General features: G+C 43.5%; 2 protein-coding genes and 2 long non-coding RNA genes across 8 annotated transcripts; 1 reads left to right on the top strand and 3 right to left on the bottom strand.

Annotated features, from left to right (window-relative positions):
• Positions 1-46,775: 46,775 nt before the first annotated feature.
• Positions 46,776-242,961, bottom strand: SLC7A14 (solute carrier family 7 member 14). The gene is made up of 8 exons (XM_077290551.1): positions 242,801-242,961; positions 97,859-98,332; positions 62,618-62,854; positions 58,629-58,846; positions 56,779-56,925; positions 55,575-55,783; positions 54,617-55,494; positions 46,776-49,406 (listed from the first exon to the last, which is right to left on the bottom strand). Exons 2-8 carry the CDS (start codon positions 98,160-98,162, stop codon positions 49,090-49,092), a joined length of 2,310 nt encoding a protein of 769 aa, XP_077146666.1. The 5' UTR covers positions 98,163-98,332; positions 242,801-242,961; the 3' UTR covers positions 46,776-49,089.
• Positions 155,989-160,923, bottom strand: LOC143810011 (uncharacterized). 4 transcript variants are annotated; one of them, XR_013222593.1, is made up of 3 exons: positions 160,502-160,923; positions 156,356-156,433; positions 155,989-156,284 (listed from the first exon to the last, which is right to left on the bottom strand). It is a non-coding gene; the product is annotated as an uncharacterized LOC143810011 (long non-coding RNA). The 4 variants fall into 4 exon arrangements; XR_013222594.1 differs by having other exon boundaries at positions 155,991-156,284; positions 156,373-156,433; XR_013222591.1 differs by having other exon boundaries at positions 155,994-156,284; positions 160,539-160,923.
• On the top strand, positions 160,964-211,166 carry LOC143810012 (uncharacterized). 2 transcript variants are annotated; one of them, XR_013222595.1, is made up of 3 exons: positions 160,964-161,039; positions 208,579-208,733; positions 211,041-211,166. It is a non-coding gene; the product is annotated as an uncharacterized LOC143810012 (long non-coding RNA). The 2 variants fall into 2 exon arrangements; XR_013222596.1 differs by lacking the exon at positions 160,964-161,039 and adding an exon at positions 183,828-183,949.
• On the bottom strand, positions 174,279-175,852 carry LOC143808994 (uncharacterized). The gene is made up of 4 exons (XM_077292172.1): positions 175,815-175,852; positions 174,839-174,898; positions 174,684-174,758; positions 174,279-174,533 (listed from the first exon to the last, which is right to left on the bottom strand). The coding sequence occupies exons 2-4, from the start codon at positions 174,878-174,880 to the stop codon at positions 174,279-174,281; spliced, it is 372 nt and encodes a 123-aa protein (XP_077148287.1). The 5' UTR covers positions 174,881-174,898; positions 175,815-175,852.
• Positions 242,962-271,566: the final 28,605 nt, after the last annotated feature.

The raw sequence follows: 271,566 nt of genomic DNA, 5'->3' as shown, positions 1-271,566 counted from the left end.
AACCCCAACTACCATTACCCCCAATTGCCACCGCTCCATAACAATCGGGAAGAGCTGGGCAAAGCACCAGAATTGGCGCATCTAATGTGAAGCGCCACTTCTGGGGCAGCTACTGGCTGGTATTTTTAGGCTGGGAATGGCTCATTAGCCAGGGACCTTCCCAGGATGATAATATCGGCTCACAGCTGTCTGCTTTACCTGTGCTGGTTATCAAAAATAGGGAGGACCCCACGTTGGTAATTTATTATACGTAGAGGGTTTGTGATCTATCTAAAAAGAAAACAATAGGAACAGCACAGATAAGAGCTATCCATGTGCAAGGCCCCCCCAAGTAATTACCAAACCTTCAATATAAGTCCAAAGATTGGAGGCAGCATATCATTCAAGTAAAAAAAGCTTTTTATTTAATGACCAAACATGGCGACGTATTGGTTTCTAAGTGGGAACCTTTCTCAAGGTTTTGCCGTGCAGGAAGCCAGTGGATTGCTTCTGCTCACCAGGCCCCATACACCAGTAAGAGCAGTAACGCCCTTATGGTGGCCATGCTCACACTCATTTGTAGGCTGTAAGCCTCTGCTGCCTTCAGGCTTCCATCCTCAGGAGCACCTGCACACAATGCATGGGACACCAAATTCTTTGTAGCAGTCAAACTTTTACTAATCAGTTCAAGTTCATCAGGTGGGCACAAGTGGGATAAGACACAGCAATTTGCACTTCTTTCCTCCTGATTACAATTCCTCTTCTGTCTTGACACCCGTTTGTTCTGGACTACCCCCAAACCCGTTGTCTCCATCAGACTCAGGGATTCGTTGTTGACTCCGACAGTGCCCACGGGACGAACCACTTGCCCCCCAAGTAATTCCACGGCGGCGATTGATTTGGTCAGTCCCTGTGCTACGCACAATCACCATGACGTACCTATATAACATTGGTAGGGAACACCTGCCCAACCATGACATATAGGTATGTCAAATGTCATGAAGGTGTTAAATAATAATTTGTTGAGAAAAAGAAGTACTTGAAAGAAGTTCTCTGGGAAAATAGAAAAAAAAAAAATGAAAACAATAGCATTAACTCCTTAGTGAAAGAGCCAATTTGGTACTTAAAGGGACCCTGTCACCCCCCCCCCCCCCAGGCGTTTGAAACTAAAAGAGCCACCTTGTGCAGCAGTAATGCTGCATTCTGACAAGGTGGCTCTTTTATTTATTGGTGATGTAACTGCAGAAATAATCCGTTTTGTAATCTGTCCCAAATACCTTTCTTCAGTCCTGGAGGCAGGCCTTTCCCCCCCTGCTGCAGACGCCACACAGCTGTCACTCAAATCTTCTTCTATTTTTACAATTCTGACTACTGTCACTTTATGAGGTTATAACTCTGGAACGCTTTAACAGATCCTGCTGATTCAGAGATTGTTTTTTCATGACATATTGTACTTCATGTAAGTCATAACATTTCTTCGATATTACTTGCGATTATTTATGAAAAAAATGGAAATATGGCGAAAATTTTTAAAATTTAGCAATTTTCAAACTTTGTATTTTTATGCCCTTAAATCAGAGAGATATGTAAAAAAATAGTTAATAAATATCATTTCCCACATCTCTACTTTACATCAGCACAATTTTGGAAACAACATTTTTTTTGTTAGGGAGTTATAAGGGTTAAAAGTTGACCAGCAATTTCTCATTTTTACAACACCTTTTTTTTTAGGGACCACATCACATTTGAAGTCATTTTGAGGGGTCTATATGATAGAAAATAACACCATTCTAAAAACTGCACCCTTCAAGGTGCTCAAAACCACATTCAAGAAGTTTATTAACCCTTTACGTGCTTCACAGGAACTGAAACAATGTGGAAGGAAAAAATGAACATTTAACTTTTTTTGCAAACATTTTACTTCAGAACCATTTTTTTTATTTCCACAAGTGTAAAAACAGACATTTAACCATATATTTTGTTGCGCAATTTCTCCTGAATACGCTGATACCCCATATGTGGGGATAAACCACTGTTTGGGCGCACCGCAGAGCTAGAGAAGGAGCGCCGTTTGACTTTTTCAATTCAGAATTGTCTGGAATTGAGATCGGATGCCATGTCACGTTTAGAGAGCCCCTGATGTGCCTAAACAGTGGAAACGCTCCACAAGTGACACCATTTTGGAAACTAGACCCCTTAAGGAACTTATCTAGATGTGTGGTGAGCACTTTGAACCCCCAAGTGCTTCACAGAAGTTTATAACGTAGAGCTGTAAAAATAAAAAATCGCATTTTTTACACAAAAATAATCTTTTCGCCAACAAATTCTTATTTTTACAAGGTTAACAGGAGGAATTAGACCACAAAAGTTGTTGTGCAATTTGTCCTGAGTACGTCGATACCCCATATGTGGGGGTAAACCACTGTTTGGGCGCACAGCAGAGCTTGGAAGAGAAGGAGTGCCGTTTGACTTTTTCAATGCAGAATTGGCTGGAATTGAGATGGGACGCCATGTCGCGTTTGGAGAGCCCCTGATGTGCCTAAACAGTGGAAACCCCCCACAAGTGACACCATTTTGGAAACTAGACCCATTAAGGAACTTATCTTGATGTGTGGTGAGCACTTTGAACCCCCAAGTGCTTCACAGAAATTTATAAATGAGGAACGGTGAAAATAAAAAATCCTTTTTTTTCCCTCAAAAATGATTTTTTAGCCAGCAATTTTTTATTTTCTCAAAGGTAACAGGAGACATTGGACCCCAAAATTTGTTGACCAGTTTTTCCTGAGTATGCTGATACCCCATATGTGGGGGGGGCACTGTTTGGGCATGCATCGGGGCTCGGAAGGGAAGGAGCGCTGCTTGGAATGCAGACTTTGATGGGATGGTCTGTGGGCGTCATGTTGCATTTGCAGAGCTCCTGATGTACCTAAACAGTAGAAACCCCCCACAAGTGACCCCATTTTGGAAACTAGACCCCCCTAAGAGCTTATCTAGATGTGTGGTGAGCACTATGAACCCCCAACTGCTTCACAGAAGTTTATAGTGTAGAGCCATGAAAATAAAAAAAATCATATTTTTTCCACCACCAAATTTTTACTTTCACAAGGGTAACAGGAGAAATTGTACCCCAAAATTTATTGTACAATTTATGCTGAGTAGGCTGATACCCCATATGTGGGGGGACCACTGTTTGGGCACATGGCAGAGCTTGGAAGGGAAGGAGCGCCGTTTTGGAATGCAGACTTTGATAGAATGGTCTGCAGGCGTTATGTTGCGTTTGCAGAGCCCCTGATGTACCTAAACAGCAGAAACCCCCCACAAGTGACCCCATTTTGGAAACTAGACCCCCCAAGGAACTTATCTAGATTTGTGGTGAGAACTTTGAATGCCCAAGTGCTTCACAGAAGTTTATAATGCAGAGTCATGAAAATAAAAAATATTTTTTTTCCACAAAAAAGATATTTTAGCCCCCCAATTTTTTTTTCACAAGGGTAACAAGAGAAATTAGACCCCAAAAGTTGTTGTCCAATTTGTCCTGAGTACACTGATACCCCATGTGTGGGGGGGACCACTGTTTGGGCGCACGGCAGAGCCCGGAAGGGAAGGAGCGTGGTTTTGGAATGCAGACTTTGATAGAATGGTCTGCGGGCGTTATGCTGCGTTTGCAGAGCCCCTGATTTACCTAAACAGTAGAAACCCCCCACAAGTGACCCCATTTTGGAAACTAGACCCCCCAAGGAACTTATCTAGATGTGGTGAGAACTTTAAATGCCCCAGTGCTAAACAGAAGTTTATAATATAGAGTCGTGAAAATAAAAAATATTTTTTTTTTCCACAAAAAAGATTTTTTAGCCCCTAAGTTTTTATTTTCACAAGGGTAAGGCCGGTTACACATTAGCGTTTGGAGCTGCAATGCGGCATGCGGCCTGTGTACCTATCTTTATCATTAGGTATGCAGGTCGTGCCGCTGTATGCGGATGCTTCCGCATGCGTCATTTTGACGATGAAGATAAAAAAAAGAAATTGCTACAAGCTGCGTCCTACGCTGGTCGCCGCATCGTCAAAACGACGCATGCGGAAGCATCCGCATACAGCGGCATGACCTGCGTACCTAATGTTAAAGATAGGTACGCAGGCCGCATGACGGCCGCATGCAGAAGTAGGCGGAGCTAGCGGCGGAGGTGCAGCCGAGGGCGGGGCTTCACGGAGGAAGTCCGCAGCCCTCCGCAGCTCCTCAAAATGCTAGTGTGAAACTAGCCTAACAGGAGAAATTGGACCCCAAAAGTTGTTGTCCAATTTATTCTGAGTACGCTGATGCCCCATATTTGGGGGTAAACCACTGTTTGGGCGCACGGCAGAGCTCCGAAGGGAGGGAGCACCATTTGACTTTTTGAGCGCAAAATTGGCTGTCGCGTTTGGAGACCCCCTGATGTACCTAAACAGTGGAAACCCCCCAATTCTAACTCCAACCCTAACCCCAACACACCCCTAACCCTAATCCCAACCCGATCCATAAACCTAATCACAACCCTAACCCCAAAACAACTCTAATTCCAACCCTAACCATAACCCTAATCAAAACCCTAAATCCAACACACCACTAATCCTAATCTCAACCCTAACCTCAAACCTAATCCTAATCCCAATACACCCCTAACCCTAATCCCAACCCTAACCTTAACCCTAATCCCAAACCTAACCCTAATCCCAAACGTAACCCTAAGGCCAACCCTAACCCTAATACCAACCCTAATCCAAACCCTAACCCTAATCCCAACTCTAACCCTAACTTTAGCCGTAACCCTAGCCCTAACATTAGCCCCAACCCTAACCCTAGCCCTAGCCCTAAATTTAGCCCCAACCCTAACCCTAGCCCTAGCCCTAACCCTAGCCCTAACCCTAGCCCTAACCCTAACTTTAGCCCCAACCCTAACCCTAGCCCAAACCCTAACCCTAGCTTTAGTCCAACTCCTCTAGCTGCCGGCCAGATCATGGCGGGCGCACCATTTTCTTACCAGATGAAGAAGCCGGAGGCCAGGAGGGGACGCAGGAGGACCCAGGAACACCGGTAAGTATAACAGGGTCCCCGAATCCCCCTATTTCTCTGTCCTATAATGTGCGATCACATCAGAGGACAGAGAATGATACATCGCTTTTTTTTTTTGCGGCTGCCGGTAAACAGTTAATTACCGGCGATCGCAAAACAGGGGTTGACCTGTTCTTTGGGGTCTCGGCTACCCCCAGCAGCCAAGACCCCAAAGATCTTCTGGGTGCCGGCCGGCGGGCGCACTGCGCATTCGCCCGCCATTTTTTGGCTGGAACAAGATGGCGGTGCCCTTCGGGAGCCACGAGGAGCCCCAGGGGAGACAGGTGAGTATCAGAGGGCGATCGGGGACCCTATTTCTCTGTCCTCTGATGTGCGATCACATCAGAGGACAGAGAAATTAAATGGGAAATCGCGGGTTTTTTTGCGACCGCCAGTAAACGGTTAATTACCAGCAATTGCAACCCGGGGGTCAGTAAACAACCCCCGAATCATGTTCTCTGGGGTCTCGGCTGCCCCCGGCAACCGAGACCCCAGAGAAAATCCAACTCTGGGGGGCGCTATTCACTTTTTCCACAGCGCCGTTAATTAACAGCGCTGTGGTTTAAGTTCCCTTAACTGCCGCCGTTAAAAGGCGTATCAGCGGTCATTAAGGGGTTAAAAATAATGTCATGAACATCTTTGATTGGTAACCAACTTTTTTTTTGTCTAGGGGGAGTAATCAACCTAATGGCTGCTCATGTCCCCAAAATCCCCCCCAGACTGACTGAGCACATTGTATGGGTTCACAACTGGTCACCCTTGTACCATGAACCATGTAATACTGTATGCTGCTCCCACACAGGTCTCAAAAGTGGGAGCGGCAGGTCGTGCCGCTGTATGCGGATGCTTCCGCATGCGTCATTTTGACGATGAAGATAAAAAAAAGAAATTGCTACAAGCTGCGTCCTACGCTGGTCGCCGCATCGTCAAAACGACGCATGCGGAAGCATCCGCATACAGCGGCATGGCTTGCGTACCTAATGTTAAAGATAGGTACGCAGGCCGCATGCCGGCCGCATGCAGAAGTAGGCGGAGCTAGCGGCGGAGGTGCAGCCGAGGGCGGGGCTTCACGGAGGAAGTCCGCAGCCCTCCGCAGCTCCTCAAAATGCTAGTGTGAAACTAGCCTAACAGGAGAAATTGGACCCCAAAAGTTGTTGTCCAATTTATTCTGAGTACGCTGATGCCCCATATTTGGGGGTAAACCACTGTTTGGGCGCACGGCAGAGCTCCGAAGGGAGGGAGCACCATTTGACTTTTTGAGCGCAAAATTGGCTGTCGCGTTTGGAGACCTGTTGTGAAATTGGATTTTGGGCTCCCCCGGTGGCCACTGGTGGAATTGAACTTGTGTGCATTATCCCCTCTGTTCACCTGTTCCCATCAGGATGTGGGAGTCGCTATTTAACCTTGCTCCTCTGTCACTTCCATGCCGGTCAACATTGTAATCAGAAGCCTTTCTGTGCATGTTCCTGCTACCAGACAACTTCCAGCTAAGTCGGACTTTTGTCCTTGTTTGTTTTTTGCATTTTGTTCCAGTTCACAGCTGCAGTTTCGTTTCTGTGTCTGGAAAGCTCTTGTGATCTGAAATTGCCACTCTGATGTTATGAGTTAATACTAGAGTCTTAAAGTAATTTCAGGATGGTGTATTGATAGGGTTTTCAGCTGACCATGAAAGTACCCTTTCTGTCTTCCTGCTATCTAGTAAGCGGACCTCGATTTTGCTAAACCTATTTTCATACTACGTTTGTCATTTTCATCTTAAATCACCGCCAATATATGTGGGGGCCTCTGTCTGCCTTTCGGGGAAATTTCTCTAGAGGTGAGCCAGGACTATATTTTCCTCTGCCAGGATTAGTTAGTCCTCCGGCCGGCGCTGGGCGTCTAGGGATAAAACGCAGGCTACGCTACCCGGCTACTGTTAGTTGTGCGGCAGGTTTAGTTCATGGTCAGTTTAAGTTTCCATCCTTCCAAGAGCTAGTTCCTATGTATGCTGGGCTATGTTCTCTTGCCATTGAGAACCATAACAGTTTGACCGGCCCACAAACGGTTAAATTAATTGGCAGAGAAAGGAGAGAAAAAAGAAGTCTGCTGAAAATTTTTTTTTTTTTTTCCCTTCAGTTCTGAGTGTGCTTTCAATTGAATCACTTGCAAGTCTGCCTATATTGCAGCCTTCCTCTCTCTCTCTCCTTCTAATTCTGGAATGGCTCTGTGTTCACCTGTTTAAAATGGATATTCAGAGTTTAGCTGCAGGTTTGAATAATCTCACCACGAAAGTTCAAAATTTACAAGATTTTGTTGTTCATGTTCCTATATCTGAACCTAGAATTCCTTTGCCTGAATTTTTCTCGGGGAATAGATCTTGCTTTCAAAATTTCAAAAATAATTGCAAGTTGTTTTTGTCCCTGAAATCTCGCTCTGCTGGAGATCCTGCTCAGCAGGTCAGGATTGTGATTTCCTTGCTCCGGGGCGACCCTCAAGATTGGGCTTTTGCATTGGCTCCAGGGGATCCTGCGTTGCTCAATGTGGATGCGTTTTTTCTGGCCTTGGGGTTGCTTTATGAGGAACCTCATTTAGAGCTTCAGGCGGAAAAAGCCTTGATGTCCCTATCTCAGGGGCAAGATGAAGTTGAAATATACTGCCAAAAATTCCGTAAATGGTCTGTGCTTACTCAGTGGAATGAGTGCGCCCTGGCGGCGAATTTCAGAGAGGGTCTCTCTGATGCCGTTAAGGATGTTATGGTGGGGTTCCCTGTGCCTGCGGGTCTGAATGAGTCCATGACAATGGCTATCCAGATCGATAGACGTCTGCGGGAGCGCAAACCTGTGCACCATTTGGCGGTGTCTACTGAGAAGACGCCAGAGAATATGCAATGTGATAGAATTCTGTCCAGAAGCGAACGGCAGAATTTTAGACGAAAAAATGGGTTGTGCTTTTATTGTGGTGATTCAACTCATGTTATATCAGCATGCTCTAAGCGTACTAAGAAGCTTGATAAGTCAGTTTCAATTGGCACTTTTCAGTCTAAGTTTATTCTATCTGTGACCCTGATTTGTTCTTTATCATCTATTACCGCGGATGCCTATGTCGACTCTGGCGCCGCTTTGAGTCTTATGGATTGGTCCTTTGCCAAACGCTGTGGGTATGATTTAGAGCCTCTTGAAACTCCTATACCTCTGAAGGGGATTGACTCCACCCCATTGGCTAGTAATAAACCACAATACTGGACACAAGTAACTATGCAAATTAATCCGGATCATCAGGAGATTATTCGCTTTCTTGTGCTGTATAATCTACATGATGTGTTGGTGCTTGGATTGCCATGGCTGCAATCTCATAACCCAGTCCTCGACTGGAACGCTATGTCTGTGTTAAGCTGGGGATGTAAGGGGATGCATGGGGACGTACCTTTGGTTTCCATTTCGTCATCTATTCCCTCTGAGATTCCTGAATTCTTGTCTGACTATCGTGACGTTTTTGAAGAACCTAAGCTTGGTTCATTACCTCCGCACCGGGAGTGCGATTGTGCCATAGATTTGATTCCGGGTAGTAAATACCCTAAGGGTCGTTTATTTAATCTGTCTGTGCCTGAACATGCTGCTATGCGAGAATATATAAAGGAGTCCTTGGAAAAGGGACATATTCGTCCTTCGTCATCTCCCTTAGGAGCCGGTTTTTTCTTTGTGTCTAAGAAAGATGGCTCTTTGAGGCCGTGTATTGATTATCGGCTTTTGAATAAAATCACGGTTAAATATCAATATCCGTTGCCACTGCTGACTGATTTGTTTGCTCGCATAAAGGGGGCCAAGTGGTTCTCTAAGATAGATCTCCGTGGGGCGTATAATTTGGTGCGAATTAAGCAGGGGGATAAGTGGAAAACCGCATTTAATACGCCCGAGGGCCACTTTGAGTATTTGGTGATGCCTTTTGGCCTTTCAAATGCCCCTTCAGTCTTTCAGTCCTTTATGCATGACATTTTCCGTGATTATTTGGATAAATTTATGATCGTGTATCTGGATGATATTCTGATTTTTTCGGATGACTGGGACTCTCATGTCCAGCAGGTCAGGAGGGTTTTTCAGGTTTTGCGGTCTAATTCCTTGTGTGTGAAGGGTTCTAAGTGCGTTTTTGGGGTTCAAAAGATTTCCTTCTTGGGATACATTTTTTCCCCCTCTTCCATCGAGATGGATCCTGTCAAGGTTCGGGCTATTTGTGATTGGACGCAACCCTCTTCTCTTAAGAGTCTTCAGAAATTTTTGGGCTTTGCTAACTTTTATCGTCGATTTATTGCTGGTTTTTCTGATGTTGTTAAACCATTGACTGATTTGACTAAGAAGGGTGCTGATGTTGCTGATTGGTCCCCTGCTGCTGTGGAGGCCTTTCGGGAGCTTAAGCGCCGCTTTTCTTCCGCCCCTGTGTTGCGTCAGCCTGATGTTGCTCTTCCTTTTCAGGTTGAGGTCGACGCTTCTGAAATCGGAGCTGGGGCGGTTTTGTCGCAAAGAAGTTCCGACTGCTCCGTGATGAAACCTTGTGCTTTTTTTTCTCGTAAATTTTTGCCCGCCGAGCAGAATTATGATATTGGGAATCGGGAGCTTTTGGCCATGAAGTGGGCTTTTGAGGAGTGGCGTCATTGGCTTGAGGGGGCTAGACATCAGGTGGTGGTATTGACCGACCACAAAAATTTAATTTATCTTGAGTCCGCCAGACGCCTGAATCCTAGACAGGCGCGCTGGTCGTTGTTTTTCTCTCGGTTTAATTTTGTGGTGTCATACCTACCGGGTTCTAAGAATGTTAAGGCGGATGCCCTTTCTAGGAGTTTTGAGCCTGACTCCCCTGGTAATTCTGAACCTACAGGTATCCTTAAGGATGGAGTGATATTGTCTGCCGTTTCTCCAGACCTGCGGCGGGCCTTGCAGGATTTTCAGGCGGATAGACCTGATCGTTGCCCACCTGGTAGACTGTTTGTTCCTGATGATTGGACCAGTAAAGTCATTTCTGAGGTTCATTCTTCTGCGTTGGCAGGTCATCCTGGAATCTTTGGTACCAGGGATTTGGTGGCAAGGTCCTTCTGGTGGCCTTCCCTGTCACGAGATGTACGAGGCTTTGTGCAGTCTTGTGACGTTTGTGCTCGGGCCAAGCCTTGTTGTTCTCGGGCTAGTGGATTGTTGTTGCCCTTGCCTATCCCGAAGAGGCCTTGGACGCACATCTCGATGGATTTTATTTCGGATCTTCCTGTTTCTCAGAAGATGTCTGTCATCTGGGTGGTGTGTGACCGTTTCTCTAAGATGGTCCATTTGGTTCCCCTGCCTAAGTTGCCTTCTTCTTCCGAGTTGGTTCCTCTGTTTTTTCAAAATGTGGTTCGTTTGCATGGTATTCCGGAGAATATCGTTTCTGACAGAGGAACCCAATTCGTGTCTAGATTTTGGCGGGCATTCTGTGCTAGGATGGGCATAGATTTGTCTTTCTCGTCTGCTTTCCATCCTCAGACTAATGGCCAGACCGAGCGGACGAATCAGACTTTGGAGACATATTTGAGGTGTTTTGTGTCTGCAGATCAGGATGATTGGGTTGCTTTTTTGCCTTTAGCGGAGTTTGCCCTCAATAATCGGGCCAGCTCTGCCACCTTGGTGTCTCCTTTTTTCTGTAATTCGGGGTTTCATCCTCGATTTTCCTCCGGTCAGGTGGAATCTTCGGATTGTCCTGGAGTGGATGCTGTGGTGGATAGGTTGCATCAGATTTGGGGGCAGGTGGTGGACAATTTGAAGTTGTCCCAGGAGAAGACTCAGCTTTTTGCCAACCGCCGGCGTCGGGTTGGTCCTCGGCTTTGTGTCGGGGACTTGGTGTGGTTGTCTTCTCGTTTTGTCCCTATGAGGGTTTCTTCTCCTAAGTTTAAGCCTCGGTTCATCGGCCCGTACAAGATATTGGAGATTCTTAACCCTGTGTCCTTCCGTTTGGACCTCCCTGCATCTTTTTCTATTCATAATGTTTTTCATCGGTCATTGTTGCGCAGGTATGAGGTACCGGTTGTGCCTTCCGTTGAGCCTCCTGCTCCGGTGTTGGTTGAGGGCGAGTTGGAGTACGTTGTGGAAAAAATCTTGGACTCCCGTGTTTCCAGACGGAAACTCCAGTATCTGGTCAAATGGAAGGGATACGGTCAGGAGGATAATTCTTGGGTGACTGCCTCTGATGTTCATGCCTCCGATCTGGTCCGTGCCTTTCATAGGGCTCATCCTGATCGCCCTGGTGGTTCTGGTGAGGGTTCGGTGCCCCCTCCTTGAGGGGGGTGTACTGTTGTGAAATTGGATTTTGGGCTCCCCCGGTGGCCACTGGTGGAATTGAACTTGTGTGCATTATCCCCTCTGTTCACCTGTTCCCATCAGGATGTGGGAGTCGCTATTTAACCTTGCTCCTCTGTCACTTCCATGCCGGTCAACATTGTAATCAGAAGCCTTTCTGTGCATGTTCCTGCTACCAGACAACTTCCAGCTAAGTCGGACTTTTGTCCTTGTTTGTTTTTTGCATTTTGTTCCAGTTCACAGCTGCAGTTTCGTTTCTGTGTCTGGAAAGCTCTTGTGATCTGAAATTGCCACTCTGATGTTATGAGTTAATACTAGAGTCTTAAAGTAATTTCAGGATGGTGTATTGATAGGGTTTTCAGCTGACCATGAAAGTACCCTTTCTGTCTTCCTGCTATCTAGTAAGCGGACCTCGATTTTGCTAAACCTATTTTCATACTACGTTTGTCATTTTCATCTTAAATCACCGCCAATATATGTGGGGGCCTCTGTCTGCCTTTCGGGGAAATTTCTCTAGAGGTGAGCCAGGACTATATTTTCCTCTGCCAGGATTAGTTAGTCCTCCGGCCGGCGCTGGGCGTCTAGGGATAAAACGCAGGCTACGCTACCCGGCTACTGTTAGTTGTGCGGCAGGTTTAGTTCATGGTCAGTTTAAGTTTCCATCCTTCCAAGAGCTAGTTCCTATGTATGCTGGGCTATGTTCTCTTGCCATTGAGAACCATAACAGAGACCCCCTGATGTACCTAAACAGTGGAAACCCCCCAATTCTAACTCCAACCCTAACCCCAACACACCCCTAACCCTAATCCCAACCCGATCCATAATCCTAATCACAACCCTAACCCCAAAACAACTCTAATTCCAACCCTAACCATAACCCTAATCAAAACCCTAAATCCAACACACCACTAATCCTAATCTCAACCCTAACCTCAAACCTAATCCTAATCCCAATACACCCCTAACCCTAATCCCAACCCTAACCTTAACCCTAATCCCAAACCTAACCCTAATCCCAAACGTAACCCTAAGGCCAACCCTAACCCTAATACCAACCCTAATCCAAACCCTAACCCTAATCCCAACTCTAACCCTAACTTTAGCCGTAACCCTAGCCCTAACATTAGCCCCAACCCTAACCCTAGCCCTAGCCCTAAATTTAGCCCCAACCCTAACCCTAGCCCTAGCCCTAACCCTAGCCCTAACCCTAGCCCTAACCCTAACTTTAGCCCCAACCCTAACCCTAGCCCAAACCCTAACCCTAGCTTTAGCCCAACTCCTCTAGCTGCCGGCCAGATCATGGCGGGCGCACCATTTTCTTACCAGATGAAGAAGCCGGAGGCCAGGAGGGGACGCAGGAGGACCCAGGAACACCGGTAAGTATAACAGGGTCCCCGAATCCCCCTATTTCTCTGTCCTATAATGTGCGATCACATCAGAGGACAGAGAATGATACATCGCTTTTTTTTTTTTTGCGGCTGCCGGTAAACAGTTAATTACCGGCGATCGCAAAACAGGGGTTGACCTGTTCTTTGGGGTCTCGGCTACCCCCAGCAGCCAAGACCCCAAAGATCTTCTGGGTGCCGGCCGGCGGGCGCACTGCGCATTCGCCCGCCATTTTTTGGCTGGAACAAGATGGCGGTGCCCTTCGGGAGCCACGAGGAGCCCCAGGGGAGACAGGTGAGTATCAGAGGGCGATCGGGGACCCTATTTCTCTGTCCTCTGATGTGCGATCACATCAGAGGACAGAGAAATTAAATGGGAAATCGCGGGTTTTTTTGCGACCGCCAGTAAACGGTTAATTACCAGCAATTGCAACCCGGGGGTCAGTAAACAACCCCCGAATCATGTTCTCTGGGGTCTCGGCTGCCCCCGGCAACCGAGACCCCAGAGAAAATCCAACTCTAGGGGGCGCTATTCACTTTTTCCACAGCGCCGTTAATTAACAGCGCTGTGGTTTAAGTTCCCTTAACTGCCGCCGTTAAAAGGCGTATCAGCGGTCATTAAGGGGTTAAAAATAATGTCATGAACATCTTTGATTGGTAACCAACTTTTTTTTTTGTCTAGGGGGAGTAATCAACCTAATGGCTGCTCATGTCCCCAAAATCCCCCCCAGACTGACTGAGCACATTGTATGGGTTCACAACTGGTCACCCTTGTACCATGAACCATGTAATACTGTATGCTGCTCCCACACAGGTCTCAAAAGTGGGAGCGGCAGGTCGTGCCGCTGTATGCGGATGCTTCCGCATGCGTCATTTTGACGATGAAGATAAAAAAAAGAAATTGCTACAAGCTGCGTCCTACGCTGGTCGCCGCATCGTCAAAACGACGCATGCGGAAGCATCCGCATACAGCGGCATGACCTGCGTACCTAATGTTAAAGATAGGTACGCAGGCCTCATGCCGGCCGCATGCAGAAGTAGGCGGAGCTAGCGGCGGAGGTGCAGCCGAGGGCGGGGCTTCACGGAGGAAGTCCGCAGCCCTCCGCAGCTCCTCAAAATGCTAGTGTGAATCTAGCCTAACAGGAGAAATTGGACCCCAAAAGTTGTTGTCCAATTTATTCTGAGTACGCTGATGCCCCATATTTGGGGGTAAACCACTGTTTGGGCGCACGGCAGAGCTCCGAAGGGAGGGAGCACCATTTGACTTTTTGAGCGCAAAATTGGCTGTCGCGTTTGGAGACCCCCTGATGTACCTAAACAGTGGAAACCCCCCAATTCTAACTCCAACCCTAACCCCAACACACCCCTAACCCTAATCCCAACCCGATCCATAATCCTAATCACAACCCTAACCCCAAAACAACTCTAATTCCAACCCTAACCATAACCCTAATCAAAACCCTAAATCCAACACACCACTAATCCTAATCTCAACCCTAACCTCAAACCTAATCCTAATCCCAATACACCCCTAACCCTAATCCCAACCCTAACCTTAACCCTAATCCCAAACCTAACCCTAATCCCAAACGTAACCCTAAGGCCAACCCTAACCCTAATACCAACCCTAATCCAAACCCTAACCCTAATCCCAACTCTAACCCTAACTTTAGCCATAACCCTAGCCCTAACATTAGCCCCAACCCTAACCCTAGCCCTAGCCCTAAATTTAGCCCCAACCCTAACCCTAGCCCTAGCCCTAACCCTAGCCCTAACCCTAGCCCTAACCCTAACTTTAGCCCCAACCCTAACCCTAGCCCAAACCCTAACCCTAGCTTTAGCCCAACTCCTCTAGCTGCCGGCCAGATCATGGCGGGCGCACCATTTTCTTACCAGATGAAGAAGCCGGAGGCCAGGAGGGGACGCAGGAGGACCCAGGAACACCGGTAAGTATAACAGGGTCCCCGAATCCCCCTATTTCTCTGTCCTATAATGTGCGATCACATCAGAGGACAGAGAATGATACATCGCTTTTTTTTTTTTTGCGGCTGCCGGTAAACAGTTAATTACCGGCGATCGCAAAACAGGGGTTGACCTGTTCTTTGGGGTCTCGGCTACCCCCAGCAGCCAAGACCCCAAAGATCTTCTGGGTGCCGGCCGGCGGGCGCACTGCGCATTCGCCTGCCATTTTTTGGCTGGAACAAGATGGCGGTGCCCTTCGGGAGCCACGAGGAGCCCCAGGGGAGACAGGTGAGTATCAGAGGGCGATCGGGGACCCTATTTCTCTGTCCTCTGATGTGCGATCACATCAGAGGACAGAGAAATTAAATGGGAAATCGCGGGTTTTTTTGCGACCGCCAGTAAACAGTTAATTACCAGCAATTGCAACCCGGGGGTCAGTAAACAACCCCCGAATCATGTTCTCTGGGGTCTCGGCTGCCCCCGGCAACCGAGACCCCAGAGAAAATCCAACTCTGGGGGGCGCTATTCACTTTTTCCACAGCGCCGTTAATTAACAGCGCTGTGGTTTAAGTTCCCTTAACTGCCGCCGTTAAAAGGCGTATCGGCGGTCATTAAGGGGTTAAAAATAATGTCATGAACATCTTTGATTGGTAACCAACTTTTTTTTTGTCTAGGGGGAGTAATCAACCTAATGGCTGCTCATGTCCCCAAAATCCCCCCCAGACTGACTGAGCACATTGTATGGGTTCACAACTGGTCACCCTTGTACCATGAACCATGTAATACTGTATGCTGCTCCCACACAGGTCTCAAAAGTCACACAATCCATCCTATTTACATTAAAAGGCAGATTTCTGCCTGTAGTAAATTTGTATTATTGTTATATTTTTTTGTACAAGTGTAACATATCATATGTTTCAGGTGATATAATTGTTTTTATATTATTTTATATTATCTCATGCTTGGCCCTTATAGCTGTATATTCTACAGTTGTGACTGTGATGTTCCATTGTTTCTAACACAGTGTTGCCAGCAGTGTTCTTCAGAACAACAGTAGTGTTCAGGTAATGATGTATTCCCAACAGTGAACACATGCTATTTTCCATTACAAACACAACTCAAATCCCGTGTGAATGAGTCCTTCATGGACATTGTGCTCTCCATGAAACAGGAAATTCTGTACTATGTAATATGACACTAAAAGTTCACAATTTTTAATTTTTTGTGCGACCATTAACCCCTTAATGACCTTTGATTTTCCATTTTTACGCTTTAGTTTTTTCCTCCCCATATTCCAAGAGATATAACTATTTTATTTTTTTATTTTTCCATTTCCATTGCAAAGCAGTCATTAAAGCAAAAGGTGGCTACTTTGAAGAACCTAGAATATAAGACATATTTTCAGTTGTTTCACACTTTTTTGTTAAGTATATAATTCCACATGTGTTAATTCATAGTTTTGATGCCTTCAGTGTGAATTTACAATTTTCATAGTAATGAAAATACAGAAAAATCTTTAAATGAGAAGGCGTGTCCAAACTTTTGGTCTGTACTCTATCTATCTATCTATCTATCTATCTATCTATCTATCTATATAAATGTCAATGAGACACATACCTCTCTGTGTTCATCATCCCATTAAATACATTTACATTTGACCAGCTTGATTCTCCTGAAATTGCCTGCGCCCCCGACAACCAATGTGCGAAAATTTCACACGGGACAACTAGTATATATATAATTTGTTCTTTAACCCCTTCCCGACATGTGACGGTATAGTACGTCACATGTCGGGACCCCCGCTTTGATGTGCGCTCCGGCGGTGAGCGCACATCAAAGTCGCGACATGTCAGCTGTTTTTTACAGCTGACATGTGCGCGCAATAGCGGCGGGTGAAATCGCGATCACCCGCCGCTATTAACTAGTTAAATGCCGCTGTCAAACTCAGACAGCGGCATTTAACTACCGCATCCGGCCGTGCGGCCGGATATGAGCGCATCGCCGACCCCCGTCACATGATCGGGGGTCGGCGATGTGTCAGGAAGGTAACCATAGAGGTCCTTGAGACCTCTATGGTTACTGATTGCCGGTGGCTGTGAGCGCCACCCTGTGGTCGGCGCTCACAGCACACCTGCAAATCTGCTGTGTAGCAGCGATCTTATGATCACTGCTGCATAGCAGAGCCGATCGGGCTGTGCCTGCTTCTAGCCTCCCATGGAGGCTATAGAAGCATGGCAAAAGTAAAAAAAAAAAGTTTTTAAAAATGTGAAAAAAATAAAAAAAATATAAAAGTTTAAATCACCCCCCTTTCGCCCCAATCAAAATAAATCAATAAAAAAAAAAAACAACCTACACATATTTGGTATCGCCGCGTTCAGAATCGCCCGATCTATCAATAAAAAAAAAGCATTAACCTGATCGCTATATGGCGTAATGAGAAAAAAATTCGAAACGCCAGATTTACGTTTTTTTGGTCGCCACGACATTGCATTAAAATGCAATAACGGGCGATCAAAAGAACGTATCTACACCAAAATGCTATCATTAAAAACGCCAGCTCGGCACGCAAAAAATAAGCCCTCACCTGACCCCAGATCACGAAAAATGGAGACGCTACGAGTATCGGAAAATGGCGCAATTTTGTTTTGTTTTGTTTTTTGCAAAGTTTGGAATTTTTTTTCACCACTTAGGTGACAAATAACCTAGTCATGTTAGGTGTCTATAAACTCGTAGTGACCTGGAGAATCATAATGGCAGGTCAGTTTTAGCATTTAGTGAACCTAGCAAAATAGGCAAGCAAAAAACAAGTGTGGGATTGCACTTTTTTTGCAATTTCACTGCACTTGGAATTTTTTTCCCGTTTTCTAGTACACGACATGCTAAAACCAATGATGTCGTTCAAAAGTACAACTCGTCCCGCAAAAAATAAGCCCTCACATGGCCAAATTGACGGAAAAATAAAAAAGTTATGGCTCTGGGAAGGAGGGTAGCGAAAAACAAAAATGGAAAAACGGAAAAAGCTCCGGGGGTGAAGGGGTTAAAGTGGCGAAAAAACATCAGAAATTTGTAAAAAAAAATTTTTTGCTTGGGTAACCATTTTCAAGACTCGGAAAGTTTTCATTTTTCTTGATCTGGGGCTGTGTTATGGCCTATTTTTTGACCCCCTGAGCTAATATTTATATTGATACCATTTTGGTTCAGATATGCTATTTTGATTGTCTCTTGGAGGAGGGGGTGTTATCACGGGTGTGTCAAATGCTACAGACAGTCGCTGTGCATCTGGCTGCAGAAGGTCTCTGCATTTGGCATTGCAAACTCCTACTTAATCCCTCTGACTTTTGGACCCAGTGCCAACCTCCCTCCAGCTCTATTTGACAACCTGGGCCTGGGTGTTTATAGACTCCCAGTCTGCTTCAGGGAGTCGCTGGTGATATTCGCATTTTTCCCTTGTGAAGGCTTGGAGCTATAGCAGTCAGCTTACTTCCTCTCTGGTGCTGTTGGAGGATGTTTGGTTTTACCTCACTGAGTCTCTTAAGATAAGTTGCTTACCCCTTGTTTGTTTCCGTTCTTGTCTTTAGTCTACAGTGGGGACTTACCAGTGCTCATCCCCCCTTCCCTAGCCTAGCTCTAGGGATATTCTTGGCTTAGGTTCCTGCTTGGCGATTGGTGTGGAACCAATAAGGATGGTAGGGGAGGCAGGGTGCAATTAGATCTGCCTAGGGGTCTCCACTCCCCCTTTCCATAGCTTTGGGCTTCCTTTCCCTCTTCCCCTTGTCTTGCACTTAGTCTTCCCACGCTGTGCTTGACAGGCGTCCAAGAGGTGTGAAGCTGCGGGTTCCTGGGCTCTCATAAGGTGTCGGCGCTGGTGAGCCGGGTTCCCTTTCCCATTGATGTCCCTGCAGTGGGCTTCAGGAAAATGGCCTCCGGAGACTCTGCATGTGCAGATTCAGATCTTGGGAGACAAAGTTGGACATATTTTCACACAAAACCACAAAAATGGACTGGACAAAATTGTTGGCACCCTCAACTTAATATTTGATTACACATCCTTTGGAATAAATAACTGCAATCAATTGCTTCTTATAACCATCAGCAAGTTTCTTACGCCTCTCATTTAAAATTTTGTATCACGCTTTTGCAAATTCCTCCAGGTCTCTCATGTTGGAATGGTGCCTTCTCCCAGCAGCAATTTTAAGATCTCTCCACAGGTGTTCAATGGGATTAACATCCGGAGTCACTGCTGGACATTTCAGAACTCTCCAGCATTTTGTTTCCGTCTATTTCTGGGTTCTTCTTGAAGTATGTTTGCGGTCATAGTCCTGCTGGAAGACCCATGACCTAGGACGCAACCCAGCTTTCAGACACTGGGCACTACATTGCGACCCAATAGCTTTTGGTATTCTTTATATTTCATGATGCCCTACACACAGTCAATTCCCAGTGCCAGAGACAGCAAAACAATCCCAAAGCAACTTAGAATTTCCATCATATTTAACTGTAGATAATGTCTTTTTTTTTTTTTTTTGTGGGCCTCATTCCATTTTTGGTAAACAGTAGAATGATGTGCTTTACCCAGAGCTCTATCTTGGTCTAATCTGTGCACAAGATGCCTTCCCAGAAGGATTTCACCTTACTCACATACATTTTGGTAAACTAGCTTTTTTATGTCTCTGTGTCAGCAGTGGAGTCCTCCTGAATCTCCTGACATATCTTCTCATTTCACTCAAATGTCAACGGATAGTTCGCAGTGACATTGTTGCACTCTGAGCCCGCAGGGCAGCTTGAATTGCTTTGGAACTTGATTGGGTCTACTTACCCACCATCCGAACTATACTGCTTTGCAATCTTTCATCAATTTTTTTCTGCTGTCCATGTACAGGGAGATTAGCTACAGTGGGTTGTAAACTTCTTGATTATGTTGCACACCGTGAACAAAAGAACATCAAGATTTCTGGAGATATACTTGTAACCTTGAGATTGTTGATATTCTTCAAGAATGTTGGTTGCCAAGTCCTCAGACAGTTCTCTTTTCCCCTTTCTGTTCTCCTTACTTAGTGTGGCACACACAGACACACAATGCAAAGATTGAGTCAACTTCTCCCCTTTTTATCTGGTCTCAGGTGTGATTGCCCACACCTGTTACTTGCTAAAAGTGAGTTTGAAGAAGCATCACATTTTGGAAACAAAGTTGCTTACCCACCGTTTTGGAAAGGTGTCAACAATTTTGTCCTGCCCATTTTGAGGGTTTTATATGAAATTATTTACAATTTGCCTTTTTTTTTGTCTCCAAAGTTCCAAGCAATACATTTTGTATTTATTTTCTGAAAATGAGAAATGGTCAAAATAACAAAAAAATGCATTGCTTGTAGACCTCAAATAATGCAAAAAAAAAAAAGATTATAATAATTTAGAAACAAATACTAATGTTTTAACTCAGGAAGAGTTCAGAAATCAAAATTTTGTGGAATAATCATGATTTTTAATCACAGCTTTCATGCGTCTTGGCATGTTTTCCCCAGTCTTTCACACTGCTTTTGGGTGACTTTATGCCACTCCTGGTACAAAAATTTAAGCAGTTCTACTTTGTTTGATGGCTTGTGACTATCCAACTTCCTCTTGATTACATTCCAGGATAACCTTGTATGTGGCTTGATTCAATACATTCCAGGATAACCTTGTATGCGGCTTGATTCATAGGTCCTTTGCAAAGCTTAACCTGCCCAATGCCAGACTTGCTGAAGCATCCCCAGATCAACACCTGGTCATCTAATGGTTAGACGAAGACCTGGAGAGGCGTACAAGCCACAGTGTCTTGCACCCACTGTGAAATTTGGTGGAGGATCGGTGATGATCTGGGGATGCTTCAGCAAGGCTGGAATTTGGCAGGTTGTTCTTTGCGAAGGACGTGTGAATCAAGCCACATACAAGGTTTTCCTGGTAAAACAGTTGATTCCTTCTGCTCAGCCAATGTTCCCCAACAACGAGGACTGTTTTTTTCCTGCAGGACAATGCACCATGCCACACAGCTAGGTCAATCAAGGTGTGGATGAAGGACCACCACATCAAATCCCTGTCATGGCCTGCCCAATCTCCCCCATTGAAAACCTCTGGAATGTAATCAAGAGGAAGATGGATAGTCACAAGCCATCAAACAAAGATGAACTGCTTAAATTTTTGCACCAGGAGTTGCATAAGGTCACCCAAAAGCAGTGTGAAAAACTGGTGGAAAGCATGCCAAGACAAATGAAAGCGGTAATTAACCCCTTAATCCCATCTGACGTACTATACCGTCGAGGTGGGGTGGGCCTTAATTCCCACCGACGGTATAGTACGTCATACTGTTTAATGCGACATCGCGACTTAAGTCGCGGTGATCGCATTAAATTGCCGGTGCCATCTTACCTGGATGAAGATGGCGCCGACATCCCCGGGCCTGGCTCCGCCCCCCAGGCCTCTGGATCGCTGTGATTGGCTATTCAATTCTGAACAGCCAATCACAGCGTTCCTCATTGTTTCAGCCAATCGGAGCGGCTGAAACAATGAGGTCGCAGGCTAGGATCGAGTACCGATGTACTCGATCCTAGGGCCGGTGCCTGGCAACGCCAGGCACAGGCACAACCCCCCCGGATTGGCGCGATCGCCGATCGTATCGATCGCGCCAATCGCAAGGCACAGCGGCGGTATTACCGCCGCTGTGCCCTGCTGTACTGGCCTGGATCGGTGCTGCAATAGCACCGATCGTAGGCCAGAGCCTAGTGCAGGCCCAGCAGGGCCTGCAGGAGCTGATTGGCGCGATCAATGCGATCGACGATCGCGCCAATCACAGGGCACAGTGGCGGTAATACCGCCGCTGTGCCCTTCTGTACCGTACGCCCTGCTCCCTGCTGTCCCCCGGTGTAGCGGCCTGGATCGGTGCTGCAATGGCACCGATCACAGGCCAGTGATTAGTGCAGGCCCAGCAGGGCCTGCAGGTGCTGATTGGCGCGATCGATGCGATCGACGATCGCGCCAATCACAGGGCACAGCGGCGGTCACGTTGTGACCGCTGTGTGCCCTGCTGGTGACCTGGCAGTGACCTGCCTAGGATAGGAGAGATCCAAGGCAGTTGCGATGGTCACCAAGCCCTGCAGGGATTGGTGGGATCGATGTTATCATTCGATCCCACCAATGACAGCTCACAGCAGCGGTGTGACCGCTCTGTGACCTGTCTGTCACCTGCAGGTGACCTGTGTGACCGCTCTGCAGGGGTCCTCACTCTAGCTGAGGGACTCCTGCTGAGCGGTCACACAGCCAGATCCTGTCTTGCTGGGCCTTGTGGTGCTACAGAAGCCTGTAACACCACAATCCCCTGCGATACAAAAAAAGCGAAAGAAAGAAGAAAGAAGAGAGACTACAAAAGGTAAGTGCTAACAGCCCCTACCCGGTCTCACTTCACCCCCCCATCCCCCCCTCCATCCATCCCCCCCTCCATCCACCCCCCCCATCCCCCCCTCCATCCACCCATCCCCCCCTCCCCCCTTCCCCCCCTTCCCCCCTCTTTTTTACCCCCTCCGTCCCTCTTTGCGTCGCCGCCGTGCGCACTTTTAGCAGCCGCCGAGCGTTGATTGGTGACGCAGTTCACTGATCAACACTCGTGCTCGCTTTTTTTTCAGCAGCCCCCTTTGCCCAATTCCGTACACCCATCCCGCAGCCGCCAAACTTTGATAAGTGACGCAGTTCACTTATCAGAGCTTGTGCCTGCCGTTTTCCTTTTTTTTTTTCACCACACCTGTGCGCACACCCAGCAGCCGCCGAACTTTGATAAGTGACGCGGTTCACTTATCAAAGCTCTCGTGCCTGCCGTTTTCTTTTTTTTTTTACACATCCCCGTGCGCTCACCCAGCCTCCGCATCTGACCCTTGCCTTCCTTTTCTTTTTTTTTCATCACATCTCCGGGCGCTCACCCCGCCGCGTCTAACCCGTGCTTTCCTTTTTTTTTTTTCCCCACATCTCCGTGCGCTCACCCCGCCGCATCTAACCCGTGCTTTCCTTTTTTTTTTTCCCCACATCTCCGTGCGCTCACCCCGCCGCGTCTAACCCGTGCTTTCCTTTTTCTTTTTTTTTTTTTTTTCCCCACATCTCCGTGCGCTCACCCCGCCGCATCTAACCCGTGCTTTCCTTTTTTTTTTTCCCCCACATCTCCGTGCGCTCACCCCGCCGCGTCTAACCCGTGCTTTTTTTTCTTTTTTTCTCACATCCCTGTGCACGCACCCAGCAGCCGCTGAACTTTGATAAGTGACGTGGTTCATTTATCAGAGCTCTCGTGCCTGCGTTTTTTTTTTTCACATCCCCGTTCACACACCCAGCAGCCACTGAACTTTGATAAGTGACGCGGTTCATTTATCAGAGCTCTCGTGCCTGCGTTTTTTTTTTTTCACATCCCCGTTCACACACCCAGCAGCCGCCAAACTTTGATAAGTGACGCGGTTCACTTATCAGAGCTAGGGCCTGCTGTTTTATACTTTTCTTTCACAGGTATTTTTTTTTTCCTTTAGCTTTTTCTTTTCAGAGTAGTTTGCACCAAACACTATCCCCCCACACTTACACAGTTACCAATAAAGTGCACCCAAGCACCACACTTACAAAAAAAATGTCCCGCTCATCTCGTTCGTCCCAACAGCGCTATTCAGCGGAGGAGGCATATTCTTTCCTTGCCTCCGACACTGATAGCGAGGGAGAGGATCCCACTTTTCTTTATTTTTCTGATTCTTCCTCATCCTCTTCCCACTCCTCATCTTCCTCTTCCGGCCCTGCGGAACCGCCACGCAGACGCCGCAGGACAGAAGATGAGGCTAGGCCCATCGTTGATGAAGATGAAGATGAAGCGCCCACCATTGCTGAAGACGAACCAGCTCACCCCACTGCGGACCCCATATGGACCTCGCCACCTGAAAATTACGAGCCACTGATTCCTGATTTTGTGGCAGAATCAGGAATCAAGTTTGACACCACCGGCCTCACAGAACTAGACTTTTTCAAAGTCTTTTTCTCTGAGGCTTTCGTCAACCTCATGGTGGAGCAAACTAATCTGTATGCTCGGCAATTTTTGGACCAAAACTCGGGTTCATCATATTCTAACTGGTCTCCTGTAGACGCAGTTGAAATGATGCAGTTTTGGGGCCTGGTCCTCCACATGGGGATCCTGAAGAAGCCTGAACTTCGGCAATATTGGAGTGTGGATATTTTATATAACACTCCAGTATTCCGAATGGTCATGACCCGGACGCGCTTTGAGGCCATCCATAAGTTCCTGCATTACAACGATAATGCACGGTGTCCCGCACGTGATGACCCCAACTTTGACCGTCTGTTCAAAGTTCGGCCGGTCATCTGTTGTGAATTTGGATTCTGGGCTCCCCCGGTGGCTACTGGTGGAATTGAACTGGTGTTGTCATCTTCTCTGTTCACCTGTTCCCATCAAGATGTGGGAGTCGCTATATAACCTTGCTGCTCTGTTAGTTGCTTGCCGGTCAACAATGTTATCAGAAGCCTCTCTGTGCTTGTTCCTGCTCCTAGACAACTACTAGATAAGTTGGACTCTTGTCCATGTTTGTTTTTGCATTTTTGTTCCAGTTCACAGCTGAAGTTTCGTTACTGTGTCTGGAAAGCTCTTGTGAACAGGAATTGCCACTCTGGTGTTATGAGTTAATGCCAGAGTTTTAAAGTAATTCCTGGATGGTGTTTTGATAGGGTTTTCAGCTGACCATGAAAGTGTCCTTTCTGTCTTCTGCTATGTAGTAAGTGGACCTCAAATTTGCTAAACCTATTTTCATACTACGTTTGTAATTTCATCTTAATTCACCGCCAATACATGTGGGGGGCCTCTGTCTCCTTTCGGGGTATTTCTCTAGAGGTGAGCTAGGACTAATATTTTCCTCTGCTAGCATTATTTAGTCCTCCGGCTGGTGCTGGGCATCTAGAATCAACGTAGGCATGCTACCCGGCCACTGCTAGTTGTGCGTTAGGTTTAGTTCATGGTCAGCTCAGTTTCCATCTTCCAAGAGCTAGTTCCTATATATGCTGATGCTATGTTCTCTTGCCATTGAGAACATGACAGTTTGACCGGCCCACTAAAGGGTTAAAATCCTTGGCTGAGAAAGGAGAGAAATAAGAAGTCTGCTGAGAATTTTTTTTTTTTTTTTCTCCTTCTAATCTTTGAATGGCTCTGTGTCCACCTGTTTGTAATGGATCTTCAGAGTGTGACTGCAGGTTTGAATAATCTCGCCACGAAGGTACAAAATTTGCAAGACTTTGTTTGTCATGCACCTGTATCTGAGCCGAGAATTCCTTTGCCGGAATTTTTCTCGGGGAATAGATCTGGGTTTCAGAATTTTCGAAATAATTGCAAATTATTTTTGTCCCTGAAATTTCGCTCTGCCGGAGACCCTGCACAGCAGGTCAGGATTGTGATTTCCTTGCTCCGGGGCGACCCTCAAGACTGGGCTTTTTCATTGACACCAGGGGATCCTGCGTTGCTCAATGTGGATGCGTTTTTTCTGGCCTTGGGGTTGCTTTATGACGAACCTCATTTGGAGCTTCAGGCAGAAAAAACTTTGATGTCCCTATCTCAGGGGCAAGATGAAGCGGAAATTTACTGTCAAAGATTCCGTAAATGGTCTGTGCTTACTCAGTGGAATGAGTGCGCCCTGGCGGCGACTTTCAGAGAGGGTCTCTCTGATGCCATTAAGGATGTTATGGTGGGGTTCCCTGTGCCTGCGGGTCTGAATGAGTCCATGACAATGGCTATTCAGATCGATAGGCGTTTGCGGGAGCGCAAACCAGTGCACCATCTGGCGGTGTCCACTGAGAAGTCGCCTGAGAGTATGCAGTGTGATAGAATTCTGTCCCGAAGCGAGCGGCAGAATTTTAGACGGAAAAATGGGTTGTGTTTCTATTGTGGTGATTCTGCTCATGTTATATCAGCATGCTCTAAGCGCACTAAAAAGCTTGATAAATCTGTTTCCATTTGCACCTTACCGTCTAAGTTTATTCTATCTGTGACCCTGATTTGCTCTTTGTCATCTATTACTACGGACGCCTATGTCGACTCTGGCGCCGCTTTGAGTCTTATGGATTGGTCCTTTGCTAAACGCTGTGGGTATGATTTAGAGCCTTTGGAGACTCTTATTCCTCTGAAGGGGATTGACTCCACCCCATTGGCTAATAATAAACCACAATACTGGACCCAAGTAACTATGCGTATTAATCCGGATCACCAGGAGATTATTCGCTTTCTGGTGCTGCATAATCTACATGATGATTTGGTGCTAGGATTGCCTTGGCTGCAATCTCACAACCCAGTCCTCGACTGGAAAGCTATGTCTGTGTTGAGCTGGGGATGTAAGGGGGCTCATGGGGATGTACCTGTGGTTTCCATTTCATCATCTATTCCCTCTGAAATTCCTGAGTTCCTGTCTGACTATCGTGACGTCTTTGAAGAATCCAAGCTTGGTTCATTACCTCCGCACCGAGAGTGCGATTGTGCCATAGATTTAATCCCGGGTAGTAAATACCCAAAGGGTCGTTTATTTAATCTGTCTGTGCCTGAACATGCTGCTATGCGAGAATATATAAAGGAGTCCTTGGAAAAGGGACATATTCGTCCATCGTCATCTCCCTTAGGAGCCGGTTTTTTCTTTGTGTCAAAAAAAGACGGCTCTTTGAGACCATGTATCGATTATCGGCTTTTGAATAAAATCACTGTAAAATATCAATACCCATTGCCGTTGCTGACTGATTTGTTTGCTCGCATAAAGGGGGCCAAGTGGTTCTCTAAGATTGACCTTCGTGGGGCGTATAATTTGGTGCGTATCAGGCAGGGGGATGAGTGGAAAACCGCATTTAATACGCCCGAGGGCCACTTTGAGTATTTAGTGATGCCTTTTGGTCTTTCAAATGCTCCGTCAGTTTTCCAGTCCTTTATGCATGATATTTTTCGCGATTATTTGGATAAATTTATGATTGTGTATCTGGATGATATTCTGATTTTTTCGGATGACTGGGACTCTCATGTCCAGCAAGTCAGGAGGGTTTTCCAGGTTTTGCGGTCTAATTCTTTGTGTGTGAAGGGTTCTAAGTGTGTTTTTGGGGTACAGAGGATTTCCTTTTTGGGATATATTTTTTCTCCCTCTTCCATTGAAATGGATCCTGTCAAGGTTCAAGCTATTTGTGATTGGACGCAGCCCTCTTCTCTTAAGAGTCTTCAGAAATTTTTGGGCTTTGCTAACTTTTATCGTCGATTTATTGCTGGTTTTTCGGATATTGCTAAACCATTGACCGATTTGACTAAGAAGGGTGCTGATGTTGCTGATTGGTCCCCTGACGCTGTGGAGGCCTTTCGGGAGCTTAAGCGCCGTTTTTCCTCTGCCCCTGTGTTGCGTCAGCCTGATGTTGCTCTACCTTTTCAGGTTGAGGTCAACGCTTCTGAGATCGGAGCTGGGGCAGTGTTGTCGCAGAAAAGTTCTGACTGCTCCGTGATGAGGCCTTGTGCCTTCTTTTCCCGTAAATTTTCGCCCGCTGAGCGGAATTATGATGTTGGGAATCGGGAGCTTTTGGCCATGAAGTGGGCTTTTGAGGAGTGGCGTCATTGGCTTGAGGGGGCCAGACATCAGGTGGTGGTATTGACTGACCACAAAAACTTGATTTATCTTGAGACCGCCAGGCGCCTGAATCCTAGACAGGCGCGCTGGTCATTATTTTTCTCTCGGTTTAATTTTGTGGTGTCATACCTACCGGGTTCTAAGAATGTTAAGGCGGATGCCCTTTCTAGGAGTTTTGAGCCTGACTCGCCTGGTAACTCTGAGCCCACAGGTATCCTTAAGGATGGAGTGGTATTGTCAGCCGTTTCTCCAGACCTGCGGCGGACCTTGCAGGAGTTTCAGGCGGATAGACCGGATCGTTGCCCACCTGATAAACTGTTTGTTCCTGATGATTGGACCAGTAGAGTCATCTCTGAGGTTCATTCTTCTGCGTTGGCAGGTCATCCTGGCATTTTTGGAACCAGGGATTTGGTGGCAAGGTCCTTCTGGTGGCCTTCCCTGTCACGAGATGTGCGAGGCTTTGTGCAGTCTTGTGACGTTTGTGCTCGGGCCAAGCCTTGTTGCTCTCGGGCTAGTGGACTATTGTTGCCCTTGCCTATTCCTAAGAGGCCTTGGACGCACATCTCGATGGATTTTATTTCAGATCTGCCTGTTTCTCAGAAGATGTCTGTCATCTGGGTGGTGTGTGACCGTTTCTCTAAGATGGTCCATTTGGTTCCTCTGCCCAAGTTGCCTTCTTCTTCCGAGTTGGTTCCTCTGTTTTTTCAAAATGTTGTTCGTTTGCATGGTATTCCTGAGAATATCATTTCTGACAGAGGGACCCAGTTCGTGTCTAGATTTTGGCGGGCATTCTGTGCTAGGATGGGCATAGATTTGTCTTTTTCGTCCGCTTTCCATCCTCAGACGAATGGCCAGACCGAGCGGACTAATCAGACCCTGGAGACATATCTGAGGTGTTTTGTGTCTGCTGACCAGGATGATTGGGTTGCTTTTTTGCCATTGGCGGAGTTCGCTCTCAATAATCGGGCCAGCTCTGCCACTTTGGTGTCCCCGTTTTTCTGTAATTCGGGGTTTCATCCTCGATTTTCCTCTGGTCAGGTGGAAACTTCGGATTGTCCTGGAGTGGATGCTGTGGTGGAGAGATTGCATCAGATCTGGGGACAGGTGGTGGACAATTTGAGGTTGTCCCAGGAGAAGACTCAGCTTTTTGCCAACCGCCACCGTCGTGTTGGTCCTCGGCTTTGTGTTGGGGATTTGGTGTGGTTGTCTTCTCGTTTTGTCCCTATGAGGGTCTCTTCTCCTAAGTTTAAGCCTCGGTTCATCGGCCCGTATAAGATATTGGAGATTCTTAACCCTGTTTCCTTCCGTTTGGACCTCCCTGCATCCTTTTCTATTCATAACGTTTTTCATCGGTCATTATTGCGCAGGTATGAGGTACCGGTTGTGCCTTCCGTTGAGCCTCCTGCTCCGGTGTTGGTTGAGGGTGAGTTGGAGTACGTTGTGGAGAAAATTTTAGACTCTCGTGTTTCCAGACGGAGACTCCAGTATCTGGTCAAGTGGAAGGGATACGGCCAGGAGGATAATTCTTGGGTGAATGCATCTGATGTTCATGCCTCTGATCTGGTTCGTGCCTTTCATAGGGCCCATCCTGATCGCCCTGGTGGTTCTGGTGAGGGTTCGGTGCCCCCTCCTTGAGGGGGGGGTACTGTTGTGAATTTGGATTCTGGGCTCCCCCGGTGGCTACTGGTGGAATTGAACTGGTGTTGTCATCTTCTCTGTTCACCTGTTCCCATCAAGATGTGGGAGTCGCTATATAACCTTGCTGCTCTGTTAGTTGCTTGCCGGTCAACAATGTTATCAGAAGCCTCTCTGTGCTTGTTCCTGCTCCTAGACAACTACTAGATAAGTTGGACTCTTGTCCATGTTTGTTTTTGCATTTTTGTTCCAGTTCACAGCTGAAGTTTCGTTACTGTGTCTGGAAAGCTCTTGTGAACAGGAATTGCCACTCTGGTGTTATGAGTTAATGCCAGAGTTTTAAAGTAATTCCTGGATGGTGTTTTGATAGGGTTTTCAGCTGACCATGAAAGTGTCCTTTCTGTCTTCTGCTATGTAGTAAGTGGACCTCAAATTTGCTAAACCTATTTTCATACTACGTTTGTAATTTCATCTTAATTCACCGCCAATACATGTGGGGGGCCTCTGTCTCCTTTCGGGGTATTTCTCTAGAGGTGAGCTAGGACTAATATTTTCCTCTGCTAGCATTATTTAGTCCTCCGGCTGGTGCTGGGCATCTAGAATCAACGTAGGCATGCTACCCGGCCACTGCTAGTTGTGCGTTAGGTTTAGTTCATGGTCAGCTCAGTTTCCATCTTCCAAGAGCTAGTTCCTATATATGCTGATGCTATGTTCTCTTGCCATTGAGAACATGACAGTCATCGAACACTTCAACAAAAAGTTTGCAGAAGTGTACGTGCCTCAAAGGGACATCTGCGTGGATGAGTCCTTAATTCATTTTAAGGGGCGGCTTAGATTCCGTCAATACCTGCCCAGCAAGAGGGCCAGGTACGGAATCAAACTCTACAAGCTGTGTGAGAGTACCTCAGGGTACACCCACAGCTTTAGAGTCTACGAAGGGAAGGACAGCAGGATTGAACCGCCTGAGTGTCCTTCTATCCTGGGAGTGAGTGGGAAAATTGTGTGGGATTTGGTGCACCCACTGCTGGATAAAGGTTATCACCTCTATACCGATAACTTTTATTCCAGCATCCCACTCTACAAATCTCTCTTTGCGCGAGGTACCGCAGCTTGCGGTACTGTCCGCAAAAATCAGAGAGGCCTCCCGAAGACGCTACTTGGGCAGATTCTCAGAAAAGGCGAGAGCAAAGCCCAATGTAGCGACCACCTGCTGGTTGTCAAGTACAAGGACAAAAGGGATGTCCTTCTGTTGACCACCATACACGGTGATGGCAGCGCCCTCAGCACTGTACGGGGTACCTCTGCACAGGTCTGCAAACCGGACTGTGTACTGGGGTACAACAAAAACATGGGGGGCGTTGATCTCTCCGATCAACTCCTCCAACCATACAGTGCTTTGAGAAAGGCCAGGGTGTGGTACAAAAAGCTGTCCGTGCACATCGTACAAATGGCAATGCTCAACGCTTTCCTGCTGTCACGATGTGCACGCAACACCGATACGTCGTACCTTCATTTCCAGGAGGTAGTGGTTAAGGCCCTGATGTTTGGCACGAGGGAAGGAGCGGGCTCTAGTACTTCTGGAACTGAAGGTGCACGTGTCGTACCAGGCCAGCATTTTCCTGGGGTGGTCCCGCCAACTGAAAAAAAAGGTAAGCCGCAAAAAAGGTGCCGAGTGTGCTACAAAAGAGGAATTCGAAGTGACACCATCTATCAATGCGACACCTGCCCCGACAAACCTGGCCTGTGTATGAAGGATTGCTTTAAATTGTACCACACCTCCATGCACTACTAATTTACTTTACAGGAAATAGAATAATTCCAAAGTTGGCACATCTAGGTAAGTTCTCTGGGGGTCTACTTTCCAAAATGTTGTCACTTGTGGGTTTTTTTCCTGTTTAGGCACATCAGGGGCTCTGCAAACGGAACATGACGCCCGCAGACGATTCCATCAAAGTCTGCATTCAAAAACGTCAGTACTTCCCTTTCGAGCCCCAACGTGTGCCCAAACAGTTTTTTCCCACATGTGGGGTACCAGCGTACTCAGGGCAAATTGGACAACAACTTTTGTGGTCCAATTTCTCCTGTTACCCTTGGGAAATTAAAAAATTGGGGACTAAAAGATCATTTTTGTGGGCAAAAAATAGGATTTTTTATTTTCCCGCACGGGCGGTATAAACTTTAGTGAAACACTTGGGGGTTCAAAGTTCTCACCACACATCTAGACAAGTTCCTTAGGAGGTCTAGTTTCCAAATTGGGGTCACTTGTGGGGGATTTCCACTTTTTAGGCACATCAGGGGCTCGTCAAATGGAACGTGACGGCTGCAGAAGATTCCATCAAAGCCTGCGTTCCAAAACGTCACTACTTCCCTTCCGAGCCCTGACGTGTGCCCAAACAGTAGTTTTCTCCCACATGTGGGGTACCAGCGTACTCAGGGCAAATTGGACAACAACTTTTGTGGTCCAATTTCTCCTGTTACCCTTGGGAAATTAAAAAATTGGGGACTAAAAGATCATTTTTGTGGGCAAAAAATAGGATTTTTTATTTTCCCGCACGGGCGGTATAAACTTTAGTGAAACACTTGGGGGTTCAAAGTTCTCACCACACATCTAGACAAGTTCCTTAGGAGGTCTAGTTTCCAAATTGGGGTCACTTGTGGGGGATTTCCACTTTTTAGGCACATCAGGGGCTCGTCAAATGGAACGTGACGGCCGCAGAAGATTCCATCAAAGCCTGCGTTCCAAAACGTCACTACTTCCCTTCCGAGCCCTGACGTGTGCCCAAACAGTAGTTTTCTCCCACATGTGGGGTACCAGCGTACTCAGGGCAAATTGGACAACAACTTTTGTGGTCCAATTTCTCCTGTTACCCTTGGGAAATTAAAAAATTGGGGACTAAAAGATCATTTTTGTGGGCAAAAAATAGGATTTTTTATTTTCCCGCACGGGCGGTATAAACTTCTGTGAAGCACTTGGGGGATAAAAGTGCTCACCACACATCTAGATAAGTTCCTTAGGGGATCTAGTTTCCAAAATGGGGTCACTAGTGGGGGGTTTCCACTGTTTAGGCACATCAGGGGCTCACCAAACGCGACATGGCGTCCAATCTCAATTCCAGCTAATTTTAGCTTGAGAAAGTCTTATGGCGCTCCTTCCCTTCTGAGCCCTGCCATGCGCCTAAACAGTGGTTCCCCCCCACATATGGGGTATTGGCGTACTCAGGACAAATTGGACTACAACTTTTGTCGTCCAATTTCTTCAGTTACCCTTGTGAAAATAAAAAATTGGGGACTAAACCATCATGTTTGTGGAAAAAATAGGATTTTTTATTTTCACGCACGGGCGGTATAAACTTTGGTGAAGCACTTGGGGGATAAAAGTGCTCACCACACATCTAGATAAGTTCCTTAGGGGGTCTAGTTTCCAAAATGGGGTCACTTGTGGGGGGTTTCCACTGTTTAGGCACATCAGGGGCTCACCAAACGCGACATGGCGTCCAATCTCAATTCCAGCTAATTTTAGCTTGAAAAAGTCTTATGGCGCTCCTTCCTTTCTGAGCCCTGCCATGCGCCCAAACAGTGGTTCCGCCCCACATATGGGGTATTGGCGTACTCAGGACAAATTGGAATACAACTTTTGTGGTCCAATTTCTTCAGTTACCCTTGTGAAAATTAAAAATTGGGGACTAAACCATCATGTTTGTGGAAAAAATACGTTTTTTTATTTTCACGTACGGGCGGTATAAACTTCTGTGAAGCACTTGGGGGATAAAAGTGCTCACCACACATCTAGATAAGTTCCTTAGGGGGTCTAGTTTCCAAAATGGGGTCACTTGTGGGGGGTTTCCACTGTTTAGGCACATCAGGGGCTCACCAAACGCGACATGGCGTCCAATCTCAATTCCAGCTAATTTTAGCTTGAAAAAGTCTTATGGCGCTCCTTCCCTTCTGAGCCCTGCCATGCGCCCAAACAGTGGTTCCGCCCCACATATGGGGTATTGGCGTACTCAGGACAAATTGGACTACAACTTTTGTGGTCCAATTTCTTCAGTTACCCTTGTGAAAATTAAAAATTGGGGACTAAACCATCATGTTTGTGGAAAAAATCGTTTTTTTTATTTTCACGTACGGGCGGTATAAACTTCTGTGAAGCACTTGGGGGATAAAAGTGCTCACCACACATCTAGATAAGTTCCTTAGGGGGTCTAGTTTCCAAAATGGGGTCACTTGTGGGGGGTTTCCACTGTTTAGGCACATCAGGGGCTCACCAAACGCGACATGGCGTCCAATCTCAATTCCAGCTAATTTTAGCTTGAAAAAGTCTTATGGCGCTCCTTCCCTTCTGAGCCCTGCCATGCGCCTAAACAGTGGTTCCGCCCCACATATGGGGTATTGGCGTACTCAGGACAAATTGGACTACAACTTTTGTGGTCCAATTTCTTCAGTTACCCTTGTGAAAATTAAAAATTGGGGACTAAACCATCATGTTTGTGGAAAAAATACGTTTTTTTATTTTCACGTACGGGCGGTATAAACTTCTGTGAAGCACTTGGGGGATAAAAGTGCTCACCACACATCTAGATAAGTTCCTTAGGGGGTCTAGTTTCCAAAATGGGGTCACTTGTGGGGGGTTTCCACTGTTTAGGCACATCAGGGGCTCACCAAACGCGACATGGCGTCCAATCTCAATTCCAGCTAATTTTAGCTTGAAAAAGTCTTATGGCGCTCCTTCCCTTCTGAGCCCTGCCATGCGCCCAAACAGTGGTTCCGCCCCACATATGGGGTATTGGCGTACTCAGGACAAATTGGACTACAACTTTTGTGGTCCAATTTCTTCAGTTACCCTTGTGAAAATTAAAAATTGAGGACTAAACCATCATGTTTGTGGAAAAAATACGTTTTTTTATTTTCACGTACGGGCGGTATAAACTTCTGTGAAGCACTTGGGGGATAAAAGTGCTCACCACACATCTAGATAAGTTCCTTAGGGGGTCTAGTTTCCAAAATGGGGTCACTTGTGGGGGGTTTCCACTGTTTAGGCACATCAGGGGCTCACCAAACGCGACATGGCGTCCGATCCCAATTCCAGCTAATTTTAGCTTGAAGAAGTCAAATGGCGCTCCTTCCCTTCTGAGCCCTGCCATGAGCCCAAACAGTGGTACCCCCCCACATATGGGGTATCAGCGTACTCAGGACAAATTGGACAACAACTTTTGCAGTCCAATTTCTCCTGTTACCTTTGGGAAAATAAAAAAAATGTTGCTAAAAGATCGTTTTCATGACTAAAAAGTTAAATTTTCATTTTTTCCTTCAACATTGCTTTAGCTCTCATGAAGCACCAGAAGGGTTAATAAACTTCTTGGATGTGGTTTTGATCAGCTTGAGGGGTGCAGTTTTTAGAATGGTGTCACTTTTGGGTATTTTTTGCTATATAGACCCCTAAATGTGACTTCAAATGTGAGGTGGTCCCTAAAAAAAATGGTTTTGTAAATTTTGTTGTAAAAATTAGAAATTGCTGGTCAACTTTTAACCCTTATAACTCCCTAACAAAAAAAAAATTTGTTTCCAAAATTGTGCTGATGTAAAGTAGACATGTGGGAAATGTTACTTATTAAGTATTTCGTGTGACATATCTCTGTGATTTAAGGGCATAAAAATTCAAAGTTGGAAAATTGCAAAATTTTCAAAATTTTCGCCAAATTTCCATTTTTTTTGCAAATAAACGCAGGTAATATCAAAGAAATTTTACCACTATCATGAAGTACAATATGTCACGAGAAAACAATGTCAGAATCGCCAAGATCCGTTGAAGCGTTCCAGAGTTATTACCTCATAAAGGGACAGTGGTCAGAATTGTAAAAATTGGCCCGGTCATTAACGTGCAAACCACCCTCGGGGCTTAAGGGGTTAAAAATCATGGTTATTCCACAAAATATTGATTTCTGAACTCTTCTTGAGTTAAAATATTAGTATTGTTGTTTCTAAATGATTATGAACTTGTTTTTTTGCATTATTTGAAGTCTGCAAGCAATGCATTTTTTTGTTATTTTGACCATTTCTCATTTTCAGAAAATAAATACAAAATTTATTGCTTGGAACTTCGGGGACATGTTGTCAGTAGTTTATAGAATAAAAGAACAGTTTATATTTTACGTAAAAATATACCTATAAAGAGAAAAATCAGACAAACTAAACATTTTGCAGTGGTCTCCTAATTTTTGCCAGAGCTGTATTTTTTTTCATGTATATGTGTATAAATATCTTCTTATGTATAGTATAAGACACACACATAAAAGTTTGATGCATTTATTAAAATACACACATTTTGGTAGAGTGTATTTTTATATAATAGCTTAAAAACAATAGATTTAACACACAATAGATTGAAAATAAGTTACTCCAGAATATATATATATATGCATATGTTTTGTTTATGTCTTTAGATTACACAATAATCCATTGTCCAGTGCACCAATGGGACTTGAAATCCACAAAAATAACAAATCTAACAAATACAGCATTGTCAGAGGCTAAAATTACGCAACAAAGAGACCATGTGCGAAAAAGACAATAACAGAAACACCAGATACAGAACAGAGTGAAAGGAATATAGTTGACATTGTATGCAAGCCGACACTCCGATATAAAACACAACTTTTACAATAAATTGCCAGATCAGAGAACAGCCTTATATAACCTGTGGCTCCGTCCTAGAAGTGGAGCTCAACACAAAGAGCAGAAATGATAAATGTGGGATATTACATTTTATAAATAAAAAAATGTTATTCTTTTTCTATTCATTCTCTTTAGGTTAGAATATGTACAGCAGAGACGATATCATATATATATAAACTTTGTGTCCATCATGTACCTTCTTCTGTGCTGCTCACACATATCTGATGGGAAGCAATTTAGCCTTTTCAATATGGTTCATATTCAGTGTTACAACTAAGCGTGAAGACAAACACAACCTGATAAATGTCCCGATATTATGTAATATTGGAACCTCCATTTTAATGCACCATACAAGCAAATAAGATTCTGTGATCCAAATGACTTTCCTGCAAGAAATTATTTGTTTGCAAAAAAAACCTTCCAGTATAGGAAATCCTATTACATATGATATCAGGGTACCGTTAGGACTCATTTATCATTATCTGAATGAATAGGCCTCATTTATTAAAACTGTCTAAAATAAAAACTGCCTTTGATGTCCAGAGCAACCAATGAGAGTTCAGCTTTTATGTTGTTAATAGCTCTGGTAAGATGAAAGCTGCACAGGGATTGGTTGCTATGGACTAAAGATACTGTTTTTCTTCTACAGAGTTTTGTCCTGATTTGTTACCAAAAACACGATTCCAGGTATACATACTCATGACTGTTCATATGAGACAGCTAGGTGTATCTACGCCTCTATAGTTAGTTTTGTGTGCATGTTTAAAGTATAAGTGTTTTCGGGAGAGCTTGCATTGGAATGTATATATCTGCCTCTAGCACCTCCATCCTCCACAGAACTGTAGGTGAAAGTCTGTATTCACTGAAGATAGATGTTACCGATGACTTGAGACTATGGAGAATGAGTGATCAGTTCAGGTGGAGAAACAAGCTAATTTTTCTGACAGAATAAATTACAAAGTTTCTTATTTTCACAGGTATTATTGGTTCATGAGAAATAGAATTAAAACCACGGTTAGGGCCTTTTCATGCAGAGTTTTCTTCAGTGGCCACATCGGGGCTAACATCTGAACTCCCCAAAAAAGGGATTCATGTGTACGTGCCCACAGGGCCATTGACTATTAGGGCTCGCTCACATGAGTGTATAACTCGGACGAGTGCTATCTGATGTTTTATCACACAGCACTCGGACCAATGTTGTTCTATGGGGCAGTGCTGATCAGAGTTTTTTTGTCATACCGATTCAGCATCAAAAAAAAAAAATCACAGCATGCTGCAATTTGTAGCGCAAATCAGATCACACTCAGCCATTCAAGTCCAAGGGAGCGGGGAAAACAGACTGCACACCAATTTCGTCAGACTCACAGAATGGAGAAGATGGATATATTTTATTCTGTATCCTGTCCTCACCTGTGCTACGATTCATCCGAGAGAATTGGATCACACTGTGATCAAAATTTGATCCAAGTGTCATTTACATAATCGATCCGATTCTCTTGCATAAGAGAATCAACGCTCTTGTGTGCAAGCCCTTCGGTGCAGACAGTCACAGTGTGTATACATCTTATGAGGTGGACAGCAAGATGCAGTAGACTACATCTTGCTGCCCGCCTCCAATAGTCGTATATGGCCAAAAATGATGCACGACAGAGCACACTGTGACTCCATCTGCACCCTAATATTAAATTTCCACATTGGCCCACATGCCTGTATCCCGTTTTGCAGGGGGTTCAGATGTAAGCCCCAAACGGGGCCAATGAACTTAGAGGAAAACGTTGTGTGAAAAGGCTTTTTCTCTGTAAAGAAAACCTGTCATCTGATTCACGCTGCCCAAACTGCAGGCAATCAACCATGAATCACAATTGTTTAAGAGAAAATACAGTTAAAAGTTCCCAGCAATGTAGAAGGGGATTGACAGGTATCCAACCTACTTGCACAAGAGCGCGGGACTTGTCAATCATCTGGAACGGAACTGGGAAGAGACGACCGAGGCGGCACTGGATTAGTCTAGTCTCAGGCTGTGGTCCCCGACTGGATCATCTAACTATATTTTCTTGCAGTCATCTGAATCAGATGACAGATTCACTTTAAATACTGAATATTTCAATCTCTGAAGGCATCATGGGCATCTACTCTCACACTGTGATTCCCAAATGATCTCCATGTAATATATAAAATACCTCCAAACAGACCTGTTCATAGCAGATTTTTCTTAATGTGGTTCATTTCCTGATTAACCATAGATGGGAGTTGAAGGTGATGTACATGATTAAAATAAAAGAATTTACTTTTTTTTCTTAGAAACACCAACTGTCCAATGTTTTATACCAAACCAATGGACAGATGATGTGCTATATATTGACAAAAATATATTTTTTTGTAATCCTGGACAAACCGCTTATATATTCAACAGTTTGAAATGTAAATGGTAGAGGTATGAATTCAATTTGACTGCAGTAGATATGTGTAGATAAAATATATTTGCGGCTGTCTAATAACTTTGTTAAAATTTGTATGCTTAGTCAATGCTATGAATTTCTAATCCTGATTTTGCCAGTATTACATGATAAAAGTATGAACAAAAGAATATTGCAACGTTTCTTCTTTTTTCCAATCACCAATGACCTCTCTTATTTTCATAGATTTTTAGTATAATTTTGAGTTAGTAATATTGCTCAAATTAATGTGTAGTAAATGAAAAGCTCAAATAGAAATGTAATTGTTCTTTCTTTGTAAAAAGGTTCGTTCACCTAAGAAAAGTATCAAGACCTCCTCCAAACATGGTTTGGCTTCATTCACACGGCAGTTTTTTTTACTTTAGGCCACGTTCACATGTTCAGTATTTTACATCAGTATCTGTAAGCCAAAACCAGGAGTGGAACAATCAGAGAAAAAGTATAATAGAAACACGTCACCACTTCTGTATTTCTCACCCACTGACTTTCAAATACTGATGTAAAATACTGACCAAATACTGAACATCTGACCATTGAAGAACTATAGAGAAAAACTACTTCTATACCAGGAAAGATCTTTGAACAAATTATTAAAGAGCATGTATGTAAGTACATGGATACGAATACTGTAATTAACAAGAGCTAGCATGGGTTTGTAGCAAAGAAGTCATGCTAGACTAATCTAGTCTCCTTCTATGATGGAATCACTGACTGGGTGGATCAGGGAAATGTGGTAGATATAGTATATCTCGACTTCAGCAAAACATTTGATAAAGTATCTATCCTTATTGAAAAAATGACCAAGTATGGTATTGACAAGGGTACGGTTAGATGGATTCATAACTGGCTCAGTGATCTTACTCAAAGAGTGGTAATACATGGTTGCACATCCAATTGGAAGAGTGTGTCAAGTGGGGTACCACAAGGCCCTGGCCTGTCCTGGCCCCAGTGTTGTTAAACATTTTATAAATGATCTAGATAAGGGAACTGAAGGTAAACTGATCAAATCTGCAGACAATTCAAAGCTAGGAGAAATAGCTAACACTGGAGAAGACAGAGAAAGGATTCATAAGGATCTAGATAAGTTTGAAGAATGGACAGTGACTAATAGAATGGTATTATGGTGTTTAACAGGGAGAAATGCAAGATTCTACATCTGGGCAAGAAAAATGAAAATTTCATCTGTAGAGTGGGAGGAATAAAACTAAGCAATAGCACGTGAAACAGACTTAGGTATACTAATAAATGACAGGCTGCACATGTGTGCAGAATTTAAAAAGGCAAACATAGTGCTAGGATGTATTAAGAGAAGCATAGAGTCTAGATCACGTGAAATAATTTTTCTCCTCTACTCCTTGGTCAGGCCTCCTCTGTAATACTGTGTCCAGGTCTGGGCAACACATTTTGAAAAAGACATTGTAAAATGGGAGCAAGTTCAGGGAAAAGCTACCAGGATGGTGAGTGGACTGAAAAGTATGTCCTACGAGGAACTGATTGTTTTGTTCTCTAGATATAAGCTACCACAAGAGATGTCTGAGAACAGCTCCATCATAGAGAACACAGAAGCAATTAGCAGTGCAAGCACTCCGGTGATGGAAGTATCTGGCAAGATACCTGCCAGCCGATCAGCCAAATCGTTTGTTTTACAACCATTGAAAGTATATGGGGGGCTTATAACCATTATTTTTCTTCCCAGTTTCAATTGCCCTTAATACCTCTATTAGTGTATTTATGAAAACTGAAGGAAAACAATAGAACCTTGCTGTAATGCGCAGCCACTTACAGTCCAGTTGCCATTTTTGTTCTGCTGCTATTATGTTTCTATGGGTAACATGTCTACCAATTACCTGTTCTAGTTTTTCATTTTAAGTGAAGTCAATTCCAAATCTACACTTACAAAACATGGGTACAAAATTATTATTATTACAAATTATTTTAGTGTTTTCGTTATAAGCAAAAGCAGCATTTGTAGATAGTATTACATTTTAAAACATCAAGAAATATATTTACAAGCTTGCACCTGGCAAAGGCAGCATTATACAGGAGGCAGAAAAGATACAATTCTAATCAGCTTGTTTGACTTTCTATTTCTACTATTTACTATCTACCTTTTTGTTCTGAAAATCTTCGGTTTGGAGACGCCTAAGGATGTGGTTTATAAAAAAAGCCGTGGGGGGGGGGGGAATAAAGCAAGACTGGTGTTTCATACCTCTGGATTGGTTAAAAGTCAGCTGGGGTGAGATGCACCATATTCCTTAGCCTCCTAATGAGTTTGGTGCATCTTCAGGCTCTTTGTCGATAAACTCTAAAATGCACGACAAGTATCCTTCTGCTAGGCCACAGCTGACCACGTTTCTGTAAGACCAAGGTTTCCCTTTATTGAGCCTAGACTACTTTATTAGAAAAATGGTGGTGCCACCATAAAAGCCGCAAGAGCTGCAACATTTTTACGATTATACTGTAAGTTTCTTGCACAAAAATTTGCCATTTTTATATGCAAAAATTAGTGTAAAAGATAATCATCTTGCAGCAGATAGTTTTAAAGAAAATTTACGCCAACAGTTTACAACTTGATCACAACTCTTTTGTCCCTGTATATGTCTTCTACACAGCTGCATGAATGACAAAGGCACACATGGATTACCATACTTCAAAGGCAGACATCAGGAAATGAATCAGTAATTCCTGCCGTCTTGTTAAATCAGCATAGTATTCTGTTATCGACTTAAACTGGCAGCCATATTTAGACATCTTTCCAAAATATGTTCAAGAATACAGCACATAACATCCATTTGTTGAAATTCTAGAAATCATCACATATTTTTAGTTTGGTGATGTAAGTTTTTATGTCAATTTCTTCTCACTTTGCAACTTCCTGGAAAAATATTAAGGAATCAATACTCCATTTATATCAATAGGAACACTTGAGTCATACTGAGTCTTAATTTAGTGTCTACAGGGCAAATGGCATATCATATAACAACTTACTAATGTGCTACACCCTGACAATATGCTTTATGAAATCTGAGGTTTTCAACCATCATATACCACAAATGCCTAATAGAAGATGTCTGAAAACATCTGACATTGAATCTACAAGTAAATATAACGCTATTTAGGCAGCACTTTGATTTCAATGCTGGGAATTTTAGCTTCCCCTGTGGATAAAGTAAGGCACATAAGGGCTCAATGAGGCCCGAAGACCTCTAGTTTTCAGTAGTGCTATAGATATATCATGGGCTCCCTACAAATTGCAATAAATTCTGGTGCATGTTTTGCTATCAGCTTAAATGGGTTACCCGGTCCAAATTGATAAGTCTGCAATCACTCTGTGCAATTCGCCGGTTTCTGACCTGCAACCAGAGGGTATGTTTGTGTTATACATACCAGCAGCCAGTGGGGGCAGCCTTGCTTCCATACACTTGTAGGAAGTCAGCCACATCCAGTGCACAGCCTCTTTGCTATACGGGGCCCAGCCTCGCTCCATAAAGCGTGCAGAGCAAGGCTGTGCCTACTAGACTAGCTCTAGCCAGGTCAGAAACTGCGTGCACTGGGGGGATTCATAAGTCTACAGTCACACAGAGTGACTGCAGACTTATCGATTTAGACCAGACAATCCTTTTAAGGGTTCACGCAGACGAGCATATAAATCGAACTTGTGCTGTCCGAGTTTTAATCGGAGCGCACACTGACCCCTGTTATTCAGTAGGGCTGTTCAGATTAACTTTTTCTTGTCTTTCTCAGACTGTCTGTAAGAAAAAAATTCTCACTCATTCAAGTCTACGTGTGCGTAAAAAAGTAATCAGATCTCACACGGGCCATCAGAGTGACATCCGATTATTACAGATACATTTCTATTATAAACCTAGGAAACTGTATGTGATCATGTACATGTTCGTGTAGATGTATGAAAACGAATATTACACGGACGTCACGTGAATGTAAAAGATGGACACACAGATGGTACAAAGATGAAAATTGGATGAAAATCAGAAAAAAATCATCCAAGTTTCCTAGATGAAACTTAGACACAGTGGCGTAGGAAGGGGGGTGCGGGGGGCCACCCCGGGCGGCACAATGTCACCGGGCGGCGGCCGGCGCTGCAGGCTGCAGCTGTTTAACGCTATTGACGTGCGGGCCCGTGCAATTGGAGGCTGGCAGCTGAAGTCGGCCGCATGCGCAGCGCACACGTCGCCGGCGTCTGACGTCATTGTCAGTCACCGGCGAGTCCACGCTGCTGGAGGGAGCTCGCCGCTGGAGCGCCAGTCAGGTGTGAACTTTTTTTTGTTTGTTTGTTTGTTTGCGAACGGCAATCCGGGGGGCCCGGGACAATATGCTGGACACACTGGGGCAATGCTGGAGACACTGGGGCAGATTGCTGGACACACTGGGGCAGATGATTGCCGGACACACTGGGAGCAATGCTGGAGACACTGGGGGCAATGCTGGAGACACTGGGGCAGATTGCTGGACACACTGGGGGCAATGCTGGTGACACTGGGGCAGATTGCTGGACACACTGGGGGCAATGCTGGAGGACACACTGGGGCAGATGATTGCTGGAGACAATGGGGCAATGCTGGAGACACTGGGGCAGATTGCTGGACACTGGGGCAGATTGCTGGACACTGGGGGCAGATTGCTGTACACTGGGGGCAATGCTGAAGACACTGGGGACAATGCTGGAGACACTGGGGCAGATTGCTGGAGACACTGGGGGCAATGCTGGAGACACTGGGGCAGATTGCTGGACACTGGGGGCAATGCTGGAGACACTGGGGCAGATTGCTGGCCACACTGGGGGCAATGCTGGAGACACTGGGGGCAGATTGCTGGAGACACTGGGGGCAATGCTGGAGACACTGGGGCAGATTGCTGGACACTGGAGGCAATGCTGGAGACACTGGGGCAGATTGCTGGACACACTGGGGGCAATGCTGGAGACACTGGGGCAATGCTGGAGACACTGGGGCAGATTGCTGGACACACTGGGGGCAATGCTGGAGGACACACTGGGGCAGATGATTGCTGGACATACTGGGGCAATGCTGGAGACACTGGGGCAGATTGCTGGACATACTGGGGGCAATGCTGGAGACACTGGGGCAATGCTGGAGACACTGGGGCAGATTGCTGGACACACTGGAGGCAATGCTGGAGACACTGGGGCAGATTGCTGGACACACTGGGGGCAATGCTGGAGGACACACTGGGGCAGATGATTGCTGGAGACACTGGGGAAATGCTGGAGACACTGGGGCAGATTGCTGGACATACTGGGGCAGATTGCTGGACACACTGGGGGTAATATGCTGGTCACACTGGGGCTGATTGCTGGACACACTGGCTACCCTTAATCCACCCCTGGCTGCTGCAGAACATCGGTAGTGTCTAACAGGGATATTACTGACATGGAGAAATAACACTGAAATGTGTGGGGAAATGGAAGAAATAGTAGATGAAATGTGAGCCTTGATGTGTGTCTCTGTTACAGGTCCTGTGGTGTTAAGCACCCCTGCCCAGCTCATTGCACCCATTGTGGTGGCTAAGGGCACCCTGTCCATCACCACAGAGATCTACTTCGAGGTGGATGAAGATCTCAGCTTTAAGAAGATCGATCCCAAAGTAAGGAATTACTGTATACTGAGTGTTTTATCCACGAGTGAAGTTAGCAGAATGTGCAGATAGAGCCAGATCTGTAGATATATTTATGTGATAGATACGTGATAAATGTGTAGATAGATATTTTAAATGTGTAGATATATACATGGATAATAGATAAATATCCTATAAATGTCCTGAATATTTTTGGTAACCTTTGTGTGAATTGAACCGGGGGGGGGGGGCGCCAAACTCGGGAACAGCCCCGGGCGGCAAAAGCTCTAGCTACGCCCCTGCTTAGACAATTTCTCATATGCTTGTCTGCTGAGGCCCTTAAGGTCAGTCCGACTCTGACTGTTCTATGATCACTCACAGCAGGAGCACTTTTGGCTAGTCTATTAGGCACCAGAATTTTAGGACCACATTTGATGTATTGGTAAGGTAGAACATGTGAAACAACTTTAATGGTGTCTCTTCTTGATACATTTATGGTCCATTGTGATCTGATAGGAAGCACCCACCATTCCTATAATATTAGGCACCTGCGTTTGCATTTAGGCAAGCTGGATGTGCCAAGAATGTGTTGTATTCTCTGAACAGATATCTTTCATTATAATTAGATTAAGGCATATTTAAATATATTTACTTTTGCATATCTCTTATGTTGATTAACTTGCACTTAAAGGCTTTGGACACCTTTCACATGGAAAAAAATGTTTATTAAAAAAGTTACAATAAGTTTCAGGTGTCAGTCTTAATTACTTCATTTCTTTTCACATCTCTGATATTCAGATTGTGACCAGCTTGTGTTTTCAGATTTCTCTTTCCCCCCTAGTAATCCTTTTCCATCCCAGATTTCCCTCCTATTAATACTTACAGGATAAGAAGTCTGTGGTCAAATTAATAAATTTACTCAATTATTTCTACAAAATAATGTCTAATTTGTGGTGAGATCCTTTTTTAGCCATAGGCACTGCAATTAAGAGACATTTGCCCCATACACAATAGTTTGTAAACCTGTAATGAAAAGTGGGTTTGGCTTTTTACTTGACCTGGATTTAGACACAATTGTGAATTCTGTGTTTACAATCTGAAAAAAACAACAAAAAACTATAGAGCAGAGCTTCATAGGAAGACCCTGTGTATGTAAGGGTCTATTGACACGGACCGATCAGCAGCACTAAACAGTTGGTGGTTATCCACATATTTTTGGGTCATACTGACCCCTTCATCAGGTGTAAAAGTGCTGAGGAAGGGGTTGTTATGGCCCTCAAAAATGTTGATATTCATCAATAATGAACGGCATTATTGACTAAGACCAGATTCTTTTGAAGGAGAACAGCCAACATCGTCTATGCCACATTATCAATGCTACTTTTTTAAAAGTTCCAAAGTCCATCTTTCAAAATATTTACAAATTTACTAACCTCTGAACAAAATTTTGATACATTTGACGTGAATAATGTTAATGTTGTCTCTAGAAAAACTGAGTTTAAATGATACTTTTTAACCAACCCCAGGAGACTGTTGGCTTCAGAACTAGCTCTCATGTATCACAGCCCACTGTGGGTGTGATTCTGCATTCTACATCTCAAATGTGCTGCCACTGATGCTGAAGAGTGTGTAATATCTCCCTTCATCCCTTTGCATAATCTGCCATGGTATCTTTGCTTTCTTTCCGGCAGAGAATATAAGGAAGGATACAGGAGCAGAATTATGGTAGATGCATGTCGATTTAACAGAGCAGCTAGGTGAGTGTGGAATTAACACACATTGTGCTGCAGCCAAACAATTTAATAAAAACTATTACGAAATTTAGTTAATTTTAAATATAGCATGCTAAACAAAATCAGTGTAAAAGTTACCATATCCTTAAAGAGAGTAGGTCAGCACAAAATGAGGGTCCAAACTAAACACTGTACCTCGTGGGGACATAATTCTAATTAAAAAAAATGTTGTTTTAGTGTTTTAAACCATTTATGGGTTTTCAAGAAATTATAATTTATTCAAATATCATGACAATTAAGCACTTGGTGCCCTTTGGGTGTGGCAAGGCAGTTCAGTGTACCTTGCCACTTACTTATTCGTGTGCACTTTACAGGAACCAGCACTGTCAATCAACGAAGAGAGGGGCTGAGATATATGTACAGCAAGTAGTTGGGAAAGGTGTGTTAAACTACTCGGCCACACACACCTCGATAGTTTATTCGAATGTAGGAGTATGCAGCAACTAATTAAAATGCAGAGGGGCCGAGTCATCAAGACTGGGGTAGCGTACATTCACATTATACTGTTCCAGTCTTGCTGGAGTAGAAGGCGCCAAATTCATTTAAATAGTTTCATGCCTTTTCAGGGACTGAAGCATAATTTCTGGTGTACAACACATTAGTCTTTTTTTATTAATTTGATGTGCGGGATTGGTCAGGCCACTGTCCTGTCCCAGCTCCACCCATATCAGCGGCACTAGTTCAAGCTGACGTGAAAATGCCAAAAGAAGCAGCAATTTTTTGAGCAACTTTCCGTTGGGTAAAATTGTTGTGACTTTTCAAAGTTTTTGCGCCAGTTTCCTTTGATATTTCGGCTCCAAAGGGTATGATTTTTACTAATGCAATATCCCCTACAAAGTGCTGGACCCTCGATTTGTGCAGACAGACTCCTTTTAAAAGATATGAGTGCTGCAGGCATTTACTCTATGTGCGTTCACTTACTAAATTACAGTTTTAAATTATATTTTCTGGTTGTATGCAGTAATTCGTAGTTAGATTCCATCAACCCCCAGCAAAATGTTATAACAAGGGGCGTTCACCATATCAAAATCTGAAATAAAAAAAAATAAATCAAACAAACCTCAAAAATGAGTACATGACATGACTACAGGTAAAATTGTGGAAGACTCACTGAACATCATTACTGCATTTAATTGTTTCCTTATCTGCTTGTTTTGTTGAAGTTACACACAGTATATGTGGTGAACGCACTGGTCATGATACATATACCCCATTGTCAATCATTTCCATATTATCTTAGCATATCCAGTGCAATAATACAATATTCTCACAGCACACTTTCTTGCCTTCCACACTCTGTCTTTAATAGTGAATTTAGATATAAAGCACAGTAGACAAACCACATAACAATGACATGGAAATAACACAACATCTATAAACATTCTAGAGAGATTAATAACATTAGATAAGACTGTGTGGATCGGTTGCAAGTTCAATGCTATAATATGTGTATAGTAAGAATAATGGAAGTAAAAGCAGAGGTAGAAAATCACACAATAGAAACGTGATGTGACACATGCAAGTACATCTGAAAACTTTTCAGCAGTGTAAAAATATATTGGACCTGTCGTAAACTGCAGCATTAGTGGTCCTAGGCTGCGGGGATTTCATCTAGGATATATACAATCGGAACCATTTTTTCACTCTTCAACATCTTTTCCCACGTAGACAAAAAATATACTGATGTCAGAAAGGCTTCAATACAGAAAGAGCAACCACCAAAAAGTGCACCTCCACTGAAATGCATTCAATGATATCATCAACAGATTTTATATTACAAACCTGAGGGTAGCATTCTTTGCATCAATAATTACTATTTATCTCCTATTAAATTTCATATCAAATCTACATATGAAAAATCCTCTGACAGAGGAACAGGAATCCCTAAGAAGCAGCCGAGTGTAATCATAGGGCATAGCCATTTCTTCCACTACTCTACATACTTAGCTATGTACAAGCAGTTTTAACAATGTAATTTAAGTAGAATTGTTGGTTTATAATGTAATAATTATATATTCACTTTTCTCCAAAATGTTTGGCACAGATGGCTTAATTCTGTCTTATTCATTATGTCTATTTTATCTGTCATTAGGGCATTAGAGAATTGCCAAAATACCCATGGCCTATTACTAAGTTACAGTACTCACCACATTTAAGTGCAAAGCCTTCAAAAAACAAGGGCCCTATGACTTTCAGGGTCAGGTTACTCTTAGTAAAGCCTGCCCATGAAGATTTATTTTAATAAATGTGTGTATATGTGAATGTAGTGTAGTGTGTGCATGTGTTAAAATATACATCGTACTCCCCAACCGCCGTCTTCTCCAGTGTCCATTCTGCTCCTCTTCTCAGTGATGTCACCGCTCTGCAGACTCTCTGGGTAACATTGCGCTCTATGTAACTTTTTACCATGTAAGTCTATTGAGCGTCAAAACTAAGCTCCATAGACTTACATGGTAAAATAGACTTCCATTTCATGCATAGGTCATAGAGTGAGGCCTCTAGCCTGAAGAGCAGGGATGTAACTGAGACGAGGAGCAGAACATCGCTGGATACCGGAGACAGCGGCGGTAGGTGAGTATATTAACACGCACGCACATGTACACAGATTAAAATCTTCATGGGGAAGCTTCTTTAATCTACTAGTGATTTCTTTCCATCCTTTATGGATTCATTTTACTATTAAATATCTTTGTCAAGTAGCTAAAGTTATCACTGCATCTTTATTCTACTTGTAGGTTCTTTGGCCACTATATCCTATATTGCAAACACTGGTAATTTCAGAGGCCAGACACTATTGACAAATAATCCCTCTTCCATAAGAATAATGCAACTGTCCTTACAGTTTAACCTCATATTTATTGTGACATCAATGTCGACAGTATCGTGATGAGTTTACACAGTATAGCTGTGTTTTTTATGGTTTGTTTCTATAATAACCATGAAAGGATATTTTCCACTCGAATTACAAACCCATTACATATTTAACAAGTGGAATTTCCCAGCTATTTCTACCTTTGCCAAACCTCTTCATATACTGGTCATGATTTCCTGCATAATTTTCCTACAGTATACATATAACTTTTTCCCATTTGAACTCCTAGATACTATCTTATCTCAGATTAGTACAATTAGTACAGTGTCACGTTACACCTCAGCGCATCCTCTTACTTTGGTTTCAGAATATCAACTCTATTAATCCTTCCTAATTCTCCTAATCACCCTCTGAACATTCTCTGCTCCTTTCCCAAAATCGCAATAAACATTTTATTTATAAATATATAAATTCTATATAAATAGGAAAGTCCAAGAACTGCCAACTGTAATCAGGTATTCCAACTCCATCTTAAACCAAGAGAAAGAAAAGAAACATTTTACTCTGTATTGTTTTGGACTATGCTCATTATAATTGAATAAAACATCCCAAGACAATTTCAGTCAAATATGTATGAAAAGGAAAATCAGCAAAACATGACACACTTGTTTACAACTTAGTAAGCAGTACACTGTATGAGAGAGAAGAGCATCCACATACAGGGCCTGTGGAGTTGTTGCGTTTTAGGCCACAGTTGAGGTTGTTCACAAACATAATGTGTGATTGTTATTCCGGATAGTCTAGCTCCTCATTGGCAATCAAAGCATCAAAGTCCTGTTTATGTTTTCCTTTAGTTTTGGACCTGCTGTTTGTCCGGTTGCTGTCCTGTGCCTCTCCTGACTGCTGATAGTAGTAGCCTTTGGTATCTGCACTTCCCCAGTCCTGGGATTTTTCTTCTTCGGGAGGATAGGAGAGGCCATCGTCCACTGAAAAGGTGTCATCAACATCATATCTCTGGTACGTGCTCTGATGGAGAACCTCCTCTCTTGCACTAATTTCCAAGGTGCTGTTCCACATGCCATAGCCAAAATATATCAACAAGCCTATGAAAACACAGATCGATAATAAAGAAGATATCAAAACAATGGTAATTAAAGAGAATTTTATTAACTTCAAGCAGATTAAATTGTCAAGAAACCATGTTGTGTTCTTTCTCATTCTCCTTTCATTTTCCACATTATATCATGATCATAAATATTGTAATTAAACTCAAACTTTTATCCCCTTTTAAAATGTATATGAGGAACAAGAGTAATTGCATTTTCATTTTCCATTATCGAGCATTACTGTGAAATCACAACATCTGCAAGGAGTTTGTATGTTCTCCTCGTGTTTGCGTGGGTTTCCTCCGGGTTCTCCGGTTTCCTCCCAAATACATACTGTTAGGGAATTTAGATTGTGAGTCCCAATGGGGACAGCAATGTTAATGTGTGCAAACTGTAAAGCGCTGCGGAAAAAGTTAGCACTATATAAAAATAAAGATTATTATTATTATTTAAATAAATGAACATTTGTAATTATCTACATTAGACAATTCCATCCTTATCTGTGTGAAATTCCAAGCTAAAGGCAGACGGGTTTGTGCTGCGATGGCGACGTCTTCACTACTAGTTGACAATCTCAGTAAGTGTAAAGTAGTGAGTGCGTAGAGCTTGTGAAATAACTCCGGCACTATGCACCACTGGCAAATTTATTTGAGTAGGATTGAATTCTACTCGAAATTTACAAAAATCTGTATTCCCCAGAATGCAGAGTTTGTGTACTTTGGTCAACGCAAATTCAGTAAGTTAGCAGCAGGATGACCACCATTTTGCTGAACCATAGAGGGCCTTAAAAAAAAAAAAGGTAAATAAAGTAATACTCACCATACTGTCACCACCTGTTCACATCTGCTGCATGCTCTTCCCCATAGGCCCTTGGTACCTCTTTTTACCACCACCGTGAGTTCAATCCCAGAGATGAGAAATTTCAACCACAACCAGGCTCGGTACATCTCTGCTCATGCATGCTGTATGATTGTGGCGATGTCGTGACGGTAGGATGTGCACCGCGACCTTACAATGGGAACTCTAGGCTGCAGGGATATCCTTGGGTAGAGACATTATGGGCCTAGTCTCGGCCGAAAGTCCTGGCCTACCTTGAAGCTGCCTGTGGTTTCAGTGGATTATAAAAAGAGGCGCGGAGGACCGTCCGGGGGACAGAGAGGAGCGGAGGTGAGTAGTGAGGTGAGTACTGATTGATTTTCTTCTATGTATTATGTTTATTATGGTTTAGGATCTTTTTAGCATAATAAGGGACATTCAGTTTGCGGAGAATAAATTTGCTGTGACTTGAACTTCCCGGTGAAATTTGAGGAATCCTAATCTTGTCAGATCTGCTCATTTGTAATACTATACATTTACTGAGAATCAGGGAAACTAAAGGCCCCGTCTCACTTAGCGATTTACCAACGATCACGACCAGCGATATGACCTGGCCGTGATCGTTGGTAAGTCGCTGTGTGGTCGCTGGGGAGCTGTCACACAGACAGCTCTCTCCAGCGACCAACGATCAGGGGAACGAGTTCGGCATCGTTGAAACTGTCTTCAACGATGCCGAAGTCCCCCTGCAGCACCCGGGTAACCAGGGTAAACATCGGGTTACTAAGCGCAGGGCCGCGCTTAGTAACCCGATGTTTACCCTGGTTACCAAAAAAAACAAACAGTACATACTCGCCTTTCGGTGTCCAGGTCCCTTGCCGTCTGCTTCCTGCTCTGACTGACTGAGCCGCCGTACAGCGAGAGCAGAGCGCAGCGGTGACGTCACTGCTGTGCTCTCACTTCTCACTGTACGGCCGGGAGTCAGTGAGAGCAGGAAGCAGACGGCAAGGGACCTGACGGACATCAGAAGGCGAGTATGTATTGTTTTTTTTTTTTTACATTTACGCTGGTAACCAGGGTAAACATCGGGTTACTAAGCGCGGCCCTGCGCTTAGTAACCCGATGTTTACCCTGGTTACCAGTGAAGACATCGCTGGATCGGTGTCACACACACCGATTCAGCAATGTCAGCGGGGCCTCAACGACCAAAAAAAGGTCCAGGCCATTCCGACACGACCAGCGATCTCGCAGCAGGGGCCTGATCGCTGGTACGTGTCACACATAGCGAGATCGCTATGGAGGTCGCTGTTGCGTCACAAAACTTGTGACTCAGCAGCGATCTCGCTAGCGATCTCGCTATGTGAGACGGGGCCTTAACTCAAATTTCAGGTAAAGATAAATTAAATAAAAAATTAACATTACTGTGCAATGATGAAAAAAAATCAAAATACAAATACTCTTTAATATGTGTCACTACCTCAACAAATACTGCTGAGCATTTATAATTCTGTAATTCTATTCCTGTACCAACATTGTTTTACCCACAAGTGATCAGAAATCACAACGGCACCTTAAAAGTTTAACAATGATAGTGGTTAAAATACTTAAATTGGTTAGTCTGATTTTTTTTCCAGAAACTTTCTCACTTTTTTCAGTGGGTTGTTTGGTATTTCAGAACAATCCCATTAGCATGAATGGAGCTAAGCTATAATGCTAGACGTAGCCCATAGACGTAAGTGGCATCATTTCTGGAAACCAAATTGTCTTCTATCTCATGGTGTCCAACCATTTGAGAGGTAATTCATCATTTTCTAATTATTCGGTTTATACTCATCATATCTTACATACATGTAATATAGAAAGTCTCAGAACTGAAATGGGTCATGACTGCTGTCCTAGTAAAGACACTTTCATTGTGAGCACCATGTTCCACCGCCTGTCATTAGATGTTATCACATGAGAATAAATTCCTTAGGTGTCCTGTTGCTACATACATCTTAAATTAATGAGCTCTTGGACAATATCCAAATTCTAAACTGTGAAAATACAAGGGCAAATTAACCTGAAGAACCTTCCATGTCCCTTTTCCCTTCTCATGTTTCCCTACATAGTGATGAAGAGCGTTTTGTTTTAGGAGAACCTATCTTTGACTGTTGACGACACAGTCCTATCATGAAATTGGCCACGTCATGAAAATAATATGTTGATTGAGATGCTAAATTATTTTATTGCTGCCAGCCTCACATATTAAATATGCATGATGAGTGTTAGAGAAATCTCTTGATGTGCAGAGAAGCCTCAGGTCTAGCCGTACCAGATGGTATGTGAGCAAAGTTCTGTTCATGGAAATTTAATGAGGCTCTATCTTGTCCGAGTCATGGTGGGCGCTGTCCTGTGAAAGTCCAATTAAAATTGCAACTATCTGCTCTGATGGTCTCTGTTTGATGGGTCTTTATAACCAAACGATCTGACGGAAATATTAGTTACTGAAAATAATAATGTATTAATTGCCTTTTATGTGCATTACACTTTTATGTAACATTATAGATGCAGAATTCATTATGCACAGCGGCAAGCCGTAGACTAAAGAGATGAAATGTTGGCAGAACTGCATATTTTATTGCTTCGTACACCTGTGAACATTGTGGCATAGATTTAAAGGAGATCGTCATGCCCTTTACAATGTACCCTGGGGTATGAGATAAGAAAAAAAAGAAAAAGAAAAGAAAGGTGATTCTGACAGCGAGCTTGATATTTGGCTCTGCATGAGGTTATATAGTGAGGCAGTAGTAACTAGTTACTGTATGTTTGGTAGAGAAGATACACAACAGATATATATTCCCTGTATGTACTGCCAACTGCTCTACACAGAGGAGGATACACCTGCACCTATTGTATAAGTCTTATCTGATGTGTTTCCAGTTCAGAAACCTTTACTTTCTATTCTTAAACTCTGCTTACACATGCACTATGCAATGAGTGCTGTCATGGCCAGAAACATGACAGATATGAAGACAATCTACAAGTATACAGTGTTTCATTCCTATATAGCTGGTTACTGGAGCAGTGGATACAAGGAGAAAATGAAATTTGTGGCTGTGTATGGAACAGGCTGTCAATCAATATGCCGGGAGTGGTATCGGCGTGCTCACTATATAGTGAACGATGACTGTAACCGCTCCCTGCACCATCCCCATGACTGAAAGCAAGCAGCTACAGGGAGAATACAATTTCTCCCTTTTATCTCTGCTCCAGAGAGGCGGCTACATAGGATTTAAATGATTTTTACCTGTAAATTAATCCTATATCTGCATATAAATAGGTTTTATGGACTTGACAAGTTTCATTTAAAGGGACCCTGTCAGCAGGATTGTGCAGAGTAACCTACAAACAGTGTCAGGTTGGCGCAGTTATACTGATTAAAATGATACATGGGGTAATGAAATCCATCTTGTGGTTGTTTGTTTAATCTTTATTTTCAGTTTTGAGTTACTGATATGCTCGTGCTCCACGGAGGCCTTTTAGAGTCAGGGAGTGGGACATGTTTTGAGGCAGTTACACAGTAATTTTGCCTCTATAGAATTCCCTCACCCATACAATACCCCTTTCATAACCCCCATAGAGTATGATTTTAGTAAAAATGCTCCTCCCACACACACTATGATATTCCCAGGGCTCCCCCCCACACACACACAAAATATGATGACCCCATAGTGTTCCCAGCAAGTTAAGGATGTTGCCCCAATGCCCCCACACAGTATGATAGCCCCACAGCCTCCACACAATATGATGCCCCGAAAGCAACACACCTTTCACAGTATGATTCCACCACAGCACCCACATAGTATGATAGCCCCCACATCTCCTTCACACAGTATGATGACACCCACAGTCCCCACATCTCCTCCACACAGTATGATGACACCCACAGTCCCCACATCTCCTCCACACAGTATGATGGCATATATATTGTATATATTGTATGTATATGTATACTTTACAAAGTAGTTACAGTACGATAACATAATTAGAGCAGTTACACGGTTCGTTAAGCTCTTCATAAATAATGTGGCACCTCTGAATTCTTGGAAATAGAGAAATTTTGAGATCGCTTGCAAAATCTCACTCTTTCACAGTGAGGTGGGTTGAGATCCCACAACCTGTTTGTTTAGACCCAACTTTTGCTAAAAAGTTGGGTCCTTTAGGGGACATTACGGATCCTCTTAAATTTAAGAATTTGCAGCACCATGTGAATTTTAAATGATTGCTGCTTATAAACAGACTTGCAGACTTATACCTGTTACAGTTTCCCTATAGTGGTGTCTAAGTTGTTTACTAGTTTGTATTTGCTATATGTATAAAGATTCTACCTTTTGGTGATGTTCACAACTTACCTACAAAGCACCAGACAGCAAATCGGATCCACGTAATGGATGACAATTTCAGCATAAGATAAATGTTGACTAGCATGGCAAATGCAGGAACAAAAGGAACACAGGGTGCCATGTAAGGCAATTTTTTAGGGTTCTCCGGTTGTTGCAGGATAACAAAAATCAAAGCACAGATCAACAGTACCATCAAAACAACCAACAGGACTGCCCACCACTCCTGGTCATAAACAAAGTCTGCAGCAAATATTATAAAGGAGCAGAAGATGAATATCAAGATGAAAAGGAGCATGACACAGATGGTTACTGTGCGACCTGTGGCAAGCGTTGGGCGATCCATTTTTCCAGGTAAGCCAAGCCGTATTCTCATGGTATAGTATCGTGGACCTATAAATTTCTTCAACTTGAAAAGGTAAATGTTTTCAGAACCATCTGCCTCTATGCCTGATGTCATGTCAACTGTTCCATAGTTTGGATGGTTAACATTGTAGTTAGATTTATCAGATTTACCAATGAGCATTTCATTGTCTCCAAGTGATGGTAGATTCTTCGCCCCGCATGTGTTTGTGGCTGGACCACTGAATTCTTCTCCATCACTCATAGGAGAACAAATTTCTTTCTCACAATCAGCGATGATTCCTTCTTTTTTCTTAGTATGCTCTTGAGAAAGAAATTTAACAAAACCATCAATGTCGCTCTCAGGCTGGTAACGCAATAGCAAGACACACACAGATACCAGGGTGTAGGCTAAGAGAGTTCCAATAGACATCATTTCTATTAGATCACGAAGACTGACCAGTAGAGACAGCAGGGCGGCCAAAAATCCAGAGACAATACAAGCCACAACTGGTGTCTCTGTGTATGAGCTGACATGGGATAAAAACCTGCAAAAACAAGTAAGGAAAATCAAAAATAGGTTCATTGCGAGCAGACTGTCTTTGTAATTCCAACAAGCAATACTAACCTGAACAACAACCCATCACCAGACATTGCATAGATCACTCTGGGCATAGGGAATAGAGAACCAAACAAGCTGACGGTGAGCCCGGCTACAGATCCAATGGCCACAATAAACTTAGCAGCATAAAATCCATGTGCTACAAACATCTCCATCAGTGGTGATTCTGAATCAATCATATTGTATGGGACCATTAATGTTAAGATTACACTCACCTAAAAGACAAACAGCAAAAAAAGTTAGGTAAAGAAGTGTATAACTGATCATGTGCCAAAGTTCTTAATATTACCTTGATACGTAGCTTAGTCTTCCACAACAAAATGATATAAAACAAACTGCATACTGACATGCCGGAGGTGAACCTTCTGTTCTGGGCAGACAAGCCATTGGACAATGAATAAGGGAAAGGAAGCGCCAGCATGTGTAGTGCTAGCAGAATGCTGGTGAAGTGAGACTGTCCTTCAAAAATGGTGGATGGAAAATTGCAAGGCATGAGAATTGGGATAATTTTTGGACATATAAGACTGCAGTTTAACTTGTTGTGGGGGATGTGAGCAGCAGCACCATCTTTTTTTCAGATTTAGTGTGATAAGGCAGGTGTGTAATGATTTATGTGTGAAAGGTTTTGTGTAAAAAGACTTTGTAAAATCACTAGCCTCTCATTAATGATAAATACTATACTATGTATAACTTAAAAGGCATGAATTTTAGTAGTCTATAGGTGCATTTTTGGGACTGGTGACTTGGATCTCCACCACGCTGTATGATAGAACAGTACTGAACTGACAAAGTAGCAGTAGTTATTGTCATTCATACCCACTGCACCAGGGGCAAATCTACAATGGGTGCAGGAGCTGCAGGTGCCCCCGGGCTCTGGAGCCTACAGGGGTCAATAGGTCCCTTTGACCAATATGACAAGACCAACACTTTTTAAGAACAATACTTGGGGGCCCTCTTAATATTCTGCATTGGTTCGCACATGCTTCAGGTTACTACAGTTGCACATTATAGTTCATGCAATTTTGGGGCCGTTTTTTCTAGCACAGAATACATGACATTTTTGCTGTTTCCATTGTAATATACTGCGCATATATTACATCTGGTAGTTTTCTGTTCAGATACAGATATTTGCTTAGAGCCAAATACGTTCTGCACTTGATGGAACAATAGCAGGAGTTTAGAATATGGATTATAAATCAGGACCACTTACAGATACATATGCTGTTAGGCAGGTGACCAAAGAAGCAGTTATGGCATATGGAATTGAAGTATTAGGACTCTTTGCCTCTTCCCCTGTTGTAGCTATTATGTCAAAACCAATGAAAGCATAAAAACAGGTGGCAGCACCTTTCAGCACCTGCAGGATACAAAGAGATAAAGTAAGCTCATCAGCCACATTTTCAATAAAAGAACCCTTGTTTAAAGAAAAATTATAGAACAGCTTAACTTTTGTAAAAAAAACTATGGGAAATGGAGATATCTTGTAGTGGCTCGAAGGACTCAAAAAGCAATAAAATCCTCCAAGATCAGTTTTAAAGGAAACGTGTCACCAAGTCTTTGCTAATCTAAGAACAAACAAAAACCTGGTTGCATGTTAATTGTGACAAAGAACACCACCTAGGTGTGACTATTCACAAAAACGTGGGTGTGACGCAGCTGGCGAGGTGCGCAAGCGCCGACACACTGTAGTCTCATTGGATGGTACCTGATCACATGGTTTTCCATGTGACCTGTTACAAAAAGGTCCTGGCACATAACGCCACATAACTTCCCCTTGAGAAAGCTGTATGTACTGAATACGTGAAACGCGCGTTGGGGTTGTTTCCATTTTCTGGTGACTACTCGAGCCTTTATTAATATATTGACTACGATTTATTTATTCAAACTATGTATTAGAAAGGTTTATTCTGCCCCTCTGGACTGTGACTAAGGTGCGTCTATTATATATGAGACATTAAACTTACCCTCTATGTTACCCTTACTGAACAGAGGACATTTATTGAATTTGGGCGTTCCTTTTGTACCAGGGGAGCACTCTTCCTCCCATCGTTTTACATCTGTATGGACACATATGATATAGGTCCTATTGTGGCTTAAGGGTGTCACTTTATTGTCTGTCTTTTTGTACCTCTTTTTAACATTTTTAAAGAATTTTTTGAGACTCAATAAAATTTACCAATTGTTTGAAACATGTACAATCCGTGTTCTCCCGTTTCTTAATTTTTCTTTCTCATCTAAGAACAGTATAATATAGGGGCAGAAAGCCTGATTCCAGCGATGTGTCACTTTCTAGGCTGCTTGCTTGTAGTTGTTATAAAATCAGTGTTTTATCAGCAAGAGATTATCACTAGAGGACTAGTAAACCTAGTGCCATGAAATCCAACCACACCCCTACCACTGATTGGCAACTTTCTGCTTATGCAAAGTGTACACAGAAAGCTGAAAATATGAGGTGTAGGCGGGTTTATACAGAGCTCAGCATTCAGAGAACTGATAGATCTGTATGGCAATTTTTAATCAAAACTGAAGCAAGCAGTCCAGTAAGTGACCCCTGTAGCATGCTGCTCTCAGATTGGAGAGCAAATACCTGGTGAAAGATTCCCCTTAAGTGTACCAATACAAATAACTTAGGAAGCAAACTTTCCAGTCCTTTTCAATAAAGCATGATGGATGTAGTAGAGCAGGAAAAATGTTGTGTAAAATACACTTGTTTTTGCATGTGGTTTTGATGAGTATTTTCCCCCATTCATTTGAATGCGTGAAAAATGTTCCAGAAAACCCTGAAAGAATTGATATGCTGCAGATCTGAAACAGCTTCAATTCAGCAAGGAGAAAAACAATAACTTGCACAAGATTTCCAAAATCTCATTCATATTGCAAGTACAATAAAACTTTTCTTGCTGCAAAAACGCAAGGTGTGAACATACCCTCATAGATCTGATATCAGGAAAGGAAATATGTTATCAGGCTAAAGTAGAGCCAGAAGCGGTCATATCACACGAACCTTTTGTTCTATAGGGGGCACGAATGAATTAATAAGATAAGAAAATGATCACCTACCCCTGACCATCCATAGGGTAGAAAATTCCCTTCTGACCAGTTTTTGCCATTGACGAAGAACAGACCAGCAATCATGATAAATACCCACACGGCCAAGTTAATTACATTCAGTACATTATTAAATCCAACTGAATTCTTCACCCCCAAGGCCACAATTATTGTTACGATGACTGCAATGACCAGAGCGAGAAGGTCTGGATAGGATTCTTCACCTTTGCCTGAGATGAAATATTAATGACAAGTTAAATATCACAATAATGATATTTTATACAGTAACAAAATACAATAATAAAAAGTTAAACAATGTCGTGCGGAATGCCGTGTTCTCATTCGATCAGATGGTGAAGAATGGTGATGCCAGAGGAGAACGTCTGATCATGAGTCACAGGTGACAGGGATGAGTAATGCCTTCAGCAGATAGCCGTCTTTTTTCCGGCGGTGCATGCATCATCTTCTGTATTATATAATGTGCACATTTGCACGCGGCTGAGGATAAGTAATGTATGCATTTTGTCAGCCTTTATGATATGTGGTTATTGCATTCATCCACTATTATGTCACAAGTGACATAACACGAGGGTGAGAAAATCTGATATGCTGTGAATATTAATCTGACAGCCAGTGACTTATATGGAAACTTTACACTGAAACATGACTTATTTTAGAAACAATATACAGGCTCATCATGAAGACTGTGAGTGATGAATCTGCTGTAAACTGCAGCTGAGAAGTGGATGTAGAGAATAGAGTTGAGCGAATTTCTTCGGGTCCCTGCCTATTCGGCATGCTATAGCGCTTACCGAATAAGCTGTAGAGGGAACTCGGATACATGGAGCGCCAGGGCTGTGGAGTCGGAGTTGTGGAGTCAGAGCTCATTTTGGTAGAGTCAGAGTCGGTGTCATGAAAATTGAGTCGAAATCGGAGGTTTGGCTTAAAGACTCCACAGCCCTGTCAGGGCTGTGAAGTTAGAGTCGGAGTCATGGAGTCGGAGCCCATTTTGGTGGAGTCGGAGTCATGGAAATTGAGGCGTCGGAAGTTTGGCTAAGGCTACTTTCACACTAGTGTCGCTTGCTGTCCGTCGCAATGCATCGTTTTGGAGAAAAAACGCATCCTGCAAAGTTGCCCGCAGGATGCGTTTTTTCTCTATAGACTTGCATTAGCGACGCATTGCGACGTATCGCCACACGTCGCATCCATCGTGCGACGGATGCGTCGTGTTTTGGTGGACCGTTGGCACAAAAACAGTTACATGTAACATTTTTTTGTGCGTCGTGTCCGCCATTTCCGACCGCCCCCTCCTCCCCGGACATTACAATGGGGCAGCGGATGCGTTGAAAAACTGCGTCGGGCTGACGCATGGAGACGGCCCCATACCGACGCTAGTGTGAAGGTAGCCCTACTGACTCCACAGCCCTGTGGAGCGCGCCGGCTGATTGGCGCCGCAGCATGTGTCACAGCTGTGTCACTGTAACAGCACATGCATGTGTCGTGGCTGTGTGACAGTCACATGCATGGAGAGCCTGTGTGTTGGGCTGTCGGTTAATGTGCTGTGACAGTGACACATCCGCGACACATGAAGCTACAGCGCCGATCAGCTGATCAGCCGGCATACTCCATGTATCCGGGTTCTCTCTACAGCTTATTTGTCAAGTGCTATAGCTTACTCCTACATAGCACTGTATACTTATAATTGCTCATTTTGGATTTCTACCCATCTAATTTTTCTCTTTTCTCTGCTCTATGTAGAAACCAGAAGTGTCTTGTTTCTGCAGAAATTATTTCTCTCTTCCTCCAACTCCTGACCCAGCCACTCCTCTTCCCGTCATTGACATTTGCAGAGATGACTCGTACAGGGAAAACTGACCTGTTTCTACATAGAGCTTAGAAGGATTCAGCTCATCAGTTTTTAATCACGTGATACCATAGAGCTAATGCAAAAGAGCGGAATTACCGTAACTGGGTAGAATGAGAAAATGAGGTATTGTAAGCACACAGTGCTATCTAATATGATCACTGTAATATATTAAAGGTAGTGTTGAGCGATACCTTCCGATATTTGAAAGTATCGGTATCGGATTGGATTGGCCGATATCCAAAAAATATCGGATATCGCCGATACCGATACCCGATACCAATACAAGTCAATGGGACACAAATATCGGAACGTAATAGGGAGCGATCCTGGATGGTTCCCAGGGTCTGAAGGAGAGGAAACTCTCCTTCAGGCCCTGGGATCCATATTCATGTAAAAAATAAAGAATAAAAATAAAAAATATGGATATACTCACCCTCGGATGGCCCCTGGCTCTCAGCGGTGCAACCGGCAACCTCCATTCCTAAGAATGCAGTGAGTGAAGGACCTTCGATGACGTCGCGGTCACATGAGCGGTCACATGAGCGGTCACGCGACCAATCACAAGACCGCGACGTCATCGCAGGTCCTACACTCACTGCATTCTTAGGAACGGAGGCTGCCGGTTGCACCGCTGAGAGCCAGGGGCCGTCGGTGCGTGAGTATATCCATATTTTTTATTTTTATTCTTTATTTTTTACATGAATATGGATCCCGATTCCAATTTCCGATATCCCAAAAATATCGGAACTCGGTATCGGAATTCCGATACAGCGAATATCGGCCGATACCCGATATTTGCAGTATCGGAATGCTCAACACTAATTAAAGGGAATCTATCACCCCCAAAATCGTGGGTGAGGTAAGCCCACCGGCATCAGGGGCTTATCTACAGCATTCTGGAATGCTGTAGATAAGCCCCCGATGTATCCTAAGGCTATGTGCACACGTCAGGATTTCTTGCAGAAATTTTCCAGACAAAAAAACGGACATTTCTGCCAGAAATCCGCATGCGTTTTTTTCGCGTTTTTTGACGTGTTTTTGATGCATTTTTGATGCGTTTTTTTGTGCGTTTTTTCCCAGATGCATAGAATTGCGGGAAAAACGCAGAAAATCCGCAAAATTAATGAACATGCTCATTTTTTCACCGCGATGCGTTTTTTTCGCGGAAAAAAACGCATCCATGTGCACAAAACATGCAGAATGCATTCAAAATGATAGAATGCATAATGCATGCGTTTTTAATGAGTTTTTATGGCGTTTTTAGAGTGAAAAAACGCGAAAAAACCTGAACGTGTGCACATAGCCTAAAAGATGAGAAAAAGGCATTAGATTATACTCACCCAGGGGCGTTCCCGCTGCTGGTCCGGGTCCAGGGCCTCCCACCTTCATCAGATGACGTCTTCTTCTGGTCTTCATGCTGCAGCTCCTGCGCAGGCGTACTTTGTCTGTCCTGTTGAGGGCAGAGCAAAGTACTGCAGTGCGCAGGTGCTGGGCCTCTCTGACCTTTCCCGGCGCCTGCGCACTGCAGTACTTTGCTCTGCCCTCAACAGGACAGACAAAGTACGCCTGCGTAGGATCAGCAGCATGAAGACCAGAAGAGGACGTCATCTGATAAAGATGGGAAGCGCCGGACCCGGACCAGCAGCGGGACTGCCCCTGGGTGAGTATAATCTAACGTCTTTTTCTAATCTTTTAGGATACATCGGGGGCTTATCTACAGCATTCCAGAATGCTGTATATAAGCCCCTGATGCCGGTGGGCTCACCTCACCCCCGATTTTGGAAGGTTTCCTTTAAGAGGGAGTGCTTCTTTAATAAAATTGATATTCCATAACAACCATGATGAGAGTTTAAAAATTATTCTCAATTCATAGTATACACAATATATTTCTTTTTTCTTAGGCACCATCTCCTAATTGTTGTAATAAAGTTATATGCTTTATTTTTTTAACCAGTAACTTACATAAAAAGGGTAACAATTCTGAATAATGAGCTCATTTAATTTGACCTGGAAACCTTAGCAACTATTGAAAGTAGGCGATGATGGAAAACTCCCAATAAAACTGTAAAAATAGTTACTAGGTAACAGTCAAGTATTATCATCCGAGCAAATACAATTAAAGCAAACTCCTTACCTAATCCATTCAATGTCCCCACACTCTCAATCATCCAGTGGCTGATAGTGTGATTGGCGAGGGAGTCAAACATGCTACTAAGGGCGCTGGCTCCGGCTGCCGTACCAATGAGATATTCGAGGATTAAGTTCCATCCAATGAAGAATGCCACAAATTCACCAACAGTGACATAACTGTATGTGTAAGCAGATCCTGTGGTTTTGGGAACACGCACTCCAAATTCAGCATAACACACCCCTGTGGACATAAAAAAGAGAGAATTGCTGAATACTCTTGTACAGTCGTGCTCAAGGCGCAAACACTGAAAGAATTGATATGCTGCATTTTGGCAAAACTACAGCATAGCTCAAAATACCCATGGAAAAAAAAACAGCGTGTGCATGTGATTGCAGAAATCTAAATGATTATCCCGATACTGTAAAACACTGCATATTGTACACAATATATAGAAATATACCCTTTTAGTATAAAGCAGAGGCAAACTGAGCACAGGCATAGACAGAAGTCAGAGGGTTCTAAAGCAATATGTTGAAACTCATTATCAATCGAAGGCCTTCGAGTAATTTTGTCATTTGCTGCAAGCATCACTTTTACTAATTTTCACATAATTATACATACTTGTATTAACAGTGCCACATCAAAGACATTAAAGTTTAAAGAAAGGTATAATCAAGGGAGAATTATAAACATACAACGCTTGGCAAAAGTCAATTATATATAAACAGACACAGTATAATAACAGTATATGTTAAGGATAATACCCTCGAACACCACCCTCCCCCGAGTCCTCCCTAAAAAAAATGCATACAAAGTGCGACATAATCCATGTTATTTCCAATAGTTTGGTTTAGAAAAATAAAAGCGACTGTGTCTTAATATATAATAACTACATAGTAGGCAATTATAATTTATTTTGTTCTAGAGATAGATGCAAACCACAAAGCATCCATATGGAGTTACTCATCTTCATTTTCAAATTTGGATCTTGGCAGACGTATCCACAAAAAGATCTCTGTGCAAAAGAAAAGTGAAGTTGGCACAGAGTAAATGCTGCTGCAAATTGGTGCAAAGCACATGCAGTAACTTAAAGTCTCCCTGTACAGAGTCCGCGGGTCATTCAGTGATTGCAATCAACTACATGATCGTCTCCTTTAGTATCATGTTTTATTCGGACCAACCATGGCTTAATTTAATCTGAAAGCTGCTTACGGTATGTAATACCTAATACCACTAGGATAGACAAGGGTTAAACATAATGAGAACATTCTCTCCCTTGCCATGTATCGGGGATTTATGATAATTTCACTTAGTAGACATTGTCTCATTAACTGTAATTTGGCTGAATTTGGAGAGCCACAAACTGCAATGGTTTTTGTCTATAGTAATTGATAATAATTTACAACGGTTAGAATCATAGACAGAAGAAGACACAATCCAGAAACATTGTGCATTTATTAGTCCACATCTATTTGGTTGTAATGTAAAAAACTATTTGCACATTCATAAATAGTATAATATTCTTAAAGGGGTTGTCCGTTCCAAATCGATATATCTGCAGTGGCTCAGTGTGACTGCAGACTTATGAATCCCAGCAGCGCATGCACTGTGTGCTTCGAGGATTCGCCGGTTTCACACCCGGGACCGGAGGGTATGTATGCGTGATCCCCAGTGCGTGCGCTGGAGGCATTCATAAGTCTGCAATCACACAGAGCGACTGCAGGCTTATTGATTTGGACCGGACAACCCCTTTAAGAATATTAAAAGGTATGAAAGAGGGACATTTATAAAGAAAATCTGGTTCAAAAGAAAAGTGGGCCATCATCTTTCCATTCTAAATTTTTAGAGGTCCACATTTAACTGAAAGCTGCAACATAATTAGTTGCCATGGGCTGTTCCTTATAGGGGAGGTTCGAAACAAAAATTAATTTTCATTCTCAATCCCTGTCTATTTAATGCCATAATTTAATCTATTTTCTAATGTACTTAAATTAAAAAGTCCCTATCTTTACCTTACTACACTATCTGTTTTCTTTTTTTTACTACTTCTTTTTGAGTGAATACTGGGATACTCAAGGCGAAGTGTCATCAGGGGGCAGAGGGTGCGGTCACTACCACAGCCTCTGCCCCCACCCTGAAGTGAAGCGTCAGTGACCTTCGCTACAAGGGTTGGGCTAGTCCCCGCTTTACTAAGCATGATTCTTGTCACTGTGTGATGTGCACAATGGCAGTGCACTCTCTCGTCGACTCTGATCAGTGTAATAGGATTACCCTGCATGCAGAGATCACTTGCGGGGGCAGCGCTGGTCTCTGCACACCAGGTAATCCTCTTACACTGCGCAGTGTGTTCTGTTGCTGGCTTGTTACTTCTGATCGGAGCCGGCAGAGCCTGCACTATCATTAAGTACATTGCACAGTGACAAGAATCTAATGAGCATCTGTTGGACAACAATTGACAACTGATGCATGCTCAGTAGAGCGGGGTCACACACAGGTACTGCACAATGTTTGGCTTACAGCCTATTAGTGATGCCCATACTAAGCCAGACACTGTGCATTGCCTGTGTGTGACCAGCGCCCTATACATGCCGCTTTTGTACAATCTAATACTAAGCAATCACCCCCTCCATGATCTGGTAGGCTGTGAGTGGCTGTCTTATAAGTATTTTGCACCTGCATTGCCACCATCTTTATTACATGGGCTTGCTGCATCCTGAGAGTGCATTAGTTCTGAGACCTGGGCAGGTAAATACCGTTGCCCTTTGTTTGCTGTATTAATTCTTGAATTTTGGTAGGATTTTTAGTCCTCTTTTTGTGGCTTTGCTTTTAAGTGTAGTATTATGACTCGCAAGTGTGAGGACCCTTTATGTGAGTGCGAGCTTACATATATTGGCCAAAATATTGACCAATACCTCATATATTATGTAAATGTATAATTTTTTAACACTTTATGTTTCAGGGTGCTGTTGGTGATACAGTTTCTTTCTGGAGACTAGCCTAGCAGGAGCAGCTCTCTGGTGTTAGCCACGTCTGGTTATTGGAGTCCAGTTGCTCCTGTTATCTGTGGTGTGGAGCTCAGTAACGATGTTCATTAGCTAAGTGTGGTGTTTTTGTTACCTTGTCCTTTGGTGTTTGTCACTTCCGTGTGTATTTCCTGCAGAGGGGAGGCTAGTGCTCCTTGCCGGCCAGTGCACTAGCCAGGGCAGTAATAGATGACTACTAGGGACGAGCTATCCTGATGGCGGTGGGGGAAGGACCCACATAGGGCGTTATGGGAGTGCAGGGACAAGGTCAGGTTTGAGCTCAGGTGGTGACCATTCCCTATGGGTAGGGCCTTCCTCTCCCCTTTTCCATCCCGTTGTTTGTGAGTTGTGCCGTCCGTTGACCTACCACCCGTTGGGTCGGGTCACACCGTGACACATGCACTGGTATTCTCAAATGAAGCATAAAAAAGGAAGTAGTAAAAACAAAATCAGAGCAGTTAAATTGCCTTTAGGGAAGAATAGGGATGTTTTAATTTATGTACTTTAGAAAATAGATTAGATTATGGCATTAAATAGATAGGAATTTAGAATGAAAATTAATTTCTGTATCAGGCAACCTCTTAACCTCGCCTTTGCACCCAATTTTGATAAATCCATGGGATTCTGCTACTTTCCTAATAGTTGGTCCTTGCTGACTATCTAAACAGTGACTGCAGCCTCTTTACAGATTGTAGGTACTGTAAGCATGACATATGTGAGTGTATAGAGTTTGTAACTGGCAAATTAATGGACCAATATCTCTGCACATACCATCACCATGTATCAAATATTGAGGGAGGAGAGGACCAAGATTTCAACACAGAGCACTTTCTCAATTTGTGGATTTAGTTGCTTACAGTGTAACTAAATAGTTGGACTTCAACAATTAGAACGGTTGGTTTGGTCTTAGTGTCTTCCTTGTGTAACTGTATTCTTCATAATGTTCTGCTAGATAATTGCTGTCAGGAAATGCTGGGACTTATAGTTTTGCAAAGCGAGTAGTCAGAACAGAAGCTGCCTAAGCCTGGTCCAAATCACTCAATTTCCTAATCTAATTATTCTCATTCTCAGTGAGGTCAATGCAGACAGTAATGTCGTCTTTTGTAGTCATTACATCGGCTGTGCCAGACACAAATTGGGATTTTCCACATTTATATGGCGCATGAGGTTGCCTAGAAACAGATGTGATGACACAGGTTGCGATATGATCATACTGTCTTCCCGTCTTTTACTTCTACGCAATTCCAGGCATTAACAATGCTGTGTGTGTCCTTGGAGGCTTAGCTTTCAGAGATCAAATGGGATTTGATGATCATTACTAGTTTTCATTTTTAAGCGAGAATGCCCCAGGTTCATTAGCAATAAAGATAGCTCCAACACTCAATGTATATTGACTAATTCACAGAATAAAGAGATGCTGACCTGGGAGCCTGAGCGTGCATGTGGTCTCGTGTCTGAGGCTGCCCCCTAAGTAAGGTGAACCCAGATACCTTCTCCAAGGTGTTGCACAGGTCTGAGTGCTCAGGTATGCCAAATGTCCCATCGCAGTAAAGGGAATCTGGCACCAGAATTTTGCTACCCATCCTAGAGCAGCAGGATGCAGAAGCAGAGACACTGATTCCAGCAATTTGTCACTTACTGGGCTACTTTTTGGAGGTTTGATAAAATCACTGTTTTATCTGCTGCAGATCTAGCAGTTTGCTGAATGGTAAACTCTGTATAACCTGTTATGGTTCTCAATGGCAAGAGAACATAGCCCAGCATACATAGGAACTAGCTCTTGGAAGGATGGAAACTTAAACTGACCATGAACTAAACCTGCCGCACAACTAACAGTAGCCGGGTAGCGTAGCCTGCGTTTTATCCCTAGACGCCCAGCGCCGGCCGGAGGACTAACTAATCCTGGCAGAGGAAAATATAGTCCTGGCTCACCTCTAGAGAAATTTCCCCGAAAGGCAGACAGAGGCCCCCACATATATTGGCGGTGATTTAAGATGAAAATGACAAACGTAGTATGAAAATAGGTTTAGCAAAATCGAGGTCCGCTTACTAGATAGCAGGAAGACAGAAAGGGTACTTTCATGGTCAGCTGAAAACCCTATCAATACACCATCCTGAAATTACTTTAAGACTTTAGTATTAACTCATAACATCAGAGTGGCAATTTCAGATCACAAGAGCTTTCCAGACACAGAAACGAAACTGCAGCTGTGAACTGGAACAAAATGCAAAAAACAAACAAGGACAAAAGTCCGACTTAGCTGGAAGTTGTCTGGTAGCAGGAACATGCACAGAAAGGCTTCTGATTACAATGTTGACCGGCATGGAAGTGACAGAGGAGCAAGGTTAAATAGCGACTCCCACATCCTGATGGGAACAGGTGAACAGAGGGGATGATGCACACAAGTTCAATTCCACCAGTGGCCACCGGGGGAGCCCAAAATCCAATTTCACAACAGTACCCCCCCCCTCAAGGAGGGGGCACCGAACCCTCACCAGAACCACCAGGGCGATCAGGATGAGCCCTATGAAAGGCACGGACCAGATCGGAGGCATGAACATCAGAGGCAGTCACCCAAGAATTATCCTCCTGACCGTATCCCTTCCATTTGACCAGATACTGGAGTTTCCGTCTGGAAACACGGGAGTCCAAGATTTTTTCCACAACGTACTCCAACTCGCCCTCAACCAACACCGGAGCAGGAGGCTCAACGGAAGGCACAACCGGTACCTCATACCTGCGCAACAATGACCGATGAAAAACATTATGAATAGAAAAAGATGCAGGGAGGTCCAAACGGAAGGACACAGGGTTAAGAATCTTCAATATCTTGTACGGGCCGATGAACCGAGGCTTAAACTTAGGAGAAGAAACCCTCATAGGGACAAAACGAGAAGACAACCACACCAAGTCCCCGACACAAAGCCGAGGACCAACCCGACGCCGGCGGTTGGCAAAAAGCTGAGTCTTCTCCTGGGACAACTTCAAATTGTCCACCACCTGCCCCCAAATCTGATGCAACCTCTCCACCACAGCATCCACTCCAGGACAATCCGAAGATTCCACCTGACCGGAGGAAAATCGAGGATGAAACCCCGAATTACAGAAAAAAGGAGACACCAAGGTGGCAGAGCTGGCCCGATTATTGAGGGCAAACTCCGCTAAAGGCAAAAAAGCAACCCAATCATCCTGATCTGCAGACACAAAACACCTCAAATATGTCTCCAAAGTCTGATTCGTCCGCTCGGTCTGGCCATTAGTCTGAGGATGGAAAGCAGACGAGAAAGACAAATCTATGCCCATCCTAGCACAGAATGCCCGCCAAAATCTAGACACGAATTGGGTTCCTCTGTCAGAAACGATATTCTCCGGAATACCATGCAAACGAACCACATTTTGAAAAAACAGAGGAACCAACTCGGAAGAAGAAGGCAACTTAGGCAGGGGAACCAAATGGACCATCTTAGAGAAACGGTCACACACCACCCAGATGACAGACATCTTCTGAGAAACAGGAAGATCCGAAATAAAATCCATCGAGATGTGCGTCCAAGGCCTCTTCGGGATAGGCAAGGGCAACAACAATCCACTAGCCCGAGAACAACAAGGCTTGGCCCGAGCACAAACGTCACAAGACTGCACAAAGCCTCGTACATCTCGTGACAGGGAAGGCCACCAGAAGGACCTTGCCACCAAATCCCTGGTACCAAAGATTCCAGGATGACCTGCCAACGCAGAAGAATGAACCTCAGAAATGACTTTACTGGTCCAATCATCAGGAACAAACAGTCTACCAGGTGGGCAACGATCAGGTCTATCCGCCTGAAAATCCTGCAAGGCCCGCCGCAGGTCTGGAGAAACGGCAGACAATATCACTCCATCCTTAAGGATACCTGTAGGTTCAGAATTACCAGGGGAGTCAGGCTCAAAACTCCTAGAAAGGGCATCCGCCTTAACATTCTTAGAACCCGGTAGGTATGACACCACAAAATTAAACCGAGAGAAAAACAACGACCAGCGCGCCTGTCTAGGATTCAGGCGTCTGGCGGACTCAAGATAAATTAAATTTTTGTGGTCGGTCAATACCACCACCTGATGTCTAGCCCCCTCAAGCCAATGACGCCACTCCTCAAAAGCCCACTTCATGGCCAAAAGCTCCCGATTCCCAATATCATAATTCCGCTCGGCGGGCGAAAATTTACGAGAAAAAAAAGCACAAGGTTTCATCACGGAGCAGTCGGAACTTCTTTGCGACAAAACCGCCCCAGCTCCGATTTCAGAAGCGTCGACCTCAACCTGAAAAGGAAGAGCAACATCAGGCTGACGCAACACAGGGGCGGAAGAAAAGCGGCGCTTAAGCTCCCGAAAGGCCTCCACAGCAGCAGGGGACCAATCAGCAACATCAGCACCCTTCTTAGTCAAATCAGTCAATGGTTTAACAACATCAGAAAAACCAGCAATAAATCGACGATAAAAGTTAGCAAAGCCCAAAAATTTCTGAAGACTCTTAAGAGAAGAGGGTTGCGTCCAATCACAAATAGCCCGAACCTTGACAGGATCCATCTCGATGGAAGAGGGGGAAAAAATGTATCCCAAGAAGGAAATCTTTTGAACCCCAAAAACGCACTTAGAACCCTTCACACACAAGGAATTAGACCGCAAAACCTGAAAAACCCTCTTGACCTGCTGGACATGAGAGTCCCAGTCATCCGAAAAAATCAGAATATCATCCAGATACACGATCATAAATTTATCCAAATAATCACGGAAAATGTCATGCATAAAGGACTGAAAGACTGAAGGGGCATTTGAAAGGCCAAAAGGCATCACCAAATACTCAAAGTGGCCCTCGGGCGTATTAAATGCGGTTTTCCACTCATCCCCCTGCTTAATTCGCACCAAATTATACGCCCCACGGAGATCTATCTTAGAGAACCACTTGGCCCCCTTTATGCGAGCAAACAAATCAGTCAGCAGTGGTAACGGATATTGATATTTAACCGTGATTTTATTCAAAAGCCGATAATCAATACACGGCCTCAAAGAGCCATCTTTCTTAGACACAAAGAAAAAACCGGCTCCTAAGGGAGATGACGAAGGACGAATATGTCCCTTTTCCAAGGACTCCTTTATATATTCTCGCATAGCAGCATGTTCAGGCACAGACAGATTAAATAAACGACCCTTAGGGTATTTACTACCCGGAATCAAATCTATGGCACAATCGCACTCCCGGTGCGGAGGTAATGAACCAAGCTTAGGTTCTTCAAAAACGTCACGATAGTCAGACAAGAATTCAGGAATCTCAGAGGGAATAGATGACGAAATGGAAACCAAAGGTACGTCCCCATGCATCCCCTTACATCCCCAGCTTAACACAGACATAGCGTTCCAGTCGAGGACTGGGTTATGAGATTGCAGCCATGGCAATCCAAGCACCAACACATCATGTAGATTATACAGCACAAGAAAGCGAATAATCTCCTGATGATCCGGATTAATTCGCATAGTTACTTGTGTCCAGTATTGTGGTTTATTACTAGCCAATGGGGTGGAGTCAATCCCCTTCAGAGGTATAGGAGTTTCAAGAGGCTCTAAATCATACCCACAGCGTTTGGCAAAGGACCAATCCATAAGACTCAAAGCGGCGCCAGAGTCGACATAGGCATCCGCGGTAATAGATGATAAAGAACAAATCAGGGTCACAGATAGAATAAACTTAGACTGAAAAGTGCCAATTGAAACTGACTTATCAAGCTTCTTAGTACGCTTAGAGCATGCTGATATAACATGAGTTGAATCACCACAATAAAAGCACAACCCATTTTTTCGTCTAAAATTCTGCCGTTCGCTTCTGGACAGAATTCTATCACATTGCATATTCTCTGGCGTCTTCTCAGTAGACACCGCCAAATGGTGCACAGGTTTGCGCTCCCGCAGACGTCTATCGATCTGGATAGCCATTGTCATGGACTCATTCAGACCCGCAGGCACAGGGAACCCCACCATAACATCCTTAACGGCATCAGAGAGACCCTCTCTGAAATTCGCCGCCAGGGCGCACTCATTCCACTGAGTAAGCACAGACCATTTACGGAATTTTTGGCAGTATATTTCAACTTCATCTTGCCCCTGAGATAGGGACATCAAGGCTTTTTCCGCCTGAAGCTCTAAATGAGGTTCCTCATAAAGCAACCCCAAGGCCAGAAAAAACGCATCCACATTGAGCAACGCAGGATCCCCTGGAGCCAATGCAAAAGCCCAATCTTGAGGGTCGCCCCGGAGCAAGGAAATCACAATCCTGACCTGCTGAGCAGGATCTCCAGCAGAGCGAGATTTCAGGGACAAAAACAACTTGCAATTATTTTTGAAATTTTGAAAGCAAGATCTATTCCCCGAGAAAAATTCAGGCAAAGGAATTCTAGGTTCAGATATAGGAACATGAACAACAAAATCTTGTAAATTTTGAACTTTCGTGGTGAGATTATTCAAACCTGCAGCTAAACTCTGAATATCCATTTTAAACAGGTGAACACAGAGCCATTCCAGGATTAGAAGGAGAGAGAGAGAGGAAGGCTGCAATATAGGCAGACTTGCAAGTGATTCAATTGAAAGCACACTCAGAACTGAAGGAAAAAAAAAAAAAAAAAAAAATTTTCAGCAGACTTCTTTTTTCTCTCCTTTCTCTGCCAATTAATTTAACCCTTTGTGGGCCGGTCAAACTGTTATGGTTCTCAATGGCAAGAGAACATAGCCCAGCATACATAGGAACTAGCTCTTGGAAGGATGGAAACTTAAACTGACCATGAACTAAACCTGCCGCACAACTAACAGTAGCCGGGTAGCGTAGCCTGCGTTTTATCCCTAGACGCCCAGCGCCGGCCGGAGGACTAACTAATCCTGGCAGAGGAAAATATAGTCCTGGCTCACCTCTAGAGAAATTTCCCCGAAAGGCAGACAGAGGCCCCCACATATATTGGCGGTGATTTAAGATGAAAATGACAAACGTAGTATGAAAATAGGTTTAGCAAAATCGAGGTCCGCTTACTAGATAGCAGGAAGACAGAAAGGGTACTTTCATGGTCAGCTGAAAACCCTATCAATACACCATCCTGAAATTACTTTAAGACTCTAGTATTAACTCATAACATCAGAGTGGCAATTTCAGATCACAAGAGCTTTCCAGACACAGAAACGAAACTGCAGCTGTGAACTGGAACAAAATGCAAAAAACAAACAAGGACAAAAGTCCGACTTAGCTGGAAGTTGTCTGGTAGCAGGAACATGCACAGAAAGGCTTCTGATTACAATGTTGACCGGCATGGAAGTGACAGAGGAGCAAGGTTAAATAGCGACTCCCACATCCTGATGGGAACAGGTGAACAGAGGGGATGATGCACACAAGTTCAATTCCACCAGTGGCCACCGGGGGAGCCCAAAATCCAATTTCACAACAATAACCCCTGCCCACACCACTGATTGGAAGCTTTCTGTGTATAATGTGCATAGGCTGAAAGCTGCCAATCCGTGGTCAGGGTGGGGTTATACAGAGCTCATGAATATGAAGGACTACATGGCAGAAGGTTTATTAGTCCTCTAGTGAGTAATCTGCTGATAAACAAGTGAATAAAACTACAGCAAGGAGCCCACCATAACTCATTGCTGGAATCAGGGTCTCTGTCTCTACAGTATGCTGCTCTCAGTTTAGATAGCTAAAGCCATCTAAAGCCCCCTTTAGTTATCTCTGGGGTTAGACTTCTGGGTCCACCATCGATCCTGGGAATGAAGGGCTCCAGTTCTGCTGAAGCGCTGTGTTCCCTTCTCATTTTTTTTCTCCATACAGGGGTGTTTCTTGGCCAATTGTTGCCAGTGGCCAGCTGCAGCTCCTTCCTCAGATCTCATGTCTTTTCAAAAAATGTTTTTATTTTCAGAAATTCAAACCTAACTAAAATATATGTCGAAAATGCCAAATACAAATATAGCTCATGTGTGTGCCTACCAAGGCCTCCACTATAATGAATAAGCCCCATTAATTTCAGTCGTGAGTGATCTCATGTGCACACAGGCACCTCTCCATGAATTCTACACAGAGAGGATTTTATTTTTATTTATTCAAGTTCACCTAATTGTCTCTCCGACATATTTAAAACGGCATATCCAGTTTCTGAGCTAGGAAATGAATACAGGCAGATGAAATTGCACCTTCACCATTTAATTTAATTCTTATTTTGTACTATTCTCCTATTATACTGAACAATCTAAGGGCTCATACAGACGTCCGTGGATCTCGGTCCTGTCACTGATGGCAATGCACAGATAGGACGTTGGTCTCTCAACCTGAGAGTCACAGCCTCAAGAAATATATGAAACTGTCATGCTCCAATCAGGAGACCCGCGGCCTGTGCGTTGGGGTCTGTGATTGGACCAAGATCTACGGATGTCTAAATAAATTGGCCGTGTCCCTGGCTTTGATGCGGGCTCCGGCGCTGACACTGCATCTTTCGCAGCACTTAATAACTTATTTAATCAGCCATCAGGTGCTTTAACAGCTGCAGGAGGATCCGAGATCTACTCTCAGCTGTTAAGATAAATGTCGCTGTGAATCACTGACCGCAGGATTTAACACGCGCCATTCGAAAGTGCGTCACAAGTACTGCCCATCGGAGCCCCTGTCACGTGATTGCGGCGTGCCGATAGGTTGTCATGACAGCTGGGGGTCTGCAGAAGACACCCGTGCCTGTCATCACGATGCTCCTGTGAATGTCAACCCGTAGCCAGTGATCATAGGTAATATTTGCAGAAGCCTTGCTATGTATGGCAAAGGCATTTGGACATACTGTAGAGACAGAGACCCTGATTCCAGCAATGAGTTATGGTGGGCTCCTTGCTGTAGTTTTAATAAAAATCACTTGTTAATCAGACAGGAGAAACTTTCCATATAAAATTGATGATGAATTGTGGGAGCACATATCTAGTGTACCTATCTCATGTGAGAATTGCAGAGTGCAATATGTTGGGTGCACCACCAGAACACTGCGCAAACGCTTATCAGAACATGAACATATTTATGATGCACAAAACCATACAATGCGCAGTTTGTCTGGTGTTTCTAAGCTTTTTCTGCATGCTCACTCCGGCGATGTGTCTGATTTAAAAATCACTGCAATTGAAAAAATAAATATCAGACACCGAGGAGGGGACATAGTGCATGAAATGCATAAAAGAGAAGCACAATCTGCGTTTATACACTAGGGCTCCCTTAGGTTTGAATCAGAAAACAGATTTAAGTTATTTTTATTAAAACATAGAGAAGGGAAAAGAGAAGAGGGAAGGAAGGAAGGAAGAGAAAAATCTGCAGAAATAATCTTTGGGATGCTGCTCCATAGTTTTTGATCTACATGTGATATGTGGTTTCTTGTGTGTATGGTGTTCCTTATTGATTGGTATGGGGTTATTCATCAGCTGTGTCACAAATGTCATTTCCTCCCCTGAGCAGGACATCAAGTCAGGAGTTTTGTTTTTTACTCATTAAGATTAAGACCCACACATGAGGAAACGCGTAAAGTTTTATTCTCATGTGGGACTAGCTATCCCATTCTGTCTTGATCTCCAACAATGTTTTTAAGAGAATTTGAATAAAGTATGTTTTTTATTATCAATTAGATGTGCTGGATCATTATGGAGTAACTTTGCATGCGGTCTTGAACGCTATTCCATGCACCTTCGTGGATAACTGCACCTGCTGTGGACAATTCTTACATTTGGTATCTCTTGTGTTCATAAATGTCCTATTTATCAAAATATCAAGTAGATTAATCCGATTGGTAAATTGCCAGAGTTATTGTTTTTGGTCACTGCAATCGCAATAAAATGCAATAACAGACAATCAAAACATTGTATCTACCCCAAAATGATATCAGTAAACACATCAGCTCAGGGAGCAAAAAAGTAAGCCCTCACCCAGCCCCAGATGACAAAAAATGAGAACGTTACAGGTCTTGGAAAATGGTGACAAACGCAAAAACTTTTTTTATACAAATTTCGGAATTTTTTTTCAATACTTAAATAAAAAATAAACCATACATGTTTGGTATCTGTGTACTCGTACTGATCTGGGGAATCATATTATCAGGTCAGTTTAACCATATAGTAAACATGGTAAATACAAAAAATAGACAAAAAACAATTGTGGAATTGCACTTTATTTTTGCAATTTCACCACTCTTGGAATTGTTTTCCATTTTCCAGTAAACTATATGGAACAATAATAATGATAATCTTTATTTTTATATAGCGCTAACATATTCCGCAGCGCTTTACAGTTTCCACACATTATCATCGCTGTCCCCGATGGGGCTCACAATCTAAATTCCCTATCAGTATGTCTTTGGAGTGTGGGAGGAAACCGGAGAACCCAGAGGAAACCCACGCAAACACGGGGAGAACATACAAACTCCTTGCAGATATTGTTCTTGGTGGGATTTGAACCCAGGACCCCAGCGCTGCAAGGTTGCAGTGCTATCCATTGCTGCCCTATCAATGATATCACTCAAAAGTACAACTGGTCCTGCAAAAAACAAGCCCACATATGGCCAAATTGACAGATAAATAAAAAAGTTATGGCCAATGGAAAAAGGGAAGGAAAAAACAAAAACGAGAAATGGGAAATCACCCATGGGGTGAAGGAGTTAATACAATAAAATAATTTTAAGAAAGAACAGGGGAATGTTTTGTGTATCTCCGTGTGGCTTTCATGTTTTTTTATGTTTATCAATAAAATAATATTACATAGCTGATTACTTTGCATTTGCTCCTTACTTTAAACTATGCTGGCTCTTTTTATGCCACATTTTTCTATAGAGTTGGTAGTATATATCTGAAAAAAGCAAGCATCCAGATCAATGTCAATGTATTCTGTAGGAGAGATATCATGGGTATAACGTGCCCAGAAAGTGGGCCATTGTACAGTGGGAGTGATGTCTGAAGTGGTGAATGCATAAAAAGTTAACACACTGAACTTGGTGTTAAATTCCGAGTTGACATGGGGGGAGGGAAGATGGTGTTAGCATAAGCTGTGTAATTTTAACACAGATAGAGACTTGCAGATGAGATGACAGTCTGGAATGGGGAAACCCAGCAGAAGATGTATAATAAGGGGTGAGTAACCATTGCTAATTGGTGTGCCAACCTCATAGGACTGATTAGGGCTTGAAATGCTGGATACTGTTTTACCTAGGAGGAAGAGGTTAGCTTCCGTGGATGAGAAAGCCGCCCTTACAGAGGAAGAGTGAGGATTACCACCAAAGAGGAGAGAATATAGGCTTGTTCCTGTAACTGAGAAGATAATCCGCCAACATGGCAAAAAATTAGACTGTCGCAAGGACAAGCAGAGTGTCACCACTCACCAGCGTAAGTTATTGCTATATACCGTCTACATCTGTTCAAGCCAGTGAACGCTTAAGAAAATAAAGGGCTAATTAAGCATGACAGTTGTATGAGACAAATTGTAGTGATTAAATTTTTGATTAATGTAGCTAGAAAACATTTTTGATGACGTAAATGGTCTGCATGATTCATAATCTGTAGCTGAAGACAACAAAAGAAATGGATTAATTATGCTGCCTGCAAAAATTCTATTTTTCTATAACCCTGTCTGTCATTTTTCCCAGAGCCAGTGTTATAATCACCAACAGACTTGTGCGCGCATGTGATCTACAAGATTTTGATGCCATGGCACATCAGCAGCCTCATGTATGATATACATAACTACAATACTGATGTTCCTCACATAATGCAAACCCTCCTGCAGCCTGATGAAGTCACCGGCACATGAGTATTTATATTCCATGGAAGTAATGTAATAAAGAATTTTGACGCATCCAGCTGCCACATGTAATTTCATGTAAGCTCAGCACAGTCTTGACAACTTGTCTGGAAGAATTAGAACGTAAAGGTTCTGCTCAGCTCTGGTGGCCTCCTAACATTAAGCCTTGAGGGTCAGATTTTATTAAAACGTGAAAAAGAAATGCTTGACAGCTACAACTGCACAGTCTGCACAAACACGGTCTGCGAATGTAGAATATCCACCAATATTATCCCCAAGATTATCAGGGTCATCGCAAGTCTTCAAGCACATAAACAATTAAAACCCAGCATTTGTAGTGCTCAAATAATTAGCTCTTAGGATGACATACGGTAGAAAACTATTCCTTGTGGACTCCTCCATATACGTGTTTGATGGTCTCTGGTGGTGGCTTTTCTTACTTATGAACAAAAGGATCAGTCATTTTGAAAGCCAACAACTCGATTCTTCCTTCTTCTAATTTCTGCCATCAGGCAAAGTCAGAGCACTTCCACTCACATTTGATGTTCGACCGATCCAGGAGAAATAGTTTGACCACCTTGAGGGTAAGGCCAGATCTTATAGGTTTTAGAGCATTTGTAAGAGTAGTTTTGGCATTAATATTCAATAGCCAATTGTACAATTATTTCCCGTTGAGAGTACTGGGGTGAAGCTACACATTTTTATCGCAATAAAAAACACAATAAAAAGACAAAGATCAAATACAAAAAAGTGCATCACTTTCCAAACTTAAATTACTTAAAGAGGTTGTCTGAGACTTTAGCATGGCTTATCAGACATTCAAATCAGTAGGTGGCAGATATGCAGCACCTGGCCGCAAACACTATTCCATTGACAAAGCTCTGCAGCTCTGCAACTGAGCAGGTCCGGACGCCGCCCATATCGGGAATAGCTGATCATCGGGGGTGCCAGGTGTCGAAGCCCTACCGATCAGACATGGATGACCTATGCTAAGGATAGTCTATCAATGATACAGTTCCGGACAACCCGTTTAAGCCTGAATTTCAATTTCTACATTAAGCACATAATTAAGTATTATATATATCACCTCAAGAGTCAACTTATAGAAGTTATGACCCAAATTTCAATTGTCTTTTACTATTTAAATAGTAGTTCACCACAATATAAAAAAGTGTGGTTTTGAAAGCTGTTAAACTTTTTTTTTTTCATTTATGGAGACTTGAATATATTATCTGAGCTGCCCAAGATACTCGTATAACACCTTGTTATCCCAGCATCTAAAAAAAATGGGTCAGATGCTTTGAACCAAAAGTATTGGATTAAGTCAAAATGTGATAAAATAATTCTATGAATAGAAAATGTGCGTCACTGTACAATTACACCTATTTCCTGAGGTGCATCTTCATCTGTGTGACCTCTCTGTATGACAACATTTTGTCAGTGACAACCTGACCTTCAGATCTAGGACGAAACCTTTCTGAATACAATTTTTTTAAGCTGAAGGTATTGATGGCAAGCACCTACTGATTGATTATATCATGTGCCGGAGATGTGCCTGAGGAAGGTGCTGGACCAGCTGCAAAACACATAGCTTTAATAAAAAACAGGGTTTTTTTTATCCCTGCATCTCCATTTGTTTGGCAGTACTTGGAGCCCAAAGAATTTTTCCTTATTTTTTAGTTCATCACCGGACCTCTTATCCGAGATCTTCTGGGCGTAGCTGCGGACGTGGGAGAACCTGCAATCATCGGTGTCGTGCCTGACACTGTACAAAACTTTCAGATGCACTACACTCACCTATACATATATGATATCAACAACCACAAGCTTCAACAAATACATGATACTAGGAGCCTTCTCTCTATTCATTGATATAAATCAGGAATAGACATTTGTAGGTGCAACATACCGGGAATATTACCATGCCTAAGGCTAGGGTCACACCACTGTATGTTATCTCATCTGAGAGAATAGGGCTGATTAATCTGATCAGAGAATAATGCGATTTTCTCAGATGAGGCAAAATGTCCCCATTTCTCCATTCTTTCAGTCCGTGAAAATCGAACTGCACTCGGCTGTCATTTAGCTGTTGTCCGATTTTTTTTTGACGGACCCACTGACTTGCATGGCCAAGTGCGATCCGATATTGGATGCAAATCATGAGTGCTGTGATTTTTTTCCTTGGACAGACTCGATCCAAGGAAAAAATCGGATATATGCATGACCCCATAGAATAACATTGGTCTGAGTGCGATCCAATGTTTTGTCGGATGGTACCAGGACTAAAAATATGGTCATCTGCACCATTCTTTTTTTCCTACAGCTACATGACAGTTTTTGCCACCCAAAACACTGTACCTGTTACTGTAAATGGCTTTGTTGGGATTTCCTGTCTTTCCCTTGGTATAGCATCCGTAGGTGTAGGTCATGACCAGTCTTTCCCCTTTTATTATTCCTGCCCCTCTGCTAAGTATGCCGTTTGTTGCATTTTTTTCATCCACGATATGCTCCCAGGGATATGGGCCTAAATCTGGCAGTCTTTACCAAGGGGGTGTGGCTCACAGAGTACAGAGCCCCATGAAGACACGCCCCCCAGAAAATCCTGTGAGCCACGCCCCCTTGTAAAGACCATAAAAATTTGCACCAAATAAAAAGGCTTACATCTCTGGATACTCGGGAGCAGTGGGAATAAAAAAATTGGGCAGTTTTGATCTTGTACCTGGTCCTCTTCTTATACTCTACCTGTTTATGCTGTGTGTACCTGGCCGCCTGACAAGTGACAGTAAAAGCAGTAAAAGCCCATCACTGACCTTTCATCCTGCCACTGAGGAATACTCACTTTACGTTGTAATAAGAAAACCTACAACTTCAATTCTGGTTTTACAAATTTAATGAGGCACATGTCACTGATACCCCTTGGTGACAATGTGAATGAATGACAAACAAGGTAGAAAGAGAACATTCTGGCAACAAATACAGGTAGCCCTTGGTTTACACTGGGGTCCTGTTCTGAAAGAACTGCTACAAAAATATTAGTAATAGATTAAGGTAATTACGTAAAGCAAGTCAAGTCTTAGGACTGTATCTCTGATCCGAGTAGTATGGTGGTTAATAAGAGGAGCTCGGAAAGAGACACAAATGAAACACAGAACATTACATAGTTACACAGGTTGCAAAAAGACCCAGGTCCATCAAGTTCAACCTTTCTCCATCAATTGTTCATTTTTTGTCACTAAATATAATATGTAACCCAGAATGTTATTTGCACTGAGAAAATCATCCAGCTGTAATAGTGTCTGCCATTACTACGTCTTGTGGTCAGCATTCCACAGCCTGACTGCTCTAACTGTAAAGAACCCTTTCCTATTTAGCTGACGGAATTGCCTTTCTTCCACCCGTAATGAGTGCTCCTGGTCCTTAGTAAGGTTAGTCATGTCCCAGTCCTCAGTACTGACCACCATATATTTAGACATATAAATGAGATTCTTGCATTCTTGTAGATTTTAGGCCCCAGCATTCTAACTGTACTATATTTATCAGTCTATTATTTATTGACCTGTACCTGTTTTCTACCAACATTGTGCATTGTACTGAGTGTGAACACAGTTTACTCCTCTTCAGAAATACAGCAAAAATAAATAATAATCATTAAACCATTGCCTCCACAGCCAATTTTTGGTTTCATGGTTGCATTTTTCCCTGCCCTTGGTTCAAGACCCATAACATTTTCTTTTCCATCCACATAGCCGTGTGAGGGCTAGATTTTTTTTACAAACTATTTGTAGTTTTGAATGAAACTATTTATTTTACCATAGAATTTACAGAAAAACGTGAAAAAAAAATTCCATGCGGAATAAAATAGTGAAAAAACCCTGCAATTTCACCATAGTTTTTTGCCCTTTGTTTTTATGGTATTTTAAAAAATTATTTGAAAACATGATTTGTCAGGTCGATTAACATGATACCAAATTTCGCACATTTTTTTTATTATGTAACTGGTAAAAAAAAGTTAAGTCTGTAATAAAAAATGTGGGTTTGTATTGCCATTTTATGATACCTGTAATGTTTTGAGTTTTTTTGGTTGATGGAGCTGTGTGAGTCTTTGTTTATATGCATGGCAATCTGTTTTATTGATATACATTTGGTGTACATATGACTTTTTTGATTGGATTTTACAATTTTTTTTAGGGAGGTGTGGTGATCGAAAAACCATAATTTTTGTGCTTTGATTTATTTTCTCTTAATAGTGTTTACTTGGTCAATTAGTTTTATATTTTGATGGACCAGACTTTTACAAATGCAAAGATAGAAAATATATATTTTTTTTATTACTTTATTTTTAATGGAGGAAAATGAGGGTGATTTGAATCTTTATAATTTTTTTTTAAATGTTTTACTTTATTTTTTACTTTTCTTATGGGACTTGAACCGGCAATTATCTTATTGCTAATACAATCTGTATACACTGCTCAAAAAAATAAAGGAAACACTAAAATCCCACATCCTAGATATCACTGAATGAAATATTCCAGTTGTAAATCTTTATTCATTACATAGTGGAATGTGTTGAGAACAATAAAACCTAAAAATTATCAACGTAAATCACAACTAATATCCCACGGAGGTCTGAAGTTGGAATGATGCTCAAAATCAAAGTGGAAAATGAAGTTACAGGCTGATCCAACTTCAGTGGAGTTGCCTCAAGACAAGGAAATAATGCTCAGTAGTGTGTGTGGCCTCCACGTGCCTGTATGACCTCCCTACAACGCCTGGGCATGCTCCTGATGAGGCGGCGGATGGTCTCCTGAGGGATCTCCTCCCACACCTGGACTAAAGCATGATCCGCCAACTCCTCGACAGTCTGTGGTGCAACGTGACGTTGGTGGATGGTGCGAGACATGATGTCCCAGATGTGTTCAATCGGATTCAGGTCTGGGGAACAGGCGGGCCAGTCCATAGCTACAATGCCTTCATCTTGCAGGAACTGCTGACACACTCCAGCCACATGGCATTGTCCTCCATTAGGAGGAACCCAGGGCGAACGGCATCAGCATATGGTCTCACAAGGGGTCTGAGGGTCTCATCTCGATAGCTAATGGCAGTCAGGCTACCTCTGGTGAGCACATGTAGGGCTGTGCGGCCCTCCAAAGAAATGCCACCCCACACCATTACTGACCCACTGCCAAACCAGTCATGCTGAAGGATGTTGCAGGCAGCAGATTGCTCTCCACGGCGTCTCCAGACTCTGTCACGCCTGTCACATGTGCTCAGTGTGAACCTGCTTTCATCTGTGAAGAGCACAGGGCGCCAGTGGCGAATTTGCCAATCCTGGTGTTCTGTGGCAAATGCCAAGCGTCCTGCACGGTGTTGGGCTGTAAGGACAACCCCCATCTGTGGACGTCGGGCACTCAGACCATCCTCATGGAGTCGGTTTCTAACCGTTTGTACAGACACATGCACATTTGTGGCCTGCTGGAGGTCATTTTGCAGGGCTCTGGCAGTGCACCTCCTGTTCCTCGCTGCAAAAAGGCTGAGTTAGCGGTCCTGCTGCTGGGTTGTTGCCCTCCTACTGCCCCCTCCATGTCTACTGGTGTACTGGCCTATCTCCTGATAGCGCCTCCATCCTCTGGACACTACACTGGCAGACACAGCAAACCTTCTTGCAACAGCTCGCATTAATGTGCCATCCTGGATGAGCTGCACTACCTGAGCCACTTGTGTGGGTTGTAGAGTCCATCTCATGCTACCATGAGTGTGAAAGCACAACCAACATTCAAAAGTGACCAAAACATCAGCCAGAAAGTCTTGGTACTGAGATGTGGTCTGTGGTCCCCACCTGCAGAACCACTCCTTTATTGAGGGTGTCTTGATAATTGCCAATAATTTCCATCTGTTGTCTATTCCATTTACACAACAGCATGTGAAATTTATTGTTAAACAGTGTTGCTTCCTAAGTGGACAGTTTGATTTCACAGAAGTTTGATTTACTTGGAGTTATATTCTGTTGTTTAAGTGTTCCCTTTATTTTTTGAGCAGTGTATATAAAACTCAAAATCTGTAGTAGCCTGTTCTATACAAATCCACAGTTCACGCCTGATTTGGGTGAAATTTGGCACGCCCCCTCTCCACCCACAGGAGCAGAATACTGCGCACGTTAAATCTCGCTAGGATCCCCCCCGTCATGAGATTGGGGCCCCTGAAGTTAGGCCCTATACATATAATGGAGAAATGTAAAGGTGAAAGTAAAAGTGCTGAGGGGAAAACAACGGTTGTGACTGACAGGGACGGATTATAGCGATGGCAACAAAGAGTCGCTGCTAAAGGGGCCGCACCACCAAACACAACACACAAACATTTCACAAATACCATACAAACATCACACAGACAGCACACATACACCAACCCACAAGCCCAACACCACACAAATGCCACAACACATTACACAAACACCAGACCACTCTAGACACACACAACACAAACACCACCTCACAAATACCACAACACCACCCCATAAATACCACATGCACACCACACACACACACGCATGCAAGGACCGCACACGCATGCAAACACACTCAGGTGGATGCACCCTACACACACGGACGAACATTACTGAGCAGCAATATTGGTCAGGCGAAAAATGCCTCATAGTAAGATTGTCATTATTGCTTACTATACAGGGAGCTTTCATCACTGAAACTGCTGAGGTAAAGTGAAAGCTGAGCTCTGATTGGTTGATATGGGCAACTAGACAAGTCTGCCTGTGAGGCGGTTTTCATTCCTGATGTGTGAGCTCTTTCAGGTCATAGTAATACTGTGTGAGGGCTGCGCTGTATTTACTATTCATCCTATTACATCTCTTATCAGTGTCAGGTGAACACTAAAGGGTCATAATACTAAGGACAGTTTTTTAAAATGCAGCCCAAAAAGCGACCATCTATTGGGCAAGTTCATCCAAAAGCTAAGAAAGCAAAATTGTGTCAAAGAGCTGAGACAAGTGAACAACATGACTCGCGGCTTGAAAAGAAACGGATGAGACAGGCTAAATGTAAGGCAGCTGAGACATCAGAGCAGTGTTCCCCAAGTCCGGTCCTCAACAGCCACCAACAGGTCATGTTTTGAGGATGTCCTTAGTATTGCACAGGTGATAATTGCATCACCTGGACAGGCAAGCATTCAATCACCTGTGCAATACTAAGGACATCCTCAAAACATGACCTGTTGGTGGCTCTTGAGGACCGGAGTTGGGGAACACTGCATCAGAGGAACAGGGAATGTCGTCTTTTACTTTACCTACCATAACCAACAATTTAACATGTTTTCGGCGAGCAAAGACGCGGGTATTCTACTAGTATACTCTATTACCACAGTATTGCAGTATATAGTAAATATTACAGTCACCTATGAAGGTCAGCCTGTGTATTGAGCTTCACAGGAATATCAAGATGGCAAGGACCTGTTAGTGTTTCAGCAGACTCTTGGCTCTCACAGTAACCCATCGATGCCTCGAGATCATATTATGGGGGGTAATTGAAGCCAATGCACAGGGTAATAGGATGGTAATAATAGTAGTGCTCCTAAGGGTGCTTTAACATTGCACTTTTCTGCACGTTCGTGGGTCCCATCAGGGCTTGTGTCCGAACACCCCCGCAAAATGCCTACAGGGCCATAGAATATTATGGTACCAGCACAGCGAATGTTCACTCTGCCATGTATCATTTTCAGATATATACGCCAACTGGACGAAACACGCAGACTGCTTTTATAGCCTATGTAGATGTTCACATGTTTGTGTTTGTTTGTGACCCATGTGTACACAAAAAAAATCCTGAGACTTGTACATTTTTTATCTGAGACACACATCAAAATTACTTATACAAGTCTATGGGTTCATAAAACTCATTAACAGTGCATATTTCCATCTGTGTGCAACAGTGGTGTAACTAGAGTCTGATGCAAAATTTGGACTTGGGCCCCAAATGCATGTTGGTCAGATGTATGGGCCCTTGTAGCATTCTAAGGCTACTTTCACACACAGCATATTTGCTGCGTATTTTTACGCGCGCGTATTTTGCTGCTGCTTTACCTGCGTTTTTTTACGCAGGCAAAAAACGCAGCTGCTTTCACACACTGCGTTTTTTGCTGCGTTTTTTGCTGCGTTTTTTGCAGCTGCGTTTTTTTCAGCATTGTGTACTGAAAATAAAGTTTGTTTGAAAAAAAAAAAAAGGGGAAAAAAAAAAAGAGTCATTGAGGTCATTTCCTGTCTTTATGACTCGGAATACAATACACACTGGAGTTAACATCATGTCGATTCTGCCAGCTGCAATGGCCTTGAGCCAAAGACGCCTCAGCAAGCGGAACAGACATCAGCTGGGGTTTACTAACCCCACTGTCACTAACCCCAGGTTATTAGGGCAGGCGTCAGTCAGACGCCCCCCCTCGTAACCCTGTACGGTAAGGGTATGTTCACACGATCCTGATTTCAATCCTTTTTTTTCAGGACAAAAACCGCAGCTCTTGGCAGAAAACGCAGGTGCGTTTTTGGTGCGTTTTTGGTGCGGTTTTTAGTGCGTTTTTTTATGCAGTTTTCTCTGCAGATTGTCTGTGTTTGACACAAATAAAGCTTTAACTGCAGTGGGGGAAAAAAAAAAAAAGAAATGATGTAATTTCCTTGTCCAACCCTTTTCTTCTTCCATCCTCCATTTTGGGACTAAACACCAAAATGAGTGGACGTGTTTTGAATGACAGCGCTCCACAGAGTGCTGAGCGTAGGCCAGATCACAGCCCGCGGATCCAGCTCTATCCAGCTATTTAAGTCTACATTCACATTTGCGGTCTGCGCCGCAGCGTTGGGCGCCGCATGCGTCATGCGCCCCTATATTTAACATGGGGGCGCATGGACATGTGTCGCACTTGCGTTTTGCGCCGCATGCGTCACTGCAGCGCACGCATCCGGCCGCAGAGGACGCAGCAAGTTGCATTTTTGCTGCGTCCAAAATCAATCAAAAAAAGGACGCATGCGGCGCACAACGCAAATGTGAATATAGCCTAAGTGCCACGTATTTAAGTGCCACGTACTTAAGTGCCACGTATTTCTTTGCCACGTATCACGTATTTCAGTGCCACGTATTTCAGTGCCACATATTTCAGTGCCACGTATTTCAGTGCCACGTATTTCAGTGCCACGTATTTCAGTGCCACGTGCCACGTATTTAAGTGCCACGTATCACGTATTTCAGTGCCACGTGCCACGTATTTCAGTGCCACGTATCACGTATTTCAGTGCCACGTATCAAAGTGCCACATATTTCAGTGCCACGTGCCACGTATCAAAGTGCCACGTGCCACGTATCAAAGTGCCACGTGCCACATATTTTAGTGCCACGTATCAAAGTGCCACGTGCCACATATTTCAGTGCCACGTGCCACGTATCTAAGTGACACGTGCCACGTGCCACATATTTCAGTGCCACGTATTTAAGTGACACGTGCCACGTATTTCAGTGCCACGTATCACGTATTTCAGTGCCACGTATCATGTATAAGTGCCACGTGTCACGTATTTAATTGCCACATATTTAAGTGCCACGTATCAAGATTTTCCATGGAGAACAGACACATCCAGAGATATGTCTGCTCTCCACGGCTGCAGCAACACACTGACAGGAGCCATAGTTCCTGTCGGTGTGTCACTGCGCATGCGCGAGCGAGTTTACCGGCGGTCATTGACCCCGGCACTCTCGCTTAACGGCAGTGCTGCGTGGGAAAGTTCAACGCAGCTGTACTGCTGTTAACCGAGACGCCGGAGTCATTGAACTCCGGGACAGTACGCGATACACTGCTAGGAGCTTTGCTCCTGGCAGTGTATCGCCGGAGAGCAGCCGATCGGCGTGGGACACTCGTTTTATGGATTCTGCGGACAGGGAGTATGGATTTGGTTTATTATTTTTGGATTTTTTCCTGGAGGATCGAGGGCTTCGCCTACAAGTGTGCTGTTGGTGAGTATATACTCTATGTTATGTGTTGTATGTACTGTACTGTGTGTCATGTATGTGTATTGTGTGTAGGTGTTTTGTGTAACTTTACAATTGTGCTAAGTCGCCGGACACAGGGACAACTCTCCCATCCTAATACCGGATGGGAGTAGTAGTCCCATACGGCGACTTAGCACAATGGTGGCACTAGCGTCGCATGGGGACACACACACACACACACACACACACACACACACACACACACACACACACACACACATACCAAATCGATCAGCAGCAGCCCCACGTTTAAGGACTCCATGCTGCTTCACTGGGGGGCGGGGGCTTCCCTCTTCCTGTCCGACGTCACGTCCGGTCCTGGGTGTCAACCCCTCCGTACAAAGACGCCGACACCCAGGACAAAGGCGCTGTGTGTGGAAGGTATTATGGGGCCCTAGGGGGATACGCAGACACGCCGCTTCGTAAAGAATTGACATGTCAATTCTTTTTACGCCGGCGCGTTTGCAGACAAAAGCGCCGCGTTTTTTTGCGGTGTGTCTGAACGGCAAAGTGAATTTCTCATTCACTTTGCCGGCAGACGAAAATGACATTGCGCATTTATGAAAAGCACCCGCAAAATAGCGCTCAAAAATGCGCTATGTCTGAAAGTAGCCTAATAAGACAAACTTGTTTGCCCCTCATATACTAATATATCCCTGCCTGACCTCTTTATGTAATAATGCATCCCCTAACTGGGTCACTTCCTGGTATAAAAATCCTGGATCCTTTCCTGGTATAATGTCCCCCATCCTGGCCCTTTAATTAATAATGTCCCCCATCCTGGGCCCCTTCCTATAATAATGTCCTCCATCTTGGTCACTTTATTTATGAATGTTACCCTTTATATACTAACTAGCTGTTTCCAGCCAGCTAACGCTCGGCATGCTCATTGCTATCTAATTAACGCTGCTAGTGATTAAACTAAAGTAAATAATAACAACATTCAATAGCGCTTACGCAGGTGGTAAATTAACTTAAAATGAAGTTAATAACATTGATAATAATTAAAAATCAGAATAATACTAATACATTTTATTCACAGTGTAAAATCAAAAGCAAACTGGATTCGTGTGGTAATGTGTGGGGACGGAGCCTCGTGTGGTAATGTGTGGGGACAGAGCCTCGTGTGGTAATGTGTGGGGACGGAGCCTCGTGTGGTAATGTGGGGGGATGGAGCCTCGTGTGGTAATGTGGAGGGACAGAGCCTCGTGTGGTAATGTGTGAGGACGGAGCCTCGTGTGGTAATGTGTGGGTACGGAGCCTCATGTGGTAATGTGTGAGGACGGAGCCTCGCGTGGTAATGTAGAGGGACGGAGCCTCGTGTGGTAATGTGTGAGGACGGAGCCTCGTATGGTAATGTGTGGGGACAGAACCTCGTGTGGTAATGTGGGGGGACGGAGCCTCGGGTGGTAATGTGTGGGGACGGAGCCTCATGTGGTAATGTGTGGGTAAAGAGTCTCGTGTGGTAATGTGGGGGGACGGAGCCTTGTGTGGTATGGTGTGGAGATGGAGCCTCGTGTGGTAATGTGGGGGGGGCGGGATTATGTGTGGTAATATGGTGGGGGGGCGGGATTGTGTGTGGTAATGTGGTGGGGGGCGGGATTGTGTGTGGTAATGTGGTGGGGGGCGGGATTGTGTGGTAATGTGGTTGGGGCGGGATTGTGTGTGGTGATGTGGTGGGGGGATTATGTGTGGTAATGTGGTGGGGGGCGGGATTATGTGTGGTAATGTGGTGGGGGGGCGGGATTATGTGTGGTAATGTGGTGGGGGGATTATGTGTGGTAATGTGGTGGGGGTGGGATTATGTGTGGTAATGTGGTGGGGGGGCGGGATTATGTGTGGTAATGTGGTGGGGGGCGAGATTATGTGTGGTAATGTGGTGGGGGGGCGGGATTATGTGTGGTGATGTGGTGGGGGGGCGGGATTGTGTGGTAATGTGGTGGGGGGCGGGATTGTGTGTGGTAATGTGGGGGGGCGGGATTATGTGTGGTGATGTGGTGGGGGGGCGGGATTGTGTGTGGTAATGTGGTGGGGGCGGGATTGTGTGTGGTAATGTGGTGGGGGCGGGATTGTGTGTGGTAATGTGGTGGGGTAGCTAGATTGTGTGTGGTAATGTGGTGGGGGGCGGGATTGTGTGTGGTAATGTGGTGGGGGGCGGGATTGTGTGTGATGATGTGGCGGGATTGTGTGTGGTAATGTGGCGGGGGTGGGATTGTGTGTAATAATGGGGTGGGGGCGGGATTATGTGTGGTGATGTGTGGGGTGCGGAGCTACTGTGCAGGGGGTGGGATTAGCGAGTAATCACGATGCCTTTTATATATATAGATGTCTCCGTTCTATAATAATATCCTCCATCCTGGCTCCTTTATATAATTACTTCCCCCACTCTGAGCTCCTTTCTGGTATAATCTTCCTCATTCTAGGCCCCTTCCGGTAATAATATCCTTCGCTCTAGTCCAACACATTTTAAAAAAAAAAAAAAAAAGGATTCTTCTTATTTTCCTCCACTCATGACGTGCAGTGTCCTCTTCCATCGCAGGCTCTTAGCTGACTCCAGCGTGCCAGCAATGGGCCGCATATGACATTACTAGAATGTACAGCACAGCCCGTGACAGGCACGCAGACGTCAGCTGCTGGCCTTTGATTGGTGTGTATAGTGCTGCGGCGAGCCGGTGGGTCTCTGTGCTGCAATACATTTCAGCTGAATGTGCATCCAAGGGCGCAATTCCAGGTAGTGGAATAGGAACTTGCATTGGCCCTTTCGCACCCTCTGTGACTCCAATTGTTACGCCCCTGTGTGCAGTCTGTGCTGTACGTTTTTAGATGCAATGGGAAGACGAAGCTTGGGATTTTTTTTTTTCATGAGAAAATATGATGAAACAATGATGGTAAAAACTGAAACAATGATCAGATACTGATGAAAATTGGAACATGTTTTTGTACAAGAGAAAAATCTCTTTTGTCTGAATGAGGCCTTTTAGTCAGCTCACCCGTTGCTCATTCTTTTAATTGCTGCCTGTGCACAGACCTTTAGGCCGGGGTCACACTTAACGTATGAAAAATCGGTCCGATTTTCTCGGCCGAGAGTCGCAGGAGTGTTCTCCATATGGTCATCCGTGTGTAATGCGTTTGCAATGCGATGATGGGAGTTGCCCCATAGATTAACACTGGCCCGAGTGCTATGCGATGTTTTCTCACATATACTCCCTGACAGAAGTTATGTCGCTTATCCATGTTATGTAAATAAAAGCTTATAACCTGACGTTAAATTCATCCATTGGTTGTATAAATTACTTAAATTAAATAACTTTTGAAAGCTGAAACCCTCGGAAATGTGGTTTAGGTTAAGAAAATAAATTGGCATCAATGCAGAAATATTGATCAATTAATGGACACAGAATGGTCAGATTTTGGCAAGACAAAAGTTTTGTCGGCTGGCTATATAATGCATCCAATCCTAGTTTACATCCTCACCTGTGCTCAGTAAATGATCGGTTAATTAGTGTGTGTGCATAAAAAGAAACTCAGCACCCCAGACCTTCACTTGAACTGCAACTTGAGCTCTGACAACATGCCAAAAATCCACCCTGCAACCAAAGGCTGGATTATCAAGAGGCTGAAGACCAGATCCACTGCAGAGGTGACTGGCACCTTTAATGTGTCTCAGCATCAAGTACAAAGAAATAAAAAAAAATTTGAAGAGACTGGAGATGTATTTGACAAGCCCAGGTCCGGCAGGCCCCGCAAGACATCTGCTCAGGAGAGACTTTTGTTGGTGAGAAAATCCAAAGCAAGTCCCTCTTCCACTGCAGCAGAGCTCCAACAGGCCTGGTCACCTCAAGTCCCTGTGTCAACTAGAACAGTTTGTAGGATTCTGTCTTGAAATGGCCTCCATGGTCGAATCAGTGCCCAGAAGCCAGCACTAAACAAAAGGCAAATAAAAAAACGTGTGGCATTTGCAAAGTCCCACAGCGTGCTAAACAGATGGATGCTGGAAAAGTGGCAGAAGGTGGATTTCTCTGATGAATCTTCAGTAGAATTACACCACAGCCGCCGCAAATACTGCAGGAAACCTACTGGAGCCCGTATGGATCCAAAATACACCCTAAAATATCAAGAAGTATTAGCTACCTCTTATATTCCAAATCATAAAAGGGGTCAAATTCTGCAGCACGATGGTACTCCATCTCATACATCCATCTCTACAACAAAGTTCCTCCAGGTAAAAAAGATCAAGGTGCTCAAGGACTGGCCAGCCCAGTCACCAGACATGGACATCATTGAGCATGTTTGGGGTAGGGTGAAAGAGGAAGCTTGGAAGACAAAACCAAAGAATCTAGATGAACTCTGGGAGGCATGTAAGACTGTATTCTTTGCTATTCCTGATGACTTCATTAATAAATTGTATGAATCCATTGTTGAACCGCAAGGATGCAGTCCTTCAAGCTCATGGAAGTCACACAAAATATTAAATATGACTCTAATAGCACCACAACTTCATTCACCAATGTTATGCAACATATATTTGTATTTTAAGTTAATTATTTGTTTGAATATCACATTACTTTCTGTGGGCGACAAAACTTTTGTCTTGCCAAAATCTGACCAGTCTGTGTCCATTAACTGATCAATATGTCTGCATTGATGCCAATTCATTTTCTTAACCTAAACCACATTTCGGAGGGTTTCAGCTTTCGAAAGAATAATTTACACAACCAATGGATGAATTTAACGTCAGGTTATAAGCTTTTATTTACATAACATGTGCAGCGCCCCAGGGTCCTGGTCATTGCAGTAATATCATTCTCCTCTGGGGGGGAGTGATGTTACGTTTGAAGGCAATAAAAGAGATCTTCTTACCAGGTATCACAAACCATGCAACACACTTCACACTCCAGTCCACCAGGGGGAGCTATGCTCCTATTTATTAGGGCACTCTTCACAATTAAGTAAAACTGGTGGCCTGGATAGGAAGTTAGTCAGTTCCTGTCAGGCAGACAGAGAGGAAGGAGGAACATCGAATAGTTGCTGGCAGAGATGGTCCCTGACAGGGGTGGGACAGAAGGCCAAGGAGCTGCGCCTGCCCCACATGCGGCAGCATCCTAAGAAAGAGACACGAACAGCGAATTGTATTGTAGAGGGTGAGAAACGAAGTCATAGCAAAGGGAGAGGAAACCAGAAGGAGTTCTGTCCTGCAAAGGCTGCCTCCTTCTGATGCACAGGATCCGGTAGCCGGAACACCGAGGGAGCAGCACTCTCTATGCCTCGCTCCAGAGACCGGCAGGACAGCTAATTCCAAGTTACTGATCCGCCCTATACCCAGGAGGCACGGTGGCAACTTGTGGGGGCCGGGGCGTGCTAGAGTCCCTGTAAAAAGCCTCAGGCCATCAGTCATACAGGTTTGTTCCTATCCATCTGGGGGACAGAGAGAGACATAACATCTAGAACATATACAACAGTTCTGAGGACCTTATGAGAGGCTCAGCAGTAAGGTACTACAACACCCAGGCGCTAGAGGAAGGCTACTGATTTCCACCTGGATAAGGGGACTCTGGATTTGCCTTCAAACCGGCCGGACTCTACCTACCCTGTGATCTGGTCCTCTGGACTGTGGATGCTGAAGCCTTCAGTAAAGGTAAAGAGACTCCAACCTTGTGTCCTCGTTCTTCACTGCGCCTCTCACCAACCTGCGCCTCTCACCATCCACCATCTTACACACTGGGAAGCCCTGGGGACACACTTCACCTGTGGGAAGGTATACCATCTAGCTGCCATAACATCACCCCAGCGGACCCCTAAGCAGCATCGGTCACCCTGACCGAATACCACAGGTGGCGTCACGAACATTATCCCTTTAAAGACTTTTCCCTTATCTCAACGGACCCCCCGAGGGCCCCGAACCGGGTCAGCCACCGTGACATCCCCCTTGAGAACCGAAGGACCCGATACCAAGTACCCCACTGCCCTATGGGGGAGCTCCACATGGATAAGCGACATAACTTCTGTCAGGGAGTGTAGCACTCATCCGCATTTTACACTAGTGTGACTCCGGCCTTACCGTGAGATTGGGTTTAGATAGCAAAGTCCAATTAAGCAAAAAGTTCCAACACTTGGTCAGTTCAAGTAAAAAATATTTTTTTTCTCCATATTAAATTTTATGCAGGGTACCAAATGGTACATCAGTCAACGAGCTGCCTAAAGGAAGACCTTTCACTTGGTCAAAAGTGGCCAGTTTTTGCTCTTATTGTATTACCGCTTCGCCTCTAAGTATCCCGTTTTTTTAATTAAATCCACCATATTGCTCCGGAGATAAGGGTCTCTTTATTTGGTGCTAATTTTCATGTTTTCCAAATGGGTGTGGCTCACAGGGTAATAATGCAAAGCAGCCTAAACACATGTCCAAGAGAATCCTGTGAGCCACGGCCCCTTAACAAATGTCTTTATCATCTGTACATGTTTCCACTTTATTGTAAAGTGTTGCGGGATATATTGGGGTTATATAAATAAAAATGTTATTATTATGATTATTAATGGCCTAAATAAAAAGTTCTGACCTGTAATTGTATGGAGGATTAAAACAAAATAAAAAAACAATGATCAGGGGAGCAGAAGGAATAAAATAACAAGAAATGACAACTTTTTACTTAATGACAAATCATCTTTAATCATATACAGTATATTGTCTATGGTTAAGAAGATTGTATATAGTGCTCTATATGGATTTTAATATGGACAAATAGCAGTTAAAGGTGTTCTCTGGTCAAAATTAAAATGTTACCTTTGGCTAGGTAAATTAACCCCGTAGTGACACAGCCAATTTTGTACTTAATGACCAAGCCAATTTTTACAATTCTGACCACTGTCACTTTATGTGGTTATAACTCTGGAACGCTTCAATGGCTCCCACTGATTCTGAGAATGTTTTTTTGGTGACATATTGTACTTCATGTTAGTGGTAAAATTGGACTTTTTTTTGCGGGCACTGTTATTCTGTGAATAACAGTGATTGCAACACTGGGGGCAGTAAAAACTAACCCGAATCATGTTCTCTGGGGTCTCACCTTTATTCTGAGAGCTATAACTTTTTTTTATTTTTCCGCTGATGGAGCTGTATGGCGGCTTGTTTTTTTGCAGGACAAGATGTACTATTTTTATTTATATTCATCTTTTTTATCGCGTTTTATTGCACTTTTTGTTGGATGGTATGTTGATAAAGGATTGTTTTTTTCTCGTTTTCTATATTATTTTTTTGGGTGTTCACTGAAGGGGTTAACTAGTGTGACAGTTTTATAGAGCGTGTCGTTACAGACACGGCGATACCAAGTATGTGTACTTTTATTTTATTTTTTTATTTACATAAATAAATGTATTTATTGGAAAACTATTTGCTTCTTTTTTGTTCTTTATTTAGGGATTTTTAAGAAAAAATATTTGTACACTGTATAGCATCAGATCATTGATCTGATGTTCTACAATGTGTCTGCACTGCAGAACAGCACACCAGTGTCTGACAGGCAGGGAAGGAGGCGTCTCAGGTCCTGATCTCTGCAGCCACTGACAAGCCACCTTCCCTGAAGGACCTCGCAGCTATCTTGCGGCCGGGGGTGTCCATGGAGACCATCAGGACAACGCGATCACATCCTTGCGTGATGCTCCTCTATGTTGCTGTAAGGCTACGTTCACATTTGCGGTCGGCGCCGCGGCGTCGCCGCATGCGTCATGCGCCCCTATATTTAACATGGGGGCACATGGACATGCGTCGCACTTGCGTTTTGCGCCGCATGCGTCCCTGCGGCGCCCGCGTCCGGGCGCAGAGGACGCAGCAAGTTGCATTTTTGCTGCGTCCAAAATCAATGAAAAAAAGGACGCATGCTGCGCAAAACACAGCGTTGTGCATGCGTTTTGCTGCGTTTTTGTTGGCGTTGTGCGTTGCGGCGCCGACGCTGCGGCGCACAACGCAAATGTGAACGTAGCCTTACTGCTGACAGTGGCATCAGAGGGGTTAAATGCCTGCGATTGGTGCTAGCACCGATTGTGGGCGTTGCTGCAGAGAGTCAGTTCTCACACAGAGCTGACACCCGCATCCGATCGCCGTGGCGCTCAGCTATAAACTGCTGTTTGCAGGAACACAGCTCCCGCAGAGCAGTCAGGAAGGGATTAATAAAGGCACAAATTAAATAAACTTTAACAAAGGCGCAAATTAAAATTAGAATGAGGTGCAATAAAAAAAAAACAGACAATAAATGTGCAAAATTGACGATGAATTGTGTTTAAAGGGTATCTGTCACTAGGCTAATACCACCTAATATGAGATCAGCATTAAATAGGTAGAGAAACCCTAATTTCAGTTATGTGTTACTTACTGAGCTGTTTGCTGTAGTTTTGATAAAATCACAATTTTATCAGCAGGAGAATCTCACTAGAGGACTAGGAAACCTGGTGCCAAGCAGTCCTCAGAGTATGAGCTCTGTATAACCCCGCCCTCCACTACTGATTGGCAGCTTTCTGCTTATGCACAGTGTACATAGAAAACAGTTAATCAATGATGTGGGCGAGGTTATACATTCAGAGTACTTGTAGATTTATGGCAGAAAAAAACAGCTATAGCTATAGTTTAAGGTTGAAGGTAGACATAAGTCCATCAAGTTCAACATATAGGCTAACATGTTGATCCAGAGGAAGATAAAATACCCTTGGGGCAGACACTAATAGCTGTATATTAAGGGAAAAATTCCTTCCCGACTCCACATATGGCAATCAAGCTAAGTTCCTGGACCAATGTCACAGAATCTAGCACCCATAACCTGTAATATTATATCAAGAAAGGCATCCAGTCCTCTTGGTTGAAGTGAATCAACCATTGTAATATCATGTGTCAAAGAGTTACATAGACTGACTGCTCATACAGTAAAGAATCTACCGCTGTGATTATAATTAAATCTTCTTTCCTTTAGAAATAGAGGGTGCCCTCTCGCATGGTCTCAGGCCTAGGTATATAAAAATCATTAAAAAGATCTCAGTACAGTCCCGCCAAATATTTGTGAATTCTAGTAAGATTGCCCCTAAGCCTTGATTTTTAACAAATAGAACAACACCAAGTTTCATAACCTGTCTTGGTATTGCAGTCCACCCATTTCCCTTAGTAACCTTGGTCACTCTTCTCTGCACAGTGAATTTATCAAATCTGCAACAAACAGCCTAGTATGTGGTACATTGCTGGAATCAGGTTCTGTGCCTATTCATAATGCTGCTCTCAGAAGGTGTAGCAATAATCTGGTGATAGATACTCATTAAGCTGTTAATTAGGGATGAGCAGACCCATGGAAATTTGGGTTCTGGTACCCGACCCAAACTTTATTCAAAATTTCAGTTCAGGTACCATAACTGTACGCAAACTTAAACCAGAACCCAAACCCCAATGAAAACAATCAAGTCCCGAACTTTCCCCCTCTTTCTCTTTTTCTCTCTCTCCTTCTCTCTTTCTTTCTCTACAACAGACGTCCCCTGCAACTCCAAACATTGCAACACTAAAATGGACTTCCGGGGAAAGTCCATGTTCAGCGACAGACAATAACGGTCTGGTAAGAATGCTGAGCATTGAAGATTGAGTTTGCTCATCTCTAGTGTTAATCAATGTAAAATTGAGGAATTTGTGGGAGATTTTCAAACAGGGACTGGAAATCTTAATTTCTGCAGTGGACTGGAGTAAGACTCCATGTGTGGAGCACGGAGCAGGACGCCACTTGTTAGATGCTCCTGATTCATTAGGACACATGCTCCTCTTAATGAATCAGAAGTGTCTGACTCCTACATGCCCCCTCATCAAGGCCAGAGAGAAAATTACCGGTCTTGATGAATTGGGGTCTTAGTGTGGTCAGTTCATAAAGCATGAGTTTGGCGTAGATTATTAAAGTAAGTACTAAGCTATTGATCTATGCAGTTCGTATTGGGAAATCTAATGACAAATCCTCTTAAGTGGCTGGTAGTTGATGGAAGACGCTGACAATTGGGGTCTAGCTCAGAGGGTTTCGTCAGTATGGTTTTTGAATTCCCCACTCCTTGGTGAATGCCTTTAAGTATAAAATGTGCCCTTTGGTTATAAAAGTGCATAACTGCCACTTCAATAGTAACCTAAAATGATTGTAACTTCAGGGATTACAACTGATTTTAATAAATACATGATACATCTATATGGTATAATGTGTAATTACGTGCAGTACGTAGCATAATTAATGTGCAATTACATGTGCATTATGTAGCATATGTAGCATAATTGGACTTTATACAGCAATTTTTCCTAAATTTGCTACATCAAAAACAATATTTTTAGTATAAAAACATGAAATAAGAGGACACACTCACCAGATAATATGGATGCCACTGCTGCAATTATGAAGGACACAATGACTCCTGGTCCTGCCATTTCCTTTGCGACCAGTCCAGAGACAACATACATCCCAGTGCCAACACAGCTGCCCACACCGAGTGAAACAAGGTCCACTGTAGTCAGTACTCGTGCCAGTTTAGTTCCATGAGATGAAGTTCCTGCTGTTCCTTCTAGCATGGACTCTACTGGTTTGGTGCGTAAAATTCTTGCATTGATTGCATGCCACGTGGCACCCCAAGGGATCCTTCTCGGATCCAGGTAAGAAAGGAAACCACTCATGATTTAATGTCCTCTTGCAAAAAGTGTGTAGAATGCTAAAACGCAGATCACTGCAGTTTTTCTCACCATTCAGTTATCGGATTTTAGTTGAGTTGTATGTGGCTTGTATCAAGACAGTAGCTCATGATACAACATATGTTGTTTTTACAATGATCAACATATTAATAAATCTGTAAAAAAAACAATACAATACTGTGGTTAGAATTAGCACTTTAATATTTCATGCACATTAAAAAGTATCTTAATTTCCAAATTTGAGAATTCCCCTTTATCTCATACCCATAGAATAGAGGATAACTTCCTGATCGCTGAAGGTCCGACCACTGAGATGCTAACCGACCTCGAGAATCAGCGCTCTGAAAAGCCACATGTGAAGGGAACGGTGGTCGATAGTACACATGGCTGCTGCAATCATATTTATGAGACTTGCGGAGACAGACAGCCAATCGCTTCACTCAGCTGTCTTCAGCAATCCCATAAGAATGAATGGAGCAGCAGTGAATGATCATTACTGCATTCACATTGGGCTCTTCTGTTCTCCATTACAGAGGTCGAACTCCATGCCATCGTGAAGTTAATCCCTATCCCATAGATAGGGTATAATTTCCAAACTATAGAATACCTCTTTAAAGGGAATCTGTCAAGTAAAAAAATCACTATTAAGCTCTAAAGCTGTGCGGCCTCAGTCACTGCTCAGTACATAGTAAGTGGCGGATGAAACCGCACCCTGGCAATGACTGACAGCTGACTCAACCTTGCATCAGTACTCAGCTGGCTGTCAGTCAGTGCTGCCAGTGACTGAGGCCACGCCTCTATGACTGAAAGCCTGAGGCTCTGAGGGAGGACTTCAATTAATTTCCTCCCAATAGCCAGTCTTTCAGTGTGGCCGCCAAACGGCTTTTTAACACTATTAACCTGCAGATTAACCCCATATCTGCAAGTTAATAGAGTTTCGGGAGATGACAAGTTCCTTTTAAGTAAGTTATATCTCCTGGGTGGGAGAAAGCAATGAACAGTATACATAAGTTATACAGATTTAGAGAATGACTAAATTTGCTCCATAGATATAAAAGCATTTTTGCTTTTTTTTTAGGATCCTCCAACCTAAAAGCAGCTTTCCCGATATGGACTATTGAGCCTCTCCCCTTCTTTGGCTAAATCTCACTATCAGGAGCTTAGTGTCTGGTACATTGTATGTTGCTATCCCAGCTCTCACCTACTCTATCCCATGCACTCTCAATATACCGTACTTATCATAAACAATAGGCTTTTTGAGCTTCTGACAACACCTACAATACAAGGGCTATAAATAATAGTTATACGTGCAATTCACTTACAGTCTCCCCACCACACTAATTACCTCTAGTACTAATAGTAATGTTAATATCTACTGACTAATGATGAACAAAGATGATGACTGTAGCATTACCAGCTCTGACAAACAAATTTGCATATCATAGTGCATTTGGCTCAACTGCAATAACAACCAAAATTTTGTACAGTTTTTGTGGTAAATTTACATAGAAAATTTTATGGTAGAAATTTCAGCCTGATGAAACAGATTTATGTATTTTCAGTTTTTTTTTCTGCAGCACATATATGGTAGGTTTTATGCTAGTGAAAGGACATTACAGCACAGTAAAAGAGGCAGGAAGACAATCCGTAAAGCATGGAACAAATAGTCAGTAGTAGTCTGTGAAATGGAGTTGCCATCAATATGGAGACAGAGAGGCAGGGCAGGTAGAAGCAGCAGTGTTAGTGTAAAAGATTATTGATATGTTATATGTGGAATCTATTCTGTTATATTTGTATTCAAATTACACACATTTTTCTTGTAGCAAAAAGCAGTATAACAGATTGGAATGTAGAATCGTAAAATAATAAAATCAGTGTCAGACAATGTGCTGGTCTTCCTTTCTCTCTTTCCCAAAAACAAATAAAACTTATTGGATACAAAGTCCTGAGGGACCGCACAATGTTATACACACCTTTTCAGATCAATTAGACTATTTCAAATTTTGCAATAAGTCAGAATTTTAGCAAATATAAACCGAACATCGAAAAAAGCATTTGAAAAGATTACTGCGCTTCCATAACACCACAGCAGTGCCTCAGGCTGATCGCCTGCATGCCACGCCGCATTCATGCAGTAATTGATGCAAAAGGAGCCCTGACCAAGTATTGAGTGCATTTACTGGACATACATTTCAGTAGGCCAACATTACGGATTTTAAAATCATTTTTCAAGCTGGTGTTATAAAGTATTCTAGTTTACTGAGATAATGACTTTTGGGTTTTTTATTGGCTGTAAGCCATAATCATCAACATTAACTGAAATAAACACTTGATATAGAGCACTCTGTTTGTAATGACTCTATATAATATATGAGTTTCACTTTTTGTATTGAAGAATTGAAATTAATTAACTTTTTGATGATATTCTAATTTTGTGAGAAGCACCTGTATGTACATTGGGGGAAATAAGTATTTGATCCCATGCTGATTTTGTAAGTTTGCTCACTGACAAAGACATGAACAGTCTATAAACTTAAAGGGCCACTGTCACCCCCTCCAGCCGTTCTAAACTAAAAGAGCCACCTTGTGCAGCAGTAATGCTGCAGTCTAACAAGGTGGCTCTTTTAGTTTTTGATTCAGTTATTACCTCAATAAAGCGTTTTAAAAATTGGCCACAAATACCAGATTTTGTACCTGGAGGCGGTCCGAATCGTCCTCTATGAATCTCCCAACGGCCGTCACTCTTCTCTTCAGGGGCAATGGTCGCCGCCCCCTGAGCGCTGTTTCTTCTTAAATCCGGCGCCTGCGCTGTGCGTGCATGCCTGGGGCCTGCGCAGTGTTCATTGTCAGTCACAGCTCAGATGCCGGGTGCCTGACTGCGCCTGTGCGGGCAGTGCGGCCACCCTGTTGCTGAATCCCCGCCCCGCACTGTGTTATTCATTATGCACAGTGCGGGGCTGGGGTTCCTGGGAAGGCGGGGGAGCTGGGGGAGCGTCTGAGCTGGGGAGCATCTGAGCTGGGGGAGCGTCTGAGCTGGGGGAGCGTCTGAGCTGGGGGAGCGTCTGAGCTGGGGGGAGCGTCTGAGCTGGGGAGCGTCTGAGCTGGGGAGCGTCTAAACAGCGCAGTGCGCATGCCAAGGAACCCCAGCCCCGCACTGTGCATAATGAATAACACAGTGCGGGGCGGGGATTCAGCAACAGGGTGGCCGCACTGCCCGCACAGGCGCAGTCAGGCACCCTGCATCTGAGCTGTGACTGACAATGAAGACTGCGCCTGCCCCAGGCAGGCACGCACAGCGCAGGCGCCGGATTTAAGAAGAAACAGCGCTCAGGGGGGCGGCGACCATCACCCCTGAAGAGAAGAGTGACGGCAGTTGGGAGATTCATAGAGGACGATTCGGACCGCCTCCAGGTACAAAATCTGGTATTTGTGGCCAATTTTTAAAACGCTTTATTGAGGTAATAACTGAATCAAAAACTAAAAGAGCCACCTTGTTAGACTGCAGCATTACTGCTGCACAAGGTGGCTCTTTTAGTTTAGAACGGCTGGAGGGGGTGACAGTGGCCCTTTAAGGGTAGGTTAATTTTAACATTGAGAGATAGACTATCAAAAATAAAATTCAGAAAATCACATTGTATCAATTATCTAAATTTATTTGCATTTTACAGTGAGAAATAAGTATTTGATCCCTCTGGCAAACAAGACTTAATACTTGGTGGCAAAACAATGGATGGCAAGCACAGCAGTCAGACGTTTTGTGTACTTGATGATGAGGTTTGCACACATCTCAGGAGGAATTTTGTTCCATTCCTCTTTGCAGATCAGCTCTAAATCCTTAAGATTTTGAGGCTGTCACTTGGCAACTTGGAGCTTCAACTCCCTCCATAAGTTTTCTATGAGATTAAACTCTGGAGACTGGCTAGGCCACTTCATGACCTTAATGTGCTTCTTTTTGAGCCACTCCTTTGTTGCCTTGGTTGTATGTTTTGGGTCATTGTCTTGCTGGAAGACCCAGCCACGACCCATTTTTAATGTCCTGGTGGAGGGAAGGAGGTTGTCACTCAGGATTTTGCGGTACATGGCTCCATCCATTCTCCCATTGATGCAGTGAAGTAGTTCTGTGCCCTCCGCAGAGAAACACCCCCAAAACATAATGTTTCCACCTCCATGCTTGACAGTGGGGACGGTGTTCTTTGGGTCATAGGCAGCATTTCTCTTCCTCCAAACACAGCAAGTTGAGTTAATGCCAAAGACCTCAATTTTTGTCTCATCTGACCACAGCAACTTCTCCCAATCACTCAAAATCATCCAGGTGTTCATTGGCAAGCTTAAGATGGACCTGCACATGTGCCTTTTTGAGCAGGGGGACCTTGAGGACACTGTCGGATTTTAAACATTTACAGCATAATGTGTAATGGTTTTCTTGGTGACTGTGGTCCCAGCTATGGTTTTCTTGGTGACTGTGGTCCCAGCTGCCTTGAGATCATTAACAAGTCCCCCTGTGTAGTTTTAGGCTAATTTCTCACCTTCCTCATGATCAAGGATACCCCAGATCGATGTCGATTGACAGTCATTTTGTATTTCTTCCATTTTCTTACTATTGCACCAACAGTTGTCTCCTCACCCAGCGTCTTACTTATGGCTTTGTATCCCATCCCATCTTTTTGCAGGTCTATGATTTTGTCCCTGACATCCTTATAAAGCTCTTTGGTCTTGCCCATGTTTTAGAGGTTCGAGTCTGACTGATTAAATGAGTCTGTGGACAGGAGTCTTTGATATAGGTGACTATGTAAGACAGCCGTCTTTAATACAGGTAACGAGTTGATTAGGAGCTTCTAATTGGTCTGTGGGAGCCAGAACTCTTAATGGTTGGTAGGTGATCAAATACTTATTTCGCACTGCAAAATGCAAATACATTTATATAATTTATACAATGTGATTTTCTGGATTTTATTTTTGATATTCTATCTTTCAATGTTAAAATTAACCTACCCTTAAAATTATAGACTGTTCATGCCTTTGTCAGTGGTCAAACTAGAAAAATCAGCAAGGGATCAAATACTTATTTCCCCCACTGTATATACAGGTGTGCTCAAAAGTTTACATACCCCAGCAGAACTTTTGCTTTCTTGGCTTTTTTCAGAGAATATGAATGATAACACCAAATCTTTTTCTCCATTCATGATTAGTTGTTGGATGAAGCCACTTATTGTCAAACTACAGTGTTTTCTCTTTTTAAATCATAATGCAGTGCAGAATAAAAAAACTCTTTTACATAAGCTAATCGATTACATGATTCCTTCTTCGGGAGCGCCGGCACCAGATGATTGCCTCGTGGACCAGGAGCTGTGCAGCTGACCGACAAAAGAGGGTTTTGGCTGGGATTGTTCCCCCAGGGCCTATACGCTGATCTTCAAATTCAGTCTGGTGAGTGCATCAGCTCTACACTTTTATGTGTGTTTTTTATTATTGTGCCTAGATTCTGTGCGGTGTTGTCCCTTTTATATTCCCTATCCTCAGGGTATTATATGAATAGTGTACTTCATGATAATGGTAAAATTTCTTTGATATGACTTGCATTTATTTGTGTAAAAAATTGAAATTTGCCCTAAATAGCAGAGATACTGTATGTTACACAAAATAGTTCATAAATAACATTTCCCACATGGGTACTTTACATCAGCACAATTTTTGAAACAAAATTTTTTTTTTGTTAGGAAGTTATGAGGTTAAACGTTGACTAGCGATTTCTCATTTTTACAACAAAATTTACAAAACCATTTTTTAGGGACCACTTCACATTTAAAGTCACATTGAGGGGCCTACATGACAGAAAATACCCAAAAGTGACACCACTCTAAAAATGTTCCCCTCAAGGTGCTCAAAAACACATTCAATAAGTTTATTAATCCTTCAAGTGCTTCACAGGAACTGAAGCAACATAGAATTAAAAAATTAACATTTAACTTTTTTTCACAAATATTTCACTTCAAGACCAAATTACTTTATTTTCCCAAGTGTAAAAAGAGAAAATGAACCACAAAATTTGTTGTGCAATTTCTCCTGAATACGCAGATACCCCATGTGTGGGGAAAAATCACTGTTTGGGAGCACGGCAGGGCTCGGAAGGATCTCAAAATTGGCTGTAATTTAGAACGGATTCCATGATGGGTTTGGAGAGCCCCTGATGTACCAAAACAGCAGATACACCACACAACTGACCCCATTTTGGAAACTACACCCCTCAAAGATTTTATCCAGAGGTATGTTGATTAAGTTGAACCCACAGGTATGACACAGAATTTGATAACATTTGACAAAATTCATTTTTTTCACACAAATCTAGCGATACCCCACATATAGTCAAAAAGCTCTGTTTGGACAAATGGCAGTGTTTGGGGCGAAAGGAGCAATATTTGAATTTTGGAAGACACATTTGGGTGAAAGAGATGGCGGGCACCATGTCGCATTTGCAGGGCCCCTAAGGTGCCTAAACAGCAGAAACCTCTCACAACTGACTCCATTTTGTTAACAACACCCCTCAAGGATTTTATCCAGGAGTATATTGAGCTTTCTGAACCCACAGGTACAACACAAAATTTGATAACATTAGGTCATCATATTGAAAAAGTTCATTTTTTTTCTAAAGAATCTTGCTTTTGCCCCAAATGTTTAACTTTTGCTAGCGATTACAACAAAATGTGGACCCCACAATTTGTCACCCACCTTCTTATGAGCGAGGTGATACCCCACATGTAGTCAAAAAGCTCTGTTTGGACAAACGGCAGGGCTCAGACAGGAAGAGTCACAATGTGACAAATTTGGATTTCTTTGAAATAGATTGTCATATTTGCAGAGCCTGTGTGGTTCAAGAGCAACTGAAATCCTCCATGAATGTCTTTTTTGTAAATTATACTCTCTAATCTATTTATCTAGGGAGGTAGTGAATAGTTTGATACCACCATTTTTTATGCAGTTGATTTAGAATTTGCATTTTGTTTATTGTCTCTTTTATTATTCTTTTTTTGTATGTTCTGAGGAACACACCTCAAATTTTATTGAACTAGCTTTATGTGTTTAGAAATATATCCACTATGGCACCAATGTGAGTACTGGACACACGGCTTTGCCTATAATAATAGATGGCATACCATTTGGTCTTTAGGGCAAAATCGAACAAGTTCCAGGACCCATTCAAAGCTTACAGATACATTGAGCAAGCAAGAAAATCCTTCTAGGAATTATTACTCACAGAGGGAGGCATGCTGCTAAAAACACATTGATTTTAAAACTTGGTCTTGCTAACAAAACAGTTGTCCCGCATTTGCATATATTGTAGCAGGAAGAATAAACTGTACTGCAATGAAACGCAAAATGTGGAGGAAAACACAGCCAACTACACTGTGTGCAAAATTATTAGGCAAGTTGTATTTTGATCACATGATACTTTTTATACATGTTGTCCTACTCCAAGCTGTTCAGGCTTGAGAGCCAACTACCAATTAAGTAAATCAGGTGATGTGCATCTCTGTAATGAGGAGGGGTGTTGTCTAATGACATCAAAACCCTATATAAGGTGTGCTTAATTATTAGGCAACTTCCTTTCCTTAGTCAAAATGGGTCAGAAGAGAGATTTGATGGGCTCTGAAAAGTCCCAAATTGTGAGATGTCTTGCAGAGGGATGCAGCAGTCTTGAAATTGCCAAACTTTTGAAGCGTGATCAAGTGTTTTATGGCAAATAGCCAACAGGGTTGCAAGAAGTGTGTTGGACAAAAAAGGCGCAAAATAACTGCCCATGAATTGAGTAAAATCAAGCGTGAAGCTGCCAAGATGCCATTTGCCACCAGTTTTGCACAAGATGTGCGATACTCAGGGACATGGCCAAGGTAAGGAAGGCTGAAAAACGACCACCTTTGAACAAGAAACATAAGATAAAACGTCAAGACTGGGCCAAGAAATATCTTAAGACTGACTTTTCAAAGGTTTTATGGACTGATGAAATGAGAGTGACTCTTGATGGGCCAGATGGATGGGCCAGAGGCTGGATCAGTAAAGGGCAGAGAGCTCCACTCCGACTCAGACGCCAGCAAGGTGGAGGTGGGGTACTGGTATGGGCTGGTATCATCAAAGATGAACTTGTGGGACCTTTTCGGGTTGAGGATGGAGTGAAGCTCAACTCCGAGACCTACTGCCAGTTTCTGGAAAACAACTTCTTCAAGCAGTGGTACAGGAAGAAGTCTGTATCGTTCAAGAAAAACATGATTTTCATGCAGGACAATGCTCCATCACATGCCTCCAACTACTACTCCACAGTGTGGCTGGCCAGTAAAGGTCTCAAAGAAGAAAAAATAGTAACATAAAAAATAATGACATGGCCCCCTTGTTCACCTGATCTGAACCCCATAGAGAACCTGTGGTCCCTCATAAAATGTGAGATCTACAGGGACGGAAAACAATACACCTCTCGGAACAGTGTCTGGGAGGCTGTGGTGGCTGCTGCACGCAATGTTGATCGTAAACAGATCAAACAACTGACAATCTATGGATGGAAGGCTGCTGAGTGTCATCATAAAGAAAGGTGGCTATATTGGTCACTAATTTTTTGGGGTTTTGTTTTTGCATGTCAAAAATGTTTATTTCTAAATTCTGTGCATTTATATTGGTTTACCTGGTGAAAATAAACAAGTGAGATGGGAATATATTTGGTTTTTATTAAGGTGCCTAATAATTCTGCACAGTAATAGTTACCTGCACAAACAGATATCCTCCTAAGATAGCCAAATCTAAAAAAAAAACCACTCCAACTTCCAAAAATATTAAGTTTTGATATTTATGAGTCTTTTGGGTTTATTGAGAACATAGTTGTTGATCAATAATAAAAATAATCCTCTAAAATACAACTTGCCTAATAATTCTGCACACAGTGTATGTGGCAAAGCTAAGTTTGTTCCAAAGATGAAAAAACACCAGCAGGGCTAGAATGACAGACACTTTCAGAGACTGGAGAATGTGCCAATAGACATGGTACACCATAGCAAGCTCCCACCCGCCAAGGTAGGAACCGCTATATGCAGAAAACAACCAATTCTCTATTGAATCCATAAAGTATTGTCTGGTACCGTGGGTTCTGCGAGAACCATACAGTAAAGCCCATAGTGTATAAGTATGGAACAGCCTCATTATTAGAGATCCTCCAATAAAATGATCATGCCGGTATCACCAACATAAATATATAAGCAATATACCGTATATACTTGAGTATAAGCTGAGATTTTCAGCCCATTTATTTGGGCTGAAAGTGTCTCTCTCAGCTTATACTCGAGTCATTGTCCCAGGGGGTCGGTGGGGGAGGGGGAGTGGCAGCTGTCAAATCATACTTACCTGCTCCCGGCACGTCTCTGCACGTTCCTGCTTCTCCGATGCCCGCAGCTTCTTCCTGTGTTCAGCGGTCACGTGGTACTGCTCATTAAAGTAATGAATATGGATGCATATTCATTACTTTAATGAGAGGTACGATGTGACTGCTGAACACAAGAAGAGACTGCAGGCGCCGAAGATCACCTGTCAGTGAGAAGCTGCCAGGGACCGTGCCGGGAGCAGGTGAGTATAATAGGGACTGGAGGGTGAGTATTGCGCGATATTCAACTGTCCGCGTTTCACCGCTGGGCACCGCTGTGTCTTCTGCGTCCTCTGCCTGTGACGTTCAGGTCAGAGGGCGCGATGATGAGATTAGTGTGCGCGCGCCGCCCTCTGCCTGAACAATCACTGCGGAGGACGCGGAAGAAACAGCCGTGCATAGCAGTGGAACGCGGACAGGCGAATATTGCAAGTGTCAGGGGCCTGCTCAGGACAAGAGGTGAATATGTGATTTTTTTTTTTATCACAGCAGCCGGCTATGGGGCAAATGTTTCTATGGAGCATCTTATGAGGCCATAATCAACCTATGCAGCATTGTATGGGGCACATTATCTATGGAGCATCTTATGGGGCCATAATCAATCAATGCAGCATTGCATAGGGCACTGTCATGGTTCCCAATGGCAAGGGAACGTAAAAAACACATAAGTAACGAACGAGCTCTCGGGTGATGGAAACTCGAGTTGACCGTGAGCTAAATCTACCACACAACTAACAGTAGCCAGGGAGCATACCTACGGCTTCCTATATGCCACGCGCCAGCCGGAGGACTAACTACGCCTGGTAGAGGAAGAAACAGACCTGGCTTACCTCTAGGGAAATACCCCAAAAGATGATAGCAGCCCCCCACATGTAATAACGGTGAATTAAGAGGAAAAGACATACACAGTATGAAAGTAGATTTAGCAAAGAGAGGTCCACTTACTAGATAGCAGAAGGATACAAAAGAGGACTTCACGGTCAACTGAAAACCCTTTCAAAAACCATCCTGAAATTACTTTAAGACTCCTGTGTCAACTCATGACACAGGAGTGGCAATTTCAGCCCGCAAGAGCTTCCAGCTACAGAGAATTACAAAAACTGCAAACTGGACAAAAGGTACAAAACAAAAGGACAAAGTCCACTTAGCTGATCAGCAGACTAGTAGCAGGAAAATGCAACCGAAGGCTCTGGTTACAATGATGACCGGCAAGGAAATGACTGGAGAGCAAGGCTAAATAGGAAACTCCCAAACACTGATGGAAGCAGGTGAACAGAAGAAGCAAAGTGCAAACAAGTCACCAGTACCACCAGCAACCACCAGGGGAGCCCAAAAAGCGGATACACAACAGGGCACATTGTCTATGGAGCATCTTATGGGGCCATAATCAATCTATGCAACATTGTATGGGGCGCATTATCTATGGAGCATCTTATGGGGCCATAATCAACCTATGCAGCAATGTATGGGACATATTTTCTATGAAGCATCTTATGGGGCCCATCATAAACTTTATGGAGCATTTTATGGGGCATATTTTATTATGGAGCATCTTATGGGGCCATCATGAATTGTATGGAGCATTATATGGGGGTTCCTGATTCAATATGGATATTCAAAAACACGTAATCTACTGATGTCTCAATTAATTTTACTTTTATTGGTATCTATTTTTATTTTTGAAATTTACCAATAACTGCTGCATTTCCCACCCAGGCTTATACTCGAGTCAATAAGTTTTCCCAGTTTTTTGTGGCAAAATAAGGGGTCTCGGCTTATACTCAGGTCAGCTTATACTCGAGTATATACAGTAAATGGAAACAAAAGTTTTGTGTAGCAAGACACAGTTGTAAAAACAGCCAAAGTTAGATAAATGTTCAAAAATGTTTGTGAGTAATCAAGTCCTAGAATTAATTTTCAAATGACCTGACTTTTCAAGAACATTTGTGAGGTCCACACTCGGGAGTGTACAGACGTGGGTACGTGGATGAAAATTTGTTGGAATAATAGTTTGGTATGTGATTGATCAACTCCTGGAATGAATAGTGAAATGGGGTAAAATGGGATTTATTGATGAAAATATTCTCTTCATTATTTGTTCCATAAAAATTATTCTACTGGGGCCCACTAAGCAAAAAAAATAAATTATTGAAAAACAAAAAAAACCTAACAATTTCAAGATGTGTGGTAGGTCTCAAAACAGGGGGACATACAAAGGCCTGATTGGGATGGGCACGTGGGGCAATAGTACCGGGAATCACTCTGCCTACCATGCTTCCTACAAACCCGGCATCTTTTTTGGGGATACTTTTGGGTTGGAGTGGCAGGGACAGGGCAAGGAAAATGGTGTTCTGCAAGTCTCCAGACGTCCTCAGCCTCGAAGGCTTTCCCCTGTGCCATTGACTCAAATATGAGATCCTCAACAATTTTCTCCTGGAACTAGAGAAAAGTGAGCGGTCCTTGAGATTTTTTGTACAGTATGGTACAGTATGAAAGTGTTATAGGTAGCAATCTGGAGGTAGATTGCTACTTTTTTGTACCAGGCCCCGGTCTTCCGCTTCACCAGGTAGGGTGGGATTTGTATAGGGGGATTGCGGCCCTGCGAGAGACGTCCTCACCAGTGACCACAATCCGTTCGGAGGCCTGGTATAAAGTTCGGTACGCCTTGAGGAAGATGAATCCTGAGGACGATTTGGTGGCTTTCCTCACCATGTTAGAGCGCACAACAGAGCGGAAGAGCTTGACAATATCCCAGTGGGCTGAAGTGGTGGCCCTCTCTCCTGACGGGAGATGCCCAAAAGGCCTACTTGGACCTCAGTCGGGATGATGCCCTGGACTATGAGAAACTGAGAGGTGAGATCCTTGCCCGACTGGGGGTTAATACATATGTGTGGGCCCAACGGGTGTTTCAGTGGTCCTTTGCGGAGTCTCGCCCCACCAGGTCTCAGGCATATGACTTGCAGCAGCTGGTAAAAAAATAGCTTCAGCCTGAGACCTTAGCCCCTTACCAGATGGTGGAGAGGGTGGTGGTCGACCGGCTAGTAAGAATTCTGGCAGCCGCTATTCAGTATTTGCAAAAAGGAGGAACGCAGCAGCATTCTGTAGAGACCAATATATATGCGAACACAAAATCTATCATAATTGCTGAGTAAACTAATAAAAAGTAAAGTAAAATGTAAAAAACATATCACTTACAAAAGTGAAGGTTCTTAGTGCATAAATTGTCCAGTTCATGTAAGCCCATCAACTGCTACAAGGTGACACTTCTCTGATAGGTCCTATCATTAAAAACATGCCTCTCCTGTGCTATAAATCTACAGTGTGAATGAGCAAACATGCCTCTCCTGGATTACAAACCTGCACATTTAAGTGAGCTTGTAGGAACTAAAGGTGATTATAAACACCCTTGGGCTGATGGGTGGGGTGCAGAGTCAGAAAGGAGGCAGTAGCAACTGCCAATGGATAACTGCATAAAACAAAAAAACGCACCTTAGACCAGGTGGTCAGCCTGACTGAGCGGTATACTCAGGACTTTATACCAGACTCTGCTCCACTACTGTTATCACGTATTATCCTGCCAGCCCAGGAGCCTGGGAAAGGTCCACGACCCTCTGCAGGGGCCAATCAGGGCAGAGCCCGCACTGAGGGGGTACCCCAGAATGAGAGTGACAAGAGACCCGGTTCCCCTAAACTGGGACCGAGGTCCAGTCATACCGCAGCTATTAAGTGTAGGGAGGGCCAAGGGCCAGGATAGATGGCTGCCAACTTCCCCCTGACAGCTGAAGCTATGGACTGTGGGTATACTTGCCATATGTCGATGTATGCCCAGGCCATTTTCTCTGTCGATCCGTTCATCCCAGCGGGTGAACCGCATCTGTGCCAGGTGCACATCAAGATCCCTCCTGGACTCAGGAAGCCTAGTGACACTTGTGCATGGGTCATAGATCTCGGGCTTTGAACCCACTGGGAAAAACGTGGGTGTTGTTTGTGAACATGGTGAACTCTGCGAGTACCCAACAGTGGAGGTCTCATTTGTTACGCCCTGCAGGGAGATTAAACATGTGGTGGGGATAGTGAAGATCGTTCCTTACGGGGCTGTCCTGGGAAGGGATTTGCCCTTCTTCTGGTCTCTGTGGAAAAATAAATTTAACCCTCCCAGGGCAAATATTTTTCTGGGTGCAGAGCCCAAAGATCCTGCCACAGTGATTTCTGTTGTAGGGGTCACCTCTATAGGGAAACAGTGTGAATCCGAACAGTTGTATTATGTCAATATTAAAAGCATGGAAGGACTGGGAGTGTATGCTTACGAATACGACTCTAGATATATCATCTGGGTACCCTCTGATATCGGTAAAGATAGGAGATACGCTCTCGAAACAGCAACTCCGAGAGGTGCAGAAATTAGTACAAGAGAATACGGGTGTATTCTCGGAAATACCTGGGCGTACCTCTGTGATCCAGCATGACATTGTCACCGAGCCTCACGTAAGGGTGCGAATGAAACCATGCCATGTGCCCGAGGCCTGGAGACAAGCCATTGCAAGTAGAGGTAAAACAAATGCTCCAAGTAGGAGTAATTGAAGAGTTCCAGAGTGAGTGGGTTAGCCCCATTGTACTGATCCCGAAGCCAGACGGATCATTACGGTTCTGTAATGATTAACGTAAGTTGAATGAGGTGTCGAAATTCAACCTTTATCCAATGCCCCGGGTGGACGAGCTGATCGAGCGACTGGGGCATTATTGGAAGGTGCCTCTTATAGAGTCGGCAAAAGAAAAGACAGCCTTCATAACACCAGAGGGTCTGTACCACTATGTCTTGCCATTTGGACTACATGGGGCACCAGCCACATTCCAGAGGCTGATGGACAAAGTGCTAGAACCCCATCAGAAGAATGGGTCAGTGTACTTGGAGTACATCATCTTCTTTAGTACTGACTGGCATATCCACTTGTCCCGGGTACAAGCGGTAGTAGATTCGTTCAGAGCCGCTGGCTTGACGGCAAATACCAAGAAATGAGCGATAGGGCTTGAGGAAGCCCGGTTATCAAACCCCAAATAAATAAAATCGAGGCCATACAGAACTGGCCCCGACCTGTTACCACCAAACAGGTGAGAGCGTTTCTCTGCATCATTGGGGATTACCGAAGGTTTATAACTAATTTCTCTGTGAGAACAACACCCCTAACCGATTTCTTAAAGGGAGAGAAATCGGTCATAGTCCGGTGGAACTCTCAGGCGGAGGAAGCGTACCAATCCATGAAGTTGGCGCTGTGTGGACAGCCCGTATTCATTAGCCCCAACTTCCAGAAACTCTTTGTCATGCAGATGGATGCCTCTAACATTGGCCTAGGAACGGTCCTGTCGCAGGAGGTGAACGGAGAGGAACATACCTAAGTAGGAAACTCACTCTGGCGGAGAAAAATTATAGCGTAGTGGAGAAGGAGTGCCTGGCCATTAAGTGGGCCTTGTAGTTCGTACACTATTATTTGCTCGGTCGACCATTTCGCTTGGTGACCGATCATTCACCCTTGGTCTGGATGAGAAATGCCTAGGAGAGAAATGCTCGTGTCACAAGATGGTTCCTGTCTCTGCAAAATTTCAATTTCACCGTGGATCTTCGTGCAGGGATAGCACAAGGGAACGCAGATGCCTTGTCCCTGTATGGTGACAAATGTTCAACCCCATAAGTTTGAATGGGGGGGGATATGTGAGGCAGTAAGGGGGATTATATGTGAGCGTCAATATGTGTCCCCCAGGATGCAGACGGAGTTCTGTCAAACCCGCTGGAGTGCCTTGTGTTCACAGCAGGATACCTGTTAGTCACAAGGCAAAATAAAAGAAAAAGTGGAATGGGTCCAAGTAGTAACTCAGCCAGTTTGCTGAGGCAGGGATTTTTATAAAGCTGGGAAATTTGCATCAGCCCATGTTTCCTAATGATGATAGTGAACTAGCCATAACCCCAGCAGGTCTGAAGCCTTGGTCCAAGTTATCTGGCCACACAAATCTCCAAGAGTGCCCAAACCTTTGCATCGACCCATTTTAATTTTTGGAATTTTTAAAATGATATTTTTTTTGCCTAAAAAACAAAGGAAGTGTGTTTTCCTTAACTTTAGCCCTTTTAGTGATCATTTCATCATCAACATCTTCAACTTGCTTAATTGTTCACAATAACAGTAATTTTGACCAGGGGGTGCCCAAACTTTTACAGGCCACTGTATATACAAGTGCTTCTCACAAAATTAAAATATCATCAAAAAGTGAATTTATCATCAAAAAGTGAATTTATTTCTATATTATATAGAGTCATTACAAACAGTGATCTATTTCAAGTGTTTATTTCTGTTAATGTTGATGATTATGGCTTACAGCCAATGAAGACCCAAAAGTCATTATCTCAGTAAATTAGAATACTTTATAACACCAGCTTGAAAAATGATTTTAAAATCCGAAATGTTGGCCTACTGAAATGTTTGTTCAGTTAATGCACTCAATACTTAGTCGGGGCTCCTTTTGCATCAATTACTGTATCAATGCGGCAGTGCATGGAGGCGATCAGCCTGTGGCACTGCTGAGGTGTTATGGAAGCCTAGGTGGCTTTGATAGCAGCCTTCAGCTCGTATGCATTGTTGAGTCTGGTGTCTCTCATCTTCCTCTTGACAATACCTCATAGGTTCTCTGTGCCGGGGGTGGGGAATCTTTTTTCTGCCAAGGGCCATTTGAAATTTTATAATAGCATTCGGGGGCTGTATAAAAATATTAACTTAAAAATTAACAAACTATATTGTTTCAAAGATTTAAATAAATCGCAGCTCCCCCACACACAGTATAGTGCAGCTCCCCCCACACACATTATAGTGTAGCTCCCCCTCCCACACACAGTGTAGTGCAGCTCCCCCCACAAACATTATAGTGCAGCTCCCCAACACACAGTATAATGCAGGTGCAGCTCCCTTAATACACAGTATAGTGCAGCTCCCCAAACACACAGTATAGTGCAGCTCCCCCCAACACACAGTATAGTGCAGCTGCTCACAACACACAGTATAGTGCAGCCCCCCTACACACAGTATGGTGCAGCTCCATCCACACACAGTATAGTGCAGCTCCCCAAACACACAGTATAGTGCAGCCCCTACACACAGTATGGTGCAGCTCCACCCACACACAGTGTAGTGCAGCTCCCCCCCACACAGTATAGTGCAGCTCCCCAAACACACAGTATAGTGCAGCTCCCCAACACACAGTATAGTGCAGCTCCCCCCAACACACAGTATAGCGCATCTGCCCCCAACACACACAGTATAGTGCAGCTCCCCTCCACACACAGTATGGTGCAGATCCACCCAGACAGTGTAGTGCAGCTCCCCCAACACACAGTATAGTGCAGCTCCCCAAACACACAGTATAGTGCAGCTCCCCAAACACACAGTACAGTGCAGCTCCCCAACACACAGTATAGTGCAGCTGCCCCAACACATAGTGTAGTGCAGCTGCCCCCACACACAGTATGGTGCAGCTCCCCCCACACACAGTATAGTGCAGTTAATACACAGTATAGGGCAGCTCCCCCCACACACAGTATAGTGCAGCTCCCCCCAACACACAGTATAGTGCGGCTGCCCCCAACACACAGTATAATGCAGCTCACCCCAACACACAGTATAGTGCAGGTACAGTTCCCCCAATACACAGTATAGTGCAGACACACCCACACAGTATAGTGAAGCCCCTGCACTCACACACACAGTATAATGCATACACACACACTCACCCCTCTGCCTTGTTCCCCACGCTGTTCCAGGCTCTGATTTGATCAGCTCCACTGCTGGTACAGCACAGCGCGCGATGAAGTGATGTCATCGCGTGCCTGCTGAGTCACAAGCAGAGGGGGAGTGATGGGAGAGGGAGCGTCTGACCCTCTCTCCTCCATCACTGCTTTCAACTGTATCAGTGTCTATAATGCCGATAAGTTGAATGAGCGATGGGGGTGGCGCAGGGCCACAGAGCGGCCGCTGTGCGCACCTCGGCAGAATTAAAGGGCCCGCAACCAATAACGGGCAAAGTGGCTGGGGGCTGCAGCAGATGATATCGCGGGCCGTTCCCCACCCCTGCTCTATGGGGTTAAGGTCAGGAGAGTTTGCTGGCCAATCAAGCACAGTGATACTGTTGTTTTAAAACCAGTTATTGGTACTTTTGGCAGTGTGGACAGGTGCGAAGTCCTGCTGGAGAATGAAAATTCCATCTCCAAAAAGTTTGTCAGTAGAGGGAAACATGAAGTGCTCCAAAATTCCATGGTAGATGGCTGCGCTGACTTTGGTCTTGATAAAACACAGTGGACCTTCCCCAGCAGATGACATGGCTCCCACAATCATCACTGATTTCCAAAATTTACTTTCATCTGAAAACAACACCTTGTACCGCTGAGCAACAGTCTAGTTCTTTTTCTCCTTTGTTCAGGTAAGACGCTTCTGGCATTGTCTATTGGCCATGAGAGGCTTGACACAAGGAATGCGACACTTGTAGTATCCCATATCCTGGATACATCTGTGTGTGGTGGCATTTTAATGAACATAATTCTGGTGTTTTTACTTTTTTCTCGTTATGCAGTTTAGCGATCGGGTTAATTATTTTTTATATTGATAGATCGGCCTATTCTGAACTCGGCAATATCAAATATGTGTATGTTGTTTTTTTTTTATTGTTTTAATTTGAATGGGGCGAAAGGGGGGTGATTTGAACTTTTATATATTTTTTTATTTATTAAATATTTTTAAAAACATTTTTATTTTACTTTTGGCATGGGAGACTATAGGCTGCCATAATTTGTTCGGCACCTGTATGTAGCAGAATTGCTCACTTGCTATGAGCGTTACCACCGGGCTCTGGCCTTCAGCCATTTTAGCTCAGACCTCGTGACTCCTCCATCATGTGACTGATCACATGATCCTGACATCACACAGGTCCTGTCAGGTGGAGATACGATGGATGCCCTCTCATCCGCTCTATGGAGGTCCACTAAAACCATCATGCACAGTGACACGTATCACTTCACCAGTGACTCTGTCACATTTCATATAAAACCACTAGAAATGAATGGTCTTGCCACTCTCATCTCTCACAACAAGTTAACAAACTTTTGGTTCATGCATCCAGTACCTGTCCCTACTGTTATACTCTCCAACTTGGTATCCACTCTTTTTGAGTGTGTAGTTCCTCTTCATCAGCATTCTGTCAGAACTGTAAGTGCAGGAACTTCCTTTCCCTCACTCTCCAATATGCATTTTCCTGCCACTCCATATGGTTTGCCTGTATACCTTTAACAGACAGTAAAGCTGAGGCAGAAAGACAAAGACTTGCCCCCATTACGGTCCACCTCGGTGTGTCCTCTACTAAGGACGAATTACACTCCATAACATGTAGTGGAAAGTAAGCTAGACAGAAGGGAGACACCTTATGGGTGAAACTTTGGAGTGATCTGTTGGGCGTAAGATACAATGTTTATAAAATAAATTATTGCCTATCATATTATTGATTAAAATAGATTAAACTGCCCTGTCTGAATGTACAGTGACTATTTAAATATACAGAAATGAGGATTCAGATATTCATCAAATTTTACATTACGTGGCAGCGCTTACATAAAACTCCAGCGTGTTTCTGCGATGTGACTTCTTTTTTATTAACAGATCCAGTAATGTTATAACTTGCACTTGTGGAGCTGATGATTTTAGGAAAGTGGGGCAAAAATACACACAGATTACGGTATTTTTGCCATTTGTTGGTCACACCAATAATACATACACTGTCATTTCACTTTGATTTCGTTAACACAGCAGGTGTTTCTAGGCTTGGGAATTTGAGAATTGCTTGCATAGATTTTGATCCACTCGAGGTTTTGTTAATGTATTGCTTGTTTTAGCCTCATAGAGGCATTAAATGTTCATTGATTATGAGGGGTCATTGGGACTGGTAATGCTTACAGATTTGTAGTTATTGACGTCATGTTCTCATTTACATTTCCTGAAATCACAGACTGAGATCTGATTGAGACTGGAACAGTTGTGGCCTTAGGATGTAAGGGTACTGTCTCACTATACGATTTACCAACGATCACGACCTGCGATACGACCTGGCCGTGATCGTTGGTAAGTCGTTGTATGGTCGCTGGGGAGCTGTCACACAGACCGCTCTCCAGCGACCAACGATGCCGAGGTTCGCTGGTAACCAGGGTAAACATCGGGTTACTAAGCGCAGGGCCACGCTTAGTAACCCGATGTTTACCGTGGTTACCAGCGTAAAAGTAAAAAAAGAAAAAACGTACTTACTCACCATCTGATGTCCGTCAGGTCCCTTGCCGTCTGCTTCCCGCTCTGACTGAGTGCCGCCGTAAAGTGAAAGCAGATCACAGCGGCGACGTCACCGCTGTGATCTGCTCTCACTTTCCGGCCGGCAGACAGTCAGAGCGGGAAGCAGACGGCAAGGGACCTGACGGACATCAGATGGTGAGTATGTACGGTTTGTTTTTTTACTTTTACGCTGGTAACCACGGTAAACGTCGGGTTACTAAGCGCGGCCCTGCGCTTAGTAACCCGATGTTTACCCTGGTTACAAGTGAACGCATCGCTGGATCGCTGTCACACACAACAATCCAGCGATGACAGCGGGAGATCCAGCGACGAAAGAAAGTTTCAAACGATCTGCTACGACGTACGATTCTCAGCAGGGTCCCTGATCGCAGTAGCGTGTCAGACACTGCGAGATCGTAACTATATCGCTAGAACGTCACAAATCGTGCCGTCGTAGCGATGAAAATGCCACTGTGTGACGGTACCCTAAGTTACTGTAATGTTTTTTCCTCTGCAACCAGTCCAGTGTTCATTATTGTGTCCAGATATAAATCAGCATTCTTCGTTGCTCAGGATTTCACATATTAGAGCAGCAGTTAATCCTCTAAAGCTAAGGTGCATTACACCCGATGACATGCGGAATTAAAAGACTGCAAATCAGCGACTTGCTTTACTGATCGTTGGTCGGGCGTTTAATAGCCTGTTCAGACGGACAGAACCCACTTCAGATGTGCACTGAATAATCAGTAACAGATTGTTCATTGAATAGGCTCCCATTGTTTTCGGTAGCACAGGTCCTGTTTACACAGAACAATGTGCTGCTGAGAGCGATGATCCTTAGTACACACACCCCGGGTGATTAGTCGTAGTGAACAAGAGATCCTAGGATCCTAGGAATGGATAATCTTGCAGTGTAAATTTAAGTCTACCCACTTTAACTGCAGTGGGGTAGTTAATACTGTAGTTATCCATCTTTTAGGTTACAGAAAGCAGTTATTCTTTACTCAGTGATAACAATTAGGTGGTGTCGTGATCAGTGATGCTATGTCAGTGAGTTCATTTTTTGAAATAGATGTTATGTCTGGAATTGAAGAGTACTGGGCCACTACCAAAGTGCATTCATTCCACATTTTATTTTCCTAATCAGAAGCCTCAGGGTGGGCTGAGACCATTGATTAAGCATAAACAAAGGCCTCATTCAGACGTCCATATTGCGCGTAAATATTGTATTCATTTTTTTCATGGATACAACACAAACCCATTATAATTCATGGTGCTATTCACATGTAAGTGTTTCTTTAGGGACCATGTGTCCGTGTAAAATTCATGAAGACAGGTCAGTTTTTTTCTGGTATCACAGATGACAAGGGCCAATACAAGTCTATGGGTGAAAAACAAGTATTTAAAATTGTAAATCTGAGAATGGAGGTACTGGCTGTCTCCAGGAGTTCATTGTCCCAGGTGATTGCCAGGCTACTTAACTGGGCTGTTACTCTCAGACCTGTGCCAGACGTACATTCAGCTACTATGTGGTTTGTCTCTCTGTGCTTTGCGTTCTCTTTGCAGATCTTTTGTTGCCTGACCTTGGACCTTATTTTGACCATTAGAGATGGGCTGACCCTTGGATGTTTGGGTGACAGCGCGGCAAGCACTGCTTCTGATCGGCAGTAAAAACCATTTGTTTAACCCCTTCTGCTCTGATCTGCTATCCTCCTGGTATTCTGACCTTCGCACTTTCCCTGACTATGCCTTTGTCTCTTCCTTCTGTTTATGACGTACCTCAGTAGCATAGCTACCAAGGGGCAGACCTGGGCCCCGCGCTCTGTGGGGGTCTACCCGGAGCTACGCTACTATAACTGTAACGGCGTGCACAGCACACCGATAGTTACAGTCTGCGGCCGAGCAGTGAGCCTCGATCTCCCTTCTTTGCCACCATGGGGTCCCTGAGCAGGTGGGGGGGTGGTGTCATGATTCCCCAATGGCATGGGAACATCAGAAACACAAAATAACAGACTAGCCCTCGGGTGATGGAAACTCAAGCTGACCGTGACCTAAATCTACCACACAACTAACAGTAGCCAGGAAGCATTCCTACGGCTGCCTAGATGCCATGCGCCAGCCGGAGAACTAACTACGCCTGGAAGAGGAAGGAACAGACCTGGCTTACCTCTAGTGAAATTCCCCAAAGATGATAGTAGCCCCCACATATATTAACGGTGAGTTCAGAGGAAAAGACATACACAGTATGAAGGTAGATTTAGCAAAGCGAGGTCCACTTACTAGATAGAGGAAGGATACAAAAGAGGACTTCACGGTCAGCTGAAAAACCCTTTCAAAAACCCATCCTGAAATTACTTTAAGACTCCTGTGTCAACTCATGACACAGGAGTGGCAATTTCAGTCCACAAGAGCTTCCAGTAACAGGAAATGACAAACTGTAAACTGGACAAAAAATACAAAACAAAAAGGACAAGAGTCCACTTAGCTGATCAGCAGACTGGTAGCAGGAACATGCAACTGAAAGACTCAGGTTACAATGATGACCGGCAAGGAAGTGACTGGAGAGCAAGGCTAAATAGGGAACTCCCAAAACTGATGGAAGCAGGTGAGCTGAGGCAGAAAAGAACACACAAGTCTCCAGTACCACCAGCCACCACTAGGGGAGCCCAAAAAGCGGATCACAACAGTACCCCCCCCTTAAGGAGGGGGCACCGAACCCTCACAAGAACCGCCAGGGCGACCTGGATGAGCCCTATGAAAGGCACGAACCAAATCCGAGGCATGAACATCAGAGGCAGTAACCCAAGAATTATCTTCCTGACCATAGCCCTTCCATTTAACCAGATACTGGAGTCTCCGCCTGGAAATACGGGAGTCCAAGATCTTCTCTATAACGTACTCCAATTCACCCTCAACCAGCACAGGAGCAGGAGGCTCAGCAGAAGGAACCACCGGCACCTCGTATCTCCGCAACAACGACTGTTGTGATTCGGTTCGTGGGCTCCCCCGGTGGTCTCTTGTGGTACTGGTGTCCTGCAAGCTTTGCCTTCTCAGTTCACCTGTTCCTATCAGGATGTGGGAGTATCCTATTTAACCTTGCTCCTCAGTCATTCTAATGCTGGCCATCAATGTATCCAGAGTGATTCTGTTGCATGTTCCTGCTCCCAGTTTTCTGCTCAGCTAAGTTGGACACTTTAGTCCTTAAGTCTATTTTTGTATGTTTTGTCCAGTTTGCACTTATGTGAATCTCTGCAGCTGGAAGCTCTTGTTGGGCTGAAATTACCACTCCAGTGGCATGAGTTGTCACATGAGTTAAGGTAATTTCAGGATGGTGTTTTGAAGGGTTTTGCAGCTGACCGCGAAGTCCTCTGTTGTATCTTTCTGCTATTTAGTTAGCGGGCCTCTCTGTGCTAAATCTGCTTTCATACTACGTGTGTCTTTTCATCTGCTCTCACCGTTATTATATGTGGGGGGCTGCTATCTCCTGTGGGGACATTCTCTGGAGGCAAGCCAGGACTGTGTTTTCTTCTACCAGGGGTAGTTAGTTCTCCGGCTGGCGCGCGGCATCTAGAGACAACGCAGGAATGCCCCCTGGCTACTTCTAGTGTGGTGTGTAGGTTTAGCATCGCGGTCAGCTCTAGTTTCCATCACCCGAGAGCTTGTCCGTTTATTCTATGCTTCTGATGTTTCCTTGCCATTGGAAACCATAACAAACGACCGATGGAACACATTATGGATAGCGAAAGATGCCGGGAGGTCCAAACGAAAGGAAACAGGGTTAATAATCTCCAAAATCCTATAGGGACCGATGAACCGAGGCTTAAATTTAGGAGAAGAAACCCTCATTGGGACAAAACGGGAAGACAACCACACCAAGTCCCCAACACGAAGGCGAGGACCAACCCGACGCTGGCGGTTAGCAAACCGCTGAGTCCTCTCCTGGGACAAATTCAAATTGTCCACCACTTGTTCCCAAATCCGATACAACCGATCCACCACAGCATCTACTCCAGGACAATCCGAAGACTCCGCCTGACCAGAAGAAAAACGGGGATGAAACCCCGAATTGCAAAAGAAAGGGGAAACCAAAGTGGCCGAACTAGCCCGATTATTAAGAGCAAACTCCGCCAACGGCAAAAAGGCAACCCAATCATCCTGATCCGCAGACACAAAACACCTCAAATACGTCTCCAAAGTCTGATTAGTTCGCTCCGTCTGGCCATTAGTCTGAGGATGGAAGGCAGACGAAAAAGACAAATCAATGCCCAACCTGGCACAGAATGCCCGCCAAAATCTAGAAACGAACTGGGTACCCCTATGAGAAACGATATTTTCAGGAATACCATGCAAGCGAACCACATTTTGAAAAAACAAAGGAACCAACTCAGACGAGGAAGGCAACTTCGGCAATGGCACCAAATGAACCATCTTAGAAAAACGGTCACACACCACCCAGATAACAGACATCCTCTGAGAGACAGGAAGATCAGAAATAAAGTCCATCGAGATGTGCGTCCAAGGCCTCTTCGGAATAGGCAAGGGCAACAACAACCCGCTAGCCCTAGAACAACAAGGCTTGGCCCGAGCACACACATCACAAGACTGCACAAAAACACGCACATCTCGAGACAGAGATGGCCACCAGAAGGATCTAGCCACCAAATCCCTGGTACCAAAAATTCCAGGATGACCCGCCAGCGTAGAAGAATGAACCTCCGAGATGACTCTACTGGTCCAATCATCAGGAACAAACAGTCTACCAGGTGGACAGCGATCAGGTCTATCCGCCTGAAACTCTTGCAAAGCACGTCGCAGATCTGGGGAAATAGCGGATAATATCACCCCATCCTTAAGGATACCTGTAGGTTCCGAATCACCAGGGGAATCAGGCTCAAAACTCCTAGAAAGGGCATCTGCCTTCACATTCTTAGAACCTGGTAGATATGAGACCACAAAATTAAACCGAGAGAAAAACAACGACCAGCGCGCCTGTCTAGGATTCAGGCGCCTGGCAGACTCAAGATAAATCAGATTCTTGTGATCAGTCAAAACCACCACCTGATGTCTAGCACCCTCAAGCCAATGACGCCACTCCTCAAATGCCCACTTCATGGCCAAAAGCTCCCGATTACCGACATCATAATTTCTTTCGGCGGCAGAAAATTTTCGAGAAAAGAACGCACAAGGTCTCATCACTGAGCAATCGGAACTTTTCTGCGACAAAACCGCCCCCGCTCCGATCTCGGAAGCATCGACCTCAACCTGAAAGGGGAGAGAGACATCAGGCTGGCGCAACACAGGGGCAGACGAAAAGCGGCGCTTAAGTTCCTGAAAGGCCTCCACAGCGGCAGAGGACCAATTGGCAACATCAGCATCCTTCTTAGTCAAATCCGTAAGAGGCTTAGCAACACCAGAAAAACCAGTTATAAATCGACGATAAAAATTAGCAAAGCCCAAGAACTTCTGAAGACCCTTTAGAGAAGTAGGCTGCGTCCAGTCACAAATAGCCCGAACCTTGACAGGGTCCATCTCAACAGAAGAAGGGGAAAAAATGTACCCCAAAAAGGAAATCTTTTGAACCCCAAAAACACACTTAGAACCCTTTACACACAGAGAATTCTCCCGCAAGACCTGAAAAACCCTCCTGACCTGCTGAACATGAGACTCCCAGTCCTCAGAAAAAATCAAAATATCGTCCAAATACACAATCATAAATTTATCCAGATATTCACGGAAAATATCATGCATAAAGGACTGAAAAACTGAAGGTGCATTAGAAAGGCCGAAAGGCATTACTAAATACAAAGTGGCCCTCAGGCGTATTAAATGCGGTTTTCCACTCATCCCCTTGCTTAATTCGCACCAAATTATACGCCCCACGGAGATCAATCTTGGAGAACCACTTAGCCCCCCTTATGCGAGCAAACAAATCAGTAAGCAGCGGCAACGGATACTGATATTTGACAGTAATTTTATTCAGGAGTCGATAATCAATACAAGGCCTCAGCGAGCCATCCTTTTTAGAGACAAAGAAAAACCCAGCTCCTAAAGGTGATGAAGAAGGACGAATATGTCCCTTTTCCAGGGACTCCTTAACATACTCTCGCATGGCAGCATGCTGAGGTACAGATAGGTTAAACAAACGACCCTTTGGAAATTTACTGCCTGGAATCAGATCTATGGCGCAATCACACTCTCTGTGGGGAGGGAGAGAACCAATTTTAGGCTCTTCAAAAATATCCCCAAAATCCGACAAAAATGCCGGAACCTCAGAGGGAATAGATGACGAGATAGAAACCAAAGGTATGTCCCCATGAGCCCCCCGACATCCCCAGCTTAACACAGACATAGTTTTCCAGTCCAGTACTGGGTTATGAGATTGCAACCATGGTAATCCAAGCACTAACACATCATGTAAATTATGCAACACGAGGAAGCGAATCATCTCCTGATGGTCTGGAGTCATACGCATAGTCACTTGCGTCCAGAACTGTGGTCTATTACAAGCCAGAGGTGTAGAATCAATACCCTTCAGAGGTATAGGAACTTCCAGAGGCTCCAAATCAAACCCACAGCGCCTGGCGAAGGACCAATCCATGAGACTCAGAGCGGCGCCAGAGTCCACATAGGCATCCACGGTAATAACTGATAATGAACAAATCAGAGTTACAGACAGAAGAAATTTAGACTGTAAAGTGCCAATAGAAACAGACTTGTCAACCTTCCTAGTACGTTTAGAGCATGCTGATATAACATGCGCGGAATCACCACAGTAAAAGCACAAGCCATTTTTGCGCCTATAATTCTGCCGCTCGCTTCTTGACAGAATTCTGTCACATTGCATTTTCTCTGGCGTCCCTTCAGAAGATACCGCCAAATGGTGCACGGGTTTGCGCTCCCGCAAATGCCGATCAATCTGAATCGCCATTGTGATGGACTCATTCAGACCTGTGGGCGTAGGAAACCCCACCATGACATCCTTAACGGCATCAGAAAGGCCTTCTCTGAAAATTGCCGCTAGGGCACACTCATTCCACTGAGTAAGCACAGACCATTTACGAAATCTTTGGCAGTATATCTCAGCTTCATCTTGTTCTTGAGACAGGGCTATTAAAGCTTTTTCAGCTTGAATCTCCAAATTAGGTTCCTCATACAGCAACCCTAAAGCCAGAAAAAACGCATCCACATTGAGCAACGCAGGATCCCCTGGTGTCAATGAAAATGCCCAATTTTGAGGGTCACCTCGCAGCAAAGAAATCACAATCTTAACCTGCTGAACAGGATCTCCAGAGGAGTGAGGTCTGAGAGAAAGGAATAATTTAGAATTACATTTGAAATTCAGAAACCGAGATCTATCTCCGGAAAATACCTCTGGTGTAGGAATCTTAGGTTCAGAAATAGGAGTACGTATAACATAATCTTGTAAATTCTGAACCTTCGTAGCAAGATTATTTAAACCTGCAGCCAAACTCTTGAGAGTCCATCCTTAAATCGGAGAGATCAGAGCCATTCAAGGATTAGAAGGAGAGAAAGGCAAGGCTGTAAATAGAGCAGAAATACAACTGAGCCAACTAAGTAGCAAACATGTGAGGAAAAAAAAAAAAATCTACAGACTTCTTTTACTCTCCTTTCTTCTGCCAATTACTTTAACAGTGGCCAGTCATACTGTCATGATTCCCCAATGGCATGGGAACATCAGAAACACAAAATAACAGACTAGCCCTCGGGTGATGGAAACTCAAGCTGACCGTGACCTAAATCTACCACACAACTAACAGTAGCCAAGAAGCATTCCTACGGCTGCCTAGATGCCATGCGCCAGCCGGAGAACTAACTACGCCTGGAAGAGGAAGGAACAGACCTGGCTTACCTCTAGTGAAATTCCCCAAAGATGATAGTAGCCCCCACATATATTAACGGTGAGTTCAGAGGAAAAGACATACACAGTATGAAGGTAGATTTAGCAAAGCGAGGTCCACTTACTAGATAGAGGAAGGATACAAAAGAGGACTTCACGGTCAGCTGAAAAACCCTTTCAAAAACCCATCCTGAAATTACTTTAAGACTCCTGTGTCAACTCATGACACAGGAGTGGCAATTTCAGTCCACAAGAGCTTCCAGTAACAGGAAATGACAAACTGTAAACTGGACAAAAAATACAAAACAAAAAGGACAAGAGTCCACTTAGCTAATCAGCAGACTGGTAGCAGGAACATGCAACTGAAAGACTCAGGTTACAATGATGACCGGCAAGGAAGTGACTGGAGAGCAAGGCTAAATAGGGAACTCCCAAAACTGATGGAAGCAGGTGAGCTGAGGCAGAAAAGAACACACAAGTCTCCAGTACCACCAGCCACCACTAGGGGAGCCCAAAAAGCGGATCACAACAGGGTGGTGTCATTTGTAGGCCCCCACACATCATCGCACGTTCAACTGTATTGGCTGAATGCCAATACAGTTGACCACATTCATGAGAGTGGGAGTGTTAAGCTCCCTCTCCCATCATCCCCTTCTCAACGTCTGACGCCCCTGATGCAGACACTGACAGGGGTCGCGATGATGTCACTACTCGGCACTCACTGTCCATGTTTGCTTATGGGGGGTGCATTATACTATAGAGTCTGCTTTGGAGAGTGCATTATACTATATAGTCTGCTTATGGGGTGCATCATACTATAGAGTCTGCCTATGGGGGTTGCATTATACTATAGAGTCTGCCTATGAAGGGTGCTTTATACTATATAGAGTCTGCCTATGGGGAGTGCATTATACTATATAGAGTCTGCCTATGGGGAATATTTTAAACTATATAGAGTCTGCCTATGGGGATTGCATTATACTATATGGAGGCCTATGAGGAGTGCATTATAGTATATTGAGGACTATCTGGTGCAATATACTATATGGAGACTGTCTAGCCGGCCATCATACAGTGTGGAAATTACAGTGATGGGCCATCACACAGTCTTGGAACCATCAAACAGTTTGGGGATACTAAGAGGTCAGTATACTGTGTTGGTGATACTATACAGTGAGGGGGCATTATAATGTGGACAAGAGAGCATCACACTGTGTATAGGGCAGACTTGGGACATTATTAAATGTAAAGTGAGCACTTATTGTTATAGGGGAACTCAGGTTACTGTGACTGTCAAAGGGGAACATAGAGGGAATTATTACTAGGGGGCATAATGTGGGCACTGTTTTCAAGGGCACTTGCACCCGACATTATTATACTCTAGAGGGTTGCTTTAGAATTTAGGGGGCACACAGAACCACACAGTAGGTGCAGTAATAGGTACACATATGGCAGCAGCGGCTCATAATTGGGTATCAGCAGCATGAAGAGTTTGTGGAGATTGGCAATAGTCCCATTGGGGACAGTGCTGAAAATTTGAGACATGAAATGTGTCTCTGTTGTAATCTCTGCAGTCGTGGCTGGAGAAGTCGTCATGTCAGTTTGGGCCAGATGGAAAAGATGGGAACAGTGAACAACTCCATCAGAAAGAACGTCAGCCGTAAGTCAAAATCTATAACCATACTGTGATCTCTTATATGTTCGAACACAATGACCAAACACTGATCAAAATCTGATTCAGCACACTGATGAAAATTGGTCCATATTTTTCACATTTAAGAAAAAAACGAACAAATGAAAGAAGCCTCAATGCTTCGTCTGAAAGAAGACGTCGCTGATTTTTTTCAATGTAAATAATTAGTTACAACAATAATTACAATTAACAGAAATCAATTAGACATTCACATAACATCAATATATTCATTGTGTGCTAGTTATTGACGCAATTATCTGCCAGCCACTTCACTGCATGCTACCTAGTGCTGAACTTAATAACAGTGATGAAGCTGTTAATTGCAGCTACAGATTCTGCAGATGCACAAAATTAAATCACTAAAATAATGCAGAAACCAAAAGGGATAATTAGAAGAAAGTAAAACTAATTAGGTTTTGGCACATCAGAGCAGTGTAAATGAGTAACAAAAAATATATAATACTGCACAATAATTGTATTTACAAAAGACCATGTGGAGCATGCACACAAGGTTGTTTTAATTAACTACCAGATTCTAGTTATGATCTGCAATTCCTAAATGTGTCTTTCTTTATGATTTCATACAAAGGTTTATTCATACATTATGTTGTCAACCTGAAGTCTTTTCAGCTACAATTCTTGGCAAGGGTTATTGTTACAGTCATCCGACCTGCTGAATGGTCAAGAAACTGCCGGGGTGGTAAAGATGAGAATTTATTTCCTGAGAATAAGCCATAAGAGAAGAAGGACACAAACATACTATTTACACAAATGTCATGCCTAAATCAAGTTTGGCAAGTTACTCTTACCAAATAAATACTTATCCCATGTAGCAGACGTAGTACAACATGACACAAGTAGACTTTAACTGTTATAATGTATGCCAACTTTGTTATTAATTTGCTATTAAATGGAATCTGTTAGTAGGATCAACCTTCATAAGCCATCTATATGGGCATGTAGGTCACAGGAAGCTGAAAATAATGATACCCTGATATCTGGATACAATTTCTTATTCCAGAGAAATCCATGTTTTTATTACATGTAAATGAGTTGTTCAGGATTATGGGCCGGACACAGGGGCTGGCTGGCAAATTTTAGCCTGGGGGGCAAGCACACAGCAGTGGCCCATGTGTAGCGACCCATCCTTAAAGGGGTTTTCGGATCTTAAGGGGAACCTGTCACCCCCAAAATCGATGGTGAGGTAAGCTCACCGTCATCAGGGGCTTATCTACAGCATTCTGTAATGCTGTAGATAAGCCCCCAATGTTACCTAAAAGAGGAGAAAAAGAGGTTAGATTATACTCACCCAGGGGCGGTCCCGCTGCTGTCCGGGTCCGATGGGTGTCACAGGTCCGGTCCGGCGCCTCCCATCTTCATTCCATGACGTCCTTTTCTGGTCTTCACGCCGCGGCTCCGGCGCAGGTGTACTTTGTCTGGCCTGTTGAGGGCAGAGCAAAGTGCTGCAGTGCGCAGGCGCCGGGAAAAGTCAGAGAGGCCCAGCGCCTGCGCACTGTAGTACTTTGCTCTGCCCTCAACAGGCCAGACAAAGTACGCCTGCGCCGGAGCCGCGGCGTGAAGACCAGAAAAGGACGTCATGGAATGAAGATGGGAGGCGCCGGACCGGACCTGTGACACCCATCGGACCCGGACCGCAGCGGGACCGCCCCTGGGTGAGTATAATCTAACCTCTTTTTCTCCTCTTTTAGGTAACATTGGGGGCTTATCTACAGCATTACAGAATGCTGTAGATAAGCCCCTGATGACGGTGAGCTTACCTCACCATCGATTTTGGGGGTGACAGGTTCCCTTTAAGCTACATGTCTACAGACACTATGTGTGAATCCTCATATCGTGAGCACTGTGAGGATTCTCTGGTGGTGTATATATATACGGTATGTATATATATATATATATATATATATATATATACAGTTAGGTCCATATATATTTGGACACAGACAACATTTTTCTAATTTTGGTTATAGACATTACCACAATGAATTTTAAACAAAACAATTCCGATGCAGTTGAAGTTCAGACTTTCAGCATTCATTTGGGGGTATCCACATTAAAATTGGATTAAGGGGTTAGGAGTTTCAACTCCTTAACATGTGCCACCCTGTTTTTAAAGGGACCAAAAGTAATTGGACAGATTAAATAATTTTAAATAAAATGTTCATTTCTAGTACTTGGTTGAAAACCCTTTGTTGGCAATGACTGCCTGAAGTCTTGAACTCATGGACATCACCAGACGCTGTGTTTCCTCCTTTTTGATGCTCTGCCAGGCCTTCACTGCGGTGGTTTTCAGTTGCTGTTTGTTTCTGGGCCTTTCTGTCTGAAGTTTAGTCTTTAACAAGTGAAATGCATGCTCAATTGGGTTGAGATCAGGTGACTGACTTGGCCATTCAAGAATATTCCACTTCTTTGCTTTAATAAACTCCTGGGTTGCTTTGGCTTTATGTTTTGAGTCGTTGTCCATCTGTAGTATGAAATGACGACCAATCAGTTTGGCTGCATTTGGCTGGATCTGAGCACACAGTATGGCTCTGAATACCTCAGAATTCATTCGGCTGCTTCTGTCCTGTGTCACATCATCAATAAATACTAGTGACCCAGTGCCACTGGCAGCCATGCATGCCCAAGCCATCACACTGCCTCCGCCGTGTTTTACAGATGATGTGGTATGCTTTGGATCATGAGCTGTACCACGCCTTCACCATACTTTTCTCTTTCCATCATTCTGGTAGAGGATGATCTTGGTTTCATCTGTCCATAGAATGTTCTTCCTGAACTGTGCTGGCTTTTTTAGATGTTTTTTAGCAAAGTCCTGTCTAGCCTTTTTATTCTTGATGCTTATGAGTGGCTTGCACCGTGCAGTGAACCCTCTGTATTTACTTTCATGCAGTCTCCTCTTTATGGTAGATTTGGATATTGATACGCCGACCTCCTGGAGAGTGTTGTTCACTTGGTTGGCTGTTGTGAAGAAGTTTCTCTTCACCATGGAGATTATTCTGCGATCATCCCCCACTGTTGTCTTACGTGGGCGCCCAGGTCTTTTTGCATTGATGAGTTCACCAGTGCTTTCTTTCTTTCTCAGGATGCACCAAACTGTTGATTTTGCCACTCCTAATATTGTAGCAATTTCTCGGATGTTTTTTTTTTCTGTTTTCGCAGCTTAAGGATGGCTTGTTTCACCTGCATGGAGAGCTCCTTTGACCGCATGTGTTTACTTCACAGCAAAACCTTTCAAATGCAAGCACCACACCTCAAATCAACTCCAGACCTTTTATCTGCTTAATTTAGAATGACATAACGAAGGGACTGCCCACACCTGTCCATGAAATAGCCTTGGAGTCAATTGTCCAATTACTTTTGGTCCCTTTAAAAACAGGGTGGCACTTGTTAAGGAGCTGAAACTCCTAAACCCTTCATCCAATTTTAATGTGGATACCCTCAAATGAAAGCTGAAAGTCTGAACTTCAACTGCATCTGAATTGTTTTGCTTAAAATTCATTGTGGTAATGTCTATAACCAAAATTAGAAAAATGTCGTCTCTGTCCAAATATATATGGACCTAACTGTATATTTTGACACACACACGCACAGTCCCACTGTATAATGAGACACACACAGGGCCGCACTGGAACAAAAAAGCAGCTTCCCATAAAAAAAAAGCTGAAAATAATAAACCAGTATTCACCTTCCCAAAGTCCAATGTCACCTCTGTGACAATAGAACAGGAGGAGTGGTACTGTGCAGTGTATATATACAGGAGGAGTGGTACTGTGCAGTGTATATATACAGGACAGGAGGAGTGGTACTGTGCAGTGTATATATACAGGACAGGAGGGGAGTGGTACTGTGCAGTGTGTATATACAGGACAGGAGGAGTGGTACTGTGCAGTGTATATATACAGGACAGGAGGAGCGGTACTGTGCAGTGTATATATACAGGAGGAGTGGTACTGTGCAGTGTATATATACAGGACAGGAGGAGTGGTACTGTGCAGTGTATATATACAGGACAGGAGGAGAGGTACTGTGCGGTGTATATATACAGGACAGGAGGAGTGGTACTGTGCAGTGTATATATACAGGACAGGAGGAGTGGTGCTGTGCAGTGTATATATACAGGACAGGAGGAGTGGTGCTGTGCAGTGTATATATACAGGACAGAAGGAGTGGTACTGTGCAGTGTATATATACAGGACAGGATGAGTGGTACTGTGCAGTGTATATATACAGGACAGGATGAGTGGTGCTGTGCAGTGTATATATACAGGACAGAAGGAGTGGTACTGTGCAGTGTATATATACAGGACAGGAGGAGTGGTACTGTGCAGTGTATATATACAGGACAGGAGGAGTGGTACTGTGCAGTGTATACAGGTCCTTCTCAAAAAATTAGCATATAGTGTTAAATTTCATTATTTACCATAATGTAATGATTACAATTAAACTTTCATATATTATAGATTCATTATCCCCCAACTGAAATTTGTCAGGTCTTTTATTGTTTTAATACTGATGATTTTGGCATACAACTCCTGATAACCCAAAAAACCTGTCTCAATAAATTAGCATATAAAGAAAAGGTTCTCTAAACGACCTATTACCCTAATCTTATGAATCAACTAATTAACTCTAAACACATGCAAAAGATACCTGAGGCTTTTAAAAACTCCCTGCCTGGTTCATTACTCAAAACCCCCATCATGGGTAAGACTAGCGACCTGACAGATGTCAAGAAGGCCATCATTGACACCCTCAAGCAAGAGGGTAAGACCCAGAAAGAAATTTCTCAACAAATAGGCTGTTCCCAGAGTGCTGTATCAAGGCACCTCAATGGTAAGTCTGTTGGAAGGAAACAATGTGGCAGAAAACGCTGTACAACGAGAAGAGGTGACCGGACCCTGAGGAAGATTGTGGAGAAGGACCGATTCCAGACCTTGGGGAACCTGAGGAAGCAGTGGACTGAGTCTGGTGTGGAAACATCCAGAGCCACCGTGCACAGGCGTGTGCAGGAAATGGGCTACAGGTGCCGCATTCCCCAGGTAAAGCCACTTTTGAACCATAAACAGCAGCACTGGACTGTTGCTAAGTGGTCCCAAGTACTTTTTTTCTGATGAAAGCAAATTTTGCATGTCATTCTGAAATCAAGGTGCCAGAGTCTGGAGGAAGACTGGGGAGAAGGAAATGCCAAAATGCCTGAAGTCAACCTTCATAAGCCATCTATATGGGCATGTAGGTCACAAGAAGCTGAAAATAATGATACCTTGATATCTGGATACAATTTCTTATTCCAGAGAAATCCATGTTTTTATTACATGTAAATGAGTTGTTCAGGATTATGGGCCGGACACAGGGGCTGGCTGGCAAATTTTAGCCTGGGGGGCAAGCACACAGCAGTGGCCCATGAGTAGCGACCCATCCTTAAAGGGGTTTTCGGATCTTAAGGGGAACCTGTCACCCCCAAAATCGATGGTGAGGTAAGCTCACCGTCATCAGGGGCTTATCTACAGCATTCTGTAATGCTGTAGATAAGCCCCCAATGTTACCTAAAAGAGGAGAAAAAGAGGTTAGATTATACTCACCCAGGGGCGGTCCCGCTGCTGTCCGGGTCCGATGGGTGTCACAGGTCCGGTCCGGCGCCTCCCATCTTCATTCCATGACGTCCTTTTCTGGTCTTCACGCCGCGGCTCCGGCGCAGGTGTACTTTGTCTGGCCTGTTGAGGGCAGAGCAAAGTACTGCAGTGCGCAGGCGCCGGGAAAAGTCAGAGAGGCCCAGCGCCTGCGCACTGTAGTACTTTGCTCTGCCCTCAACAGGCCAGACAAAGTACGCCTGCGCCGGAGCCGCGGCGTGAAGACCAGAAAAGGACGTCATGGAATGAAGATGGGAGGCGCCGGACCGGACCTGTGACACCCATCGGACCCGGACCGCAGCGGGACCGCCCCTGGGTGAGTATAATCTAACCTCTTTTTCTCCTCTTTTAGGTAACATTGGGGGCTTATCTACAGCATTACAGAATGCTGTAGATAAGCCCCTGATGACGGTGAGCTTACCTCACCATCGATTTTGGGGGTGACAGGTTCCCTTTAAGCTACATGTCTACAGACACTATGTGTGAATCCTCATATCGTGAGCACTGTGAGGATTCTCTGGTGGTGTATATATATACGGTATGTATATATATATATATATATATATATATATATATACAGTTAGGTCCATATATATTTGGACACAGACAACATTTTTCTAATTTTGGTTATAGACATTACCACAATGAATTTTAAACAAAACAATTCCGATGCAGTTGAAGTTCAGACTTTCAGCATTCATTTGGGGGTATCCACATTAAAATTGGATTAAGGGGTTAGGAGTTTCAACTCCTTAACATGTGCCACCCTGTTTTTAAAGGGACCAAAAGTAATTGGACAGATTAAATAATTTTAAATAAAATGTTCATTTCTAGTACTTGGTTGAAAACCCTTTGTTGGCAATGACTGCCTGAAGTCTTGAACTCATGGACATCACCAGACGCTGTGTTTCCTCCTTTTTGATGCTCTGCCAGGCCTTCACTGCGGTGGTTTTCAGTTGCTGTTTGTTTCTGGGCCTTTCTGTCTGAAGTTTAGTCTTTAACAAGTGAAATGCATGCTCAATTGGGTTGAGATCAGGTGACTGACTTGGCCATTCAAGAATATTCCACTTCTTTGCTTTAATAAACTCCTGGGTTGCTTTGGCTTTATGTTTTGAGTCGTTGTCCATCTGTAGTATGAAATGACGACCAATCAGTTTGGCTGCATTTGGCTGGATCTGAGCACACAGTATGGCTCTGAATACCTCAGAATTCATTCGGCTGCTTCTGTCCTGTGTCACATCATCAATAAATACTAGTGACCCAGTGCCACTGGCAGCCATGCATGCCCAAGCCATCACACTGCCTCCGCCGTGTTTTACAGATGATGTGGTATGCTTTGGATCATGAGCTGTACCACGCCTTCACCATACTTTTCTCTTTCCATCATTCTGGTAGAGGATGATCTTGGTTTCATCTGTCCATAGAATGTTCTTCCAGAACTGTGCTGGCTTTTTTAGTTGTTTTTTTTAGCAAAGTCCTGTCTAGCCTTTTTATTCTTGATGCTTATGAGTGGCTTGCACCGTGCAGTGAACCCTCTGTATTTACTTTCATGCAGTCTCCTCTTTATGGTAGATTTGGATATTGATACGCCGACCTCCTGGAGAGTGTTGTTCACTTGGTTGGCTGTTGTGAAGAAGTTTCTCTTCACCATGGAGATTATTCTGCGATCATCCCCCACTGTTGTCTTACGTGGGCGCCCAGGTCTTTTTGCATTGATGAGTTCACCAGTGCTTTCTTTCTTTCTCAGGATGCACCAAACTGTTGATTTTGCCACTCCTAATATTGTAGCAATTTCTCGGATGTTTTTTTTTTCTGTTTTCGCAGCTTAAGGATGGCTTGTTTCACCTGCATGGAGAGCTCCTTTGACCGCATGTGTTTACTTCACAGCAAAACCTTTCAAATGCAAGCACCACACCTCAAATCAACTCCAGACCTTTTATCTGCTTAATTTAGAATGACATAACGAAGGGACTGCCCACACCTGTCCATGAAATAGCCTTGGAGTCAATTGTCCAATTACTTTTGGTCCCTTTAAAAACAGGGTGGCACTTGTTAAGGAGCTGAAACTCCTAAACCCTTCATCCAATTTTAATGTGGATACCCTCAAATGAAAGCTGAAAGTCTGAACTTCAACTGCATCTGAATTGTTTTGCTTAAAATTCATTGTGGTAATGTCTATAACCAAAATTAGAAAAATGTCGTCTCTGTCCAAATATATATGGACCTAACTGTATATTTTGACACACACACGCACAGTCCCACTGTATAATGAGACACACACAGGGCCGCACTGGAACAAAAAAGCAGCTTCCCATAAAAAAAAAGCTGAAAATAATAAACCAGTATTCACCTTCCCAAAGTCCAATGTCACCTCTGTGACAATAGAACAGGAGGAGTGGTACTGTGCAGTGTATATATACAGGAGGAGTGGTACTGTGCAGTGTATATATACAGGACAGGAGGAGTGGTACTGTGCAGTGTATATATACAGGACAGGAGGGGAGTGGTACTGTGCAGTGTGTATATACAGGACAGGAGGAGTGGTACTGTGCAGTGTATATATACAGGACAGGAGGAGCGGTACTGTGCAGTGTATATATACAGGAGGAGTGGTACTGTGCAGTGTATATATACAGGACAGGAGGAGTGGTACTGTGCAGTGTATATATACAGGACAGGAGGAGAGGTACTGTGCGGTGTATATATACAGGACAGGAGGAGTGGTACTGTGCAGTGTATATATACAGGACAGGAGGAGTGGTGCTGTGCAGTGTATATATACAGGACAGGAGGAGTGGTGCTGTGCAGTGTATATATACAGGACAGAAGGAGTGGTACTGTGCAGTGTATATATACAGGACAGGATGAGTGGTACTGTGCAGTGTATATATACAGGACAGGATGAGTGGTGCTGTGCAGTGTATATATACAGGACAGAAGGAGTGGTACTGTGCAGTGTATATATACAGGACAGGAGGAGTGGTACTGTGCAGTGTATATATACAGGACAGGAGGAGTGGTACTGTGCAGTGTATACAGGTCCTTCTCAAAAAATTAGCATATAGTGTTAAATTTCATTATTTACCATAATGTAATGATTACAATTAAACTTTCATATATTATAGATTCATTATCCCCCAACTGAAATTTGTCAGGTCTTTTATTGTTTTAATACTGATGATTTTGGCATACAACTCCTGATAACCCAAAAAACCTGTCTCAATAAATTAGCATATAAAGAAAAGGTTCTCTAAACGACCTATTACCCTAATCTTATGAATCAACTAATTAACTCTAAACACATGCAAAAGATACCTGAGGCTTTTAAAAACTCCCTGCCTGGTTCATTACTCAAAACCCCCATCATGGGTAAGACTAGCGACCTGACAGATGTCAAGAAGGCCATCATTGACACCCTCAAGCAAGAGGGTAAGACCCAGAAAGAAATTTCTCAACAAATAGGCTGTTCCCAGAGTGCTGTATCAAGGCACCTCAATGGTAAGTCTGTTGGAAGGAAACAATGTGGCAGAAAACGCTGTACAACGAGAAGAGGTGACCGGACCCTGAGGAAGATTGTGGAGAAGGACCGATTCCAGACCTTGGGGAACCTGAGGAAGCAGTGGACTGAGTCTGGTGTGGAAACATCCAGAGCCACCGTGCACAGGCGTGTGCAGGAAATGGGCTACAGGTGCCGCATTCCCCAGGTAAAGCCACTTTTGAACCATAAACAGCAGCACTGGACTGTTGCTAAGTGGTCCCAAGTACTTTTTTTCTGATGAAAGCAAATTTTGCATGTCATTCTGAAATCAAGGTGCCAGAGTCTGGAGGAAGACTGGGGAGAAGGAAATGCCAAAATGCCTGAAGTCAACCTTCATAAGCCATCTATATGGGCATGTAGGTCACAAGAAGCTGAAAATAATGATACCTTGATATCTGGATACAATTTCTTATTCCAGAGAAATCCATGTTTTTATTACATGTAAATGAGTTGTTCAGGATTATGGGCCGGACACAGGGGCTGGCTGGCAAATTTTAGCCTGGGGGGCAAGCACACAGCAGTGGCCCATGAGTAGCGACCCATCCTTAAAGGGGTTTTCGGATCTTAAGGGGAACCTGTCACCCCCAAAATCGATGGTGAGGTAAGCTCACCGTCATCAGGGGCTTATCTACAGCATTCTGTAATGCTGTAGATAAGCCCCCAATGTTACCTAAAAGAGGAGAAAAAGAGGTTAGATTATACTCACCCAGGGGCGGTCCCGCTGCTGTCCGGGTCCGATGGGTGTCACAGGTCCGGTCCGGCGCCTCCCATCTTCATTCCATGACGTCCTTTTCTGGTCTTCACGCCGCGGCTCCGGCGCAGGTGTACTTTGTCTGGCCTGTTGAGGGCAGAGCAAAGTACTGCAGTGCGCAGGCGCCGGGAAAAGTCAGAGAGGCCCAGCGCCTGCGCACTGTAGTACTTTGCTCTGCCCTCAACAGGCCAGACAAAGTACGCCTGCGCCGGAGCCGCGGCGTGAAGACCAGAAAAGGACGTCATGGAATGAAGATGGGAGGCGCCGGACCGGACCTGTGACACCCATCGGACCCGGACCGCAGCGGGACCGCCCCTGGGTGAGTATAATCTAACCTCTTTTTCTCCTCTTTTAGGTAACATTGGGGGCTTATCTACAGCATTACAGAATGCTGTAGATAAGCCCCTGATGACGGTGAGCTTACCTCACCATCGATTTTGGGGGTGACAGGTTCCCTTTAAGCTACATGTCTACAGACACTATGTGTGAATCCTCATATCGTGAGCACTGTGAGGATTCTCTGGTGGTGTATATATATACGGTATGTATATATATATATATATATATATATATATATATATATATACAGTTAGGTCCATATATATTTGGACACAGACAACATTTTTCTAATTTTGGTTATAGACATTACCACAATGAATTTTAAACAAAACAATTCCGATGCAGTTGAAGTTCAGACTTTCAGCTTTCATTTGGGGGTATCCACATTAAAATTGGATGAAGGGTTTAGGAGTTTCAACTCCTTAACATGTGCCACCCTGTTTTTAAAGGGACCAAAAGTAATTGGACAGATTAAATAATTTTAAATAAAATGTTCATTTCTAGTACTTGGTTGAAAACCCTTTGTTGGCAATGACTGCCTGAAGTCTTGAACTCATGGACATCACCAGACGCTGTGTTTCCTCCTTTTTGATGCTCTGCCAGGCCTTCACTGCGGTGGTTTTCAGTTGCTGTTTGTTTCTGGGCCTTTCTGTCTGAAGTTTAGTCTTTAACAAGTGAAATGCATGCTCAATTGGGTTGAGATCAGGTGACTGACTTGGCCATTCAAGAATATTCCACTTCTTTGCTTTAATAAACTCCTGGGTTGCTTTGGCTTTATGTTTTGAGTCGTTGTCCATCTGTAGTATGAAATGACGACCAATCAGTTTGGCTGCATTTGGCTGGATCTGAGCACACAGTATGGCTCTGAATACCTCAGAATTCATTCGGCTGCTTCTGTCCTGTGTCACATCATCAATAAATACTAGTGACCCAGTGCCACTGGCAGCCATGCATGCCCAAGCCATCACACTGCCTCCGCCGTGTTTTACAGATGATGTGGTATGCTTTGGATCATGAGCTGTACCACGCCTTCGCCATACTTTTCTCTTTCCATCATTCTGGTAGAGGATGATCTTGGTTTCATCTGTCCATAGAATGTTCTTCCAGAACTGTGCTGGCTTTTTTAGTTGTTTTTTTTAGCAAAGTCCTGTCTAGCCTTTTTATTCTTGATGCTTATGAGTGGCTTGCACCGTGCAGTGAACCCTCTGTATTTACTTTCATGCAGTCTCCTCTTTATGGTAGATTTGGATATTGATACGCCGACCTCCTGGAGAGTGTTGTTCACTTGGTTGGCTGTTGTGAAGAAGTTTCTCTTCACCATGGAGATTATTCTGCGATCATCCCCCACTGTTGTCTTACGTGGGCGCCCATGTCTTTTTGCATTGATGAGTTCACCAGTGCTTTCTTTCTTTCTCAGGATGTACCAAACTGTTGATTTTGCCACTCCTAATATTGTAGCAATTTCTCGGATGTTTTTTTTTTCTGTTTTCGCAGCTTAAGGATGGCTTGTTTCACCTGCATGGAGAGCTCCTTTGACCGCATGTTTACTTCACAGCAAAACCTTCCAAATGCAAGCACCACACCTCAAATCAACTCCAGACCTTTTATCTGCTTAATTTAGAATGACATAACGAAGGGACTGCCCACACCTGTCCATGAAATAGCCTTGGAGTCAATTGTCCAATTACTTTTGGTCCCTTTAAAAACAGGGTGGCACTTGTTAAGGAGCTGAAACTCCTAAACCCTTCATCCAATTTTAATGTGGATACCTTCAAATGAAAGCTGAAAGTCTGAACTTCAACTGCATCTGAATTGTTTTGCTTAAAATTCATTGTGGTAATGTCTATAACCAAAATTAGAAAAATGTCGTCTCTGTCCAAATATATATGGACCTAACTGTATATTTTGACACACACACGCACAGTCCCACTGTATAATGAGACACACACAGGGCCGCACTGGAACAAAAAAGCAGCTTCCCATAAAAAAAAAGCTGAAAATAATAAACCAGTATTCACCTTCCCAAAGTCCAATGTCACCTCTCTGACAATAGAACAGGAGGAGTGGTACTGTGCAGTGTATATAAACAGGAGGAGTGGTACTGTGCAGTGTATATATACAGGACAGGAGGAGTGGTACTGTGCAGTGTATATATACAGGACAGGAGGGGAGTGGTACTGTGCAGTGTGTATATACAGGACAGGAGGAGTGGTACTGTGCAGTGTATATATACAGGACAGGAGGAGCGGTACTGTGCAGTGTATATATACAGGAGGAGTGGTACTGTGCAGTGTATATATACAGGACAGGAGGAGTGGTACTGTGCAGTGTATATATACAGGACAGGAGGAGAGGTACTGTGCGGTGTATATATACAGGACAGGAGGAGTGGTACTGTGCAGTGTATATATACAGGACAGGAGGAGTGGTGCTGTGCAGTGTATATATACAGGACAGGAGGAGTGGTGCTGTGCAGTGTATATATACAGGACAGGAGGAGTGGTACTGTGCAGTGTATATATACAGGACAGGATGAGTGGTGCTGTGCAGTGTATATATACAGGACGGGAGGAGTGGTACTGTGCAGTGTATATATACAGGACAGGAGGAGTGGTACTGTGCAGTGTATATATACAGGACAGGAGGAGTGGTGCTGTGCAGTGTATATATACAGGACAGGAGGAGTGGTACTGTGCAGTCTATATATACAGGACAGGATGAGTGGTGCTGTGCAGTGTATATATACAGGACGGGAGGAGTGGTACTGTGCAGTGTATATATACAGGACAGGAGGAGTGGTACTGTGCAGTGTATATATACAGGACAGGATGAGTGGTACTGTGCAGTGTATATATACAGGACAGGATGAGTGGTGCTGTGCAGTGTATATATACAGGACAGAAGGAGTGGTACTGTGCAGTGTATATATACAGGACAGGAGGAGTGGTACTGTGCAGTGTATATATACAGGACAGGAGGAGTGGTACTGTGCAGTGTATACAGGTCCTTCTCAAAAAATTAGCATATAGTGTTAAATTTCATTATTTACCATAATGTAATGATTACAATTAAACTTTCATATATTATAGATTCATTATCCCCCAACTGAAATTTGTCAGGTCTTTTATTGTTTTAATACTGATGATTTTGGCATACAACTCCTGATAACCCAAAAAACCTGTCTCAATAAATTAGCATATAAAGAAAAGGTTCTCTAAACGACCTATTACCCTAATCTTATGAATCAACTAATTAACTCTAAACACATGCAAAAGATACCTGAGGCTTTTAAAAACTCCCTGCCTGGTTCATTACTCAAAACCCCCATCATGGGTAAGACTAGCGACCTGACAGATGTCAAGAAGGCCATCATTGACACCCTCAAGCAAGAGGGTAAGACCCAGAAAGAAATTTCTCAACAAATAGGCTGTTCCCAGAGTGCTGTATCAAGGCACCTCAATGGTAAGTCTGTTGGAAGGAAACAATGTGGCAGAAAACGCTGTACAACGAGAAGAGGTGACCGGACCCTGAGGAAGATTGTGGAGAAGGACCGATTCCAGACCTTGGGGAACCTGAGGAAGCAGTGGACTGAGTCTGGTGTGGAAACATCCAGAGCCACCGTGCACAGGCGTGTGCAGGAAATGGGCTACAGGTGCCGCATTCCCCAGGTAAAGCCACTTTTGAACCATAAACAGCAGCACTGGACTGTTGCTAAGTGGTCCCAAGTACTTTTTTTCTGATGAAAGCAAATTTTGCATGTCATTCGGAAATCAAGGTGCCAGAGTCTGGAGGAAGACTGGGGAGAAGGAAATGCCAAAATGCCTGAAGTCCAGTGTCAAGTACCCAGTCAGTGATGGTGTGGGGTGCCATGTCAGCTGCTGGTGTTGGTCCACTGTGTTTCATCAAAGGCAGGGTCAATGCAGCTAGCTATCAGGAGATTTTGGAGCACTTCATGCTTCCATCGGCTGAAATGCTTTATGGAGATGAAGATTTCATTTTTCAGCACGACCTGGCACCTGCTCACAGTGCCAAAACCACTGGTAAATGGTTTACTGACCATGGTATTACTGTGCTCAATTGGCCTGCCAACTCTCCTGACCTGAACCCCATAGAGAATCTGTGGGATATTGTGAAGAGAAAGTTGAGAGACGCAAGACCCAACACTCTGGATGAGCTTAAGGCCGCTATTGAAGCATCCTGGGCCTCCATAACATCTCAGCAGTGTCACAGGCTGATTGCCTCCATGCCACGCCGCATTGAAGCAGTCATTTCTGCCAAAGGATTCCCGACCAAGTATTGAGTGCATAACTGAACATTATTATTTGATGGTTTTTTTGTTTGTTATTAAAAAACACTTTTATTTGATTGGCCGGGTGAAATATGCTAATTTATTGAGACAGGTTTTTTGGGTTATCAGGAGTTGTATGCCAAAATCATCAGTATTAAAACAATAAAAGACCTGACAAATTTCAGTTGGTGGATAATGAATCTATAATATATGAAAGTTTAATTGTAATCATTACATTATGGTAAATAATGAAATTTAACACTATATGCTAATTTTTTGAGAAGGACCTGTATATACAGGACAGGATGAGTGGTGCTGTGCAGTGTATATATACAGGACGGGAGGAGTGGTACTGTGCAGTGTATATATACAGGACAGGAGGAGTGGTACTGTGCAGTGTATATATACAGGACAGGATGAGTGGTGCTGTGCAGTGTATATATACAGGACAGAAGGAGTGGTACTGTGCAGTGTATATATACAGGACAGGAGAAGTGGTACTGAACAGTGTATATATACAGGACAGGAGGAGTGGTACTGTACAGTGTATATACACAGGACAGGAGAAGTGGTACTGTGCAGTGTATATATACAGGACAGAAGGAGTGGTACTGTGCAGTGTATATATACAGGACAGGAGGAGTGGTACTGTGCAGTGTATATATACAGGACAGGAGGAGTGGTACTGTGCAGTGTATATATACAGGACAGGATGAGTGGTGCTGTGCAGTGTATATATACAGGACAGGAGGAGTGGTGCTGTGCAGTGTATATATACAGGACAGGAGGAGTGGTACTGTGCAGTGTATATATACAGGACAGGATGAGTGGTACTGTGCAGTGTATATATACAGGACAGGAGGAGTGGTACTGTGCAGTGTATATATACAGGACAGGAGGAGTGGTGCTGTGCAGTGTATATATACAGGACAGAAGGAGTGGTACTGTGCAGTGTATATATACAGGACAGGAGGAGTGGTACTGTGCAGTGTATATATACAGGACAGGAGGAGTGGTACTGTGCAGTGTATATATACAGGACAGGATGAGTGGTGCTGTGCAGTGTATATATACAGGACAGGAGGAGTGGTGCTGTGCAGTGTATATATACAGGACAGGAGGAGTGGTACTGTGCAGTGTATATATACAGGACAGGATGAGTGGTGCTGTGCAGTGTATATATACAGGACAGGATGAGTGGTGCTGTGCAGTGTATATATACAGGACAGGAGGAGTGGTGCTGTGCAGTGTATATATACAGGACAGGAGGAGTGGTACTGTGCAGTGTATACATACAGAAAACTTTGGCCACGTTCACACTTTCAGTATTTGGTCAGTATTTCACCTCAGTATTTGTAAGCCAAAACCAGGAGTGGGTGATAAATACAGAAGTGGAGCATATGTTTCTATTATACTTTTCCTCTGGATTGTCCCACTCCTGGTTTTAGCTTACAAATACTGATTAAAATACTGAACAAATACTGACTGTGTGAACGTGGGCTTAATACAGGTACTCATTAGGGTGGAATCACACTAGAATATGGAATCGGATGTGATATGCCAATGATACCCGGTTCTTGCTCTGCTGCGAGCGTGAGCCAAGTGTCAGTGCTCCAATGCTCTCGCAGCACAGATGTGGAGGAGACGGAGAAATTTATTTCTTCATCTCCTCAATGGTCTTACTCGCCGTGTATCGGACTGCAACATCTGCTGAGAAAAAAAAAAACGACTGTACACGGACAGCAAGTGGGAAGAAAATGGAACCAATTTTTTTTATACTCTTTATTAGCCCATGTGGCAACATTTCACTTCCATATCAGATAAATGTTCAGTTATGGATCCGAAACATTGCCACACAGGCCAATAAGGAGTACGCTACTTTTCTAACAATTAACCAGGCTCCCTCGTCCCTGTCTCCATGGCTCCTTATCCCTATCCATGTATCCATGGCTCCTTATCCCTATCCATGTATGCATAGCTCCTTATCCCCATCCTTGTCTGCATGGCTCCTTATCCCCATCCTTGTCTGCATGGCTCCTTAGCCCCATCCTTGTATGCATGGCTCCATATCCACATCCTTGTATGCATGGCTCCTTATCCCCGTCCTGGTCTGCATGGCTCCTTATCCCCGTCCTTGTCTGCTTGGCTCCTTATCCCCGTCCTTGTATGCATGGGCTTCTTATCCCCGTGCTTGTATGCATGGCTCCTTATCCCCGTCCTTGTCTGCATGGCTCCTTATCTCTGTCCTTGTATGCATGGCCTTATTCCTATTCTTGTAGGCATGGCTCCTTATTCCTGTCCTTGTATGCATGGCTCCTTATCCCCGCCCTTGTGTGCATGGCTCCTTATCCCCGTGCTTGTATGCATGGCTCCTTATCCCCATCTTTGTATGCATGGCTCCTTATCCCCGTCCTTGTATGCATGGCTCCTTATCACAGTCCTTGTATGCATGGCTCCTTATCCCCGTCCTTGTATGCATGGCTCCTTATCCCTATTCTTGTATGCATGGTTCCTATAAAAAACAAAACAAAAACATCCTACTTACCTTCACTGCATGCTCTCGCAGCATCTCGTTCCGTTGCCAGCAGCTCCTGTGGACGGGTGATCACGTGTCCCCCGCTCATTAAGGTAATGAATATTTACTCCACGCCTATGGGAGTGAAGAGGGGTGAATACTCATTACCTTAATGAGCGGAGGACACATGATCGCTCGGCCTGAAGAGCTGCTGGCGCAGGAACGAGATGCAGCGAAGGCGCGCAAGGAAGATAAGTAGGATGTGTGCTAGAAGCTGGCGGCTGTGAACGCTATAAGAGAAATGAACATTCACTGCCAGCACAGTGAATATTCATTTCTCTTTAGCAGTGGCACAGGCTTTAGCCTCAGCCACCGGCTCGTGCCTCTGTGACCCGCTGCTCCCCCTCCATCTTTCTGAGACAATGACTCGTGTATAAGCCAAGGGGGGCGTTTTCAGCACAAAAAAAATATGCTGAAAAACTCGGCTTATACACGAGTATATACGATATACTACATTCTATTATATACACAGCTGCATATTATATACCGTGTTAAGGAATATAGAGTGGTGTAAATATTATATAGTGTAGAGATGTGGCAGTATATATATATAGTGTGAATTCTACACTATATACACAGCGCCATACCATATAAACATCTCTAGACTATAATATATACTGTATATATATATATATATATATATATATATATATATATATACACACACACTAGATGGTGGCCGGATTCTAACGCATCGGGTTTTCTAGAATATGTATAGTAGTATATAGCACAGCCCACGCAGAATATAACACAGGCCACGTAGTATATAACACAGCCACTTAGTATATAGCCCAGCCACGTAGTATATTGCTCAGCCACGTAGTATATTGCCCAGCCACATAGTATATAGAACAGCCACATAGTATATTGCACAGCCACGTAGTATATAGCACAGCCATGTAGTATATAGCACAGCCCACATAGTATATAGCACAACCCACGTAGTATACAGCACAGAGACGTAGTATATAACACAGCCCCGTAGTATATAGCACAGCCCACATGGTATATAACAGTGCCCACATAGTATATTGCACAGCCACGTAGTATATAGCACAGCCAACATAGTATATAGCACAGAGACGTAGTATATAACACAGCCCACATAGTATATAGCAATGTAGGCACCATATTCCTGTTAAAAAAAAGAATTAAAATAAAAAATAGTTATATACTCACCTTCCGGTGGCCCCCGGATCCAACCCAGGCCTTTACCGATGCTCCTCGCGACGCTCCGGTCCCAAGAATGCATTGCGGCAATAACACGTGATGATGTAGCGGTCTTGCGAGACAGCTACGTCATCTCCGGTCATTGCCGCAATGCATTCTTGGGAAATTAAAAATACATAAATAAAAAAAATTACCATAAGAAACCAAATTTTCACACTATGTCAGTTTACACACATTTTGTTACACACGCATGTTTATTTCCTTTGTGTGCATTGAAACACCACAGAAAAACAGAAAAAAAGGCAAAGTGGACATAATTTCACACAAAACCCCCAAAATGGTCCAAACAAAATTGTTGGCACCCCCAACTTAACCCCTTTCAGATGTTGGGCGTAATAGTATGCCCACGTCCAAATTCCTCCCTTTGATGTGGGCTCCGGCGCTGACATCTTTCCCGGTACACGTACACGCTGTTCTTATGTAATTGTGATCTACCCGCAGATGTTAACCCATTAAATGCCGCTGTCAATCTCTGACAGCGGCATTTAACTTGAGCGTCTAGCAAGCGTGCCAAAAATCCCACCCATCGGTAACCCCTTCACATGATCGCGGGTCACCGATGGGTTGGCGTGACAACCAATGGTCTCCAGCAGAACTCTATGGTTGTCATAGGCGGATTGCTATGAATGCCGCCTGGTGGTCAGCACTCATAGAAAGTGATTTGATCATCGCCTGTATGTAGCAAAGCTGATTGGGCAAGTGCAGCTTCTAGTCTCTCATGGAGACTATTGAGGCATGCAAAAAGTAAAAATAATTTTTAAATTTAAAAAAATAAAAATAAAAAATATAAAAGTTCAAATCACCCCCCTTTTGCCCCATTCAAAATAAAACAATAAAAAATATCCAATATACATCTCCGAAATTCAAAATCACCTGATCTATCAATATAAAAAAAAAATAACCTGATTGCTAAATGGTGTAATGAGTGAAAATGTCAAAACTCCAGAATTAAGTTTTTTCGTTGCCGCTACATTGCAATAAAATGTAATAACGGGCGATCAAAAGATCATATCTACAGCAAAATGGTATCAATAAATAAAAACGTCAGCTTGGCGCACAAAAAATAAGCCACCACCCAGCCCCAAATCACGAAAAATGGAGACTCTATAGGTCTTGGAAAATGGTGTCTTTTGTTTTTATTATTATTTTTTATATACCAAAGTTTGGATTTTTTTTCACCACTTAAATAAAAAAAACCTAGACATGTTTGGTGTCTATGTACTCGTAATGAAATGGAGAATCATAATGGCAGGTCATTTTTAGCATTTAGTGAACATGGTAAAAAAACCAACTCTGGAATTGCCCTTTTTTTTCAATTTCACCGCACTTGGATTTTTCTTCCCGTTTTCCAGTACACGATATGATAAAACCAACGGTGTCGTTCAAAAGTACAACTTGTCCTGCAAAAAAACATGCCCTCACATGGCCATATTGATGGAAAAATAAAGTCATGGCTCTGGGAAGAAGGGGAAGAAAAAACAAAAACACAAAAATGGAAAATGCCCCAGGGGTTAAGGCATTAAAGTACAGATTATTCAGTTTTTCAATCTGTCAAAATATGTTAATATCATTATGACCCAATAATTACTGTATTATCGCACTGCACATATATTGTGAATTTCTGGGTTTTATGCTGAACCAAGAAGTATGTAATGGAGAAGAACCTACATGGGTAAAAGTTGAAATGGATGGGTGATATCTCAGAAACACAAAGCTTCAACATTTTTAAATCAATGCAGAAAAAAAAAGATCAGCTAATTGTTCCATTGAATCCGGAGGTCATGTGATATTCAGCAAGTCTGGTGCAGGTAATAGAAGATCCAGCTCCAGAAGTTAGATGATAATAGGATAAAATTGCACTTTATTTCATATTCAATATAGTACTGTGGTGAATAAAAAAATATTAAAACACAGGGAAACCCAAGGCCATGTGTATCCATGTTCTTTTTTATATATTTTTTGATTGATTGAATACGTAATTTTATTGAAGAAAAAATAAAATGTAATTTTATGCTATTATCTAATTTCTGGAGCTGGATCTTCCATTACCTGTTTTTATTTTTAAATCAATACTCACTTTATCTAGCAGTCAAGGAATGCTCCAGACCATTGTTTTTATATTACCCATAAGAAACTACTAAACATGGGTTTCAGATCTGTGTATAAAATGTTGATGGATGGAATTTTATTACTATACAATTACAGGGATCTTTATCTGTAATAAATTTAGGAGAAGTATATACTATGTATATAAACCAAATAATGTATAAGGAATTAAAGGGTTATATTCACTATTGTAAGTTATCACTACCTTAATGGTGGAGTTAAACTACTAGAACCCCATCTGATCACGAGAACAGGGTTTTTTCCACCTTTAAAATAACACATTTCTAAAAATCCATTGAGAAACAAATTGAAAAGATTTTGAGGGGAAAAATAAAAATAACAAAACTAACAATATGGTGGAATAAATTTTGACCCCCTTCCTGTAACTGGGGGTGTGGTTATGATCAGAATTAGCCAATAATATTTAATGATGTTAATTAGTAGTCACTATGCTGCTGTCACCCTTTAACCCCATATAAAGTTCAGTTGTTCTAGTATGATTTTCCTGACATTTTCTTAGTTGCATATTACAGCAAAAGCAATGGTTCGTAAACAGCTAAGGCTACTTTCACACTAGCGTCGGGAACAACCCGTCGCTGTGCGTCGGGCCGAGGTTCCCGACGCTAGCGTGGTCTCCGCCGCACAACGGGGGCAGCGGATGCATTTTTCCCACGCATCCGCTGCCCCATTGTGAGGTGCGGGGAAGTGCGGGGAGGTGGGGGCGGAGTTCCGGCCGCGCATGCGCGGTCGGAAAAAGCGGACCGTCGGGAGCAAAAAACGTTACATGTCACGTTTTTTTCTCCCGACGGTCCGCTACCACACGCCCAAGCGTCGCAAAACGGACGCGACGTTTGGCAATGCGTCGCAAATGCGTCGCTAATGTTAGTCTATGACGAAAAAACGTATCCAGCAAGAACTTTTGCTGGATGCGTATTTTCGGCAAAGCGACGCATTTGCGACGTATTGCAGTTAACGCTAGTGTGAAAGTAGCCTTACAACACAGCAAAGGGATCGATATTAATAAGGATAAGTGTGCAAAACAATTTCCAAGCCATTAAACATACCATGGAAAACTGTGAAGATGGTCATCAAGAAATGGTTTAAATTTGGTAGAATTGTGACATTACCTAGAACTGGATGTCCTCAAAAATTGCCAAAAGGAAAGGAAGAAAATTGGTCTATAAGACTGCCAACCTTAAAGCAGCTGCATGATTTTCTGGCAATTACTAGTTTTCTACAGCATGTTGCAACATTCTACTGTAGTCTTCATATGTTTGGCCTGTAGGGTGGAGTGGCATGACAGAAGCATTTCTAACAAAGGAAAACATCCAAGTCAAAATCTACATAACATCTTCCAAAAGCAGGGGGGAAAACATGTGAGAAAACATGTTATGTGCTGAAGAGACCAAGGACGAATTTTTTAGTGGCAATTCCAAAAGGTATGTTTGGTGGTAAGCAAACACTGCACATTATAAAAAGAACCACTATTCACATAGTGAAGCAAGGTGGAGTCAACTTTAGTCAAGGTGGAAGGAATTGGGAACAGTTCCAGTCAATTTCAGAAGGACAATGACCCTAAGCATGACTCTAAATCAACAAAGAAATGGCTTTGCCAGAAGAATGTCAAAGTTTCGGAAATATGTGAAAGACTTGTAGAGTTATGTATACAGGAGATTCCCTAGCAATCTGCAAGAAAGAGTGGGCAAACACTGCCCATCGTAGATGTGCCATGTTGACAGACTCGAAAACAGCAATATATAATAGTTTAAATGTATCACATGATCCTACCAAAATCTTGAGAACATAGCATAAGCAGGAATTAAAACATAACTTTTAATGTATAACCAAATAAAGGAATATATTAAATAAACTGTCACCCCCCCAAAAAAGAGTGTATCAATAAAAAAGTACTACTGGGTATACCCTGTCAGGGGATGTGCCATACAAAATTTAGTACTTATTAAGGATTTTTGTGCAGACGCTGGCAGTGGTCCAGTGTCCTATCACTCAACCCAAGGTACCTGATTAAATGGAGATAATGCCTATAGAGGAAGCATTTATCAAATGCCAATACAGATAAACAGATAACCTTGGTTGCATTAGTATTAGCAGTTATCACAAAATAAAGGGAGGGGTAAGTCCCCAGGGACTGACAGGGAATTGTCTCCTGATGATGTGGCTTGAAGGATTTCTCCACCTAAGCGAATTGGGGCTCCACCTTACCTATCCTCAGCAACTGGTGAGATTGTTCCAATATTACATTTATGTACATATCTTTTCCAATTGATCTTACCCCTCCCTTTATTTTGTGATAACTGCTAATACTAATGCAACCAAGGTTATCTGTTTATCTGTATTGGCATTTGATAAATGCTTCCTATATAGGCATTATCTCCATTTAATCAGGTACCTTGGGTTGAGTGATAGGACACTGGACCACTGCCAGCATCTGCACAAAAATCCTTAATAAGTACTAAATTTTGTATGGCACATCCCCTGACAGGGTATACCCAGTAGTACTTTTTTATTGATACACTCTTTTTTTTTTGGGTGACAGTTTATTTAATATATTCTGTTATGACCTGATGGGTACGGAGCGGTATTGAGATGACCTGGTGGGTAAAACCAATCATGGACTCGCTTAGAGGAGGTAGCAGCTCCACAGACAGTAATCACTGATATGACCTAGTGAATACGGAGCAGCACTGAAATGACCTGGTGGGTAAAACAAAAGTAGTACTAGCTCTGAGGAGGTGGTAACTTTACTGACCGCAATCCCTACTCCTAACACCAACACTAGAAATAGCCGTGGAGCGTACCTAACTCTGCCTAGACGCCTCTGCACAGCCTAAGAACTAGCTACCCCTGAAGATGGAAACGGAAAACTATCTCGCCTCAGAGAAACCCCCAAAGGAAGATAGCCCCCCACAAATATTGACGGTGAGTGGAGAGGGAAATGACAAACTCAGAAATGAAACTAGATTTTTAGCAAAGGAGGCCAGAACTATCTAAATAGACAGAGATAGAAAAGGCTACTGTGCGGTCAGTATAAAAACAAAAAGTCCACGCAGAGTTTACAAAAATAACCACCACACCGACTCACGGTGTGGAGGGGCAAATCTGCGACCCCAGAGCTTCCAACTAGCCGGAATATTTCATAATGACAAGCTGGACAAAAGAGACATAAATTGAACTGAACAGAAGGTCATAAGCAGGGAAACACCCAAAAACTAGCAGACTTATCTTAAGCTGAAAATGGACTGGCCAACAGAGAACTTCCAGGAAAGGACTGAATCCACAGGAAATACATTGACAGCTGTCATCCACTACAGCCAAAAGCCCAGTTAAATAACAAGGCCAGGAAACCGATTAGTGAACGCAGCTGCTAAGTTCCACTTGAAACCACCTGAGGGAGCCCAACAGCAGAACTCCCAAAAATACCATTAGCAACCACAGGATGGAGCCCAAGAACGGAATTCACAACAGTACCCCCCCCCCTTGAGGAGGGGTCACCGAACCCTCACCAGAGCCCCCCGGCCGCTCGGGACGAGCCAAATGAAAAGCACGTACCAAATCAGCAGCATGGACATCAGAGGCAAAAACCCAAGTGTTATCCTCCTAGCCATAACCCTTCCACTTGACCAGATACTGAAGTTTTCGCCTTGAAAGACGAGAATCCAAAATCTTCTCCACCACATATTCCAGCTCCCCCTCAACCAACACCGGAGCAGGAGGGTCAACGGAGGGAACCATGGGCACCACATATCTTCGCAACAAAGATCTATGGAACACATTATGAATGGAAAACGAAGCTGGAAGGGCCAAACGAAAAGACACCGGATTGATAATTTCCGAAATCCTATAAGGACCAATAAAACGAGGTTTGAACTTAGGGGAAGAGACCTTCATAGGAACATGACGAGAAGACAACCAGACCAAATCCCCAACCCGAAGCCGGGGACCAACGCACCGACGGCGGTTAGCAAAACGTTGAGCCTTTTCCTGAGACAATGTTAAATTGTCCACCACATGAGTCCAAATCCGCTGCAACCTGTCCACCACAGAATCTACCCCAGGACAGTCCGAAGGCTCAACCTGCCCTGAAGAAAAACGAGGATGAAAACCGAAATTGCAAAAAAAAGGCGAAACCAAAGTAGCCGAACTAGCCCGATTATTAAGGGCAAACTTGGCCAACGGCAAGAAGGTAACCCAATCATCCTGATCAGCAGACACAAAGCATTTCAAGTAGGTTTCCAAGGTCTGATTGGTTCGCTCCGTCTGTCCATTTGTCTGAGGGTAAATGAAAAAAACACAAGGCGCCCCCAATGTGTCACACTGTTGAGGAAAAACATACAACCCTTTGCAGGGAATGTACTCACCTATTTGAGTTGTGAACCTAGGTCACAACTCCCATGTATGCTTAACCGCAGCAGCAGGTCTCCACAGAAATCCAACAAGGATGTTGAGAGTAGTAGTCTTAGGCAAACTGAAGACCGCGCACACGGTGTGAATTTTTAGGTAATTTATTGAAGCCTACGCGTTTCAAGAGCTTTCCTGCTCTCTTCTTCAGGGCATAGATAGATAGATAGATATGAAGAAGAGAGCAGGAAAGCTCTTGAAACGCGTAGGCTTCAATAAATCACCTAAAAATTCACACCGTGTGCGCGGTCTTCAGTTTGCCTAAGACTACATTTGTCTGAGGGTGAAACGCCGAAGAAAAAGACAAATTAATGCCCATTCTACCACAAAAGGACCGCCAAAACCTAGAAACAAACTGGGTACCTCTGTCAGACACAATATTCTCCGGAATACCATGCAAACGAACCACATGCTGGAAAAACAAAGGAACCAAATCAGAGGAGGAAGGCAACTTAGGCAAAGGTACCAAATGGACCATTTTAGAAAACCGGTCACAAACCACCCAGATGACAGACATCTTCTGAGACACAGGAAGATCAGAAATAAAATCCATGGAAATATGCGTCCAGGGCCTCTCAGGGATAGGCAAGGGCAAAAGCAACCCACTAGCACGAGAACAGCAGGGCTTAGCCCGGGCACAAATCCCACAGGACTGCACGAAGGAACGCACATCCCGTGACAAAGAAGGCCACCAAAAGGACCTGGCAACCAAATCTCTGGTTCCAAAGATCCCAGGATGACCGGCCAACACCGAACAATGGATCTCAGAAATCACCTTACTAGTCCATCTATCAGGAACAAACAATTTCCCCACAGGACAGCGGTCGGGTCTATCAGCCTGAAACTCCTGAAGCACCCGCCGCAAATCAGGGGAGATAGCAGAAAGAATCACCCCCTCCTTGAGAATACCAGCCGGCTCACGGACTCCAGGAGAATCAGGCAAAAAACTCCTAGACAAGGCATCAGCCTTCACATTCTTAGATCCCGGAAGATACGAGACCACAAAATCAAAACGGGAGAAAAACAAAGACCACCGAACATGTCTAGGATTCAAGCGCTTGGCCGACTCAAGGTAAATCAGATTCTTATGGTCGGTCAAGACCACAACACGATGCTTGGCTCCCTCAAGCTAATGTCGCCACTCCTCGAATGCCCACTTCATAGCCAACAACTCCCGATTGCCGACATCATAATTACGCTCAGCAGGCGAAAACTTTCTGGAGAAGAAAGCACACGGCTTCAACACAGAGCCATCAGAACTTCTCTGAGACAGAACAGCTCCTGCCCCAATCTCAGAAGTGGCAACCTCCACCTGAAAAGGGAGAGAAACATCTGGCTGACGCAACACAGGGGCAGAAGTAAAACGACGCTTAAGCTCCTGAAAGGCCTACACAGCCGCAGAGGACCAATTCACCACATCTGCACGTTTCTTGGTCAAATCGGTCAGAGGCTTAACCACAGTAGAAAAATAAGCAATGAAGCGGCGATAAAAATTAGCAAAGCCCAAAAATTTCTGAAGGCTCTTCACAGATGTGGGCTGAGTCCAATCATAAATAGCCTGGACCTTAACAGGGTCCATTTCAATAGCTGAGGGAGAAAAAATGAACCCCAGAAAAGAAACCTTCTGAACTCCAAAAAGGCACTTAGACCCCTTCACAAACAGTGTATTAGCACGAAGAATCTGAAATACCATCCTGACCTGCTTCAGATGAGTCTCCCAATCATCGGAAAAAAACAAAATATCATCCAAATATACAATCATAAATTTATCCAAATACTCCCGGAAAATATCATGCATAAAGGACTGAAACACAGATGGAGCATTAGAGAGCCCGAAAGGCATCACAAGATATTCAAAATGGCCTTCGGGCGTATTAAATGCTGTTTTCCATTCATCACCCTGTTTGATGCGGACCAGATTATACACCCCTCGAAGGTCAATCTTGGTAAACCAGCTAGCCCCTTTAATCCGAGCAAACAAATCAGAGAGCAAAGGCAAAGGGTACTGGAATTTGACCGTGATCTTATTGGGAAGGCGGTAATCTATACAGGGCCTCAAGGAGCCATCCTTCTTGGCAACAAAAAAGAACCCCGCTCCCAACGGTGACGAAGACGGGCGAATATGTCCCTTCTCCAAGGACTCCTTTATATAAGTCCGCATAGCGGCATGCTCTGGCACAGACAGATTGAAAAGTCGACCCTTAGGGAACTTACAGCCAGGAATCAAATTAATAGCGCAATCACAGTCCCTATGAGGAGGCAGAGGACTGGATTTAGGCTCCTCAAATATATCCTGAAAATCTGACAAAAACTCAGGAACTTCAGAAGAAGGGGACAAGGAAATTGACATCAGAGGAATGTCACTATGTATCCCCTGACAACCCCAACTAGTCACGGACATAGACCTCCAATCCAGCACTGGATTATGTACCTGTAACCATGGAAACCCCAGCACAACCACATCATGCAAATTATGCAACACCAAAAAGCGAATATTTTCCTGATGTGCTGGAGCCATGTTCATGACTAACTGTGTCCAGTACTGAGGTTTATTCTTGGCCAATGGCGTAGCATCAATCCCCCTCAAGGGAATAGGACTCTGTAAAGGCCCCAAGGAAAAACCACAGCGCTTGGCAAATTCTAGGTCCATTAAGTTCAGGGCAGCGCCAGAATCCACAAATGCCATTACAAAAGTAGTACTAGCTCTGAGGAGGTGGTAACTTTACTGACCGCAATCCCTACTCCTAACACCAACACTAGAAATAGCCGTGGAGCGTACCTAACTCTGCCTAGACGCCTCTGCACAGCCTAAGAACTAGCTACCCCTGAAGATGGAAACGGAAAACTATCTCGCCTCAGAGAAACCTCCAAAGGAAGATAGCCCCCCACAAATATTGACGGTGAGTGGAGAGGGAAATGACAAACTCAGAAATGAAACTAGATTTTTAGCAAAGGAGGCCAGAACTATCTAAATAGACAGAGATAGAAAAGGCTACTGTGCTGTCAGTATAAAAACTAAAAGTCCACACAGAGTTTACAAAAATAACCACCACACCGACTCACGGTGTGGAGGGGCAAATCTGCGACCCCAGAGCTTCAACTAGCCGGAATATTTCATAATGACAAGCTGGACAAAAGAGACATAAATTGAACTGAACAGAAGGTCATAAGCAGGGAAACACCCAAAAACTAGCAGACTTATCTTAAGCTGAAAATGGACTGGCCAACAGAGAACTTCCAGGAAAGGACAGAATCCACAGGAAATACATTGACAGCTGGCATCCACTACAGCCAAAAGCCCAGTTAAATAACAAGGCCAGGAAACCGATTAGTGAACGCAGCTGCTAAGTTCCACTTGAAACCACCAGAGGGAGCCCAAGAGCAGAACTCCCAAAAATACCATTAGCAACCACAGGATGGAGCCCAAGAACGGAATTCACAACAATATTCCTTTATTTGGTTATACATTAAAAGTTATGTTTTAATTCCTGCTTATGCTATGTTCTCATGTTGACAGACTCCCATCAAAAAAGACTGATTGCTGCCATAAATTCAAGGTGTTTTGTCGCCAAATTATTGCTTGGCTATTATGTCTCTCCAAAACAATTCACAAAGGGCTTTATTTTTGTAAAAATACATGTTCATTTTCTTTGTAATAGTGGACCCCTGAATTGCAACTCTTGATACGTAGAATAGAATGATTTTATTTCAGACAATACATATTTCCAATAAACAACATTCATAGGATGGCTCGTTCTGGGTTAGCACTCTCTTCTGGATCATCCCCCTCTTCATCTCTTCCTCTCCTTCCCCTCTTTCTCTTTTATCTTCCTCTTTTCTGTAACCCCATATTATTGGTACTCTTAATCTAATGTTTATACTCGAGTCACTATTTACCCCTTTTTGATTCACTGGAGTTGGCCTGTTGATAAAAAGTTAAGGTTAGGCCTTGTAGATTTGCATAAATTAATCTTCTTATGTGACTCCACTCACCACATTCTTGAATGTACCTTATTGTCTTAATGGTCTCTGTTATTTATATTCTTTTTCCTTTCCTGTACTGTGCAATTTCTTTAATAAAAAGAACATTGAAAGAAAGAAAAAGAATGATTTTATTTCTCTCGGCTCATATGGGTTTGGTTTTAGTAAATTTGTATTAGTATTAGATTGTGTGTGATCAATGGTTTTCTATAATTTATGTACAGGTGCTTCTCACAAAATTAGAATATCATCAAAAAGTGAATTTATTTCAGTTCTTCAATACAAAAAGTGAAGCTCATATATTATATAGAGTCATTACAAACAGAGTGATCTATTTCAAGTATTTATTTCTGCTAATATTGATGATTATGGCTTACAGCCAATGAAAACCCAAAAGTAATTATCTCAGTATATTAAAATACTTTATAACACTAGCTTGAAAAATTATTTTAAAATTCGAATTGTTAGCTTACTGAAATGTATGTAGAGTAAATGCACTCAATATTTGATTGGGGCTCCTTTTGCATCAATTACTGAATCAATGCAGCGTGCCATGGAGGCGAGAGCACCCTTCAGCTTGTCTGCATTGTTGGGTCTGGTGGTTCTCATCTTCCTCTTGACAATACCCCATAGATTCTCTATGGGGTTAAGGTCAGGCAAGTTTGCTGGCCAATCAAGCACAGTGATACTGCTCTTTTTAAACAAGACATTGGTTCTTTGGGCAGTGTGAACAGGTGCCAAGTCCTGCTGGAGAATGAAATTTCCATCTCCAAAAAGCTTGCAGGCATAGGGAAACATGAAGTGCTCTAAAATTTCCTGGTAGACGGCTGTGTTGACTTTGGTCTTAATAAAACACAGTGGACCCACACCAGCAGATGACATGGCTCCCCAATCCATCACTGATCGTGGAAACTTCACACTAGACCTCAAGCAGCTTGGATTGTGTGCCTCTCCACTCTTCCTCCAGACTCTGGGACCTTGATTTCCAAATGAATTGAGAAATTTACTTTCATTTGAAAACACCTTGGACCACTGAGCAACAGTCCAGTTCTTTTTCTCCTTTGCCCATTTAAGACGCTTCTGGCGTTGTCTATTGGTCATGAGTGGCTTGACACAAGGAATGCGACACTTGAAGCCCACGTAATGGATACGTCTGTGTGTGGTGGCTCTTGAAGCAATGACTCCAGCAACAGTCCACTCTATGTGAATCTCCCCAACATTTTTGAATGGCCTTTACTTAGCAATCCTTTCAAGGCTGCGGATATCCTGGTTGTTTGTGCACCTTTTCTACCACACTTTTTCCTTCCACTCAATTTTCCATTAATATGCATGAATACAGCACTCTGTGAAGAGCCAGCTTCTTTAGCAATGACCTTTTGTGACTTAGGGTACCGTCTCACAGTGGCACTTTTGTCGCTACGACGGTATGATCCGTGACGTTCCAGCGATATCCATACGATATCGCTGTGTCTGACACGCAGCAGCGATCAGGGATCCTGCTGAGAATCGTACGTCGTAGCAGATCGTTTGGAACTTTCTTTCGTCGCTGGATCTCCCGCTGTCATCGCTGGATCGTTGTGTGTGACAGCGATCCAGCGATGCGTTCGCTTGTAGCCAGGGTAAACATCGGGTTACTAAGCGCAGGGCCGCGCTTAGTAACCCGATGTTTACCGTGGTTACCAGCGTAAAAGTAAAAAAAAAAAAACCGTACATACTCACATTCCGGTGTCCTTCAGGTCCCTTGCCGTCTGCTTCCCGCTCTGACTGACTGCCGGCCGGAAAGTGAGAGCAGATCACAGCGGTGACGTCGCCGCTGTGATCTGCTTTCACTTTACGGCGGCACTCAGTCAGAGCGGGAAGCAGACTGCGAGGGACCTGGCGGACACCGGAATGTGAGTATGTACGGTTTGTTTTTTTTACTTTTACGCTGGTAACCAGGGTAAACATCGGGTTACTAAGCGCGACCCTGCGCTTAGTAACCCGATGTTTACCCTGGTTACCCGGGACCTCGGCATCGTTGGTCGCTGGAGAGCGGTCTGTGTGACAGCTCCCCAGCGACCACACAACGACTTTCCAACGATCACGGCCAGGTCGTATCGCTGGTCATGATCGTTGGTAAATCGTTATGTGAGACGGTACCCTTAGGGTATGTGCACACGTTCAGGTTTTTTCGCATTTTTTTCGCGTTTTTTCACGATAAAAACGCTATAAAAACTCATTAAAAATGCATACATTATGCATCCTATCATTTAGAATGCATTCTGCATGTTTTGTGCACATGGTGCGTTTTTTTCCGCGAAAAAAACGCATCGCGGTAAAAAAAGCAGCATGTTCATTAATTTTGCGTTTTTTTCGCGTTTTTCCTGCTATTCTATGCATTGGGAAAAAAAAACAACGCAAAAAAACGCATAAAAATCGCGGTAAAAACGCATGCGGATTTCTGGCAGAAATGTCCGGTTTTTGTCAGGAAAATTTCTGCCAGAAAACCTGACGTGTGCACATAGCCTTACTCTCCTTGTGGAGTTTGTCAATGACTGCCTTCTGGACATCTGTCAAGTCAGCAATCTTCCCCATGATTGTGGAGCTACTGAAACAGACTAAGGGACCTTTTTAAATGCGTACGGAGCTTTTGCAGGTGATTTTTGTTAATTATTCTAATTTACTGAGATAATGACTTTTTGGTTTTCATTGTCTGTAAGCCATAATCATCAACATTAACAGAAATAAACACTCAAAATAGAGCACTCTGTTTGTAATGACTCTAAATAATACATGAGTTTCACTTTTTGAATTGAAGAACTGAAATAAATTAACTTTTTGATATTCTAATTTTGTGAGAAGCACCTGTACATAAACTAAAGCTGTGATTTGTGGAACATGTACCCATGAGATATAAGCTAGCTCAGGTGAAAGTATATTTTGGTTTCTAGCTAGGTAAAGGCATCTAGTGCCATCAAGCCACTACAATTATAATACTGAATTATGTCCACATTTCTTTCCAGCTGGATTCCCAGTCATCTTGAAAATCACCATAGTTAATTGAACTGCTATATAATGTATCTCAAGAGAGTTATTTCATTCCCTCTGAGCTTTGAATGAAAAAAGATTCACTTTTGCAGGGAACAGTCATATATTTAAGGTTTATAGCAATTCAAATGTTTAAAGTCAACTGCGGACCTGTGTGAAAAATGAAAGCGGAATTACAACAAGCAGCTAAATGAAACTGTAATGGCAAAATAGATTTATAACCTGGCTTGCTTTAACGAACGAACACATTTATCTGGAGGAAGAAAATGGGTTATTGATTTATTTTAAGAAAAAATATTCTGTCTGGACTGTCTCACTACGTTGTGATTGTTGGCATAATGCCCACAGGTAGCTTGTCTGGATGAAAGTGTATGTAAGATACCAAACTAATGCATTTACTAAATTTAACAGTAAAGCAAAGACTTATGTATCCACCAGAATGTAGCACACTGCCAAAAGCATTTTGGCTCTGCGTGGTTATTACGTAGCCTTCAGGAAACTATCCAAAGGATCATTTCTGAATAGACATGGGGTGGAAGTGGTCAATTTCAAAGTCATCCTAATTTACGTTATTTTAAGTGAAACTCTGGGAAAATTGATACAATTTGTAAACTAGTGATACTGTAGACTGTGCACCGGAGTGGTCTCTCCCAGAATACAGTGGCCGAGGACAAAGAACACGACCAGGCAATATGTTAAGGAACTAATTTTTACTGACGAGAACTGTGTTACCTTGGAAATAGCAAGAAAGAAACACAGTTAACTATCACACACACCTAGACCAGATCAGCTAGGACCCCTGTACTGCACAACCGATAGGCCCAGTATGTTCTATTGGGTACACTATAATTTTTCTTACCTGTGGTTTTGCCTAATGTGGTAAGCGGGAATTACCCAGAGCAGGGGTGTAATTAGCTGAGTGCAAGAGGCGGCCCCTGCAGCGGTGCGGCGCAGAGATTCACAAACTTAACAATTCTCTAAAATTACAATTCGTTTATGCTATCTATACACAAGGTCACCCACTGGGGGGAGTATCTAGCTAAGGTTCACACAGCCCTCTTAGCAAACAATGCCTCTGAGAATTGAGGTTTGGCGCCAAACTCTCTCTAAAGTCTGCATGCATGCACCCACCGGGATCCCTGTGTTGGGGCCTGAGCTCAGGACTTACTGGCCGTCAACTGAACACAGAAGTGGCTGTCTAATCATCCGAACGGCCATTCAGCTGGGAGACCGTGGATTGGATCCTTGGCTTGTAACCTGGAGAGCAATTTTTGCTGACAGCCTAGCAGAAGGACATTCATATCACAGCTGATGCCTTGGGTGGAATCTAACTCTGTATCCAACCGTAGTCGTCTCCCTGACGTGATTCTTCTTCTCTGACAGGAGTAACCAGAACAGTTGCACCTTTCCTCGATAATCTGACCAGCTCCTAGCACACTGCACACACCCGTTCTTCTTTACTCTTCTGTGCTCCCATCACATCTGTCTCTCTCTAACTGCACTCCAAGATGGCCGCCTGCAACTCTCAGTCATCCTTCAGTTTTCCAGCTGTCGCTGGGGGCAGCTCAAACTGGTTATCTCCCTGTGTGCCAACTGACATACAGGTGACAGTCATATGAATCTGCAAACTGCTGCTAAAACACCAATAACATCTTTTATGTTTACACAGGTAAACTGGTGTGAAGTGGGAATTACGCTCTAGCCTCTGGTGAACAGGGGTTAGAGTCTTTTCGATCCACCCCATCCAATCCATTATGATTTGGCTGTTCCACTCAGCACTCGAGTTTTCTTTCCTGGCAACTTCAACAGCATAAGTCCAGGCTGAATTTCAATTGGGCTGGATGTTGAATCCTGTTCTTCAGAGTATCTTTCCGTCAGGCACATAGATTTCAGCCAGCAGAATACCCCTGGGAATAGTGAGCTATCCAACATGTTAATGCAACGGAAGGGGCACACAACCATCTATCAGTTTTTAGCGCACGGGCCACTAAAGGTCTTGTCTGGTACTTTAACAACCAATAGAGCAAATGAAATAGCAACACGATCAAAATGATAAAAAGTAGTATCTTTAATTACTAATATATACCCAAACAAGTTAATAAATTTCACAAGAACACTATAACATGTAATAAATAGCAAGGGGTACAATTCCCCAATAATTATGGACAATCATAACACAAAGACAGAGCATATAGAGATCTATGACTTATACAGCCTGCTAACGACATATATCATGATGATATACATATCCATGCTGGTTATTTATAAAATTAAGTAAACATGCAATGCCAGCATGTCGAGGTGTAGCCACAGACTGTCACCCTGTTAGAAATATGGCCATAGGTAATTGATGTATTTTACTATATTTAGCATGACAACTTTTCGAGCCATTTTGGCTATATAATTTTCCCATAGCCCTTTAGGGCAATGAATGCCAGATAGTTGTGGATATATCTGCTGGCATTGCATGTTACTTAATTTTATAAATAACCAGCATGGATATGTATATCATCATGATATATGTCGTTAGCAGGCTGTATAAGTCATAGATCTCTATATGCTCTGTCTTTGTGTTATGATTGTCCATGATTATTGGGGAATTATACCCCTTGCTATTTATTACATGTTATAGTGTTCTTGTGAAATTTATTAACTTGTTTAGGTATATATTAGTAATTAGAGATACTATTTTTTATAATTTTAATCGTGTTGCTACTTCATTTGCTCTATTGGTTGTTAGTTATTGGCCTTGAAGAGGATCAAGTGTATTTATTGTGGAGGAATTGTTTAGGTTGTATACTTGTTTGGTACTCTTTCTTGTATACCGGCTCAATCAGCACCTCCAGTTCATTCAGCCGCCGATAAACTCCCACAGGTAACATCAGCAGTTGTTCTCTCTTTTGAGCGATCACCACTAGAAAAAGAGAGGGTACGCTGACCAAACCCACGGGATGACCGGATGAGGCACTCTTCTGAAAGCTGCAACTTCTCACCACCTGCTGTAGTACTTTCTGGGCTGGCTAATGGGTTGTCGTGCGTTGCCAGTACCTCTGACCTTCCTTAGCGAACAAACGGTTATCCAGATCCCATAGTATGTTCATTCCCAAGGTCGCGTCCATTCCCCTCCTTGGGGGATGATCCACCAGAACAACGCCATTTGTGCCGTTGTTTCGACCACATAGCTTCACTCTCATCCACACGATTCCCTTCACAAGCAGCTGGCCATTGTATGCTGCTGTAAGACAAACAACGTTCCCATTTTCGGGTTCCATCATATGACCAAAAAAACACTCAAAGATCTCTAGGTGCATAATGGTGCATTGAGACCTGGTAACCACCAAACACCTGACTTTCTGTCCTTCAAAATCAGCCTCTAGCATTGGACTGCATAAACACAAATCGTGTTTTCCCTGTTGTGGGCTTTGCAAATTGGAGGCCGCTGCAGGGCGCCCAGCAACTACAGCGGTTGGTAGTTTAACCCGTTACCGACATCGGGCGTAAAAGTACGCTGATGTCGGTATCCCCTGCTTTGATCTGGGCTCCGGAGGTGAGCCCACATCTTTTCCGGAATATGTCAGCTGTTTTGAACAGCTGACATGTGCCTGTAATAGCCGCGGGTAGATGCTCGATCCACCCGCGGCTATTAACTAGTTAAATGCCGCTGTCAAACTCTGACATCGGCATTTAAATCGCACTTCCGTCGGGCATGGAAATATGCCCACCGTGGACGCTTGTCACGCCATCGGGGTCATCGGTTCATCGGTACAACAACCAGAGGTCTCCTTGAGACCTCTATGGTTGTCAGTGCCGGACTGCTATGAGCGCCACCCAGTGGCCGGCGCTCATAGCAACTCAGCAATTCTACTACATAGAAGCGATCTGACGATTGCCTCTATGTAGCAGAGACAATCGAGTTGTGCCAGCTTCTAGTCTCCTATGGAGACTATTGAAGCATGGCAAAAGTAAAAAAAAGTGTTTAAAAATATAAAAATATATAAAAGTTCAAATCACCCCCCTTTCGTCCCATTCAAAATAAAACAATAAAAATAAAATCAAACATACACATATTTGGGTTCGGCGCTTTCAGAATTGCCCGATCTATCAATAAAAAAAAGGATTAACCTGATCGCTAAACGGTGAAGCGAGAAAAAAGTCAAAACGCCAAAATTACGTTTTTTTGTCGCCACAACATTGCATTAAAATGCAATAACGGGCAACCAAAAGATCATATCGGCACCAAAAAGGTATTAAAAACATCAGCTCAGCGGGCAAAAAATAAGCCCTCACCCAACCCGAGATCACGAAAAATGGAGACGCTATGGGTATCAGAAAATTGTGCAATTTTTTTTTTAGTAAAGTTTGGAAATTTTTTTCACCACTTAGATAAGAAAAGAACACATCACATTTATCTGTGTGAATAGTGTCTTATGCAAGCCATACCTGTGTGCATTTTTGCTACTAGTTAGCTGTAACGGGGTCTACCGTGCTGGAGTACCTCTTTCAGCACCACCCCGTGGTTCAGGAGGTCCACTCTGCTTTGGCTGGAGTATGAATGAAGGACGCTGGCTGGAATTCCTTGATTACATGGGCGCATATAAAAGATCACTGCTTCTCCACGTATTTCCAGTGTGACAACACTTTACTCACAGGACACAGAATATATATCACACAGATATAGAGGGCAGGCCAATTGAAAAGCGGCAGTCCAGACATACATTATAATAGCCGCAGGTGGCCGGAGCCTGCCGATATTTATTGTGGGAATTACAAAGGAGGGGGAGGTCAGAAGGAGAACATGGAACCTATTATACATACATATGACTGCACAACATATTCTGGGTGCTGGGGGTTCCGTAACATGGCTCCCCTTTTCAGCGACGCAATCGGCATACACAGTCTGATCCTTAACGGATCGGTTTGGGGATGACCGAAGTTTATGGGGTTGGTACAAGTTCCGTTTGTCGACTTAGTCCATCGGCGTTACCGTTTTGTTTTTTCAGCTCTGTAGTGGATGGTGAAGTCCAGAGGTTGTAGGGCTAAACTCCACCGTAGTAATCTGGCGTTGTCTCCGGAGACCCGATTAAGCCAGACTAGGGGATTATGGTCCGTTAGGAGGGAAAATTGTCGTCCATACAAATAGGGTTGAAACTTTTTGAGTGCCCATACTACCGCCAGGCACTCCTTCTCGATGGCCGCATAGCTTATTTCACGGGGCAGTAGTTTCCGACTCAGGTAAGCTACCGGGTGTTCTTGGCCGTCTGGCCTGACTTGGCTCAGTACTGCCCCCAATCCAAACATAGAAGCGTCTGTGTGAACAAGAAAACTTTTAGTTGGATCGGGTACGGCCAATACAGGGGTATTGGTGAGGGCGTCCCTTAGCTGGCGGAAGGCTACCTCACACTCTGGGGTCCAGCTTACCTCGCGGGGTTGGTTCTTACGGGTCAGATCAGTGAGGGGCTTGGCTACGCTGCTGTAATTGGGAACGAATTTCCTGTAATACCCCGCTGTCCCTACAAACACCATGACCTGGGTTTTAGTGCGTGGGGTGGGCCATTTGGCTATGGCCTCAATCTTGGCTGGTTCTGGTCGCTGTTTCCCACTTCCCACCCAATGCCCTAAATACTGAACCTCTGCTTTGCCTACGTGAGACTTGTTTGGGTTCAGGGTGATTCCGGCCTTGTGGATCCTGTCCAACACTGTCTCTAGGTGATTTAGATACTCTTCCCATGTCGCGAAGTGAGGTGGCGATGTCATCCAGGTAGGCACAAGCATAGTCCTAGAGACCATCCAGAAGCCGGTCAGCCAGCCTCTGGAAGGTCGCCGGAGCATTCTTCATCCCGAATGGCATAACTCAAAACTGGAATAAGCCGAACGGGGTGACAATTGCCGACTTGGGAACAGCGTCAGGACTAAGGGGAATCTGCCAGTAGCCTTTGCATAGATCGATGGTGGTCAAATACTTTGCTCCCGCCAGCCGGTCTAACAACTCTTCCACACGCGGCATGGGATACGCATCCGTCAACATTTTCTCATTGAGCTTACGATAGTCTACACAAAACCGTGTAGTCCCATCCTTCTTGGGCACTAACACTACGGGGGATGCCCAGGGACTATCTGACTCTTAAAAGACCCCTAAACACAACATCTCTTGTATCTCTTGTCACATCCCTTCTCGTACAGACTCTGGGACGCGGAAGGGGGGCTGTCACAGGGGGGGTCTGATCCTGGGTCTCAACCTTGTGTTGTGCCAGGCGAGTGTACCCTGGTCTCCCTGAAAACATCCTCTGTCGCTGCCTCAACAACGCCTCCGCCTGCTGTCTCTCCCAGGAACCTAGGTCTTCACCCAAGTGTACCTGGTCCCATGTTTTAGACCGAGTCCTTTCCCCTAAAACATCAGGCAAGGGAAGTCCGGCTAAATCCTCTGCTTCAGGTGCACAGATGGCCACTACCTCTTCAGGGCGCTCCCGGTAGGGCTTCAGCATATTCACGTGGAACATGCGGATAACCCTGGGGTCGTTACAATCGGCGACATTATAGGTGGTGTCGGCTATTTTCCCCACTACCTGGTAGGGCCCCTGCCATGCAGCTTGGAACTTGTTCTGCCTAGTGGGCTCTAACACCAGGACCTTCTGTCCTATTTCCAAGGTACGCTCTCTGGCCTTCCGATCGTACCATACACGCTGGCGCCACTGAGCCTCCTGCATGTTCCCACGTACAGCCTGGGTCAGCTCCTGTAGGCGGTCCCGGAATTCCAGCACATAGGGTACAATAGGTACCCCTTCTATGATGCCCTCCCCTTCCCAGTGTTCTAGCACTAAGTCTAGGGGTCCCCTTACCCGTCTCCCATATACCAGTTCGAACGGGGAGAACCCCGTGGATTCTTGGGGCACCTCCCGATAGGCAAACAGGAGGTGAGGCAAGAATTTCTCCCAGTCCCTGTAGGTCCTGGTAAAAGTCCCAATGAGTTGTTTTAACGTCCCGTTAAAGCGTTCACACAACCCATTGGTTTGCGGATGGTACGGGGCGCTTCTAATGGACTTTACGCCGCACAGCTTCCACAGTTGGTTGGTCACCTCTGCTGTAATCTGGGTACCCTGGTCCGAGATAATCTCCTGGGGAAATCCAACCCATGAGAAAACCTGGAGCAGGGCAGCCGCCACCGTGTCTGCCAGTATGTTAGGTAACGCAACCGCCTCTGGATACCGTGTGGCATAATCTACTACTGTCAATATATACCTTTTCCCTGACGGACTGGGTTTGGCTAATGGCCCTATCAGATCGACCGCTACTCGGCTAAATGGTTCCTCCACAATGGGGAGGGGGCGTAATTTGGCCTTGCATCGATCTCCCCTCTTGCCAATGCGCTGGCAACTGTCACAGGTCTGGCAGTACTGACGAACATCATAGGTTACCCCCGGCCAAAAGAAGTTTTGTGTCAAGACGATGCCTGGTGCGACTGACGCCGAAGTGCCCGGCCAAGGGTATGTCATGAGAGATTCGCAGTAACTCCTGCCTGTACTTCTTGGGAACTACCAGCTGTCGTTTTATAGTGGGGCTTGTCCCTGTGTGGTGCTGCTCTGTGATCCGGTAGAGGAGTCCCTGCTTCCATATAAACTGTTCCCCTTCCAGTACCCCTCTCCCCTCTTGTGCCTTCCCACGATATCCCTCCAATGAAGGATCCTCAAATAATTTCACCTCCGCAGCTCGAGCTTGTCTCCGGGTTGTCACAGGATATGTCTCAGCCAGAGGGGCAACCGAGAAGGCAGACAACATGGGCCCCAAGTCATTTCCCAGCAAGACATCTGCGGGCAAATCCTCCATCAAGCCGACCTCAACAAGGCCATCCCTGACGCCCCAGTTTAGGTGAATCCGGGCAGTGGGCAGTTGATGTATGGCTCCCCCTGCTACACGGACTGCCACTGTCCGGTCCGTCTTCTCTTGGTCTCGGACGAGATGAGGCTTCACAAGGGTCAAAGTTGCCCCGGAATCTCTTAGTCCCTGCATACGTTTCCCATGAACCCACACGACCTGTCGATGCTGTTGTCGATTATCTGCCTGGGCTGCCTGCACGGGGTCCACTTCATGCAGCACTTCCTCCATTTCTTCCACCCCTTGGTTAGTCGTAGCCCCCAATCTCGGGTCAACTTCGCCTTGGCAGCAGTGTACAGCGGCCCGGCTGAAGGTAGCTGTTCCCGCCTTTGGCCACTGGGTATGCTGAGTCCAGTTGGGACATTGTCTTTGCAGGGGGCCCAGCTGACGGCAGGTGTGGCATCGCGCCCCAGGGGAACTGTGGTAGGGTGGGTTTCTAGCTGGTCCCCCTACAATCTTCTGTGGTTTGGGGCCCTCCAGGTCCATGGGTGGACCCCTAGTGACCATCTTTGATCCGGACAACTGAGGCCTCCTGGCATCATGATGTTCATCGGCCAGACGAGCGGCTTCCTGAAGAGTCGTTGGCCGCCTGTCCCGAAGCCATTCCTGTGTCTCGGGGGTTAGTCCATTAAAGAATCGTTCTAACAAGACAAGCTGGAGGACGTCCTCCTTAGGCTACGTTCACATTTGCGTCTTGCGATGCAGCGTCGTCGACGCAACGCATGACGCATTAGTAACGCACACTAAACGCACCGTTTTCGACGCATGCGTTTAACGCATGCGTCGTAAAACGCAGCGTTTTTTGGTGCGTTTTTGCTGCGTTTTTGTTAAAAACGCAGCGTTTTTCGACGCATGCGTTGTCAAACAATGATGTCATTTTTTCACCCAATAGCATGACGAAAAGGCCCATTACTGTCTAGACACTAGATAATACCACCAATGGATAGAAGAGGGTGGGTATAATGGAATTTTAGTATATATACCCCGGCATAGATAAATTCCTCCCATTTTGCGTGTTTTTACAGCATCAAGATGGAGCGTCCCATGGAGAGTATCTACCTCAATATGGAGCTGGATTTTGCCATGGCTAATGCTTACGCTATCGCCTTTCATGAACAAAGGAAAAGAGATAAACAAAGGAGGAGTCATCGGCGCTTTTGGCTACACCCTATAGTGGAAGTCCGAGAGAGCCGTGGAGCCTACCATTGTTTGTTTGGCGAGCTAAATGACAACCTGGAAAAATATTTTGAGTATACCAGGATGTCTCAAGACAGCTTCTGCTATCTGCTGCGTCTGGTGGAAGGAGCCATTACCAGGCAGGACACGCAGCTCCGGAGATCAATTTCCACCGAGGAACGTCTGCTGGTGACTCTACGGTACGTAATGTAGCTATTTGAAGGACTTTATATGTTCTGCCCTTTTTTTAAATAACCTTTTTTTTTGTTTGGGGGGGGGGAGGGATGGAAAATGTAATTTTATTTTATAACAATGTACTTTAATTAAATTAATTTATTTTTCTTCTTGGCAGTTTCCTGGCTACCGGAGAGATCTTGAGATCCCTGCATTTCCAGTTTCGGATTGGAGTCTCCACACTTTCGGGTATTATTGCCGACACATGCCGCGCATTGTGGGACAATCTCCGGGAGGAATTTTTACCAATCCCAACAACAGAGTTATGGGAGGCCAACGCCCAAAAATTTGACCAACTGTGTTCTTTCCCTAACTGTATTGGAGCAGTGGATGGGAAGCACATTAGGATTACAAAGCCTGCAAGAAGTGGATCTCTGTTTTTTAATTACAAAAAATACTTTTCCACCGTGCTCATGGCAATTGCAGGTGCGGACTGCAGGTTTCTCGCCGTGGACATTGGAGCGTTTGGCCGTGCAAATGATTCACGGACATTTAAGGAGTCTGATATGGGCCAAAGATTATATGAGAACAATTTTAATTTCCCCCAGCCAAGACCTCTTCCCAACACCGAAGGGCCGGCAATGCCATTTGTGGTTGTTGGTGATGAGGCATTTCAAATGTGTGCCAACCTACTGAAACCCTAGTCCAGTTGGGGCTTGGACCACACAAAAAGTATTTTTAATTATAGACTGTCCAGGGCCAGAAGAACTGTGGAGTGCGCCTTTGGAATCCTTGTCTCCAAATGGCGGATTTTAGGATCCGCTATAAATCTGAAAATTGAGACAGTTGATCAGGTGGTGAAGGCTTGTGTGGTTCTCCACAATTATATTATTGCTAAAGAGAGACTCAAAGTGGAACTAGATGAACCCATACCAAACCCATTGCCCGATTACCAAGATCATCCTCTGAGGACAACTTTGGAAATTGCTCAGATGAGGGATCGATTTGCTTCATATTTTGTTTCAGATGTTGGCCGTGTGTCATGGCAAGATCAAATGGTTTAATGTAGAAACAGTACTTTATCCTGCTGTAACTGTAACTAAATTTATGGTGATTAATAAAAATCTAAACACTGTCATTTAAAGAATTAAACACTATTGAGTCCATGACATTTTACCACCCTAATGTAATGTTCTTTAAATGTTGTAATGTACCGTGATTTTCTACTGTGTTGTGTTTTGAAATAAAGTTCTTTATTGTGCCTTTCCGTTTAAAAAAAAAAAATGCTCCCCTATGTTACAATGTTGTTGGCAATAAAAAAAAAGTTAAAACAAATCCAATGTTCTAGAACCAAATGCGTGTACCACAAAATGTAGTAATGTGAGCACCAGTTCCCAAATTGACTCTGACAAAAGAAACCAATTGTTCACATAGCCGTGTGTTCCATAGTTTTAAAAGCGAACATGATCGGCTCCCACCTTGTCAAGCAATTAATCTTGCAGACTATTTGCATATAGAACCTGGCATCATGGAGCGTGATGGCTGAAGCAGGTTTTCTGCCGCTGCATGTGCCGCGGCTGTGTGACAGGCACTACACATGCATGGCGAGGTAATAGGCCTTGGATGTGCATGTGTTCTGCCTGTCACACAGCCTCTGAACATGTGGCTGCAGATCATAATCCACAGTCCATGAATCCGGGGCCCATATGCTACTAGTCTGCAAGTGTTTTGCTTGACAAGGAGGGAGACGATCATGTTTGCTCAACTCTAGTGAGTTAACACTATTGAACTCAGGATGCTGGAATACGTCCAGAGTCAAGTAGTGGCGACACTTGGCCACGTGAACATTGCTACCACCTCACCTGACCAATAACCTTAAGGTACCGTTACACTAAACGATTAACCAACGCTCTCGACCAGCGATACGACCTGGCCGTGATCGTTGTTAAGTCGTTGTGTGGTCGCTGGAGAGCTGTCACACAGACAGCTCTACAGCGACCAACAATGACGAAGTCCCCGTGTAACCAGGGTAAACGTCGGGTTACTAAGCGCAGGGCCGCACTTAGTATCCCGATGTTTACCCTGGTTACCATTGTAAATGTGAAAAAAACCAAACAGTACATACTTACATTCCGGTGTCTGCCACGTCCATCGCCGCCGGCCCTAAAGCACAGCACAGCACAGCACAGCGTTGACGTCACCGGTGTGCTCTGCTTTTACTTTACGGCCGGGACTCAGTGTCAGTCAATGCGGGAAGATGACGGCGAGGGACGTGGCAGACACCGGAATGTAAGTATGTACTGTTTTTTTTTTTTAACATTTACAATGGTAACCAGGGGAAACATCGGGTTACTAAGCGGCCCTGCGCTTAGTAACCCGATATTTACCCTGGTTACCAGTGAAGACATCGCTGGATCGGTGTCACACACGCCGATCCAGCGATGATAGCGGGTGATCAGGTGATCAGCGACCAAAAAAAGGTCCTGATCATTCGCAGCGACCAACGATCTCCCAGCAGGGGCCTGATCGTTGGTCGCTGTCACGCATAACGATTTCGTTAACGATATCGTTGCTACGTCACAAAAAGCAACGATATCGTTAACGAAATCGTTATGTGTGACGGTACCTTTACAGTAGGTTTGAAAATTGATATATTTTTTAATCCTCTTTGTGTTTGTAACACCTCATAGTACAATGAGAGACAGCCCACAAAAAAATTACAACAAACTGGATAAAATTGTGTCAGACATTGCAGATATGAGGTGTTAAAAACACAAGATTTGTGTATACGGCGCACGGTGTGAGTTGGTGCAAACTTTATTTTAGACCAAGAAACTCCGATTTTGTTATCAAAATAACAATTTTATTAAGGGTGACACAAAAAGAAAAATGGGGAAAGGTTCTAAGGGGTAGGAACTTCGGCGATTAAGGGAGATTGATATCCAGTTTGGGAGTGGGTGGAGGGGGGGTGGAGGAGGAGGAACCACCATACTGCACAATACTTGAAGGTATGCCGACGTCTGACCACCCTGTGGTCGACGGTGGCGAGAATGCCAACGCAGGAGGGGAGGGAGGAGGCACGACCAGTCTCCTTGGCACTGTGGACTGGCTCTGGCTACTCCTGCTCCGGCTAGACCCCGGCCGAGAGCTCGGTGTTGGTATTGGAGCCGCCAGAGCCGCCGTAGCTGTTGTTGTTTTTGGCCGTTTTCTCCTCTCTCCCTCTGGGTGTTTGTTATGGTTCTCAATGGCAAGAGAACATAGCCCAGCAAACATACGAACTAGCTCTTGGAAGGATGGAAACTAAACTGACCATGAACTAAACCTGCCGCACAACTAACAGTAGCCGGGTAGCGTAGCCTGCGTTTTATCCCTAGACGCCCAGCGCCGGCCGGAGGACTAACTAATCCTGGCAGAGGAAAATATAGTCCTGGCTCACCTCTAGAGAAATTTCCCCGAAAGGCAGACAGAGGCCCCCACAAATATTGGCGGTGATTTTAGATGAAATGACAAACGTAGTATGAAAATAGGTTTAGCAAAATTGAGGTCCGCTTACTAGATAGCAGGAAGACAGAAAGGGCACTTTCATGGTCAGCTGAAAACCCTATCAAAATACCATCCTGAAATTACTTTAAGACTCTAGTATTAACTCATAACATCAGAGTGGCAATTTCAGATCACAAGAGCTTTCCAGACACAGAAACGAAACTACAGCTGTGAACTGGAACAAAATGCAAAAACAAACAAGGACTAAGTCCAACTTAGCTGGGAGTTGTCTAGCAGCAGGAACATGCACAGAAAGGCTTCTGATTACAATGTTGACCGGCATGGAAGTGACAGAGGAGCAAGGCTAAATAGCGACTCCCACATCCTGATGGAAACAGGTGAACAGAGAGGATGATGCACACCAGTTCAATTCCACCAGTGGCCACCGGGGGAGCCCAAAATCCAATTTCACAACAGGTGTTGTTCTGCGTGGCGTCTTTGGGTCCTTGAAGGCCTGGCAGGAGCAGGACTCTGCGGCTCGGTTCTATGGTGTCGGCGGCGGCGGCGGTGGCCCTCGGCACGCGGAGCTCTGTGTGGGTGCTCTGCAGCAGGAGTCGGAGTCATGCTAGCCAGCGATGGTACTACGGGCATTGTAGTCGCTGACTGCATGACCCGAGCCTGCTGCAGAGCAGTCACGTAGGCACTGTTGCAGGCCTGCATCACCGAAATCTGGAGTTCCGGCGTAAGATGTTCCACCATGCCCTTCGCAATGGCACTAAAGAAATGTTTTGCCGGCCTCGAGAGCTCGGATTCCATAGTTTCAAGGCACCGGTCGATATTGGACAGAGCTGTGTCCATTCTATCGCCCAGCGCCTTGAAACAATTCTGGAAGACCGTGCTCAAATGTAAAAATTCGGGCAGTAGCGGCCTGTCCGAGGCCCGCTGACGCTGTCGGGAATACCCGAAGGAAGGAGCGCCAGTGGCCTCGGCCAGGGGAACATCTGATGGACCGGCTGCTGGTTCTCCAGATGGTGGTGCAAGCCTACTCTCGCTGTGGGATGGCTGTGACGGGTCAGATGGCGATTCACGAAGGACCGCTCCAGAGGGCCGAACAGGCTCGAGGGTGCTGCTGTGTGTTCTGTGAAAACATAAGGAAAACATTAGTATACAAAATATAACATTTCACATTCGCCACCTCCTGTGTATAATATAAAGTTAACATTGCATCACACACTATAAAATTATAATTTTACAAAATTGGAAAGGGTCAGTTCCGTCTGTCAGTCCTAACGGTATTAATTCGCTGATTGTTACGGCCAACTGCCTGTCATGGCTGACGCGACCAATCAGCGCCGGGCACAGTCCTGATTAAAATGGCCGCTCCTTACTCCCCGCAGTGAATGCCTGTCGCCCGCATACTCCCCTCTGTCATCGATAAACACTTACCGGCGGTAACCGTTGCCGCCGTTAAGATGTAACCAAATTTTTACTATTGACACTGCCTATGCCGCATCAATATTAAAAATTGAAAACATTTTGTTTTTAAAAATTACCATGCTATACTCACCCATGGTTGCCGTTTGTAACGGCCGCCATGGTTTACGCTTATCGTCGGAACTGCCATGACGTCACGGTCATGTGACCGAGACGTCATCAAAGGTCCTGCAATAAGACCAACCCTGAGAACATAACCTGCCGTGGACTAGAAGGTCTCCCGTGACTATTATTTTAACGTTTTATTGGAAACTGTGATAAACCTGGATGGGCAATATACTATGCCACTATGAAATATTGCACGTGGCTGGCCAATATACTATGTGTCTGTGTGCTGTATACTACGTCACTGGGCAATATAATAAATGGCTGGACAATAAACTACATGGCTGGGGAATATACTACGTGAATATGCATGTTGTACAATACCCGATGTGTGGGAATAGGTACTAAATACTTACTGTCGGCGGGCAAGAACCGGTCTCAGGAACTGAAGAATTCTGCTGTACTTGTATGTTGATGTCCTTGCCGCAGCAGCACCACTACGAGTCTGTCCCTCCTTCCGCAGGCCCCGATTGAAACGGTCTTTCATGGAGCGCCATCTGGTCTTCAATTTTTTGACTGTGAAAAAGTCAAACAAAAAAATTAAGGTTGAGAGAAACTTTTTTAATTGATAACGCAACCGTGTGCGATTCTACAAAAGTAGAACACATCACAGACGGTTGTGTATCCTGGCCTGATGGGTCAGAGCGGCATTTCGGCAATACTTACCAAATTTATCTTTGTCTGTGGGTGAAGCGCTGTCAAAGCCATCCCACAGCGATTTGGCCACCTCAGCCCACATACGTCTCAAAACCCCCTGGTCCGCGTGCCGGGGGTCACGGCTGTCCCACAACGGGCCTCGCTCCTGGATAGAGGCGACCATGATGTCTATGTCTATGCCCTCATCTTGGTCCCGTTGTGAAACCTAGAATAATTGGAAAACATTTATGTTTGCAATATAAATAAAAATTGGTCTCCCTCCCTCCTCCCCCCCCAAAAAAAAAAAATAAAATAAAAAAAATAAAAAGTGTAAAGAAAAAAAAAAATTTACTAGGTTGTTTGAAAAAATACTTACTCGCCGTCTTGCCACCACAGCTTGGCCCCGAGGTCGCTGCTCCTGCTGGCTCTGTTCCTCCTCACTTGAAGAAGCCTGGAAAATAGTTTTAAAAAATTGAGTGACACGTCTACAAATGACACCGAATAGTAAGCAACAGTAGATCATGTACTCACCGGATTCCCCAGCGGTGTTGTGTGGCTCGAGTCGCTGGCCATTGTTAACAAGATGAAATTCTGAAATGAAAAAAAATTTATTATTTTACTATGCACAATACAGAGGCACATATAGGAAAATATCAAAAAATCCATACATTAACATTACGACCACAACGAACAGTGCACTCATAGTACAATGCCAACTGAACAAGCGCTGAGCAAACAACACCGCCATACATTGAAATAAAAAACAATGGCAGAGACGACACAATGCCAGAGTATAGCAAAAGCATACCAGTCCCAGGAAAGATAACAAAACAAATAAACAACAGACCCTATGTACTAATCCAAAAAGACACAGATTTTTTTTAACAAAATTTTTACAACATTGATTTCCAAAAGGCACAAGAAAAGGCAAACCATACCGCCATACGTTACAATTGAAAAAAAATAACAAAATAAATAAAAGAGTACGGCTACATATGAAGCCCTGAAATTCATCAGAACATGATTAAAAAGGAAAACATTTCTATTTTTAAAAAAACACAGTGGAACAACCGCATGCACAGAACAACCCAAAATAAACAGCACAATAGATTTCAGAAAAAAAAATAACAACCCCCCCCAAAAAAAGGAAAGAAAAGTCAATCCTGGATAGACCACCATACTTTACAATAAAACCAACAAGGCTGGAGACAATGAAACGCCATCATATAACGCCAGAAATATACATCACAACCAGAACAAAAAAACACCCCCAAAAAAAAATGGAAAAGAAAAGTCAATCCTGGATAGACCACCATACTTTACAATAAAATCAACAAGGCCGGAGACAATGAAACGCCATCATATACAACGCCATACATCACAACCAGAATAAAAATACACCAATGTCCGTTACACAACCACAGTGCAGAACTAAACAGACACAACTTGCAATAAACAATTTAAAAATTAAACATTAAGAAAATGCGCAGAATCATTCTATACTTACATCTCTTGAAAGCAGATGATGAGGTCTGGTCTCTGTCGTATGCTGCAGCAAAGTGACAAACAATGCAAACTTTTTTTTATATATGGGGGATGTTTTTTCACTGTCTAGACACAGTCTAGACACTTTTTGTGTAATTTTATTTAACGACGCATGCGTCGCACAACGCATGCACGACGCACGCACTTGCGTCCCGTGAGTTGTCAATTGGTTTCAATGGGGATTGTAACGCAATTACGACGCACGGGCGACGCACGCGTTTTTACGACGCTGCAAAACTGCAACATGTAGCGTCGACCACGCCCCGCCAGGGGCGGCCAAACGACGCATGCGTCGTGCAACGCACCAAAACGCATGACAACGCATGTCCATGCGCCCCCAATGTTAAAGATAGGGGCGCATGACGCATGCGTCGTTATGCGTCGACGACGCTGCATCGCAAGACGTAAATGTGAACGTAGCCTAAGAATGGGGCCTTGCATATCAGTATAGGGATGGCGCCAATCATACCAGGTTAAGGATGAGGTCATGCATATTAGGACGAGATGAGGACCCTGCATACCAGGATAGGGATGAGGGTGATAATTCCTACCAGGATAGGGATGAGGGTGATAATTCCTGCCAGGATAGGCATGAGGTGGCCATGCCTACCAGGCTAGAGATAAGGGAGACATGTATACCAGGATAGGGATGAGGGGGCATGCATACCAGGATTGGGATGAGGGCCATGCATACCAGGATAGGGATAAGGGGGCCATGCACACCAGGATAGGGATGAGGGAGCATGCACACCAGGATAGAGATGAGAGGGCCATGCATACCAGGGTACGGATGTGAGGGGCCATGCATGCCAGAATAGGGATGAGGGGCACATGTGTATCAGGATGAGGATGAGGGGACCATATTTACCAGGATAGAGGATATTAAGTACAGAATTGACCACATTTCTTGCTTTAATTTTTTCCCCCCTAATTTCCTCCTCCAAAACCTAGGTGCATCTTATAGTCCAAAAAATACGGTAAATCTCCCCATACAGAACAGTATATTTATTAATAAAGGTATTTAGTTGATTTTTCTAAAGAGATATATTCTAAGATGGACCAGTTACATACATATGAGAAACTTTGAGACTTAAGGTTATATATTTTGCAGATTACCAAGCCCTATCTCAATCAGAGTAGATGTCTTTATCATGAAAAAAGTCTGAATAAAATAAATACCTCTGTTAAACTGATATAAAACTTGTTCTATACCAATAAGTGCTGTAATTTTACTCACAGATATGTGATTCGCTGTTAAAGGGGTATTCCCATCAACAAGATCCAATCCCAATATGTGCTAGGTGTAATAATAATATTAGCAAATACCTCCAAGAAGAAATGTAGTATAGTTTTTCTGATTCGCTGTCTCTTTCCTCATGTGCAGACATTGCAGGACCTTAGGTATCCATGGCTATTACTACTAGCAACTAGCTTACTATCACTATATCAGATGGTCGTAACCATGGATGGCTAAGGTCCTGCAATGCCTGTGTTGTGACTCTGTTGTCGGGTGTCCCGAGACCAGGGATTCCTTCCATGTTCATAACACTTGAGGCCATCTGGCTCGCCCTGTTCCCCAGGTTGCTTCTGATGGTGAAGATGTCGGGGCCACGTACCTTGCCTTAGCTCCTGAACCCATCCTCAGTCTGTACCCTTCCCCCACCCAGGGAAGAAGGGTGTAGTAGTGCACCATAATACATCAACCAGACTAACAAGATAATGCGAACAGGGGTAACAGAAAATACCAAACATGCAAATATATACACATAAACAACAGAGGTATGCACCAGGGACTGGAGGATGGGGTGAAACCAAAGTAGGCGAAGAAAGGGAATTATCACACACTCAAAACCTAGCAACAGTCACAGATAAATCCACCAAACACCTTTCTCCAATACCCACTGGCAACACCCTCCAGCAAAAGCTAACTCTGACAATATGTGCTTAGCAGGATAGGAGATGGGAGTGGCTGACAGTGCACAGCTGAGAGCCTTAATCTCCAGGAGCTCTACACAGCGAGAAGAAGATGAAGGTGAAAGTGTTTCTAATCCATGCAGGAGTAGGAGAAATCAGATGCTGCGGTCTTCTGACTCCTCTCTGTCATGGTAAACCCGTACACTTAGGTAGGAAACAAGGATCATCCCCGCGCTGCCGCAAGAAAAATTCCAAAAATTGTAGAGGTTTCAACGTGGTTTATTCTCCGCGTTTCGGGGTTCAGGCGACCCCTTCATCAGGATGTACCACAAATATTGTAAACCAGTGACAGACTGCACGTGGTGAAAGAGACATTGCGAATCAGAAAAATTATACTACATTTCTAATTGGAGGTGTTTGCTAATATTATTATTTTTACACCTACTACATATTGGGATAGGACCTTGGAGATGGGAATACCTCTTTAAATCTATAAGGCTGTGCCAATAAGTATGTGGAGACAAGTGATCTTCATACATGGTTCTGAATATGCCCTATGTAAAGCTTTATTAACCAATGATCTTATTTTGGCAATTAATTGTATAGTTTTTTCCTTACTATTTTGGTTGGATCCTTGAGAGGGAGAGATGGACAAAGGGTCTGTATATTTTTAGTGAAAGTAAAAGTTTTCAGTAAAGGACTACTTAAAAAAAATAAATAAAAGGAGTTAAAAGGACAACACCAGCAATGAGCAGCAAAGGTGCTCAGTTGTCTAACGATCAGATTGTTTCATATTAAACAAGTCTATGTAGAGAGACGGCACTCCTACACACCAGCTGCACTGCGTGACTGTGCAGGAGCTGATGTTCAGATATCAATGTTCTCGCCGCATTATCTAGCTACTCACATGATGTATGCAGACCACACAGTATTACATAAGAACTAACTAGATGATATTTAATTCATAGTGAAATATTCGAAAATTCAGCAGGCAAACACAACAAAGTGCATCTACATGCCTTATATTACACAATGAATTTAATAAAACAATTGTTAAAACGCACCTGTCACTACAGGTGAATGTTCAGAATAAAGTGTCATGTGTGGGTACATAACGATAACCTTTTCTTTCGCTATTTGTCCTCATATCATGTATTTTCAACTAGTTTTCCCCTCTGCAGGCTCTAGCTCCAATTTGTATCTGCTCTAAATCCAGCACTGGAGTTAAGTAAAACATGGTGGCTCAGTGGTTAGCACTATAGCCTTGCAGCTCTGGAGTCCTGGGTTCAAATCCCACAAGGACAACATCTGCAAGGAGTTTGTATGCTCTCCCTGTGTTTGCGTGGGTTTCCTCCGGGTTCTCCGGTTTCCTCCCACATTCCGAAGACATACTGATAGGTAATTTAGATTGTGAGCCCCATTGGGGACAGCGATGATAATATGTGCAAACTGTAAAGCGCTGCGGAATATGTTAGCGCTATGTAAAAATAAAGATTATTATTAAAGCACCAAAAAGCAGCAGCCCTGGCACCATGGTTTTCACTCTGCTCCTTCTTTCTCCTTCCCTTCTCCCTCTCCACAGACATCAATAGGCAGCTGTAATGTGAACTTAAGGCAGGCTTCATACTCGCGTTCGGCAGAGCTGCGGACGGCAGCCTGCTTCCTCCGTGAAGTCACGCCCACTGCCGCGCCTCTTCCTTCAGCTCTGCCTACGTCTGAATGAGTTCTGCGTACCCTATCGTTAACATTGGGTACACAGGCCATGAGGCTGTATGCGAATGCTTCCGAATGCGTCATCTTGACGCTGCGCTGACCTGACGTGTTAGGATTTTGTTGCGGTTGGCGCAGCTTCAAAACGACGCATGCGGAGGCATCTGCATACATCCGCATGGCCTGCGTACCCAATGTTAACCCCTTTACCCCCAAGGGTGGTTTGCACGTTAATGACCAGGCCAATTTTTACAATTCTGACCACTGATCCTTTATGAGGTTATAACTCTGGAACGCTTAAATGGATCCCGGTGATTCTGACATTGTTTTCTCGTGACATATTGTACTTCATGATAGTGGTAAAATTTATTTGATATTACCTGCGTTTATTTGTGAAAAAAATGGAAATTTGACGAAAATATTGAAAATTTCGCAATTTTCCAACTTTGAATTTTTATGCAATTAAATCACAGAGATATGTCACACAAAATACTTAATAAGTAACATTTTTCACATGTCTACTTTACATCAGCACAATTTTGGAACCAAAATTTTTTTTTGTTAGGGAGTTATAAGGGTTAAAAGTTGACCAGCAATTTCTCATTTTTACAACACCATTTTTTTTTAGGGACCACATCTCATTTGAAGTCATTTTGAGGGGTGTATATGATAGAAAATAACCAAGTGTGACACCATTCTAAAAACTGCACCCCTCAAGGTGCTCAAAACCACATTCAAGAACTTTATTAACCCTTCAGGTGTTTCACAGGAATTTTTGGAATGTTTAAATAAAAATGAACATTTAACTTTTTTTCACAAAAAATTTATTTCAGCTCCAATTTGTTTTATTTTACCAAGGGTAACAGGAGAAAGTGGACCCCAAAAGTTGTTGTACAATTTGTCCTGAGTACGACGATACCCCATATGTGGGGGTAAACCACTGTTTGGGCGCATGGCAGAGCTCAGAAGCGAAGGAGCGCCATTTGACTTTTCAATGCAAAATTGACTGGAATTGAGATGGGACGCCATGTTGCGTTTGGAGAGCCCCTGATGTGCCTAAACATTGAAACCCCCCACAAGTGACACCATTTTGGAAAGTAGACCCCCTAAGGAACTTATCTAGATGTATGGTGAGCACTTTGACCCATTAAGTGATTCACAGAAGTTTATAATGCAGAGCCATAAAAATAAAAAATCATATTTTTTCACAAAAATGATATTTTCGCCCCCAATTTTTTATTTTCCCAAGGGTAAGAGAAGAAATTGGACCCCCCACTAGTGACACCATTTTGGAAAGTAGACCCCCTAAGGAACTCATCTAGATGTGTTGTGAGAGCTTTGAACCCCCAAGTGTTTCACTACAGTTTATAACGTAGAGCCGTGAAAATAAAAAATCTTTTTTTTCCACAAAAATTATATTTTAGCCCCCGGTTTTGTATTTTTCCAAGGGTAACAGTTGAAATTAGACCCCAAAAGTTGTTGTCCAATTTGTCCTGAGTACGTTGATACCCCATATGTGGGGGGGAACCACTGTTTGAGGGCATGGCAGAGCTCGGAAGGGAAGGAGCGTCATTTGGAATGCAGACTTACAGTAGATGGATGGGTCTGCAGGCGTCACATTGCATTTGCAGAGCCCCTAATGTACCTAAACAGTAGAAACCCCCTACAAGTGACCCCATTTTGGAAACTAGACCCCCCAAGGAACTTATCTAGATGTTTTGTGAGAACTTTGAACCCCCAAGTGTTTCACTACAGTTTATAACGCAGAGCCGTGAAAATAAAAAATCTTTTTCTTTTCCACAAAAATTATATTTTAGCCCCAAGTTTTGTATTTTTCCAAGGGTAACCGGAAAAATTGGACCCCAAAAGTTGTTGTCCAATGTGTCCTGAGTATGCTGATACCCCATATGTTGGGGTAAACCCCTGTTTGGGCGCACGGGAGAGCTCGGAAGGGAAGGAGCACTGTTTTACTTTTTCAACGCAGAATTGGCTGGAATTGAGATCGGACGCCATGTCGCGTTTGGAGAGCCCCTAATGTGCCTAAACAGTGGAAACCCCCCAATTATAACTGAAACCCTAATCCAAACACATCCCTAACCCTAATCCCAATGGTAACCCTAACCACACCCCTAACCCTAATCCCAACCCTATTCCCAACCGTAAATGTAATCCAAACGCTAACCCTAACTTTAGCCCCAATCCTAACCCTAACGTTAGCCCCAACTCTAACTGTAGCCTTAACCCTAGCCCCAACCCTAACCCTAGCCATAACCCTAGCCCTAACCCTTGCCCTAACCCTAACCCTAGCCCTAACCCTAGCCCTAACCCTAACCCTAGCCCTAACCCTAATGGGAAAATGGAAATAAATACATTTTTTTAATTTTTTAATTTTTCGCTAACTAAGGGGGTGATGAAGGGGGTTTGATTTACTTTTATTTATGATTGGCAGCCGTCACACAGTGAAAGACGCTTTTTATTGCAAAAAATATTTTTTGCTTTACCACATTTTGAGAGATGTAATTTTTCCATATTTTGGTCCAGAGTCATGTGAGGTCTTGTTTTTTGTGGGACGAGTTGACGTTTTTATTGGTACCATTTTTGGGCACGTGACATTTTTTGATCGCTTTTTATTCCGATTTTTGTGAGGCAGAATGACCAAAAACCAGCTATTCATGAATTTCTTTTGGGGGAGGCGTTTATACCGTTCCGCGTTTGGTAATATGGATAAAGCAGTTTTATTCTTCGGGTCAGTACGATTACAGCCATACCTCATTTATATCATTTTTTTATGTTTTGGCGCTTTTATACGATAAAAACTTTTACAGAAAAAATAATTATTTTTGCATTGCTTTATTCTGAGGACTATAACTTTTTTATTTTTTTGTTGATGATGCTGTACGGCAGCTCATTTTTTGCGGGACAAGATGACGTTTTCAGCGGTACCTTGGTTATTTATATCCGTCTTTTTGATCGCGTGTTATTCCACTTTTTGTTCGGAGGTATGATAATAAAGCGTTGTTTTTTGCCTGTTTTTTTTTTTTTCTTTACGGTGTTCACTGAAGGGGTTAACTAGTGGGACAGTTTTATAGGTCGGGTCGTTACGGATGCGGCAATACTAAATATGTGTACTTTTATTGTTTTTGGGGTTTTTTAGATAAAGAAATGTATTTATAGGAACAATATATATATATATTTTTTTTTTTTTTTGGGGAATTTTTTTAATTTTTTTTTACACATGTGAATATTTTTTTTTACACTATAACATTGCCCCGGGGGGGGGGGGGGGCAATCATGTTATAGTGTAAGATCGCTGTGAAGCCACCTCCCTGCAGGACCCGGATGCCGCAGCCATCTTGGATCCGGGCCTGCTGCAGGGAGGAGGAGGTAAGAGACCCTAGGAGCAATGCGATCACATCGCGTTGCTCCGGGGGTCTCAGGGAAGCATGCAGGGAGCCCCCTCCCTGCGCGATGCTTCCCTATACCACCGAAACACTGCGATCATGTTTGATCGCAGTGTGCTGGGGGTTAATGTGCCGGGGGCGGTTTTTGACCGCTCCTGGCACATAGTGCCGGATGTCAGCTGCGATAGTCAGCTGACACCCGGCCGCGATCGTCCGCGCTCACCTGTGAGCGCGGCCGATCGCATATGACGTACTATCCCGTCGGTGGTCATACGGGCCCACCCCACCTCCACGGGATAGTACGTCTAATGTCAGAAAGGGATTAAAGATAGGGTATGCAGAACGCATGCAGACATAGGCGGAGTTAAAGTAAGAGGCATGGCAGTGGGCGGGGCTTCACGGAGGAAGAAGGCTGCCGTCCGCAGCCTTGCTGAATGCTAGTGTGAAGCTAGCCATAGCCTCAGTGAGCTAGCTGCTCATCTTGTTTTGACCAAGAAGGCCTTTAGTCCTCATTCACAAATTCGTGTTACACATAGGCATTGTAATCATTTTTTTTCACAGATACAACACATACTCATTATAATTTATGGTGCTATTCACATGTCCGTGTTTTTCCGCTGACAGTTTGTAAATGCAAAACGTACAGAGACATTTTTATTTGTGAATGAGGGCTTAATTGTATTTCTGAAACATTATGAGTTCAGGAAGCTGGAGATGAAGGGTTTCACAAGTCAAGTAGAAACATATTTCTCTGCTAAATTATATTACAATGTCTCTTATATTTGCTATTATTTATGCAAAATTTGCTGAAACAACAAAGACAAATTAGAGTTTACAACCATATGTATTTGCTACCTACAGTATGTTTCATTACTGTAGTGCCACTGTTGAAACCGTAATGATCACTAGAACGGGGGTGCTAATAGACTGGTTTCTTCTTAGGGGGAGTCGTGGTGTTGTTCCTTGCTCTTTTCATCAGACCTAGAGATTTTGAAAGGCTAAGCCCTGAGCAGAATCGTCCTCAAACCATATGTATGGTAAATGTTATTTAGTTGGATCCCAGAATTATAAGGTAACAGAGCTAGTGAGTTACATACAGTGGGTACGGAACGTATTGAGACCCCTTTAAAATTTTCACTCTTTGTTTTATTGCAGCCATTTGGTAAATGCAAAAAAGTCAATTTTTTTCTCATCAATGTACACTCTGCACCCCATCTTGACTGAAAAAAAAAACAGAAATGTAGCAATTTTTGAAAATTTATTAAAAAAGAACTGAAATATCACATGGCCATAAGTATTCAGACCCTTTGCTCAGTATTGAGTAGAAACACCTTTTTGAGCTAGCACAGCCATGAGTCTTCTTGGTAATGATGCAACAAGTTTTTCACACCTGCATTTGGGGATCCTCTGCCATTCCTCCTTGCAGATCCTCCCCAGTTCCGTCAGGTTGAACGGTGAACGTTGGTGGACAGCCATTTTCAGGTCTCTCCAGAGATGCTCAATTGGGTTAAGGTCAGGGCTCTGGCTGGGCCAATCAAGAATGGTCACAGAGTTGTTCTGAAGCCACTCCTGTTATTTTAGTTGTGTGCTTAGGGTCATTGTCTTTTTGGAAGTTGAACCTTCGACCAAGTCTGAGGTCCAGAGCACTCATGTTTCCTTCAATGACAATCAGTCGTCCTGTCCCTGCAGCTGAAAAACACCCCCATAGCATGATGCTGCCAAAACCATGTTTCACTGTTGGGATTGTATTGGGCAGGTGATGAGCAGTGCCTGGTTTTCTCCACACATACCATTTAGAATTATCACCAAACAAGTCTATCTTTAACTCATCAGACCAGAGAATCTTATTTCTCATAGTCTGGGAGTCCTTCATGTATTTTTTAGCAAACTCTATGCAGGCTTTCATATGTCTTGCACTGAGGAGAGGCTTCTGTCCAGCCACTCTGCCATAGAGGCCTGACTGGTGGAAGGCTGCAGTGATAGTTGACTTTGGGGAACCTTCTCCCATCTCCCTACTGCATCTCTGGAGATCAGCCACAGTGATCTTGGGGTTCTTTCCTCATTCACCATGGCTCTTCTCCCACAATTGCTCAGTTTGGCTGGACGGCCAGGTCTAGAAAGAATTCTGGTGGTCCTAAACTTCTTCCATTTAAGGATTATGGAGGCCACTGTGCTGTTAGGAACCTTGAGTACTAAAGAAATTCTGTTGTAACCTTGGTCAGATCTGTGCCTTGCCACAATTCTGTCTCTGAGCTCTTTGGCCAGTTCCTTTGTCCTCATGATTCTCATTTGGTCTGACATGCACTGTGAGCTGTGAGGTCTGTGAGGCACGTGAGTGCCTTTCCAAATCAAGTCCTATCAGTTTAATTAAACACAGCTGGACTCCAATGAAGGAGTAGAACCATCTCAAGGAGGATCACAAGGAAATGGACAGCATGTGACTTAAATACGAGTGTCTGAGCAAAGTGTCTGAATAATTATGACCATGTGATATTTCAGCTTTTCTTTTTTATTAAATTTGTAAACATTTTTACATTTCTGTTTTTTTTCAGTCAACATGGGGTGCAGAGTGTACATTAATGTGAAAAAATTAACTTTTTTGAATTTACCAAATGGCTGCAATGAAACAAAGAGTGAAAATGTAAATGGGTCTGAATACTTTCCGTACCCACTGTAGATATCGATAGAGGCCAGCCTAATAAATAAAATAAATATTCTTAGAGTCTACAAGAAGGAAATATTGATCTTAACTTTTTGTATTAAATGAAATATTAAATATTAAACAATGGATATAGGGTATCAACTGTGGTAAAATAAATAAAAAATCGATACATCACGTAGAATACGTGCGACTCATTTGTTCAAATCCACCAGGTATCAAGGAAGATCCACAAAAAGCAAAGAGGTCCAGTGTTAGAGATAAAACCAGCAATTTTTTATTTGTACTTAGCAGTCAGCACAGGCTGCCATGTTTCAGGCGTGTCCCGCAGCCTTTGTGCTAATTATAAGAATTGGATTTTAACAAGTTTGAATAAATCTTTGCAGCTTTTACCTCTAATGCTGGATCCATTTGCTTCTTGAGGATTCATTTCTGTTAGCAGTGCATGTAGGAACAGCTAAACATATGATGAGTCGGCATTACCTTTTGTTCTATCGAGGGAAATACTTCCTTTGTAAAATTATACCAATGTATTAATAGCTAATCTAAATCAATTCATCAAGTTTTCTAGCAGCCGCAGACAGCCTAATAACACATTTGTGATACTGTTTCCCTTTGACGTTACTATCTCTGGCAACAGATTGATGGACAAATATTTATTCATTAGTATGATGTAGACACTTATGATTTATGGCCATGGGTTTAAACAATATGACATACAACAACTGGTAATACTGTTGGACTGTTTTTTGTAAAAAAAAACAAGTATCTAGAAACAAGATCGGCCTTTAAAACACTTTCAATATCTGTCAGTCGAACATTTAGTTGGCCAAGAGCTATTCTGCTAATCTCTCATGCATGCTGGATTATTCTGAGAATGCATATCTTCTTAATGGGTAGAGGGAAATAAGTTGATGCCAGACTCTTCTTGCCTCCCATAAGAACAAAGTATGTTGACATCTGCTGTCAGTCAGCACAGGGCCGGTGCACCCGGGCAAGTGTCGGGGCCAAGGACAGACAGGGGGCCCATTTGCCATCAGGGAGACCTGCACACTATGGGGCCCGTGAGTCGGGGGAAACAGTACCAGCGCTGGTGAGGTATAATTTTTTTTTTTAAATGAATGGAGCATTATATTGGGCCCATTACACTGTATGTAGCAATATATGACATCCATTATCATGTATGAAGCAATATAGGGGGCCCATTAGGGTATGTGTTCACGTTCAGGATTGCATCAGGATTTGGTCAGGATTTTACTCAGGTAAAATCCTGACCAAATCTGCACCTGAGGTCACTGGCAGGTCACCTGCATTGTCCTTGCGTTGTTTCAGCATTGTAAGGACATGCTGCGTTCTGAAAAGACGCGCCGCATGTCCGTTTCCGCGGGTCTGCCGCATGCGTCTTTTAATGCATAGTGAAGACGGGATTTCATGAAATCCCCTCCACTATGCTGTAACATCTGGATGCTGCGTGTTTGACGCTGCGGCTCTACGCAGCGTCAAACACGCAGCGTTTCCTGAACGTGGAAACATACCCTTATACTGTATGTAGCACTATGTTCTGGCCATTATACAATAAGAAGCACTATGTGGGGCCATTATACTGTATGGACAACTATATGGGGACTATTATACTGAATAGAGCACTATGTGGGGCCCATTATACTGTATGGAGCAGTATGTGGGGCCCCCTATACTGTATGGAGGACTATGTGGTGCCCATAATACTATATGGAGAACTATGTGGTGTCCATAATAGTGTTTGGAGGACTATGTGGTGCTCATAATACTGTATGGAGGACTATGTGGGGCCCATAATACTGTATGGAGGTCTATACTGTCCGGTATAAAATGAAGAGTCTGCAGTCACTCTGTGCTGCGAGCATTTGCTGGTTTCTGAGCTATTGTATAATTTACAACAGATATCACTGATGTAGTATATGTAGTAAGTGAAATATTTGGCATTGTACTATACCTATATTTATCTGATGTATCTGTGCATCATGAATCATGGTATGTGTAAAATGGAAAGATGAAAACCTGGAGCCGGCCCTGAGTCAGCATACCATTATATAGCCAGGATAGCCAGTAGCACAAAAATTGCCAGGTCAGGCTGAATTTTCTCTCATGTATATGGCCATATTTAGGTTTCATGTACATAATGAAGCCATATATGGAGACATGTAAGATCGAAAATAGCGCATATCACTATTTCTTTCAGGCACGTTTATATGGATCCATGGACAGGGCCGTATTTAGAGTTTCTGCTGCCCTAGGCACTTTTAGTGCTGCCTCCCCCATTGGTGAGTATGACACTATCGCCAGTGACTTTGGCAAGAATCGCTGTTGTGAAAATAGCCTTTTGCAGCAGATCGGGCAGTTTTTTCGCATCTGCCGTGTAACAGATCACTTACGGCAACACTGCGTTTGGCTTCATTCATTCCCTATGGGATTTGCGGCACTTGCTGTGATCTGGCAAATGCGGTACCATACCTCCCAACTCTTGAAGGGAAAGAGGTATAAAGGTTGCGGCGCACTATGTGCGCCGCTGCAAATTTAGGCCACGCCTCTAACCACACCCATTTCACAACTAGTCACACCCATATCCAAGTCCCAACCACACCCATTTAGCACTGCTGATCACACTGTTTCATATACAATAATTATAACCAAAAAAATATGGCCACACAATGCTCCATACTGTATAATGGCCACACATGATGCTCCATACTGTATAATGGCCACACATGATGCTCCATACTGTATAATGGCCACACATGATGCTCAATACTGTATAATGGCCACACATGATGCTCCATACTGTATAATGACCACACATGATGCTCCATACTGTATAATGGCCACACATGATGCTCAATACTGTATAATGGCCACACATGATGCTCCATACTGTATAATGGCCACACATGATGCTCCATACTGTATAATGACCCCACATGATGTTCAATACTGTATAATGGCCCCACATGATGCTCAATACTGTATAATGGCCACACATGATGCTCCATACTGTATAATGGCCACACAGTGCTCCATACTGTATAATGGCCACACATGATGCTCCATACTGTATAATGGCCACACATGATGCTCAATAGTGTATAATGCCCCCCTCCCATCTTGTATGCATGGCTCATCTTCCTCCCATCCCATATGCATGGCTCATATCCCCCCGCGTATGCATGGCTCATAATTCCCCCCCCTGTATGCATGGCTCATATCCCCCTATGCATGGCTCATAATTCCCCCCCACCTCCTGTAGGCATGGCTCATAATTCCCCCCCTGTATGCATGGCTCATATCCACCCCCCCAGCCCTCCTGTATACATGGCTCATATCCCCCCACCTCTTGTATGCATGACTCATATTCCCCCCTATGCATGGCTCATCTCTCCACCCCCCCTGTATGCATGGCTCATATCCCCCTATGCATGGCTCATAATTCCCCCCCACCTCCTGTATGCATGGCTCATAATTCCCCCCCTGTATGCATGGCTCATATCCACCCCCCCCCCCGCCCCCCTGTATGCATGGCTCATATCCCCCTATGCATGGCTCATAATTCCCCCCCACCTCCTGTATGCATGGCTCATAATTCCCCCCCTGTATGCATGGCTCATATCCACCCCCCCACCCCCCTGTATACATGGCTCATATCCCCCTATGCATGGCTCATAATTCCCCCCACCTCCTGTATGAATGGCTCATAATTCCCCCCTGTATGCATGGCTCATATCCACCCCCCCGCCACCCTGTATGCATGGCTCATAACCTCCCCACCTCTTGTATGCATGACTCATATTCCCCCCTATGCATGGCTCATCTCTCCACCCCCCCATGCATGGCTGATCACTCCACCACCCCCCTCCGCTCTCCGCTCCCCGCTCCTTCTCCCATGGCGCGGGCGGCTTACCGTCCTCCTTCATCCCCCCTGTCCCTCATACTCACCTGTCAGCTGTCTCACACCGAGCGGGCGCGCCGACATCCCTCCGGCTCTGTCCCGACTCCCGACGCACAGGCGCAGCCTCGCAGCACCTTCTTCCTGCGTGAGCGGTCACGTGATACCGCTCATTAAGGCTCATGAATATGCGCATATTCATGAGCCTTAATGAGCGGTACCACGTGACCGCTCACTCAGGACACGCTACAGAAGCTGAGACCAGGCATCGCTGGAGCAGGGTGAGTATCGTCTTCAAGGAGGGCGGGGGGAGGCGGGGGGGCGGCGGTTTAGGCTGGGCCCGGGGGGGAAGGCGGACGGGGGTTGGGTCGGTCGGGAGGTGAAAAAAAAAAAAACCTTGCTCACTTGCTCAGGTGCCGCCCCCCGCATCGTCCCCGCCCTAGGCACGTGCCCTCGAGTGCCTAGTGGCAAATACGGCCCTGTCCATGGAGTATGGTTGTGTGTATGAGTCCTTAGTCAGACAGCCTGAGATCTATGGCCGGCTGCATGGACAGCTTATACATAAGGTGTAACATTTTGATCATTAACTACTCTATACATATTAACATTCCTTTCTGATACAACTTATTTGTAAAAATAATGTGTAGGAATGGAGCAAGAACTATTGATTTGTTATCTATGGTTTTTCATCATAGTAATGTATTTTTTCCCACTTAATGCACTCAGCACAGCTAGAACTGTAGAGTGTAACATAGCGTGATCTATAAGAAGCAGACACTAGACCTCGAGATAGGAAATTACAGATAATTTCAGAATTATGAGTATGAGTGATTGAACTGGTCTGCAAACATAAAGCAAACGCGCTACATTATAATTACCGATAAGTACTTTTCTTCATCTTTTATTTTTGATAATAGAATATAATTCTCACCTAGACAGCATATAAAATATATTAAAACTATTCAATATGTTGAACTTAATTGACCATTGGCTTTTTCAACTGAAAAGACATCTAATTTACATGATAATATACTAATGAATGTAACAAGAACAACATTTTCTTCCTCTATTCTGGCCCCAATCATAATTTGTCGGAACAAATTAACACTTTGTTCATAAAAACATGTCTTAATATGTTTGGAGCCCTGACAGATGACCACAGTACTCATGTACATACAGCAATAGTGGGGAGAATGAGGACAGCGCCCCCTTTCTGAACGCAGTCTGTTATATTCTATTCTATGTACAGGGAATGAGGATTCCAGCTCATCAGTCTTGCAGAATAATCCTCCTACAGGTGCATGGGCACACAAACTTGTCAGACATTAACTGTGAATCTTTTCTTTTTTTTCCTGTTACTTCATGAGTGGACTAAAATCTTCAAATTTCTTTTAGGAACATAAATGTAGACAGGACAGCTCAGTCAGGAAAATCAACGCGTTTCGACCAGAAGATGTAAATCATGGTTCGAACCATGATCAAGACTTTCTGGTCGAAACAAGTTAGTTTTTCCTGACTGAGCTGTCCTGTCTACATTTATGTTCCTGAAATAAATGACCAGATCTTACTTAGTCCACTCACAGAGTTCCAGATATCTTTTCACTATTATTCTGTACTAAGTGTTATAAAACAAATAGCATAATCCTTTTATGATATTTGGTTTAGTAGAAGAGAATCACATAGTATGCTGCCCTACTATAGGACAGTTGTAGTGTGATGATACAGACACTGTAACATTACTTACAAAAAAAAAGGATCAGGTCAAATCTATTGATAAATGCTAAAAGAATAATTATTCTCCTGATTCATATAATGAAGCCTGACTCTGTATTTGTACATTCTATAAAAGTGTGTTAATTGTGTACAATTGTCTATTCTCTTATCCAAAGGAGAAAAAAGGGGACAAGCGTCCATATGGTGATCTGGTTTGTTAAGTGTGGGTTAGGGGGTGAGATGCTGCTCATGTGATGGGGTTTGTGATTGTCACAACTCCAATAAAGGCCTTTGTTTGAATCAGCTGCAGCAGTTTTCTAGCAGGTTTTTCAGCACCCAATGAATAATAGGATGGAGGATATGTGTGTGAATTGAGTCCTTTTTCAATTATAAGTACTTTATATTTGAAAAAGATTTTCGTTCAAGCCTGAAATGCATACTAAAACTACTTGTATCAAATCTGGAGTGTGGAACTCATCTCCTGCAGCAGCGAAGTCATTGAAATGCCTATCCTCCATTCCATTATCAATTCCTTTATTCAAGATGGTCTGGTGAACTGTTTCAAGTCAATGATTTTATTCTTTCCAAGATTTTGCAGACTCCTACATTGCTTTAATTTTAATGCAGGCTGCAGTTGATATCTCTAGAAAGGGCACATCGATGAGAACCTGATGGAGATTAAAAGCAGAAATGCTACTTTTCCAGTTCCTAATTATTTTATTAATTTTATGGGCCTGACTTTTTACAGGGTATCGGCACAATGAATCATCACTCTATTAAGTCAGGGCCAAATGTACAAGTAATAAATCTGGAGTATATGAGATTTTATAACTTAGCTACTAGGTAACTATTTGCATGTATATCTACCAACTTCATTACAGATATTACAAAAGTGATATTTATTTCCCCATGTCTCCATTAGTTTGTAAACATTAGTAATAAAGAAATGTACGGTATGTCCTAATGCCTGTAATACACAACTCCGCACACAGGCTATGTGTGCAGTAGGTAACCACAGTGACATATAAACCTGCTGAAGGGCAGTAGGCACCAAACATTGTGATATTTAATTATCTATTGTAAGCAATAAAAATGTTCCAGGTCTCATTAGTAGCTGCTTTGTCCACAAGTATAATACCCAGACTAATGTAGATGCATAAAAATGACATCATGTGCTAATTTGTAAGTCCTTATCATAGCAGTAATATAGTTACAGTGTATAGTCTTCATTATACAGTTATAATGTGAATTATCAAATCCTTGAAACATTTACTTCTTGTTTGTGAAAATAAAAAAGCCTCATATATTATCCTGTTATGATAAATAAGGATGGAAGAGATAGCAGAGATAACATTATTCAAACCAATGAGGAAATGGTTTATGATCCGGCTATAAATAATATTTTTTTTACTGAACACTGCAGATGTTGCCAATTTTCCACTTACCTTCTTAAGCTTGAGCTTGAGGCTATGTGCACACGTTCAGGATTTCTTGCAGAAATTTCCTGACAAAAACCGGACATTTCTGCCAGAAATCCGCATGCGTTTTATTTGCACGTTTTTTGATGCGTTTTTTTCCGCGTTTTTTCCCAATGCATTAAATAGCGGGAAAAACGCAAAAAATCTGCAAAATTAATGAACATGCTGCTTTTTTTACTGCGTGCGTTTTTTCGCGGAAAAAAACGCACCATGTGCACAAAAATTGCGGAATGCATTCTAAATGATAGGATGCATATGGCGAAAAAACGCAAAAAAAACGCAAAAAATCCTGAACGTGTGCACATACCCTTATACTTTCTTCTGGTATCTTCCAAGTGTAGCAATGTAGCCTTTTTTGTTTTAGTGGTTGTATCCCCACAGAAGTAAAACTTATGCATATGCTAATAATGAGCCATGAATGAAAATATAATTGTAAACCCCCCACTAAAAATGCAAATTATCTTTTATAGACGTTATTATACATTTTCTTAATATTTAATTGTCCACATGGTGAGACATTAATGGCATATGCAGTGGGGTGTATTGTTTCATAAGCATGCATAGCTTGAAATGGATCTAATTGTGTAGCAAAGACCTCATAGCATCATATAATAGTAAAATAAAACTGAAAGACAGTGCACAGTCCAATTACAGTCATGGCCGAAAGTGTTGGCACCCAAATATTAAATGGAAATATACTAGGGTTTACAGAGATGAAGGATTTGGTTATTCTGGTTACAAGGAAGCTATGCCATGGTGCTCAATGTCTAGTAGCAGCTGTAAAAGTTACTCATCTGTTCTGGCTCCAGTGATGGACCTTGCTACCTTCACATATAACAGCCTCTCTTTGCAATAGTCCACCGTGGGTTTCTCAGGAAACCTGGTAAACTCCTCTGACATCATCACCCTGAACCTCCTAAGGCTGGCTCGGGTGCTTGGGTGCTAAAGGGGTCTTGCCACAAACAAAGTACATTTTAATCAGTGGATCTTGGAATAAAAATAAGTTCCACAATTGGATGTGTTAACAAAAATGTTATAAATCATAGTCTTATAAATGTGCCTCTTCTATGTACTGTGTGTCACAACTGTTAGTGGCTACAGGCTTAAAAAAGCTGCCTTAGTACAAGCGACAGGTACCCTGGCTTTCACACTTTATCCTGTGTACAGGGATCTGGTCTTACAACTCGGTCCAGTAGATTGCTTCCAATATAGGGCTGCCGTTCGAAGGAGCGAGCCAAAGGCAGGATGGGTCGCCAACAGGGTCAGACTGGAACTGAAACTCAGTCATAGCATGTGAGAGAACACAAGCCCACCTGGAAGAAGGGGCATAATGGGGTGGAACCCGAGACCTCTAACAATTGCTCAAAAGACCTTTATAAATGCAAAGCTCAGGACTATGACTTTCTACTCAATGGATCCACTCTGTGCTGTGTGCATGCCCTACAGGCTCTTGAGCTGACGTCTTCTAGGAGATCTTTTTTTAGCGACTAGCTGGGGACTCAGAACTGGGTGACCCATCAATCTGCTCAGAATGGGCAAAAAACATATCAAATATCCCAAAAACTTAGATATTCTTTAAAGCGGCTATCTCAAGTTTGAAAGTTATTTCCCTGTCCATGGGATAGGGAATAACTTTCCGATCACTGGCAGTTGAAGCGCCATGGTTCCCACTGATCCTGAGGACCGGGAATCTGAAGAACCCCGGTTGAATGAAGCAGAGGCACTACTGCTACATTCATTATAATGGGAATGCCAAAGATCAGCAGACCACTGCACTCTGTAATCTCCGGCACTCTCATTAAGAATGAATGGAGCAGTAGTGAGGATGAATTGACCTCTGCTCCAGTTCTCAGAAACGCCGAAGGTTCGATCACCCACAGAGTGGATAACTTTCCAACTTAAAACAACCCCTTTAAGAAGTTTTTTTTTTTGCCTTGCATAGGAGATTGGGGACATACAGATAGCATACCAGAATTCTGTAACAGGGGGCTTATAGGTACTTTATATGGGGAAAACCTGCAGACTTTTAAGCCAGGGCTATGTCCCTTAAATAAATATGTATGCAGAGTAATTGGCATTTTGGGGGTAAAAGACTCCTTTTATATATCATCATCATCCTTCTCAGGAACACATCGTCCTGTGAACACATGTGCTGTTGAGAACATTGCTTTCATATGTGCACAAGACGGTGATGTTAATGATCGTTCTGTGTACACGAACGTGAGGTCATATCCTGTTTAAACAGGCTATTAAGGGACTGCTGATCGGCTTCATACAACAGATCAATGGTAGTTTAAAGACTGCAATTAACTAATGTAAATGCACCTTAGATTTAGATCTAAGATGACTTCTCACAGCCACAGCTCGTCTCTGCAGGTTTCCATTGTCTCTGGTTTTCTGCAGCACATCGCGAAACGGTGTCCTTAAAAATAACAGTGTTATTATAATGTTCCTGGATAAAAATTACAACCCATGATGTACCTAAATAAGTCCTATGCTGTGCCCCTAAATAAATAATTGCCCCTGACTGTGCTCCTTATGCAAAAAAAATACCCAACACTGTCTCACTTATGGTACATTTTTCCACTGTTTTCTCCTATAAAATATTCCCACCACACTGCCCTAGAAAAATTTAACAGTCACAGCATCACCTCATAAACGAAAACCACCACACAGTGGTCCATTAGGAATTATACCCACCTCACCTTCTCCACATATGAACATTGATCTCCACATTGTTCCCACTCCATGCAGCCCCAATTTTACTACCCTGCTCATGTTGTCCCCACTCCATACTGAGCTCCCCCCTCATGTTCTATAAGTCTTAACCCTCATGTTCAACATAACGAGTCCCCCCTCATGGTCTGCATACCGTGTTTTCCCCCCATGTTCTCCATACTGTGATTTCCCCCTCATTTTTTCCATATCGTACTTCCCCCATGTTTTCCATACAAAGTCCCCCATGTACTCCATCTCCTTGCCCACTTCATGTCCTCCATACAGAGTCCCATCATGTTTTCCATACTGTGCTTACCCCCATATTCTCCATATGCATCCCCCCATATTCACCATACCGTGCTTCCCCAAGTTCTCCATACCGTGCTTCACCCACCCCCATGTTCTCCATAGCGTGCTTCAGCCCCATGATCTCCATACCATACTCCACTCATGCTCTCCATACTGTGCTTCCTCCTTCACCCCTCATGTTCTCCATACCGTGCTTCCCCCCTTCAAGTTCTCCATCCTGTGCTTACCCCCTCATGTTCTCCATACTGTGCTTGCTCCTTCCCCCTTCATGTTCTCCATGATGTGCTTACCCCCTCATGTTCTACATACCAATCTTACCCATGTTCTTCATACCTTGCATCCCCCTCATATTCTTCATACCATGCATCCCCCATGTTTTTCATACTGTGCTTCCCCCCATATTTTCCATACCATGCTTTCCCCCCTCATGTTTTCCATATAGTACTTCCCCCCTCATATTCTCCATACCATGCTTCCTCCCTTATGTTCCCCATACTGTGATCCCACCCCACATGTTCTCCATACCGTGCTTCCCCCCTCATGTTCTCCATAGAGTCCCCCTCATGTTCTCCATACTGTGATTCCCCTCTCATGTACTCCATACAGAGTTACCCAATGTTCTCCACAACGTACTTTCCCCCATATTCTCCATACTGTGCTTCCCCCATGTTCTCAATACTGTGTCATGTGATTTGCACAGTTGCAGTTATGTGCTGAATAGATTCTCATCATCTTCTCTCAATGTTCTGTTGAGTAAAGCAGATGAAAATCTAGTCAGAACACAATCACAATTAAGTGCAAATCACATTCCTGCAATGACGTGACAACCACTCCAATCGACAAGCAGAGCCGAATCCTATTTCGGTGCACAGGGCAGGACTGTTCATCTAGTCATTGTGTATAATCACTGCATATTTCAGGGTTATGGGCTTCTGAGGACTAATTAGTGCTGCCTTCCTCAGGTGCGCAGGTTGTGACCTCAAATAATATGGGACGAGCTGGTCTCAGCTGCCAGTTTGGTCACAGACCCTTTTCCTGTTTGCTTTATTGTTTTAGTCATTGTTTATTATGTTTACACCCCAAATCTCTCCTAATCCTGGAGATCAAACCAATGAAAGCAATTTATGAATGATCATAAGATACCCCCTTTAATATTTGCTTCATTGTGCCCCCCACTGCTACATGAGACACTTAATAGTCTGTCTGGGCAGTGTGGGCTGCAGTAAGAGGCAGAGATGTAAGGGAATCTGTCAGCAGGTTTTTGCTATGTAATCTGAGGACACCATGAGATATGGGTTAAAAAACGGAACTCAACGATGTGTCACATATACGGCTGTGTGCTGTAGTTTACTTAGACTGAAGCTATAATCACCTTGTGATAAACATTGCTGTGACTATCTGGTCTTGTGAGTCCTGGTCCGACTCCATCCCCTTCTGTGATAAGCACCTCACTGTCTATAGTTATGTGCACAGGGAGCCTGGTGTGGGCAGAGTTAGCTTTCGGAGGTCTGCTGAATTGCTAAATCTAAAAACTCTGATTGTGCCAGAACGGCTGCACCCAGAAAACTAAGTGATATATTTTTGTCTTCAGGGTCTTGTTTACTCCATTATGTTGCTCTCAGATGAAATAGTAAAAAACTACTGCCAGATTCCTTTTAATAACCCCTTAACCCCGGAAGCTTTTTTTGGTTTCACGTTTTCGTTTTTCACTCCCCTTATTCCCAGAGGCATAACTTTTTTTTTTCTGTCAATATGGCCATGTGAGGGCTTGTTTTTAGTGGGATGAGTTGTACTTTTGAATGACACAATCGTGTACTAGAAAACGGGAAAAAAATTCCAAGTGCGGTCAAATTGCAAAAAAAAGTGCAATCCCACACTTGTTTTTTGTTTGGCTTTTTTACTAGGATTACTAAATGGCCTACCATTACGATTCTCCAGGTCATTACGAGTTCACAGATACCAAACATGTCTAATTCTTTTCTATCTGAGTGGTGAAAAAAAATTCCAAACTTTGTAAAAAAAAAAAAAAAAAAATTGCGCCATTTTCCGATTCCCATAGCATTTCCAAATTTCTTGATCACGGGTTTGGTGAGGGCTTATTTTTTGCGTGCCGAGCTGATGTTTTTAATGATACCATTTTGGTGGAGATATGATCTTTTGATCAACCGTTATTGCATTTAATGCAATGTCGCGGCAACTGAAGAAACGTACGGTAGTTCTGCCGTTTTTACTTTTTTTCTCGCTACAATGTTTAGCGAACAGGTTAATCCTTTTTTTTATTGATAGATCGGGCGATTGTGAACGCAGCGATGCCAAATATGTGTATGATTTTATTTTTATTGTTTTATTTTGAATGGGGCAAAAGAAGAATCATTTCGGATCTTTTTCCACCCTTCTTGTGACCTATTATCTGTATAATTTAACTGAAAAACAAAGAGAAATCTTTTCGGGTGGAAAAAAAATACAGAACTGAAATAACGTGGCAGCATAAATATGTAAACCCTTAAACTAATATTTTGTTTAAGTACCCTTTGGATTTATGAGACCATTCAGTCTCTTTGGATAGAAGTCTATCAGCAACAACATCTAGAATAGCCAATGCTCTAAATCTGACAGATCTGTACAGCCCTCTTCAGATCAGCACACAGATTTTCAGTTGGAGGATTCAGGTCTGTATCCTGGCTGGGCCATTCCAAATCTTTGATCTTCTAGTGATACCATTCTTTTGTTGATTTGGAGGTATGATTAGAGTAGTAGATGTGGTGAAATTTGAAATTCCTCTTCGTTTTCAGCTTTTTATCCGAAGCCTAAATGTTTTGTTGCCAAATTGACTGCTATTTGGAATTGTTCATAATGCCCTTCACCTGGACTAAATACCCAATGCCAGCTGCAGGGAAACAGCCCCAATGCATAATGCTTCCTCAACCATGCTTCACTGTAGGTATGGTGCTGTTTTGGCGATGCACAGTGTTCACTTTGAGTCAAACATACCTTTTTGCAATTGTGGCCAAAAAGTACAGATCATAACATGTTTTCCCTCATGTTTTTGGCAAATTTGATGCAGGATTTGGCAAAACAAGCCTGGTTTAGACGTTTGACTTTGTAAGAAAAGGCTTCTGTTTTGCCACCTTATTCACAGGCCAGACATATGAAGAACATGTGAGATTGTTGTCACACGCAGTACATTCTTACACCTCCTTTAATTCCTTCAACCCCCAAGCCTGTTTTCACCATAATGACCAGGGCAAACTTTACAATTCTGATCAGTGTCGCTTTATTTGGTAATAACTCTGAAATGCTTCAATGGATCGCAGTGACTCTGAGATTGTGTTTTCATAACATAATGTACTTCATGATAGTGGTAAGATTTCTTCTATATAATTTGCATTTATTTGTGAAAAAATTGGAAACTTTTGTGAAAATTTTGAACATTTTGCAATTTTCAAACTTTTAATTTGTATGCCCTTAATCAGAGAGTTATGTCATACAAAACAGATAATAAGTAACATTTACCACATGTCCACTTTATGTAAGCACAATTTTTGAAACATAATTTATTTTTGTTAGGAAGTTAGAAGGGTTAAAAGTTGACCAGCGATTTCTCGTTTTTCCAACAAAATTTACAAAACCATTTTTTAAGGGACCACTTCACATTTGAAGAGACTTTGAGTTGCCCAGAAAATACCCCAAAGTGACACCATTCTAAAAACTGCACTCCGCAAGGTTCTCAAAACCACAATTCAGGTGCTTCCCAGGAATTAATACCGTAGAATGTGGAAGGAAAAAATGAACATTTAACTTTTTTCACACAAATTTTACTTTAGACTCAAATTTCTTTATTTTCACAAGGGAAACAAATGATAATAGACCCCAAAATTTGTTGTGCAATTTCTCCTCAGCATGCTGACATCGCATATGTGGGGTAAAAGTACTGTTTGGACGCACGGCAGGGCTTGGAAGGGAAGGCGCAGGGTTTGACTTTTTGAATGCAAATTTGGCTGGAATTGAAAGCAGACGCCATGTGCCTTTTGGAGAGCCCCTGGTGTGCCTAAACAGTGGAAACCCCCACAAGTGACCCCACTTTGGAAACTAGGCCCCTTAGGGAACTTATCTAGATGTGTGATGAGCACCTTGAACCCACAGGTGCTTCACAAAAGCTTATAATCTTAAGCCGTGAAAATAAAATAATCACATTTTTCCCAGATACATCTTTTTTAGCTCCAAATTTTGCATTTTCATAAGGGTAACAAGAGAAATTGCTCCATACAATTTGTTGTGCAATTTTTCCTGAGTGCGCAGCTACCCAATTACCCAATATGTGGAGGAAAGCAACTGTTTGGGTGCAAGGCAGAGCTTGGAAGGAAAGGAGCGCCACTTGACTTTTTGAATGCAAAATATTCTAGAATAATTAGCGGAAAACAGGAGAAATTGGACCCCCAAAATTGTTGTGCAATTTCTCCTGAGTACGCCGATACCTGATATGTGGGGAAAAGTACTGTTTGGGCACGTGGCAGGTGTTCGAAAGGGAAGTAGCAGTGTTTGACATTTTGAACACAAAATTAGCTGGAATCATTAGCGGACGCCATGGCTCACTTGGAGAGCCCTTGATCTGCCTAAACAGTGAAAACCCCCTCAAGTGGTGCCACTTTGGAAACTAGACTCCTCAAGGAATATATCAAGATGGGTGGTGGGCATCTTGAACCCCCAGGTGCTTCTCAGAACTTTGTAACGTTGTGCTGTGATAATATAAAATCCCATTTGTTCCCACAAAAAAAGGTATTTTAGCCCCATTTTTTATTTTAAAAAGGGTAACAGGAGAAATTGCACCATACAATTTCTAATTCCAGGCAACTTATAATCTTCCGCTAAGGGTTGCATCTGAATCATGTATTTCAGAAATTTACATGGAAACACCGGTTTAAGCACTCAGAGTACAGCACAGGATAAATGTGAGCCGAGCTTTACTGCGATTTTTGGGAGGCAAAATGAACAAAACCAACAGCGGGAAGAATTGATTTTATCTTTTAACGCCGCTCCTTGTGCGGTATAAGTGATTAGATTACCGTATTTTCCGGCGTACAAGACGACTTTTTAACCCCTGAAAATCTTCTTAAAAGTCGGGGGTCGTCTTGTACGCCGGGAATCGCCTTGTACGCCGGGTGTATATGGTGGGTGGGGGGGGGAGTGATCCTGATGACGACGAGGGGGCGTCTCACAGAAAAGTGAGTATCCCCCATTACCTTATCATAGCGCTGCAGCGTGGGGTCTCTGTGCTGGGAGCGGCGGCGGCTGCTGTGCTGTGGCGGCTCCTCTTCTGCAGTGTGGGGCGGTGGCGGCGGCGGCGTATCTTCATGCAGTCGGGGCTCCTCCGGCATCTCAGCCTGGAAGCCCCGCCGGCAACTCCATCGGTACAATGCGCTGGCCTCCGGGAAAATGGCCGCTGCTTAGATTCAGATCTCGTTGAGATCTGAATCTGAGCATGCGCAGCCCCCAGCGGCCGGGCCACCGCATCGCACCTATTGAGCTGCCTCCGGGAAAATGGCCACTGCTCAGATTCAGATCTCGTCTCCCGAGATCTCGGGACGAGATCTGAATCTGAGCAGCGGCCATTTTCCCGGAGGCCACCTGACCGCATTGTACCCATGGAGTTGCCGGCGGGGCTTCCAGTCTTTGAGATGCCGGAGGAGCCCCGACTGTATGAAGATACGCCGCCGCCACCGCCCCACAGCACCAGAGGCCCCACACTGCAGAAGAGGAGCCGCCACAGCACAGCACAGCACAGCACAGCAGCCGCCGCTCCCAGCACAGAGACCCCACGCTGCAGCGCTATGATAAGGTAATGGGGGATACTCACTTTCCTGTGAGACGCCCCCTCGTCCTCATCAGGATCACTCCCCCCCCCCCCAAAAGGCACATATTCACCGGCCCTATAAGACGACATAGGGTGTATAAGAAGACCCCCGACTTTTAAGAAGATTTTATTTTTTAACTGGTAAAGTTGGGGGGTCGTCTTATACGCCCAGTCGTCTTATACGCCGGAAAATACGGTACTTTATTCTTTTGATCGGTGCTATTACATCGCTACCAGATTTATATAGTTTTTATGTTTAGCTGCTGTCACACACCAAAAGATTTTTTTTATTGCAAAAACTAGTTTTTGCATTGCCGTATTTTGAGAGCTATAAATTTTCCATATTTCCGCCAAGTCATGTAATGGCTTTTTTTTTGCGGGACGAAATGGTGTTTTTATTCCCATCGTTTTTGGTCACATAACGTATTGTGATCACTTTCTATTCCAATTTTCGGGAGGCAGAGTGAAAAAAACGGCAATTCAGCCCAAAATTTTTTTATGCCATTCTGCGTGTGGTAAAATTGTCAAGGCAGCTTTATTCTTTGGATCAGTACGATTACAGCATTTACATATCTTTTTTTATGTTTTGGCGCTTTTACACAGTGCAAACTATTTTATAGAAAAAATAATTATTTTTGCATCGCTTCATTCTGAGAGCTATAACTTTTATATTTTTCCGCTGATGAAGCTGTATGGCGGTTTGTTTTTGCGGGACAAGATGATTTTTTTTTTACAAAAAAAATTGAAATTTATCTCTACAATACATTTTTTGAAAATTATTTTCTGATTTTTCCCAAAAAATATTTGTACAATTTAAAAATTTTTTTTTTTAGCAGCCTGATCGTTGTTATAATCCATTGCAATGACCGAGTATTTCAATGGCTTACAAATGTCAGTGCTGCACTGACACAAGCCCCTTAGGCTACTTTCACACTAGCGTCGGGAACAACCCGTCGCTGTGCGTCGGACCGAGGTTCCCGACGCTAGCGTGGTCTCCGCCGCACAACGGGGGCAGCGGATGCATTTTTCCCACGCATCCGCTGCCCCATTGTGAGGTGCGGGGAAGTGCGGGGAGGTGGGGGCGGAGTTCCGGCCGCGCATGCGCGGTCGGAAAAAGCAGACCGTCGGGAGCAAAAAACGTTACATGTAACGTTTTTTTCTCCCGATGGTCCGCTACCACACGCCCAAGCATCGCAAAACGGACGCGACGTTTTGCAATGCGTCGCAAATGCGTCGCTAATGTTAGTCTATGACGAAAAAACGTATCCAGCAAGAACTTTTGCTGGATGCGTATTTTCGGCAAAACGACGCATTTGCGACGTATTGCAGTTAACGCTAGTGTGAAAGTAGCCTTAGGCTGTGCTCTGTGCATGATCTGAAGGGCTTGCCATAGCTTGGTGACCCGGATGTGATCATGACGACATTGGGTCCCCATGGCAATGATCGGGCCCCAGCGATGATGCTGATCAGAGTGCAGATGGGGAAAGAGCATGCCTGCAATATGCTGCGATCGGCATTGAAGTATTTATGGGGATAAAATGCTGGGAGCTTTGTGAGCACCACTGCTGCATTGAGTGTATATATACAGTTATATGAAAAAGTTTGGGCACCCCTATTAATCTTAATGTTTTATAAAAATTGTTTTTTTTTGCAACAGCTATTTCAGTTTCATATATCTAATAACTGTTGGACACAGTAATGTTTCTGCCTTGAAATGAGGTTTATTGTACTAACAGAAAATGTGCAATCTGCATTCAAACAAAATTTGACAGGTGCATAAGTATGGGCACCTCACCAGAAAAGTGACATTAATATTTAGTAGATCCTCCTTTTGCAAAAATAACAGCCTCTAGTTGCTTCCTGTAGCTTTTAATGAGTTCCTGGATCCTGGATGAAGGTATTTTTGACCATTCCTCTTTACAAAACAATTCCAGTTCAGTTAAGTTTGATGGTCGCCGAGCATGGACAGCCCTCTTCAAATGATCCCACAGATGTTCAATGATATTCAGGTCTGGGGACTGGGATGGCCATTCCAGAACAGTGTAATTGTTCCTCTGCATGAATGCCTGAGTAGATTTGGAGCGGTGTTTTGGATCATTGTCTTGCTGAAAGATCCATCCCCTGCGTAACTTCAACTTTGTCACTGATTCATGAACATTATTGTCAAGAATCTGCTGATACTGAGAGGAATCCATGTGTCCCTCAACTTTAACAAGATTCCCGGTGCCGGCATTGGCCGCACAGCCCCAAAGCATGATGGAACCTCCACCAAATTTTACTGTGGGTAGCAACTGTTTTTCTTGGAATGCTGTGTTTTTTTGCCGCAATGCTTAACGCTTTTTTGTATGACCAAACAACTCAATCTTGGTTTCATCAGTCCACAGGACCTTCTTCCAAAAAGAAATTGGCTTCTCCAAATGTGCTGCAGCTCTCTGGAGGTGGTCTGAGGATTGTCCTTGACTGATCTCACCATTCTTCTTCTCTGCCTTTCTGATGTTTTTCTTGGCCTGCCACTTCTGGCCTTAACAAGAACTGTACCTGTGTTCTTCCATTTCCTTACTATGTTCCTCACAGTGGAAATTGACAGGTTAAATCTCTTAGACAGCTTTTTGTATCCTTCCCCTGAACAACTATGTTGAATAATCTTTGTTTTCAGATCATTTGACAGTTGTTTTGAGGAGCCCATGATGCCACTCTTCAGAGGAGATTCAAACAGGAGAACAACTTGCAAGTGGCCACTTTAAGTAGCTTTTCTCATGATTGCATACACCTGGCTATGAAGTTCAAAGCTCAATGAGGTTACAAAACCAAAAAAAGTGCTTTAGTAAGTCAGTAAAAAGTAGGTAGGAGTATTTAAAACAAGAAAATGATAAGGGTGCCCATACTTATGCACCTGTCAAATTTTGTTTGAATGCAGATTGCACATTTTCTGTTAGTACAATAAACCTCATTTCAAGGCAGAAACATTACTGTGTCCAACAGTTATTAGAAATATGAAACTGAAATAGCTGTTGCAAAAAAAACAATTTTTATAAAACATTAAGCTTAAGATTAATAGGGGTGCCCAAAGTTTTTCATATAACTGTATATATATATATATATATATATATATATATATATATATATATATATATATATATATATATATAAGAAAAAAAGGAAAGCAGCACAAAAAAGTAACAAAAAAGTGGGTCTTTTTAATGCCTGAACGGCGTGGCAACGTTTCGGATTTTCCAATCCTTTTTCAAGCAGTGAACATACAAATGAAGTGAGTATATATAGCTGTTACACATGTTGCTTATTAATTTGTTATTAAAAGATTATTCACATTTATAACGTTAATATCAATATATTTTATATTACAATAAAGTGCATCCGCATATATTTTCCTCAGATAAAAAATCATCCTAAAGTGACATTTATCAAATAAAGTGCATCGTGACTGTGAATTAAATATATTAAATGATCAATTAAAATCTCACAGATGTCCCAATCTATTGTAAAAGCAAATCAGAGACGTACTTACAGGCATAATGCCACATGTATTTCACTCTCGGCGTCTTCCTAGAGTCACTGCGCATGTCTGTGACATCTAGTTGAGGAAGCAAGGAATTATGGTCGGCGCCTGCGCACAAATGTTCTAAAAACATCAGCGCCATCTTGGAAAAGGGAAAACACACTGACTTCAAGACGGAAGAAAAAAAGTCCAAAATAAAGAGCGATGTATAGAGTTTTACTAAGCGCTGACCTCTCAAGCTAATGTTAGATGTAATATTAGCATTTTTAGTTTAATAATCATATATTTGTTTGACTAGTGAAAGCACTATTAATATACTTGTATGAAGGCACCCACAACATCCTTACTTATTAAGAACCTTAATTATGTCTCAATGGCATAAATAGTCCGGACATAAGTCCAAAGAAGATCCATGAGAGCCCTCCCCAATCAAGTGGGGCCTCATGCACCGATACAGGGACACAGAGAAAGTAGGGGGTGGACAATCCCCCTCAACTCACTCATGTCACCCGTAGAATAAGGACCATATAGTTTACCGCCATAATAAAATTAAAAAAGAAACGAAGAAGGGAACAAGTGAGTGCCAGTCATATTTTTTATTTGGAAAATTTTTTAAGGAACTTTTTTCTTTTCTTTTTTTCTCTCAAAGAACAATCAAAAATTTGTGCGCAGAATACGTCTCTACTTTCATAGATTAGGATATCTGAAAAATACAAATTAAAAATCTTTTTTTAGCACATATATGAGAAAGGAAAAACACATTAACACATCCTATAAAACTTGACTAGTTTTAAAATCCACATTTAGTCCATGTGGTTTTAATGTATTGAGTTTCACAATCCACTCCAATTCTCTCTTTTTGAGTAGTCGCACTCGATCACCTCCTCTTCTCTGAGCAGGGATCATATCAATGATGCGAAATCTCAATTGTTTCTCTGTATGTGACTTTTCCACAAAGTGCTTGGACACAGGCAAATCCATACGTTTTTTCCTTATGGTATGTCGGTGTTGATTGATACGAGTTTTAAAGTCACAAGTTGTTTCACCGACATACCATAAGGAACAAGGACACTGTAACAAATACACCACAAATTCAGAGTCACAAGTTAGAAAATGTTGTATTCTATATTCTTCACGAGTGATTGGGTGAGCAAAACTTGACCCTTTAAGCATCATGTTGCAATTGATACATGACAGGCATGGAAAACATCCCTTTCTACTCTGACCAGATATTGTAGTTTGATTAGACTTTTTAAATGATCCAATGTCAGATTTGACTAAAGTGGAACCAATGGTACGATTACGTTTATAGGAAAATATTGGCAAATTGGAAAATTCTGTCACATGTGGTAGGCATTTTGATAACATTCCCCAATGTTTACAAACAATCTTTGAAATTTTTTTACTTTCTTCACAGAAAGATGTTACCAAAGGTATACGATTTAAATCCTTCTTGTAAGGTTTCTTTTGTAGAAGGACTTCTCTTTTCATCAAATCAACTCTATTTTTCTGTTTGTACAAAAGATTGTTGGGGTAGCCCCTATCTGAAATTTTTTTTTTTTTTATAGTACTCTCCATCGATTTTTGCAAAGAATCTTCTTCGCTTTCAATTCGTTTGACCCTAATCAGCTGGCTGAACGGGATTGATTCAATTGTTTTCTTAGGATGTTGACTATTAAATAAAAGAAGGTCATTTTTATCAGTCATCTTCGAATACAGTTGAGTCACAAGTCTATTATTATCAATTGTTTCTTTTTTAATTTTATTATGGCGGTAAACTATATGGTCCTTATTCTACGGGTGACATGAGTGAGTTGAGGGGGATTGTCCACCCCCTACTTTCTCTGTGTCCCTGTATCGGTGCATGAGGCCCCACTTGATTGGGGAGGGCTCTCATGGATCTTCTTTGGACTTATGTCCGGACTATTTATGCCATTGAGACATAATTAAGGTTCTTAATAAGTAAGGATGTTGTGGGTGCCTTCATACAAGTATATTAATAGTGCTTTCACTAGTCAAACAAATATATGATTATTAAACTAAAAATGCTAATATTACATCTAACATTAGCTTGAGAGGTCAGCGCTTAGTAAAACTCTATACATCGCTCTTTATTTTGGACTTTTTTTCTTCCGTCTTGAAGTCAGTGTGTTTTCCCTTTTCCAAGATGGCGCTGATGTTTTTAGAACATTTGTGCGCAGGCGCCGACCATAATTCCTTGCTTCCTCAACTAGATGTCACAGACATGCGCAGTGACTCTAGGAAGACGCCGAGAGTGAAATACATGTGGCATTATGCCTGTAAGTACGTCTCTGATTTGCTTTTACAATAGATTGGGACATCTGTGAGATTTTAATTGATCATTTAATATATTTAATTCACAGTCACGATGCACTTTATTTGATAAATGTCACTTTAGGATGATTTTTTATCTGCGGAAAATATATGCGGATGCACTTTATTGTAATATAAAATATATTGATATTAACGTTATAAATGCGAATAATCTTTTAATAACAAATTAATAAGCAACATGTGTAACAGCTATATATACTCACTTCATTTGTATGTTCACTGCTTGAAAAAGGATTGGAAAATCCGAAACGTTGCCACGCCGTTCAGGCATTAAAAAGACCCACTTTTTTGTTACTTTTTTGTGCTGCTTTCCTTTTTTTGTCATATTGTTGGAGCCGCTGGAATACTGGCTTGGAGAGCTTTGCACTACAAGTGTGGTAATATGATGCTGTTCTAATTTTTCCAATATATTATGTTCTGTGGAAATTTGCATCGGACTTATTCAACATCTTGTTATATTCTTTTTTTATTTTTTCTATTTTTTTCAGTTCAGTTTTTGCATATTTTTGGCTTAATTTATTTTCCAGTGTGGGCCATGGAAAAGGTTATGCCTGATTCGGGCGTCTTTGCATACACTAATGAAGACGGGGAGAGAATACTTGAAGGGGTGGAAAGTAATGCCACCTTTTTGAGTACACCATCCCTATACGACTTGAAACTTAAATATGAAAATGTTATGAGAAAATTCACTACAGCACAATTACACCTGATAACCCTTAGTGAATACTATAGGGTTAAAAAAATCCCTAGAGGGCTTCGTTCTAACATTCACCCCAACCTGATGTCAAATGATGCGTCTTTCTGTATAAAGTTTAGTATGATTTCTAACAAGTACGGCCTGGACATAATCCTCCTCAATATTGAATATTTACAACAAGAGACTAAAAAATTGAAATGTGATATATCATCGGCAGAAGTGGAAATAAAAAGTCTTTTGAATGAGGAGGAATGGAACAATTTTAAAGAATCTATAAAAATTAAAATGGACAAATTGCGCCTTGAGTTGGAGGATGTAAAACGTAGAAAATGGAACAGAGACATGGACGATTACAAAGATGGTAACATCTATAATTGGCAAACAGACAATTCGGGCAATTGGAGAAAAAGAGGTTATTGGACAGAAAAAAATGGACCTCATTGCTATAATGATGGAAATGTATTATCTAACATTAATTCTTTTAGGACCAGACCCTATGAAAGAAAAAACGAAAGCAGCAGGAAAAGGGGAGGAAAAAAACACCGGAGACAACAAAAGAGAGAAAAGAGGGAAAAACAAATCATCAGAAAAAGAGATGGCGACAAGGAGCAAAGAACAGACCTGATTGTAAATATCTCAAGTAAGACTCTTAGTGAAAATCAAGTATCAGTTTTGAATAAAGGGTTATCTTTTGGGTTAAGCACACATGTGGACTGGCTCCAACTTAGTATGGATCTTCAGCGATTTTTTAGATCCATCAAATTAAAAGAGTGGTTTTCTAATAAACCAAATTTGGAAAAATCCTCTAACTGTAACCTTAGTCTTCAACAGCTGAATTTAAAGAAAACAAGTAATTTCACCCCACCAAATAATTCATCTGTGATTGAGGCCTTTATTCTCGCTGTTAATCAGGATATAGAGAAATTGAAAAAAGAGTGCACTAATCAGTTTTTGTGTCCTAATATGACAGCAGGTGAGATGGAGGCTCTGTATGAATTGGCATGGGATGATGGAATAATTATCAAGAGTGCAGATAAGGGTGGCGCAGTCGTTATTATGAATAAAAAAGATTACATTGATGAAATTTATAGACAACTTGCCGACCCGGAGGTGTATGAGAGACTTACCCATGATCCAAAGTTTGACATTGCAAGAGACATAAAATCTATCTTGGATGATGCCTTGGATAGGCAAGTCATTGATAAGGATGTCTTTGATTTTTTGACAGTGGAATTTCCCATTAATCCTGTAATGTATATTTTACCAAAAATACATAAGTCTCTCATACATCCTCCGGGCAGGGCTATTGTTTCAGGCTGTGATTCCATTCTTTCTCACATTGGAATTTTTTTGGATAGAATTTTGAATCCTATTGCCAATCATACAGAATCTTTTGTAAGAGATACAACAGATTTTCTCGAGAAAATTGGTGGAATTGAGATAACAGGTGAAGTTATATTAGCTTCATTTGACGTAATTTCCCTTTATACGTCAATTGAGAATAATAAAGGTCTAACAGCAGTTAGTAAAAAATTACAAAATACCCAATATACTGAGGGAAGCAAAAGATTTATCTTAGAACTTCTTGAACTGATATTAACCAAAAATTACTTTTTATTTGGAGATATATTTTATTTGCAAGTGCGAGGAGTCGCCATGGGCGCAAATATGGCGCCCGCTTATGCGAATATCGTCATGAGTGTCCTGGAGGAGGATCTCGTCTATGTGTCTCCCCACTTGAGCTATGTAGCTGCGTGGTGGAGATACATAGACGACATCTTCCTCATTTGGACAGATTCAGAAAACTCACTAATTGAATTTCATAACTATCTGAATACAGTTGATGACACAATCAAATTTACTTTGGTACATTCAAGGACAAACATCCAATTTTTGGATGTAAATGTGAAAATTGATAATAATAGACTTGTGACTCAACTGTATTCGAAGATGACTGATAAAAATGACTTTCTTTTATTTAATAGTCAACATCCTAAGAAAACAATTGAATCAATCCCGTTCAGCCAGCTGATTAGGGTCAAACGAATTGAAAGCGAAGAAGATTCTTTGCAAAAATCGATGGAGAGTACTATAAAAAAAATTTCAGATAGGGGCTACCCCAACAATCTTTTGTACAAACAGAAAAATAGAGTTGATTTGATGAAAAGAGAAGTCCTTCTACAAAAGAAACCTTACAAGAAGGATTTAAATCGTATACCTTTGGTAACATCTTTCTGTGAAGAAAGTAAAAAAATTTCAAAGATTGTTTGTAAACATTGGGGAATGTTATCAAAATGCCTACCACATGTGACAGAATTTTCCAATTTGCCAATATTTTCCTATAAACGTAATCGTACCATTGGTTCCACTTTAGTCAAATCTGACATTGGATCATTTAAAAAGTCTAATCAAACTACAATATCTGGTCAGAGTAGAAAGGGATGTTTTCCATGCCTGTCATGTATCAATTGCAACATGATGCTTAAAGGGTCAAGTTTTGCTCACCCAATCACTCGTGAAGAATATAGAATACAACATTTTCTAACTTGTGACTCTGAATTTGTGGTGTATTTGTTACAGTGTCCTTGTTCCTTATGGTATGTCGGTGAAACAACTTGTGACTTTAAAACACGTATCAATCAACACCGACATACCATAAGGAAAAAACGTATGGATTTGCCTGTGTCCAAGCACTTTGTGGAAAAGTCACATACAGAGAAACAATTGAGATTTCGCATCATTGATATGATCCCTGCTCAGAGAAGAGGAGGTGATCGAGTGCGACTACTCAAAAAGAGAGAATTGGAGTGGATTGTGAAACTCAATACATTAAAACCACATGGACTAAATGTGGATTTTAAAACTAGTCAAGTTTTATAGGATGTGTTAATGTGTTTTTCCTTTCTCATATATGTGCTAAAAAAAAATTTTAATTTGTATTTTTCAGATTTCCTAATCTATGAAAGTAGAGACGTATTCTGCGCACAAATTTTTGATTGTTCTTTGAGAGAAAAAAAGAAAAGAAAAAAGTTCCTTAAAAATTTTTCCAAATAAAAAATATGACTGGCACTCACTTGTTCCCTTCTTCGTTTCTTTTTTAATTTTATTATGGCGGTAAACTATATGGTCCTTATTCTACGGGTGACATGAGTGAGTTGAGGGGGATTGTCCACCCCCTACTTTCTCTGTGTCCCTGTATCGGTGCATGAGGCCCCACTTGATTGGGGAGGGCTCTCATGGATCTTCTTTGGACTTATGTCCGGACTATTTATGCCATTGAGACATAATTAAGGTTCTTAATAAGTAAGGATGTTGTGGGTGCCTTCATACAAGTATATTAATAGTGCTTTCACTAGTCAAACAAATATATGATTATTAAACTAAAAATGCTAATATTACATCTAACATTAGCTTGAGAGGTCAGCGCTTAGTAAAACTCTATACATCGCTCTTTATTTTGGACTTTTTTTCTTCCGTCTTGAAGTCAGTGTGTTTTCCCTTTTCCAAGATGGCGCTGATGTTTTTAGAACATTTGTGCGCAGGCGCGGACCATAATTCCTTGCTTCCTCAACTAGATGTCACAGACATGCGCAGTGACTCTAGGAAGACGCCGAGAGTGAAATACATGTGGCATTATGCCTGTAAGTACGTCTCTGATTTGCTTTTACAATAGATTGGGACATCTGTGAGATTTTAATTGATCATTTAATATATTTAATTCACAGTCACGATGCACTTTATTTGATAAATGTCACTTTAGGATGATTTTTTATCTGAGGAAAATATATGCGGATGCACTTTATTGTAATATAAAATATATTGATATTAACGTTATAAATGTGAATAATCTTTTAATAACAAATTAATAAGCAACATGTGTAACAGCTATATATACTCACTTCATTTGTATGTTCACTGCTTGAAAAAGGATTGGAAAATCCGAAACGTTGCCACGCCGTTCAGGCATTAAAAAGACCCACTTTTTTGTTACCTTTTTGTGCTGCTTTCCTTTTTTTCTCATATTGTTGGAGCCGCTGGAATACTGGCTTGGAGAGCTTTGCACTACAAGTGTGGTAATATGATGCTGTTCTAATTTTTCCAATATATATATATATATATATATATATATATATATATATATATATATATATATATATAAAGAGTCATGGCCAAAGGTTTTGAGACTGGCACAAACTTTGCTTTCGGTCAGATGTTTCTATGATCGCTGAAGTACAATTATAAGCATTTCAGAAGTATTTAATTCATCAAATTTATGCAAAGACTCAAAATTTACAGTTTTCACTTTTAGTTTTCAAGACTTCCTTGGATGAAAAGTGACCCCACACTTGAATGGTCTCAGAATGCTATACTATTGGGAATGACACAGGAATGGTCACCTTTTCTTCTTCAGTCTTCCTCCCAGAATTTCCAAACATTCTGAAGGGGGATTTCAGAGAAGATACATTTTCAGGATTACAGGGATTAAATTTCAGAGAAATGGAGTAAAGTTATTTTCTCTGATGACTTCCACTTCAAAATGTTTGGGACATCTGGAAAAAAACTGTGTAGGAAAACAAGTCAGTGCTACCAGGAGTCCGGTGTTATGGCAACTGTAGGCACCCTGACAGGTACAGACTGGGGCTGAAATTCAGCCTTGGCATTTGAAATCGCACAGGTCCATGCTGTCCCCATCCCCAAGCACCAGATGGGATATATTTTTAATATTAACCTGAATGGAGAAAAGCAAGATTTACTACAAGACCAATATATCTAATGTTACCCGTGGCTTGCTGGGGTAAGTGATGGAGTCAGAGACTTTGTGCTTCATCACAAGTCTTAACAGTATGGGAATCTTGAGAACACCGATTCTGCTAACAACGTAGCAGACAAGGCGGCCCACAACCACAACAGGCCCTTCTGGCATTTCCCAGAATTGCCAGATGGCCAGTCCGGCCCTGCACCCTGATACCATTCATGTGTGTCGTTGCTTTCCATCCATCTTTTCACTGGCATGAAAACTACAAAAGTTGCAAAATGTATGCACAATGCCAGGATGCACAAACATTATTCTACTTTACAAAGAATTTTACGCCATAGTTCAAAAGTCTTGATGAATTGGGGCCAATATGTATGTATAAGAATATCTTGAAAAAAAGTAATTGGACTGCACCCAGAGAAAAATATTTCTCATTAAGGCTGTAGTCAAACGACATGTATAGCTTGACAAATAATATGGAATCATGTTGCATTAATTATAATTAATGCAACATGATTCCATATTACTTGTTTTATACTGGGTGATTGCGAACGGGGCCCCAAGAGGAGAACATGGTCCAAAATATGACACTTCGTTAGCCATGATGCAGTTTTTTTATGCTTCATCCACAATATAAAGCATCTGTGTACACTATATATAACAATATGAATAACCTTCCTGTCTGGTGGGCACATTTGGAGCCTGTGCTATAAAGATTTCAAATATGGACATGTCCATTGGCCCTTATGTTTTTTTCAAGTATTTTTCAGCGTACAGTGGTGAGTGACATTATTTTTAGGAATTACATTTGTAGAAATATGTTCTTGTAATGCACTAATACGTATTTTTCGACTGGAATATGTGTTGGTTTTTTTACAGTGTCTTAGGCTATGTTCACGTTCTGTTTTCTTGCTGCTTTTTTTAATGCAAAATAAAAGCTGCGTTTTACGGTATCAGCAAAAGCTATACGATTTCAGAAATCTCATGCACACAAAGACTTTTTTCCTAACTGAATTGGAAAACTGCAGTATTTCTCTTCTTTCAGTGTGTTTGCAGTGGTTTTTCACCCCTAGAAAGCAATGTGACAGTGCAAACAGACAGCAAAAATGCAAGTATCCAGTTTTGCTGCTTTTTTGGTGCAGAACTTTATCAGAATGAAAAATGCAGCAAAAAAGGAACAAAAACTGCAGCAAAAACGCAGCAAAATCTGTTTGTTTTTTTAAGCAGCTTTACTGACAAGAGAACAGGTTTTGCCTGCAGAAAAAAAACGCAGCAAAAACATAACTTGTGAACATAGCCTTAGGCTGTGTGCACACGTTCAGGATTTTTCGCGGTTTTTTTTTCACGATAAAACAGCAAAAAAAACCGCATACATTAAGCATCCTATTATTAGAATGCAATCCGCAATTTTTGTGCACATGTTGCGTTTTTTTCCGGGGCGGAATCGCATTCCGGAAAAAGACGCAGCATGTTCATTCTTTGTACAGAATCACGGGGATTCCGCACACATAGGAATGCATTGATCCGCTTACTTTCCTCATGGGGCTATGCCCACCATGCGGGAAGTAAGCGGATCATGTGCGGTTGGTACCCAGGGTGGAGGAGAGGAGACTCTCCTCCAGGCCCTGGGAACCATATAATTGTTAAAAAAAAGAATTAAAATAAAAAATCGTGATATTCTCACCTTCCAGAATCCCCGGCAGTCTTCCCGCTCCTCGTGATGCTCCCGTTCCCAATAATGCCTTGTGGCAATGACCTGTGATGACGTAGCGGTCTCACAAGACCGCTATGTCATCTGGGAACGGGAGCATCGCGAGGAGTGGGAATGCTGCGAGGGACGCCAGAAAGTGAGGATATAACAATTTTTTATTTTTTTAATTATTTTTAACATTATATCTTTTTACTATTGATGCTGAATAGGCAGCATCAGTAGTAAAAAGTTGGTCACACTTGTCAAACACTATGTTTGATGACAAGTGTGACCAACCTGTCAATCAGTATTCCAAGTGATGCTACAGATCGCTTGGAAAACGCTAGCATTCTGCAAGCTAATTACACTTGTAAAATGCTAGTGTTTAGCGGGAATATGCATGCTAATTCCACATGCGATATACCTGCGGCAGGGAGTTGCGGAATTGCCGCAGAAATTTCTGTGGCAATTCTGCAACGTGTGCACTTAGCCGTATATCAGACACACAATGGTATCATTAAATAAATGGTGACATAAGATAAAAATGTTGCCACATTCACATTTTCAAACAAATTAAGGTGCTCAGTTTCCTATTCTTTATTGCAACCATCTGCCATCAGTCACTGTGTGAATGCATCTTTGTACTCTGAGGTAAAATGCTCAATGACAACAGCATCACTCACTCCTACATTAGGGTTGACCAAATCATGCGATGACTTCACATCTACATTTCTATCACAAAGATGATAAAATCGCAGGTGCAACGTATTTACCTTTCTACATCAATTCACAAAAAACACATCCAGTGTTTACCTAGGTAGACAATATCTGTTCCATTACTTCTGTCATGTTTAACAAGTGAACACAATGGGGTGAAAGGGGGAGTAATATAATTAGGCCTACGTGTAATTGTGTTCTAATGAAATAAGGTCGCCCTGGCTTCTGCAAGCATCTGTTACCTGCACTCATCATAGCATGGCTAAAGAAAAGGAAAACTGAAATCTGTGTCACACAACCCTACTGCCAAGGGCCTGCCAGTAACCAACTCCAGGGCCCCACTTTTCAGCTACATGCAAATGTGACATTATCCTCAGTCACAAACTTATATAACAATGAGCTAAGTAGATTGATAAATGAATATGATGCCGCCTTTTTCTGTTCATAGTTATTCAATTATATTGTGGCGAGTACTGCTCATATAAGAGGGTGATGGCCCACTCTTCCACAGAGGCCCACCGGAGGATTCTCCTGTGGGCCAGTCCAGTCCTGCATCTACCTGATGTGCAGCTCATAAGCCAATTTGCAGTTTTCAGTTTTTATATTTTCTATTATGGAGAGTAGAAATTACCGACTTGTAAAAAAAAAAAAAAAAAAAGTGAGTTAATCTGACAACTGTACTCACTAATATACAAAACAGAATGAAGAGAGCTAAGCGTTGAGTCCGCTACTTGTGAAAGGAAAACATATAACATGAGCCAATAGCATATGAAACCTGTTATCCAATAATTAATATAGCTTCCTTAGGCTATGTTCCATCACTAATAGAATAGAGCAGCCTTCTGTGAATCTACCTATTGTAAAAAGAATGGAATCCTATTGTCAATGGGATCATAGCTTCTATTATTCTGTTTCCACCATTGCCCCAGCTGGAAGAAGAGTTTTTTGGCCCAAGATATTACCTTAAAATATACTGTTACCTATTACAAGTAGTGCTCGGGTGGTCTCCGAGTATTTTGTAGTTCTCGGTGATTTAGTTTTCGTTACCACTGCTGCAAGATTTACAGCTGCAGGACAGCCTGAATACATGTGGGAATTCCCTAACAGGCATTCTTCACATGCATTCAGCCTGTCTAGCAGCCATAAATCATGCAGCTGAGGCAACTGAAACTAAATCTCCGAGCACTAACAAATACTCGGAGACCACCCGAGCGTGCTTGGGAAAACCTGAGCAACGAGTATACTCGCTCATCACTAATTACAAGCAGTAATCTCTTATTTTTGGACTCATGTCTAATTGTCAGAATACAAAACATAGACCCTACTAGAATGTATGGTAATGTAAGTTTGGTTCCATTTATGCCTGAGGGTTCAAGGTGTTAAGGTACCGTCACACTAAACGATATCGCTAGCGATCCGTGACGTTGCAGCGTCCTGGCTAGCGATATCGTTGTGTTTGACACGCAGCAGCGATCAGGATCCCGCTGTGATATCGCTGGTTGTTGATTAAAGTTCAGAACTTTATTTGGTCGTCAGATCGCTGTGTATCGTTGTGTTTGACAGCAAAAGCAACGATACCAGCGATGTTTTACAATGGTAACCAGGGTAAATATCGGGTTACTAAGCGCAGGGCCGCGCTTAGTAACCCGATGTTTACACTGGTTACCAGTGTAAAATGTAAAAAAACAAACAGTACATACTCACCTTCGCGTCCCCCGCCGTCCGCTTCCTTCCTGCACTGACTGACTGCCGGACGGAAAGTGAAAGTGAAAGCACAGCACAGCGGTGACGTCACCGCTCTGCTGTTAGGGCCGGCGCTCAGTCAGTGCAGGAAGCGGACGCCGGGGGACGCGATTGTAAGTATGTAGTGTTTGTTTTTTTACATTTTACGCTGGTAACCAGGGTAAACATCGGGTTACTAAGCGCGGCCCTGCGCTTAGCAACCCGATGTTTACCCTGGTTACCCAGGGACCTCGGCATCGTTGGTCGCTGGAGAGCGGTCTGTGTGACAGCTCTCCAGCGACCAAACAGCGACGCTGCAGCGATCGGCATCGTTGTCTGTATCGCTGCAGCGTCGCTTAGTGTGACGGTACCTTTACTTCCACAATACCAACAGTTAAAGGGGTTGTCCAGAACTTTAATATTGATGGCCTATCCATACGATAGGGATCAGTGACTGATCTGTGGGGGGTGCGACACCTGGTACAGCCATTAATCAGCTGTTCCCTGTGTTGGCCAGAACGGGTCTGCTACAGTGCTGCACAGTTCCATTGACAGAATGGTAGCCTCAGTCAGGTACTGTTCATTCACCCCTATTGTAGGGCTGAGGAACCCCAGGTCCGTGTGCCGTGCAATGTCCTTTTACCCAACCCCGAGGCAGATTCCTGAGGACCGAAGTGCTTGGGCCGGCAGCTGTATTTTGATAGCTGCCTGCCCATTAATTATTTCTTGCTCTGTGAGCATGCATACACAGTGCTCACTACTGAATGCTGAGGCGCATGCAATGAAAGATTATGGTACATCCTGACACCAGTGTCAGCGTCAAGACATAGTTTGTGGCCTGAGTTAGAGCACAATTTGTGCAGCCCCCATAGGATGGTATACATCCAAATGTATACATACAAATTGTCCGTGGCAGAAAAAAAGATTCCCAACCCCTGCCCTATTGATTTGAATAGATTGCAGATGTGCAGTACCCGGCCTCAGCCACTATCCAGTCAGCCGAGCTGCGCTGCGCAGCTCCGTAACTGAGCAGTTCTAGCCTCTGCTGACACCGGGAACAACTGATCTACGGAGGTGAAAATAAATCTTGCCAAATCAGACAAGGTGATTTTCAGGATTTGTTTTCTCATTTTGACTCTCATAGTTGTGGTCTACCTATGAAGTCAATTACAGGCCTCTCTCATCTTTTTAAGTGGGAGAACTTGCAAAATTGGTGGCTGACTAAATACTTTTTTCCCCACTGTATATACAGTTGAAAGCAATGATGGAGCAGCCTGTCCCATCATTCCCCCTCTGCATCTGACGTCTCAGCGCAGCGGGTGCGATGACGTCAACACAATATGACCACTGTACCGAGATGTGCAGAGGATCTCAATTCACCATAAAGAGACCGAAGCAGCAGGGAAATGGGTAGAGGTGAGTTTTTTTTAATGTGGGCCCATCATACTGAATCATGCACTATATAGGGTCATTATACTGTATGGAGCACCATGTGGTGCCCATTATATTGTGTGATGACTATTGCACTGTATGGAGCACTATGTGGGGCTATTATACTGTATGGAGCACAATGTGGGTGCATTATACTGTATGGAGCACTATGTGGGGCTCATTATAATGTATGGAGCACTACATGGTGCCCATTATATTGTATAAGAGCACTTTGTGTTGCCCATTATACTGTATGGAGAGCTGTATGGGGATTACAGTTTGAAAATCATATTGTGATGGTGTGATCATACTTTGTCAGGCGGAGTGAGGGAGGAGGGGAACAGTAGGAACAGTAGGGTAATCATACCGTGTGTGTGGAGGAATTCACAGTAGGGATATCATACTGTGTTTGGGGGCACTTTTTTTTACATCATACTTTATTATTTGTATAATTCAAGCCTTTTTATCCTTTATTATTACATATTTAAATTAGGCCATTGGGCCATATGCTTTTTATTGCTCTTACATAACAGAGTTTGACAGCAGCATTTAACATGTTAACAAACGCGGGTAGATTGCGATTCCACCCATGGCTCTTAGGGGCACATGACAGCTGATCAAATCAGCTGTCATGTGCCGGAAAAGGTGTGGGTTCATCACCAAAGCCAGCACCAAACAGGGGGAGGCATCCAATGTCGGATATTTATTATTATTATAGCGCCATTTATTCCATAGCACTTTACATGTGAGAAGGGGTATACATAATAAAATACAAGTACAATAATCTTAATCAATTCAAGTCACGACTGGTACATAAGGAGAGAGGACCCTGCCCGCGAGGGTTGACAATCTATAAGGGATGGGTGAGGATACAGTAGGTGATAAGTCATTGGACCTTAAGGGGTTAAGTTTGTTTCCATATGAAAAAGTTCATCTTTATATTTGATAAGGAAAATCTTCCTCAATTATAGACGTTTTTAATAAATATGAAGGTAGGCTGGCAACTTTCTCCACCTTTTAATTTTGGCCTCCTGTGTATTTGAGTTTGACATCTCTGTGTTATACGCAACTACCATGTAGCAGCGGTGGCAGCCTCTGCAGGACACATGGTCTCACAGGAGCTTAGGCCGGTTTCACATTTGCGGTTGTGTCCGCAGCGTTTCTGATGCATACATCTGCATGCGCCTTGATTTAACCCCTTAGTGACAGAGCCAATTTGGTACTTAATGACCGAGCCAATTTTTACAATTCTGACCAGTGTCACTTTATGAGGTTATAACTCTGGAACGCTTTATCGGATCCCGCTGATTCTGAGATTGTTTTTTCGTGACATGTTGTACTTCAAGTTAGTGGTAACATTTCTTCGATATTACTTGCGATTATTTATGAAAAAAATGGAAATATGGCGAAAATTTTTAAAATTTTGCAATTTTCAAACTTTGTATTTTTATGCCCTTAAATCAGAGAGATATGTCACAAAAAATAGTTAATAAATAACATTTCTCACATGTCTACTTTACATCAGCACAATTTTGGAAACAATTTTTTTTTTTGTTAGGGAGTTATAAGGGTTAAAAGTTGACCAGCAATTTCTCATTTTTACAACACCATGTTTTTTTTAGGGACCACATCACCTTTGAAGTGATTTTGAGGGGTCTATATGATAGAAAATAACCAAGTGTGACACCATTCTAAAAACTGCACCCCTCAAGCTGCTCAAAACCACATTCAAGAAGTTTATTAACCCTTTACGTACTTCACAGGAACTAAAACAATGTGGAAGAAAAAAATGAACATTTTACTTTTTTTTGCAAACATTTTACTTCAGAACCATTTTTTTTAATTTTCACAAGTGTAAAAACAGAAATTTAACCACAAATTTTGTTGTGCAATTTTTCCTGAGTACACCGATACCCCATATGTGGAGGTAAACCACTGTTTGGGCAAACCGCAGAGCTTGGAAGTGAAGGAGCACCGTTTGACTGTTTCAATGCAGAATTGGCTGGAATTGAGATCGGACGCCATGTCGCGTTTGGAGAGCCCCTAATGTGCCTAAACAGTGGAAACCGCCCACAAGTGACACCATTTTGGAAACTAGACCCCCCAAGGAACTTATCTAGATGTGTGGTGAGCACTTTGAACCCCCAAGTGCTTCACAGAAGTTTATAACGTAGAGCCGTGAAAATAAAAAATCGCATTTGTTTTCACAAAAATGATTTTTTCGCCCACAAATTCTTATTTTCACAAGGGTAACAGGAGAAATTAGACCACAAAAGTTGTTGTGCAATTTCTCCTGAGTACGTCGATACCCCATATGTGGAGGTAAACCACTGTTTGGGCGCACCGCAGAGCTTGGAATTGAAGGAGCACCGTTTGACTTTTTCAATGCAGAATTGGCTGGAATTGAGATCGGATGCCATGTCGCGTTTGGAGAGTCCCTGATGTGCCTAAACAGTGGAAACCCCCCACAAGTGATACCATTTTGGAAACTAGACCCCTTAAGGAACTTATCTAGATGTGTGGTGAGCACTTTGAACCCCCAAGTGCTTCACAGAAGTTTATAACGTAGAGCCGTGAAAATAAAAAATCTCATTTTTTCTACAAAAATGATCTTTTTGCCCCCAAATTTTTATTTTCACAAGGGTAACAGGAGAAATTAGACCACAAAAGTTGTTGTGCAATTTCTCCTGAGTACGTCGATACCCCATATATGGGGGTAAACCACTGTTTGGGCGCACCGCAGAGCTTGGAAGAGAAGGAGTGTCGTTTTACTTTTTCAATGTAGAATTGGCTGGAATTGAGATCGGACGCCATGTCACGTTTGGAGAGCCGCTGATGTGCCTAAACAGTAGAGACCCCCCACATATGACACCATTTTGGAAACTAGACCCCTTAAGGAACTTATCTAGATGTGTGGTGAGCACTTTAAACCCCCAGGTGCTTCACAGAAGTTTATAACGTAGAGCCGTGAAAATAAAAAAATCGCATTTTTTCTACAAAAATGATCTTTTTGCCTCCAAATTTTTATTTTACCAAGGGTAACAGGAGAAAATGGACCGCAGAAGCTGTTGTACAATTTGTCTTGAGTACGCCGACACCCTATATGTGGGGGTAAACCACTGTTTGGGCGCATGGCTGAGCTCGGAAGCAAAGGAGCGCCATTTGACTTTTCAATGCAAAATTGACTGGAATTGAGATCGGACGCCATGTCGCGTTTGGAAAGCCCCTGATGTGCCTAAACAGCAGAAACCCCCCAAAAGTGACCCCATTTTGGAAACTAGACCCCCAATGGAACTTATCTAGATGTGTAGTGAGAACTTTGAATGCCCAAGTGCATCACAGAAGTTTATAATGCAGAGTCGTGAAAATAAAAAATATATATTTTTTAACAATAAAGATTTTTTAGCCCCCAAGTTTTTATTTTCACAAGGGTAACAAGAGAAATTGGACCCCAAAAGTTGTTGTCCAATTTGTCCTGAGTATGCTGGTACCCCATATGTGGGGGTAAACCACTGTTTGGGCGCACGGCAGAGCTCGGAAGGGAAGGAGTGCCATTTTGGAATGCAGACTTTGATAGAATTGTCTGCGGGCGTTATGTTGCGTTTGCAGACCCCTAATGTACCTAAACAGTAGAAACCCCCAACAAGTGACCCCATTTTGGAAAATAGACCCCCCAAGGAACTTATCTAGATATGTGGTGAGAACTTTGAATGCCCAAGTGCTTCACAGAAGTTTATAATGCAGAGTAGTGAAAATAAAAAATATTTTTTTTCCCACAAAAAAGATTTTTTTAGCCCCCAAATTTTTATTTTCACAAGGGTAACAAGAGAAATTGGACCCCAAAAGTTGTTGTCCAATTTGTCCTGAGTATGCTGGTACCCCATATGTGGGGGTAAACCACTGTTTGGGCGCACGGCAGAGCTCGGAAGGGAAGGAGTGCCATTTTGGAATGCAGACTTTGATAGAATTGTCTGCGGGCGTTATGTTGCGTTTGCAGACCCCTAATGTACCTAAACAGTAGAAACCCCCAACAAGTGACCCCATTTTAGAAAATAGACCCCCCAAGGAACTTATCTAGATATGTGGTGAGAACTTTGAATGCCCAAGTGCTTCACAGAAGTTTATAATGCAGAGTAGTGAAAATAAAAAATATTTTTTTTCCCACAAAAAAGATTTTTTTAGCCCCCAAATTTTTATTTTCACAAGGGTAACAAGAGAAATTGGACCCCAAAAGTTGTTGTCCAATTTGTCCTGAGTATGCTGGTACCCCATATGTGGGGGTAAACCACTGTTTGGGCGCACGGCAGAGCTCGGAAGGGAAGGAGCGCCATTTTGGAATGCAGACTTTGATAGAATTGTCTGCGGGCGTTATGTTGCGTTTGCAGACCCCTAATGTACCTAAACAGTAGAAACCCCCACAAGTGACCAAATTTTGGAAACTAGACCCCCTAAGGAACTTATCTAGATATGTGGTGAGAACTTTGAAAGCTCAAGTGCTTCACAGAAATTTATAATGCAGAGTAGTGAAAATAAAAAAATATATTTTTTTCCAACAAAAAAGATTTTTAGCCCCCAAGTTTTTATTTTCACAAGGGTAACAGGAGAAATTGGACCCCAAAAGTTGTTGTCCAATTTATCCCGAGTACGCTGATGCCCCATATGTGGGGGTAAACCACTGTTTGGGCGCACGGCAGAGCTCAGAAGGGAGGGAGTACCATTTGACTTTTTTAGCGCAAAATTGGCTGTCATGTTTGGAGACCCCCTGATGTACCTAAACAGTGGAAACCCCCCAATTCTAACTCCAACCCTAACCCCAACACAGCCCTAACCCTAATCTCAACCCGATCCATAATCCTAATCACAACCCTAACGATAATCACAACCCTAACCCCAAAACAGCCCTAATCTCAACCCTAACCATAACCCTAATCAAAACCCTAAATCCAACACACCCCTAACCCTAATCCCAACCCTAACCCTAATCCCAACCCTAATCCCAAACGTAACACTAATCCCAACCCTAATCCAAACGCTAACCCTAATCCCAACTCTAACCCTAACTTTAGCCCCAACCCTAACTTTAGCCCCAACCCTAACCATAACTTTAGCCCCCGTCATCACAAAAAAAGTTCAATGTAACCTTTTTTTTGTACGTCGCGTCCGCCATTTCCGCGGATGCGTGGCCGTAACTCTGCCCCCTCCTCCCCAGGACATAGACTGGGCAGCGGATGCGTTGAAAAACTGCATCCGCTGCCCACGTTGTGCACAATTTTCACAACGTGCGTCGGTACATCGGGCCGACGCATTGCGACCGCCCCGTACCGACGCAAGTGTGAAAGAAGCCTAAGGCTACTTTCACACTAGCGTCGTACTCGGCCCATCGCAGTGTGTCGGGCCGACGTACCGACGCTAGCGTTGTAAGCGCCGCACAACGGGTGCAGCGGATGCTGTTTTTTCAACGCATCCGCTGCCCCATTGTGAGGTGCGGGGAGGCGGGGGCGGAGTTCCGGCCACGCATGCGCGGTCGGAAATGGCGGACACGTCGCACAAAAAAGTTACATGCAGTTTTTTTTGTGTCGACGGTCCGCCGAAGCACGACGCATCCGTCGCACAACGGATGCGACATGTGGCAATCCGTCGCAATGCGTCGCTAATGCAAGCCAATGGAGAAAAAACGCATCCTGCAAGCACTTTTGCAGGATGCGTTTTTTCTCCAACGACGCATTGCGACGGAAGCCAAAAAACGCTAGTGTGAAAGTAGCCTAACTCTAACCCTAGCCCTAACCCTAAATTTAGCCCCAACCCTAACCCTAACCCTAACTCTAACCCTAACTCTAACCCTAACCCTAACTCTAACCCTAACTCTAACCCTTACTCTAACCCTAACCCTAACCCTAACCCTAACTCTAACCCTAACTCTAACCCTAACTCTAACCCTAACTCTAACCCTAACCCTAACCCTAATTTTAGCCCCAACTTGTCTTCTCCTGCCGGCCGGCAGATGGCAGCAGATGGCGGGCGCACTGCGCATGCGCCCGCCATGATGAAAAAGCCGGCTGGCAGGAGAAGACAGAAGAGGACCCAGGGACCCCGGGTGAGTATGATAGGGTCCCCGAATCCCCCTATTTCTCTGTCCTCTGATGTGCGATCACATCAGAGGACAGAGAAATAACTGATCGCTTTTTTTTTTTTTTTTTGCGGTCGCCGGTAAACTGTTAATTACCGGCGATCGCAAAGCAGGGGTCGGTGCAAACCGACCCCGATCATGTTCTTTGGGGTCTCGGCTACCCCCGGCAGCCGAGACCCCAAAGAACATCCGGGTGCCGGGCGGCGGGCGCACTGCGCGTGCGCCCGCCATTTTTTCCCGGAAAAAAGATGGCGGCGCCCATGGGGAGACACGAGGAGCACCGGGGGAGGTAGGTAAGTATTGGGGGGCTATTGGGGGCCATCGGGGACCACATTTCTCTGTCCTCCGATGTGCGATCACATCGGAGGACAGAGAAATTAAACGGCAAATCGCGTTTTTTTTTTTTTGTTGCGACCGCCGGTAAACGGTTAATTACCGGCGATCGCAACTCGGGGGTCGGTAAAAACCCCCCGAATCATGTTCTCTGGGGTCTCGGCTACCCTCGGCAACCGAGACCCCAGAGAAAATCCGACTCTGGGGGGCGCTATTCACTTTTTCCACAGCGCCGTTAATTAACGGCGCTGTGGATTAAGTACCCTTAGCGGCCGCCGTTAAAAGGCGTATCGGCGGTCGTTAAGGGGTTTATATCTTTTACATTGTGGACACAGGTACATGCGTTTGCATGCGCTCGCCTGCGTTTGCTTACGCATGCATTTTTTCGCGGGGTGCGGCTACCACAACATGTTGCAATTTTTGAGGCGTCAAATTTCCAAATTTCCGCCGCCTTAAGCATGCAGATGCTTGCGGAAGGAGTGCGTAAAAAAAACCCGCATTACAATCTATGGGAACGCATTGGTACGCAAGAACATGCGTACGATTGCGTTTGCGTACGTATGTGTTTTTATGAGTAAACATGTCCAGGATCTAGTTTTAAGGCACCCCCCAAGGAAAGCTTTTAAAAGAGGGTGTGGGCACTGGAAGTCCATTTCTCTCCAGACTCTGGAAGCGATACAAGGCATTGCAGCATGTTTTTGGAAGACTCTATGAAAATGTGAGTATTCAAGCTATATGTCTGCCTGTCTGTTTTTCTACCTGCATCATTTCTGTCTCTCTTGCAGCATTCCTCATCATATCCTCCAGTGCAGAGCAGACCTCACAGAGTGGACAGGAGACTGAAGTGAGTACATTTGCTACTGATTGGTAAGTATTCACTGTCATTATTACACATGTGGAAAAATATTTATTTTTCTTTACAGAACCATTCCAGTGCAGATGAGCTGGAGCAGCAGACTCAGGCCCAAGTTCCGGTGGCAAGACGGCGTGTAAGTATTCTTGACTGTTTTTGGTTATTCTTGACTATTTTTGGCTACTCTTGAATGTTTTTGGTATACGTGTTTTAAATTACAACATTATTGTCTTTCTTTCATTTCTAGGTTCCACAATGGGAGGAAGAAGCCACTGACAATGACCTCCTCACCATACTTGTGCAGGAGCGAGTTGCGTCGTGGGACACCCAGGAGCAGCAACACTCGGACGCTGTGGTGATTCGGCTGTGGAATGAGGTGGCCCAAGCGCTGATGGATGACTGGGACAATGCCACGCCACGAGTCCAAAAGGAATTTCTTAAGTATTGCAATGTGGTCTGATACGGCAGTGAACCTGAAGGCCAGGATCACACCACCGTGTGTGATGCGATAAACTCCTGCGAGTTTTCGCATCACACACGGTTGTGTGATCCTAGCCTAAAGTGCATTGTTTAACAATTTTTTGTTCCCCCTTCACAGTTAACAAAGTCAAAACCCGTTGGCGTTCGATGATGGATCGCTTCAAAAAGGACCTGAGACAGGAGATCCAAGTTCGCAGTAGCGCTGCAGCAAGGATAGGGAAATATCACCGGCTGCTGGCTTTCCTAAGCCCTGTCCTTGGTCAGAGAACATAAGTATTTGTGTGTTGTATTTCATTGTGTTGTATTCCCTAACCTGAATTTTTCTATTCCACAGGAGTTGGCGCTTCTACAAATGTTATTTTTTGGTAGTAATGTTTTACTTTTCTTTTCACAGAACCTGGAACAGCACCATTGAACCTGGATCATCCTCTGGACGGTCCCTCATTGAACAGCCATGGACCAGTCCCAGCCATCCACCAGCGATGCAGCAAGTGGGCCGGCGTCACAGGCTGGAGAACAGGCAGCTGGTCCTTCAGGTGTTCCCCTGTCCCAGTCCTCTGCCTCTTTTTTGGGGGGGGTCTTTCAGCCAGCGGCAGAAGGCCTCGGACAGGTCACTCATGCCTGAGTTTATTCACTTGAGCTTGGTCTTCCAGAATGGCCTGAAGGCGCTGGGAGATAGACTGGAAAGTGGTCTAACCCATATTAACACACTTTTCCAGGATCTCAACCAACACCTTGACTGTCTGGAAGCCGACCTCCAGAGACCGGCACACCATTTTTATTTTTTTTTTTAATAAGATACAGAGGGGCATTTCGGAACACCTTACGCCTGAACTCCAGCTCAATGTCATGCAGGCCTGTAATGCTGCTTACATTCAGGCTATTCAGCAGACTTGGTACTTACAGCAGTTACAAGTGGTATTTAGGCTTTGCTACCAATTACACACTTTACCTCAATACCGAGTTCTGCGGCATACCACTGTATGGCCAACACCATGCCCAGTCCTGCCGCACCCCACTACACCGCCACCACCATGCCAGGTGCTGCTGAAATCCACTCCACCACCATGCTGAGTCCTGCTCCTGCATGGCCGTCCACCGCCACCACCATGGCGGTTCAGAAAACAGCACGTCTGTCCACTGCCACTACCATGGCTGTTTAGCAAACTGCATGTCCGTCAACCACCACCACCATGGCGGTTCAGCAATCTGCACAACCTGTTGTGAAATTGGATTCTGGGCTCCCCCGGTGGCCACTGGTGGAATTGAACTTGTGTGCATCATCCTCTCTGTTCACCTGTTCCCATCAGGATGTGGGAGTCTCTATATAACCTTGCTCCTCTGTCAGTTTCATGCCGGTCAACAATGTAATCAGAAGCCTTTCTTTGCATGTTCCTGCTACTAGACAACTCCCAGCTAAGTTGGACTTTCGTCCTTGTTTGTTTTTGCATTTTGTTCCAGTTCACAGCTGCTGTTTCGTTACTGTGTCTGGAAAGCTCTTGTGATCTGAAATTGCCACTCTGGTGTTATGAGTTAATACTAGAGTCTTAAAGTAATTTCTGGATGGTGTTTTGATAGGGTTTTCAGCTGACCATGAAAGTGCCCTTTCTGTCTTCCTGCTATCTAGTAAGCGGACCTCGATTTTGCTAAACCTATTTTCATACTACGTTTGTCATTTCATCTAAAATCACCGCCAATATATGTGAGGGCCTCTGTCTGCCTTTTGGGGAAATTTCTCTAGAGGTGAGCCAGGACTGTATTTTCCTCTGCTAGGATTAGTTAGTCCTCCGGCTGGCGCTGGGCGTCTAGGGATAAAACGTAGGCACGCTACCCGGCCACTGTTAATTGTGCGGCAGGTTTAGTTCATGGTCAGTTTAGATTCCATCTTCCAAGAGCTAGTTCTTATATATGCTGGGCTATGTTCTCTCGCCATTGAGAATCATGACAACAACCGTCCCGATCCACCACCATGCTGGTTCCAGATCCCACCACTTCCACCCTCCCAAGAAGATGAAGAAGCCACGAGCCTACTCATGGCAAACCGAAAAAGATGAAATGGGCAACAAGAACTGTCTTACTACCTATACCCTCACTTCCCAATGTGGCTGTGTTGTCCAGTTTGTCTCTCCCTTCCAATGTGTCTCTCCTGTCTCATGCTTCCACTCCTAATGTGTCTACTTCCATCCTTGAGCTCCCAGACCCCACAAATTTAGTAGGCCCTTCACCTGGAACCCCTTCATCGTCCACACCTAGCCAATCCTCCCAGCTCCACACCCCCCAGGTCCATAACATTTCCCCTTCATTGTCTCATAAAAAATATTTTTTTTTTGTTTGTGTTGTTAAATAAATTTGTGTTGTTTTTCCCCTATCACTGTTTATTCTTTGTCTCTTTCATCGCCGGCAACACACACGTCGCCGTCTACACACACTGTGTTTTTGCTACCTCATAGCTCCATGACACACAATCTGCTGCCCCTCTTGTTAATTTGCTTTACACTGCAGCTTTGTTTCTTGAGTCTGTCATGGAGCTATGAGGTGGCAAAAACACAAAGAAGACTAAAAATCCTCCAAAAAAAAAAAATTAATGCAACACAAAGGGTCAGGGGTCAGCAATACTCACCTGCCCAGATGTCAGCACTAGTGCACTCAGGATGCTGGGTTTTCTGCATCCTGAGTGCACTTGTTCTGACACATGGGCAGGTGAGTAAAGATATGAGGCGGATTAGCTCTATCATCTCTTCAGTCTGCATTAATCTATTGGACTATAGTAATGCTGACTGAAGAGACGATGAAGCTAATCCAACGTCACCTACCATAGCACTGACCTCAGAGAGAAGAGGTGTAGTGTAAAGCATGGGTGACATAACCCAATTTGGTTATAATCCACTCCCTGTCTCATGTAATCTGCATTAAACAGGGAGTGGATTCTATAACGACTGTAGTTGTGAACCGATGATCACCTTATTAAACTGTAAAAAAAAAAGTATTGTAATGTAGAGGGCACTTGGAAAAGGTTTTTCACTAGAGGTGTTTTATTTTCAGCAAACATTAAAGGTACATTTTAACATTCCAGGTACATAACATTACATAACATTACAAGAACATTTTACTAAACCATTTCATCTTGCCATGACATATGGCCAATCTCTGAGACAAAGTAGGCCGCAAATGTAACCCTCATTTGGGCAATTTCAATTGTTGTCCTCAGAGGGTGATGATGGTAATCTAGAAATGGGTTAATAACAGGTTCATAAAGTTCAATGTTGGGTCGCTCTTTAGCCATTATGTAGTTGTGCAGAACCACCCACGCCTTGACCACCTCATCGACTGTCTCAATTTTGAGATTAATAGCTGTCCCTAAAATGTGCCATTTCGAGACAAGCATACCAAAGGCACACTCAACAGTTCTTCGTGCCCCGGTCAGTCGGTAATTAAAAATCCTTTTTGTGTGGTTCAAGTCCCGACTGGAGTATGGTTTAATGAGGATTCCACACATCTGAAAGGCCTCATCCCCAACCACAACAAATGGCATTGGCGGGCCTTCAGTGTTGGGAAGAGGTTGTGGCAGGGGGAAATTAAAATGATTCCCATACAACCGTTGGCCCATGTCCGAGTTTTGAATGTCTGGGAGTCATTACCACTGCCAAAAGATCCAATGTCCACGGCGAAAAACCTACAGTCCGCAGCTGCAATTGACATGAGCACTATGGAAAAATAATTTTTAGAATTAAAAAACTCGGATCCAGTTCCAGCCGGTTTGGTAATCCGGATATGTTTTCCATCCACTGCTCCCAAACAGTTGGGGAAATTACAAACTTCAAAAAGTTTTCAGCAGTTTCCTGCCAGATTTCCCTGGTGGGTAGGGGGATAAATTCCTCACGGAGAACATCCCACAAAGACCGGCAGGTGTCTGCAACAATCCCAGATAGTGTTGAAATTCCAATCCGGAACTGGAAATGGAGCGATGATAGGCTCTCTCTGGTAGCCAGGAATCTGCCGAACAGAGAAAGAAAAAAAAAATTCAGAGCAATAATATATTTATGACAGGGGTTTTGCAAAGCAGAGAAAGATTTAAAAAAAAGGACAAGGACATGGCTTTTAGAACAATAATATTTAGGACAGTTTTTCTGCAAAACAAAAAAAGGAAAAAAAATAAAGTACATTGCAGAACAAAAATAATTATGACAGGCGTTTATTTTTAAATATTACGTACCTTAGTGTCACCAGCAGACATGCCTCAGCAGGAATCGCTTTACGGAGCTGGGTGTCCTGCCTGTTGATGGCTCCTTGTACACGAAGCAGCAAATCCATGAAGCTATCTTGAGACATCCTCGTGTACTCAAAATATTTCTCCGGGTTTTCACGGAGTTCACTGTATAAGGAGTGGTAGGCTCCACGGCTCTGTCGGAGTTCAACAATCGGGTGCTGCCAAAATGTGCCGACGCCGTCTTCTCTTTCTCTTTTCGGTTCTTGCTCACAAGCAAATGCAAAGGCAAGAAACAAGTTGACATCCAAATCCAGATTCCGATAGAAACTCTCCATGCGAAGATCCATCTTGATGCTGGATACCGGAGCAAAATCTGAGGACTTCATCTGTACAAGGGTCTATATACAGAAATTCCATGAGACACGCTCATTTGGCGTGGCTTGTGTCAAGGAAATTCTCCTGGAAAATCTTTTTCCTATCGAACGCATGCGCATAAAAACCGCAAACGCATGAAAAATCGCATGCAAATGCAGCGTTTTTTTTCCATCATGCGTAAGCTGATGTGGATAAAAAATGCTGCGTTATCATGCATTTGTGCATGCGTTTGCGGACAAGATGCTGCGGACTCAACCGCAAATGTGAAACTAGCCTTAGCTGACCGTCCTGGCATAGAAAGCCCTTTTCTTATTTAGTTCTCATTCAGATCCATTAGCACAGGACAGGCAGGATGGCTACTAATGACATCAGACAGGTGTCAACACTGTGTGCTCCTGAGTGATGCCATTAGGAACCATCCAGGAGTCCTGTGCTTGTGGCACACAAGGCTCAGAGGAGCAGCTAAGGGCAATAATTTAGTTAATTCCCCATACAAATAATGTGGCAGTACCCTGGACAGCGCCCTTGCAGATGTTAGAGCCAGAGATAAAAGGATCGCCGGTTCAGGATGGCTGTTTCCCTACCCTACACCATCATCCATCATTGTCTACTCCTTAGGCTACTTTCACACTAGCGTTTTTGGCTGTACATCGCAATGCGTCGTTTAGGAGAAAAAATGCATCCTGCAAAGTTGTCTGCAGGATGCGTTTTTTCCCCATAGACTAACATTAGCGACGGTTGTGTCGTGTTTTGGCGGACCATCGGCACAAATAAGTTACATGTAACTTTTCTTGCGCGTCGAGTCCTCCATTTTTGACCGCACATGCGTGGCCGAAACTCTGCCCCCTCCTCCCCGGACCTTAGAATGGGGCAGCGGAAGCGTCGTAAGACTGCTTCCGCTGCCCACGTCGGGCATTATTTTCACAACGCGCGTCGGCACGTCGGGCCGACGCTAGTGTGAAAGCAGCCTGATTCAACACACTTCCTATCCCCTATGCCCGTGTCATCTGCTTCTCCTCCATATCTACTGATGACCCCATCTCTTACCACCATCATTAATTTATCATTAAACCCAAGAATAACCATTATTTTGTTTTTATCCTGACCAATAGGGGAACAAGTGAATTCTCCGGAGGGTCCCTATGCAGAAGTAAGTCACCCCCCAATATGAGCAGAAGTTGGCCCAACACATTTGATTTACCATGTATAGACATGGTAAAGTAGACTTCTAAAAGTAGAATCTCATCATTCAACAAACTATCTAACTTACTATTATAATCTTAGGTAAATGTAATATTTGCATGTAGCTAAGGGCCCCCAGAATCAATGTTACTGGTGGGCCCTGGCTACCCCAGTTCAACACTGTATGGGAAGAGGTATGCAGAAGCTTGCTCTTTGGCCTAGACTTTCTAATTAGGACCTTCCATTTATTTATTGCTGTGTGAGCATTAGTTCCTCACTGTTTATTTAAAACATCTCCTGATCAATATCACATATTTCATTATGTGATATGAAAGGCAAAGAAAAGTTCACAACTTGAGGCCATGTGGAATTTACTAGCAGTGGAAACAGCACGGCTACTAAAGAAGAATCTCAAATTACAGTCCAAGATCAGAACAGATGATGGAGAACATAGAACTGCTGAGTACGAGTCGTCTCAAGAAAAAAAGTAGTGAACAAAATTTGATAGAATATGTAGATAGATAGATAGATAGATAGATAGATAGATAGATAACAGATAGATAGAAAAAAAATGGAACAGCACACTCAATTTCAAGAGGGTGCACAGGCCTCCCAGCAACTAATCCATATACTTGCCAAATATATAAAGATAAATAATGGGAAACAGCACTCTAAAATTTAGCAAAAAGTAAAGGTAGACTTTATTAGGTCCACATGGCGTGCTGCTTCCCATATTTTATCTATAGATAGACACCGATAGATAGATAATAGAAAGATAGATAGATAGATAGATAGATAGATAGATAGATAGATAGATAAAAGATAGATAGAAAATAGAAATAGATGATAGAGAATAGATAGATAGACAGACAGACAGACAGACAGACAGACAGATAGATAGATAGATAGATAGATAGATAGATAGATAGATAGATGAGAGACAGAACAATAGCTATTTGTTAATGAAATCTCAAAGACTGTAAGTGAAGGATTGTTTTATCTGATGTGAGATGAGGAGTTAGTAGCAGGCTACAGTGCTATCCTGTTCTTGTTTCCTGGTCACTTGGGATGAGCTGCTGCTCACAGATAGGGAAAGTGTGAGTAAAGAGTCTGAAAGGGGTGAAACTTAAACAGAAGAGTGACACTTTTTTTTTCAAATTGAAATGGTTAAAGTAATAATAATAATAATGTGCACCACTCCTATTTTTTTTCAATTAGTATGATAACCTCTTCAAGTCATTATTTTTTTCCTTTTTTTGAGTCGCATTTTATTTGAAAATTAAAATAAAATAGTTATCTAAACCAGAATATCTTCCTCTGCTTTCCTGTATCAAGCGGTATGTAGTACAGGGCCCAATTGATTTTGATGGGGTCATCTGCTTCGCTTTTATTGTTTACTAGATGGTGGCCCGATTCTAAAGCATCGGGTATTCTAGAATATGTATGTAGCTTGTATATGAAGATTTGAGAATAATGCAATGAATACACAGGATTCGGCCGGTCGGCCGTGGCCAATTAGCGAAGCATGGCTCAAATTCCGCGCCAATTCTCGGCCGGACTGCGCCTGCTGCTGATTGGCCGCGACCAATCAGTAAAGCCATGGCCAGCTGCAGGTTTTTGAGGGCCCCGGGCGAAAGAGTCTCACAGCCCTCGTAGCATATAATACAGCCCACATAGTATATAGCACATCCATGTAGTATATAGCACAGCCACGTAGTATATAGCACAGGCACATAGTATATAGCACAGCCCACGCAGTATATAACACAGCCATGTATTATATAGCACAGCCACATAGTATATAACACAACCACGTAGTATATAGCACAGCCACGTAGTATATAGCACAGGCACGTAGTATATAACACAACCCACGTAGTATATAGCACAGCCCACATAGTATATAGCACAGCCCACACAGTATATAACACAGTCCATGTAGTATATAGCACAGCCACGTAGTATATTGCACAGCCACGTAGTATATAGCACAGCCCACATAGCGTAGAGCACAGCAACATAGTATATAACACAGCCACGTAGTATATAACACAGCCACGTAGTATATAACACAGCTATGTAGTATATAGCAGCCATGTAGTGTATATATAGCACAGCCACGTAGTATATAGTACAGGCACATAGTACATAGCACAGTCCACACAGTATATAACACAGCCACGTAGTATATAGCACAGCCACGTAGTATATAGCACAGCCACGTAGCATATAGCACAGGCACGTAGCATATAGCACAGCCCACGCAGTATATAACACAGCCACGTAGTATATAGCACAGCCACGTAGTATATAACACAGCTCACGTAGTATATAGCACAGCCCACTTAGTATATAGCACAGCCCACGCAGTATATAACACAGCCCACGCAGTATATAACACAGCCCACGTAGTATATAGCACAGCCCACGTAGTATACAGCACAGCCCATGCAGTATATAGCACAGCCACGTACTATATTGCACAGCCACGTAGTATATAGCACAGCCCACGTAGTGTAGTGCACAGAGACATAGTATATAACACAGCCCACACAGTATATAACACAGCCCACGCAGTATATAACACAGCCCATGTAGTATATAGCAATGTGTACACCATATTCCTGTTAAAAAAAGAATTAAAATAAAAAATAGTTATATACTCACCTTCCGGTGGCCCCCAAATCCAGCCCAGGCCTTTAGCGATGCTCCTCGCGACGCTCCGTTCCCAGTAATGCCTTGCGGCAATAACACGTGATGATGTAGCGGTCTCGCGAGACCGCTACGTCATCACGGGTCATTGCCGCAATGCATTCTTGGGACCGGAGCATCGCGAGGAGCATCGCTAAAGGCCTGGGCTGTTAACGGACTGCTAAAACGCTATGTGGGCGCTGACTGGAGGGGAGTATGGAGGGGGCACTGACTAGAGGGGAGTAAGCAGGGGACAATTTGCGGCTGGACTGTGCCTGTCGCTGATTGGTCGCGCTCAGCCGGCCGCGACCAATCAGCGACGCGGTATTTCCGTGACAGACAAACAGACGGAAGCGGACCTTACACGATTGTATAGATAGATTTTTAGACGGAAAAAAAATGAATCCACAAGCAGAACTTTTTTTTTTATTTAAAAATAAACAACAAACATAAAGCAGATGGACTCCATAAAATAAAAATCAATGGGGCCCCTCTGCCCTCTGCTTCCGTTTGACCCAGGAATGAACAGGAAACTAATTCCATTTATCTGTTCTGCTTGTCTGTTGTAAACGGATTAGACAAGCGGAAATATTATACAGACTTATGAACACAGCCTAAGAGAAGTACTGTATGTAGAGGGAGCAACTTTGTAATATATTTAATGGCTGGGGTTACACTTGCGAGTTCAATACGAGAAACCCGCGCGACTCTCTCGCATCAAGTACGGCACTGCCGCCGGCACTCGGGACCAGAGCATGCGGCAGTATGTATTTCTATGCAGCCGCACGCTCCGGTCCTGAGTGCCATCAGCCGTCCTGGGACTTGATGCGAGAGACTCGCGCGGGTTTCTCACATTGAAGTGTGATCCCAGCCAATCAGGGAAATCTGCTTCTTTCTCCTCCAGGACTGATCGTTCATTCTCAATCTTCTCAATTTACAGGTAAAATCTGTGTTTGGTGAAGACAGATTTTCCCAGACTTTCTGCCTCTAGCTCCTCCCCAGCAATCTTCACACAGAATCTTCAGTAGACCTCTGGTTATCATGCCGATGCATCGCTGACCCCCCGATCACGTGACGGGGTCAGCGCTGCGCGCTGCATTTAACTAGTTAATAGCGGTGGGTGGATCGGGATTCCACCCGCCGCTATTGCGGGCACATGTCAGCTGCACAAAACAGCTGTCATGTCCCGGCTTTGATGCGGGCTCACCGCCAGAGCCCGCATCAAAGCAGGGGTTCTGTCCTTGGACGTACTATTCCGTCCGAGGACAGAAAGGGGTTAAACCTTGTATTGTTCCCCCATAATTGTAAAGAGTGAAAAAAGTGGAGTACTCCAAGAACATTGATACAAAAGAGCAAATGGAGTACCCATAAACCACAAGGAATGGAATAAAAGATAAAAGAATGTTTTTATTTAGAAAATAAAACATAATATACCAAGTATCAAACAATTAATTTATGAGGCAAAGGAGGAGCACATAGATGGGATCAACCAGAGAGTGATATTATCTATGGGGTAGAGAGACACCATATGAGGTGAAGTACCATAAAGTGCTAAGTGCTGTATGAATCTCAACCACAAAGTGTGGAAAAAACAGGTGGAGAAACAGATGGAGTAACTCCACATACCTAGGGGTGAATGTGAATAAAAGTAAAAGATATTAATAATTAATATGCCAGCAAATAGTAAATATTGGCCAATAGTTTTGAGTATAAATACACTATCCTAGATTCCCACAATTGGTAATACTATGTCTTAAATGGAGTCTAACACTTACCCATGTCATGATAAAACTAGGAGTCCCCACACTGCCCCGACGTGCGTTTCGCTGTGGCTTTCTCAAGGGGGGTGCTAGAATCTTTATAGTAGCCACTGCCATCTCCTAGCTCAGAAATGTAACAATTTGACTTCACTGAATATATACATTGAAAAGTTTGAGAATGAATGATCAGTCCCAGGGGAGAAAGAGGCAGATTACTCTGATAAGATACAGCTCTGGCAAAAATGAAGAGACCACTGCAAAATGTTCCACTTGTCTGATTTTTCTCTTTATAGGTATATTTTTGAGTAAAATGTATTTTTTTTCTTTTATTCTATAAACTATTGACAACATGTCTCCTAATTTCCAAGCAATAATTTTTTTATTTTTTTTTCTGAAAAGGAAAAACGGTCAAAATTACAAAAATAACCAGTGCTTTCAGACCTCAAATAATGCAAAGAAAACAAGTTTATAATCATTTAGAAACAGCAATACTAATGTTTTAACTCAGAAAAAGTTCAGAAATCAATATTTTGTGGAATAACCATGATTTTTAATCACAGCTTTCATGCGTCTTGGCATGCTTTCCACCAGTCTTTCACACTGCTCCTGGTGCAAATATGTAAGCAGTTCTTCCTTGTTTGATGGCTTGTGACTATCCATCATCCTCTTGATTACATTCCAGATGTTTTCAATGGGGTTCAGGTCTGGAAATTGTGCTGCCCATGACATGGTTTTGATGTGGTGGTCACTTAATTTTTGCCGGGACTGTACATTACAAAGCTACTTATTTTTAAGTGTACTATTAATTTCTGAAATACATACAGTTATATGAAAAAGTTTGGGCACCCCTATTAATCTTAAGCTTAATGTCTTATAAAAATTGCTTTTTTTGCAACAGCTATTTCAGTTTCATATATCTAATAACTGTTGGACACAGTAATGTTTCTGCCTTGAAATGAGGTTTATTGTACTAACAGAAAATGTACAAACTGCATTCAAACAAAATTTGACAGGTGCATAAGTATGGGCACCTCACCAGAAAAGTGACATTAATATTTAGTAGATCCTCCTTTTGCAAAAATAACAGCCTCTAGTCGCTTCCTGTAGCTTTTAATGAGTTCCTGGATCCTGGATGAAGGTATTTTTGACCATTCCTCTCTACAAAACAATTCCAGTTCAGTTAAGTTTGATGGTCGCCGAGCATGGACAGCCCTCTTCAAATGATCCCACAGATGTTCAATGATATTCAGGTCTGGGGACTGGGATGGCCATTCCAGAACAGTGTAATTGTTCCTCTGCATGAATGCCTGAGTAGATTTGGAGCGGTGTTTTGGATCATTGTCTTGCTGAAAGATCCATCCCCTGTGTAACTTCAACTTTGTCACTGATTCATGAACATTATTGTCAAGAATCTGCTGATACTGAGAGGAATCCATGTGTCCCTCAACTTTAGCAAGATTCCCGGTGTCGGCATTGGCCACACAGCCCCAAACCATGATGGAACCTCCACCAAATTTTACTGTGGGTAGCAAGTGTTTTGGCTTCTCTAAATGTGCTTTTGCATACCTCAGCCGACTCTGTTTGTGGCGTGCTTGCAGAAACGGCTTCTTTCGCATCACTCTCCCATACAGCTTCTCCTTGTGCAAAGTGCGCTGTATAGTTGACCGATGCACAGTGACACTATCTGCAGCAAGTTGATGCTGCAGCTCTCTGGAGGTGGTCTGAGGATTGTCCTTGACTGATCTCACCATTCTTCTTCTCTGCCTTTCTGATGTTTTTCTTGGCCTGCCACTTCTGGCCTTAACAAGAACTGTACCTGTGTTCTTCCATTTCCTTACTATGTTCCTCACAGTGGAAATTGACAGGTTAAATCTCTGAGACAGCTTTTTGTATCCTTCCCCTGAACTATGTTGAATAATCTTTGTTTTCAGATAATTTGACAGTTGTTTTGAGGAGCCCATGATGCCACTCTTCAGAGGAGATTCAAACAGGAGAACAACTTGCAAGTGGCCACTTTAAGTAGCTTTTCTCATGATTGCATACACCTGGCTATGAAGTTCAAAGCTCAATGAGATTACAAAACCAAAAAAAGTGCTTTAGTAAGTCAGTAAAAAGTAGGTAGGAGTATTTAAAACAAGAAAATGATAAGGGTGCCCATACTTATGCACCTGTCAAATTTTGTTTGAATGCAGATTGCACATTTTCTGTTAGTACAATAAACCTCATTTCAAGGCAGAAACATTACTGTGTCCAACAGTTATTAGATATATGAAACTGAAATAGCTGTTGCAAAAAAAGCAATTTTTATAAAACATTAAGCTTAAGATTAATAGGGGTGCCCAAACTTTTTCATATAACTGTAAATGATGGTAACTCTTTAAGATTTAATTAATAATGATTAATAATTCACTAACGATGATAAATAAAAACTTGCAATGACTACACTTCAGTAGCAGAAATTGTGTTCTCAGATCTTCATGTATGCTAAATATTTTCTTTGTAAAGTATGCAAAATACTGTTTTACATATTCAGTCACTCAATGGTGTGAAAATATAACTTACAATATACACTTTTGTATTCCAATGTACACAAGTATGCAATCTGTTCAAAATCCCCAGCAAATTCTAATAATTGAATCGTCTGCATTATCAAAGTGTGTGAAGGAACCCTTAATAAGATTTTTCTAGTTTCTATGGATTCAGGGACGTGAGAAAGTGTTCCATGTGGCTCATGCAATGTCTCTTCGCTCCTATGGTTTCTATCAGCAGGATTCGTACATAATACAACAATATTCTTGCTGTCAAAATGATGGAAACCTTGACGGAACCTTGACAAGCCTGAATATACAGTAACACAACTGATTGGTCATGACACCAGTGCAAACCAACCTGGAATAAAAAGTTTGGCAACATTTTCCTCTATATTATACTCAGACTGTCCCTCTCCAAGTGGTGAGTCATGCTGCAGCCTTTCTCATTCATTCATTCACAAATCCATTAAGCAATGAAATGAGAAACTTCTAGACAGAAAAGTCAGTGCAAAAAATATAGCTGCCGAGCTCAGAAAAGAGGACGTGAATATTTCATAAAGTTAACATATGTGATTACTGATAGGAAGTATAGAAACATAGAAGCCTGGGGGCAAAAAAGCACAAGGTTCACTTAGTCTTATATTATTTCCTTTTTTATTTCCAACTTTAGAACAGATATTCAAAATGAACAAATAGATGTGCAGGACCCTGACACAACTGTCAATTCAGGAGTCCATGGCCCCAGATGGGAGCCCTGAAAACCTCCTCCTACCTGCCTGTTACGCTGTGACGGTCTTTAGTAAGGAAGGAGGGCCTCAACACTTGTCCCTGGAACTGGGAGCACTAACCAACAATAGAGAGGAGGATAGGGACAGGGAGGAATAAACTAAATGGGAACAGGAACCGGAAGATAAACACACACATACTACAGCAAAACACACTACAACAACTCTACTCCAACCACTTAGTTTTAGTATACAGCACAGAAAGACAAATATTTCACCAGCAGGAAGAAGAAGGTCAGACGAGCTTTAAAGGAAGAGGTAATGACCAGATCAGAAGCAGCTGAAATAGAGTTGCGTGTTTCTGACCAGAATAGAAAGGGTTGTTAACTTCTTCAGCGCTAGAGGAAACTAAATCCATTTAATGTGGGACACAAATCATACCATTTCTAAAGAAGATCTGCGATTCATTACTCAACATGACCGTCTCACTCCAGGACTTCCAGAAGGTCGTGACACCCTCATGACACTGCCAGCATCACCTGACCCTCTTAGTTGGCCTGGAGAGATGTCATGTTTGCGTCATGCCACAACTACACTGTGCTAGGCCTACAAATTGGAAAAGGTGTCAGGGATGCTGGCAGATAGGAGGAGGTTTACAGGGCTCTCAGCCGCAGCTATGGAGGACTGATGTGACCGCTGGACTAAGGCTTTGAGTATCATTTTGCTCACCTTCATTGGTATGTTTTTCCAAGCCAGGTTTAAATTCACTTGCTGTTGATTTTTCCACTACATCTGCTAGAAGTTTGTTCCAAGTATTTATTAGTCTTTCAGTAACATAACTTATAGAGCAAGGTGAGAGGTGCACTTCAATAAGGATGTCAAAATTATCGAGAGATGATTACATTGAAGAAGTCTATCAATTTCAGAAAAATAGAAGCTTACATTGTGATTATATCCCTTTAGCACGGCTCACAGATTTCTATATCTTGAAAACCTGCAAAACATGCAGAACTGTTCCCCTGTGTTCGGAGTAGTCAAAGCTCTCAATAATAGCATTGTGTCATAAACGTCTTTTGTTGGACTACCCCGTAAACCTACAAGTTATCCCCCAACCACTCTGTATTTTCAACATTAGTGTAGTAAATCAGTGAGAATTTAGCACCAAATTACAGCCTCACTGATATTGGCCTACGACATTTGAATAGAAAAATGCTATATTTAATGGAGGTTAATAAGAAGTGTGAAAGTTAGGCCACGTTCACACATTCAGTATTTGGTCAGTACTATACATTAGTGTTTGTAAGCCAAAACCAGGAGTGGAACAATCAGAGAAAAAGTATAATAGAAACATATGCTCCACTTCTGCATTTATCACCCACTCCTGGTTTTGGCTACAAATACTGAGGTAAAATACTGACCAAATACCGAATATGTGAACGTGGCCTAAGCATGGGAAACATATACCAAAGCTTTCTGGATGAGTAACTGAATGCCAAGGCCCCCTGGTCCCAGACATTAGTGGCTTTTAATTATTCCGCAATTCTTTCCACTAGAATAGCACATGTCTGGGTAACCTGCTAGACTGATGAATGTGTCCATAACAGCATGATATCCAAAATGACTTTATGTCCCATGAAACTAATGAATATTAATCACAGAAGTGCTGATTACTAGTGAGCCTTATATGTGTACGAATGCGAGCCAAGCCAACCGACATGGCACCAGTTCTCGAGGACAGATAAACTCATCACATCAAACTGAGATCATTTCTGTCACACAACGAACAGGAAGCATTTCATTAAAAGATTTCTGATAGAGAAAAAAAGTCACAGAAGCCACAGAAGCTTTCTTTTCTGATGAAATGGGCATTCGTCCCGCCGCAGATACAGACATACTCAACAAAACATTTGGCTCCTTGGTCAGGAAGTGCTGGAAAGTCAGGACCTCGGAGAGCTCCAGAAAACACCCTGAAATCCTGGAAGTACAGGCTGCTGATGAAATCCCAACCCTCCCCTGATATAAGTGTGTTGGGAAACCATAGAATCCTACAAGTCGTTCTCATGTCAGACGAAATTAACCCCCTCCGGCAGAAAGCACTTTGCCTGTCATTTACGTCTAGAGCTTAATAACCACTTCTACGCCACATGGGGAAAGGTCTATTCAGTAAAAAGAAAAAAAAAATGGAACCGGAGTCAGGAAATAATCACTTAATCCTGGTTTGGATCTAGTGGGCTATAGGGCAATTACCCAAGTGTGTAAATGTAGTGATTAGTGGCACAGAAGGGCACATGCTGGGGAGCGTCTCCGGGCACCTGCTACTTGGCATAGAAGAAATCTGACCATCCGAGTGGCAAAACCAATGGCTTCGACCAACTGTAACATTAATATTTCCTCTGTGCCAATATAATCATTTATATGATAGTGATGAATTATAAATTGACCGTATGATTGATCTTGACAACACTCCCATGTAGGCATGATCTCATGCATTTATCTGTCGGGGGGGTGAGCAACCTGTGGCACGCCAGCTACAACTCCCAGCATGCGGCCTGTCATTCTCAGGGCTCGCTGGGAGTTGTAGTTCCGGGCTCGCTGGAGTGCTGCAGGATCTATCTATAGAGTAGGAATATGTCATCTCTAGAAGACTGCTCTCCATTTATAGAATATAGGTCACTGTTATTAAAGTCTTTGCCTGCAGACCACTGAGATTAACATTTCCATGTCCCAGAATGACATCACAGTTGTCCCCTCACCCCAGCTCTGGATCACCGCTGCAGATGCACGGAGACATCGATCCTCCCAGTGTGGCTTTCTGCTGGTGGCCGTCTGACCCCGGGTAGCTTACACTTTCCTTTCACAGGCCATATGTGGGGGAGGGGAGAAGTAGCTTGGGACTTGCAGAACTGTAAGTAGACGGCACATACTGTAAGCAAACGCCCTACAGTCCTTATTATGACGGATCCTGGATGCACAGACATGGCACAGCCTCATACAGGAGTAGCTGCCACACTGCAGGCAGCAGTGCCGGGAAAGCAGAGGCTCAATGATGGGCTGCAGGGAGAACAGTGCATTCCCCATCCACTCACCGGAGCAGGGCATCAGCAGGCAGCGCCGGGCATCAGCAGGCAGCGCCGGGCATCAGCAGGCAGCGCCGGGCATCAGCAGGCAGCGCCGGGCATCAGCAGGCAGCGCCGGGCTCCATCGCTCTCCTCCAGTCTGGGGATGAGGCAGCAGAGGAGCGGGCGGAGCCAGCAGCACGTACAGGAGGCTCCTGAATCATTCACACTCAACCTGCACCACGTGACCAACCCCACATGCATAATGCATCAGTACAGAGACTGAGGGCAGGCATGTCTGCTGCTCCATGTGTCTGTGTGGCACTGCTGCGTGCTCTATCCACCATCCGTCTGTGTGGCACTGCTGCGTGCTCTATCCACCATCCGTCTGTGTGGCACTGCTGCGTGCTGTATCTACCACCCGTGTGTGTGGCACTGCTGCACGCTCTATCCACCACCTGTGTGTGTGGCACTGCTGCGTGCTCTATCCACCATCCGTCTGTGTGGCACTGCTGCGTGCTCTATCCTCCACCCGTGTGTGTGGCACTGCTGCACGCTCTATCCACCACCCGTGTGTGTGGCACTGCTGCGTGCTCTATCCACCATCCGTCTGTGTGGCACTGCTGCGTGCTGTATCTACCACCCGTGTGTGTGGCACTGCTGCACGCTCTATCCACCACCTGTGTGTGTGGCACTGCTGCGTGCTCTATCCACCATCCGTCTGTGTGGCACTGCTGCGTGCTGTATCTACCACCCGTGTGTGTGGCACTGCTGCACGCTCTATCCACCACCCGTGTGTGTGGCACTGCTGCTTGCTCTATCCACCACCCGTGTGTGTGGCACTGCTGCACGCTCTATCCACCACCCGTGTGTGTGGCACTGCTGCACGCTCTATCCACCACCTGTGTGTGTGGCACTGCTGCGTGCTCTATCCACCATCCGTCTGTGTGGCACTGCTGCGTGCTGTATCTACCACCCGTGTGTGTGGCACTGCTGCACGCTCTATCCACCACCCGTGTGTGTGGCACTGCTGCTTGCTCTATCCACCACCCGTGTGTGTGGCACTGCTGCACGCTCTATCCACCACCCGTGTGTGTGGCACTGCTGCACGCTCTATCCACCACCCGTGTGTGTGGCACTGCTGCACGCTCTATCTACCACCCGTGTGTGTGGCACTGCTGCATGCTCTATCCACCACCCGTGTGTGTGGCACTGCTGCGTGCTCTATCCTCCACCCGTGTGTGTGGCACTGCTGCACGCTCTATCCACCACCCGTGTGTGTGGCACTGCTGCACACTCTATCCTCCACCCGTGTCTGTGTGGCACTGCTGCACGCTCTATCCACCACCTGTGTGTGTGGCACTGCTGCGTGCTCTATCCTCCACCCGTGTGTGTGGCACTGCTGCACGCTCTATCCACCACCCGTGTGTGTGGCACTGCTGCACGCTCTATCCACCACCCGTGTGTGTGGCACTGCTGCACGCTCTATCTACCACCCGTGTGTGTGGCACTGCTGCATGCTCTATCCACCACCCGTGTGTGTGGCACTGCTGCGTGCTCTATCCTCCACCCGCGTGTGTGGCACTGCTGCGTGCTCTATCCACCACCCGTGTGTGTGGCACTGCTGCACGCTCTATCCACCACCCGTGTGTGTGGCACTGCTGCACGCTCTATCCACCATCCGTGTGTGTGGCACTGCTGCACGCTCTATCCACCATCCGTAAGTGTGGCACTGCTGCACGCTCTATCCACCACCCGTGTGTGTGGCACTGCTGCACGCTCTATCCACCACCCGTGTGTGGCACTGCTGCTTGCTCTATCCATTACCCGTGTGTGTGGCACTGCTACACGCTCTATCCACCACCCGTGTGTGTGGCACTGCTGCACGCTCTATCCACCACCCGTGTGTGTGGCACTGCTGCGTGCTCTACCCACCACCCGTGTGTGTGGCACTGCTGCACGCACTATCCACCACCTGTGTGTGTGGCACTGCTGCGTGCTCTACCCACCACCCGTGTGTGTGGCACTGCTGCATGCTCTACCCACCACCCGTGTGTGTGGCACTGCTGCGTGCTCTACCCACCACCCGTGTGTGTGGCACTGCTGCATGCTCTACCCACCACCCGTGTGTGTGGCACTGCTGCATGCTCTACCCACCACCTGTGTCTGTGGCACTGCTGCATGCTCTATTAACCATCTGTGTGTGTGGCAGTGCTGCATGCTCTGCCTACCACTGAGTGCTCATCAGCAATTTTCTATTTGGCCTTCACATCCCTGACAAAGCACCAAGATTAGAGGGAACCTGTCACCTGAGTCGTGAAGCCCAAACTGTGGGCAGCACAAACCCCAGCCTGCCTGAGCGATTGCAGACAAGTACATACCTTGAGACCTGTCAATCATCGGTAGCGGCGCTGGGAAGAGACGGCTGTGTACGGAGCCAAACTAGTCTCGTCTCTGGCCATGATCCCCAGCCAGTTCTTCTAAGGCTATGTTCCCAGGATAAGGTTTTGGTACGTTTACGATGCTGTAGAATTTCTGCACCATTTCTGCATCTACATATGTATATACAGTATGTACATACTGCTCAAAAAAATAAAGGGAACATTAAAACACTGCATCTAAGATATCACTGAATTAAAGTTTAAATTACGGTATGTTACTTGCATTTTTATCATGCATTTTTTTTTAACATGCCTTTTTGACACTGCGGTTTTCATGTCCGTTTCGTGTGTCATGCTTTAACACCTTAGCGACCGCTGATATGCATTAAAACCGCTAAGGGTACTTAGTCCTTCAATGCCGTTTTAAAACGGCAATCAGGAATAAGGCTGTAGCTATGCCCAGAGTCAAAAAATCTCAGGGGTCTTGGCTACCCCCAGATTTTCCAATTTTTCCGTGCGCCCACTCTTTTTTTTCTGACATAATATACATGTTAGAGGAGAGAGAAATTATGCCCCTCGAGACCACCCAGTACCTCTGCCATCCTCGGGGCCCTCCTGCTCCATCCCTCATCCCGGTGTTATCTTCCTGGAACAATAGGAAATTTTTCCTATTGTTTACTTTTGATCAATATAGTAGACCTTATCACAGTGATCAAAATTAAAAGGGGGGTTGTCACTCCCTTAGTTAAATATAAAAATAAAAAATAGATTTTTTTTCATTTTTCGCAGTTGGAGTTAGGGTTAAGGTTAGGGTTGGGATTCGGGTTGTGTTAGGGTTGGGGTTAGAATTGTGTTTTAAGAAAAAAAATTATTACTATTACAATATGACGGCTAGTGTTGAGCGCAAGTGCTTACTACTCAAATTTGCATCGGGTGCTTGAGTATGCGTGAAGTATTCCGGATCCCTGCATTTTTTTTGGGGTGTCTAACAGGCATGAAACATGCGGGGCAGTAACTCAAGCATGTCACTCGAACACTAACAATATTCAGGTCATACTCAAGCACCCGTTGCAAACTGGAGTAGCAGGCACTTGCGCTCAACACCAATGACGACATGTTAAATATGAGGACCTAATGTTATCAAACTCCGTGTCATACCTGTGGGTTCAAAATGCTTGAGGGTAGTGGTTTCCAAAATGAGGTCACTTGTGGGGGGTGTTCTGTTTTCACATGTCAGGGGCTGTTCAAATTCGACATGGTGCCCACTAATTATTTCAACAAATTTTACATTCAAAATGTTAAATGGCTCCTTCCCTTCTGATCCCTGCCATGAGCCAAACAGTATATTTTCCCCCACAAATAAAGTATCGGCGTATTCAGGAGAAATTCCACAACAAATTTTAGGGTCCTTTTTCTACTGTTACCTTGTGAAAATAAAAAAGTTTGGGTCTAAAGTTCATTTTTGTGAAAAAAAATTGAATATTAATTTTTTCCTTCCACATTGCTTCAGTTCCTTTGAGATAAACTTCTTGAATGTAGTTTTTGAGCACCTTGAGAGTTTTCAGTTTTTAGAATTGTGTCACTTTTGGGTATTTTCTGTCATATAGGCCCCTCAAAGTCACTTCAAATGTGATGTGGTCCCTAAAAAAATGGTTTTGTCAATTTTGTTGGAAAAATGAGAAATCGCTGGTCAAATTTTAACCCTTATAACTTCCTAACAAAAAAGATTACGTTTCAAAAGTTGTGCTGATGTAAAGTAGACATGTGGGAAATGTTATTTATTACCCATTTTGTGTGAGATATTTTGTGTGGGCGAGTGGAGCAGTAATTATTCATTCTCTTTAATAGCGGGCACGCGCGATTGAACTGCTACTAACACTGTGCCCACTATTAAACAGAATTAATCTTCACTGCTCTCTGTGCCCATGTGAGTGTAGAGCAGTGAATATTCATTCTGTTTAATAGCAGATTGCTAACACCAGGCGGCTGCAGCTTTCACTGTGTCCAGTATTCACTGCTCCATACGCCCATAGTCCCACCGCCATCTTCAGTGCATAGAGGTAGGTGGGACAATGGGCGTGGGGAGCAGTTTGAGTATATATATATATATATATATATATATATATATATATATATATATATATATATATATATATATACACAGTATATACACTGCTCAAAAAAATAGAGGGAACACTAAAATACCACATCCTAGATATCACTGAATGAAATATTTCAGTTGCAAACCTTTATTCATTACATAGTGGAATGTGTTGAGAACAATAAAACATAAAAATGATCAATGTAAATCAAAATGAATATCCCATGAAGGTCTGGATGTGGAATGATACTCAAAATCAAAGTGGAAAATCAAATTACAGGCTGATCCAAATTCAGTGGAAATGCCTCAAGACAAGGAAATAATGTTCAGTTGTGTGTGTTGCCTCCATGACCTGTATGACCTCCCTACAATGCCTGGGCATGCTCCTGATGAGGCGGTGGATGGTCTCCTGAAGGATCTCCTCCCAGACCTGGACTAAAGCTTCCACCAACTCCTGGACAGTCTGTGGTGCAACGTGACGTTGGTGGATGGTGCGAGACATGATGTCCCAGATGTGTCCAATCGGATTCAGGTCTGGGGAACGGGCAGGCAAGTCCATAGCTTCAATGCCTTTATCTTGCAGAAACTGCTGACACACTTCAGCCACATGAGGTCTGGCATTTTCCTGCATTAGGAGGAACCCAGGGCCAACCGCACCAGCATATGGTCTCACAAGGGGTCTGAGGATCTCATCTCGGTACCTAATGGCAGTCAGGCTACCTCTGGCGAGCACATGGAGGGCTCTGCGGCCCTCCAAAGAAATGCCACCCCACACCATTACTGACCTACTGCCAAACCGGTCATGCTGAAGGATGTTGCATGCAGCAGATCGCTCTCCACGGCGTCTCCAGACTCTGTCACGTCTGTCACATGTGCAAACCTACTTTCATCTGTGAAGAGCACAAGGCGCCAGTGGCAAATTTGTGAATCCTGGTGTTCTGTGGCAAATGCCAATCGTCCTGCACGGTGTTGGGCTGTGAGCACAACCCCCATCTGTGGATGTTGGGCACTCATACCATCCTCATGGAGTCGGTTTCTAACCGTTTGTGCAGACACATGCACATTTGTGGCCTGCTGGAGGTCATTTTGCAGGGCTCTGGCAGTGCTCCTCCTGTTCCTCCTTGCACAAAGGCTGAGGTAGCAGTCCTGCTGCTGGGTTGTTGCCCTCCTACGGCCCCCTCCACATCTCCTGGTGTACTGGCCTGTCTTCTGGTAGTGCCTCCAGCCTCTGGACACTATGCTGACAGACACAGCAAACCTTCTTGCCACAGCTCAAACTGATGTGCCATCATGGATGATCTGCACTACCTGAGCTACTTGTGTGGGTTGTAGAGTCTGTCTCATGCTACAACGACCGTGATAGCACAACCAACATTCAAAAGTGACCAAAATATCAGCCAGAAAGCATTGGTACTGAAATGTGGTTTTTGGTCCCCACCTGCAGAACCACTCCTTTATTGAGTGTGTCTTGATAATTGCCAATAATTTCCATCTGCTGTCTTTTCCATTTGCACAACAGCATGTGAAATTGATTGTCAAACAGTATTACTTCCTAAGTGGACAGTTTGATTACTGTACACAGAAGTTTGAAGTACTTGGAGTTATACTGTATTCTGTTAAGTGTTCTCTTTATTTTTTTGAGCAGTGTATATACAGTACAGACCAAAAGTTTGGACACACCGGTCCACATGTAAACCAGTTTCTTTGTAGCGCTTGATGGTTTTTGCCACTGCACTTGGGGACACTTTCAAAGTTTTCCCAATTTTTCGGATTGACTGACCTTCATTTCTTAAAGTAATGATGGCCACTCGTTTTTCTTTACTTAGAATTTGTATTATGGCAAGAAAAAAGCAGCTAACAGTCTATTCAGTAGGACTATCAGCTGTGTATCCACCAGACTTCTGCACAACACAACTGATTGTCCCAACCCCATTTATAAGGCAAGAAATCCCACTTATTAAACCTGACAGGGCACACCTGTGAAGTGAAAACCATTCCTGGTGACTACCTCTTGAAGCTCATCAAGAGAATGCCAAGAGTGTGCAAAGCCGTCATCAAAGCAAAAGGTGGCTACTTTGAAGAACCTAGAATATAAGACATAATTTCAGTTGTTTCTCACTTTTGTTAAGTATATAATTCCACATGTTAATTCATAGTTTTGATGCCTTCAGTGTCAATGTACAATTTTCATAGTCATGAAAATACAGAAAAATCTTTAAATGAGAAGGTGTGTCCAAACTTTTGGTCTGTACTGTATATATAAAAGAAAAAAGGAATGTAGTCAGCTTACCGGTCTTAGACGAAATCCCCAGACCTGCCAATGCCCAGCACGGTTCGGAGTGAGCGCCCACAGCAAATGAAGACAAAAAGGAAAATGATCCAGCTGGAGGTGGAGGCAGTTCAGACTTTGTGAGACTTTATTAGACAACTAAAGCGATAAATAGTTCTTCAACAAGAAAAATCTTTACATAGCAAACACCTGGCACACCAGTGAGGAGGATCAACGCGTTTAAACTATGAAGTCTTACTCATGATCTATGTATATATAGTACATTGTTATGGACCTGGTGGTTAGGAGCACCTGGAATGACCTGATGGTTAAACCAAAAGACAGGACAAGCTCTGGGAAGTGGGATCTCTGCTGACCGCAAACCCTGATCCTATCACACACACTAGAAATAGCCGTGGAGCGTACCCAACTCTCCCTAGACGCCTCTTCACAGCCTAAGAGCTAACTACCCCTAAAGATAGGAAATAAAGCCTTACCTTGCCTCAGAGAAATTCCCCAAAGGAAAAGGCAGCCCCCCACAAATATTGACTGTGAGTTAAGAGGAAAGTCACAAACGCAGAAATGAAACAGGTTTTAGCAAATGAGGCCAGTCTTCACTAAATAGCAGAGGATAGTAAGGGATCTATGCGGTCAGCACAAAAACTACAAAAAACCACGCAGAGTGTGCAAAAAGACCCCCGCACCGACTCACGGTGCGGAGGTGCCACTCTGCACCCCAGAGCTTCCAGCTAGCAAGGCAATATCATGATAGCAAGCTGGACTAGAACTTAGCAAGTACTAAGAAATATATTCAGTACACAATGAACAACAAATGAACTAGCAGGGACTTAGCTTCTGCTGGAGTAGACAGGTCATCAGAAAGATCCTAGAGAGATCTGAACCAGTACTAAGACATTGACAGCTGGCATGGAGTAACGATCTGAGTGGAGTTAAATAGAGAAGCCAGCCTGGCCATAAACGAGGGCAGCTGAGGAAGCAAACTCAAGAACCAGCAGTTCCACTCACAGCCACCAGAGGGAGTTCATGGACAGAACTCGCCGAAGTACCATTCATGACCACAGGAGGGAGTTCGAGAACGGAATTCACAACAGTACCCCCCCTGAGGAGGGGTCACCGAACCCTCACCATAGCCCCCAGGCCGATCAGGACGAGCCAAATGAAAGGCACGAACCAAATCGGCAGCATGGACATCGGAGGCAACAACCCAGGAATTATCCTCCTGACCATAGCCCTTCCACTTGACCAGTTACTGAAGTTTCCGTCTCGAAATACGAGAATCTAAAATCTTCTCCACCACATACTCCAACTCCCCCTTGACCAACACCGGAGCAGGAGGGTCAACGGAGGGAACCATAGGCACCACATATCTCCGCAACAACGACCTATGGAACACATTATGGATGGCAAAAGAAGCCGGAACGGCCAAACGAAACGACACAGGATTGAGAATTTCCGAAATCTTATAAGGACCAATGAAACGAGGCTTAAACTTAGGAGAAGAAACCTTCATAGGAACATAACGAGACGACAACCAAACCAAATCCCCAACACGAAGTCGGGGACCAACACAGCGACGGCGGTTAGCGAAACGTTGAACCTTCTCCTGGGACAATGTCAAATTGTCCTCTACGTGAGTCCAAATTTGCTGCAACCTGTCCACCACAGAATCTACACCATGACAGTCCGAAGGCTCAACCTGCCCTGAAGAAAAACGAGGATGAAAACCAGAATTACATAAAAAGGCGAAACCAAAGTAGCCGAACTGGCCAGATTATTAAGGGCGAACTCAGCCAATGGCAAGAAAGTCACCCAATCATCCTGATCAGCAGAAACAAAGCATCTCAGATAGGTCTCCAAAGTCTGATTGGTTCGTTCGGTTTGGCCATTTGTCTGAGGATGGAAAGCTGAAGAAAAAGACAAATCAATGCCCATCTTAGCACAAAAGGACAGCCAAAACCTTGAAACAAACTGGGAACCTCTGTCCGACACGATGTTCTCCGGAATGTCATGCAAACGAACCAAATCGGAGGAGGAAGGTAATTTAGGTAAGGGTACCAAATGGACCATCTTAGAGAAGCGATCACAAACCACCCAGATGACCGACATCCTTTGAGAGACAGGGAGACCTGAAATAAAATCCATGGAAACATGCGTCCAGGGCCTTTTCGGGACCGGCAACGGCAAAAGTAACCCACTGGCACGAGAACAGCAGGGCTTGGCCCGAGCACAAGTCCCACAGGACTGCACAAAAGAACGCACATCCCGTGACAAAGAAGGCCACCAAAAGGACCTAGCCACCAAATCTCTGGTACCAAAAATCCCAGGATGACCAGCCAACACCGAACAATGAACGTCAGAGATAACTCTACTAGTCCATCTATCAGGGACAAACAGTTTCTCCGCTGGACAACGGTCAGGTCTTTCAGCCTGAAACTCCTGCAGCACCCCCGCAAATCAGGGGAGATGGCAGACAGAATGACCCCCTCTTTAAGAATACCAGCCGGCTCAGGAACTCCCGGAGAATCAGGCACAAAACTCCTTGAAAGGGCATCAGCCTTCACATTCTTAGAACCCGGAAGGTACGAAACCACAAAATCGAAACGGGAGAAAAACAGCGACCATCGAGCCTGTCTAGGATTCAACCGCTTGGCAGACTCGAGATAAGTCAGATTCTTGTGATCCGTTAAGACCACCACGCGATGCTTGGCTCCCTCAAGCCAATGTTGCCACTCTTCGAATGCCCACTTCATAGCCAACAACTCCCGATTGCCGACATCATAATTACGCTCAGCCGGCGAAAACTTTCTAGAAAAGAAAGCACATGGCTTCATCACAGAGCCATCAGAACTTCTTTGGGACAAAACAGCCCCTGCTCCAATCTCAGAAGCATCAACCTCGACCTGAAAAGGGAGCGAAACATCTGGCTGACACAACACAGGGGCCGAAGAGAAACGACGTTTCAACTCCTGAAAAGCCTCAACGGCCGCAGAGGACCAATTCACCACATCAGCACCTTTCTTGGTCAGATCAGTCAACGGTTTAACAACACTAGAAAAATTAGCGATGAAGCGACGGTAAAAATTAGCAAAGCCCAGGAACTTCTGAAGGCTCTTCACAGATGTAGGCTGAGTCCAATCATAAATGGCCTGAACTTTAACAGGATCCATCTCGATAGTAGAAGGGGAAAAAATGAAGCCCAAAAAGGAAACCTTCTGAACTCCAAATAGACATTTAGACCCCTTCACAAACAAAGAATTACACGAAGGACCTGGAACACCATTCTGACCTGCTTCACATGAGACTCCCAATCATCCGAAAAGACCAAAATATCATCCAAATATACAATCATGAATCTATCCAGATACTTTCGGAAGATGTCATGCATAAAGGACTGAAACACAGACGGAGCATTAGAAAGCCCGAATGGCATCACCAGGTACTCAAAATGGCCCTCGGGCGTATTAAATGCTGTTTTCCATTCGTCGCCCTGTTTAATACGCACAAGATTATACGCCCCTCGAAGATCTATCTTGGTGAACCAACTAGCCCCCTTAATCCGAGCAAACAAATCAGACAGTAGAGGCAAAGGGTACTGAAATTTGACCGTGATTTTATTGAGAAGGCGGTAATCTATACAAGGTCTCAGAGAACCATCCTTCTTGGGCACAAAAAGAACCCTGCTCCCAACGGTGACGACGACGGGCGAATATGCCCTTTCTCCAAGGACTCCTTTATATAACTCCGCATAGCGGCATGTTCTGGCACAGATAAATTGAAAAGTCGGCCCTTAGGAAATTTACTACCAGGAATCAAATTAATAGCACAATCACAATCCCTATGAGGAGGTAGGGCACTGGATTTGGGCTCATCAAATACATCCCGGTAATCCGACAAAAACTCTGGGACTTCAGAAGGAGTGGAAGAAGAAATTGACAACAACGGAACATCACCATGTACCCCTTGACAACCCCAACTGGACACAGACATAGATTTCCAATCCAACACTGGATTATGGACCTGTAGCCATGGCAAACCCAACACGACCACATCATGCAAATTATGCAACACCAAAAAGCGAATATCTTCCTGATGTGCAGGAGCCATGCACATGGTCAACTGAGTCCAGTACTGAGGTTTATTCTTGGCCAAAGGCCAATTCCCCTTAATGGAATAGGATACTGAAAGGGCTCCAAGAAAAAACCACAGCGCCTGGCAAACTCCAAGTCCATCAAATTCAGGGCAGCGCCTGAATCCACAAATGCCATAACAGAGTAGGATGACAATGAGCAAATCAGAGTAACGGACAAAAGAAATTTAGGCTGTACAGTACCAATGGTGACAGACCTAGCGAACCGCTTAGTGCGCTTAGGACAATCAGAGATAGCATGAGTAGAGTCACCACAGTAAAAACACAGCCCATTCTGACGTCTGTGTTCTTGCCGTTCAGCTCTGGTCAAAGTCCTATCACATTGCATAGGTTCAGGCCTCTGCTCAGAGGATACCGCCAAATGGTGCACAACTTTGCGCTCACGCAAGCGCCGATCGATCTGAATAGCCAAGGACATTGATTCACTCAGACCAGCAGGCGTGGGGAACCCCACCATAACATCCTTAAGGGCTTCAGAAAGACCCTTTCTGAAAATTGCTGCCAGGGCACACTCATTCCACTGGTAAGCACAGACCACTTTCGAAACTTCTGGCAATATACCTCCGCTTCATCCTGACCCTGACACAAAGCCAGCAAGATTTTCTCTGCCTGATCCACAGAATTAGGCTCGTCATAAAGCAATCCAAGCACCAGAAAAAACGCATCTACATTAAGCAATGCAGGATCTCCTGGCGCAAGGGAGAATGCCCAGTCTTGAGGGTCGCCACGTAACAAAGAAATAATGATTTTTACTTGCTGAATGGGGTTACCAGAGGAGCGGGGTTTCAAAGCAAGAAACAGTCTGCAATTATTTTTGAAATTCAGAAACTTAGATCTATCCCCAGAAAACAAATCAGGAATTGGAATTCTAGGCTCTAAGATCGGATTCTGAACTACATAATCTTGAATGCTTTGTACCCTTGCAGTGAGTTGATCCACACAAGAGGACAGACCTTGAATGTCCATATCTACACCTGAGTCCTGAACCACCCAGAGGTTAAGGGGAAAAGAAAGACAAAAAAAAATGGTCTCAGAACTTCTCTTATCCCTCTATTGAGATGCATTAACACTTTGTGGGCCAGCTGTACGGTTATGGACCTGGTGGTTAGGAGCACCTGGAATGACCTGATAGTTAAACCAAAAGACAGGACAAGCTCTGGGAAGTGGGATCTCTGCTGACCGCAAACCCTGATCCTATCACACACACTAGAAATAGCCGTGGAGCGTACCCAACTCTCCCTAGACGCCTCTTCACAGCCTAAGAGCTAACTACCCCTAAAGATAGGAAATAAAGCCTTACCTTGCCTCAGAGAAATTCCCCAAAGGAAAAGGCAGCCCCCCACAAATATTGACTGTGAGTTAAGAGGAAAGTCACAAACGCAGAAATGAAACAGGTTTTAGCAAATGAGGCCAGTCTTCACTAAATAGCAGAGGATAGTAAGGGATCTATGCGGTCAGCACAAAAACTACAAAAAACCATGCAGAGTGTGCAAAAAGACCCCCGCACCGACTCACGGTGCGGAGGTGCCACTCTGCACCCCAGAGCTTCCAGCTAGCAAGGCAATATTATGATAGCAAGCTGGACTAGAACTTAGCAAGTACTAAGAAATAGCAAGTACACAATGAACAACAAATGAACTAGCAGGGACTTAGCTTCTGCTGGAGTAGACAGGTCATCAGAAAGATCCTAGAGAGATCTGAACCAGTACTAAGACATTGACAGCTGGCATGGAGTAACGATCTGAGTGGAGTTAAATAGAGAAGCCAGCCTGGCCATAAACGAGGGCAGCTGAGGAAGCAAACTCAAGAACCAGCAGTTCCACTCACAGCCACCAGAGGGAGTTCATGGACAGAACTCGCCGAAGTACCATTCATGACCACAGGAGGGAGTTCAAGAACGGAATTCACAACAGTACATCCAGACTATAAGACGCACCCCCTACTTTCCTCCAAAGTTTGGGAGGGAAAAAGTGTATGTTATAGTCTGAAAAATGCGGTATTTTAAAAAACCCTCACAAAGGCTATGTTCACATTAGCGTTGTGCGACGCAGCGTCGGGAGCCGCTGCGGCGACGCATGCGTCATGCGCCCCTATATTTAACATGGGGGAGCATGGACATGCATTGCGTTGCGTTTTGGGACGCATGCGTCCTTTTTGGCGCAAGCGTCCTGGCGCAGAGGACGCAGCATGATGCATTTTTTTTGCGTTCAAAAATAGAACGCATGCGTCGCAAAACGCAGCGTTGTGCATGCGTTGTTCCTGCGGCGCACAACGCAAATGTGAACGTAGCCTGTGTGATTATACCATTATACCTATAAATATGTATTTTTATGTAACAGCAAAAATAAACAAAAAACAAGGACACATATTTAGTATTGCTGTGTCCGGAATGACCTGACCTATAAAACTGTCATAGTAGTTAACCCCATTCAGTGAACACTATAAAAAAAATAAACAAAAAACTAGGCAAAAAAACCTGCTTTTTCATCATACCACCAAAAAAAGTGTAATAAACACAAGTGTAGTAAGTGTAATAAAAATGGTATGGCTGAAAATGCAACCTTGTCTTGCAAAAAACATGCTGCCTTAAAGCTCCATCAGTGGAAAAATAAAAAAGCTATAGCTCTGAGCAGCAAAACATAAAAAAAAGGTTTTGTTCATTATGCCTCAAAAAAATCAGAATAGAAAGCAATCAAAAAATGTTACGAGCTCCGAAATGGTACGAATAAAAGCAACAACTTATCCTGCAACAAATGAGCCTGCACATGACTCTGTCAAAATATCTCAACGCAATATGACATGGCTCTCAAAATATTGCAATGCAAAAACTTGTTTTTACAAAAAAAAATCAACTTTTAATGTGTGAAAATTGCCAAACATAAATACAATATAAATCTGGTGGTGCTGTAATCGCACCGACATGAATAATAAAGTTGTCTAATCACTTATTCTGCACGAAAGTATAAAACCAATTCTTGACTGCAGATGAGCGAACTTGCTCGGAAAACATTTGCCAATTTAAAATTCGGCATGAACCTTGCAGATTCAGATTACTGTTCAGATTTCAAAGCATTTTTCCTTAAAATCAGCAAAATTCGGACACGGTTCGGTAAATTTGCATAGTGTGATGTTTCCCACACTGTCATTTGCGTGACAGCGCAAGAAACACCGGCGGCACTGATCGGTGGTACGATCTTTACCGGTGGTCAGAGCGCGGCAGTTCCCACAAGTGAGACCGCAGCTGTGACTGAAGGTATGCCTGCTGTTGCTAATAACAGCGAGAGCAGGCTGCGGCTGATGGAAGTATTCATCAGGCGGGCCTGCGCCATAAATGAATACATTTTTTTTTTAAATGACGTTCTTATCAAGATTAGAAATCATTTAAAAAGCAGACAACTGGGGGCTGGTATTCTCAGGCAGGAAGGGGCCATGGATATTGCCCCTCCCCAGCCTAAATATAGCTGCCCACAGCCACCCCAGAAAAGACGCATGTATTAGATGTGTCAATTCTGGCGCTTTGCCCGGCTCTTCCCACCTGCCCTGTAGTGGTGGCAAGTAGGGTAATCATTGTGGGGTTGATGTCATCTTTGTATTGTCAAGTGACATCAAGCCCAGTTATTAGTAATGGAGAGGCATCTATAAGACGCCACCATTATAGACCCCATAGTCAAATTGTAAATAATCACACAGCCAGAATCAAAGGCCTTTATTAGAAATAAACAGAGTCACAGTTTTACTTTTTTATTTAAAAAAACAAACAAACAGTTATTCTCACCTTACGCCAATTCCATTGAAGCCATTGTCTCCTGAAAAAATTTTTTTTATAAACAAAAAAAAAATACTTTCTTAACGCCCATTCCAGTGTAGCCCTGGTCTCCTATAAGAAAACAATAATAAAAAACAGCCATATCTCTCACCTGTGTGTCATTCTGTCCCACGCCGTAATCCATATCTGGGGATAAACAGTTTTCAACCTGGATGGTGCCAAGATGCAACTGTCCAGGCTGAAAACCACAGGAGAATGAGCCGTCTCATTGACTAGCGGTTACCGCAAGTCACTGAGGATGCGTTCCCAGCTGGCCAATGAACTGCAGTGACCTGAGTGAGATTAGTGTTATAAAATTCTATGAGGCACCTATGGATTCAAAATACTCACTACACTCGTATGTACTGTACATTTCTTGAGGTTTCTAGTTTCCAAAATGGGGTCACTTGTGCGGGGATTCTGCAGTTTTCCCATGTCAGGGGCTCTTCAAGTGCAACATAGCATTCACAATCTATCCCAGGCAAATAGCGCTCGTTCCTTTCCTAGCCCTGCCATGTGTGCAAGCAAGTTTTTGACCACATATTGGGTATAGTCACACTCGGGACAAATTGCAAAAGAAATTATGCGGTCCGTTTTCTCCTGTTATCCTTTGTGAAAATTACAAATTTGGGGCTAAAACAACATTTTTGTGAAAAAAAATGAAAATTTTCGGTATGATGACCTAATGTTATCAAATTGTATGTAATACATGTGGGTTCAAAACCCTCATTATACCCCTGGATAAGATCCTTAAGGGTTGTAGTTTCCAAAATGGGGTAACTTGTAGGAGTTTTTCACTGTTTAGGCACACGAGGGGCTCTACAAACGCGACATGACGTCCGCAGGCCATTTCATCAAAGTCTGTATTCCAAAACGTCACTCCTTCCTTTTCGAGCACTGCTGTGCACCCAAACAGTGGTTTTCCTCCACATATGGGGTATCAGCATACTCAGGAGAAATTGTACAACAAATTTTTGGAGTCAGCTAATGAACACCTATGTGAATGGCTCGATTCACTACTTCAACCCCTTTTTCGCAGAATTCCTGGATATATCAAAGACTCAAAGCATATATTGAGGATTTTTTTAAAAAAAGATGTGGTCTCAGAATTTACCTGGCTATGCTGTGACATTATCTCTTTATACACATGCATGCCACATACTTTCGGGTCCTCCAGGTGATGCATGCGGTGCTTATGCCTGAGTCACTATTATCGGTATTAAACAGCACGCATATAAAAACCCTCCGGTTTTACAGGACGCCACCCCCTGACGAAGAAATTATTTCCGAATTGCGCATCATCTGTGACCTTGCGGACCTTAAAGGTATATTGCCCCCAAATCTTTTCCCCTATTTCTGCACACTTGCACTTGGAGCAATCCCTTATGGGTTTGCTCTATTTGTCTTGACACTGCTGCACTTGGATTGTCACCATAATGGAGTGATCTCTATTTATATATATATATAATTATTAATTAATTATTGGTTATTTATTTACACATTGTGATACACCCACTTTTTGTTGTTGTGATTTACATGTGGCTACTTAATTTATTAATTGAACACTTTTTTATATATATAAATATATTTTTATATATATATATATATATATATATATATATATATATATATATATAGTTTTTTCCTTTTTTCTTTCTTTTGGCGGTCACTTATAATAAATGTTTATATCTATATATTTTTATGTCATCTTTTGGTCCGACATTTGTTTTACAGGATTTATGTGTATGATTATATTATATTATTATTATATTTTTTACATATCATTTGATGTATGGTCCAGATACGTGCACATGTGTTTTATATACTTATTACTACTGTTTGCCATTGCCAGCAATGTTTTACAATGGTAACCAGGGTAAATATCGGGTTACTAAGCGCAGGGCCGCGCTTAGTAACCCGATGTTTACCCTGGTTACCAGTGTAAATGTAAAAAAAACCAAACACTACATACTTACATTCCGGTGTTTGTCGCGTCCCCCGGCGTCCGCTTCCCTGCACTGTGTAAGCGCCGGCCCTAAAGCAGAGCGGTGACGTCACCGCTGTGCTTTGCTTTACGGCCGGCACTGACACATTCAGTGCAGGAAGCTCTGAGCAGCAGCGCGGACGCCGGGGGACGTGACAGACATCAGAAGGTGAGTATGTACTGTTTTTTTTTTACTTTTACAATGGTAACCAGGGTAAATATCGGGTTACTAAGCGCGGCCCTGCGCTTAGTAACCCGATATTTACCCTGGTTACCATTGTAAAACATTGCTGGCATCGTTGCTTTTGCTGTCAAATGCAACGATTCACGCCGATCTGACGACCAAATAAAGTTCTGGACTTCTAGCTCCGACCAACGATATCACAGCAGGATCCAGATCGCTGCTGCGTGTCAAACACAACGATATCGCTATCCAGGACGCTGCAACGTCACGAATCGCTGTCATTATCGTTGGAAAGTTGGTCAGTGTGAAGGTACCTTAAGTCTCTCTTTTCTGTAGTGTGTACACGCATATGGTCAGTCAGGTTCTCTCTCTCCCCTAGAACGTAAGCTCTTATAGTCAGCGGAGTCGTCTTTTTCTCTTATAGTCAGCGAGGTTCTTTCTTTCTTGCCTGTAAAGCGGAAGCTCTTATGGTCAGCAAGGTTTTCTTTCCTCTCCCCATATGTATTTTACTAGCAATTGCAAGCTTTAAAGTATTAAGATTCAGGCAAATTTAAAATTTGACAAAGTTGTCTGGCAAATTTGAATTTCAAAAGAATCATTCATCTCTAATTATGAGAACTTTGGCAGAAGCTAATGCTGAGGGCTGGTGATTTTGCGAGATTTACAGTATAACAGCAGTTTGTCAGGAGTTAAGAGGGAGCTAAACAGATAACTGCTGTAAAGAAATCAGTTTGTTTGAGAAAGCTGACTGGTATGTCAGGAGTTAACCTCTCTCCTGGAATGTACTGTACCTACTGGAAACTCTCAGTCAGGGTCCCAGCAGGCAGTAGTGGCCATGCGCCATGTAAACCAGATGTACACTATGAAAGATAAAAGCTGACATTGCAGAAGAATGACAGCAGACAGAAAATGCAAGTCAAATGCAAACTTGCTTATTTTCATGTTGTCTATCTAACTACAGCAATTTAATAACTTGAGAAAACCCCTTTAAGCCAGTCTGATCATTTCTCTGAATTATCTGTGATGAAAAGGGGGACTGGGTTAGCTAATACATTGCGCCAAAACAACAGACCCTCTACAAAATGTCATTATTCACATACCAACAAAAAGAATTCTCTGGAGCAGACTGGCACATTATTAATAGTAAATTAGTAAGTTTTATCAATTTGCGTTTCAAAAACATTTGAACATTTTTATCTGTTTTGACAACCCCTTCAATGATATGAGATAGTTTTCATAGTAAATGTTGCTCCAAGATCAATTATAGTCAGTCATTAAGAAATAATGATGCATAAATCGACATTAAAGATCCCCTGATATTATGTACAATAATGACTCATTTCAGTTATCTCCACAGGTGGTTTTCTTTCTTCCATTTGCATGTATAAAAATAGAGGACAATAATTTCTTATTTTACATTCCTATGTCCAATGCTTTCCTCAAAAACACATAGGAGTGCAGAAGTGGCTTTATTATCTAGAAATTGACTGCATTGCTTAGCTTAATTGATTAATTGAGAATCTGTGTATGTTCCCTACTTTTTAGCACTTAACAAATTTGTGTAAAGAATTTTCCCAACATTAGAACCCAGATAGACTTGCAGACAAGCACCAAGTCCTCCAGTCTCAGGAGGTTATCAATGTGGAGGTTTTAAAAAACACTACACTGGAGCCACATTTTAATATTTTATATGATATCCCTTGTGGAAGTTCATGGCAACATCTTTGTCTTTGTAGAGCTAATGAATAAGCTAGCTGTATGTTGTAACTGTAGGGATGAATAACTGAATGCCTAAAAAAAATGGAACTGTTTTGTGGAGTTTTATATACCATCATAATGGATCAAGAACCACATTAAACTGTATGGATGACTAAATGAATCCATAAAAAATGTTTTATTGTTTTTTTTTTTAGTTTTATATACCACCGTAATGTAACAATAACCTCATTAAACTGTATGGATGAATAATTGAATCCATAAATACTTTGAACTATTTTTAGTTTTATATACCACCATAATGTAAGAAGAGCCACATTACACTGTATGGATGACTAATTGAATCCATACAAAAATTTGGAAGTTTTTTGTAGTTTTATATACCACCGTAATATACCAATAACCAAATTAAACTATATTGATGAATAATTGAATCCATAAAAAAGTGTTAAAGGGTTTGTTTGGGTGTTTTATATAACAATGTAATGTAACAAGAACTGTGTTAAATTGTATGGATGAATAATTGAATCTATAAAAAAATTTTGAAGTGTTTTTGGGAGTTTTATATACCACCGTAACAAGAGCCACATTAAATTGTATGGATGTCAATTGAATCCATATGAATCCATAAAACATTTTGGAAGTTTTTTTAAGCTTTATATACCACAGTAATACTCTATGGATGAATAACTGAATCCCCCAAAAAACGGAAATGCTTTTTTTGAGTGGTATATACCACAGAAATGTACCACAAAGCACATAATACTCTATGGATGAGTAATTGAAACAAGAAAAAGTTTTCAACGCTTTTTTTAGTGTTATATAACATAGAAATGTACCAAAAGCAGGTAATACTGCATGGATGAGTAAATGAATCCAGAAAAAAATTGAGACTATATTCTGCCATTCTCCCTGCTCCTGCAACTGTCACTCCCTAGGCTAAATGAAGAAAGTTAACCACACAAAATATATGGAATACATAACCAGTCTATAATGAGATCAAATTTATTCCCATGTAATAGATAAATATCAAAAGATAGAAGCAAGAACTGGATATGACCATATCAGACTAACTGCGTGAATAAACCATAAACACTAGGAATAAACCCTTAGAAAAAAGCAGTCTTACAGTCTAAAATATGTACTGTAAATATACAAAATTTTATTCAAACAGGTAGAAAACAGCAAGTGTGAGATACCCTGTGCCAAAATCCAGCACACACGAAAAAAAGGGACAGGTAGTGGCACATGTGGCAATGCTACTTAAAGGGCCACTGTCACCCCCCTCCAGTCGTTATAAACTAAAAGAGCCACCTTGTTCAGCAGTAATGCTGCATTCTAACAAGGTGGCTCTTTTAGTTTTTGGTTCAAGTATTCCCAAAATAAAGCGTTTTGAAACTTATCCAAAATACCTGTCTTTAGCCAGGGAGGCTAAAGCCTGGCTGGGACGTCAGATGGCCAGAGCTTACTGCGCCTGCGCAGCACAGTAGTACACAGCGCAGGCGCCGGTTTTGAAGTGTAAACAGTGCTGAGGGGGCGGCGCCGAAAGCCCCTGAACATTGGAGTGACGGCAGAGTAGCGGTTCAAGCTGGGGAGTGAGGACCCGCCTCCCTGGCTAAAGACAGGTATTTTGGATAAGTTTCAAAACGCTTTATTTTGGGAATACTTGAACCAAAAACTAAAAGAGCCACCTTGTTAGAATGCAGCATTACTGCTACACAAGGTGGCTCTTTTAGTTTATAAGGGCTGGAGGGGGGTGACAGTGGCCCTTTAACAAATATCCATGTTAGAGTACAAAGATGTAAGCACAAAATAAATTATATAATCATAAGGTTACCATAGACCATCAGCATGGCTATTTGTGGCATGACATTAGAGGCAAGGGCAACAAATATACATACCAGGCAGCAAGATGTCAGGCCACTCATGCTCACCACTCCCATCCACCCCGACGCGCATTTCGGCTGGTGCCTTCCTTACATCTTTGTACTCTAATATGGATATTTGTTAAGTAGCATTGCCACATTTGCCACTACCTGTCCCTTTTTTCGTGTGTGCTGTATTTTTTGTTGTGAAATTGGATTCTGGGCTCCCCCGGTGGCCACTTGTGGAATTGTACTTGTGTGCATCATCCCCTCTGTTCACCTGCTCCTATCAGGATGTGGGAGTCGCTATATAACCTTGCTCCTCTGTCAGTTTCATGCCGGTCAACAATGTGATCAGAAGCCTTTCTGTGCATGTTCCTGCTACTAGACAACTCCCAGCTAAGTTGGACTTTTGTCCTTGTGTGTTTTTGCATTTTGTTCCTGTTCACAGCTGCTGTTTCGTTACTGTGTCTGGAAAGCTCTTGTGAGCGGAAATTGCCACTCTGGTGTTATGAGTTAATGCTAGAGTCTTAAAGTAATTTCTGGATGGTGTTTTGATAGGGTTTTCTGCTGACCATGAAAGTGCCCTTTCTGTCTTCTTTCTATCTAGTAAGCGGACCTCGATTTTTGCTAAACCTATTTTCATACTACGTTTGTCATTTCATCTAAAATCACCGCCAATATATGTGGGGGCCTCTGTCTGCCTTTTGGGAAAATTTCTCTAGAGGTGAGCCAGGACTGTCTTTTCCTCTGCTAGGATTAGGTAGTTCTCCGGCTGGCGCTGGGCATCTAGGGATAAAAAAACGTAGGCATGCTACCCGGCCACTTATAGTTGTGCGGCAGGTTTAGTTCATGGTCAGTATAGTTTCCATCTTCCAAGAGCTAGTTCTCATATATGCTGGGCTATGTTCTCTCGCCATTGAGAATCATGACAATTTGACCGGCCCAAAAAAAAAGGGTTAAATTACTGGCTGAGAAAGGAGAGAAAAAAGAAGTCTGCTACAATTTTTTTTTTTTTTTTTTTTTTTCCTCTAGTTCTGAGTGTGCTCTTAATTGAATCACTTGCTAGTCTGCCTATACTGCAGCCTTCCTCTCTTTCTCTCCTTCTTATCCTTGAATGGCTCTGTGTTCACCTGTTTCAAATGGATCTTCAGAGTGTAGCTACAGGTTTGAATAATCTCGCCACAAAGGTACAAAATTTGCAAGATTTCGTTGTTCATGCACCTATGTCTGAGCCTAGAATTCCTTTGCCTGAATTCTTCTCGGGGAATAGATCTCACTTTCAAAATTTTAAAAATAATTGCAAATTGTTTTTGTCCCTGAAGTCTCGCTCTGCCGGAGACCCTGCACAGCAGGTCAGGATTGTAATTTCCTTGCTCCGGGGCGACCCTCAAGACTGGGCTTTTGCATTGGCACCAGGGGATCCTGCGTTGCTCAATGTGGATGCGTTTTTTCTGGCCTTGGGGTTGCTTTATGAGGAACCTCATTTAGAGCTTCAGGCGGAAAAGGCCTTGATGTCCTTGTCTCAGGGGCAAGATGAAGCTGAAATATACTGCCAAAAATTCCGCAAATGGTCTGTGCTTACTCAGTGGAATGAGTGCGCCCTGGCGGCGATTTTCAGAGAAGGTCTCTCTGATGCCATTAAGGATGTTATGGTGGGGTTCCCTGTGCCTGCGAGTCTGAATGAGTCCATGACGATGGCTATTCAGATCGATAGGCGTCTGCGGGAGCGCAAACCTGTGCACCATTTGGCGGTGTCTACTGAGAAAACGCCAGAAAATATGCAATGTGATAGAATTCTGTCCAGAAGCGAGCGGCAGAATTTTAGACGAAAAAATGGGTTGTGCTTCTATTGTGGTGATTCAACTCATGTTATATCAGCATGCTTTAAGCGTACTAAGAAGCCTGACAAGTCTGTTTCAATTAGCACTTTACAGTCTAAGTTTATTCTATCTGTGACCCTGATTTGTTCTTTGTCATCTATTACCGCGGACGCCTATGTCGACTCTGGCGCTGCTTTGAGTCTTATGGATTGGTCCTTTGCCAAACGCTGTGGGTATGATTTGGAGCCATTGGAGGCTCCGATACCTCTGAAAGGGATTGACTCCACCCCATTGGCTAGTAATAAACCACAATACTGGACACAAGTGACTATGCGTGTTAATCCGGATCACCAGGAGGTTATTCGCTTTCTGGTGCTGTATAATCTACATGATGTTTTGGTGCTGGGATTGCCATGGCTGCAATCTCATAACCCAGTCCTCGACTGGAGAGCTATGTCTGTGTTAAGCTGGGGATGTAAAGGAACTCATGGGGACGTACCTTTGGTTTCCATTTCATCATCTATTCCCTCTGAGATTCCTGAATTCTTGTCTGACTTTCGTGACGTTTTTGAAGAACCCAAGGTTGGTTCACTACCTCCGCACCGGGAGTGCGATTGTGCCATAGACTTGATCCCGGGTAGTAAATACCCTAAGGGTCGTTTATTTAATCTGTCTGTGCCTGAACACGCGGCTATGCGAGAATATATAAAGGAGTCCTTGGAAAAGGGACATATTCGTCCTTCGTCATCTCCCTTAGGAGCCGGTTTTTTCTTTGTGTCTAAGAAAGACGGCTCTTTGAGGCCGTGTATTGATTATCGACTTTTGAATAAAATCACGGTTAAATATCAATATCCGTTACCACTGCTTACTGATTTGTTTGCTCGTATAAAGGGGGCCAAGTGGTTCTCTAAGATTGATCTCCGTGGGGCGTATAATTTGGTGCGAATCAAGCAGGGGGATGAGTGGAAAACCGCATTTAATACGCCCGAGGGCCATTTTGAGTATTTGGTGATGCCTTTTGGTCTTTCAAATGCCCCTTCAGTCTTCCAGTCCTTTATGCATGACATTTTCCGCGATTATTTGGACAAATTTATGATTGTGTATCTGGATGATATTCTGATTTTTTCGGATGACTGGGACTCTCATGTCCAGCAGGTCAGGAGGGTTTTTCAGGTTTTGCGGTCTAATTCCTTGTGTGTGAAGGGTTCTAAGTGTGTTTTTGGGGTTCAAAAGATTTCCTTCTTGGGATACATTTTTTCCCCCTCTTCCATCGAGATGGATCCTGTCAAGGTTCAGGCTATTGGTGATTGGACGCAACCCTCTTCTCTTAAGAGTCTTCAGAAATTTTTGGGCTTTGCTAACTTTTATCGTCGATTTATTGCTGGTTTTTCTGATGTTGTAAAACCATTGACTGATTTGACTAAGAAGGGTGCTGATGTTGCTGATTGGTCCCCTGATGCTGTGGAGGCCTTTCGGGAGCTCAAGCGCCGCTTTTCTTCCGCCCCAGTGTTGCGTCAGCCTGATGTTGCTCTTCCTTTTCAGGTTGAGGTCGACGCTTCTGAAATCGGAGCTGGGGCGGTGTTGTCGCAGAGAAGTTCCGACTGCTCCGTGATGAGACCTTGTGCTTTTTTTTCCCGTAAATTTTCGCCCGCCGAGCGGAATTATGATATTGGGAATCGGGAGCTTTTGGCCATGAAGTGGGCTTTTGAGGAGTGGCGTCACTGGCTTGAGGGGGCCAGACATCAGGTGGTGGTATTGACTGACCACAAAAATTTAATTTACCTTGAGTCTGCCAGGCGCCTGAATCCTAGACAGGCGCGCTGGTCGTTGTTTTTCTCTCGGTTTAATTTTGTGGTGTCTTACCTACCGGGTTCTAAGAATGTTAAGGCGGATGCCCTTTCTAGGAGTTTTGAGCCTGACTCCCCTGGTAATTCTGAGCCCACAGGTATCCTTAAAGATGGAGTGATATTGTCTGCCGTTTCTCCAGACCTGCGGCGGGCCTTGCAGGAGTTTCAGGCGGATAGACCTGATCGTTGCCCACCTGGTAGACTGTTTGTTCCTGATGATTGGACCAGTAGAGTCATCTCTGAGGTTCATTCTTCTGCGTTGGCAGGTCATCCTGGAATCTTTGGTACCAGGGATTTGGTGGCAAGGTCCTTCTGGTGGCCTTCCCTGTCACGAGATGTGCGAGGCTTTGTGCAGTCTTGTGACGTTTGTGCTCGGGCCAAGCCTTGTTGTTCTCGGGCTAGTGGATTGTTGTTACCCTTGCCTATCCCGAAGAGGCCTTGGACGCACATCTCGATGGATTTTATTTCGGATCTGCCTGTTTCTCATAAGATGTCTGTCATCTGGGTGGTGTGTGACCGTTTCTCTAAGATGGTCCATCTGGTTCCCTTGCCTAAGTTGCCTTCTTCTTCCGAGTTGGTTCCTCTGTTTTTTCAAAATGTTGTTCGTTTGCATGGTATTCCGGAGAATATCGTTTCTGACAGAGGGACCCAATTCGTGTCTAGATTTTGGCGGGCATTCTGTGCTAGGATGGGCATAGATTTGTCTTTTTCGTCTGCTTTCCATCCTCAGACTAATGGCCAGACCGAGCGGACTAATCAGGCCTTGGAGACATATTTGAGGTGTTTTGTGTCTGCGGATCAGGATGATTGGGTTGCTTTTTTGCCTTTGGCGGAGTTCGCCCTCAATAATCGGACCAGCTCTGCCACCTTGGTGTCCCCGTTTTTCTGTAATTCGGGGTTTCATCCTCGATTTTCCTCCGGTCAAGTGGAATCTTCGGATTGTCCTGGAGTGGATGCTGTGGTGGAGAGGTTGCATCAGATTTGGGGGCAGGTGGTGGACAATTTGAAGTTGTCCCAGGAGAAGACTCAGCTTTTTGCCAACCGCCGTCGTCGTGTTGGTCCTCGGCTTTGTGTTGGGGACTTGGTGTGGTTGTCTTCTCGTTTTGTCCCTATGAGGGTTTCTTCTCCTAAGTTTAAGCCTCGGTTCATCGGCCCGTACAAGATATTGGAGATTCTTAACCCTGTGTCCTTCCGTTTGGACCTCCCTGCATCCTTTTCGATTCATAATGTTTTTCATCGGTCATTGTTGCGCAGGTATGAGGTACCGGCTGTGCCTTCCGTTGAGCCTCCTGCTCCGGTGTTGGTTGAGGGTGAGTTGGAGTACGTTGTGGAAAAGATCTTGGACTCTCGTGTTTCCAGACGGAAACTCCAGTATCTGGTCAAATGGAAGGGATACGGTCAGGAGGATAATTCTTGGGTCACTGCCTCTGATGTTCATGCCTCCGATCTTGTCCGTGCCTTTCATAGGGCTCATCCTGATCGCCCTGGTGGTTCTGGTGAGGGTTCGGTGCCCCCTCCTTGAGGGGGGGGTACTGTTGTGAAATTGGATTCTGGGCTCCCCCGGTGGCCACTTGTGGAATTGTACTTGTGTGCATCATCCCCTCTGTTCACCTGCTCCTATCAGGATGTGGGAGTCGCTATATAACCTTGCTCCTCTGTCAGTTTCATGCCGGTCAACAATGTGATCAGAAGCCTTTCTGTGCATGTTCCTGCTACTAGACAACTCCCAGCTAAGTTGGACTTTTGTCCTTGTGTGTTTTTGCATTTTGTTCCTGTTCACAGCTGCTGTTTCGTTACTGTGTCTGGAAAGTGTTGTGAATTCTGTTTGTGGGCTCCCCCGGTGGTGTTTTATGGTATTGCCACTTATTTGCCTTCTTCTATCCTTGATCACCTGTTGACACCCATTAGGGGAGTTTCCTATTTAAGGCTGCTTGGCTGCTGGTCCGATGCCGGCCAACAATGTATCAGTAGCATTCTGTTGCATTCTCCTGCCTCAAGTTCCAGTTCAGCTAAGTTGAATTTTGTTCCTTGTTAATGTTATTTTTTGTCCAGCTATCTGCAATGTGACTCTCTGCAGCTGGAAGCTCTCGTGGACTGAAATTGCCACTCCAGTGGCATGAGTCGTCACTGGAGTTTTAAAGTAATTTCAGGATGGTGTTTTTGAGTTGTGTTTTGAAGTTGACCGTGAAGTAACTCTTTCCTGTACTTCTGCTATCTAGTAAGCGGACCTCACTGTGCTAAATCTGCTGTTCATCCTACGTATGTCTTTTCCTCTTGACTCACCGTCAATATTTGTGGGGGCCTGCTATCTCCTTTTGGGGTTCATCTCTGGAGGTAAGGCAGGCCTGTATATTCCTCTGATAGGGGTAGTTAGATCTCCGGCTGGCGCGTGGTGTCTAGGGCATCGTAGGAAACACTCCCCGGCTACTTCCAGTGTTGTGTCAGGTTCAGGTCACGGTCACTTTAGTTTCCATCACCCGAGAGCTAGTCCGTTTGTTATTTTTGATTTCCCTGCCATTGGGAGAATCATAACAGTTTGGCCGGCCCTATGTGTTAAAACTATGCACTAAAGCAGGAAAGGATATGAAAAGGTTTATTTTTTCCTTCTGTGTTTGGAAAGTGCACCTTAGTGCTTATTTGTACTTCTTGCTTAAACTGCAGTCTTCAGCCTTTTTTTTTTTTTTTTCCTCTCCTCTTAATCTTTGAATGGCTTTGGTTACACCTGTTTGAATCATGGATCCACAGAGTTTGGTTGCAGGTCTGAATAACCTGGCTACAAAGGTCCAGAACTTACAAGATTTTGTTATACGTGCTCCAATGTCTGAACCTAAGATCCCTATGCCTGAATTTTTTACCGGAGACAGATCCCGTTTTTTGAATTTCAGAGAGAATTGTAAATTGTTTTTGTCTCTGAAATCTCACTCTGCTGGTGATCCTGCACAACAGGTTAAAATTGTTATTTCTCTATTGCGGGGTGACCCACAAAGTTGGGCATTTGCATTGTCGCCAGGGGATCCTGCGTTATTAAATGTAGATGCGTTTTTTCTGGCTTTGGGGTTGCTTTATGAAGAACCTAATTTAGAGATTTTGGCTGAGAAAGCCTTGATAGCTCTTTCCCAAGGGCAAGATGAAGCTGAGATATACTGCCAGAAATTTCGTAAATGGTCGGTGCTTACTAAATGGAATGAGTGCGCTCTAGCAGCTAATTTCAGAGAAGGTCTCTCTGATGCCGTGAAGGATGTCATGGTGGGGTTCCCTGTGCCTACAGGTCTGAATGATGCCATGAAATTGGCTATCCAGATTGATCGGCGTTTACGGGAGCGCAAATCTGTGCACCATATGGCGGTATCTTCTGAGCAAAAACCTGTGCACCATATGGCGGTATCTTCTGAGCAAAAACCTGTGCACCATATCGCGGTATCTTCTGAGCAAAAACCTGTGCACCATATGGCGGTATCTTCTGAGCAAAAACCTGTGCATCATTTGGCGGTGACCTCTGAAAAGGCACCAGAGCATATGCAATGCGATAGTGTATTGTCTAGAGGCGAACGACAGAATTACAGGCGCAAAAATGGGTTGTGCTTCTATTGTGGAGATCCAGCTCATGTTATATCAGCATGCTCTAAACACATAAAGAAGGTTGATAAAAAGGTTGATAAATCTTTTTCTATGGGTACCTTGCAGTCTAAATTTCTTTTGTCCGTGACATTGATTTGTACTTTATCATCTGTTACTGTGGATGCTTATGTGGATTCTGGCGCCGCTCTGAGTCTCATGGATTGGTCCTTTGCCAAGCGTTGTGGGTTTGATTTAGAGCCTCTGGAGGTTTCTATTCCCTTAAAGGGTATTGATTCTACACCTTTGGCTAGCAATAAACCACAATATTGGACACAAGTGACTATGCATCTTTCCCCAGACCATCAGGAGATTATTCGTTTCCTTGTGTTATATAATCTACATGACGTATTAGTACTTGGATTACCATGGTTACAAATTCATAATCCAGTCTTGGACTGGAGATCAATGTCTGTGCTGAGTTGGGGATGTCGGGGGATTCATGGGGATGCACCTTTGGTTCCCATTTCTTCATCTACTCCCTCTGAGATCCCAGCATTTCTGTCAGATTTTTATGATGTCTTTCAGGAGCCTAAAACTGATTCTCTCCCCCCTCACAGAGAGTGTGACTGCGCTATTGAGTTGATTCCCGGTAGTAAATTTCCTAAGGGTCGCTTGTTTAATTTGTCTGTACCTGAACATACTGCTATGCGGGAGTATATCAGAGAATCTTTAGAAAAGGGTCATATTCGCCCCTCTTTGTCTCCATTGGGGGCAGGGTTTTTCTTTGTGGGTAAAAAGGATGGTTCATTGAGACCTTGTATCGACTATCGACTTCTGAATAAGATTACTGTTAAATACCAGTACCCGTTACCTTTACTGACTGATCTTTTTGCTCGCATAAAGGGGGCAAAGTGGTTCACTAAGATCGATCTACGTGGTGCGTATAATTTGGTGCGGATTAAGCAGGGGGATGAGTGGAAGACCGCATTTAATACGCCTGAAGGCCATTTTGAGTATTTGGTAATGCCTTTCGGTCTCGCGAATGCCCCTTCCGTTTTTCAGTCCTTTATGCACGATATTTTCCGTGAATATCTGGATAAATTTATGATTGTGTATTTGGATGATATTTTGATTTT

The sequence above is a fragment of the Ranitomeya variabilis genome, chromosome 2, assembly GCF_051348905.1.
Source record: "Ranitomeya variabilis isolate aRanVar5 chromosome 2, aRanVar5.hap1, whole genome shotgun sequence".
Lineage (NCBI taxonomy): Eukaryota > Metazoa > Chordata > Amphibia > Anura > Dendrobatidae > Ranitomeya > Ranitomeya variabilis.
The sequence above is the reverse complement of the archived record's forward strand: the minus strand, read 5'-3'. Positions and strand labels throughout refer to the sequence as shown.

Excerpts from the sequence above, each read along its gene's own strand:
- SLC7A14 (XM_077290551.1), bottom strand. The coding sequence starts at position 98,162 with ATGAGTGGTTTCCTTTCTTACCTGGATCCGAGAAGGATCCCTTGGGGT. Across the intron at positions 62,855-97,858 it reads AGTGGCATCCATATTATCTG|GGGTGTGTTATGCTGAATTT; the intron begins GTGAGTGTGTCC and ends TTATGTCCACAG. Across the intron at positions 56,926-58,628 it reads TACCCTATGGATGGTCAGGG|GTGCTGAAAGGTGCTGCCAC; the intron begins GTAGGTGATCAT and ends TGTATCCTGCAG.
- LOC143808994 (XM_077292172.1), bottom strand. The coding sequence starts at position 174,880 with ATGGCCAGCGACTCGAGCCACACAACACCGCTGGGGAATCCG. Across the intron at positions 174,759-174,838 it reads CAACACCGCTGGGGAATCCG|GCTTCTTCAAGTGAGGAGGA; the intron begins GTGAGTACATGA and ends ACTATTTTCCAG. Across the intron at positions 174,534-174,683 it reads CTGTGGTGGCAAGACGGCGA|GTTTCACAACGGGACCAAGA; the intron begins GTAAGTATTTTT and ends CAATTATTCTAG.